The sequence below is a fragment of the Corvus moneduloides genome, chromosome 5 (assembly GCF_009650955.1).
Source record: "Corvus moneduloides isolate bCorMon1 chromosome 5, bCorMon1.pri, whole genome shotgun sequence".
In the NCBI taxonomy this organism is placed as follows: domain Eukaryota; kingdom Metazoa; phylum Chordata; class Aves; order Passeriformes; family Corvidae; genus Corvus; species Corvus moneduloides.
This window is the reverse complement of record NC_045480.1, coordinates 29555368-29843725: the sequence shown is the minus strand read 5'-3', so window position 1 is coordinate 29843725 and position 288358 is coordinate 29555368. Positions and strand designations below refer to the sequence as shown.

The window sequence follows — 288358 nt, the reverse complement described above, 5'->3', positions numbered from 1 at the left end:
ATTTAAGGAATGCGCAGGAATTTGCATGTCATTTTCAAATGATATCTGGAAGACTGATACGCTTCCATCTTCCAGAAAAAAATGGAGTTTAAAAGAAGTTAGCTGAATTCTGGGAAGAAAGTAAGCTATTGAAATTTTGGGAAGAACAATTTATTCTCTTCTGAGAAGAAACAACATTTCTGCTGTGTGAAGGCAGGAGGAGATAAACATGTTTTCAAAAATATAACGTAAAGGAGCAGGACATATAAAGGAAAAAAATGACTGCAAAAGACTGAATGGAATCAGGAAACAAGTTTTTCTCTTTTCTTCTTCTCCATCTTTAGGGTAATTGAAAGTGGAATAAATAAGCTACAATATACTATGATTTGGAGACTATGCCTAAGTACGACCAAAGACTTTGTGGGGAGGGGGAAATGTATATTATATAACTTCCTATCTGAGCCATTTTTGACCTGAGTGCCTGGTCTAGTTGACAAGGTGGTGTTAGGTCATAGGTTGGACTCGATGATCTCAAGGGTCTTTTCCAACCTAGCTGATTCAGTGATTCTCTGATTCTGTGATTCTGTGATTATTCTTCTGTTCTACCTGCCACCTGCTACCTCCTACCTCCTCTCCTCTGAATGAATATCTTCCAACTATTTACATGCTTTTGAAAGTTTCCTTATGCACTTGATGATAATCAAAGGATGGATTTTTTTATGGTACTTAGGCTCATGAAGATGCAGATAAGCACCAGTGAGAATTAGATACTTAGTTACCTTTGAAAATTTCATTTGATGACTGTTAAGAGCTGGAAGTCCCCTTAAAAATCTAGTCATGTATACTTAATGCCTATCCATATTACTGAAAGGGACTGTGAATCAGGATTTATGTAATGATTTTTTCCAGCTCGTTTGTAAGCCTTTGAGAATAGATCAAAATTCACTTTGATTGACTTTGCAAATGGACATTGAATCATTCTTTCATTATCCTCTTATTTTCAGCTGAATAGCTGGTTAACAGGAAAGGTATTGCATTCTTTTATTATCCTGTACAGAAGAGGAAGAGAAGTACAGTGCTAAGAAAGATGGCATGGAGAGGTAATAAAATTGTAACAAGGAGGTTTTTAATCCTGGTATTAATCCTCCATTGTAGGCAGAGAGCTAAAAACAGGCTAGGGGGTTATAATACTATGGGAGGTATATTATGCAAACATACACAACAAGAGAATTGCAATGTAACAAAACACCAGCGTATTCTTTTCTTCTGTTTATTTCTGTTTCCCAGTGCCCTAAGAGGCAGTGCCTAAGGAAGAAGGCTGAGCTGTGTGTGAATCTTTTCCGTGTACCACAACTTTAGTCAGTGACAGAGCATTCAGAGCTGTGTTTGGTCCATAGCAATCAAAGTGTTCGGATCCTGTGGCAAAGACCTGTGCTATCCATCATCTCAGTTACAGCTGTTCATACTGTGAGCATTTCCATGTGCTCCACAACTATCCCAGTCTCCAAAGGATGCATGATACCCAAATAGCAGAATGACAGCTGCCAGGCTACATGCTGTTGAGCTTTACAGTATTATGAAGAATTTTAGGCTCTTCATAAATGGAGCTTTTCCCTAAAAGCTTGGTTCTCTGGGAATCATGTTTTTTCCTCAAAGCTACATGTTTGGACATCATGTCCTCCTCAGACCCAGCTGCCCCAGGGCTCTGTGGGATTTCTGAAACAAGTTTAATTTTAAAGTGCCTTCTAGGGGTGGGTTAAATTATGATTTAGTTTATGATGGCTTCTATCATAGCAAGCAGTAGAAAACTGGAAAATCAGATCAAGGCTAGTCTTCCATTTCCTTTCCTAAAATGCACAGAACTTGTACCTACATCTGAGGCTGTGGTATCTATGCATTTTTGGACTACGTAAATTTAAAAGCCTTTCATTTTATCTTAGCAGCAACTGCAGAAAATACAGACAAAATATTTCCACACTAAAAAATCTTCTTTGTTTTAGATTTTAGAATATTTTCTGTTCTGGACCAGTGGGTTCTACCAGAAGTTTGTGAGTCTTTTTCTTTTCAATTTTCTTGTATTATTATTTTTAGCTCTTGTATCATTATTTTTAACTCTTGTATCATTATTTTTAACTCTTGTATCAGTGTTAAGCACTTTTTCAGTGCTTATTATATTTAAAAGCTTCTAGATTCTTTCTGTTTTCTGAAAAAAGTTAACAATAGGTGCATAAGGTGATGAACCAAAAAAAGGCTGTGCTTCACCTTTCTTAAAAACAGGGTTTTGTTTTCCCTTGTGTGGGATATTCAGGAATCAACAAGACTGCCTAGATCCCTAGAAACAGTAGAAAAAAGGAACCACCCTGTCATCAATTCACTCTCTTTTCAAGAATTTTTTCATTTCAAGCCATTTAAAATATTTCCTGATTTTTTTGCTCTCCATTTGACACGAGTCACATCTGTGACCACCCCATCTCTGCAGTGTCGTGCAGCATTCCCAATGCTTTCATTTAAATTTCTGTAACTCTTATTGTAGAGCTTGCAGAATACCATAAAATAGAAACATAAAAAATACTCAAACTAGATATGTTAATAATTGATTTTACTCCAGATCAAGCAGAAAACAGTGTCAATTACATGGAACTACAACTGCTGGTACTAGTTAATGAAGAGGAAGAACAAAGTGTTATTATGAGGCAATACAAAAACTGTGTTAGAAAGTACGTATATATTTACTCCTTGCTGATTTTCCGGCACATATTTTAGTTCAGTTCTAACTACATGGTTCAATCCTTTGCATTACTTGAGGGTCATAAAACGACACCTGTATCAATAATTTACACCATATAAAAATTGCAAAAAACAACAGCAGAATTGAGACAGAAAGAGTAAAACAGACTAAAATAATAAACAATAATTTTCGTCTCTGATCCTCTTTGCTCTTTGGCAATCTTTTGTGAATACTAATTTTTTTTTTTTTTTTCCCCTGGGGACATTATATGTAAAAGCCATTGTATTCAAAACACTTCTTAGTATTCCTGTTTCATTTTATTGGTTGTGTAATATTAGGGTTCTTTTGGTTGTGTAGCATTAGGGTTCTTTTATCTCAGAGGTGACTTCTTCTCTGGGCAACGAAGTTTTTAACATTAAACATATAAAATATCTAAATTTATACATTTTACACAAGCAAAGTCACTAATGAACTCGGACATATTCTTTAATTTATTCATTTTAGTGTACCCTGTTTTCAGTAGCTTTAAGAAGGTTTAAGAAGGCTATGAACCATAATAACTTTTTACATGATGTCACTTTTTGCTCCTACAAAATCTCCGAGACCTTTTGGCAATAATTCACACTGTAATACCACAGGAATGCAACATTTCCTCTCACTGTTTTTTTTTCTCACTGGAAGTAACACATACTTTTTCATGTTTTGTTTTTTTCTGAACTCTTTAATAAAATAATTATTTTATATGTATGTTAAATAAGAGAGTTTTCTTAGAGCACTTTTAACTCATGCTTGAAAATAACATCCCAGCATTATCATCCAGACAGATTATAGCAACGCAATTTTTAATTCATTATAAAAGGTTAAAAGCCAAAAGAAAGATTTCAGCTGCAAGTAAGTTGGTATATAATATTTTTTGATGATTAATCTAGAAAACATTGCATTTTAGAAGGATCTAGTAGGGCATGTAGTGACAGTACAAGGGGGAGCGCCTTTAATCTGAAGGAGGGTAGATTTAGATTAGCTATCATGAAGAAATTCTTTAAGAGGGTGTTATGAATGGATGATGTGGGTTTAAATAAGTCCCTGCCTTTTGCCCAGGCCTCTGGCAGCCGGCAGTAGCTGTGTTGAGGTGGCCAGCACCCCAAGACCCACTCTCATTCACAAGTTCTTTAATAATGGCTGATTCAGTCTATCATAGAATGAATTATTTGTTAGTGGACATGAAACTAACAGACATGAGACTTAAACCAGGCTATTACTACACAGGGATATGACAAAAGGGAATACTAGTATTATACACATGGGGTTAAAGGTACCATTAAATTTACAGCTAGCCAAGAAATAGTGTAACTTAGGACCCAATGTTTCTTATCACCAAATTGTTGAAGGGGCACACATCAAAATCCTTTCCCTCAATTTCTGGAAAAGTAACCACAAAGTTGTGCCCAATGCTCAGGGAGACATATTCTCACACATTCCCAAGGAGTGTGCAAGAGGCTTCTGCCTCTGTGATAATTCGTGTGGACTTTTATAGACATCAGAACCATGCCTTTTGGTCACCGATGTTTATTTTCTTTTATCTCTTTCCGCATCTGCTCTCCTACCAAGATGTGCACTTGGAGCTGGGGCTCAGACTCTCAGAAGCCTGGAGGTGACCCCTTGCTGGGCTCTCTGACCCCTTTCCGGGCTCTCTGACCCCTCGCTGGGGTATTAATGTGGCCTGAGTTATCTCTTCCAAATGCCCCTGCCATGAGAGAGAGGAGGACATCTTGCCACAGAGGGGTGAGACGGAGTGGAACAGACTGCCCAGACTCCAATTCCTGAGCTGTCAAGGCCAGGCTGGATGGGATTTAGTGCAGGTTGGTCTAGTGGAACTTGTCCCTGTTCATGGCAGGGAGGCTTGGAACTAGATGGTTTGTAAGGTTCCTTCCAGGCCAACCATTCTATGATTCTATGATCTTTTACAAATCTGTGGAGCTGGGAAACTGGGATAACTGGGAAACATGTTTTGTCAATAAACAGGAAGACATACCTTCAAATTGAGCAACTAGAGAATTAATTTACAGCTTGTGACTTTGTTTTCTTGTTTGTATTTGGTTGGCTAAGATTTCTTTTTAGCATTCAAGTGCAGTATATGTCATTCAACCAGGAATACCCTATAGAAAGAATCTCGTTAAAAAGAAAAACAACAAAAACCCCAGGAGATATCTGGGAATGTTGGTGACAAATTAAGCTGCCTTTTCTATTTGTTTTATATTTAGTTATTTGCCTTTTATCTGCTCTGACCATTATCTTCACTTTTTAATATAATTTCCTCTCTATTTGTATAATGAAAATTCATTTATCACAGTTATATTTCACTGTACCCGTGGTGGTTTAACCCTGGCTGGATGCCAAGTGCCTACCATAGTTGCTTTGTCACTTACCTCCTCAGCTGGACAAGGAGAGAAACTAGAATGAAGGGTTTGCGAATTGATATAAGGATCACTCACCAGTTACTATCATGGGCAAAACTAAATTGAATCGGGGAAATTAACTGAGTTTATTACCAATCAAATCAGAGTAGGGTAATTAGAAATAAGTTACAATAATGTTCAAACATCATCTTGGAATTCCGCTTTACATCTTCTAGATGACATGAAGAATTTTCAAAGCTTTGACTTTAAAGTGTTATAAAATAAAATATTAGAGTTACTATACCTTAGAAATAGAGTGTGTGGGAGAGTGGAGTGTTGGCATGAAAGTTTATGTGTCCGTATACAAGTTTCTTCAAAAAGATAATTGCTTTTATCCTTGTGTAACAGCAAGGGGTTTCCAGTGTACTATTTTTAACTGTGTGAGCTCAGTCTCTATTAAGATGTTTTACTGCATCAGACTGATTGATTTAATGAACCAAAAAATATGGAGATATATGTGATTTTCAAGTAGCAGGATATTATATGATGTAATGCCCTAGAAAAGATGATTTAATAGTTTGCTCTGCCTGGAGTGTGTTTTTGGAACATTACCTCTAATATAGGTGCTGTGGCTGATTTCAATACACACGTTCTGCCAGTTGGTAAATGTTTCTTGTGCATATTATTTGCCTTTTTTTTCCATGTTAGCTTCCTCCTTGTTTGCCCTTCCATCTGTGTCCCAGGAAGATGAGGATATAGGTACACCATAACGAAAATATTGCTCTGGAGGTTACTAACAGGCTCAAATCATGACACGGGTGAAATCTGAACCTAATTTTTCATAAAGTGTTATGGGCTATATTCATAAAAATGCAAATGTTTGTGCCTTTGATAGATATAACTTACTACAAAATGAAGAAAAATTCATCCATCCACTTTAATTTCTACAAACCCATTATTTGCCTCTGGTAATGGCACATTCTGATTTCACTCTACATTATTAGAGGGAGTGGGGATAGAAATATATTTCTCACACCATAGATGGGACCACAAGGATTGTAGTGTTCTATTTCTCTCTGATAGTACGTTCTATTGGTGTGTTAAAACCATGCAGCCATGAAAAGCATTGAATTTGTGTAACTATACAATTACAAACACTCACTGAATAGCAACTAACCTATTTTCAAAACCAGGAAAGGACTGGGAAATGGAGAGACAGAGGGAATTTAGATAATAAAGTATGGATTCATGTCGTTGTCACCCGTAGTATGTAGGAGTTTGGGACCTGCTAATGAAACACAAGATGAACAGACATAATTTCTCGGTTCACAGATTAATTCTGTTCTGAATTGCTTTAATTCCTTTTTTATTCAGAAGAAAACATTGTGCCCTGTGACTGTTTTAACTTACCTATATTTTCTGCAAACACTAGATTAGTATGCAAGAAATCATGCAAATTTCCCTGCTTTGCAGTCCTAGGATGAAGTCCCTCATTTTTATTCTCCCTGCTGGTAATGCTGCACTCTCATTTATTTGTTTGCTGCTATATATTTTGCAAAAGGGTCCCTATGGTATGACTTCTTTTTTATCCCACAATATGCTTTATATTTCCAATTAATCTTTGTAACACTTGCATTTATTTACAGTTTCTTCTTATGTCATAGTGCCAATCTCAGTACCGGATTCAATCCTACATCCTCACACCTTTTCCAGTGAATTCCCATGGGAAATCAGTAATTTTCGAAAATAATAAAAAAAAAGATGCAAAGCTGAAAACAAAAAAAGGGTCAAAGGGTCCCTCCTTTCTGGGATGCTGCCAGTCTCCTAAACTTGAAAGACCCCATCCAGGTCCTAGGTCAGGTGTCTACCCTCTTTTATTTTCCTGTGTTGCTTCTGCAGTGACCTGGCACCACCATGTCCTTCTCTGCAGCTGTTCCCTTTTGGATGTGGAAGTGGGGGGCTGGTTGCAGGCTTTTGATGTCCCTGCAAGCTGTCACAACAATTCACTCTTCAGGAGCTGGTGCTGAGTATCGGCATGCCATTCGTAGCATCACTGCTGATTATTTTCCATGAAATAGTAGCTACTTTTTCAAAATATAACTCCTGAATATAACTGGAGTGATTTACTGTGTTTATAAAGGAGATGTTTTAAATGACAGAGCTGTCATTTATGTAAAACCAAATCTTCTAATTATGTTGTCTTACTAGCTACTCCAGTTAGTGAGATGTGTATTCTGATGGTTAGTGTATGCTTAATATTGTATACAATAAGTCTCAAGTACCATTCTATTGATATTTAATTAAGGAGGTGTGGGGAATCACAAAAGGTGGAAAGGATTTTAGGTGTGAGATATAGAAGCAGGCCTCAGGAAATAAAGCAAGGGATTAAGAATTCAGCTTTGCCTGGGAGAATTAGAAGACGATACAGTTATTAGCAGCAAGGACATTAAAAGACAATGGTTAGTTCTTAGGCTTGGCCTAGATGGATGTTGAAGTTGCAAAAAGTATATTTATTTAGAGAGATAAGTTTAAACTTAATAATGGGATGTTCTATGTTATTATATAAGGCATAACAAATGACTATTGTGTACAATGGAGGTACATGCACTATTATACATTGGTTAAGACAGATGTCTGTAACTTTTAAAAGCATGCTATTGGCCAAAAAGCTTTTAAGAATGCTTTGCAACCAGGAAATCTGGGGATGTCTCTGTGACAGCGTGAGCCCTGCACCAACTTTGTCTCAACTCTGTATGTGAGACTGATAAACTAATAAAAGCTCCTAGAACGCTTGTCCGGGCCCCCCATCCTGTTTGTCGAAGATCGCCGGCAGGGAGGTTTTGAGACTCTCCTATATACTTCAAATATTTCCTTGAGCGCATTAAATAATGAGATTGACCTCTACTGACTGTGGTTCCACACTATGGAAATTAAACCCACAGTTTTAATTTAATTTTTGGAATTTCAAGTCTCCAACTAGCCTTAAGATGCATTTGTCTAACTTTTTTTTTATTCTTCTCTATTTCATCTGAGAAATTCTCTTATTTGTTCCAGTGTTCATAGCAATCTGCTAAATTTTCTATTCTTACATATATTTTTGTTTCTTGATTGATCCTAGTTTTCATTGATTTGCTGATTTGTGGTACCCTTTATACAGGTATTTTTATGCTCTTCTTTGTAACACGGGATCTTCCTCTTCTCTTAAAGTCAATATTTGTGAAAAACTCGTAAATTCCTTAATGAATACCTTCAAAATGTTCATATTCATAGATTTTTGAATATCACTGAAACTCTTTTGTAAATTAATTAAATATCCCATCTTCTTCCTTTTTTTGGACATATGGAACATGAGTCGATATTTTTTCTTAGGACTCAGACTTCAAACATGATGATCAAAACATAGATTTTGTTCATTTGCTCATTTTCAAATGGGAAATTCCCCAGGCGTTTCCCTTCCAGCAAAGAACAGCATACTAGCATTACAGGCTGCTATTATTATTTTTTAAATTTCTTTTTTTTAGCCTGGGTTTGAAGACTTTCCTCTGTAGTGAACATATTTTTTTTTAACTGCTGTGCTGCCCTTTCCAATTTTTTTATATATTCACTTCAAAGCTTTGCTAATAAGAGTGTGGAATTCATCTATCTTCTGGCAAAATTCAGGCTTTCAATTTTGACAGTTTATTCAGTGTGTTTATTATTTTCTGTATGAAATAATTAACTTCCTACTACCCCTATGCATTGCATTTACTTTCCTTTTTTTTCAGATTATTAGGTAATTACTTAGTCCACTCTTCTATTCTGTATTAAAATATGCCTCCAAACTCTCAGAATTGTTTTCTGTCATGCATATGCAGTTTATGTGCAATATCCAGTGTTTCTAGTAGAATACATTATTCTCCAACATATGTACAGATAGGGTCTGTAAAGGATCTTACATAGATTCAGATGTATTTCACTGAACACAGAATGGGTGAGGTTTGAAGGGACACAGTGGTCATCTGGTCTGAGCCCCTGCTCATGCAGGTTCATCCTAGAGCACAGCGCACAGGATTGTGTCCAGACAGTTCCTGAGTATCTCCAGTGAGGGAGACTCCACAACCTCTCTGGGCAATCAGTTCCTGTGCAGGGTCACCCACACAGTAAAGAAGCTCTTCCTCATGTTCAGGTGGTACTTCCTGTGCATCAGTTTCTGCCCATTGGCTCTTGCCACCACTGAGAAGAGCCTCACTCCATTCTCTTGATGGCGTCCCCTCCCACTTGTCTCCAGGCTGAACAGACCCAGCTCTGTCAGCCTTTCCTCATAAGTGAAATACTCCAGTCCCTTAATCATCTTTGTTGCCATCCAATGGACCCATTTCAGGAGCTCCATGTCTCTCTTGTCCTGAGGAGCCAAGAGCTGGACACAGCACTCCTGGTGTGGCCTCACCTAAACTGAGTAGAGGGGCAGGATCGCCTCCCTCGACCTGCTGGCAACGCTCTTCCTGACGCAGCCTAGGCCACCATTGGCCTTCTTGGCCACCAGGACACACTGCTGGCTCATGGACAGCTTGTTGTCCACCAGGACCTCCAGGTCCTTCTCCACAGCAGGTCAATCCCCAGCCTGTGCTGGTGCAGGGGGCTATTCCTCCCCAGGTGCAGGACCCTGCACTTGCCTTTTTTGAATTTCAGACAGTTCCCAACTCTCCAAGGTCCTTCATAATCATAGCTAGAAACTTATTTTCAGCAGCTACAATAAGCCATGTTCCTTGAAATTAGATTTTAGAAAACACTTCAGAGAGCAAAAATGCTGGGGCTTTACCCTTTGTCAGGTGTCATTTTGTTCAATTCCACTCTCTAGACTGCAGTGATTTGCAAGTAAACTTCAGAAAAAGCTTTCCATGATCTGTCCTAAATTTTCACCTTTCTGGTAAACTTATAGAAACACAAGAAAAAGCTTTATGTTAACTTTTAGTTAGATCTGCAGGAATGAATTAGCTGGTTTTGGGTCTGTTTAATTGTTGTATTTATTTTTTGGTTTTGTTGGGTTGGTTTGTTTGTTTTTTAAGAATTAGTTTTCTTTGAATACAGATGTGTAGGAAATGAGGATAGGTCAGCTAGGGAGGCATGAAACTATACCAGGATTTTCATTAAAAGGTATCAAATAGCTAAGACAACAACACAAAATTTTTTTTCGTGAGAAATAATTTTTTATATGAGTGACATCAGGCTGTGAACAATCCCATGGGAATTGATTTTGTGGTATAATGAAACTGAATATTAGACACAGTCTCAAGCTTAATGTTGTAAGACTGCTATATCATAGAAATGTATATGTTTGTAATTCTCCTTCACCTTACCGTGACATTTAGTTCTTAGATGTTTATTCTTCAGAGATTTGTGCTGAGAGTTAAAGACCAGTTGTCATTAAACTTCCATTAGATTATGGTACTTACTTTCTGAAAATCTTATGAGCTCTTTTTACTTTCATTTGCTCCTTTTGTCTTCTCTAATAGAGCAATACTAGCAATTTACTGTCTCATGTTGTCCTGTGCAGCGACTAAGGTTAACACTTGGACTACAAATCAAAAATGGCTATTCCTTTTCTTTTTCATTACTTTGTTCTCTTTCCTTTTTTCTTGGTGGGGTGCATTTTGGATGATGTATTTACCCTACTGAGAGCTGCAGGATTCTGTAAAATCTGTATTGAAACCCATGTCTTCATCATTTTCTCACTTCTAAGTATTCTTATAATCACAAATGTAGCAGGGTTTCTGTTGCTGCAAAGATGAATAAATTAATCTCAAGTGGTCCATTATCAAAGGTGGAAAAAAGCTCATTTTTTTACAAGTGTAAAATAATAATCCATATTCTGATTACCAGAAAACATTGACTAATTGCTAGCAAATGAACATGACCTGAAAAATTATGACTAATCAAAGTGCAATTACTTTTTAGGTGTGTTTAAGGAAAGGAATCACCATCAAGTCCACATGCATATCTCCTCCATAGAACTCTTCATAATACCAAGCAAAATTAAAATTAAATAAATCAGATAGTAATTTCAAGTTTAATACTATTTTTCAAATTCCTCTAATATTCAGCAGTTTCGTGGGCCCAGGGGAACATAACTGCTGCATTTACAGAGACAGCTGCTTAGTACCTTGAGATAATTCATTGGAAGGCTTTCACTACAGGACAGGGAGTTTGAATTACAGTTGTAATCGGTACCATGGAGTTAATAGATGTGATAGTTTGGGTCGATAGTGTCCTGATGCTATTGCTTCGAAAACCAGAGATTGCATTTCTTTGGGTAGCAGGGAGTGAGATGGACTTTGAGTCCCAGGCTGTGTAAGGCTGTGTATGAGGAGTCTGCATGTGTGGAGACAACAGTTCTTTCCCATCAGCAAAACTCTGAACATGTTCCAGGAATGATTCACACTTCTAATTACCATCACTCTTCCCTCTGCTTTACATATAGCAGTGTCTGCTGAGAAATGGGTGTCTGACAAAGCTGAGGTAAATTGCTTACTAAAGAATTTCTTCCTCTGATCTTCTGGCATTTTAAACCATAGTAGCTGATGCAAATATAGCTTGTGTTATACACTAATAGCAATGTGTAAAATCTGTCTACCTGTAATATATTCTCTTTTTTTCCATTTATAACCTCCTACTGTTGTAATCATAAAAATATTGGCTAGAATATTATTCAGTCCATTGTTAAAATACATTATTTATATTGTTTGCTAAAAATATATGCTTTAGGGCACATTTATGCACTGATGGTTGGCAACTAAGAATCTATAAAAATATGTATTAATCATATATTTCTTCAGCTATATTTCAATTTTCAACATCCACTTTTATCTTTATGAAAGTACTTATGCAGAAAATGAAGAGACTAGTTCCTTTCTTGTCCAGTACTGTACATCAATCAGTGTTCTGGCAGTAAGGGTTGACACAGACTGTAAGGTAAAGGATAGGCAACTTTTCTTAAAAGAGTGACAAATACACAGCATAATTGGGAAAATACTTTTTGCTACATTCTCTCTCATCTTTATTTTTATCAGAGTATGAGTTTCCTTAGATGTTAAAAGCCTTCAAGTCTCTCACCCTCTTCCTCCCTCCCAACTAGGGTCTGTACCATGTTTGCCACCAAGTCACATCATCTGAATATCATGATGGAAAGGAGGATATGCTCTGCTAGGTGCACCACTATCTTGAAATACAAGTGCCTCCAAGAGAACTTACTACTCTGACAAAGGAGAAGAATTAGTATTGAACTAGAAAACCAAACAGGTGTGAGTGCAAAATTCTTTTTTTATCCTAAATTCCAGAGGTGGTGTTTTTCCTTTTATGATGAGGAAACAGATGCATTAATTGTAGTAAGTGATAACTCTACCTCTAAGAGAGTTATAGCAAAACATAATATATTTTTGTATTATGTATACCTGCATAAGGGTCCAGTTAAATAGAAGATAATTATTAATTTTGGGGGTTTATGTCAGCAGCATTCATATAACCTTTGTAAATATTTTTCACTTAAGACACTTGCTTTTCACTTATAAAGAAGTATCAGTTACTGGATCCATGGATTTATTGATCACTCCTGGATATGAACACAGAGTTACCTTTATGTAAATAATAATTATTTTATGGTTTATTGTGTTTGTAATTTCAAAATAAATAATGCAGTTGCATTTTTTTCTCTGACAGGAATAATTAACTACCTCTGCACAGTGTTTCCATAACACATATCTGCCAGTGATTTAGATTGTTTGTCTACTCATGCTACAACTGACAAGGGGGAAGGAGAAGACATCTGTCATCTAATTTATTTTTCACTGCATTATGTATATAAAGTAAATGCTGGTTATGCATTAACGTTAGTGAAATAGAAAATTTCTTTGCATATTTTTTTCTGCTGCTAAACTGCCACTTTTATAGCCTTATGTTTAGGAAATAAATAAATGCCTTCTATGCCTTCTGTTTCCTGTAGTACAAATTTCAGAGCTCTGTTAGAGGAAAAGAGCTAATAGAACCATGTTCAATGAACCTACCCTCTGATGGACAGATTTGTCTTATTTGTAGTGAGTGTAGAATGAAAAAGACTTTTTTTATTCACTTCTCATAGGGAAGTAGCTAATATGTCGTCCTGTCTTCCAGTCTGTAAATATTAATCCCAGCATTTCTGTCTGACAGGCGCTGACCTCCTCAGGCATTGACTGGTTAAGCACTGGTCTTTGAAAAATGAGTTACTGTTTCCTTATGAGTTACTTCCCTCAATAAAATTAGCGCACTATATGAATAAAATTCCTCTTACCTTTATGTTCTGTGAAGTTTCACAATACTTCAAGACAATCCTTCAGACGGATTTTAAGGTGTTCCTCTCAATTTCTGTTCAAGTCTGCAATCTGTTTTTGTCCTTGGCTTCATGAAAGAGAATGTGCACATGGAAAGTCTTCACTCCTTTTTTCTTTGAGCCTTGAAAGTTACCTGCCTTTAATTGCTCTGTAACAAAATAAGCAGTGAACTTTTAATGCCACGAGGATAATAGGAACATTCAGTGGTATTTACAAGACCTTTTGTTTCTTTTTATCTTAGTACATTCCTAATTATGATTTTTATTTATATTACAGAAGAGCTGAAGAATTCCAATTAAGAGTGGGCCTCTTCGGTATTAATGTTCTATTGAAAAAGGATTTTGCTATGCCCTGAGGATTTTGCAGTTTGATTTAACTCACAAAAGTGAATTAATTTAATAATTTGAAAAAATAGCTCTTATAAAGGAAGTCTATTGTATCAACCTGTGTGATTTTAGCTGTGGTTTTTTATGCTTTACTTTGATATCCAGCTTTTAAAATCAGATGGCCAAGCTGTGTGCCTCACTTTGGTCATTTTTTACCCACCCTAACCTCCCCCCTCTGAAAGATATTGTTCTTCAAGTTAGAGACAAAAGCTTGAAAAAGTGAACTTTCGTGACTGCAGTGAAGAATGGAAAGAACATTTTGAAAACTATTTCATGAGATTAGGGCCTTTTAATTTTTGAATATTTATGGCTTTCAGTAAAGTAAAAAATTCATAGCTCAAGCTCGTTAAGCAGAGTTATACAATACCGAGTAGCATAAATAGGGGGGTTTTGTATTTATATTTCCAGGACAGTTTAAAAAGTGAGTCAGTTTAAATACTTAGAAGACTGGCATGTGCACAAAGAAAATATCCAGACTGTTGTTACTTTTAAACGTTATTCTTGTGTCATCACCAGGTTGTTCTCTGTCAAAAGGGTTTCACTGAAGTCCTAGCTCTTGCTTGTAGAGCCACAACTGCTATGTGGATCTGGAAAATCTCATGAGCAACAGAAAGCATACTTAAAAAAAGATGCAGTCTACAGAAATCTTAATTTTGTGGCAAAAAAATTTGATAATTTCCCTAAAATAACTGGAGTCTTGTGTCAGTTTTTCTCCTGATGCCCTGGAATATGCAGCGAGCAGTGGAGCCAGACCCATGTCTCAAAACGTATCCAGGTGCCAAAACATCTTGTCAAAACATCTGATGGTGAACTGTTTTGAATCTAAATATTCATAATTAATAGAGTGCTAAGGACAGAAACATAATATAAAATTCAAAGTCACTGATATATTTTCTTTTTTTGTTGTTTTTTTTCTTGATAGATGATGAATGGTACTATGGCCCTAATAGAAACTGCTATTTTCATTTAGCACACTGATTTTTTCAGATTCTGTACTAAAAAATCTATAGCACAATATAATTATAACAGGACAGGTGTTTTTTCCTAATTGAATTGAATGGCTAATTGAATGAAGCCAAATAATTTATTTGAATATTTTTACTGTTTGCATATTTATTCACAAAAATATGTTTATGGCTAAAAACAACATCGCTGACAAAAATCACACAAGATATTATTATTATTATTATTATTAGTAGTAGTAGTAGTAGTACTACTACTACTACTGCTACTACTAGTAGTAGTATTACCAAAACCTCAGTTATAGACCAGAACCCTGCGGGTTTAATTTTTCTGTGAGTTAAAAAGGAAGTATATAACCAAGACAATACAAGTATAAAGGTGGTAAGGAAAACACAAAGATTCAATTAAAAACTGTAAATCAGCTTAAAGTGCAGTGCACTTTAAGTGTTTTTAAAGACATTTTTGCCTTTCCATGTCCTTTACTATGTAACAACTTTTAAATAAACCTCATTAACTTTTTACAGCAAAAGTGACCCTTCTTTCATAATAAGAAAAGGTCAGTGAGACTTTCTGATAATGATAAATATTTCCTTTATCTGAATATTAAGATGAATATTGAACTGCCAAGAAGCCATGGTAAGCCATGGAGATACCTCCTACCAAAAAAGTGTCCCTAGACCAAACGGCAGAGTAGGTATTTTTCTGTAAATCTCAGCCTCTCTGTTTAAAGGGCTTGACCCTTCTACGAATCCAGAATAGACCATATGTGACTTTTTTTTTTTGACCAATAATGTGAATTACTATAATTTATAGATGGGTAATCAGGAGAGACAAAACAGCATAATATTTTAGAACATGCAACAGCAAATTTTCTGCATCTGTCGTATACCTTAATTTATGTTTTGGGCTACTCAGAAGCCTGGCTCTGTCTTTTTTGCTAAGAAACAAGATTCCAGTTCCCACATATATGTCTTAAATGGGCTATTGAACACTTTCTGATGGAATACAACTGTAGAATTGCTGTACTGTCAACATAATTATTCAGTTATCCCCTATAATGTTATTTACCCCTCTTCTTTTTTTCTCTTTGAGAGAGGGAAAAAAGTGGGGTACCAGTGAACATGAAGAAGAAACAGATCAAGAAATATTTACTAGAAAAAGACGTGCAAAATTGCAACCTAGACTACAGAATTATTTTCCTCAGTGCAACTCCTAAATCCATTTTAAACTCTTTTTATTTTTGTCTTAGCCCTTTAGAACTATTCATATAACCTGTTACTCTGTGTTGAGAAACCTCACAGAATTGTATTGCATGGTTTGTTTTTGTATTTAGGGATAGTTAACATTTATATTTCATTGAAAGTTTATAGTTTTTTCTTTATCACTAATTTTTGTCCTTTAGAACAAACTCCAGTTCTATATCTCTCCTTCCTCCTTTCTTCATCTCAGGTTTATATCTTCCATTTTATGGATCAAATGTTGTTTGCCAGCCTATCACTGTAAATCTTTCATGAGCTGGTCTGGATTTACGCTGAGGAAAAGGAGAGAAAATTGGCTTCATGCCTCTTATGTGGTGTAATCTCTTTTCACTCTAAAATACAGCATCTCCAAACATGGAGCAGATACAAAACTTCCTGGGGCTAATACAATAGCTCTTGTCCATAGCAACTGTTTTCAGCCAGAATGTCTTGCTGAATTCTTTCTTCCTTGATTGGTGCCTTTTGCCAGATCCACCTCTACTATTTTTGTTTCAATCCTTCCCAGAAGGATTTATCTTCTTAATTCTTTTGTTGCATGTCTTTTTGCTCTTGTCCACAGAGTGTATGTTTTCTGTCAGCTCACTGAATCAAAAAATGGGACAATTAAACAGGTACTCTGAGAGTCAAATGCACTTTTCTCCTAATCCTGAAGGTGAGACACTAAGTAAACACCAAATCCAAAATGATGGTATGTAATTTTTAATACAATTAATATGTTAATTGAATTTATTTATTTATTTCAAAATTCCTGAACTTATTATTCTCACAGAACTGTTAAAAATGTATCTCTATTACAGCCAACCTGCTTCTTTAACTAGTAGAAAAATGTTATACATGATATAAGACTCACAGGAAGTTTTATATCCAGTGAGATCAGCACAGAAAGGAACAGTTTTCTGCCCTCTATTAAATCCTGCAAGTCTCCATAAGTTATGTGCAAGCGTACTCACTCTGAACAGAATGTGTTACTTTGTCCTCGAGGCCGTATTTCCCAAAGACTGAGTTGTGCCATGCTGGGTGTCTTGCCAGGCCTTTCTGGGGTAATGAATCCGAGCCCTGGCCTGTGACTCCCGTGCCCAAGGACCGGCTGAGAGAGTGGCAGTGCTCGAGTGGCAGTGCTCGACTGGCAGAGCCACCACTGCCCCAAAAGTCCTGCTGTGCTTTCTGTGGCCTTGCAAATGCCCCTAGGAGTAATTTTCTTCTCTTACCCCATTCTCACAAAGTATGAAGAAATGAGAGAAGTGCTGTTTATTGCAAACCTCTCCTGCTGACTAATCTAAAAATTGCATATTAGCCTATGAATCTGTAATACTTCCACTGTCACTTGACACTGAAAGGAGCTGTCAGTGAATATTTACCTCAATGGAGTCTGCAGGTCTTTCAAAAAGATGTTTATTCCCAAACCCTTAAATTTTATATTTTTCAATATTATTTGGAGACTTTTTTTATTATTGTTAATCACATTTTGTATTGAATTTATATAGATAAATGGATTAAATTTTTTATGTACTTCAATTTTGCTGGGATGGGGCTTGTTTTGTTGAGGGTTTTTTTTGCAAACAGATTAGGCACATTCAGCAATCACTTACCTGTAATCAGAAATTCCCCATTAAGTCACTTGTCACAGTGGAACTGATAGAATCTCAATTGAAACCATTCGTATTTGATCTATATTGTAACTAGTTATACTATCTAATTACAATTTTAGGATTAAATTTTGAAATGGAGTATTTTAATGCAGTTAAATTGCTCCAGGATCTAGGAAAGTTAACCCATGTGACATTTTATTTTAAGACCATTGTACAGCTTTTCATCTGAACATTGACAAAATGTAGCATATTTTTAGGTAGAGTAGTGCATCTAGAAGTAACATCCAATTTGTATTAAATACTAGATGCCAGAATTCTTCACATCCTGTAAAGACCATGATTAAGGCTTATCCAGTATACAGTAGGAATGACCAAGGACTGTTCAATTATTGAACTTTTATTAAATAGCTTAATATAATTAGTTCTCTATTTGTAAAAGGAAACATTTTACATTTTAAATATTTCCTAAAAGTGTTAAATACACTGCTTTTCTCACCAAACGTTTTGCATTCTGGGCTACATGGAAAAGAAGTTTCAGGATGTCTAATAAATCTCCTTTTTTTTAACTACACTTCATATTTTTGAGAGAAGATAGTGTTTTGCCAGTATCAAAATATTTAATACATAATTCTGCTTTCATATGAACAGATGTATGACTTGATCTCTGATTTAAACTGCTCTGAGAATGGGTGGTGAGGTGAAGGAAAGAAGTTCAAACACTGCCCTGGGACTGAGAATATTGTGGGTCTCAGTTTTGGTTCAAGACCTTTGGCTAGCTGGGTGATTTTTCAGCGTAAGAGTTTTCTATTTGTAAAACAAGTAATTCACCAACCCATTAAATGTTTTTTTTAATTAAAAAAGCACTTGCAAAAGTGAAAACGATTCAGGAATGAAAAATAACCAAGGTGTCTTCTTAAGAGAAGTGACTTTATGGCAGTAAGGAACTTTCTTGTGCTTATTGAAAAATTGGAGAACAGTGTGAAAAATGGATTTTAACACAAAAAGCAAGCATTTACTCTGTAATTCTTTGTCAAAGCTAGTATCACTGTAGATGCTGATCTGTCAATAACTAAGACTTTGTCAAAATTCTATCTCCAGGCAAACAGGAGAGAAAACTGTACTAATGTAATGATTTTTAAATTTTCTTGTTTATGTTTAAGAGGGAAAAATACTTGTACATTTATAATAGCATTGTAGAAGGCTTACTTACTAGCATAAAAATTACCAGAGGAAAGAGGAGTAGGACCAGGCAGTTAATAACCTCTCTCTCTCTGACGTTATTGGAAGACAAGTTAAAGGAAATTACTGCAGTTGTGTAGAGGTGAATACTCTGCATACAGCAAATTGTTACACAGAAGTTTGGAAAGTACAAAATTTCAAAGATGTCTAGTGAATTTTTAGGCCATCTAGAAAGTATGAAGTATTTTCTTTTTGAAAATATAACTAATTTATGTTTCAAGTTGTCACAGGACTTTGACACAACTTGTTTTCGTTTATCAGCAACAGTATGGCTGTTCATCTATGTGCTTCTCTGTGTTATGTTTCTGCTACTCTGAAGTGGCTTCTCTCTCTAACATGGCAAGCAATTAGACCTAAGACACTCAGGCTCTTCATCATTAATTAATCCTAGATTGCATTAGTATTCATGAAGGTGTTGAGGCTGAAGGTCTTAATGCACATGTTCTTTCTTGTTTGGGAATTCAAAAGATGGCAAATTGTAGGAAGGAGTTCATACACAATCACATGTCTGGATAAAAAATCTGACTCTGTCAAGTTAGATTGGTTTTTTTTTTGCCTGGGAAAACATTGCTTCCATCATAAAATTTATTTCCAATAAACAGGATAATTTACTAATTTCACAAAACTGGAGGATAAAGCCAGGAGCCTGAAAAGTTCTGTGTAGAAGTTTTCAGCATTTTATCCTGAATTAATTTCTGCTTTAGAAAATATGTATTTCTTGTTTTGCATTGACTGTGTTTGTCATTGACAGTGAAATTCATCTGCACTACCTGACCCTGCATGACAGTGAAATTCATCTGCACTACCTGACCCTGCATGACCATCTGTCTGTTCTGGCTGGGCAGTGATGCCTGTAAGCACAGATCTGACCTCAGCCACTGACATGTTATGACCAAGTTCATCAAACCAGCTGGAAGCCTTGCAGGAGTCAGGCTGGCTGGTGGAAAAGTTTTGAGAGGTCCTTTATCAGGAGCCCTTCTGTCAGACCACAGGGGCAGCAGGACTGCACCACCAGCAAATTTGGGAAATCCTTTGAGTGATGAAAATGAAAATCTGGGTTTGGGGTTTTTTTGTTTTGTTTTTGTTTTTCACAGTAAACAGGTTTTGACTATTCATTGTTACATCTTAAAGCTACTTCTCACACTTTTCTTGATAGTCACACTATCCAGAATCTGGTATCTATACAAATAGCCCCTTTTAGTCATTAAAATACACACAGCTGATACGAATTAAATTTCCAAAGAAGTGATTGATGTTCTTAAATTTGTGCAATCTCTATTAAGTTTTTAAATTACTTATAGTTGCTCTGAAAGAACTTTTAAATGTAAAGATATGCTTATATGGATATAGAAAAATAATGCTGAACTAAAACCCAAGTCAAAATTTAACTGGTTTTTTTGTTCTAGTTGTTGTAAACTGAAAATATTATTGTACTAATATTATAAATAATCATGCTGCTTTATCTCACATATTCATCAAAAAGTTTTTTTTTCCTACCAAGTTCAGGTTATAAGTAAGGAATAAAAGGAGGCAATTATTTTAGCCTATATATTTGTTAATGTGGTTTTAGAGCAAACTTTCTCTGGACAATTACAATATCTCTGAATTTGTATATGATTTTTAATAATTTCTTTATCTTGAATCCTTAGTATCCTTGGAATGATAATATACTCCCAGTCCTCTGGACCAGGACCATTTAATTAAGATATTGCTCTAATTATCTCCTTGCTGACTACTTCAAAATTGTTTAATTAAGGATTCTGGTTGTAGCCCTTTAAAAAGATCATCTTTCCAAATGTGGCCCAAGTTACTCTGTGTAATAGCAGGATTTTTAGGATTAATGACATACTGAATGTTTCATTCTTGACCAGCCTGGGTCCTAAGTGATTTCCTGATGTCTTCTCAGCAGAAGCATGTTTGATTTAGCATGTTTATTATTTTGGGTCTCCTGAGCAATTTGTCCCCAAAGGAGCAAATTAATTCCTCAATAGAATAAAGTTTTCTATGTTTTGGTAGTCCAATGAGAGAGAAAGAACTGTGCTCAAACAATGTTCAAATGGGAAAGAGGTTAAATATAAGGGGAAGAAATTTCTAATGGAAACAGTGAAGCATACAGTCTTAAGAAAATTCCTAGCAGAAGGAAATTGAAAATCCATCTTTTCTAGTGAGATTAGTTACTGCTGGTCTTTCTGTGAGAACAGGTGGTTTTTTTTAATTGTTTAAATCCTTGATGAATTAATTATTTTGGCTGTTTACAGGAAGTCTTGTCCTTATTCATTTAGAGCTTTAGTATGTCCATATCAACAATTGTAATAAATAGTCATTTATATTCTGGACTTCTGCAGTAATGACTCAGGCAAAATACTCTTTATTTACAGAACCAGAAGAAACAATAGAATTTCCCTTCATCTCTACTTGTTTCCAGTTTAAAAAAGAGTCACTCAGGAAGAACTGCGGATATTTCTGACTACCTCCATTGCCTCTTTGCTTGTTTTGGCTGCCATTGTTGCAGTCATTAGGCAAGTAAATAAAACTTGCTGTTCATTTTTTAAAAATAAGGCTTCTGTGGTGGATAATCTTAAACAATAGTCTAACTAGACTGTGTGTATTCCACAGATCATTTTCACAGAACTGAAGAATAGTTAAAGGATGAGAGAGGAACACGAAACCTCCAGGACTACGCACTTTAGGATGATACTGGAGCTCACTGTCACTGTACTCTCTGAGCCTCAGCTGTGGCTGTTATCGGCCTCCCTGTGCCCCTGCTCCCAGGGAGCTCTGCAAACCCCTGTGCTCTTCTCTTCAGAGCAGAATAGCAATGCTCTCCTGCTGCACGAGCTGACAGCCAATGGGATGCTGACAGCACAAAGGTGCTGAGGGCAGTGGAGAGCTCTGTGCCTCAATGAAGCACTCCTATCATGCTTCTTCTCAACTTCAAGAACTGTTGCTAAGAGAAAGAAAAGCACCTTTTTCCCATGAGAGGTTAAACAAAGGTTTTTCAATGAGTCAAAGAAATTCAGTGTCTGGTTTGAATAAAACTTTGCAAAGGGTTGATAGTCAAAACTGTGGGTATGTGGAATGATATTTCGGGATAAAAGGGACTTTTTTGACTTCTATGTCATTGATACTGGAAACATTCTTTCATTTGAATCAATTAAAAATATTATATGAGACTGTAGATTTTAATATAATTTTAGTTCAAAGAAGTATTCGCATTTATTTTGTTATAGAAAAAAGCCTGCTGCATATTTGTTCTTTTAAGAAATTGAACTTTTGTTATGATTATGACTAACATTATTCCTTTTTGCCTCTTTAAGGTGGTGGAAGTGGCTGATAAAACCAATATTCTCAAATGTATTATGCATTGATGTTTTTTCTCCTAACATCATGTGACCTGAGACAAAAGCAAAGGTGATTTTTAGTCTTCTCCTTCTGGAGAGATTTCAGAGTAGTGTGAATGCAGGATTCATAGGAATGACTTCCATACACATGGGGCCAACATGTCAGAGAGTGTGCAAAGAATGAAGAATGAAGAAGTGAAGAATGCAGACGTCAAATCAGAATTCCTGAAAGTACTAAAGCCACATCATCACAGAGAGAAAAATATCCTGGACTCCAGGAAAACATATTATCTCGCCATTCTTTGTGGAATACAATCCCCAAGAAAACTACACCACCAGTCTGCCTCAGAGTGTAGAATATTTAGCTCTACATTTTTGAACCAAGTCTAATAGCAATGGTGCTATTTTATGCTTCATAAAGCACACTGCACTCTGGTAACCTCCTGCCTATACCACACTTAATTTTATGAAATATTTCCTTCTCTTTATCTCTGGTCCATCTTCTTCTCCCAGGATCTCTGGAAGGGCTGCAAAAGTATCTCATTAATTTCAACCCATTTATTCCCCAACCCTTTCGGCTGTAGGTTTCCAAGTAATGCAGGAACAGTCAATTAAGCTCTTAGGAAAATTCATGAACCCCTTTCAAATCCTGTGGGGCAAAAGGGAAAGAATGAAGAGGATTAGAAATCCATGGAGGCAGCTAAGAAAGATGAATTCTTTACTTTGCCAAGGATACACCTCTGGATGAAAAAATATTCTTCTTGAATATTGTACATCTTCTAAAGTGTTTTCTCTTAAGTCAGCAGACTCATCAAGCAATTGCCCCACGTGTTTCATACTACCTTTCAGCAGCAACTGCCATCTTGGCTCTCCAAAGCTTTTAGGAAATGAAACAGGATGAGTCTCTGGCTTCTCTCTGCCTGGGGCTGTCAGGTGTCTGCAGCACATGTCTGAAGGCAATATTTCCTCACAGCTGGAAGAGAAGAACTAGAAGAAACAATCTAGTTCTGCTGGACAGCAGTAGACTCATTGGTCCTAATTCTCTTATGGTGTGTGAATGCACAGTACAGTACAATAGATCTTGGAGAAGGCTTTATTGCAAGCTGGCAAATAGTTATTTTGCATTCAGGGGATTATTGAGAAGTCTCTTAGTAGTGTGTAGCAGTAGGATAACAAGGGAACAGTTATTATATTCCATGTAAGATGGACTCACAAGCATTTTTTTTATAGCTAAGATATTGTTTTCTAGTTCATGTGTGCTGTGCACATTCTTCAGGCAGGATTAGTTCTTGGTTCCTCAGTGAACCTACACCAGCAAAAGTTTGGCTAAGCTGTTTTTCCACACTTAGTCAGAAAGACTTCAAGCCCCTGAGAATTATGAACTTCTCATTTCTGTGTTCCTTATGAAAGCAAAATATTGCCTTCAGTAAAATAAAACCTTTTAAAAGAAACACAAGGAAATATTCCATGCAGTAGCAAATAAGAGGAAACAAAGTACTTTTAATGTTGACATTGATTGATCAGAAAATATTTTATTTCTTATGAAGAGAAACACATGCCTGTTGTCTGAAAAATTTCTGAAGTGTCTATTTTTGTTCCTGTTCATATTAGCACCCATTTCACCAGCAATACAAAACACACTGTATCTGCCTGGCATGTAGAATAAGCATCTGTCAGGATATCTGCATCTAAAATTAAATCCTGAATACACCTGTAAAGTATATAAAGAAATAGACAATCAAAATCTGCCTGTTTCTATCCTGATAATTATTTGTGAAATTTGATTGCCCACAGTCCACAGGGAATTTAACCTTGCCCCACTATGCATCTTAGCAGAGAGCACTTAAGCTGCATTACCATTAATTTAATCACCCAGATGTTTACCACTGGGAAAAGAAGGGTGGGAGGGGAAGGAGACCCAAGAGGTGCACAGTAGTGATCCTTTGGTTATCTCCTCCACAGAAAATATCATCACAACAGGCATTAATTGACCCCTGCCAAGCCAGGGTTTACAGGAGACTGAATTCACTCCAAGCCTAAGGTGGTCTATTAGAAGTGTTACCTCTCTCCACAGACCTTTCCTTCTGTACTTTCTCTGATGGGCATGGTTCCTCTCAAGTAGCCTTGATTTATAGGGAGGTTTAATGTGACTAAGAATGCAATAGAGGATGAAATGCTAAACTTCCACTCTAGTGCTTTCACCCCAAAATCTTTCAGGGCATTCAGACCACGTACCAAAATTTCATCATGATTTTTCTCCTTCAAAATGTGTTTCAATTGTAAGAAAAAGAAGCCAGTAGCGAAAAGAGATCTATTTATGTACCTAGACACAAATTATATACATAGATATATATTTTCACTAAAATTTATTTATTTTTTAGGATCCTTAATGTTCCACAATATTTTCTTCTGAATTGTGTACTGGATTTATACCTCATCATTAATTATTCTATCTAAAAAGCAAATTTTCAAGAGTGGGGATATAACACCTGTGATTTTTTGCTGACATATTTTCACTGATTTTTACACTCTAAAATGTAGAAATGTCCATCTGATTTGGTGATGGAACTATATGCCACACACAGTTTCCTCCAATTACATTTGTGGTAATGTATTTTTTTTTTTTTTTTTACTAAAATGTATTTTAAAGAAAGGAAACCAGTTTTGAAATGAAGTTGTCAAGAAATGGAGAACTATTCCTTACCTCAGTAATTTATTTTGAAAGTTAACCCACTAGCCACTCTCATAATGACAGATGTGTGCCTTTATTTTTAATACAAATCTGTATGGATTTAGTACCCAGACTTTTAAAACAGGCTTTTTTTTCTATTAAAGTAGTATTTGGTATTGTATTTTCTTGGACGTATTCCAATATTTTGATTAAATAATATCTCAGGATTCTCTTTTGATGAAGTAAATGGGTTTGCCTCCTTAGTTATCTCTTCTTGCGTTTGTACCTCAGTTGAGATTTGGGATTGTTCTGTTCTCTTCAATCTGTCAATCTCCCTTTTGCATTGCAGACATCTGAATGAGCTGCAGTACTCTAATTTTATTTTCACTGGTGATCATGGAGATTCATAATGCCCAATTTTTTCCAAATCGTTTGCTGTTCACATTAGCTTTCCTGGGTGTTTGGTTGTCACTCCTTATGGAAATACTGTCACTTTCATACAAATTACTTGCTTTAGGCATACAAATTTGAAAATACCAGTATTTCCTCCAAGAAACTCATCCCAAAAAGGAACTTGATGTAGTGAGAATTTAGTATGCCCAGGGGCATCTATTGACTTTAATGAGGCTTTATGCAACTCAAATACTTTCCCATGTGGGAATCCATGAATCAAATTTGAAAATATTTAGGGTCTGTAATGAGAAAAAATAAGGGTAAGGAAAGAGAAATATGCTGAAAAAAATCATCCTCAGGTGGGGCTATGATTCTTCTAGATTCAAGATTAAATTGCATTTTATTTTTTATTTTAATTGTATTTACTTTTATTTTTTATGATTTTATTTTACTTGTGTCCGAATAGTAAACAGAAGACTGATAAGCTGTAGTAAGGAACTGTAGAGTAGAACTGGAGGACAAATCCTATCCCAAAATTCTAAGGGGATACTTGAGATTTGTACCATTGATTTAATTTTTTTAGAAGCATATATGTCAGCTACAGCCAAGGATTTAAAAATATCACTGTATTTTCATTTGGAACTTGTTCACTGAAACCTTTTTTTTCTGAAAGTAGAAATCAATTTGAAGAGTACTTCATCTGTTACTTTCATTTTCAATGACTTTGGGAAAAGACCTTACAAAAAACAATCATAGATCCTGTTGAAACTTAAATCAATTTGTTAATCATTTCAGAACATTTATAAAATCTAAATATAAAAATTGAACAAAAGGTTTCTGATCCTGATTTTATGCTGAAGTTTCAGCAACACATGGCCAAAGGTAACTGAGAGATGGGAAGCAAAATTATGTTATTTTGTCTGTCTTTCATTATGATTCTTGAATGTACATGAGATTCATATGTACATGAGAGCATGAATTAACAAGGTGGGAAATTAAAAATTTGCTCCACCACAAGATTTCAGTAGTTGCTAAGATTCATTAATTGCAAAAGAAGCAAGATGATCTACAGCTTCTATAGAAACTTCTAAAAGCCCAAAGGAACAGCTTTTTGGAACAATTCATGTATGTGAACTAAGTAAATCCAAAAGGGACTACTTTTCATCTGTTCTGCACTGGTTATTTTCTTCCCTCTTTATGAATGTTTCTGAGGCAGGCTACTCAAATTTGGAGAAAATTAAAAGAAGAAAAGTGCCTAAAAATGTCCCTGAAAACCAAATTACTCTATATTTCTGTGTCAAATCTTAACTGGTGTAAAGAATTACTTGACTTAAAATTAATTATGAAAGCTTAAAATGAGCTAAATGGTTTTGTAAAACTTTGATAGGTGGAAAAAATTTTGCTTTTTTTGAACGACTGCTTCAATATGGAAGTGTTCTCTTCTTACTTCTGCTACTCACAACTGCTAGCCCAAACAATAAGAATCCACTAAGAGCCTATCTAATGAATAAGGTCTATTACAGTCATCATGCTCTGACAATAAAGGATACTATTATGGTTTTTGACACGACATCACAAAAGTGTGAGATCATTTCTACAACACATCAGAAGCTGTTGTGACCACAGAAGAATATCAAGTTATTCTAAGGGTGGAATTAACATGGGAAATTATGCTTTTCAATATCAGTTGCACTTTCACATTAAGAGTCTGAAACCTCTTTGTATCATTTCACAATAACACATTATTCTGCAATATGTTGCAACATATTGCAGCAGCATTGATTTCACTTCTTTTGGTTTATATAAACAAGCAAAACTATTTTAAATCCTCAGGTAGACAGGCCTTAAGAATAGCAGCTTGTACTGAAGCTTCAGTCTTTTCTGTTTAAAACTATGTTTATATGTTAGTAAAGAGTGGAAATTTGTCACCAAAACTGTCAGTATTCTTCTGTGCCACTTCTGCAAACATTTACTCATGAGTTTATTTTTAGGTATGCATGTATTTGCTGAAGGTCAAGTGCTCAAGAGCTTGAGCACATAAGAAATGTTCCAGAACAGAATAATGGTTCAGTGATTTCCATATCCTGTTCTAGTGATGACCAGTGATGGATGCTTCACATCTACTTAATGGTGCAGTAATGTATCATGCAGATATGATTGTCTCTATCCTAGACAACCCTGGCTGAAGAGCACTGAATCGCCAGCATTGCTAATACTTAAGCTGTTACAGGCATTGCTGCTTAATGGTAAATTCCTTTTGTGAATCATTCTGCCTCTAATGTGTTAGTCCAGTTTCAGAAAACTGCTGTTTTCATTACAGTTTCACCAAAGAGTTGGATGCATGTGAAGCTAAATTCACTTTGGGAACAGTGATGATTCTGGTCATTCATGATTTCCAGTGTCATTTCCAACCACAGATTTCCAGTGGTGTCAGTGGAAATATATGCTTGTACTTCTAAAACCAGGAATAAAAGTACAAAACTGGCTCGATGTTTTCCCATTCAATCATGTATATAGTGATTTATATATATTAAAAATCAATTCTAAACACAAAGTCCACTGCAGATACCGGATATAATACTCCTACTGTGTTAGAGTTTGGTGTTGATAATGTACCAAACGTGGAAACCTGAAAAGGGCAAACAGCAGGAGCTAGATAAGAACGTATCTAGACCTTGAGAAAAAAAGGTGAGTACTTTTCAGCTATTTGGTTACATTCCTAATAAACAATGAAAGCAGGTAAATATTTTCCACGTTTAGTAGAAATCCAATTTCATTTTCTAGTTATTGCAAACATGAAGAATCCAGTTTGATGCTGCGCAATGTTCCTAGATGATGTGCTCTCTCAACAGATGTACTTTGCACCTAGAGATAGAGCAGGGATAGAATCTCAGGTACTTTAGAACTTTTTAATTACAGACTAGGTGCAGGATGCTGACGTTCAGATTCAGTAAAATGAAGTCAAAGGGAAAAGAAGTGGAAGGGTTTGTTGGGATTCCTCCCCCCTGGATTGGGGTCCAGGGGGAGGGGACCCTGGAGTAGAGGCACGGCCTATGGGGGTTTCCCTACTCCCTGGTGAATCCCGTTCCCCATTGGTTGTTTGGTGTTCCCCGGGGCGGGGAGGACCCTGCTGGTCCCATGATTGCTCAGTTCTTCGGCAGTCCCCCGGCCATGTGGCTGGAGAATAAACATCTCTGAAACATCTATCATGAATCGGTCCCTATTTCTTTCCACAGGCCTCGCTGTCTATACATATTGCAGAAATCCCCGCTGCAACAAGGGTTGGTCCACTTTTCTAGATTTATTTGGATTTTTTCTGGCAGGTATTCATCTGGCCAGTTGCTGGAAACTTGTAAAGACTTCAAGGCAATTGATTCAATGCTTTGCTGTCTTTCTTTTTTTTTTTTAATGCAGTCTGCCCTGAAATCTAACCTTGATCTTGCTGCATTATACTTCTTTTGTTATCTTGGAAAGCAGAAAATGCTACTTTATCCTCTCTTTAATTTCTACTTCACCCTTTGAGACCATTTATATTAGATAATAAGAAGACATCCTTTACTGTGAGGGTGGTCAGACTGGAACAGGCTGCCCAGAGAAGCAGCCCCATTTGAAGGAAGGTTGAAATCCATTTGAAATCCAGGTTGGATGGGATTTTGAGCAATCTGGTTTTGTGGAAGGTGTCCCTGCCCATGGCAGGGGGGTTGGAAGTAGATGATCTTTATGGGCACTTCCAACACAAAATTTTTTATGATTCTGTACAAACAAGGTTTTATTTTATTCTATCACTTTTGTGTAATTGTGTCTCTATCTGTGTTGAAAGTTCTAGTTATCAACTTAACAGATTAACACTCTTCTAAGCAATACAAATGAAAAAGGAGAATAAGTTTATACTTCAATTATATAAATGAAAATATTATCATGTCTGTCTTTATGCAGGGCCTGTTGAATTCTCCTAAAATTCTAAGTGGATAGAGAAGAGGCAAATGTGTGGGAGACCAACAGATAATGACTGTTCAAGGACTCAGAGGTAAGTTGTTTGTCAGGTAATGAACTGTACATTTATTTGGTTGTTGAGTCAACTGTAGAATGTTTTTCAAGGTCAGGAAAAATTTCCTTGATGAAATAAGCACTTTTGTGTGTAAAAATTGATTTTCTTTGGTATCAGGATTTGATCTAGATTTTTCTCAGAACATTCTGCCCTGCTGTATTGAAACAAATGATACAACCAGTTTTCTGTTAGTGACTTCTGGTTTCTAGAGTGTATCCACCACTGTGCTGCATTCAAAAATTCCCCAAGCAAACAAACAAATAAGGAACAATCTAAATCTAATGTTTCATATATATTTTAATTTAACAGATCTGTGAAATTAATTTCAAAGGAAGGTTTCACTAGTGTTTATTTCTTTTTCTCTTGCAGTTTAACATATTGGAATACATCTGCTTCTATTCAATACGTGCTCCTATATATTTTTCTCAGTGTTTTAGAAAAGTATGAAATACAGCTGAAATAAAAAAGATTTGGGCTTTTTTTCTTTTAAAAATCATAACTAAATTCTTATGATATTTTAACTCAAAGACTGAGAACTCCAAGTCATAGTTTGCACAGCCATGATACACTATTAAATTATTGTGGTTCAGATTGATTTATTTACATGTGAAGCTCCCAGGAAAGCTGATGGGAAACCACCCACAGACCAAGGAAAGTCTGTGAGTCTAAGTACAATTACATTTTATACAGTATGAAAACTCGAGTACTGCAATAATTTGTGCTTTTATTTATTCCACTGGTGTCGCGGGTTCGGTTTGTAACCGGGCAGAAACACCAATTTAGTGTAGTGGTTTGGTCCAAAATACTCATTACTGTTTATCTGCTGTGAGATAAGAATTAGGAGAAATGCAAAGCAGGCACCAAACTTGAAAGAATATAAAGAAGTTTATTAACAGACCTAAAAGAAGAAAAAAAATATTATACCACCTTCAGAACTCTCCTCCTCCCCCCACCTTCCTCCCTTCTCCCACTGACAATGTGAAAAAACAACCCTTAAGATGTTCAGTCTGTTACCACTTCCATAATAACCTTGTTCAGTCCATTTAGAAAGAGAAGTCTCTTCTTGCTCATGCTATGAAAACAGTATCACAACGAGACAGCCGCCCACTTCCAAATATTGTTCATTTAGGAAGAGGAGTCTCTCTGCCTGCGTGTGAGTCCTTTCCCCCGACTTGCAGCTTTTCCCACAACTGCTTTCGAGGGTCCACTCTTGAAGTTTTTTGGGGTACAGCTTTAAGGTTGAGCCGTTCAGAAACAAAAACAGAAGCCCTTCTCCTTCCCTGGGAGCAAAGGGTCTTCATCATCTTCATTGTTAGGACTATCTCTGGGAGCATCTCTAGGGACTGAGGTTTTCTCCTTTCCCGTTTGGAGTAAAAGTCCTCTTCTGGTTCATCTCTCCCTGTCCAAACTTCTCATGAAATTACAGCTGCGTCAGCATCTGCCTATCTCAGCGCAGGTGCTTCTGCTCACGAGCTGAACACTCCACCCCCCATATCTTCATGAAATTACAACAGGATACTCTGATATATCATAGCTTCACAACAGAATTTCAGCTTTAAGCATCTCCTCTCTCTCTTCCCTCAGGTTTTCAGCTCTTCACAGCAATAAAAGGGTTACTCTCACCTCGGCCTTGCAGCTTTGCAGCTGGAATGTTGAATTTTTCTTATCGCAGTGGAGAGGGGGGAGAGCCGAGCCGCTCCGGCTGCCCACGGCAAGGCAGTGGGGGGGTTCCATGGCTGGAACAGGTCCATCGGCTCCAGGATGGCCGTGGCCCGGCCCGGCCTGGCCCAGGCAGGGCCTGGCCGGGCCCGCTGGCCCCCACACGGGGCCTGCAGCCACCTGTCCCAGTGCCGGAAACGAGAGAGAGCTTGGAGGGGGAGTTTGCCTATTCTTAAATGTGGATCACAGAGGTGATCACAACTTTAAGTGGCTTAGAGAATTGTCCATATTCAAACTGGCCAGCTGATAGGTTCTATCAGTTCCCAGAGGAAACTGTAAGCACCCCTTGGCAAGGACGTCCCTTCCAGGACTATGCTTGCTAACCTATGACAACTGGTTAGCTTAACATAGGTGCTGGTGGATCCCTCCCTAATGGTGAAAAGAAGTTCCATCATCTGTTTATGAGAAATGGAAAAAGAGATAATATATTTCGGAATATAGAAAGGGTTGCATTCATTAGAAATGTAAAACCAGCTCCAATCAGTCTATAATTAATTAGGATGTTCTGCACTCAAATAATTCCTTAGAAAAGTATTGGCCTAGGTCAGTATTGACTTAAAGCGCATTAACTTCATACACTGATTTTAAAGGAACTACGGTGGTGTAGAGCAGGCAGGAAATTGGTTTGCTGCTGTGACATTGGGAGTCACAGCCTAGAGCCAAATCAGCATTTAATCAGCTAAACCGTAGCTCCCGTGCAGCTTAGGCAGCTCAGCTCTTTCAGACTGATCCACAAAGCCTCTGTCTAGCTGCTTAGATGTGCCAATAGAGTTACTTTTGGTCAGTAACATTAGTTAGCTCCCTAAAAACTAAATGTATGTAAACAGCAATTTTAAAGCCAGGCATAGCATTTACTTATTAATCTTAAGCCTAAAGACATGAAATCAATTTGCAAATGTGAACTAGACACATTTTCATTTGAAGAAGAGATTGAGTCTTTTTGTGGGTCAACAATATTTTTCATGAAGTACAAAATTATGAAAGGTGCTTCATAATGCAGTCTTCAAATGAAACAGATGTCCATTTACACCAACAGGAAATTTGGCTCATATTGAAACTTCGAGTGACCCATTTTTTTTTGGTTCAAGTAAGTTCCATTTACACCTTAAGGGTTTGCTGGACATCATTGATCTCCATGAAATCCCAGCCAACAGATATTAAAAGAAGTTCAAGAAATAATGCCCAAAGCAAGTAATTAAAAGAAACACACAATGCTCAAACAATGTACTTGTCCTCTGTTTTTCTAAGGAAGGACAAGTTGTTAACAGTGAGAGAATTCCCTGATAAAGTCAATCCAGAATAATAACTTGAGAATCTCACCTCTACCACATCCACAATTTATACAACCATATTGCCCAGTAGAAGAGGGAATGTTTTCCCTTGCCTTAGCCAGTTATAAAATTATGCAAACAGATATACCAAGAAGGAACAATTTTTAATCCCCTGGTTTTGCATCATTATGGACCTCTAAATTGATATGAAAATCAGGTTAATTGCCTTCTGTCCTGGACAGCCTGCCGCAAGTCTCCTTCTGACGTGCATGTAGGTATTGCAAGAAGGATGTGTCTACAAACAGTAGCTGCAGGGTGTATTGGCAGCCTATCATTTTTGGGTGTAAGTTGAGAGTTAGAGGACTTCTGTGGATGCCAAGCTCTTATTTTATCCTATATGCAAGTTTGGCCCGCATAAAAGTGGGTATTCATCCACTTTTTATTCCATGGTAGCAGAGATAGCAAGTTTATGGCATCCATGTTTTGTCCTCTGTAGGGAACTCTTGATTTTCTTTACCTTTCACCTCTCTGTAAAGTGCTGTTGTGACAGCTGACTTGAAGTGTTTTGACATTGTTCCTACCTATTCTTCAGGTGTTTCCCCTAAAGCTTTGCAGTCTCATTTCCCCCCCTTTCTATGTTTAACACTGCCCCCTTTCAATTTAATTTTTGTCTCCTTGTGGTATTTTTGTATGTAGATTATAATTCCAAGTCAGATGTGCATTGAGGGAAGCAGGATTGAGGGAGTCCATACAACACCATTACAATACAGTACAGTACAGGCAATTCAGAGTACAAGGAAATCCACGCTACAGAACAATATTTACATCTCTGAATTTGACACTGTGTATTTAAAGTTGCTGAGACTGTCTACTTATTGGAACTCAACATCAGCTAAACAGCCGGGTTGTAAAATACTCAATTTTCATTCATATCTGCTCTAATGAAATGGAAAGAGAGGCTTTCAAAGAACTGAGAAATCATACCTTAAAAAAAAATTTATTTTGAAGCAAATGTACATACATGGGATAAAGAAAGTGGAGATATATTTTTGCTGCTAATGCTGAATGAATGAACAAATTCAACAGGACTGCCAATACAGCCTGTTAGGTGTGTTCTCTATAATAAAATTGCAGGGAGATATTTCACATTCTATTTCATGGCTTCAAATTACTTAATTTTACCATTAGGTCTATAACCTTGCACTAAGAGTAACTGATGATTCATAAAAATCTCTTAAAAGAAATAATCCTAGAAACTTGTCATATTAGATGGTTTTCAAGGCTTTCCTCCAGCTATTAATTGTTACGTAGTTCAACAATATATGTGATTTGTCACCACATTTAATTACATTAATTATATATAATTATTTTGATAAAAGACTTGCCTTTTTCATTACCCAGCAAAGAAATAACTTGATCTAATAACAACAATTGTAAGGCGAAAGGCAATGACTTCAAAGAAAAAGAGGAAAAAGACAAGAAAATTTAGGAAGAAAGTGATAAGGAAGAAGGGAGGGGAAAAGAAAGAAAAAATACAAGGATAAATAATTAGATCTTGTTTTTCTTTACTTTTATAGTTGTCTTCTTTGTTTAATCATATTTTATCTGTGGATAACAACAATTCATAGAATCATAGACTCATTTATGTTGGCAAACACCTTTAAGATCATAGAGTCTATCTGTAAACATACCATTGACAAATCCATCCCTAAAACATGTCACTTAAATGCCAGTAGTTGGCATATCACACATCATTGCTTGAAGACATTCTGCATCCTGTGGACAACATTGATAATGCCTCTTCATAGATGAACTCCAGGCTGAGTCAACTGGGAAGACTATCGATGTTCATCTTCTCTGAATTTAAGATACCCAGTTAGCATCAAAGTAAGGCAAATAGATAAATAATGTTATTATGATACATATAAAAATTTTTTCTATTCTCAGACATTTTTACTGCAGTTCCAGAGGAAATATGTCACTACAGATTTGTAAGCACTAGAGAGACAGATTTTTTCAGAGAACCATTTGAATGCACTTTTAGCACCAATATTTACCAAGAAGTACCTCATTACTTGACAGAGTGTGTATAATGGAAATGGCTTATATGTTTGTGACTCAGGAAGATGAGTCATGTGGTAAGATAATTATTGCTTTCCAGTAATGATACAACACCAAATTGTTCTGACATGTATATTTTGGGTCTTCAGGCTATCAAGTATGCAGCTGAATGTAATTCCTGCCTTTCCCTGCAGCTCTTTGGTTTTCCCTTAGACCACTATCAAAATTAGATGTTCGGGTTTTTTTTTAAGATGGAAGTATGTGTGTAAATATTTTCTTCATTTTTATTTGTACTTTTTTAATTTTTAACAAAATGATGCAGTTTAATGATAAAACTCTTGGTAACAACTTTCTAACAGCAATTTTTACATTTACAGTAATATAGAGTATGTTTAAAACACATTTTTATGGTGCAGATGAGATACATGACAAATTGGTGTAAGTTAGTTGGAAATGTGGTTTCCTGAGGAGAAAGAGGTGCTTTTACATTTGAAATTCAGGAAAAAGGTAAAGATTATATTCTTGTAATGTGGTTAACTACACTGAGGTCTCCAAGACCTACCTCTTCATGAAGCAGAGAGTTTAGACATTGTGGTCATGTATAAGGTATGAACCTGTTTCTTTGAAACCTGGCAGTCTGTCTCTCAGTCCTGTTGATCTAGGCCTAGGACAGTATGAAACCTTATTTTTCATAATCTCTTTCCTTCCTTTTTGGATTTGATAAAGGGAGCCTGAAAATTTGCCATGACACTCAGTGATAAGCTGAAACCTTGCAAGAAATAGCAATAGGCATAGCTGCCTATTGTACAGGCTTACTACACGCAGAGAGAGAAGTAAGCTGCTAACAAAAGCTCTTTGCATTGTTCTTCCAAGTGACTGCTTCTCATGATGGCTTTTACAGGTTTTGGCAGTCATGCAGTAACCTGCATCATTCATTGCTGCCTGAAGTCTAGGCTATAGACATATTGAAAAAGATCAGAAGGGAAAGAATAATGCAAGGAGAGAACCTCTAGTTCTGTGTCAAAAGCTTGTTTTCCTGCTAAACAACCTTGCCACAGTGGATGAATGAAAATTTTGTAATCACATTTAACAGCAGCATTTGCTGGTAACCAACAGGAAATGCTCAGAAGTCTAAGGAAGTGCATTCGACACGACACTGTTGTGAGATGTCTGGGAACTTGGAGCATTATCTGGTAATGGGTAGGTAACAGCTACTAAACCCATGCAGCTTGGGTGATTGGATCCCCTGAACTCCTGGGATGTTCAACCTGCCTCACCTGCAAACACTCAGAGGGAAGTAATCCTAGACACTTAAAAGCCACATTGTCGCAGGGGGTTTCCCTAAGATGGTGTGATGCTGAAATTAGTCTCACAGAATAAATCATCCTTAATATCACGGCTGCAGTGAAAGTTTTCATGGGGAACTGACATGACTTACCTGTTTTCCTTGACACTACTGGCATTCCACTGCTGCTACATACCATGGTTTATGTAATTTTTTTGTTGTTTTCTCAGTACTCATAGAGATAAGATTGAAGACAGAACATCATAGGCTTACAGCAGTTTACACATAAGAATAGAAACAATATTTGAAATTTCAAATTTTTTTTCCTGGCTCTTACCTGCATTTTAAGTTGGCAGAGGTTTTTCTGCAAAAAATTGCTTCTGACTTAATATGGACAATACATGTGGTCCTTCCATTACCACTGAGAGTGTTTTCAAGTCTTCACTTTCAGTGACTCTATTAATCCTATCTGAAACAAAAAAAATTTCAAGAACTACAAAAGAATTTGATGTGCTATTAGAGATATAGTTGTCAATCAGGACACCTCCTTGGAATACTGAAATTCAGTACTGAAGCCAATGGCAGTAGATCCAAAAGGTTTTGAACAGCACAATGCTTAACTCAGGGCTTTGTGAACAAGTGTGGAAGCCAACTTTGAGCCCTGACTGAAAGATCTAATAGATAATAATGAGAAAACATTAAAATTGATGAAGTTAGAAAAAGAAAATTACAGTGTTTCTCTTTTCATTGGGTGCTGCTGTAGTTGCTCCAGAAGAGTAGATAAGAAGGAAGTCTGAAAAGAGTGTTTCATATTGTAATAATAATTCTATTTCTGAGATTTTCATCATACCAAAGCTGAAAACATATAGTAATTTTCCACCTGTGTTTGAGAATTTGAAACATATCATTGAAAATTTGGTTTGGGAATTCATACCTTTTTTGTTTGTTTATTTGTTTGTTTTGTTTGTTTTCTGACAGTTTTGTTTCATTTTATGCTCTTTTTTTGCTTAACAGAGGTGGTAAAATATTTATAACAATTGGTGAAATTGGTCTCAGAATAATAATAATAGATTTGCAATTAAGCACTATTTTACTTAATGCTATTCTGTCCCTTTATGTTATTAGTATTAGTGAAACTTAGTTGTATTTAATGATGTCATATTAATAGTTTAAAAATTCAGAAGGAAAATTGCTCAAATAGAAGTGAATTTTTTTGGAGATGCCTTAAGCTCAAAAACTGATATCTGTCACCTTTTCCTATTTCAACAACTGAGTTAAGAGCTGGAATACCCCCAATATTTGTGCTCGTTCAATACTATGTTACCACTAAATATAAGCTTAAGGTATAAGACACCCATCATCCTTCCATCTATGTTTTTAAAAGAATTGCTTCTCAAGCAGAAAGACACTTTCAAACATTACTGTGTTTGTACTGACTGATACCTTTGGAAAGAAAATACCTAATACCTAAGACTAATAATAAAGCTCTGCAACAACCACTGACAACTGATAACTGTAGAGAGGGATAATTCCTTTACACCAGCTATAGGAAGTTTTAATCCACTATATCCTAAAAAAATCTCTCTTGCTCTCAAGAGCCAGTATTTCCTTGGTGCAGATTTGCTAGTTGTATTTTCTTTTCTTCTTTAGGCAATGTGCCAGGGAGCCTTCTGCACTGAACTCTTGTCTATGTCTCTGGCCATTCCTGCCAGATAACCAGCAGGGCCAGGGATAGGAAAAACGCAATTCTGCATTCTTCTGGTCATGCTTCTGTTGGCAGGTTTTTGTCTACTGCCACAAATTAGAACCATATCAAGGATACCTTCTTTTATAGCTGCCTGGAAAGTATGGTGTACTGTGGTGGCAGTCAGGAATAACAACTGTCCAGCACAATATTCTTTTCATATTGTCTTCTCTCAAATACTGCTTTTTTTGGCAGGATCCACGTCAGATAGTTTTAGAGGTGGCTATGTAGGCTTTGCTGTGATCAGCACCCACAACTGCCTCATGGATAGAAACCTGTTTGTGCTGCAAAGTGGTATGGTTATAGATTAGTTACACCTTCCTTTCAATTTCCTAAAACCACCTCTCATTTCCCTTAACTTGTAGATATCAAGCCTTTTGTGTTTCATCATCCTGTGGTAAACATTTGCACTACTTTTCCCCTCACTAGTGCAGATGGCAGTGGCATAATGTTCGTCCCATACTGACACCCAGTGTCACTGGCAGGATTTTATAACATATGCTTTAGTTATATCGCCAGATTTGCTGTTGTGGTTACTTTGAACTTGGTAAATCGCAGTTAGTTCAGCTTTGTCTATCATGCTGCAAAATGCTTCAGTAAATACAGAAACAGTCAGGCCTTGTGCTGCTGTATATTGCATATCACACACTCTTACCCAATATGCAAATTATATTTTTATGCAGCGTTTTTGGTGAATAATGAAAAATCTTTTACCAAAAACATCACATGCCAAGTCAGTTTGTAGATGCTTACCCTTTTTCTCTGAGCTCACAAAGGCTTATTACAGCTTTCAAGTTTCTACAAAAAGGTGGATTTTCCTTAGTCATTCTGCTAATTTCTTTCTTTTGTAAATTAAATGAATATATTTCTGCAACAGAGCCTCTTCCAGTAGTCACATGACATAGATTAGCAACAGTGTCTGCACAAGCACTCAAAAAAGAGAGTGTTTAAATGTGTAACAACTTGCATTTCTGAGTCTTCAAAACAGTACTGTGGAAGTTATCCACATTTCTGATTGGAGTCAAGAGGGGAAGCCTTAAGTTCAGCAGAAGAAAGACACTCCCCTTTTGTCTTATACCTCAGTTAAATTGCTCAGCAGACAAACACATTTATTTTCCTTCCCACATAGTAGGTACATAAATACACAAGCCTTCCACCTACCTAGACAGAACCTCAATCACTGAGCTTTTCTGAGTCCATCTGGTTGAGTGGCAGATGGCAAGCTGTGTGTTTAATCTTTCAGATTGATATCGAGTCCCCCCCAAGATTTGAGCTCCTCAAGATTTGAATCAAACTGCAATGTTTTTTATTTGTTTATCAGTAGCAGTAGCTGGAAAGTTATGATTAAGCAATTGCATTTGAGCATTGTATGCTTGGATAATCTTTTGTTTTAAGGAAAAGTGAAGACTATCCCAAGATGAATGGTTTGTCTGGATGAGAGTCACCAGGAGAGAAGTCAGCAGAACTGAGCAGTAACTAGGGGGAAGGTAATTCTGGCAGTGGGCAATTGCCACCACTGACTCATTAACCACCTACTCAAAACAGACCCCAGGCTCAAATGGGGAGAACTGTGCCTATGGACGAATTAGCATGAGGAGTGAGAGATACAACTAGCAAATAGGGGTTTGAGTACGAATTAATAGAAAAGTTATGCAATTTGTAACCAATGAATGCAGATGCTTTTGTTTGTTAAAATGTATAAATGGTGTAAAGTTTTGATGGCTGGTGAGCCAGCCCTTTGGGGGTTACCACCTACTTCCTACTTTGTGCAAACTAGAATAAAATACAGAAGTACTTTGCCTCACTCTGTGAATTGGTGCTGTGCACTGGGTAAAAAGCCTCAGGACAACAAGATGAACATTGGATCCACTTGGATCTATATTGGATCCACTGGATTTATATATCTGTCTTATATTATTATACCATAATTTTAGAAGTCATTTCCTGTAGCGTCTCATTATACTGTTGAAATAAGCCCAAACTTTCTACTGACTGTTCTGGAAGTTCAGGACTCAATCTGGTTAAACAGCTGGATATGCTTATTTCCCCTTGATTCATTTATATATTTAAGCAGAAAAATATTAATAAACAAACAAATTAATATGGTGAAAACAAGTTATATATATATAATTTAATTAAATTATATATATATAATTTAATTTACAAAATGAAATTCATAATGGAAAATGCAAATAACAACACTGTTTACAACCCTGTATTCACTTTTTTATTATTACCATAAAATATGGTAATTGGGTGTGTGTTTTTCTGAATGTATTTTTGGGAAAAATGTGTTAATTACTATGCTGGAGTTTAATTTTTGACTTTTGTCTCTTTCCCAGAACATACAATTAGAAAGTTTTGAAATGTCTTATTGTAGTTCCTGCCTCGATATGTCATTGGTTTGTCATTCATGCATAGATTTTTTAGCTTGTAATATGACAAAGTCCTCAGGAATCTTTCTCTTTCTGATATTTTATGAAAGTTTTTACTATATTTTCCTTTCTCCTCTACTGTGACATTAATCTATGGAGTTATGTCAATATAAAAGTACAGGTAATGTGCCTGAATGTTATACTTAATGAAGGAATGAATCAGTAGAGATTAAAGCATTAAAACATGTAGTTGTTGAATGTCATGTAGTGTGATTGAATAAGATGTAATCAACCCCAATTTTTTTTTACTTTTTCTATCACTTTTAGTATTGCATGAATTGAGTCTCCCACTGGAAAGGGAGAAGTGGAAAAGGAATTTCATTTTGTGAATACATACATTTTTTTAACACTGAGACATGATTTAAATCCACCTAGTTCTAAACACAGGCAATGCTGAAAAGATTACAGATTTAACAAGAAGGAAGTCAAAACAGAAGGGGAAAGTTGTGCTATTTTTCTCACTGCAGCAGTAAAAATAATCTGTGATAAGGTCACTGAATCCTTAGTAGACTGTATGGTTCCTACAACAATTAATGCTCACTTTGTGTTGGCAAGCTTATCAATATTCACCTTGGTATACTGGATTGCTCAATCTACTATTATTGGTGATTTAACTTTCACATAGGCAATGTTAAATTTAAACAGTAAATTTTCTCTGGAATATTTTTGCTCCATGTGCATAGTTGGACTTAATTATGATATCTGGCAGCATTCTGGAGGGCTCACTGTGATGAAAAACCAAAATTTTCTGGGATTTTTTCTTATATTTTTAAATACCTTAATGAGACAGGAGATTAGTAAACAAGATGAAGAAGGGTTATATTTAAATTAGCCATTTAGGGTCCTAGAGGCTTTTTTCTAGTTGTAGACTTACCTTGTACTTAGATGTGCAATATTTTGAATATTGTGCAATATTCACTTGAGCACACCACTGGTGATGTCAAAGTGATTTCCCTCCTGGTAGAGCCAGGATGGAAGCCACCTAACAGGGCTCCAGCTACAGGTGCCCACTTGAAATGAAGGTACAGGATCCTCCAGAACCTCTCTACACCTGCATGATGCCTATGAATGGCAAGTGACAATTTATAAGTATCACATCTGGTTAAGACGTGAGGCAGACTTGAGGTCTTGGAACCACAGTATCAGTAAATTAAACCATGGTCCCTCACTCAGCTCTGGTCAGTTGGTAATGCAAAGGCTTCCATCAGCTGCTGTATTACAGCTAGCACAGATTTTGATGTTCAAGATCAATAGGACCTATGGAACCTTTGGAAATTTTTTCACAAAAATGTTATGCAAAGAAAAGCAGTTACCCTCTCTTTTAAAATGCAGACTACCTGGATAATGCACCCTATCCATGACACTAGAAATGCAAACCAGTACAAAGAGTGAGATGTTTTTGCAGACAAGCTTCATCATAAAATGGAGATGTAAGGAATATCCACAATATAAATCAATTGGCATAGACATCAAAACTTTTTAGATACCATGTCATTTGATGTCAGATATGGCAACTGTGCAGAGGAAGCAGTTACAAAGATTTACTTTCTTTCTACCTAATGTACTATACAAAAATCTGATGTTAGTGATGTTTTATTGACAGAGAAAACAGAGAAAAGGAAAGAACAAAATTATTTGACTGCATTTCAGGACCTTAAAGGCTGCATATATTTAGACTTGCAGGGTACTGAGTTGCCACGAATGTGTTTCACTGAACAACTTTGACAACTGGTATGACAAAAAGCTTATTATGCAGTGATGCTTGTTGTATGCCTATCTATTATCAACTCTCGTTTTCATGAGCTAAACTGATTTATAGAGTTCAAGCTTCTATCACTTATGAATAAATGGATATGAGAAGAACCATGCTGACAGCGCTTCTCCTTAGTAGACTACAAAAAGGGTGAATAGAGTACAATGTTGCCTAGTAAAATGATAACTCTTTCAGATTGGGTTAATTAACTATTTTTGTGATAGAAGTAAATGGTCTTCAAGAAGACTTTCTTGGGTTCCGAGGATATATATGAAAATATTTATGATTTCTGTTACTTTTGTATACAGAAATCAATTGAAGGATTTATAGACTCGAAAATATGTCTTTGGTATTCCTAATCTTGTTTGGAAATACTCAGCCAAACTTTAATGAATAACAAATGCCTACCTTGCAAATAAACCCTACTCTGAGGTCATGTCATACCATAAAAGATGTAATTTAAAGACCAAGCAAGTCTCATTAGAAGACTATAGAAACACAAATCTTCCAAATTTTGGTAATTGTCTACAAATGTGAAAACCATTTATTGTTATCAAATCCATAATTTTTCACTTGCAAATAGGATTGAAGAGGAAATTTGGACAGAATTAAGTGTAATAATCACACCTTCAGGAAAAAAATATTGGTCAGCATTTTGAAAAGACACAGGGAAAGGTGGAAATAGAAAACAAAGATTCAGATCAGATGTCATCTGATCATTGCAACTTCTGCATCTAATAAGACCTCTGGATTACGTATACAGAGGAGCAGAAATAACCCTCACACATCATCTTTTTTCCTCTGACACACAGGTATCATTTTTGCTTTATCTGAACCGATAAAGATATTTTTTGTTTTATCTTTAACTATCTCTGCTACATATGTTAAGATCTTTGAATAAAAATGCTTGTCACAACAAAGGGAGTGAGCTGGCTTTCAACAGGACATGAGAAATACATGGCCTCTAGCTTTCTTATAAAATTTTTTTACTGGTTCTGGATTTACAAGCGGGATTGGGCAAGAAATATTTTGATGGGGCACAAAGAGGTCAGAAAAAGTTATTTCTTTACCTTAGCATCTGAGAAAATATTGAAAGGCAGGAACAAAGCCAGATAACATGAGAAATATACAATATTTATATGGCACGATCGTCTGAAGTCATACATGTGAATGAACATCTGAACATATTCAATCGAAGATATACAATCATAAACAGTGAAGGAAGTGTACCCTGGGTATTTTATAAAAAATACTCTAATAAAATCAACTAGCAAAATAAAATCTCTGGCAGAAAGATTATCTGCAAGTCGATGATTCCATATCAGATTATGTGTCATTTTTTGTAGGAAGCTTTTTATTCTAAAAATTTGTAAGCACTCCACACACATCATTGAATTTACCTTCTGACTAATGAGATAGGCAAGTACTAATTTAATTTACAGATTTGGAAATGGAGAAGCTAAGAGCCTCCCAACATCATACAGTAAGTCTTGTTAACAGTGTAAAGAATAGAGGCTGCAACTTCTGACTTGCTTTCCCTGTTCTTTGAATTTCAAATGGTAAACTTTGATTCATCTCTCACTTGTCTGCAAACAGCAAAAGGAAAGGACAATTACATGACTGGAGTTATTGTAGCAGCTCACACTATGAGGTGCTGGAATAGTCTGTGTGTATTCATGTTTAGTGAGCAGGCTGGATTTCAGCTGCCAGATGTAAAATCGTGTAACATGAAACCCTTTTTCATTGATCTGTATTGCCTTATGTAGTCTATGTCTGATCTTAGAGTAACTAAGTCTTGAGTGGACGAAGAGCAAGTGTGAAAACTGTAGGACCATGGAATCACAAAATAGTTTGAGCTGGAAGGGAACTTTCAAGGTGATTTCATCCAAACTGCTTGGAATGAGGAGTGTAATCTTCAACTGCATTAGACTCCATTCAACCTGACTTCGAATGTTTCTGGTAACAGGGCATCTGCTACCTCTCTGGAAAACTAATCTATTACTTCAAAACCCCCATTTTTTAAAAAAATGCCTCCTTATATCCAGTCTGAATCTACCCTCGACTAGTTTAACACCATTACCCCTTGTCCTATTTCAACAGGCCCTACTGAATGCTTGCCCCCATTATGTATCAGAAGGCTGCAATAAGGTCTTGGAGCCTTTTCTTCTCCAGGCTGAACAACTCCAGCTCTTTCTGCCTGTCTTCATAGGAGAGGCATTCCAGCCCTGTGATCATCTTTGTGGCCCTCATTGGGACCTGCTCCAACACAACCATGTCTTTCCTGTGCTGAGAACTCCAGAGCTGGGTTGCCTTTCCAACTTTAGTTGCTTTAGTAGCACTGAAAAGTCATGTGCTCTTGTTCTCTCTGATTTATTTAACTTTGGAGTAAATTGATTGCATGGTAGCATGTCTAGGTAATGTCTGTGTAAAAAAAGAAGTAATCTAGTTCCTAAAACTTCATACAAGAAATATATGTGGTAAAGCATCTGCTCTTAAAGTCAGAACTTGTTCCAAGAGGTTATTGTTATCATATTAACACTGGTTAAAACCTGACATCTCCGGCTCAAGGTTAGAAGAGGAGAGTGAATAGCCCAACAACATGCTGGGTCATTTTGGTTTGAAATTGTGGAAAGGAAAAATTTTTTCATTAGCAAGAAATTGTCCTTAATAATCTTGATGGGAAGTTTTCTGTCTGCTCAAGAAACAGAGATGGGAAAATAATGAAGATGAGTAAATGGAGTTCAAGTGCTAAGGTTACAATAAAACATAAAGTTAATTTATCTAGTTTCAGGGTTAATTGTAAGACTTCAGTACAGCTCTGAAGCTAATGGGCCAAACTATTTTTTAATGTGAGCAGAAAAAAGTTTGAAAGAATATGAAATGCAGTTGCCTTAAGACCTCCTTGAGACTGGAGGGTAAGTCCAAACATACTACATAAAAAACTACTGTGCCTAAGCGCTATACAAGGAGGGAAAAAAACCCACTTGCCCTGGGAAAACTAGATTTCTTCCACCCTTAGGATGTAAATTCAGCAATTTCCCAAACTGCCAATTGTCTTTTTACATCCTCTTGTCCCCAGAGTTCAAGCTTAGAGCTGTGGTGTTAAAATATATAGTATTTTATTATGGACTGTATTATTGACTGAGTGGTTAATGTATTCTTAGCATTGTACAAACAAGTAAGAGGACACAGAGCTTACCCCAAAGACTGTGTAGGTGAGACACAAGCAAACCATCTTAGGAACATTAAAAACTGACTGACAGCATATTCCCAAAGTGGTGAGAAATTGTCGAAATCTTTACAGAGGTTAAAATGTTTTTGTAGGGGGTGTGGTGGTCACGTCAAGAAGTGATTTGAGGGAGATTGATGAACTAGATAATATAAAAGAGATAGTTGGTACCACGTCTGCAGAGACCTGATCCACCCTATGGTAGCTGAACCTATGAAATGCCATGAGTTTCATGCATGGGGGATCAACAGACAGGAGAGTGATAATGCAAAAGATTCTGAAGGGACAATGTCACAGAGGCAGAAAGAAAATTTGTGCTGTAGATAAAGTAGCAAAAGAATGATGATGAAGCAATTTTGAAGAAGTAGGATAATTGGTAAGGGCATTTTAGAAATCTTAAAAAGTAATGAAATATGGCTGCAATACTAAGTATAACCTCGTGGCTCTTAGTTTTCTCTCTGTAAATGTGCAACATAATAAACAGAGATGAAAGGGACAAAATGCCTTTCATTTTGATGGAAAAAAATTCCTTTCAGCAATGTTTTATCTGTCTTGTCTTTTTAGGCGCAATGAAACTAAATGCAGTATTTAGCTTCATCCTGCCGTGCATTTTTTTAATCATTTTTCTAGGCTATATTAATGTAAATCTGTTCTAAACCCATTTACTAATCATCTATTAATAACCTTGTGACATCTGTTAACCAAACCTTTTCAGAAATGCTTCTTTTCCCTGCCAAAAAAGATATTTGCTGACTTCTACCTAAATAACATTCTTATTTTCAGGCTCTTTTAATTTATTCAGATAGTTTTCTCATTCTCATTTAATTTTGAAGCATTAGAAATTCACCATTAGCAAAAGATTTGATAGCAAAGGCTAGCACATAAGTACTGGTAGGTAGTATTGAGAATAAAAATTTCTTTAAAGAAATGAGATTAACCCCCTGCAGAAAATGAAAATATATCCACACTCAAACCAACTGCTCAAGCAAAATTCAGACCTAACTAAAATAAAAATTAAGTGGAGTAATGTACAGCTATTTTGCAGCCACATTTTAAGAGAGAGCATAATTTCCTAACATGGGAGAATGGGAGACAGATTTGCACCACTCTCTCAATAGAAATTTACATACTCATCTCCTGAAAATCCTAGAGGAATGATCCACCAAAATCAGCCGCCATGGCATGCATGTTTCCTGAGGGAATGTGGCTGTGAGTCACGCCTGCTGGAGACAGCGTTGACCCTGCTGGTGGTGATTAACCCCCAGCCCTGATGCACTATGCTGCATTGTTGTCCTTATGCTGAACTATTATCCTTTTCCTTGTTTCATAAAGTACTGATATTTTTAATATGGGTGAAAATAATAAATTAATAGATATGCCTGCTTTGTGTTTCAGAGTATAAGTATCAGTGAGGTTGATAACAGTCTATATTCTTCAGGTATGCAATAATATAGAGAGCGTTGGGTTGTTGGGTGCCTTGGATCACCTATATTTGATATGGAGTCATGACACTGATGGGAGGTACTGCATCAAACTCATAGTCTTTACTGTCTTCATTGCTGCCAAAAGAGAAAAGAAAATTCACCCTGCTGATGTTGATTGGTGGGTTACTCCCTTTTTCCTCTCAAAACACAAAACTGGTGAAGTAGCTGTCGCCCTGGCCTGTGTCAGCACTCTGCAATGCAGTGTGCAGAGATGTTTTGTAAGGCAGTTGCTTCTTTGCCAATGCTGCAGATTTCAGATTTACTTCACCCCAGCTGTTGCCTCTCTATCCTCAACCAAAATCAGTGGAAGCAAAGAATAGGCCTGAACACTACCTTAATAACTGATGGTGCCTGCCACTGCATTGTCATTACAGGTTGGAGAGAAAGAAAAGTTCTTGCTCTAAAAGAGACACAACAGGCAGATTTAGTAGAACCCCAGAGGCAGTGCTGAATCTTTCCCTCTTACTGTGATAGGGATTGTAAAGTTAAGAGAGACACTGGAATTAGACCTTCTGTAGGGCTTTATACTCCCCTTAACTCTTTGACATGTGTGAAGAGCTCTTAGAACATCCTGTCCTTGCCCTAATTATAGACTAATAGGGATGAAACTTGCTTTAAAGTTGTTTGTTTGCAATAAAGGTCTGAATGCTTTTCAGTCTTCCTGAACCAGTAAATGTGAGCTGTGACATCCAACTCCTTTCTACATGATCTCCTTCCCTCTACACTCATTATAATTTGTGCTCCAGGTATGGTTCATATTAAATCCCTATTAATAGTACTAAAATGTCTATCAGCCACTCAAAAGAGGCCACTGGAGATTTCCCATGCAACCAGAGCTGTTACAAAAACAGCCTCAATGTGAGCTTTGACTGGAGTACTTCTAATTCTCAAGGTACTGAGTGGACTCCAAATTGGCAGAAAATGCCTGGAATCTTCTTCAATATGAATAGAGATGGACCACAGGCAGCTCTGGCTAACTATATATACATACGAAATCCAAATACACAGGAAACTGACCCACACATCATAAAAATCCTGTCTTGAGCACCTAAGAACACAACACAAAAAGAAAACCAAGTGTCAAAGATCAATGCTCTGCTTTCACTTATGCAAATTAACCTTGGCTCTCTTTTCTCAAGCACTGTGAGAAACGATACAGTGGAAATACAGCATTTTTCAATTCCTTTGAATTTTCTGTTAACTCTTTTACTGATACATTTGATCTCCTAAAGAGAAAAAGCATATGAAATAACAATTTGATTAGGTAATATTTTAGGACCTTTCTTCACCTCCTTTTTCTCTCTGATTTCTTATTCTAATTACCTACTGATCTGTGTGTTGGGGTTTTTTTCTGTCATTATTGAAATAGAGAAGACAGTGATGATACTAACTCATCAGCCAAATAAAAAATTTTAACATCAATTTATGCCATTACAAGCTGTTCTCAAATGAAATCCTTTAGTAATACCAAAATAGAAACATAGAATCCGTAATAAACACTGGTGATGGTACCAAACAGAAATAAAGGGTGGAGACTGATGGGAAGAGGCAGACATGTCAGAAAAATGATTTCTGAAATGACAAAATTGTGGCTTGGCTGAGACAATGGGGTATGAAGTAGATGAAAGTAAAGGCTAACAAAGGTGTGTTATAGGGGCGAAGGAGAAAGTAGGATATTAAGAGGTTAAAAAGCTTGATAAGAATGGGAGAAGCATGAAATAAAATTGTAAGATATGGGAGAGCACTGCAGAGATATTTCGCTTGGGTTACCCAGCAGGAGGCAAAAATCAGTGCTAGGAATTGACTAGACCAATAAACAAAAAATAACCTTGTTCAAAAAAATCTTGTTCAGAAACAGGTTTAAGATTTTTACGCATAAAGCAATCATTTTGGGAAATAACTAACCATTTAAATGGCAGTCACATTGCAACATGTCAATTGCCAGAGATTCTAGAAAACTCTGATGTTTATACACATAAACACACAGCAGGAAACTCTAAGCTGAACTTCTTTGATATGATGTTTAATGTGAAACCTTAAGAAACTGTACCCCATTACAAACTTGTAGCTTGAAATTCTTAATTTATTCTTTCTCATATCTTTTATCAACTCTGCCTTCTACTTTTCCTTATCAATATATTCAAGTTTAAGTAGAAATTGAAACCTAATTCAAAACACCATCAAAAATATACCTCACATTGCTCTTCCCATGATCAAAGCACATAGGATTACTCCTGTAGGGCAATGCTAGCAGAGTCCTTAAGAAAGTTTAGGAGCCACACTAAACTGTGCAAAGACATTTCCACCCCTTTTCTACTGTGCTAGAGAATGACTTTACAGTTTGACAATTTATTTCAGAGAATATCAGACTGTGTATAAATTTCAGTGAAAATATAGTTTAAGCTGTGAATACTAACAGGCAGTAAAGAATTGGGTGTATGTGATTGTCCAAAACAGCTTTTAATTAATAAAGTCCTCTCAGTATGAAGCCTGCTTCTTCCTAGATGCAACTTGTATGGGCTAGTTTTACATTTTTTAAGTGTCTGGGCTAAACAGAATTGGTATATCCTGTTTCTTCCATTTAATACAGAGTCATGAGGCAGGGTGAATTAGGAGCCTAAATGTGCATGCTGTTTCTGCATATAGGCTGCTTAGAGCATACAGAGGCTGGGAAAACTGTATGGGGCTGTCTTCTTCTGGAAAGAGGAGCTGGCACCAAAAGAAGAGTTCCCAAAAAGAAGCAGTCTTTGAAGGACAGATTGGAGGAAAGATCTCAGAAGTGGGTGCAGATCCTGAAGATGAGGTGGGTGCCTGAAGCTGGATGTCAGAGGATGCCTGAGGACCCTGGCTGGTGATGCCCAGGATGGGTAACTGTGAGCAGTGTCAGAGGTCGAAAAAGTCAAGTGTTCATTCCTCACACATATTCCCTTCTAGACCCTTCACCATCCTTGTTGCCCTCCTTTGGATGTTCTCTAAAAGCTTTATATCTTATATTGTGTTGTGCCAAACTGCACACAGGACTTGAAGTAAGGACACACCAGCACAGAGAAGTTGTATTGCAGTAAAGTGTAAAAGAAAATAACTGTAAGGATGTAAGAAGTAAATACTGTGAGGAAAATGCATTACAGAAATTCTTTGGACTCAAAATACTGGGATAGTTCAATAGAAGTTAGCTGTTGACTGTATGAGCTATAATTACAGATGAGAGGAAAAAAACACCGAACATCAAGCTTTTAGAACACTTTGGTAGAATGTTTGTCTACGAAATATCTCAAAAACTAACAGCAGATATGTATGACAAAAGTCAGCTTGATGATAAAGTGTCCAGATTGAATGAGGAAGCTAGCTAGTCCTATGCAGGAGGAGTATGTCTTGATAATATTGAGGAAAAATTTCACCCCATGACCAAATCTGTTCAAAGCTGGTATGCAAGCAAGAAATGTAGTTAGGCATCAATGACTACATTTCTGATACTTTAGATTGCAACCTTTGGCATGGACTTTGTTATTTAAATGTTATATTTCACTCTTGCAGAACACCATAAATGTCCATAGTAACTGGGAGCAATGATGCTTTGTGAACCATGCTGCAAAGAAAATGGAAATGGATGTTAAGCAGGAAGGATGCAGAAAGAATAGCTCAAAAGAAAGAAACAGAAATTTTACACTAAAAAGTAAGGAAGAAAATGTAAAAATCACATTGGAACAAAACAGGAATGGCTATTGTTCCAACAACCTTCACTAATATGTAAAAATCAGCTGGCCATAGTACAATATCCCACAAAGTTATCCTGCCTAGTATTTAAGGTCTTTTTTTTATAAAAGTAAGGAGTAGAATGACCACTGACATGAGAATAAATTGACCAGGGATTCTGTGTGTATCCATCTCTGTAATGTAGAAGGAACAGCTTAGTAAAGTGTAAGGAAAAAAAAAATAGTTTTGAAAGGAATATTTATCAAACCTAATGGATTGATTCCATTTAAACTCCTCATTTTTTTTCAGTAAATTCCCTCTGATTCCAAATGTTGTGTACCACATGTTGCTTACTCTATGACAGACAAACAATCAATTTCTTTGCAGCAATATAAATGAGTATCACCAAGTTAAGCATGGCTAATGAAACTTTGTTTATTATTACTACTATTACTCTCTCAGGCCTGTAACCCCTTCTAACACATTTGCTTAATATATCAAGGTGATGTACACTTGAAGTTTTGCTTTCCAGATATGCTTGCATTTTTATTTAACCTCATGTCTGTGATTAATGGAATGTGCTATTTCTGTTTTACTGTAATGGATGGCTATGTTGGAGCAATACACAAGTTAGTAATAACATCTCATTCCATGGAAGACATTATAACAAAAATTCATAAATGAACCAGAGCTGACAAATGCATTTTTACCCTGTATTTATTTATCTCTTTCTCTTTGACATCTCTCTATAGCCTAAGTGGCTTTCCCCATAAAATCCCACTGGTAGCACTTCTTCTCAAAAGTTCACTTCTAACTGCCCCAGGGATTACATTACCCCAAGAACAGAGCTGCTATATTCCCAGACTGTATACGAAAGTGCAGATACAAATGTGCAATTTCTTCATTTAGAAGCCAATTGTGCACTTCAAAGGAATAAGAAAAGTATGTCATATCCCTTGCTTACTAAAATGTTAAAGCATTTTTTATCCTGAAATGAAAGAATTATTGAAATCCTTTTGCTGACATATATCAAGCATTACAAAAAGATAATGTGACTTGCCATTTTTGCATTCATGGGCTAATTCATGTAGTTACATGAATATAGAGAGGACCACATTGACAAGACAGAAGATGCATCCTGAATTCACATATGAATTTATCTGTAGCTGTGTTTATACTTAAAACAGCAAACATATTTACAAAAATATTTATGACTATAAAAGGTGTTTTTAATGTCCTGAAAGAAGATACTTCTAAGTCAAATACAAAATGCTTAACTGATCCAAATTATACAAAAGTGAAATTCTTGTCATCCAACCACAAATGAATACTGTATAATTGGAATAAGTTCAGGAAAGAATTATCAGAAAGACAAGGAGTTTCTTTTATAACCAAAATAAGATTTTTTTTTTTTAAATGATAGTACTTTATAAGATTTTACATAATTTCTCATCCAGGAAAGAGATACCTATTGAAATGTAATCTATGCTGCCTAGAAGTTATGACAAACATGACTAAAGAATGATGATTTCACTTTTCTAGTAGCATAATGGGCTTCAAAAATAATAATGAGCAGTAGGCTTAATATAACAAAAGGAAGTACTTTCCCATACAACCACAGCATATAGTTAAACTGGGAATCTGATTGTCAGAGGAATTGAAATAAAAACCCGCTACAAATGAGTACAGAAATAGATTTTTCAAATTCTTGAAAAATAGATTCTCGGCAACTATAAACAAAAGTTTTAGATGAAACCTTGGGAATGGGAAGTTCATAAGATAGAGATTGATTGGAAAGGAAAAGGAAATAGCAAGGAGAACATTATCCCCTATGGAACTGACAACCCTACATGATTCACAACTGTTATTGGTGTCATTAGAAAAATGATACTTTCCTAGGGAAACTCTGACCCTATATTGTCATTCTTCAGCCATTCGTTCCACTCTCTGTTGCACCTATGTTTTGTATCTTCTTCCACTTCAAAATTTATCAGTAAAGGATTTTTGCTTAGTTCCACAGTAGTACTTGGAATTCATTCTATGATGACTACACTATCTATAGCACCAAACATTTGTAGAGCATGATTTAGAATAGAGCATCCTACATCAGAAAATTGTAACTTTTATGAAGCGAATGGAAAATCAAGGTCCTAAACAGGTTTTGGACATCTAAGGATAGAGAAATACATATAATAATGCATTCTTCAGGTCTTTTTTATAGGAACAGGTCCAGGCTTTGCATCAAAACAACTGTGCGATTGTCAAAATCAGTTTTGACTGTGTTATGCAGATCTATTTTTTCCCTCAGAATTTCCTTGAAACTTAATGCTTTATGAGTGTTGTATTTGTCCTTTTGATTATACTCAAAATTATTCACAAATTTAAATGTTATTCTAAAACACTCTGAATGAAAAATCTTCAGTATTGTTTATTATTGAAATTAATGCTACAATTAACATAGAAATACTATAAAATTACCTCAAGGTTTTGGAAGAATTTTAAACAGTCTTAACTGTTATCTAAAGGTCAAAATGGCTTAGCTGGAAATTACAAACAAGTTGCTAATCATGGTCACAAGCTCTATGGGATATTCTCTAAGGGATTTTGAAAGCTGTCAAGGACTGCAAATATTTTTATGACATTTAAAGTTGTCTCGTGAAAGAGATATAGCATTAAGTTGTCTGCTTTTAAAATGAAATTAATTTGATTGGTGTACTCCCATGACTCTCATCTCTATTCTAACATGCACTATATTTTATAATACAATGGCCTCTGGAAATATACACAGTGTGTGCTTCTGTTGTTGAGACAGCATGTGATAATGCTCTCTGGAGTGTGCAATTTTCTAATAGAGCCTGCCAGAATATAAACTTGCTTGGATATTGTCACAAGTCTAAGTGTAAGTAGAGTTTTTTTGGATTTTGCTATTGACATCCAAAATTTTCCTAGGTTAATTGCAAAAAAAGTATTTCAGAAAAACTCTAATGTACTCTGAGCTTTTTTTTTTGACAGTTGTGACAACCTCAAAAATACATTGTTCTTCTAGGGTTAAAGCACAATAATATGCCAGCTTAATTAGGAATTAAAATGCATATAAAATTACAGTGTCAGCATTTGAGCCTTTAGACATCTTCAGGTTTATCCACATTTGTATTTTGAATAAAATATATTACATTCTTCATAATGAATGTTAATGTACACCATTCTCCAGTATTTTGTAAATTAGCCATTGATGCAAAACAAGCATATAGATAAAAGTTACTAGTAATGGCAAGCAGCCTTTTCATGGGCAAAATATGTGCAAACATTTTTTATCATGAGAGATAAATTGTCAGTGGAAAGGAAGAGGTAAGATTCTTTAAAAGATGCTTCAGATCAACTGAAAACTATCTTTGGTCAACTGTGATTTAGAGGCATGTGCACCAGATACCTGTGGGACATCTCATAGCATTTTTTTTTTTTATTGACTGAATGGATGTTAAAAAAGGATTCATCTCTGTTCTAGAGGCTGGACTTTCTAAGGTGGGTCTGTGGAAGACATACATGCTGTCAAGTCTTTTTCTACATCTCCCTGTTTTAACTCTGCTGGAGATTGGCAATTCTTATCTACAGGGCTTTAGGAAAAAATCAAATTTGTGTAGTCATTTTTTTTGCTAGTCTCATTGTTAGAGTGAATCCAACATCTCTTATGTTTTATGTGCTTAACAAACATCTTCCCAGTGCATTTAGGTGCAGCAAAATTCTTGACAACCTTTTAAGAATAAATACCTGAGATTAACCTGTTTATTCTTACTTCAGAAATATTCTGATTTCTTCTTTTCTTTTGAACAATAAACATACTATTCAGGCAAAGTTTAACTAATGCCTTACTTCCCTGACTTACTAACTAAAGAAAGCCTCAACACTACACAGAAGCCTTGTGGTTCTACTTCATGAATAAATGAACAAGCTCTTTCAGACAATCCCAAGCCTTGCACTTTGGGATAATGATTTCAGTGAATATACTGTTGCTACTGATGGCATAGATGATAACAAAGTTCTCTCTTCAAGATACATAAAAGGCAGTTTTGGTTCATGATCTGTCAGCAGCTGGGATTTAAGGTCCCTTCCTGTATGTTTGCTTCATGCATGGCTGACTTTGATGGGTTTTTTTCTGTATGATATTAAAAAGCAAATGTTGCTGTAATTTTATTTGGTTTTTTCAGAGTACATAAATTAGACACTATGTGAGTGAGAGAGGCTGTGTATTTGAGTTAAAAGCTTTCATCTGGCATAAACAAATGACAATGTCACTCCTCCTGGCTGGAAAGGCTAGTAAAGGACAATAGTTTTCAAAAAAAACCATTTCAGATTCTTTCAAGAAACACCTTGATACACTTATAAATCAGGGAAGAACATTCGTATAATTCAAGTAAAAAATATAACTTCAAATGGTATCTTTGCATCCCATATAGTACATTTAACCAGAGCATAAATCTTGGAACGATTTTTTTTTTTTTTTTTGTTAAAAGGATATAGATAAATATGGATATTTAAGAGTGAGAACATTTTACATAAGTGAGGGAAGTAGCAATGTTAAGCAGCGGTTAACAATATCTATTTGCTCTGCCAGGAATATACCTGTGACAAAAGGTAAACTGATTACTTCACCTACCTGTCAAATGCCCCATTCTGTCCAACACTGGAATCTGTGTAAGTGAAGATAAAAGCTCACAACATGAAGACTGGCCTAATTCTCAGCCTGAAGCTAAATACATCATGACATACACATCATCATGCCTTGCCCAAAAGAGAAGAAATTAGACCAAATGCAAGATAAAGTCCTAATTGAATACACCAAAAAGTAAAATAAGCATAAAATACTGAGTCCTGATTATATCAGTACAGCTGTGGCATAGTCTTATTAATATAGGAAGCATTATCTAAAAATATGAGTGACACAAAGGAGAATATTTGTTAGACAAAATGATATGACTGGAAAATCCAAAATGCTCCATGATACATAAGTTTTTCTTACTTGGTTACTGAGAAATTCAAGCAATACACAGGATCTGAGGAGATTTTAAGTTCTGAACTTCATTTCCAACTTGCTGCCTTTTTATTGAGATATATTATAATGCAGACACAGGGCTGAAAGCTATAATCTGACAACGTGCTGAGTACCCATCCCTTAGAGAAACATGAGGTCATTGCTCTCTCTGATTCAACCCATGTGAATCAAGTATTTATATATGTTAATGCTCTGTGACTAGTTAGTTCCTTTAAGTGAGCTGTCTATGAAGCAGATTGTCCACACTTTTCCTTATCAACATTTGAGCTCAGTTTTGGGGTGCTGTGTTTATGTAAATTGACAATTAGATCTGAAGTTTTCTTTTTATAGATGAACATTAAAAGCCTCTGTTTTGCTCCAGTTTCCCAAGAGGAGGGTGAGACAAGAGGCAGTGATCTCTAACACTTAAGAGTGGGGTTTGGTCTTCTTCTTTCTTCCAGACAGAAGAAAGCCCAAGATGTGTGACTCAGGTATTTTTTTCTTGGCTTCCTCATGCATGATCACAGAATCACAGAATATGTTGAGTTGTAAGGGACCCACTAGGACCATCAATGTGATGGTGGGAAATTTAAGTTTTGAGTTTCAAAGTCTGTGAGATGTCATGTGAAGAAGGGTAACTTTCCTGCTTAAAACAGCTGCTGTATGCAGCTGCTGAGGTAAAACAGAGCAACCTGATTCTCCTTGGATCTGCTCCCTGGGATTGTGTGGTACCTTCATAGAAATATATTTCATCTTCCCCTCTTGGCTATTGTGTTTGCCCTTACAACATCACACTGCACGGATGAGACAGCCATGGAGTTTGGATTACCTCGACAGAGGTTTTTGTTTTCTCCTCCAGCAGGTTGGCAGTCTTGCTTTCTCAGTAGCAACTGTTGCAATTGTGGTGGGTGACTTGTTCTTGTAGGGTCAGACAAAGCTTCATCTCATTTTGACCTTTGATGAAATGAATCATGTCATATATTTCACATGTGCCCTTTCCAGATATGTGATGGCAATCTATCTGACAGAGACATGGAGGAAAGGACAAGACAAAATAATAACTGATGTTATCAGCAACAGCAGGAACAGAAGATCACAGTTTTTTTAGGTTTTCCAGCAACATTTTCTGAGACAGCAAACATGTATTGTTTGTATAATACACAAAACCTTTTTTTTTCTGGAGTGAGTTAAGCCACTAAAAGCAAAAAAATATTATATGCCACTACACACCTTATCTCATTTTTTTATCTCCTTTCTCCCTCTGCTGTAACAAAGACTTTCAGTGATTCTGTTTCTGGAAAATTCATCTGACTTCAATAAGGTAGCATAAAGGTTTCTCAGCAATTATTTAAGAGCATGTTGCTGAGTTCAACCCTGATGAACACAGCAGGTCTGAAGTTTATGTTTTGTAGAAGCAGTAAGAAAAGCATAAGCATAACCTAAGTACAACGTTTTCACTTTATAACAAAAATGGACATAGATCTGCAAACAATCTGGATTCTTCTGAGGTGTTCTTGAGGAAAATTTGCCAATAATTTATCCAATAGTGAAACAAATGTCTTTGCCAATGACTTGAACAAAAGGGAACCAATTCAGTATAAAACTTATTGATGCAAGTAAGCTTGGTTGAGCCTTGGGAAAAAAAAATATTTTTTTTTTCAGAAATAAGCACAGTGGTGTGAATGTGTGAAATAGTCTTACAAAGAAGTTGCCAAGTGTCTATTCAAATAGGTGTTTGTATCAATGTGATTCCTAATATGGTCTGTCTGCATGTTGCACACAAAGTGCACATATTTTTCCATGGCATTGTTCTTGCATGTCTGTGCATTGAATATTCTTGTGTTAGCCTGGTACAAGTGGTTACAACATTTTGTGGTAGTTCTTGAGTCTGAGTATGTACATAGCCACACCCCTGCCCTGTAGCAGGGTGTAAGCTGCTGTGCATTGGGCTTTCTCTAGATGTGCAATAGATTTTTCCTTCTTGCTCCATTTTCTCATTTTCTTGGTAATAAACCTAGACACCTGACCTGGTGGGCATAGAAATATTCAACGTTTCTGTACATTCTGTCTGGGGTTACTTTTTGTATTTTAGATGAGGTTTCATTTTCAAAAAACTTTCCTTCATTTTAGAGAAGATAAAACTTTTTGCCCAGTAATCCAAGTGGGGAGACTGAATTTCTCTTTATGGAAGAAATTGAGGAAAATGAAAGGACACAGTTTAAATACTATGATCATTATTTGTGTCACTAGGTCTTTTATTGTCTTCATCAGTACCTGATAAAAGTCCTCCTCTCTGATTTTAAAACCATGATCTTTAATATGCAATAAAACTGATCTCCAGATGATGACTGTGTAGTTTGGAAATACAGCACAAAGTAAATTAAATAAATGTCCATTTGAAGACTTCAGGGTTAGGTAATTTTTTTCTTCAGTATCTTAAAAACAATGCCTGCATTTTAAGCAACTAAATAATAAAAATTTTTGAACAGAATTAAATCCAAAGCATAAATGAAACATATAGGCTAAAAAAAAAAAAAATCTATTTATTATAAGCACTGTATACTCACCAAAATATTTCTGAAATTGTTTTCTGTGAGCTTGTCATAACTATAATATCTGGTATGAGCATGTTTTGAATTTCATTAAGACTCTTAGTGTTCCCATTCCAAATCTCAGATTGATAACAGTGTTTCATCTGGAAAGGATATTATACAACATCTTGCCAAAACCAGGTGATTTATTTGTCCAATGTCATAAAGGAAGTCAAAGGAAAAGCCAAAGGAAAACTGTTTCTATTACCTGCCTCTATTACCTACCTTATAAAATTCTGACTCTCTTACCTACCTTTACAAATTAAGGCATATATCTGTGCAAACATTTAAAACTTTATTTAGATACTATCTCAGGGGTGAATAACTATTGATTCCAGATTTTGTCTCCTCACAAGCAATAGAGGTTGTATTTTGAACCAATGAAATTACTTTCTATTTGTAACTGCTTTAAATACTTTTATGAAGTTATTTTACATGTTCGGTTGGCAATATTTCCATACCCAAACACAGAAAGGGAAGTATTACATTTTCTGTTGTGTTCTTTTCTTTCTCTGCCTCTGTCTTTTGGTTCTTTTACTCAGAGTTCAGATTGAAACGCAGGTGATGTGGAATTTTTCTTCAGATGCAGATGTTTATTATTTCTTATCTATAGTGCAGCTGCACAGGATGTGCCTCTAAGTTAACAAGGTGAAAATGGCCCCAGAGTTCTACCTTCCAAGGTCTTTTAAAGCCTGAATTACCCAATTATGGAATGCCAACTAATTTGTTTTTACTTATAATCCAATAACTAATCATTCATGTTCCACACTGCGGGTTTTTTGAACCAATACCAGATCACCCAGGCTTGTGACGAAGAAGGAAGAAGAAAGAAGAACTAACCTACACCCAAAATCCTCCACCTTGTTACATGAATATTACTATATCCCAGAAAACTAAATTTTCTACATCTCTACATATTCCACCCACTGATATAACTTTAATTACACAGCAACAATCTCAGTGCTATCACAGAACTTGGGAAGCTTTTCCCAAGGCCTCGGGTCAAATACAGTGTGCTTCTGAGGATCATTGCCTGTCAGCACTGAAAGACTGAAATTCTCTGAACCCAGGGTTCTAACAGGGAAGTGCTTTAGAAAATGGCCAATGTTTCACAGAAGATATGTACCTTTATATATGCAGAAAAAAAAGTATGAATTATTCAGAAATGCAGTACTGTATTATTATAGTTCTCATAGAGTCATTGAAACTTTAAGGTTGGAAAAGACATCCAAGACCATTGAGTCCAACCTTTGACTGAACACCAACGCGTCAACTAAACCAAAGCACTAAGTGCTATGTCCAGTCGTTTCTTGAACACATCCAGGGATAGTGATTCCATCACTTCCCTGGGCAGCCCATTCCAGTGCTTCACTACCCTTTCAGTGGGAAAATTCTGCATGTTCATAACTAGACAGATGAAATACATAAAAAGTGCCAGCATAATCACTTCTATCAAGAAAAATGAAACATTTACAATGTTCAAATAGGTACCATGCTCAATTTTTTTCCTTTTACAAATTGCACAAATTAGTTGCCTGCAGAGAGGGATATTTAACCAATTTCAAGAAGGAGCTGACAGGGGAAAAAAAACCTGTTTAGTTGTGGAATGAACACTCTAAGAATCAGATCAAGAAACATGCCTCTCTTGTCCTGAGGTACAAAAGATTTTTGTCAGAACAGAGTATGCTAAAGGCATTGCTAAAACCAGAAGTATACACTATAAATCCTGTGTGAAAGAACTGACCTCAATTCTGTTTTTTTCAAAGTAGGAACCATCATGGGAAATATGGGAGAGGAATAAGCTCATCTACAAATGTGAAATGTGAAAGAATGAGCTGTGCAAGAGAGTAATAAGTTAGATGAAGTATTTCTGAGCTTTGAAATCTCAAAAGGATATGCTTATATGCTTAAAATAATTTTCTAAATAAATACAGAAATACCAATATTTTCAGCTTCATTCTTCTAAAAAGATGCAATTTTATTGAAAAAACCCAATCCCCATAATATTTATTTGAGACTGTAACCTTTTGTGAAACTATGTGTGAGGTCAATAAAATGTTTAAATTCGAATATGCTAAACTCTAATTCAAGAAAGAAAAATTGAATTTCAAGTGATTTTGTGACACAGATTTTAAATATCTTACTGCAAGTCTTTGATATTCTGTATGGAAAAGGCATAGCATCATATAATTACTATCTTTTACACTTTGAGAGACATTAACAAGTCATTCTTACTTAATGTCTTTGTGATGGATGAAACCTTTCTTTATGGGAAGCCATCATATTCCTTATGTAAATAGCAATGCTTTTTTCCTATTAATAACTGAAATCTACCTAATGGAACTAGATGGAATTTTGTGAGTTCTGCACATGGGAACAACCTAGTTCTGTACCTTCAAGATGTCCTTCTTGAAGAATGGCCAGCATCCCTTGATATTTGGCAGTCATGAAGGTATTTTGCCCTTCATGACTGCCCCCCAAGGGACTCTGTCAACAGGCTCCTAAGCAGGCCAAAGTTTGCCTTCTGGAAGTCCAAGGTTCTGCTGAGCACCTCCTTAGTTCCATGACTGCCAAGAGGTCTCCAAGCACCACATCCTTCACCAGTCCTTCTCTATACACGAATACCAAGTCCAGTGGGTACCTCCCCTAGTTGGCTCCTTCACAGCTGTGTCTGGCAGTTGTCTGCCACACACTCCAGGAACCTCCAAGGCTGTGTTCTCTGCTATATTTCCAGCAGACATCTGGTAAGCTGAAGTCCCCCCACCAAGGGCCAGAGACTGTGAGACTTCTCCCAACTGCTTATAAAGCATTTAATCTGCCTCTTTGACCTGCTTGGTTGTTCAGTAACAGAATTCCATCAGGATACCTGCCTTGTTGGCCTTTTGTAAGACCTGTCACAAGTGATGATTCTTTTCTTGTCCAGGGAAAGCAGCTCTAAAAATCAAGATTTAAAGTGGATTATGAATTTCAAGGGAAGTTTGAGCTGATACAGAGGCTTTGATATGCTCTCTGACATAAAAAATCCCAACTGAGCAAGCATATGCACTTTTCAGTGACTCTAAAGGAGAAAAAAGGCTTTTTTTCAGCTCTGGACAGCTTACAAAGCTGTCCTGAATCTTGTTTTGTTTTGTTTTGTTTATTTTTGTGGCACATCACCTAGAGTATATTAACTTTTTCTCACTTTCTCACTTCTTCTCACATAATGTCTGCATGTTACTATTTTTAAACCACAATTATAGCACAAGCAAAGACAGCTGCGACAAATTAACCATAGCCTGGTATCTAGAGTTTGTTTATTAAGACATTCCTTTGATTTGTGTACTTTTAGTGAAGTGGAGAGCTAGTATAACATCATTTCACAAGAGACCTCTGAACCCCTTTGCAGAAATTTCAGTACAGACACCTCCATAATGCCAAAAGGATTTTAAAACATCACAATACAAAGGATAATGTGGAATACACAGCTTCCAGACCCAAGGAAATTACACTGTTTCTCTGTCCTCCATGGTAACATGTTAATTTGCAAAATTTTCTATGCTTTCTCCACAAACATAACTATAGTGATTAGTAATAACAGCAATTAAGATTTTTAAAAGAAATAAGGAAGCATAGTTCATAAAAACAGAAGATTTTATTCTGCACACAGCAATTACTCCTGTTGTCAGCAAGACGAAAATTTACTACCCCAGGAAGTCATAAAGTGTCTGATGCATTCTTACACAACACAGTGTGAGCTGCATCTGAATGAGACTGTCCTTTCCAATAGCTTCACCCTCACCCTGCACTACACCATACAAGCCTACATCTGTGCCATACTACCTGAGGCTTTTGTACCATGCACAGACAAGCTAAGTAGCACACTAGCACTTATTTATGATTAACTTCAAGGTTGGAAGAGTTTCTACCTATTTTAATCAAGGGGGTCGTTCATTGTTTCAGACAATACATTAAGAAGTGTGTTTGGCATGACTGCTTTTTCTCTCATGCCCAAATAGCCAATGGCGCAGTTAAATGTTTTGTTATGTCTCTTAGGAAGGGTCTAGCAAAGCTATGAAAAGGATGCTTACTTGTCTCCCAGGCCCATGAATACACTATTTGTGAAGGTGAAGAATAGGTGCAATACACCATCAGTTAGAAGAAAAAGGACAGCCTTATCCAATACTAAGTTCAGGAACAATACAAATGATTGAAATTTCTGCAAAACCTTAATACAATGGCTGAAATGCTTGGCAACAAGGTAAAAGAAGAAAAATTTGCATTTGAAGCTACATTCTGCTAAGGGCTTGCAATTTTGCCATAGAATTCAATCCCGTCATGGTGGTGAGTCCTGGTTTTGACTAGGATAGAGTTAATTTTCTTCACAGTAGGTACAAAGCTTTGGACTTGTGCAGAAAACAGGGTCAATAACACAGGCATGTTTCCATCACTGTTGAACAGCTCTTTCATAAGTACTTGCCTGACCTTGCCAGAGAGGAGGCTGGGGGTGCACAAAGAGCTGTGAGGTGACAGAGCCAGGACATCCAATCCTCACTGACCAAAAGGATATTCCTCATTATATGGCATCATGCTCAGCATATAGAGCTGGGGTAGAAAGGAGGAAGAGGGGACATTTGGAGTGATGGTGTTGGTCTTCCCAAGTCACCATTAAAGGTGATGGAACCCTGCTCTGCTGAAGATGACTGAATACCTGCCTGCCCATGGGAAGAGGTGAATGAATTCCTTGCTTTGTTTTGCTTGTGTGTGCAGCTTTTACTTTACCTATTAAACTGCCTTTATCTCAACCCACAAGATTTCTCACTTTTATCCTTCCAATTCTCTCCCATATCCCACTTGAGGATATTGAGTGAGGAGCTGTGTGGGGCTAAGTTGCTGGCTGGAGTCAAACCATGACATGGGGTGAGAAAAAAAATTATCCAACACCCTGATATAACAAGGTAATGACATCTGCATGATGTTAATGTAACATCCTAATATTGAAGATTTGTTGCAATTTATGACTGCAACTCTTCAACGACACTAGTTGCCGAGCTACTAGTAGCCGATTTGGACCAGAATTCAGAAGTATCTTTATTAACTGTGGATATCATGTCAGCCAATATGGGTATTTACTGTCAGAGATTCTAGGTTTTAGTACTTCTGTCTCAGTCTGAAAAGCCTGTACATGTGTGGACCAGCACTTGAAGAGAAAAAAGAAATCTCCCATTCTTAGCCCAGTATCCATTCTGTATCACCTTTCTGAAAGTTAATACATATGGGAAAGTTCAATTGACAGAATTGTACGATATCCAGAGTTGGAAGGGACCCACAAGGATCATCCAAGTCCGAGTTCTGGCCCTGCACAGGGCAACTTCAAGAATCACACCATGTGCCTGAGAGTGTTCTACAAATGTTTCTTGAACTTCACTGGTGCTGTGACCACTTCCCTGGGGAGCTTGTTCCAGTGCCCAAATAAAAAATTACATTTAGAAGTATCCGCACAGATATACAGAAAGTGATTCTTTGAACTTGAAGTACAAATACCTATATCCTTTATTTTAGTGTCAGATGGATACTACATATTGAACATTCTTAGAATTCCTCTCTGTTCTGACAGACTTAACAATAGACATTAATGATTGATCTCTTTAAATCACTTACATAGAGAAATTTCCTTACAGGATCCAAGAGATCAAGTCAGAGTATTCAGGTACAGTGTTTCATCAAAGTGAATTATAGATTAAACAAATAGAACCTCAGGGTTTTTTTCTGACCTTTTACTAAGGAAATGTATGTTCATTCAGTGGAAGCTTGTCTCTTACCCATTGATTGCTCACCATTTCTTGTAAACTTTGTTTATTTTGTTAGGGCTTTTGATCAATACAGCACAAGGCAACCATAAATTCACTAAAATTATCAAGAAAAAAACCCCAACTTCTTTTACAGATAAAGCTTTCTAAATCAGTAGTGGCATACAAAATGGTGATAATAGAGTAGTATTTGGAATTAAGTTCTTGTTTAGTCAAGTTCCATGAATATATCGAAAGGCGGATCCTGAAGATACCCTACATTCCACCAATCACAGAGCTTCCTAAAGCTCTCAGGCTGCCTGCCTTTTGAATTAATTTCAGGACATGAGCCTTCTACTAGAACATGAATGATCAGATTGGCCAAGTTGTACAAAGATATGTGGGAGTTTGAGGTGCAAATTCTGCCTCATTAGAGATATTTCTAATTGATGCACATGAAGAAAAAACCAAAAAAACCCTTTCCTAGAGGCACAAGGACTTTTCCACTTTTACACAAATAGTCCTCATTCACACAGGAAGACCCTAGCTGTCTTTCTCTGTTCTCTAGGTGTGGGGAAACACAAAAGGTGGAAAGTATTTTAGGTGTGAGAAATAAAAGCAGGCTTCAGAAAATAAAGCAAAAGGATTTAGGATACAGCTTTGCCTGTGAAAACTAGAAGATACAGTTATGCAGCACCAAGGACATTTAAACAATGGTTAGGGTTTCTAGCTTTGGCCTAGATAGATTTTGGAGTTGCAAAAAAAATATGCTTAGCAAGATAGATAAGTTTAAGCCTTATAATGGGATATTGTGCATTGTTATGTCAAGGCATAACAAGCCAGTATTGTATTCAACAGTTGTTCGTGTGCTATCGTGAATTGGTTCAGACTGTTACTGTCTGTAACTTTTAGAAGCATGCTGATTGGCTAAGAAGCTTTTAAAAATGTTTTGCAGTTAGGAAGTTGTTGGATGTTTTTGGCAGCGTGAGCTTCGTACCAACTTTGTCTCAACTCAGTGTGTGAGACTGATAATGGAATAAAATAGTAAAAGGCTCCTGGAGCGCCTGACCAGGCTCCCCATCCCATTTGTCAACAAAGATGCCGACATCTAGGCACCAGTTTCTGGAATATTTTGAATCTTTTTCTGATTATACGTTCAATTATTAGAGGTTTGGTTTTCTTTAATCTATGGTGTGTGGTATATTCACAGTTTATCATACAAGCAACACCCTTTTTCTGAGTGCATATTATTTTTAGCTTATTCACCCTAATTGTTTTTAATAGCGACGTCTGTGAAGTTTCTTATTTTATCAGATTGATTCTGAAGTGTCTTTAATTTACTGCACTAAGATAATATAATGTCTGTCACTTATTATCACCTTATATTCAGGTTTTATCTCAGCTTCCCAATATTAAATCCAGGTTTTGAAATTTAGTACCCAATGAGGCCAGTACAACCTGAATCATGCATGCTTTAAAAACAGCTGATGAGTTCTTAGTTAAAAGTTATTACAGATGATGCATTAAACTTGTAGTCTCTAAACAATAGCACTCAATTTCTTTGCTGAACAAAGAAATTTATAAAATAGTGAGAAAAACTTTTTAAAAAAGTTAAATCTCCTATTTGAGCGCTAGACTAACTCAGTTTTTCTCAGGGTTGCATATCCAAAAATTATAGTAAAAACCAGTAGCACTGCCAGGGTATACACAAACTGGGTGTTATCACTGTATACAACTTAAACAAAGAGGCCTCATTAGCTACAGCAACTTACATACACTACATCTAGCCTATTCTGACCGTTTACCAAATATTTAATGTAGTAAAAGGTATGTTAATTTTTTATCATTTCATTGTATTTGTTCTCATTTTCATAAAGATACAAGGAATGACCATTACATAAATTCTTTTGCAAAGTCTAACAAATTATTTTCATCACAGGATGTCATATTTTCTTCCTATATTTTTTATCTTAAACAATCAAGTTTTCTAAACATCTAGTTGCAGACAATTATTAAAATAATACACAAATTGCCATATTATCAAAAAATTCCTCACTAGCTCCAGGAAATATCTCATCTGTAAAAGCCAGTATTCTAAACAAACACATAGACAGCAAACCTATAGAAAATTATATTAACATACTATTCTACTTGCACAGCTTTACAGCTCTGCAAATCATATCACTATGGAGTACTGAATAATTTTGCAACAGTACTGAATTCCATTACAAAGCCTTCATTACTGGATTATTGGCCCATTAAAGCTACCAACACATTATTCTTGAATAATCACCATAATGATGAGCCTCTACCCTAAAACATAATGACGTGTGTATGCCCTGCAGAAATAATAAAATAACAAATTAATGTCTACTAATATAACAAAGTACTAAAATGGAGTTGACAACAATCAATAAAAAGACTGGCATGCCTGTATAGTATTCCCTAAAGCAATGAGAACAGTAGGTGAAAAATTTGTTTTAAATATACTGTATCTTAGGGAAGATAGGAAGAAGCAAAAACCCCATCATCTGTAATATCCAGCCATGGAGGTACAACTGTGTAGTGCCTGTATGTTTGTATAACAAACTGGTTTATTCCATACTTTCTGGATTTTTTGCGTTGATTACTAGAAATAACTGGGACATCAACGAATTGTTTAACAGGCATTCTGAAAACAGAAGTTCTGTATTTTCAAAGAGAACAGATATTACAGAGCCACTAGTTCTACACATTTTTACAGGTATCTTCCAAAACACCTTCAATTTTAAGCTGAAAAGACTCCCTTGTGGGAAGGAGAGAGTGGCTCATATTCAGAGCTCAATCAGTTCTTGCAATTTCTTCCAAAATTGCCAACAGGGATGCCAATTAATTGGAGCTAAGAGAGATTTTGTGATGTGCCTTGAGATCATTATTGTATTTCATACAGGTCACTGACCCACTGTTGGCTAGTAATACATTACTGATCAAGAAACTTCAAACTGTTATGATTCATCTACCAAGGTCTCTTTTTCTTTTTTTTTTTTAAGGGAATTAATAATTTTTACTTCTTTTCAGATAAAAATTGAATTCTATTCTTGAAAGATACACTGTAGCTGAAATGCAAGTTACTGAATTTAGTTCAGAGGCAATTGGGTGAAATATAATGACCTGTGGAAGTGATCCAACTTTATAATCAGATAGACCCTTGAGGCCCTCAGGTCTGTCAGTCTATGAAGTTTAGCTGAAGCATTCAGGCTTTTTGAACCTGCACCACTCTACACTGTGATAACCTTAAAGAAGAGCTCTTCTCTCAGTTCTGGAACAGAGAAGATATCCGAAAACAACTATTTATTACTCCAGCTGTATTGATAGAAGTGTAATCACCCATTATTCTTGAACATGTCACATTTTCACTGTAATTTTATTTTCCTTTTAGTCCCTTTAAAATGAAGGAGAGTGGGCAGATGAGGAGGGGTATTACTTCTAGATGTTTTTTCTCAAAGAAATAGCTTGAACCTGGCAGGGCTGGTAAGTTCATCTGATGATATTTCAGACTTCTACACATGTTTATGCTTTCCACTTTCCTGGTTGTAATATATTTTAGGACACAGTAGAAGGAGAATTATTCTTCAGTTTGATGGGCACTGCTACACTATGTGGAGGCTGAAGTGTCTTCAGAACTTTGAAATCCATAGACTAGGCTCCCTGACTAAGCCTCTCCAGTTAGTGAAGAGCTTCTGATTTCTTCTTAATAAAAAGAATGAAGGCACTTAATAATTCATTTTTTCTTTGTGATAAATTTTCACCTTGCTACAGTCTACTTGTTGTCTACTGTTTTTGAGGAAGAGAGGTATTAAACAAAAAGGGTTTGCACAAAGCAGATTAAGGGTAAGATGCTGTAGCTGAGCCCACACTCACAAACTATCTGTGAGTAGAGTGAGTACAATGAATAAAACTCCAAAACTCTTAAATATAGACAGTTCTTATAGTTTCCATGGTTGGAGATGGAAACTTGTAGTCAAGAAAATCTAGTTTCTTCTTGCTGTAAAATGTTTGCCAATGAACTTTCTGACAGTATATTTTATTTCATCTGGTCAGATGATGTGGCTGCTGACTACAGCATATGAGCTAAAGATGTAACAGATGGAGAGGATACACTAAAACTTCAAATTTTTGCATATATAAGGCAGTAATACTCCATCTGGGACTTGCTCTGCCTTTGTGCCTCATCGAACACCTCATCAGACTACAGCAGGCATCCCAGCTTTTCTGCTTCACAGAGAGACTCTCCGAAACTTCTAAATACCAGGACAAAACTTTTCAAAAAGCCTTTTCCTTGAATGTGTTTAGTCACCATGGGAATAGTTTAATATTCTTACCTTCACATTTTCAAGCCATACTGAAGAAAATGTTGATGTGCCAACTCCAGCAGATTATAGGTGTGTGTATAATAAGGAACATAAATGTTTAATGAAAAAAAACCACAACTTAATGATGAGAAAAACGGATTTTTTTAGCCTATAGACATAGAATTCTGGGAAACTTAGTTATTAAAAGGGCTAATCCCTACAAGAATAACTGTCTGTAACTCCCTTTCGCTGAAAATTATAAGTGGTAGGTAATGAAAAATACAAATATTCCTCAAATGTTTTTAAACTTTGTTGTTTCTTCTGTTGATAGTTTGGTATTATTTATATTATTTCTTTTTTTTTTTTTGAATTAGTGTGAATAATTTGTCAGTTGTAATACTCAGGCCACTTAAGAGGCAAAATTGATAAATTTTTTTGCAAATTAAACTGCTTACAGTTACCACTTCAGTGTGTATGTCCAGTGTCAGTAGATGGCTGTTATCCAGTGAAAAATACTGCATTTATTAAATCAACTCTTAAATACAACAACCTTGTGGAACGAAAATACTACAGGAAGGATATGGATCAGTAAGTATTTTCCCACCATTATTTTTGTTCATTGCACTCTTTATTTGTTACCAAAATGTACTATAAAACATAAATGAAAACTAGCACTTGTCCGTGAAACACAAGATATGCTGGACATATTTGTGCAAAGGGCATGAAACTAAATCCAAGATATATTTAATTAAAAAGAGATTATTCAGACTCAACCACATAGAAAATCAAATTATATCTGGTTGAATTCTGGGACAACATTAGGTAACTTAAATCCTAAACTGAATTCCAAATACAAAGTATTCTGCCTCCTCAATCACAGTGAGGGAGGAGGGTTGCAGACCAGGCAGCAGCACTTGCTAATCTCAGCATACAACTGACTCTAACAAAGGCTATTGCTTTCAACATGTGCAGTTATAGGGGTGGGATGGGAAAACAACAAATGCTGGTACCCTCTTTATCAAAGGTATATGTGGAAGACCACTGTCCCAAATTCTCTCAAGCAAGCTTTGGTTTAAACTGTTTCATTGCACACCATCTGACTTCCATCCTGTGGAGTCTGCAATACCTAAGGGGAAAAAGAGGGAAACCTGCACACACTGACAGCACTGCAACTGGTCCAGAAAGAATTTTAGCTTTGTATGTGTTAGATTTTGGCTGGCCTACAACTAACTTTCTCCCTTTGCACAAATGGAGGCATCCAATGGAATAATTGCATCTAAGGGATATGTCAGGGAAAATGGAGGAAGAGAGCTCTCTTGCATTACATGGGTATGGTGCTTCCAGCTATTGACATTTTGGAAACTTTTTCTGGCGTCTTCCCAGGATGATTCTGCTCTAAGTGAGTAATACAGTTCAAAGTCAGGTACAGAAATTTGGTGTTGAACACATGAACGTACTTAGTGAAGAATGATACCTTCTCTTTTTAATGTTAATTAGCAAGTGAATAACCACTGAGGTTCTTGCACAACACCCCAAACCAGCTAGAGCTTTTAAGCCAACTCTGCCTAAGTCTTTTCTTTTATACAAGCTTTCCGACAAAACCAAACAGCTTTTATAGACCTATTTTTATTAGAACTTTAACTGTAAAGAGAAGGTCTTTTAAAAAAATGAGTAAAAATTAGAATGTGAAGAGTGAAAGGAGGAGACTTGGAAACAGATCTTACTCCCTTTGCCAGCTATGTCCTTAAGTAGCAAGTTACTTCAAGTAACCCTTTCATTTAGGTTGTTTTCATCCAGCAACCTTTACTTGGGCTGTAATAAACCCTGCAGGGATAACTTTGGATTTACTCTCAATCTATGATGGTCTGCATAGGTAGCTCTGCCTACTTCAACCTGCACTCTGAAATATTATCCTCTGAATATTTCCAACTCTTCCCACAAAGGAGTCAATTCCTTCCACCTTCTTTTAGAGAGTTATGTTTGACAAAGTGTGCAGCAATCAGGACATGACAAATGGAAGCCTCCTTGCTCTTCAGATTCATCCTGAAGAAGAATCACAATGTGTAAAATGAGAACAAACACATAAAAGAGCAGCTGCAGAATGAAAGATCATCACTTTTAAAGGAAAATTTGCAATTTTGCTGTTGAGTACTGTAATTAATTGCTACAGTAATAGATAAAAGACTTCTGCACTTTCAAAGAAATTTTATTCAGTATTTCCCAAAGCAGAAAGAAGGAGCTCCTTTGCAATCTGATCCTCAGGCTCTATTCAGCCCTTGAAGTAAAGGACTGTCATGTGCTTTGGCAGGAGCTGATATATTCACTGTTTTCTTGATCTTCACTATCAGTGCATAGAGACATATTTGAGGGGACACCCATGGTGGTTTGACTCTGTCTGAATGCCAGGTGCCCACCAAAGGCACTCTATCACTCCCCTTCTCAAACTGGATAAGGGAGAGAAAATGAAATGAAAGGCTCATGAGTTGAGGTAAGGATAGGAATCACTCACTGTCACAAAGCAGGCTGTCCCTGAAGAACTGTGCCCTGTAGAAAAGGGGACCATGCTGGTGGTAGAGAATAAAGTTAAGCCCAGGAAGAAGGTAGGGGTTAAGGGAAAGTACTTTCAAGGTTTGTTTTACTAATTTTGACTGATAAAAAATTCAGCTAATTTCCCCAAGTCAAGACTGTGGTGCCCGTGTTGGTAATTGGTGAATAATCTCTCCCCATCCTTACCTCAACTCACAAGCTCTTTGTTATGTTTCCTCTACCTCTGTCCAGTTTGAGGAGGAGAGTGACAGGCAGTGGTAGGCAGCTGCTCTACAGCCAGGGTCAAACCACCACAACATCCAGCACGTTCTTTCATATGCTTGCAAATGACACCCTTCTTATAAAGGAGCTTTTCATTTCCACTTAGCTGTTGCCACTGTTCAGTAATCTGCCACATGTGAGAGGGATGGATAAGCCCTCTGAATGTAGCTATGTGATGGGCCTTTGAAAAGGCAGAAAGCTCAGATGCATGGAACCTGGATTACAACTATCAACACGTGACTGCACATTAGTTTATCAAAAGAAATGGAGAAGAGGTGGCATGTTACAAAACAGAAAAAATTAAATAACTCCTAGATTCCAGTGTTTATGGTAAAATTAAAATTTCAAAACATCCTTCATAAGTTATTTTAGACCTGTTTCTTTTCCACAGAAAGCATCTGGAGAGTTAAATGCAATATTCTCTGGTTTAGATTTAAAATGGAAGAGTATTAGAAATACGTGTTTCAATTCTTTTACTAACATGGAGAAACTACAATAGTTCCCCAGGCAATTATTTTATGTTTTATTCTTATTTACAGAATATCAACTGTTGCCTTTGTATCTTATAAAAAGGTAATATGGCAATGCTGTAAATGCTTATACTGTAGGCATCAGACTTTGTCAACTGAAAGTCAGATAAGCTTTTTACTTTGTGCAAGAATGAAGATCCCTAGGCAATGATCTCTCACATTTTATATCTATTTTTATTGCATTTATGCAGCTGTACTAATATACTAAGTCTTACTAATATTTCACATCACCTCTTCCTCATGTATTAGAACATTTGTACCTTGTGCCTTAACTAAGAAGTTCTTTCCCTCTTTCCTCCTGGCATCCCCACCTCCCACCTAGCTTAGAGTGCTTTTGATGCATGTTACCTGGACCTCAAAACTACATCTATGTATTTCTTCTTTCCTGGTTTGTAGTTCATCTAATTCAAAGTCTTTCAAATCTTTCACTATTGTAGACAATCCAAGCCCTCTCTTCTGCACACCATGGTTAATAATAGGATGTATAATCTTTAGTAATGTTTTTCTACTTTCTACATCTTGTTTAGTGTTTAAAAGGTCTGAGAAATTTCACTGGTCTTCTCAAGGAAAGCTAATTTCCCTCTCACCTGCTTCTCCGAGGGCTATCATCTACTGGCTGGATTTTATATACTACCAGAGAAATTCAGAACCTGTGTCTGTTAGAGTTAGAGAAGGCAGCATTACAACCAGCCTTTTTTCTGCAGTGCAGATCATGTGGCTGTATTCTCTCAAAACAGACCCATTTGTTGCCCTGCTACTTAAAACTTCTTCAGCTTTTCAGTTTGTTACTCTTTTTATTACAGTTGCTGGTCACCTGTAGTCTTAGAGGTCCCTTCCAACTCAGGATATCCCATGATTCTATCACTTGCTTCCTGGTCAAAGTCAAAATATCTTCTCTTTATTAAGATCTGAACTTCTCTAGGGTCTTTCTCCTCCTTGTAATACACCTCAAAATTTCTGTGTGCTTTCAGTTGCTCTTCCATTTATCTGCCATTTGATTTTCAGAGGTTCACTGGTGTATATTGTGTGGAATTTGTCATATTTTCTTTTTAATTGGTCATGATTCTAAGTATCATTTATTAAGAAATATTTAAACAGACAAATACAATCAGGAACCCTACTATTAGGGTGATGACTCCCATTTGCACTTGGATCCTTTCAAATTTTGTTTGAGGAAAGGAACTTTAATCACTCCTCATCTCTTGCATTAATTTCCTCATTCTTTATTTATTACAGGTCCCGTATATTTTCCTTTGAACTTTTTGAATAATTAGGTTTCATAAAACTTCATGTCCAGTCTAGTTCCCTTCCATTGTCCATTTCATGCACAATTCTTCAGCCTGATTTTTTGATCAAAGCTGGAAATTTGCAGAATCCTAAATTTACATGTCTAAATTCAGACCTCATTGCTGCTTGCTTAATATTGTTTTGTTTTCTTTCTGGAACATTGTATCTTTCCCTCTTTGCTACTAACTCTTTGCTCTGCTTTGGGGTGACAGGTTTGACTAACTAAGGAAAGCTGAAAATGGCAAGGGAACGCATAGAGTGGTGATAAGTGAATTAAGAAAGACAAGCTGCTGTGAGTGGATATGTGATTATTAGGATTACAGTTAACAAGCAGAGAAAAATCCAGGGAACATAATGAAATGAGAAGAGTTATGGAGACCAGCTTGCTAGAAGATAATGAGGGAAATGGTTATAACCCTCACACATCCTACATGACTATTTACCCTAACATAATTGATAGATTGCATCAAGGTAGGACATTCTGCATGCTATAAATTTCAAAATAATATCTACTAATATTATTATATGCAATACTAGCCAATGCTTGCCAAACCATTACAAAAAAACCCAAAGTAAATTAGTAAAATTCTGTAGAAATCCATATCAATTGCTACTCACTTTTTTATTTTCTTGCTAATGGTTACATAATGTATGTGATATTATGTGGAGTTGTTATCTTTGTCATTATGTAAAGGTTGCTTTGTTTAATTTCAGTGGTAACAAGTTGGAAAGTAAAATAAGAATGTGTATGTGGGAGTAATAAAACAAATAAACAGCTAACACTGCCTTTTATGCTTAAATTTCATCCCTCTCTATAAATAATAAGTGCAGGATCACATTGGAATGTGTGGGTGTTTTTAACTTTCAGTAAATCTTCCCATCACATATACTACTGTATCCTTAAATTTACTACTTAAATTGCTTACAGATTCAAATATATGAGAAAAGGACTCCACAATATCATTTGTGTTGAAATCTTTAGCAAATTCAGATCATTGCAAATCTCCCCTTGAACACAATACAAATTCCTTCCTAATAGTCCTTAAGACTCATCCATACAAGTTCTCTAAGGCAGCTAGGGTTTCCTACATACGAAGGTAAGTATTTATACTTGCAGACTACAAGAGCAGACAATATTTGTAATCAGTTTATTTAGAAAATTTAGGAGAAACTATAAAGAGTCCATCAGCTTCAAACTGTTAAATCCTCAACATTTCCAATAGAATAGGTAAAATATCTTATGTATCTCATTGAAAAAAAAGCATTCAACATCTTTTTCATTTACACCCAAGTTACTGTATAAAGGTGTTTAGGTAGGTATTTGTCTAGCTAGAAATTGCCTACATTCTTTTGAACTCCGGACAAACTAAGTACTACAATAACTTTACACTGTATCTTATGAAAGTCATGGGAGATATCTGACATCTTACTCAAAGACCCAGCTCCTTTTTAAAAAGAAAAATGCTTGACCTCATGTCATGCCCCTATGCAACAGCCTGCCAAATAATTATGCTCAAAACTTTTCTTCGTATTTTCTTCTTAGTGTTCTGATTATAGTTACATTCTGATGACTTTCTTGCTTGTAAATAAAAGTGACTAGTTCAGAACTGTTCAGACTTTGATGTACAGCACCATAAAACAGCTAAAAGTAGTGATTAAAACAAAATAAGTTTGTTTTCTTGAAGAAGGATCTACTATGTGCTTCTAGTTCAGAGGGCTACAAGGAGTAACACAATAGCACCCGAAGGGAAAAAGAAAAACAAAAACCTGGTGACAGTGTCCTAGCTTCATCAAATACATCAAGCATTAATATTGTGCAACTGTTGAATCCAAGTGTTAGATTGCAACATCTGAAAAAAAAGTTCTTTTTAACCCTGTGAAGTAATTTGTTGTTCAATTACCAGGATTTCAGTTAGATCATACCCAATTAAGTTCTTAGAAATATACGGACACCTGCTGGATAGCTCTGCACTAAGCCTCTGGGTTACCTCATTTTTCACTCTTACAGTTTATTTAAACACATTTCTCCAATTGCTCAATTCATTGCTTGTAAAAAGGAGATGTTTGAATCTCCAGATTTTGATTCTAATTTCACTAGTTTTTCTCAGCCCTCAGTAAAGAATCAACTCCACCCTTTTCTGACTTCAGAAAATTTCTTTTTTAAAATTTTTTAAATTGGCATCTATTATTTATTTGGAGAATTTTCTGTAACTGGATCCTCTCAATCCTTCATGTATGAGATTCTTGTACAATTCCTTGTGCCTGGGTGTTCTTCTGTTTTTCTGACCATCATATCTTGTAGTCAGTTTTATGGTTTCTTTCAAATAAATGGTACCAGTACTGGGGAACCAGCTGTACCCAGAATTCCTATCTTCTTCCATTTATCAAGATCTTCTCAAGCTTTTTTCTCTCCCCTGGAGGTTGAAATGCTTTCTACTCGAACCATGCTTTCACACAGTCCCTCAGGGACTGGTCAATGCTCTTTGGCATCAGTTGAGGAGAAGAAATAGACCCCTTTATTTCCTTCATTTGCCGCTATGCTGAACGCTTTTGTTTGAAAATGACCAGTTTCTGTTATATATTTCATTGGAAGTGCCTCAGTGTTTTCACAAACATAATGCATGTATTTCACTGTATTCAAATGAGAATCAGAAACAAAAAACTGAATAAAACTAGACAAAATTTCATAACTGCTTTGGATGCTTAAATAAACCCCTCTGGCAATGCAAGAGAAATATACTGGGGAAATGATGCACTGTATTATTAATGTTGGAAAAAATGTGAGAGGTGTATTGAAATCCACCATTCCTTTCCTGAAAGATGTTGTAAACTTTAACTGACAGCTACATGCTAGAAAGGCAGAACATCTGTTTCATTTGAGAGAAAAATAATCTCAGGCTTAACAGAAGGCTGTTAAAATAGAAATGGTTATTATATCATCTCAGTTTCCAGAACTTTCACTAATTCCACAATGAAAATTCAGGGAAAAAATGGTATTTCGCCATAAAAATAAAAGCTGACTTTGAATTTCCTGTTACCTGAGCAGTGATTCAGAGTTTTTAGTTGCAAAAAAACCCCCTTAAGTTTTTAACAAAAGAATCCCAGCAACAAATGAGGAATTTGTCTGTGTGAGGAACAGTCAGATTGCAGACCTCTACCCTAGCACTCTGGCAAAATACTTCCAGCAGAAGCTTAATCCAAAATAGCCATTAAAAGCTGAACAAGAGGTTTTCCTTTTCAGCCAGGAAAAAAACTCCTGCAGTATTTCCTTCCTGTCACTATTCCACTGTTATTCAGAGCTCTCAATCATTTTTCATCCTTTGTATTCCCTTTCAGGCCTGCTATTGTGCAAAGAGAAATGGTATATTGAAGGAAAAGAATTTAAGTTGGTCAAAGTTAGTCAAAGCCAATTAATATACAGATTAGAGAGAAAGAAACTTTCAAAACAAAGGAGAATGTAAGTAATAATAATACAGGGGAAAACCAGTACTGAAAAAAGTGGCACAATTTACAAATCAGTGGAGCGCCACATCAAAAAGCCCCTTATATAGCTAAAGGTAAAAGTAAGAAAAATATCTGAATATTGACTCCAGTGACATTATAAAAATAAACATTAAAAAAGAAATAGTGAAAAAGACCTGGAAATGCCTACCTGATAGATGAACGTATATCTGAAGAGGTAGCCTAAGGATCATCAGAGCCTATCAAACTTGGTTTTCAATTTTTTTGTCCCTGATTTTTCATCTTAGCTAATTACACCAATTGAAGCCTGTGCTATACTAGACATCAAAGAAGCCAAACAAAAAAGCATATTTTCATTGAGAGGTAGATTTTCAAATATTCAGTAAGGTGTAAGCTGTCAGGAGTTTCTCCTGTGATTCAAATATTGACAATACATCTCCCTTGCCCTGTGGTTTCAACACACTGCATCTTCTCTTGCAGTGGACATAATAAGGCCTCTCAACATGGCCGAGAATGTTCATTTCCTGAGGAAAAAAATATTACACATACTTGAATCTTTTAGAATTCTTTGAATGTAGTTTTGCAAATTCCTGTGAGCATAGTTTAGGTAGACTTTAATTGTCTTGTCAAAGACTTGAGAAGTCTGAGAAATGAATGGAAAGGCCAAGTATTGTTATGGATAAAAATCTACCTAGAGGACAAGAGAGAATAAATGTTTTACTGTGTGAAATGATTAATAGTTGTCTTTCATACAAGAACTGTCCCTGGAAAGCAAGTGAGGAATGAGACAACAAATGTGAAAATTAGGCTAATCAGGATGAGAAAGAGCTGTGAAGAGCTGCAGAAAACTATAACCAGATGGGACAATGGGCAGCTCGACAAGCAGACAACCATGTGATATCACCAAAACCTAGGTAAAGTGCATAAGAAAGAGAAATGCAAATCCTTCTTCTCAAAAATGCCAGTCATAAATGAAGAGCTGTGAATATCAAACTGGAAGCAAGTCTACAAGTCAATAATGAAATCTCGTCTGGGCTTTTGGTGACTGTGCTTTGAAAAAGATGCTTCAAAATGAAAGAAGCTCAAGAAGGTGAAAATACTGAAGCTTCTCTTCAAAGGCAGAAACCTGAAAGATTACCTGTATCTTTTCACATACAGTGCTGTTAAACTGTGACACTTCTACTTTCAAGAGTTTATTTAGGCTAAATTTAGTGAGATTCAAATAAGAATTGAGAGTTTATATGATGATCAAATCAGAGTCCTCCAAATTAGTGACAAATAAAACTTTGGATGTTAAATTCTGCCTTTTATGGTTTTTATGCTTAAATCAGTCTCTAAAAATTAGGAAGGAGCAGGTGACCTATGTAGGGGGACAGATTATGCCAGAACTATGCCAACTGCAGAATGCTTGACTCAGTCCCTCAAGCTTCTTAGTTCTTCTCTTTTAAAACATAAATTACTGTATAAAATATCCACTAAGTTAACACAGTTGGCATTCAATTTTATTCCATGTTTCTGTATAGTTTAATTGAATATGCAAATTCTAATGTACAATTACCTTAGTTTTTTATAACATTGCATTATGATTCAAATCAGCATACAACTCAAAGTGAATACAAAAACAAGTAAGAAATGAAGGTAGTTACAAATGCAATCTGAAGTACATGAACAACCACTTTATTTAGCTAGCAAAAATATAATGGATGCCTGAGCAGGCTTCCCAAAGGAATAAACAAGCAATTAAAAAGTCAAAATCACAAAAATGTCAGTGGTTATTTTGGCTCTCTTCCCCAGCAGGAACACTCATTAAATAAACATGAATCTTCTTTTTATATTTCTGTGGTTTTGCCTTTTCCTTGAGTGCTCATTTCTCCTTTGATTTTGTGGATTTTTTGCTTTTGTTTCGTATTGCTTTTTCTACACTTTATATTATAACCTGTATATAAGGAATATAAATTACAAACTAATGTTTCCAGATGGTGGAATTACAGTTGTTTGAAAAAAGTCCCCAGACCAGAAAAGTGTATAAAAATGTGCTTATTGTGAATCAAAGGTTTTTTTTACTAAGATAATATAACAATAACAATAGGATAGGAATATCAGCTTGTATTCTGAAAAGAGTTTAGGAGCTGTTCCATTAATTTCAAAAAGCATCAAGTTCTCAGTGTCAGTTTTTGTCATTTTCCCCATTTATTCTAACTAGTCCACCAAATTTTTTCTTCTAGAGTGGATCCAATAAATAAAAGGAATCGCAACATGTATTTTTGATTACACATATTATGGTATTAAATAATGTATTAGTCTTCTTTGATTCTACATAAAAAGAATGTTAATGTGAAAATGAATCATCGAGGAACAAGGTTATTCTTAGTTACATTAAAGAAAATATTATTTACATGGTTTGGGTTACAGGAAGAAAGTTGAAAAGAATAACGGCTCACCTGCATCATTGTTTAAGCTGATTATGGATTTTGGAGAAATTCCTTCAATAGTTATTCATTATTATGTTCCTTTCATCTTTCTCTCAAATGCTTGGTGCCAACTACTGGCAAAAAGAGAATTTTGAAATATATGAATTGCTAGATTTTATTAGCTGTAGCAGGGATTATTATGTTCCCTGTCATGAAATATTTGAAAATACTAATTTTACTAGAAAATCACTGTATTTTTCAATGTATAACCACATAAATTTTTTCTGAAATCAGAAAATATTTTATTCATTAATTATAATGTCTAACATATTTTTAAATAACCCATAAAATCCTGTAATCTTAGAGCCCATTTAGGGTTCAGTTGAATATTTGGCAGGAAATTTATATCAGTGATCTTCTTTTAAAAGCCATCCTGTCACTCTCTCAGCAATGTTATATCAGTCAGAGCGTTGCCTCCTTTCTCTCCCTTTTAGTTTTGTTAACTCCTGGCAGTAGCCAAACTTATTCATAAATGAAAATGAGAAGAGAAGACCTTGATGAGGTTCATTATCTCTGAAAGTGGTAATTATGTTATGATCAGAGGACAAGATGTTGATGCAGCAAATTTTGATAGGTGGAGCCTCAAGCATAAAATTATATGCCCAGTAACAAATGTCCATGGTGATAGCTTGGAACAAAGCGGAGAGTGAATAGCAGCTTTCTATAAAGAAAAAATTGTGGTGAAAAAAGCCCAGTGGAAGCACAATGAGCAGAAAAAGAGCACATAAAACAGGTTGGAAAGATAGTTGTTTTCTGTTTGTAGTGTCACTGGAAATCAAAAGAAAGCTTAAGTGCGTCAGAACTAAATATCCATTCAAAAAATGGTAAAAGCTAAAAATGAGATTAGGTGCAATGAGCTCAGAGTACTTTATGATCCTTGAAAATGATATAGATTTCAGTCTCAGAAAGAAGAGAGCAGAGAAAAAAAGTTTTACTTTAGATAATTCTACTTTGTGTTGTGACACTATATGGACATTATACCAAGACAGGTTAAATAGTTAAAAACAGCAATACTCCTGAGTCAGAAAGCTGTGATTCACCTGCCCCATCTTCTGTGTAATCCTGTAGAAATGTTGTTATTGTGGTTAAACAAAGCAGCTAGAGTGATTATTTAAATCCCACCGAAGACATTTGGGACTACTTTCTTCTTGAAAAGCGTCTTATTCCTTGCCCTACCTTGTTGTCTAGGCTCCCCCAATAATTAATGCAGAAAAGTAAATATCTTTGGAGGACAATTAACATCACCTGTATTAGGGTCCATCTTTGAAGAGACTTAATTAGTCTGTGGAGGCATATTATAATCTTACTACTATAAAATGAGCCTAGATGTCTGGTTTAGACAGCACACAACTTTTGAATAGCTAAAATTAATTTGTGTCATTTTCACCAATCACATGGTTTGGATGAAGTTGTTTTGCCCATATGATCAAAGCCAAATTCTAGGGATTTTGCTGAACTTTGAGAAGTGAAACAAGCCATGTTCATTTGCAGGATAGCACCACAAGCTTCACTGAGAACATGGAGATTATACAGCTAAATATTATATGGCATAGGAAGCACTAAATAAAAATCTAAGTTGGATAATTCAGGGGTAAGTTATCAGTGTCTTATCTCTTCTTTCATTACTGGAACTATTTTGCAGTCTGTGGGTTTATTCCTTGCCAAACAAAATATTCCCAGTGGATTTTCAAAGGGCTTGATCACTTAGACTCATTTCAGATGTAAATCTGTTGATGTCAAAAAAGAGTTGAGTCTGGTTCTGGATTAGACACAGAATGACCTTCTAAGGGCAATTCTGACCTGCAGTTTTTAAAGGAATTTGGACAAAAAGGGCCAAGAGTAAATGTATTAAATAAATATATTAAGGAGTGACCCTGAAGCAGTTAATTCACAGGCTATGTAAACAAGATTAAAAGTATTCTGCGAGAAGTACAGTTTGATTTTGATATCATTCCTCTTCCTTTGGAGTTTACTTCTGTCCTTATTACATGAATTCAGATGTTGAATGGGAACATGCAAGCTGATTAAATTGGAAATTCCATTGAAGAATTTGATGCAGAAAATATAAATGCACTACTTGCCTTTTGCTTTCTTTAGTTTATTGTCTACCATAGAAAGCAGTGGTAGAAGAATAAAAATACATTGTATTTCACTTGTGGGTGCTTTCTCAAAATTTCAGTGTTTTATAGGAGAGATATTTTATGTGCTTACTTTGAAATCTAGTAATTGGGAGCCTAAAATATATGCTGTAATTATTCTCTCTGCAGAAATGTGAACAATTAAGGGTTTTTTTTTGCCTCCCATTGTATCCACCTTCTCTTGATGCTCCTTTTAAAATGTCTCTTTCTAGGATATATTTTTCAAATGTGTCTTTGTAGATTAGGTGTTGAATGTATATTTTTGAAAATTCTGTAGGGTTTAGAAAAGTTATATACACATTGTCTGTATATTTAGGAACATTTGGTGGCAAATGGAAATTGAGGCATTGGAAACCAGTGAACTTAATGGATTAACCTTTTAAAAAATTCAGTAAGCATAAGATTGAATGTTTCATGTCATAACTATCTTTTAAAAAAAATCTTACTTCAGTTTTCACCAAGAAATCGGTTTTTTTTCTTTTTCACTGGAATTTGCTGATAGATGCACAGTTACAGTAAAGGATACCTGCTTTGTTCACTATATTTTTAACTCCAAAGTCTGTTTTTTCTAGTGCAGTGTTAAGGTGTCATTCTTTAAACTGGTAGCCAGAACTATTTTATGAGAGAGTGCCTGTCTCTACTGTGCTAAATGTTCTCCTGTAGTAAAAACTTAAAACCAAATTATGGTCATTGTAATGAAAAGAGGGAGACTTCATGGATTTATTTTGCATCAGCTCAGAACTGACTGTTTTCATCTGTGAAATGTCTGTAAATAGTGAGTTAGTAAGAATAAAATAGTTGTATAACTGCTATTGTTAACTACCCTGTGTTTCTATATTTTTGCAAGATGCAAAACCCATGCATATGAAACTGATCTCTTGAATGAAGGCACAACACATGTTGTGTACTTGCTCATGACCTATCACATTGGAGCATGAATTCCGCCCAGGGATGCTATCTTTTAATGAAGAAAAAGCTTGAAAAAGAGAAAAGAGAGAACAGTAAATAGCTACAATAACAGCAGTAAGTAGTGAGCTCACTCGCTAATGTCATGGTCGCAAATACCAGTGTATGTTTGACATAATGGTCATGCATATCTAGCAGATGCTTCTTCACAACCCTAATCAAGCAATGAATAATGGTTTGAGTCTTAACAGTTTAACAACATGTCAAAAAACAGGTTTACCTGGGGCAGACCAAGAGAAAAGGCATATGATATTATATGAGTAGACTATACTAGAGAAAAAAAATCAGCTGAGTAGCTCAGTCTGTTCTTTCCATACATAATAGATTCTGTGTTATGGCTGAAAGGAGGAGAATACTCCATGTCTTGTATTACAGCGAACAGCAGGAATATTTGATGTGTAATTCCAAATTGTCACTGACTTTCCCTAAATGGTAAATATCTTTTTAATATCCATCTTTTTTAAGGGGCTAAATGAACATGGGATATGAATAGTCTTTATTTTTTTAAGCAAAAGGCAAGTCAGTTATTTGATTGGAATGGAAATTTCCACTGTACAAAGCTGTACAGCCTAAGTGTAAACCCTAAGAAAGTAATAGAAGAACTGATATGGTACTTGATTAACAGAAAATTAAAGTCAGGTAAGGTAGTTAATGATAATGAAATGGATTTTTTTGGAAAATATATACTGTCAATACTGATAATCTGATATTCTTTTATTTTACTTGTAAGATTATAAGACAACTGATAAAAAGTAATTATCAGTAAGGCATTTGTCTCCTTTCTGCATGACATTTTGATTAAGAAAGTAGAATGATACAAAGTCAATATGGCATGCATTGACTGAATCGAAGCTGACTAACCAGCAGTCAAAACATAACAGTAATTTTCACTGAGGAGGTCAATTCCAGTTGGGTCTCACAAAGATTCATTCTTGGTCTCATTCTGTTTAACATTATAGGTAATGGGAAAAAACCTCCATAAAATAAGTACTGACAAAGTTGGCAGATGACATAAAGAATGAAATTGATAAAAAATGGGCATGTTAGGTCACAGAATATGAGCAAACAATGTGTGCTTTAGTATAACCGAATGAAACGTCATATATATGGAAAACAAAGTATGTAGCTCAAAATTAAAGGAGATTGTCTATGAAAACTTACCATCTGTGGTGTCCAAAAAGTTAAATTAGGTTATTACAGAAGGCTTTTATAGTTGTTGAATGTGTAAAAACAGAGGGAAGTAGACTAAAAAATCCAAATAATTGAATAGATACAATAATTTGTTACTCTTTGTTCATTACATGGGAAGACTTATTGTAAGGAGTCAAATTCCACTAGGCTTTAGAGCTAAACATACTTCAGGTAGCAGAAGAGGCTGCAGAAACTTTGGAACCTTGAGGACTCCAATATAATTTATTTTCTTCTGATTTTTATTACAACTCTTTGTCTTCCTTTCTCTACTTTTTTTTTTCCTTTCTCTCAGTCTCATCTCCTTACGTATTTTTTTATTTATCTAACCTTAAAAACTGTGGAATTTGCATGATGTTTGCTACTACTACTGTTTCCATTCTTATTTTCATTCATTATTATATTTTGCTCCTTATTCCCAGCAAAATGTCTCTGTTGACCTGTTTTCTGCCTTTGGACAGTGGCCTCCAAACTATACCATGGCTGAACAACAACTACCTCAATTCTTAGTTACATTTTTTGGTACTGCTGGACTACAGTCCAGTTTCTAATCATGAAAGCACTGAAAGGAATTGTACTACTTCCCATTCCATTTATTGCTGAATGTGTTCAATTGCTTTTGGATTTTCACAGAATATCCACATTTTTATTTTCAACTATTTAACTCCTTCAAGAGCTACTACATATTGCAATGAAGCTTCAAGTCTCCAAAGTGGTAAAGCCTACAATATGGGAAATATTACTAACTTCTTGTATGAAGTGGCTTTCCTCTACCTTCAGATGATGTACATTCCTTGAGCTCCCACTGTATGTTTGTATAGTCAAGAGAACAGTTGATTTAGTCCAAGCTCAACCAGTTGTAACCAGGCTTTTGATGCTTCCAGCAACAGTTTTCGAATTCCGGCCACAACTGACCATCTTCAAGTCTTGTCAGTCACCAGCAAGGGTGACTGTTTACTGCTTCTTTACAGGCTGTTTCCTCAGTACAAAGTAGCCCATAGGAGATTACTGCTGCTAAAATAGTTTGTGTTCCCTAATCCAATAAGGTTTTTTGGGAGCCATCATATCCTGCGAACCCAAGTGTTTTTAATTAATATTCAAGTTCATATGTGGCATTGATTATGACATTAGCCAACAGTCAAAACCCCTCCACTTCTCAATGTATCATTCCCAATAAGTTATCTCTGGCCATTGGCCAGGAGACAGACCTGGACAGATGCAGGAATACTGTCAAGTACTGAACTTTTGTCCTGTAGGTTTATCCATACAGGGACCTCACTGCTCTCTACAACTCCCTGAAAGGAGGCTGTACTAGGAGCAGTTCAGTCTCTCCTGCTGTGCCTGCAGTGAGAGGATAAGAGGAAATGGCCTAAAGCTGAGACAGGGGAGATTCGGATTAGATGGTTTCAATGTTTGGGTGGCCAGGCAGGTGGTGGAGTCACCATCTCTGGAGGTGTTTAAGAAGCATCTGGTGTTGGGTGATGGCATTTATCAGTTTGGGGGTTATGGTGGTGGTGCTGGGTTGACAGTTGGACGCGATGGTCTTAAAGGTCTCTTCCAACCCTGACTGTAATTTTCTATGATTGTAATTTTCCTGCCAATTTCTGTAGCTAAGCGAGATTATTAAGGGAAGAAATTTGCCTCTTGTGTTTTCTATCCTCCAGACAAAACACACTAGATGCAAGGTTTAGCTATATTTCTTTTACTGGTAGTATTTCTAATATATTAAACAATTTTCAGATTGTTTACAACCTGAAAATACAGATTTTTGATGTAATTTATGACCTATTATGCAAAGGAAATGCGTATGTTCCACTTGCAAGCTAGCAGTAAATTCATAATATTTATGCAGTGTTTTTCTTGTGTGCTTATTTCATCTCCTTTACTCAAATGATGGTGCCCTCTGTCTTCCTCCCTACTGACATTTTCTCCACTAATCCGGACAAAGTCACTTTACCTTTGAGACTGAAGGGTTAATCTTCTTTTCTGCATAGCCTTTATGTTTGCTCTAGGAGTTACCAAAAGGATTTGGAATGAAGTGTGGAAATGAAGTTAAAGCACAAGGGCATATTGCCTGATAAGGTAACGCTAAGAAGAAATACAGAATTTATAGAATGGCTAGATTTCTGTTTGCCTGTATTTAGATTGAGGAGTCAGACAAGACAGTTAATTTGTGATAATGTTCTAACAGAAAATACTTTTTTAGGTGTCAGCGACTATAAAATACCAAATCTTCTGGCTTAAAACAAACAAACAAACAAACAAACCAGCATAGGAAAAAAATTACAATTTACAAAAGTATTATAATAAGGTAAAGAATAGAAAACAGACAGTAAACCAAATCTTTTTATGGAAAGATATTTTACAAACTATTTGATGTTCAACAATTTGGCATCATTAGCTACCTCTGTACAGGAGAAATGAACAAGACAAAATATAAGAAGAAATCATAAGTAATCAAGGACAAGAACCACTTTTTTTATGTCAAATATCAGAGGTCTGATCCTGTGTTACCCTGCATCTTGTCTAGTCTTTCTCTAATGAGTAAAATCATACACAAGGTAGATATAAAATGCTGTTTTACTGTGTGAAGAAATTTGTGTGCTGTGTAGGACCTTTGCACTCTTCTGAGACAGAACAAAGTATAGGGCAGGAAAGAATGGGTAGAGAGACATGGAAGGGGAGACAGGGGGACCTGATGTAAAAGCTCCCTCATTCAGTCTGCAGCCTATAAATATTCAGCATAATTGCTACTCTGTATAGCTTTGATTTTGTTGCTTATTTGGTCATGTAGATAAAATTTATAAAAGACATCCTTTGAAAATTCTGCCGGAAATAGGTAATGTGGTATTAAGGCCAAGAGTTACCTTCCCTCCTCAAATTTTGGACAGCTGCACAGCCCAGGAGGAATGAGAAATATTAGTAGTCCCAAGGAGGACCTTGGTTGATGGGTAGTATGAAATATGCAGATTTTAAATAAATTACAGCAATGATGAAAATGGTAAAATCACTTTGCTAGACAATAGTATCATCGTCTACTACTTTAAGTTATTATGCATTTCTGCACTAAAATTAATGGATATATTAATGAAACTGGGAAAGGAACCCAGTAACTTGAACTTAGGCAAAAAGGTGAAAATTCCACAATGAATTTGTTTTACAATACTTCTCACAAGTAGCATTTTGTGTCATATGATGTTTATAATCACAGATAAGGTGATCTTCTTAAATCAGTGGCGTTACTGTTCGTCAGTCATATCACTGCCTTTGTTGTTCCAAACTTTTCTACAAGTTTTATTATAATTTTTCAGTAACTTTTATTATCTAATAATTTCCTCTAAATTTCAGCATTAGTCACTCTACCTTATGATGTGGCTTCTATCAATCTCCACTGAACAAGTTTTATTAACTTTCCCTCTTTTACCTGTGTTTCCTTCTGGTCTGGAGTATATTAAACAACTTTCCAGTTATGGAAACTTTGAGTACAGATAGTTTTTAATAATTTTGATTTGTTGCAGGAAGCAAAAAGGCTGAAATCTCAGCAGGATTAAATAAATTCAGCTTTCCATAGTTCTATGAAATTAAATGGCAATGTGCCAGTCTATATACTGTGAGCTTCTACACATAAATTTGGAAAAAAACTACTTTTCTTCTTGCAAAAACTATTTGAAGCTTTTATACATATTACCACTTTTGTATTTTTATTTTTTTCCTGGGGAAAGTAAACTCTTTCACATACTACTCTAAGGGTTTGCAGTTGTGACAATGGGGAAAAAAGCAGTGCATTCTTCTTGGCAGACAACAGAATGAAAACAAAGGCCATCTATAATTAAGAACTACAGTGTATCAAATAAAAATAAAATCATAGTAAAATAATAACGATGTGATTCATGAACCAGAAACTGATTGTTCAAGAAATGTAGTAATAAAGTTAAGAATGTAATTCATTAGTGATATGAAATAGAAGAGCTACCCAGCAGGAGGTGAAAAAGTCTCAAAGTAATTTCTTCATTAGAGTTTAATAGAAATTGAACATGAATTTGTGCATAATTAAGGCTGAATTAGCAGCAAAAGTGAGGTGTAGCATCCATAGCACCCTCACAAATGATAAGAGTACTTTGCTGAAGAATAGCAAATTCTGGACAAGTGAATCCCGCTTTAGGGATACTAATTTACACTTTACTGCAGTGTATAATGAGGTTAGTGTGATATTCAAGGTGCTTAATAAAAGGTAAGTTACCAATGGTCAAAGTCTTAATTAAAAAAGTGTCCTGAATAAGCTACTATTCCACTTTTTAATATTATGACTGTAATCAGTGAAGACATATAAATTGTTTGACACCTTCTAGAGCTGAAGATTAATTTAAGTGTTAATCAGAACAATTTTTTTTTATATGTAGCAAAATGGCAATATTTGCTTTTTCAAGGACATGGGATTATAACTGAGTATATAAGTAAAAGATCAGGAGTTGAGGACTGAGGGACAGCATCTGCTTCTCTGCTTTGGGAAGCTTGAAGTCTGCTGCTTCCTGACTGCTCAGGAAAATGTGTTGAGTGCAGGTACTTTTTTGGGGCTTTGCTTTTCATGTAAGTTTCTGCCAGTTTATCTTTGGTTTCTGTTTTCACTTTTATAAGGAGATACTGTAATTCTGTACCATCCTTTCCCACATTGTGTAACTGTCAGGAGGACATTAATATGATGTAATGGCAGATATTTGTCTCAGAAGTGGCTATAGGGTACTTGCTCACTCTCTTGTCCTCAGTGAACTCCACGGACTTCCCAAAGTGATATCAACCAAGCTTTAATGCCATGCTGTAGCACTCAACTGTATCCCATCTCTTTTGTCTAGACTATATTCATTCCTTTCATTAAAAATGCATGATAGGTTCAAAAGAAATATCTGAGTCACAAAATATACATTCCAGGCATAAGCGTTTTAACAGATGATGGATTCATTAATTAAGTTGCTGATTGATTTCAATAAAGCAAAGAGTCTATCTTGAAAGGGATTGAACTTCCACGGCTGAAGGTTCACAAATGACTTGCTTGAATATTCACAGTGTTGAAATATGAAGAACTGACAAGTATGGAACACGAAATGTGAGGACTGAGCAGTTTGCGTACTTTGCAGATACAAAGCAAAAAGTAAGACAGGTATCCCCATTTTCTTACAGAAAACAGGGGATTTGTAAAAGGATATAAAAAACCCCTTTTTATAGTGTCAATTTATATTAGTCCATAGTGCAGACACTGCTGTGATTAAGTCTGGTATGACAGAAAATTAGCACACATGAGTCTAAATACAAAGCCTACAACTGAATACTGCTCTTTCTAAAGACAGTCCCTGGGATTGGAGAGTACAATCCAACTGAAATAGAAATACTTTTGTTTGGTATGAGATGCCACTTTCTCAAAATCAATAGCCATGAGTGGTACTTCATAGACTGATTTCAGAGGCGGGAAGGAAATGTGGCTTTTTCATTGTGAAGCATGTATGTGTAGTGCGCATCTCACCCAGAGCTACCTCAGAAATTACTCCCTTTTGTAATTTGAAACATCCTATTCAGTCTTTTGAACAGAAATAAATGAAAATTTTATAGGCTATGTATTCATTAATCTAAGTGAATGTAAGCATAGAAGTAGAAACTAGAAATACTTTATTATTCTATTAATTCTATTAATACTTATAATACTTATAATACTTATTATTTATCATTGCTTCCCATGGAAACCAAAAGGGAAATTGATTACTTTAAACTATGACTTATTACCACTGCTAGCTCTTTCTACTAAAACTATTAGAGGTTTCTGAAAAATATAAAAAATATATTTGTTCCAGAGACATTCTTAAAATATCTCTGATTCATCCACATATTTTTATATGCTACCTATATACCCTAAATGCAAAATATGGTCTAGTAATTATATAAATAAAAGTAAAACCCCCTTTTTTTTTAAACCCTGAGGCTCTAAAATTACTTCATTTTTGCCATAGTGCTGCATTCAAGTGTTCTGTGAATATTCATATGACCATCATCCTGGCAACCCTCCAACTTTCTCCACAGAGCTTTAGATGCTTCTTACGGGTGCTCTTTCATATTTGAGATTTTCATTTTTCATTAAAACAGTAATATATATCTAGGCTTGTAATTATGGTAATATACCAATTTTCTATTTTTAAAATAAAGGCAAAACAACTGCTTTCAGAAAAATTATTATAGCCAGTTGTAGTACTTCTCTTCATCAACACTTAAAATGTTTTTTTCTCAAGCTACAATATAGTAATTATGCTTCTGAGACTTTTTTCATTACTATTATGCCAAGGTACCATTAAAAAAGAAATTTAAGAATAATTTCATCTAATCATTGCCATCCATTTTTCCAGCAAAACAAAAAATGAAAGGAAAAAGAACATAATAATTAAAATTATCATTTAAGCTTAGTTAATATAAATGTTTAAGCAAAGACAAACATATTAGGATGGAGGTTTTTTAAAACCATTCCACAGCCCTATGGCAGTGTCCCTTTTAAAAAGGAGATTAATATAATGTATCAATATCTTTTCACTGAAAAATATCATGTTCACAAAGGTAAATCCTGTATCTTAGGCTGCTTGTTGTTCTGTACCTATGCTTGGAAATGCTAGAAAGAGCTCCCTTCCCATCCTTCCCCTCCCAATCCATTTTCTAAGAAAGATCTAAAAAATAATGTTTGAGGTAAATTTGCTCTTCCTACAGAGAGCAAGCAATATATGTAAACATATCACAAAGCAGTTTGCCCCTTGTAATACTGGCCATCTTTTTTCCTTTTTGTTTTTATTTATTCCTTGCCTTCACTGCTAGTGATGTGGCATTCAATGGGATAAAAAGATGAAAGAAGAAAGAGGGCCAGAATGAAAAGGATGATAGAATTTGTGTGCCTGCTTTGTGAACCATTTCTCCCAACACGGTCTCTGTCTCTTCTGATTGAATCCCTTTCCTACCTTTCTAAAGATATTCATTAATGTAAGTCATTAACATAAAACACTACATCTGAGAAACAGAATGGGTTTGGAAAACCGTGGAAGTGCATTGATCAGAACATGAAAAAAATCAGATTACATAAAGGCTTAATCAGTCCCTGATATCACGTCCAACCACAGCAGAAAATGAATACTAATAGGAAAACAATCACCAACAAGAGAGTGTTAAAGACTTCTTACACTAGTGTTAATTCAGATTACAGACATAAGAAATTTGGCCATTATCTGTTAGTCAGTCTCATGTGCAGTTTATGACTGCATTTTATGGCTTTAGGGGAACAGTTAGATGGGAGATTTTTGTAAAGACACGACAAAGATTATGGAAATTGTGTTCAAATATCAACTGCTTAATAGAAATGTTGGATATGCCACTTCTTGGAAGGAACAGAGACAAAGTTCAGTGAGATAAAGGTACATACTCCCCTTAAAGTTTTTATTTTAAGCACAATATACTTATAGTCTACACAGTACTTTTGAAAAGATGTGGAAGACGAAGGAGCTTTGACCTGTGCTTCAGCTAAGCACTGGGGATTAGGGTGTAAGATAATGTACTTGCAACACAAACAGCTGTGATGTCCTGGCTAGCATTGCCCACTATTCCTTTCTGGTATGATTTGGGTTACTCAGCCACAAGCAAAATAAGTTGGTAGGCCAGTCTGAAAAAAGCTGCACTCCTGCCCATTCTATACCTCACCTGGAATTAAAAAATAGCTCCAACATTCCTCTCTTCTAGGTTGGTATTTTTCACAAGCCCGAAACTAATTTACAAGAATGCTAGATATATAAGCAAACTTGTCTGAAAATATTTTTTTCTTGGAATTAATCTGTATTCTGTTGACACTGCAACCTGAGGTAATATTGTATACATCAGCATTTTTAATGTATGCTAGTCTGCTCATAAAACCATTGCCGCCTGAGCTTACTTACTGTCACATTTTAATTCCCTAGTGACTGTAACAAAAGAAAATTTGATATAAGCCTTTTTCAAAACTATATTTGGGAAACAACCAATACCATTTACAATCCAATAGAAATGCAACTATTTAATATATCACTACATTGTACTCTGCTCCAGTCTCTCTGCCTGAATATAATATTCCAAGCATTTATGGCTCTACTTATGCTAAGCACATACAGCTAAATCAGATTCCTGAATTTTTCTCCACTTCTATGGCTTGAAATGAGATCCAGATGTTATTAAACTCATGTTTTGTTGTCTAGCTTATAAAAATATAATGTTTTCATATGATGTCAAAGATTCAGGACCCATTCAAAATTCTGGGCTTTTCTATCAGTCCAAAAACAGGACATATTTGTTTTCAGAATTATCTGCCTTCTAGGTGCCACCCTTAACACTGATTTAAACACAGCTACAATTTCTGAAATACAGATGAATGAAAAAGAAGAATCTGACCTTGGTCTCTCCAGCTCCTGACTTACCTTGTTATTATGGGCTCAGTTCTTTGTGGACATTTTCCATGTATTCTCTGAGTTGCTTACACTGCTAAGGTGTTTAAAATGCTTCCTACTTAAGTCTTAAACTCTGTACATAAACAAACAGCACCTTTTGTCCTTGGCTGAAATACTTACACAATCTCCCTCTTTGAGAAATATTTGGTAAAATTTTTCTCCCCATTAGGAACCAGTTCACTAAATGGAAAAGAAACTGCAAAACATAGATTTTGATCTGACTAGAACCAAGAAAACACTAGGGACCAGACTGTACTAGCCAATGCAAATGCCTAAATTGTAAATGCTAAATTTCAACCAGGCACTAAGAACAGAATTCAGGATAATCACAGAATTGAGAGATGGATGCTCTACTTCTAGAAAATGATAAGGAGATAGAAATATAGCTCCTTGCTTGGAGCTCTAACCAAAGGCAGCAGTGAGGAATAGTTGTGAAACTGGGATTCAGTCAGAAATCTCTGATGCTCTGAGCGATGGGGTAGGACACTACAGACACAATGGCTACAATGTTTTGGGACGGTTAGGACTTCAATCCTTTTGTGTCTGAGTCATTCTTCACCGCTGAAGCCAGGAATATAAGTGTTTACAGAATGCCTGATGGGAAGGATAAGAGCTCACTGGGACAGTCCTGGATTCTTCTACCTGCTTTTAGGATTCTTAAGGTTTTTGTCCTATAGTACTTCAATGCAAACCATATCAATATGAAAGCAACTGTGGTCAGTCAAGTCTGTGCATGCCTTTTGCCTTTCAAAACCATGTTATTACAGAAAAAAATAAGCATTTAGTTGAGCATAAGGAATAAACAATGAAACAATTATTTCACTGTAAGATAGAAATAGTAGTGTGGGTAATGGTTAGATGAGGAATAAACTGAAGACCTTTTTTCACATGAACAATTAATTTTATCCCAAGAGGGGACTATGATTGATTCAATACAATTAGTTCCATCTTCACAACGTGCTTAAATACCTATTTAAATATTAAATACAAATTAAATGTTATATCTTTTAGGAATGTTTCAGTTTCAGACTGTAGTTAAAAATTATCTTTTTAAAATCCTTTTAAAATGGACATAGCACAAAAACTACAGAGGTCAGTAAAAATCTAGAGAAATGGGACTGTGGAGTGAGGGCATGGAAATCACTCAAACAACCTGCTGGACATTCAGAATAGCCCTCTTACTGCTCCCATATTACTCCTTCATGAAGTGACCCATTTTAAAAGCAATTAGGTTATCTTCCTGTTACTCTGAAAAGGAATTTTCCAATTTATAACTAAATTTGTTCATAACCACTTTATACCCACTTCTTCTTATGTCAATACTTGTCATTTACCTTGAGAGGCTTCCCCGTCCCCACTACTGATTTTGCTTTGATTTATTTATGCAGTTATCCTGCATTTTCTTGACTGAAACAAGTCAAGTTTTACCCTTCCCTATTAAAAGATGTGCTCCATCTATTAGCCAACACAGAAGAAAATATTTCTCAATATTGACTTTCTGTGAGCCCCACTAGAAAAATTCACAAACCATAGAGAAAGTTCATGGAAATATCCAAGCTGTCCCTCACATTCACAGTCTCTGAGAGCTAGCAGATCACTGCAATTTTCAGAATAGGTGGTATCTCAGAAACAAAGTGGTGCCATGACAAGAATGCATTCCACTGGCTTTATTTAAAAGTCAAGGACAGCTTCACAGATCTTTATTGTTGCAATCAGAAATTACATTCTTGTTTCCAAAACTAATTGTCATCCTCCTCCCATTCTGCTGGAATACATATTTCAAAGGAATTACTTCTGGTTTCTAGCCAACAGAATGGATTTTACAATTCATGACTGAAAAAAGAATGACATTGAATTTAACCTCCTAAATGTAATCCTTTTATGTCTTGCTGGCTTGTAATACAGCCATCTTGGTTTTAATGGCAGCTGTTTTCCCAGATTTACAGCTCAATTTCCACAAATACATGAAATACTTATCATAGGTCTCAAATGACACATGTTCAGGAATGTTACAATAATCAATAAAGGCATTTTTATAGTGTCACTAAATATTTAATCAAGCTTTCAAGAGCCTTGTGCTGTTATGGTTCTCTTCTCCTGGCATTAACCGTATTAGATGGTCTGTAGAATCTGATTATTTTTCCTTTGTGGAACATTCACTTTTACTAATTGTCAAATAAATGATATATCTTGAACAGAGTGTTTATAGAGACAGATGCAGCATTAACTGTACGTTGGGAATGGCTCTCTATCTGCTACAGATTTAGGGGAAGGGTAAGTTTCAGAAGACCTTAGCATGTTTAAGGCTGAAATTGAGAGAGAAAATTGAAATAGAGAAAATGAGAGTTTTCGTGCCTGACTTCCACAGTGTAAACTATTTTCTAGAGAATACTGGAAACTTAGATGAGCCAAATCTTGTGAGAGATTCTTAAGTACTCTTAAATAATACCCACCATTCCATGTGAGAATGGAAAACATCTTGAAACAAAGTGTAGCAAGTTTATGTGAGAAGGATAGGAAAAAGCAGCATACAGGACTAACTTCAGTCAGGATCCAAAATGTCTTCCCGCAGCTCTGCTTTTGTCAATTACTGCTTTTACTCTCTGCCCAGTTTTGACTATTTCTCTTGAGGTGTGATTTGCATATGGTTTTATGTGACATAGATTTGACCCCATATAATGACCAGCATATGAAGAATATTTCTTGTCTGCCAAAGAATTGAACTTCCAATTTTTCTTTTCTATTTTTAAAATCCAGATGCACTCCCTTCCATTAGTTTGAATTGCATGTGCTAAATATTGTATGCCTAGTATGGTGTAATTTGATTATTCTATTTAGCTATTACTGTTGTGTTTCTATAATTTTATAAGTTTTATCTGTGCTATTTCTCCAATCTTGACTCCTCGAGTTTATTAGTTGTGTTAAACTGTTTTTAAAGTCACATTTAAGGGTTTATAAAAGTTTAAAATTATATGGTAAATACAGCTAAGTGAAAAAAGTGTGTAACATAATTGTACATAGAGACAACTATGTACACATATTTTTGATATATCAAACAATAGTGTACAATATGTTTTGCTATAACAAGAAGCATAGTGATTTCCACAACAGCTAAGCAAATAGACTCATATTTGTGTACCAAAGTTAAGCATGCTTTTAAGTCTCTGGAAATTGCCAGTAAAGTTCAGTCATTCTTGAAATAAGTCTACTTTTGTGATTTTAACATTTCTCAAAAAATATACACAAAATAAGATCTAAACCCCCAACATTCTGTATGTAGACACTTTAGTAAATAATAATCAGTTAAGATTGAAAATGCTGTACTGAGCTACATGTTTAGAAGAAAATGTTCTAGTCCCATTGCTGCATTTCTTTTCCCCTGAGGCATACACACATTGTAAGAAGGAGAACTGTGATACACACTGTGTATCATTTGATATATGTTGTGTATGAAACACAACATCAATTTTTTTTTCTAAAAATAGATTATTTGTAGCAAGGACAGATAATGTCTTGAAGTCCTATGGTAATACATTTTACTTATGTCACTGCCAATTGCATGGCAAAGTCCAATGTGTTATATGAAAACCATGACTGCCTAATAACCTAGGGTAAGGACAAGAGACAGCAAAAATAAATTAGTAATGATTTTAATTCCGTTGAGAGTAAACAAAACCTAAGAATGTAAAGGAAATAGGAAACTATTTTGGTGTAATATATTTCCTCCCTCCTAACATTAAATCCTCTAATGCTAGAATTTCCTTATAGTGGCCAACATTGGACATGAGTTGTTACTGTGGAACTCTTACCTCTTGAAAAGTTTAAAGTTGTTATTCCTTCATGAATAAGAAACTGGAATGAAGGTGAGAAAAAGATCATACTAACAGACAAGTTTTTCTGTCCCAGCATTAATGTCCTCGCACAGCTGCTATACCAGCACCATGTTGCCACACCCTTGAGATAAGTCAAATTTTCTACATCTAGTAGGAAATTTTAAAAGAAATGTTTCAGCCTAGGTTCTTGTTCAGATTTTTGTACCAAACAGAAGCAAGAACTTTCACACTCCTAAATTAGATATAGAAATGTCACCAAGTGCCTTTCTGTGTTCCCTGTCTTGAAAGACTTACTAAGAGATGAAATGCCTCTGGGACTGCCAAAATTGACTGTGAATGCCATGAGCAACCCTTTATCTAGGGATGCCAGGGCAAAACTATAATGACTTTTTAGAAGAATAGTTCCATCAAATTAATAGCTGGCTGAGGCTCAAACTTCTATGGCTTGATCGCAAACTTTTTGTGGATCTTAAAAATAAATGTCTCTTCTTCAAAAAAGGTTGCTGAGATACATGTCTATATCCCATCCAAACAACTGTAAAAATCTGATCCAAGAAAAAATAAATTACTAGTCATCCTTCATTTGTAATAAGGTTAGAGTAGTATTCCTAATACCTACCATATTTAGTCATAGATAGCTGTATTTGAAATCCACATATGTACAGGATTAGACAAAAATAATTCTACTGAGTTGTTGAATTTTTTAATATTGCTTAGAGTATGAAGGCATTTTTACTTCCCATATGAAAGCAGAAAACCTCATATACCTGAAGAACATACAACAGGCTACGAGTGCAGGATTTGTATAAGGAACTTGTACAAGAGAGAGTGTAAAAATAGAACCAGATGTTTGTGTTACTGAACTTTCTCAGAAGTCCTTTAGGGAGCATTCTGCAAAAATCTGAGGTATTAGTGTTTTCATTTTTCAGAACCATGATGCAGTTTTAAAGTCTCATATATACCTGCTATCCAATAACACTGTTCTTTCCTGTTTTTGCAGTTTGCAACCTCAGTAATGCTACTGTTGTTCAGTAATGAACAACAGTGTGAGCCATGATTGCCCAAGTCTAGAAGTGAAATAGAACTTAGTCTCTGTGGAAACATGAAAAACTACAGTATCTTCTCCATATCAATTAACCTAAATAAAAATAATTTGTATAACATTTCTGATCTTTTTATTGCACAAAAAGAATAAAGCTAATTATGTGTCACCTCTTCCTAATTTTCAGACTGAGAGGACTAACAAAACTAAGTAGGAATTCTAAAAGTTCTATACTTATGTGTCAGAAATATTACCCCAGAACTATAGCCTCAGTGACTGGTGAAATGAAGTGTAATAAGTCCTACATAGCCTTTTAGTATTTTTTTTAATCAGAAGAATTTGAAAGTTTTTTATTAAGGATACAAGTTGGAATTTAATGAAATTATACACTAGTAATAGTTTTGAAAGAAAGGCTAAGTGTAATGGGAGAAGAGATATAATCCATGGTCAGTTTTTAATGTAATAAAAGCAATTGGTTTCTCAGACTTGAAAGAAATAGCATGTTCTTTGCTCAGTAATGCTTATTCTGGCAGTTGCTCCTGGCTACGTATCTCATATAACTTTGAAAGGTACAAAGACATGAAAAACTTCTTACATGAAATAGAACTCACGGATATTAAGGTGAAAGAGGGTGAAGTGAAGAGTGTAGGCTTTGAAGAAAGCAAGGCAATTTTCAAAGCAACTAACTTTATATTCTTTTTCTTGAGTTACTCTGTCAAAGATACTTAGCTCAGCTGTCAATTCTTCCTTACTAAAGCCATATGTTTCACAACTTAAATCGGCAGATCCATCTGTGTTATTGGTGGTGAATAGCAGTGGTTAACTGCATACTCTGCATACAGATCATTCTGTTGTAACCAGACTCAATTTTCATTTAAAAAAACCAGCAACCAAATCTGCCAGCTACAAGGCATCGACATTTTCAGGTTTCTGACTAGGAACAGAGAAGAACAAGATCTCTTTTTTCTTGCCTATATAATTTGTTCAAAGACATCATGGGCAAAAACCAAAAAAGTGATTTTTTAATGTAATTTCTTAAATATTTTCAAATTGAAAATAAGTATTTTTCAATATTTACAGTGGCTTTAGAAGACCACACAGCTAGCATACAAGATATTACTCTATTCCATCATGCAAAATAAGCTTTTATCTATTGTAAAAATTAATTTTTACTACCAGTACGTAGTAAAGTTTCAGTAACATCCACTTCCCCATATCACCACCTGAGACATATTCAGTAAGGTATTTCAGCTACTAAAGTATTTTATTTTATAAGATATGTTATGTGGGTTACATTTTGCAGAAGTTGAGTCTTCTGACTTAGGAAGTAGAGGGAAAGAAAGTGAAATTATGACAGTGACAGCATGGTTTCAAGTGAGGTATCATTTTCCAGGAAAAAATGCTTTCTCTCACTTTGAACCAGCTCTAACAGCACCATTAAAGAGTCTCAGAGTTGCATGCTTCTTTTAGAAACACCACCCCTGCATGACTAGAAGCATCATCAATATTAGAATGTTTCTGTTTCTGGCATTATCCATTATATTGCAAGAGGTAGGGAGTCTCATTCCAGCATACCAGTTAGACCATTGTGGATTTCTTTTGAACAAAATAAACCCCACCCATATCTCATAACATCTTTCTGAAATGAAAGAATTTGAAGAGCTGGAAGAGATGATATTTGAAAGCTGTCTTCTTTCCTTTAAAGAATGACTGATTGCACCTTCAGAGAGCATGTATGACCCATCGGACCTTTCCTAGCTAACATGCAGGAGGGGGAGAGTTCAGAGAGACAAAATCTTTCTCCAGCTGAGTGGTAAGGGTGACTCACATCCCCATGGTTGCCCTTTAGACTTCTGATTAAAACACGGTCTGTCAGTGACCTGTGGGATGAGCGGCAGGAGCAAAAATCTTTAAATCAATGCCTTTCTTGGTTACGCAGATACTTTTCTTTCCCACGTCGTCCTAAATCCAACTTAGGGCCAGTACAGGACAAACAGTTTGTCTGTTTTCACACAAACACAGAACTCTGTTGAGAGAGAAGAATTTTTAGAGTTCTGACTCAGTCCAAGAGCATGAGCCATACTCTAGGCCACTACTTCTCAACTTCAACCTGAACTAAGTAAAATACCTATCTTCTTCATACCAAGAAAATGATATGGAAGAATTGCTTTCAGTGTCATGAAATTGGTCCCAGAAAAAAACCCCAAAAAACATTGATTAGAACAACAGATTAAGGATAAAGGTAGACTGAGACACTTATGCCTCAAAAAGTTGGTGAACAAATGCAAAAATTTCAGCTTTCGAGCCGCTTGTCAGTAATACGTAAAGCTATTTTGAATGGAGACATTTCCACAGCAGCTGACAGAAGGATGAATCTTAGAATTGGAAGAATTGAATGCTTTGTGGTAAAGTTGAACAATAATGCTGATGAACAATAAAATAAAAAATAGAGGGCACTTTCTCATCCATATATGTATCAGAGACCTGACATTTTCACAGTAATAGCGCAGATATGTAGTTATCGCCTTTCTTTAGAAGAATTTAGGTACAGCTCTTCCCAATGGAATAGGATTTCTGTTTGAAAAGGAAGATGCTTTTAAAAGGGTAATTTTAAAGTTTTTTTGTTTCTTCTTCTTTTTTTTTTTTTACTTTTTAGCTTTTTTTTCTGAATAAGATAAGCATGGACACTTTCATACAGGATATAAATTCCCTGTGTCCACCAGCACCAGATTTACGATAATCAGCTTATCCATTTGCAAGAGATAATGGTGCAAGAAACCTTATCTGAAGACTATCTCTCTGGGCTTGAAAGCTGCATATAGGCTCATGCCCTGCCCTGGTGCCTGGTCCCAGCCCTGCAGGACTCATCCCAAGTCTCCCAGATCCATGTCCAGGCCTAGCACCCAATGACAACTGTGGCTGGCCCCATTCCCTGTCAGCAGCCCTGCTCTGCTCTCTCTGGCTGGACATGGAGCCAGGTCCTTCTGGGGAACAGTGCCTGTGTCCCAGCCTCATCTACTGTTCCCACTTCCCTTGTGGGGGAACCTGCTCTTCTTCGTCCTTGGCAACCCTCTCCTCTTTTTAACACTTTATCAAAGGTTGGTGGAAGATCTCAAAAACCACTAGTGCTCCCAATGTGTATAATGCTCATAGAATTCCTGAAAGAAAGCTCTGTCTGCCGTATTTTTGGCCAGCATAGGTTTCAAGCCCACAGCCATCAAAGTCAACGGTGAGCTGTCAGGTACTTGGTTGAACACTTGTATGGAAGGACCGTAGCAGACTTCAAAAATGGGATAGGAAGGAATAAAATGATGCCTATGAAATATAATGTGGAAATCCTGAAAAAATGAGAGCACATCAATGCGAACAAAAGTAGTAGTTGCATAATGGACTTCAGTAAGACAGTCTGGAATAAAATATCATTGATAGCTATGAAATGTCCCATTTGAAATGATTATATAAACTCATTCTCACCCTCCGAGTATGGAGAACGTCTGCCTCTGTGCCAAAACAAAACAGTAGATCTCACCTCAAACAACATAATGTACAGAAAAAGAAAATATTGGTTCATTTTGGTCTTTTATAGATCAGTTGTGTTCCACAATTGTATATATACATAATATATGCAAACTGTTCAAATATTCACTTCCCCTGCTCCTCAAGTGCACTGCAAACCATCCACAACACTGCTAGAAGATTAGAATACCTTGTCTCCTGAAATCGTAATCAGAGAGATCCTGAAGTTATCATCTCTGCCTCTTTGCACACATGTAGATCTACTTATCTGTCCTTTTCTTTTTTCCCCTGAAGAACTAGAGATGGATTTCTAGACTAAGAGTAGAGGTCATTAATAGTACAGGATGGGGATTTAAAAGGTACTGCAGATCTTTTTTATTTTTTGATAACACTGTAAGAATTGTGTCAAATAAAGTTTATTTATTCTTCTAGCTGCATATGCATTAACTTTGTCCTAGTGGTAATTTTAATTATGATTGAGGTGCTATAAAGAAGCTGATAACTTTCTAAATATATTGCTGAAGGATTGCATCAAAGCTAATTATTCTCCTCCAACGCAGGATTTGATAAACAGCTTGATCTTTTTGTTTTCTTTCTAGACGTGCTTAATTTTTTTCTTCTTCGTCAAGTATTTTGAGCTATCTCTTTCCCATGATAAATTGGAATCCTTTCAAAAAGCATCTAGGGTCAGACTGCAGACTGTCTGCATGGGTAGGAAGGTTTGAAAAGGATTCCTCCTTTCAGGTGTCCATTCCCATCACTCTGTTGCTTGCATTGACAAGGTTGTTAACGATAGGGACTGTTCCCACATAAGAGCTGAGAAAATCCTGACTTTCAAAGAATCCTCTTCTGAGAGATCAAAACCAGTTGTGTTTGCGATAGTTTTTTCTTCTGAAGTATCTGATTCACTTTGTTCATACAGTATTCCCAGTTGTATCAAATTATAGTGAAAAAACCCCACCTTAGATGAGTTTTCTTGACATTATTATAGGTTGTTTTAATACAGTATTCTGGTTTTTTTATTAGGTTTTCTGTTTATTAGAAAGGTTCCTAAAACATAACTAGGTAAATCTAGTGAATTCTAAGTATGGCCAACAATCATTAGTGGCAAATCCAGAAACTCTCCATCGCCCTCCATTTGTAGAGACAAAATGAAAAGTTACTTTTTATCTCTCAATCTTATTACACTCCTACTTCCTCTACTTTGATGTCGAGGCTCGATTTTTCTTTTCCAGCAAAGACGACAAGTTAATCATATCAAGAAAAATTAATGGACACATTTTCAGAAGTGCTAATTAATTTGGTCTGCTCAACTCCTGGCAATTAATACTTTCAGTCTTGATTTTCCAAGGTGCTGGGAACACATTTCAACTCTAGGTGATAACTGAGGGAGCAAAGCCACAGAATATCAGTAGACCAGTCAGTCTGGGTAGTCACACAAATGAAGACTTTTAGTAGAGACAAGTAGTCTCGTACAGGGAAGTTTTAATCCTACTCAAAGGCTGAATCTAGAATTCTAAATTGCCTTTCTCTACTCCGTGACCCTGCTTTGAGGCCATACTGAACTCCATGGAATGCCTTGAGTATTCAGGAGTCAAAATTAGCTAAGATCTCAGACTTTCAGTTAGAGAATATGTCTATTATCAGAAATATTGAGAAATATTGAGAGTATATTTCTATTCATTAAGCCAGGCAGCAGGATGACTTTGTAACAACTAGGAAAGACAGTATGCTTACTGTAGTAATACCCCCTGCTCCAGATCTGTCAGGAATGATCTATCTCTACCACATGAAATGTCCCTCCAGAGGATCTTATGTCTTTAAAATCATGTTGCTAAACCAAACCTTTGAGCATTTCAATGACTCCTTTTCTCATTTTATTTCCTTTGCTTTCTTCCTCATTTCCTTCCTGCCTGAATTAAGAAACACATTTGTAGCTCATCAAGGAACAAAAATAGGTATGCTGGAAATAACACATTTTACAGCAACGTTTGAATTTGCTAGAAATTAGTCCTGGGCAGGACAGCTCATTTCTGCTTACCACAGAAATGAGGAAAAGTTTTAAAACTTTGCTGACTGTGGACAACATTAAATATTTGTCCAAAGTAGAAAAGGAAAAACTGATGTGAAAAAGTTAAAATGAAGCACTAGATAATCTGTCCAAAACTAATTAAAACCATTTTGTTGACTGATATCTATGGTACAATAGGCAAAGCCCAGATGTCACAGTAGAGGTTTTTCACTGACCTATCTCTAAAGTATTTCCAGGTGTTCTGAACGCATTGTTCATCTGAAGGCACTTCTGCCTATGCATTGCACAGTGTGCAGCCAACCCCAAGCAACAGTATTTCTTTCCAGTGTGTGATGAGCATGCTCAGTGGGATGGATAAGCTGTCTGAATGCTAATGTAGGGTAACAGATTTGGATTCTGATGACTTCACGAACCAGCTTCAGAAGGAGGGTTTTCTGAAAAGAATAGAGTTGTGCACTTAACACACAGTGCCTTATATTTGAAACTTAGGTGTTTTAAATGTATAGTTTGGGTTTTGTCAGTTGGGTTTTTTTTTTTTTTAAAGAGCACAGAATGGAACTTATGAGTAATGGTATTGAAAATATGCATTTTACTGTTTGCTGTGTCAAGTCAAATTTGAATGGAATAAAACTGGAAACTCTCATGAGAGAATCTCTTAGTGGTGCCTACTCTTGAGAGTGTGATAGGTTGACCTTGTTTGTTTGCCAGGTGCCCACCAAATCTATTCTGTCACTCCCTGTTGCAGCGGATAAGCCTGTGAGACAAGGAACAAAGAGAGTCCAGTGGGAGGACAGTCCCTAAGACCAGGGATTCCTCCCTAGGTTAGGGTGATAAAAAGGTCTTCCCCCAGGATGCTTTGCTTTGCTATGTTAATGTACCCCAGTTCTGTGTTCCTGCTTGGCCTCTCAGCCCCCTTGTACCTTACATGTTCCTGCCCTAGAAGGTTCTCCACTCCAGGTTCCCCCCATTGGCCCTTGCCCCTCACCACTCCCTCAGAGTTTCCCCATTGGCTCCCATTCCCTAGCCCTGCCCGTGTACCACCCCCGTGCCCTCAGATCATTGGTCCCTGATGGTTGCCCCGCTCCTGTGCTTAAACCTGACAGAGACAGGACCACCTTCATTGTTCTGCGTCTTCGTCTTTGGACTCCTTCATGGTGCGGCTGCAATAAACCTTCGTCCGTGGAACTCTACACGGGGACCCTTCCTACCTCTTTGCCATTGACTCATATTACTGGAGCTATCTGTTTGTGTGTGCATGTAGGCGTGTGTGAGTGTGTGTTGGTCTTGCCGGGCGGCTTCGCTAAGGAGACGCTGTTGGAAGGTCGCGGCATCGCGCTCCGGCACTACAAAGCTGCGTGCGGAAAGTGACCACTCCCCTTGTCAGCTGGACAGAGAGGAAATATGATGAAAGGCTTGTGGGTTGAGATAAGGACACAGAGAGATCACTCAGCAATTACTGTCATGGGTAAAGCAGACTCAGCTGAAGGAAATTAATTGAATTTATTACAAATCAAATCAGAATAGGATAATGAGAAATAAAACTAAATCTTAAAAGCACCTTGCCCCCATCTCTCTTTTCCTCCTGGGCTTTACTCCTGAATTCCCTAACTCTTCTCCCTACAGCAGCTCAGGGGAACAGGGAATGGGAGCTGCAGTCAGCTCATCAAACATTGTCTCTGCTGCTCTTCCCCCTCAGTGCACGGACTGCTCATGCTCTTCCCCTGCTTCGGTGTGGGGTCCCTCCCATGGAAGACAGTTCTCCATGATCTTCTCCAGTGTGAGTTCAGTTTGAAAACTTGTCATTTCTGTCTGTCTTACTTTAGTTTAGTTTTTGTCAAGCCAGCATTTCAATATTTAAGTTATGTATCTTTACAAATTACCATGCTAAGTTTATAATCTTCACCGCATTTTATAATTTAAAAAGCTCTTCTCCTGCCAATAAACATCAGAAATAATTATACAGGTAGGATATTTTACAATGAACATTCTTTGGGATGGACATCTTTATTTTCTTTACACCAAATAAACACAAAGTATATCGTTATATTTGCTGGGAAAACGGATGTGAAATTGTACCTAACTGGAAAAAATAATGGATTTTTTGGGCAATAGAGCAAAAGATATCTCATTAGAGGCTGATAACTCCCAGTATAGGTATTAGATAATTGAATAACATTTTGATGTGGTAGTACATGTTTAGTGACAGTTTTCATGCGTTTAATATTATTTAATATTGTGTGTTATAATTTCTGATGTTATCAACATCCATGTAGAACTAATGGAATTTGCAATTTGCAGTACTATAATTTTAGCATCCTTTAATACTAAAGTGATAAATCTCCTCCCTGCTTTGCATGTCATTGTCGTTATGTAAGCTAAATATAGGGATGTTGGGGAGAGGGAAGGTTGTCTTTCAAGGAGGGATAGCTCTTTGCATTGTTGCCTCATGACAACACTGCCTCTGTAGGAAGAATTTACCTCTGGATAGCAATTACAGATAACATGGGTGGAAAACTCACTCTATCTTTACATTGACTATCTTGCTTAGTTTCAATCTTCAAGCCTTCCTTGGTGGGATTAGCGTCTGGAATTTTTCTTGGTCTCTTCAGCATGCTCCATGGCGTGGTTATGAACAACTTGCTTTAAAATTGGACTTTAAAGGCTTGCTGTTCCACCCTCAAAGCCAGTTCTTATTTGCCGTTTTAAATGTCACAATCTGAGGCTTCGTTTGAGAGTATTAGAAAATTTTTCATACTCTTGAGGGATTTCTAGTGTTCTAAAATTTTGAATGTAAATCCCAGTGTTTTACAAAGGAACTTAAGGAAGATAATTTGTTGTAGAACCCTCCAGCCATCTCAGCCTCACAAGATACTTTTGTTTGAAAGGATGGTGACCCTCTGTTGCTATGGACACATTGATGGCATTTATGGACAGATTCCATGTCATCCCAGCTTTACGTGTTTAATGTGAAAGTTATAATGTTCTGGTGACCCAGAAGTCCAGATAGCCATTCTTAGTCAGCCACCAGACTCCAGGCACACTTTGTTCAAGGGCACAACAAAATAGGAAGTATGAGTCTTCCAGTGAGAATTCATATGCAGAAGGGTACTGGAGAGAATTGTGAACATAAGATACCTAAATGACTAGTAATAATCTAGATTAAACTGATTTTGGATTAAAGACAGGGTTAAGTAAAGAATAAACATATATGTAGTCTTAAGTTGCTACAGTTACATGGCTCAAATATTTGTCTAATATTGCATAGGTGAACATGCTTATTTCATATCATCTCTGCTTGGTGTAACAGAAATAAAATTTTTAAAACAATATACTTAGAAATTGTGTCTCTGAACATCCTAAAAAGGTGTTTATCCAGTATTCATGAATATGATATTCTGTCAGCACTGAGTTTTGTTTAATAAAATTGGTTTAATTTTATTTGAAGAAACTGCATGGTGTTTTATTTTTTCCTTAGACTTAGAGCTTTCAATAGCTCAGCCTCTCCCAGAAAAGGACACTGTGATGGCATTTCAGCTCTGACCTTTCCATTTCAAATTTGAAATCCAAACTGGGAAATAGGGAGAGGTTCCTTACATGGCAATTCAGATGTTAGTCAAAGTTTCTTGTCACTGACTATGAATATTGCTAATCATTCACGTGCCAGGATTTGCATTACTGGGCTTCAGGAAATGGAAGTAACTTGAACTGAAGGGCACTTAGTACATTTTAGTATAAATTAATTGTGTCAGTTTCTGTATTGTAAATTTACGATAATCACATTACCTCAAAATAATTAATTAAATAAATAATAATAGCAATACACTACTTGAGAATGTATTTCTAATAATATTGCCATCTTTATGCACCCCACTGATTTAGGTGGCCTTTTTTTATGGACCTATAACCCACCTATACTACTTTAGCAAAGTTTTACAGTAGACAAGGGTCCAGTTTTAGCTCTCTAGAACAACAGCTGAAAACTGATATCCAAGGTTTTTTTGGTTTTTTGTGTTATTAAACATTGAATTCAGATAATTTTTTTAATGTAAGCAGATGCAGAAGATGTTTTTCTTCATGTAGCTATCACTTATTTTAGAGCTCCTGATCAACCACTATCTCAGGATTATTACTGTTTGCTTTCCTTGTTTAAGAGGGGGTTTTGGAGCGTATGAATTACTATGGTTACAGTCTGAATGGTGAAGAATAATAGATCGTCCTTGACAGCAAAAACATTTAAGAATTTCTGATGTTCTGCCACTTTTACAGATCAGATAAATACAAAAAAATTCTGAAAAGTATCAGCAAGATTATAAGATATTGGAAGTGTTAAAATATTCTTGAATGTATGAAACCTCTTAGCAGATGTGAAAATAAAGCCTAGACCTTTTTATCCTAACTCTATTTTAAGAAGGACTTTTTGTTTAAAAAATAATTGCTTCCAGTATAGATTTACTTTAGCAAGAGATCTAGAAAACAAAGGTAAACTTGTGTGACCTTTCCCCAGAGCTTTGAAAATAGCAGTTTATCAATGAAATTATTCAATATTACTGAATATGATTTCTGCCAACCAAGACAATGTATTAACAAAGCCCGGCTCATATGGCATATCACAAAAATAAATGAAACACTTATTGATCCATTTTAATGAATTCAACAGAAGTTATATTAAAACAGGCTCATTTTATTGATGAATCAGTCTCACTAACAACTTTTCCATGTTTTAAAAAATCTCATGCTACACAGTCCTACAAGAGACCTTACTATTTGAAACATCATTAAAGCACCAGTCTTGGACTATGAATGAAGGAGGAAGAGCACTGAAAGTATATATTTATAATAGTCACAGTGTATAGTTAGATGGTGTCATTTTACATTTGATTTCTCTATTCTATATTTGGCTACTCTAAGTAGACTTCTATTAATGATGAACTTTCTTTGATTTACATTGATATTAGATAGTTTATCCAAAATGTACAAATTCTGTGTGATTCATTCTGTTCTGTGATCTTCCAGATCTTCCTTGGAATTGTTCTTTCAAGGACTGGTTTGGGTTCTGAATAGTTTCTCGCACCCTCAGAGACTACATGATTTAACATGTAAGCAAATGGTTTTGTCAAGTGTTCTTATCACTGACTTTGGCAATAAAACCAGAAAATCCAAACTGATTGATTACATATATATTATATATATTTTAATTTTGTTTTGCCTGTCTGTATATAACACTAGTCCCATCATAACATAAAATTAACTTGCAAATAGAAGAATTGTGGGGAGTTGCCTCATATCTAACAACAATAATGTAACTACCCTACGTGAACAGAATAGGACAGAATCATAGCAGCCACTGTAGGCAGGGGGTAGCTGATAAGTAGGAGCTGCCTTTTCTGGCTGGCTGCATTATTATCTCTGAGTTCACAACTGGGAAAATGGCCTCTGCTACCCAGCCTGACACTGCAAACTAGAGAAGGCTAGGTCTCAGTAAGGACCTGTTCTGCTCATAACAGGCTCAGAAAAGATGGGGTCAGTCTGCACAGTGTGAACACAAAGCTTTCAGGCGACCTTTTCTTTCTCTTTTACTCTTAACTATTACTTAATATTATGCCAGTCTGTCACATCCCAGTATACTGGCTTCAGATGAATTGTTGTGTGGGAGCACATCCAGGATGAGTCTAGGCTACCCTGAGAGGAAAGGTTATGAAGTCCTTCATCAGTTCAACAGCTCAGGATTAGCCACAGGAACCGTCTTTGCAAAGAATGGACAGAGTCTGAGATGGGAGAGGAATGATTATACAATAGCAAATTGCTTTAAAACCTTAATAAATTTGGATGTGTGTTCCAGCTCAGCAGTTCATTTTTATTTGCTATTATAATAGAAGTTTAACAATGATGATAAAATCTCAATTGTTTATATAATAGTGTCTGGGGGTTTGCAAGAAGTGTTTAGCATGCTAGGTAGTTAACATGAAACTAAATATATCAGTCCAAGCTGCAATCCAAATCAGTGTTCTGGGAATTAAATTGGGGCTAAATGTATAAACTCTTTTCATTGTTGTTGCACAAACACAAATGTTGGTGGATATTTTTCTGAGATGACCTGAAGTTATTTCCTTTATAATTGCTGTTAAATTAAATAACGCACTGAAAAACCACCCAAATAATTTCTGCTTGAGAAAATATGTTATTTGACCAAATATGAAATTTTCATTCTGTTTTCTGTCCCTGTGTTTTAGGTAAATAAAAGTAAATTGTGTAATGGAATTCATCTTTAAAGAAGAAATTGAAACATTTTTATTTTAAATGGTAGAATCAAGCATTTTGAAGTTTTCATTATCCCCTGGTCATTTTTTTCAGCCAAAGGATGATCTCAAATTTTCTAGATTGTTCGTTATATTTTTCTAAAAGGATTTTTTTTTTTTTTGCAAGTTTTAGTCACTTATGTCAGTAAGCTGTATATTGCACACATATTAAATAAAGAAGAATATCTCCTGCTGAATGAGAGAAAATGCAGCTTACATAACAGTCACTTTCAGATGTGAAACTCCCGTGGCCATGTGTCCTTCAATCTCACTGCACATCATAGGTAAGTATTGTAAGTAAAAGGTTGAAATGTGATTCAAATGAAACACAAAATTTCAGAATCCAACAGCGATTTCACCTTCCCAGGGTATCACCTAGAAACATTGTGCTTTTGAGGGATAACATCCCAGAATGTTCAGTGTGGGAGTTCAACAATATTGCATAAAGCAGTGAAGGCAAGGATGGTTGAATGTTGCAGGAAATAAAGATCAAGAGGTGAAAGCAAAAATGTGGAACCTTGCAGTGCCTTATGGAAATAGGGCTGAAGGAGACCCAACAGCCATAAGAATGATGTACTCTGGGGCATTTGGATATCATGACGAGTTCCAGAGAGAGATTTGCAGAAAACCAGAAGAGTTTCCTACCATTGTGTTAACAGACCTTGTAGACATAAACTCCATGAGAAGTAATGCACACCAGAAGTTGGATTTTAGGTACAAATGTTGAATCATAATTGTTTGGGGAGGTACATATGAGAGACACATTACGTACGAGAGGTAAATCAATGTATATCAAACCAAGTAGCCCTGTCTGTTTTGGCAAAAGTTTTCATTATTTGTAGGTTTTAATCTTTTTAACTGAGACATAATAACAACTAAATGCAAACTGTTCTGCATCTGATGGAAATGAATGAAATATGAATGGGATGATGCAGACATTGGTTTTGAGCATCAGTTTTTCCTTACTTTTGTGATTCATCCCAAAATTATGTAAGCAGAATATGCAGGTGTTCTGTTGTGTTCTGATGGAGCTGAGGCCACCAGATACCATTCACCAAATACTAATACATGATACAACATATTGAGAAATAAACTTGTCTTTTGTAATGAATAATATTGATCTAAAGTTTTTTAAGGACTTCTAAAATATGAAATCTAGCTTATGACATAATATTTCAAATTTGAGGTCTGTATTTTATTATTCTTCTACCCTATCTATACAAAATTTCCCATAAGTTCAGTCAGAAAACTTGTCCTAGTGGAGAATTCTATGTGAATTACACCTGGTTTTCATTATTTTTAGCTTGTGTATCATATACCAAAAACACATTTGAGATTTTTCATTAAAATTATTAGATTAAATCAATATAAATCGAATTATTTCAAAGAAACTATATGTTACTTTAAAATGTGTGTATGGTGTTCTACTTAAATAAAAATGAAGTCTGGCAATTTAAAGCATTACCATTTTAATTAAAGTGCCTGCTAACACACTGAAAAGTTGAACCTTGAAAGGTTTAATGCTGTTTGCAGGCTACCAATCTCCAAGGTAAAGAATGATCAGAATAAGAAATGGGGATAAATTAGGAATAGAAACCTACTCATACTATTATACAGCAATATCACAACATTTTTCAAATAGAAAGTTATTCCTAGCTCCTAAATCATAATAAGTTCAGGGAATTTCAAAATAATTTAGGTAGTAGGGTTTTGTTTGGTTTGGGTTTTGTTGGGGTTTTTTTTGTGTTTTTTTTTTTCTTATTCCCTTTCTAATACAATGCTAGTGTGCAATGACAACTTCTGTATAAAACCATCTTTTATGTTTCCTGGAAACCTGAGAGCGTGTAGAAGTCTTACACATTCCTCATCCTTATTATTCTTGCTTCAGAATATCCTGAGCTGAAGCTGCCAAGGTCATGGTCACGCATTTGATCACACAGAGCACTGTGTGCTTCCTTCATCAGATGATGATGGTTTTGGGCTTTGCTTTGTTTCATGGGGTAGCTTCTGTGAGGAAGCACCTGAAGCTGACAGTTCCCTTTACCAGTAATCCATAAGCTTTGTGACTTCTGTTTACTAAAACTTTGCCCTACATGTTATGAAATCATGATTTCTGGATGGTTATTAGTTTTGGCTGGGCCCTAGCAGATGGTTTACATATAAAATCATTATTTTCTCTTTCACCCTTCATCAGAATTAGGCAAAACATTTAACAGTAGAATTCAAACACCTGGGAGCTTTTCCATAGCCCGTGTGTTTCCTTCTGTACAGTGTTTTGATTCTACTACAGTGGTGTCAAAATGTATGGTTTTACAATTCAGGATTGTTGCATGTGCAGTACAACATAAGGATCTAGTCTTTCATAGGCTTAATGGTTTGATAGCAAACAATTTTTGAAACCTTCACAATTATTTAGGAAAATTATTTCTATTGATTTTTGGTACAAAATCCGTGGAAACTAAAATTAGTCAAACATGGACAAAAATTAATTTATAATATTACTCCATAACAATAAAATAACTATCAGTGATAGGAAGAACAAAATCCAATTAGAGCCATGTAGCTTTTCTTACAGCTTCAATTTAGGACAACTTTACATATCATTAAGATACAGAAAAGAATTCCAGGCAGGAACTGTGTGCCTACGTCAGCTTGTCCTGTCTTGTGGGGGGCTCTTGTGAAAGAACTCATAGCTCTTATAACTGACTTATTGCAATTCATTATAGTTGCAGTTTTATCTCACCATAGTCAGGTGTCAGTTTTCTTGTGTGGGTTGGCATGTTTATAAACATAAAATTTTTTGTTTTAAAAAACCAAATATGTCCTTTGCCTTTAGGATATAAGGACCGCAGTGGTGAAAGGACAATGCTGTCGGAGAGAGTTATTTTTGATCTAATGAATACAAAGGAGACATTTCCACCTCAGGAGGTGAATGTGTGGTCATTATCAGTCACATAAAATGTTTTAGTTGCCCTCTGCTGTTGTGACTTCTGGGCTCTCATAAATCAGATGAGATGCTGATGGTCCAACAGACTTATTATATTTCCTGAGTGAACGGTATTGTTGTTCCGCAAACACTTTGACCCTGCACTTATCATCTAGTCCTGTTTTGAAATAACTGTTAAGGGTTATTTTTCACTGCTGGCTGATATCCAGCAAAGGAAAACTAGTACTTGACTTTTATGCAGTGAAAAGTGAGAGCATCCTAGTTTAAAACTAACCTGGTGTCCTGTGAAATTCTACCATTTACCAGTCAGCAGGACCTAGAAACCTAAATGCCTTTGTGTGGGGATGAGCATACAGCTCTTGTATGTGTACAAAAGTGGTAACACCGAGAGCCTTGAGGAGAGCCAGACATTTAAGTCTGCCCTGCTAGGAATAACCTCTCCTTACACTCTTTAAAGAGCTCTTACATCTGAAAGGTACCTGAGCCCTACTAGGGTATTCTCTGTAATAACTTCTTGCTGAGCCTTAGTTTTTTCTTGTTGCTTTCTTCACATTCCAATGAGATGTTGGGTTTGTGGGGAACTTGGAGATCACATGAGTGTTATGCACAAAGTCCTAGGGCAAACAAAGACCTAAACTACAAATGGCACAGAAATGAAAGTAAAATAAAATTGGTCCCAGTGCCACAAAAAACTCCGGTCCAGACAAATTAAAAAAAAAAAAATTACATATATGTGTACAAGGAAATTCTTTACCATGTCAGGGAAACTGAATGTGGGAAAGCATCTGATTGTGACTTGAACAGGACTGTTTTCAGCTCTAATCTCTCTTAAGCTTCTAAAACTAAAGGTTGAAATAGTTCCGTCCCGGCTAATAAGGAAGATCTAAAATATTTTATTATTTTGTTTGTTTGGGTTTTTTAAACTTTAAGGAGTAGCAGTATTGGCCAGAATTAAGTCTTTCTCTCTTGGGGATGATTCGTGGTAGTGTTATCGTGAAAAGTGCAAAATACGTAACCAAAGCTGAACTAGTTTGGGAAAGAAGGATTGTGTTTTATTTAAATTCTGTTAAAAGCTATATAGTTAGCTTCATTTTCATTATAGATGTTCATCAAATTATACAGTTGGTTAGGAAACCCAGCAAACACAGTATAACAAATAAAATTCTAGCATTTAGTTCAATGGAACTTTTCATCATTTACTGTGAAAGAAGACAACTATTTAAAATGCACTGTGAATAAAGCCAGGTTCTATGAGATGTAACAGAAGTTCTGTCTGCAAAATAGAATAAAGCACATGAAAAAAGCAACTTGTCTTTGTTACCAAGACACCCACACAGAATCTGCCTTTTCCTCCAGGGCCACGGCCAGTATTGCTGCTCAACTTGACCTCTTCTCTGTAAGTGCAATTTGGTTTCTCCTGATTCACCACACACAGGCAACCTAATAAATCACAAAGAGGATTGTAAGGACATCATAAGGACCGATGACATGTACTCCCCTGCATGAAACTGATGACGTAGGTGTGCAGGTTTTCTGAAGGACAGGTGTTGGTGTGTTACCTTGTTGTGCCATAGACACACTGTGGCCTCAAAAAAGGACATCAGACATCTACTGCCTCAGACCCTGGGGATGCTGTGGGCTGCTTGACTGCTTGGTCACTCAATTGCCATTTAATCTGGAACTTCTGTAAGAGCATTGGACATATCTTCATCTCAGTTAATAATACGATAAGTAAAATAAATCTATTTACCTGTGTGCATATGTCCTGAACTAGACAAAAGTAAAATTCTAGAAGGGAAGAACTACAGATGTTCCTTGAATGGCAACTGGGACAGGAGCTTTTAATCTGTCCAGAAACTGTAGCCAACGGCTGAATTTCTCTTAAGGTATAAAAATTTTAATTTTTAAGCATCCCAAGAAAAATACTTCACAAAATCTGAAGAGAATATTTTTAAAACCTAGACAGACAAACTGCATTTTGAAATACAGCTAATTTTGCAAGACCAAATCACTTCTAACAACCAAGTTGATGCATCAGGTAGTGACAAATTTATATTTTGGTAGGGAATGGAATTCAGTGTTTAACCAATAGATGTGGATCAATATGATGTTCAGCTGAATCCTTCTCATACTAAAATAAGACAGAAATTTTACAATTTGTTCCAGTGGTTATAGAAACCAACCCTTTCCCAGCATAAATAAAAAGAAGAGCTAATAGTAAGAAACTGGATTATCTGAGCAGTAGGAGAAATAATTCATAATTACTGGGATATGTAATATTTTACTCTCAAGTTTAATGTGTTTTTTTAATGAAATTATGACTTTTAATTGTGTCTACTTGCACAGTAATATTCATCCCTTTTAACAAACCCATTTAATTTCTCAGCTTTATAATTGAATGAGATAGTATTATGCAGTATATAATTATTTGCATCTCTATATATGCACACATTTTTATGTATAAATTATCTACATATATGCTACAGATATTTTGAACATTTCTTGTGTATTTAAAATCTTCATGCCTCAGCTAACAAATGAAAAACCTATTATTATACACAATCTTATGGAAAATATTCTTTGTAAACTTAAATGAAAACTCTCTGAGGAGTCAGACTCTGTTTTATGAAGAATTAATTACAGGGCAAATGTTTTTAATTTTTACAAGTCATCCCTCTTCCCAGATGCTCCCCAAGACATTAATTTGTAATCCAAATGATCTTTCCTACTGTATGGTTTTACCTAAACTGTGCCAACCTCATCAGTATTAGAGCTTGTCTAGAATTTTGATTGACTCTTCCAAAGTTCACTGCAGCTCAAAAAGCTTACTGCAGTTCCAAACCTCAACAGACTCTTTCTAGCTTCTCTGGGAGTTAGGGCTATACATTCAACTCACCTCCCTTTTCAAAAATTTTAGATCTGTAATGCTCTTTGGGTTCATATACAGCCTTAGAATAATATTACTCTGGAATTACTCCAGAATATTTGCTTATTGTAAATGCTACTTTTCCTAAATAATCTCATAAATAACCAGCGTATCACAGGATAAAACAAATAGGATATCTTGAAGTGCATGAAGGGAGTAGTCAGTTCCAAGCCATAACCAGAGATCATTATGTTTCTGCTAAAATTAAGACAGAAGAACATAAGTGATTTCTCTCTGCTGTGCAACTTTTTGGAACTTCAACTGTTCGGCACTTCAACTGTTCCAAACATTGCATTCATTAAAAAAAAAAAAAAAAAAATTCAAAAATTCTCTGTCTTAACAAAGCTTTCATTAAAGGTTAGGTTCTCTGCAAAACAGATTTGAGTAGCGCTAAAAGACAGCCACATCAGAAATCAGCTGTGTTTTTTACTAAAGTATTAATAGAAATGCAGTTTTCTGAGGAATGTTAGGATTGCTGACAGGTTGTGGAGGTGGTAAGAATATCAGATGTAACCACTGGAAATAAAAGCAACATTCATAATTTCATTAAATAATAATCCCTTTGTGGCCTCTAGCAAGTTATTTAGGATACACATTGCAAAAGCTTGTAAGGAATTCATATGTCAAAATACCCCTCATTTTCAGTAGGAATTAGTGCATTAAATGTACCTGAGTACAGATGTGGGACTTGTTCTCTGAAATCGCTTAGGGAAGTGAATCCCCAGAGAATTAGAATGACAAAATTTTTAAAGAACTTATTTGTAGAATAGTGCTGAATGATACTAACCTGCTTCACCAAGGTACAGGAAGACCCTGAATTTTACAGTAGTTAACAGCTTAGAAAAATATATGGATATACAAGCACAAACACATGTTTTCTATGTGACCTAGATGCATACTCTGCCTGGATTCTCTTGATCAGAAAGCTCAGCCTGCACAGCTGGAAATGCAGGAAGGTAATAGATCCCACCAATTCTGAAAATTGTGGCCAGGCCATTTAAATTACTGGGGAGAGAGATGACTTCTTGGAAAATTAGGACTATAAATGCAATTCAGGTGGCCCAGAGGAATCACTGAGAACAGTGAACAGCCTTGGCGTTGTTTTGTTTACTTCCGAGAGCTCATTGTCTGGAAAAAAGCTGATTCTATAATTCAGTTGATTATTCCACTGATAATGAGGACAGAAAATTGCTGAAGATTTCTTATGTGGGACCATTCCTTGTGATTATTTTTTAATACTCCTAACCCAAAAGCAGCTTTCTCAAGTCTAAGAGAAATCAGTATTTAATCACCTGGGACTACTAAGGAGGATGCAGCCCTCTCTGGGTGACAGGAAAGGGTAACACCGAAACATTCTGAGGCTGGTGATAAAGTAGAAGTTATTTCATCTTGTTTTTTGCCCTCTGAACAAGCACAGATAAGTTCACTGCCACGAGAAATAGGAAATGCCCTCAGGCACTGAAGAGCTCAAGAGTGCATGAGTGTCTCTCTGCCTCTCTCTCACACCACCAAAGAGAGTAGCTCTTCAAAAATCCTGTTTCAGACAAATAGCTGAACTCATCCTATAGAGCTAGGAGAGAAATGAAACTGCACTAAATTCCAAGATTAGCTGTTGAGAAAGACTTTCACACACACTGCTCCAGCAGTGAGGTATCTGAGGACTGCACTGTGTGCTCCTAAACATTACACATAGTTTTTTTGATCCACAATTAGGACAAAAAACCCAGACAGGATAGGCCATTTTCCTTTCCCTCTTCTTCCTCTCCTCTCCAACCATCCCCTGCCCCCCCTTGTACATTCTCAGATGTTTCTAAAACAGGCAAGTATTTTTTGGTCTAAGCCAATAGTCCAGAGGAGTAGGTGGAACGTTGTTATCAGATAAATCTTTAGTCTTTTCATGGTGATTCAGCAAATAGCAGTAAACAGAGGCTGACTAGAAAATTGGAGGTAGGCTGAGGCCATGCTCTCAGTGTTTACATTTTTATTTTGATGATCTGTTCCCTTGAACATTTGGCCTCCTGTTGGGCTTCCTTCCTCTTCCCTAGCCTGGATGGTGCTCTTGGCCATGGACTATGAACTAAGGGCACTCCCTCCACGTGAACCTGAGCAAGCTTACCAAGGCATGACCTCTGAGGAAAGAGAAATACCTTTACTGAGGGCTTCTGGCAGAGTTTGGGTGTGAGCAGCACATCCAGCTGTTCAGCACTGTCTGTCAGGGCTTTAGGGCTTATTGTAAACCTGATTTTGGGAAACTTAGTGAAAATTAGTATTGGCATCTGATGTGTCTGGAATTTTCAAGCACCTCCATTAAACAGAGGCTGGTATTTAGGAGTTTGACTATGTACTGCTATAAATCCTTTGGATCTAATTTTGTGTATGTAATTTATGTTTTGAAGGGAACACAGGTGCTATTTGTGGCTTTGAGTTCACAAATTAAAGTGCACCACAAGAGACATATATCCATGTAAATTGAAACTAATGAAGAGGTTCCTACAAAGCTCAGTGAAGCCAAGATATGTACCCTTATAGAGCTCTGCAATAAAAGCATTCTATAAAATTGAATTAAAGTATTAATGCAGTAGTGTGCTACTCTATTAACGTACTGTAGCATGAAATGAACTTTATCCTTTTAGAAAAACAATTATTATTTAATGCAATTTCCTGTGTTAATACTGTAGAAACAAGGAACCATGGTCAATTTACAATTATCTTCTCAGCGAGATAGATTTTCAGATACTTGTTACTTACTTTGTCCTAATTTTTTTCAGCCTTGGACTGAAACTCTCAAAGCCAGATTTTCCTGTTTCTGCACAAGTACTTGTTTTCCTTCCACTTCCCCTCAAGTCAGTTGCAACCTGAAGTCACTGAGTATCATGCTTAGCATCAAGCCACGTGAAAGCATAGCAGCTATGTGGTCTAATGCTGGGCCCAAACCTACCAATGTGAAGGAATGGCCTGAGGTTGTGTCAGGGGAGGTTTAGGTTGGATATTAGGAAAAGGCTCTTCACCCAGGGGGTGGTTGGGCACTGGAACACGCTCCCCAGGGAAGTGGTCACAGCACCAAGCCTGACTGAGCTCAAGAAGTGCTTGGACAACACTCTCAGGCACATGGTGACTCTTGGGGTGTCCTGTGCATGGCCCAGAGTTGGACTCAATGATCCTTGTGGGTCCCTTCCAACCCAGCATATTTTGTGATTCAGTGATTCTGTGATATCTGGGGTGGAGATGTCGCAAGGAGAAGAGGAAAGGCCCATATTGCTGACAGAGTTGTCAGTGCTCTACTGAGATGTGAAGAGAGAAGGCTTCTGGCAACTCTCTGTGTTGAGGTGCGCTGAGAAGAGCAGATGCAGATGTGGAAACATACTGGCAATGCTGACAGACTGAGCCAGTGGCTTTCTCTCCTGAAAGAGGGAGCACAGAAAGAGGTCAAACAGCACACTGTATCCATCAGAGCCTTGCAGTAGGTGGATTAAATCTACTTCACAAAAAGGGAGAGGTTTCTCTGTGGTTGTTGCAGTGTCTTTTGAACACAGAAGGCTCAGGGGAACAATGAAATATTCTTCTCTGCAAAACCCTGTGCAAAATCTTAATGTGGAAGAGTCTGAGCGACTTCAGTACCTGTAAATTCTCCCAGATAAATACTTGCAGTATGTCTGCCGTACTGTAAGAATCCGTTTTGTTTTCAACTGATTTTTTTTTTTTTAATCAACCAAATATTTCTGTTAAAAGGTGAAAAAATCTTTAAAAGAAGATTTAGGGAATGAAAATCAATAGGCATATATAAGGAAGTGAAGTGTTTTGGAGTATCTGAATGACTTTGATTAATGCAGATCTTGACCCATTTAGCTCATTTAACCAATAGTAACTCAATGTCATTTCAATTTTATAGCAAACAAGAAAAAGGGGAATTAAAAATACTAAAACGAAGCCGTTGTAAATTAAATCAAAACAGTTAATGGTTAAACAGCATCCCTAGAAAACCAAAATTTTATTGCCATATATGCCAGTTGACTCTAAAACTGTCTGGTTATTACTCTAAGCATCACTTTGTAGTCCTAAACAGAAATTTGAAGGAAATAGGTTTAAATTAAATTCCAAATTATTTATTTATTTTTAAAAAGTCTTCAGATTATATAAATTAATGGATTTTATCTTATACTGGCAATGAACAAATTGTATACATTTACTGCATCTCAGCAGTAAATCTGAATAAAATGCTTGGAAGGGGTATTTCAGTAAGTGATGGTATCTCAGTCATTTGCAGTCCTGTAAATATCCTCTTAGGCATCTCAATAGTATCTGGCTTTCATATGTTCTACAGATGCCTGGTATGCATTCATTTCAGAAAGGAGTTTAAATGGAAATAATTTCCACCATAATGCTTGAAGGAAAGAAAACAGCTTTCTTTAGTTGTCATTGTGCTCAGATACAATTCATGATGACTGAAAACAGAGTGAAATGGAGTGATGAAGATCAACAGCAGTTTCTAAAGTTTATCATTTTGCACTAATATATATTTTGGGCCAAGAGAAATTAAGTTTATGACTACATAGCATTTCTTCCTTTCTTTCAAGTATGATCAAATCCATGGTGTTAAAAAGCAAATTTTGTGATGACTTTTTAAACTAAGTAAAAACACTTGCTTCCCCTTCTGAGAGCTGATATTCTGTTTTATTAACCTTTCTACACATCTTTTTTGTAGTTTTAATATACAGGGAAAAAGAAATCGGATAGGCACAGCAGTGGATAAGAGATTATCAGTGGTCAGGAGAATGGATAGTAAGCAGAAGGTACTCATACAGATGAGAGCTGTAGCCAGTTAGCTGAAACTGATAGTGAAAGATTAATCCAGCTAAGGAAATTAGTTTCTGGTCAGTAAAAAGCAATTGAAATGCTACATATTATTGTCAGCAGTCTCAGTGGAAAAACGGAAAAACAAGAACTCTTAGTGCAGGACCTGAGAAATAACATTCTCCAGGTAGTAGAAGCATGTTAGAACAGCAGCCATGGCAGGAACACAGGTATGAAAAAATTTGCTTTCCACAGAACTGACAGAAATAAAGACATAAGGTGATTCTGTTTTAAGGATATGAAAGACTTTAGGAAATAAGAAAGATATGAGAGGCATAAAGCCCAATCTTTTGGAGTCAAAATTGTGTGGGGACACATGATAAAAGATGAATTACAAGCATGACACTGGGAAGTTCTGGGTCAGATAGATAAGGACAGAGAGCTTCATGGTGTTTCTAGAGGGAAAAAATAACTCCAGTAGTGATGTATCTATGAGAATCTCCAGTTACTAGATATAGACTGAGAAATAAATGGAGCAAATTTTCACAGAATCATTTAATCCTGGACATGGTAGTTGAGAGATTAACTCAAAAAATTAATGTGCAGAAGGAGAAATATTTTAAACTTCATTTCAGTAAGTACGACGCATGGTGGTAAAAATAACCAGAGGTGGAAGATTGTAAATTAAATGATAAATATGTAGAAATAATAAGGTACTTGATTTTGAAATGGCAGACTTGGGGGGAAAAAACACAATAAAGAAAAAGAAAAAAAAAAGAAACCAGAAACAAGTTAGGGAAAATGAAGCAAACTGCTGAGGGACAGAATGTGACAGAAGACAAGAATTAATTTCAGTTAAAGGTACTATAAATACTCAGGATCTAAATCTCAGAAAAAGACAGAGAAATCCTTGGAGACAAAAACCCCTACACTTGCAGCATGAACACCTTGAGATAGATATATATATATAGCATCTGAAAGGAGTGGGGAAAGGAGGGATGATCAGCAAAGTATGTCAGACTAGAAGTGAAGAAGCACAGAAGTATTAAAACAAAGCAAGCTTGGTTTTTGGGATAGAACATGCAGTTGACTAAATAATGATATGTGAGAGAAGAGCCAGTGCATGCTTCCTAAACTGAGTTGATCTTTAGCTTCAATGTTTGTTACAGACACTGTTGGCCATTCAGACATACACATGAACATGGAGATGGAGTTTACTGCTGCAAAGTGTATGCCAGTTGAGAAGGCTGGATAACCCAAGCCCAGAAAAGTTAGTACAAGATTATATGGATGCCTTAATATATTTTCTTTATTTCTTTTACTTTAATAATCTGATTTATGATTAGACTAGTCTATTCATTTGAGGACAGTCACCGCCATAGAGAAAAGCAAAGGCAGAGAGAAGCTATATTAAGAGGGAAAAATGTCCTGGAGGATTTCCCATCATGTATCCCCTCATAAGGATTATGAAAAACTTTAAAAAAACTTGAAGAAGAATATAATGCGACCTGGATAAAAATTAAAAACTGAATATAACACAGAATAGTTCTAACAAATTAATATAATGCCACACTAATTTAATAACTACCTTTTCACTTTTTCATAAGTAAATTCATTTGACTTAATGGAAATGATTGGTGATGGTGAAGAGAGAACAGAGAAATTTTAAGATGGATGAAGAACTCAGAAAACACAATGAGATTTTATTGTCTAAGAGATTTTAGTGGAGTTTCTGTAAGATAAATTTGGGACTCAATGTTTGAAAATTTTTATTAAAGTTCATGGAAAAATGACAATGTGAGGATGAAATCAAGCGGTATTACAAAACAACTAAATGCATTTAGCATGAAGAAGAAAAGATCAATCAAAAAAAGAAAAAAAGGGAGGCAGTTGTCTGTGAAGTACATACAATGCTGGTGAACACTTGTCTAACAAAGAATGCCAAAAATTCACAGAAATTCTCAGACTGTCTCTTGACACTGAATCGTAGCACCTATCTCAATTCCATGAGATGCTTGAGTCCCTTCCGTATAATTAATGGCTACTTTGCCAACTTTTTGCTGGCTTCATTTCAAACCAGTTCACTCCATACTTAGTCCAAAGGAAATGGTCCAGCTATGCACTTGGCATTGGCATCTGGAGATTAAAAGCTTGTTACATACTTTTGAGAAAATACCTAGCTTTATAGGTGAAGACTTATTCACAAGTTCTGTATCCAACCTTATTAACAACTTTTTGTCATTTTCTACAATCACAACATTAAATAAAAACTTATGCATATAACAAGTGTAAAATATGAAACAGTAATGTTCGTTCTTTTCAAGACATTTCCTCTCACTGATACCCAGGAGATGAGGAAATGTATTCGTATTTGAAGCTACTCATGTCAGTCCTCACATAACCCCAAGGAACCTTTCCTTCAGGGAGCACAAAGTGTATGTGGCTGTTGCCTTCTCTCTGCCAAACTCCCTGCTGCTTCCACTTAAGTAGAAAAGTTTTAGCAGTTACTCTGTACTATGAAATTTACATTGCTTTTGCTACATAACCTTTTCCTGGCTGACAACTGTCTGATTGCTGTACTTGAGGAGCTAGTGGGACAGTCTGACCCAATCAAATCCTATGCAGAGCCAGAGTTCAAGGAGGTTTGGGGTTTGTTCATCAGAAGAAAGGTTCATCCGAACTTAGTTCTGCTCCTGTCAGTCAGATCTGCTCCTTTTCCAAATTAAAATGAGGTTTCTGGAAAAGAATGCCAACATGAGAAAATTGTACTGGTAGAAAAGACACTCTTCATGGGAAGATTTTGTTCATTAACTATAATAACCAGGATTTTGCTGGTTTAATTTTCCCTCCATAACGTTTTATATTTGTTTTTGTGTTTGTGTAAAAACAATCAATTAATATGGATAGTTTATGCATTAAGAGGTTAGTATAATGGAGAGAATTAGAAAAACAGCCATAAATTATATGTTGAGTAAGATGCTAATTTTTCCCAATGTAATAGGAACTGCACAAGAAAGTGAAGTGGTGAAAGTGCCATTCTGATTCTTTGATGTCCTGATATCCTGAACCTGGGAGTACAGCTCTCATCTAATTAAACAAACTTTATTCAGTGGATCAAAAGAATATGGAATTAGATCTTCATGCAAACTACCATGTCCTTTAAGTCTCCTGAAATGTCAGACATTATTCCCAAAGGTGAGGCAGGCTAATGAAGGTGGAAACCTCCTGCTCTTCAGGACAGCTCTGAAATTGCATGCTCTAAAATGTGTGTTTATGTAATGTTATCTAATTGTAAACTAATAGTAAGAAGCATAGAATGGTTCGGAAATTCAAGTGAATCAAGAATGTTGCATCCTGCTTTATGTTTCCACTGGAACTTGTAAAATAGTGGTTTTTTAGCCTGATTTCTCAACTTCATTTCCAATCTGGGCCCTACTTCTATCAGAGTTCAGGGAAAACGTATTCATGAAAGAGTTAATAATAGTATTTTGCTTTTCATCACCACTTTCCAATGGTAATCTAAGAGTTGCAGAGAACAGATTTAAAAATAAAAATGCAAGACTGTTCCCAAGATGTTGAGCTGGTACAGTGAAACTACCCAGCAGCTGAATATTCTCACTATTTGCACAAGGTAACTATAAACAGCAATTCAGTGTTTTTAAATGAGCAACAAATAAAGCAAGATTAAAAGCATGACTATATCTTCCATTTCTCATGATATGCTTGTTTTTTATTTTCCATATGAAATTAGTAATAATTGCACCTTTGTGAAAAGTATTCCACAGAAAGAATTTTCTGATCCCATATATGCAGAGAGGGTAACAGAAACTGTTGCAGAATTATTAAGGCAAGGTGGTAATACCCAGAATTTCCACCTTATCAACCCTGCCTGAAGGGCAGAAGTAGTTGGGATGAAGCTGGAAATTTTCTGGCTCTTTCTGGCTGGTTTTCTGTTTGAAGTATTTTGTTTTATAAATCAATAATAATAAGCCCTGAGGACAGGGACCGAAACTCTGGCACTGGTGAGAACATTATTCATCTTCCTCGGCTGGTTGTTCAGCCCACTGGCATACAATCTTACACTGAAAGTGATAGCCATGCCTAACAGGAATGGATGATAACTTATCTAAAGGCTGTATCTATTGGGTCTGTATTATTATATTGCAGGTAAAAGGAGTTTTTCAATTGACTGAAATAAAAAGGAGATTTAGCACTGAGTGAGATTAGTTATGAGTAGGATAAAGTGACTTTAGGTTTTAAAGCTACGTCTGAGATACAGTAAATACATCTTTTATTATTAGATGCTGAAACTCATCCATGTGTATCAAGTCAGCACAAAGCTTTTCTACTACTCTCTATAGTTTAGAGATTCCACTGCTGGAAAATGTTATAATAATTTTAAAAGGTAGATAGGTTGTTATAACCTTAATATCTTTCCTTCAAAGGAGTAATCAGCTCTTCCCCCAAAAGAAGTCTTATCAACTCTAAAAAAAGAAGCTAGGGAGGAGCTCTTACACCTATCTGTCAGTATGTGAAAGAAAATGTGAATTGTTCCTCTGGAAATGGGCTTCTACGTATATCTAGTTCTAGTCAATATTCATTTAGTTGTCTTTCTCTTCATTGCTCTTACTTAATCTATTGCAGACAAAAAGGGTTAGGAGAGAGAAAAGACTCTCAGAAGGACAGATACTCCCCAAAACATTGAAGCCTATAGGTGCTGGTTATTCACTCTTGCCACCACTCCTGAAAATGTCCACCTTTCAAGCTCTTCAAAACAGAAAATTTTCTTTCCTAGTGTGTTCAGAAAACACTTGACATCATTATATATACCATTATAAAAACATCCATCACATACCATTATTCCATGAATGTTGATTATTTCTTCTGACCAACCTGAAAAATTCTTCTAACTCCTTACGCTTGTATCTGTCATCTTACATCTATTCATTTGTATCTGACAAAGCTAAATGTGCTCTGCTCTTTTCATCATTCCTTTAGCATTTTCTTGTAGTCTTTTATGTTCCTCCCTGTGCTCTCAAAGATGTGTCAGCATTAGTGATCACAGAAAAAGGGAAGACTTCAGGATGATCTAATAGATAGCTTTAAATCAGGAATTGGTTTGACAAATTAACTCAAGCTAACCTGCACAGCCTGGTGCACTGTGCCCAGTGAGGCAAATGGCAGAAATCATCTTAGGAGACAGCCAGGCAATTTTATGTTGAGAGAAAATTGAAGAAGACTGTGACATATCAGAGAGTAAAGGGAAAGATAAGCTTAAGAGGGACAGACTCTTTGGGATAAGTTGGCTTTCCTTGTGTAAATAATTCTTAAGCTTCTGTGAGACATCTAACTTCAGCAGCTGATGTTGTATGTTACACTGAGGTAAAAAGTTGGCTAATAAAATCAAATTTGATTTCATTTAAAAGGAGCACAGAGTTGTTTCAGGAGTTCAGGGCAGGTTAAATGCGACACATCTGAGATTTAATATTTGAAAAACTAGCTTTTCTAGCTAGACATTCTGCAGATTTAATGAGCTTGATAAATCACTGTCATTGCTACAATGGACTGACATAGCAGGTATAGTAATAGAAGCCCAAAGGAAACACAACATGGTGAAGATGAATGATATCAAACAATACCTTTAATGGAAAACAACTTGGACAGAAATGCCTTGAGCTGCTATGTGTTTCTATCATGCCTTTTAAAATGTTGCATTGATTCAACAGTGACTTTGAAACTGATATGTAGGTGTATGAATATACTGTAAGAATTCAGAAGTATAAATGTATGTGATATAACATAATATAGCATACATTATATAAGGTGACTTTGTTTTGTTTGCCTGAAACAATGCAAAATATGTGAAAATAAAGTGCTAAAGGCTGGTTGAGTTTTAAGCCCTGTATAGATTTGGATATTTCCACATCACCCATCAAATTTTAAGCACAATAATGTACAGTAAAAGCAAAAACTAGCAAGAGTATTGTTATGGACTATGGAATGAGTTTTTTGAAGCACTTTTGCGTTTGAGCAACATGACTGCATTTGTACTTGCGCAAAGTTTAGTTACCAGAAAACCATCAGAGGCAGAATGTAAGGGAGGTATTTGCACCACTTTGAAAATTAAATTCTAAAAATAAAATCTTATAACCTTTGCCCAGACCTTATCATTGATGTTTCTAGCATAAAATGAGAAGCCACCTTGAATTTTTAAGTTATGAGTAATAATTTTCTCAGCACAGTTGTCACTGTACAGCACTGTAGCATGCCATACACAGAAAAACAGTGATGCAGGCACTGACAAAGAAGCAAAGGTATGTGATCAAAAGTCCATCTTAGGAAGCATGGGGTGGGGGGGTGGGTGGGGGGAAGAGCTGGCAGAGCAAAAGTGAGAAAAACTCACTTGATTAGTGGATTGAGATAAAAACAGTTTAGTAAAAAAAGGAAGGCCAAAAAGAACCCTAGTGATAAAAAGGCAATCACTTAACTCCTCTCAGAAGCAGACCAATGCCCAGTCAGTATCTGAACACCATCCACCTTGGAAAGTCTTCCCCACCACTTTTAATTATGCATATGATGTTATATGGCATGAAACAACCCTTTGGTCAGCTCAAGACAGCTGTTCTGATTGTTTCCACTCCCAGCCTCCTGCTCCCAGCCTCCCTGTGGGGGGCAGAGTAAAAAACAGAGAAAGCCTTGACGCTGTGCAAGTCCTGTTCAGCAACAGTTCCAACGTCAGTGTGTGAACACCAGCATTTTAGTCACAAATCAAAACCACAAGAGCACAGGGACTGCTATAAAGAAAGTTAACTCCATCCCCACCAGACCAAGCCCAGTGAGTAAAAGCATTATGGACTGACACTTAATTTTAGTCTTTGTCCCTGCCTGTGGATGCTAAAAGGCAGGAGAACCTGCCTTTTAGCATCCACACCTGCCTGCCAGGGAATTATTTGTCATGGGGTATGATCCTACTGCCATTAGAATAAGTGCAAGTAGACCTTAGATCACAGTAAAAATAGAACTAGATATTTATTGTATCTTGGAAAATATAGCTACAGTATTCAAGCTATACCTGATTAAATGCCTTTGAAGATGAATAAAGCATGAAAGTTAATTAAACTGAAAGGGTGGGATTTATGGAACATGGCTGGTGTGGTCTTTATGCTTCTCTGAAATCCAGATTCAAGTCCAGAGATCTGGGACTTCTTTGTCAAGATAATGCTTCATTTTGGCAATTCTATTCAAAGCTGGAATGATTTATCTTTCATCACACCTAAACCTCTGCAATATTGATCAATATTGAAACAATAATATATGAGACTGTCACATAGCCATTAACTAGAGTATTTGAATAAATGAAGATATAAACTATACCACTCCCAAAGAGTGGTAGCTCACACCAGCACTTACTGTTCTTCCTTGGACTGAAAAAAATTCAGGTGAAAACAAATGAACAAATCAAACCCCTACCACTATTTCATTTTACATTTGTTTTCCTTTCACCAAAGTCTATTTTATCATAGATAACAAGACTCTCTAGAGTGGATGTTGTTTGCCTATACTTGAAATATGCTGATTTTTTTCCTGTGCATGACTTCATGTAGGCTTCATTCATGGTCAACATTTATTGCCAGTTTCAGTTGTGCAAGCAGTAGTACCTGTGTCACTCCCATCCAGTTCCTTACCTCCTTTCCTTCCAGTAATTCCTTTTTCTGAAGACCCTGAAGATCCTAGTCAGGAGTGAGTAATCAAATGTTGTTTTAATTTTATTAAATACAAAACCTGTGGATTCTGCCTTCTAAGTCACAACCTGTGTGAGCTGCACCACTCGAATTAAATTTATCCCCCAAAATGGATAAAAGATTAAAAAAAACCCACTGCAGTTTGAAAAATTTTGTAAAGTTTGTGTCAGAGCAAGAAAATGAAAGTTTTAGTGTTTTCCTTTCTTTAAATGATTCAGAGTAGAGTGAAAATTGCAGGTCAATATTCTTACTGGTGTAATGTCACTGGAGGTAATTTCTTTTGAAAGATTATGTCTTTCTGTGGCATTCTACCCAACTACCTCCCCCACCATTTTTCCAAGAGGTATTAAAAAGCAGTACATCCTTTCACAGCCCATACACCCTTTCTAAACTCAAGTCAACACAAACCGAAAGTAAGTTAATAGTTAATATATATTCCATTCAAAACATCAAACATCATAAATGCTACAGGCAGAAGGAGTGCAAGTTTGGACCTAATACTCAGCAAGAAGTAGCAGCTTAAAGAATGATTATATAATTTCAGTTTGTGGAGAAAAATCTCTCTGAGTATGTTGGGCTAGTCATTGCTGAAAACATGCAGCATAAGTCCTGCTCTGTAAGCGTGGTAAGCAATGCCAAACTGGGAAACAACTTTACCTAATGGAAATATAAAAAAAAATAGTTAATTGACCCAAGGGGATTCCTATGTCTTTAAATATGCAGTCAAGTTTGTATGCAACAAGCATCTTCCCCAAACTGAAAATAAGACTGGATCCACAGCAGAATTGCCTGCCTCAGTGCTAGGTACATATGTAGTCTATTTGGTTTCTTTGTCACAACAGATGCCCTGGATTACTCATTTTCAATATTCATCATCAAAATAAATCAGAATTAACTGAAGAACATAGTTGGTTGCATTGACACTTAGATATTGACATAATCAATGTCTCTCAAAATTCACAAGGCTGATGTACACAAATAGAAGTAACTATTTTTGCATAGTCATCTACCATATTTTTCTATGATTCAAATTCATAACAGAATTTGAACATCACACTCTTTGCAAGATGCTTTTATATTTTATGTATGCAGCTAGAATCATTGTCACTGTCAATTGACACTTGTCAGAAGAGCCATGCTCTTAGTAATAGCATTTCTGTCTTTTGGGAAACTTTCTGAATTTTTTCTTAGTTCAAGGGATATTTGTAGAATAGAAGATTAAAAGGAGCATAAAAATCCTGAACCATCAGTATAGTACAGCTTATATACAATTCATACGTACTGTCATATTTTCCTTTTCCAGGAAAATTGCCAATTAGCAGGAACAGTCATCTCCTGTGAAACTTACTGATCATCTTCATTATGTTCTTCTTCAAACACGTAATGATCTTTTTTATAAGATTAGGACCTGTATTTACTCATATAGGCTGTTACCCTAGGTAGAAACAGCCATGCAAAAGAAATGCTGATGGCATTCCTTATAGCAGGATAATGAAGGAAGTCAGACATTACTTGAAAAATGTCAGGGCACACTAGCTCTTTTAGTTTAAATGAGAATTGCATGTTGGCTGTCACTATAAATACTGCTGTGATCTGGATAATCATTAAATAAATCATGCAGTGCTATGCATGGCCCCAGATTTGCTCCAGCCTTTATCATAAAAAGCAGTCTCCTTTGTGCCTGCATGCTCTACTCATGACCAAGATCAGCTTTGCAAAATAAAATGTAAATAAAGTTAGGGCTAGAAATATGGGACTGACTAGAAAATTAAGTGAGAAAGACTGGTGATATATATGGGAGAATGTTATTTTTGATGATGTGCTCTTCCTTCTCCTGTCCCTAGGTTCATGCTGGAGACAGGGATTCTTTCTGGTGTGCTTCCAAGAGTAGTACCAATCCTGCTCCAGGTGGAGCAGACTGGCTCCAGAGCAGCACCTCTCCCACTTGCAAAGTCCTGATGATCTGAAGTGTCTCAGACCCATCTAGGCTCACCCCAAATCTGCATCCCTGTACTCACAAAGGTCTGAATCTGACGGGAAGCAGAAGGACAGGAGCACTTATCTCTAGATGTAGGATATTACTTCTGTGGGAGGCAGTATTCCTCATGATTACTTCACGGCAGAGTGGAAGTCACACAACACAGTGGAAGTCAGACTTTTGCAAAGGCAGGATACAGCCTTTATGAAAGGTGGTTTCTCCTTGGCTCTGTCAGTCCTCCAGCTCAGGAAGAACAAGCATGTCTTAGCTGTCAAGGTGCAGGTTCTTTCTGCTATAAAAGAAGATGCTTTATGCCTGGGTCCTTCTGAAATGGGACTTAGAACATTTTGAAAGCTTGAATTACATCTCAGAAGATATTTCTTCATTCAAGCAGACCACAAAAGGAAATGGGAAAAAAGTACTAGGAAGACATTTTTTTAGATGTCTGAACAGATGAAAGAGCTACATCCCAAGCAGACAACGGGATACATTAGATGCTTTTCCCTTCTTGGGTCACATGCTGGCACAATAGTCAGTGCGCATCATCTTGAGAAGTGATGAAATTTCTAATAGAACAGCTTTCTCTGTACTTCTTGTTCTCTCCACATTTTCAGAAGGTAAATTACCCTTTGATTTTTTCCAGTCTGGCTAATTGTTTGATTTCTTACTCCTCTCAGAGCTAGCTAGAGATTATCCAGAAACATTTCCAGCTTGCCCTCAACCTCTGTTGACTCTCAATTGCATTGTTTCTTCCTAATGACCTATTTACCTATACAGAAACTGGTATAGTATTGACTTAAAGGGCATTTTCCCCACTCTCTCTTCCTATGATGGGAAACTCAGCTTTTAGGGAGGCTTGGTGACTAGACTGTCCTTGAAGGTGAAAAGTCTACTGCACTTATCTACTTTTTTTACTTCTCACTAGCTGTCTCCTCCTCGACCCCCGTGTTAAATCAAAATGACTAAACGTATAATGCAAATCATCAGATCACTGGCATGTTCTATATCTGCCATACAAGCCTGACATTTAGTCATGACAGTGGCCTTGTTCTGGGATAATTTTAGAAAAGATGTTTGGAAACTTTGACCTATAGACTAGAAAACTGCAAAACATTGGCACTGATTTGGTTTGCTTTCCATTGTAAAACTCTTTTGGTATCTTAGATGCTGTAAAAATGATAGCACATCATCTCCTGACTCTCTTCTGTCTTAGGCCAGAACATTTATATAAATATAAATATAAATATAAATATAAATATAAATATAAATATTTAATCATTGGTTTAACTTTGGAATTGCATATATAGCACAGTTTATAGCAAAGCATAAAATACTTCCATTATATTTGAAAACTTCAGTGTCTGCCCATACCCAGACACCAGCTATTCTTATTTACTCTAAGCAGAAGAAGCTATCTCTGATGCTGAGACCCAGAACTCTATACTGGTGAAATTCAAACTGAAGCCTTTATCACAACTGTTGCCAACGTTTTGTACTAGACAAAATTTCAAACTGAAAAGCATTGGGCAGACTTTAGGTGGCTGGATTACAGTTATTTTTAAATTCAGTTTTTATTAGAGAAAGATAGGCAAGCTGTTACATGCTTTGCTGTCCTTAATTCCATATTTTGTGTCACCACTTACATCAGTGCATCTTATATTAGTGAAAATGGTATATTTTTTAAGTGATCCAAACAAGTCAGCCTTCAGTAAGTATGAATATATTCAATGCTGAAGAACAGTATTTCTTAAACCAACTGTTCCCTCTTTTATTTTATATAGGTTTTTTTATGTCATGTACTAACTAACATGAATATATTCAATGCTGAAGAACAGTATTTCTTAAACCAACTGTTCCCTCTTTTATTTTATATAGGTTTTTTTATGTCATGTACTAACATGAAATTTTATAGAAACATATTTCTAAAGAATTTAAAAAATATAAAAATTCTTACCTCTCCTTCCCTTAATAAATGAGTGTGAGCTGTATTTCAATGTGTGTGAGAGAACAAAGATTGACTGTCCCCTCAAGGTATTTGGTAAGATAAGAAACAACCTTGAGGCAATATTGTGGCTTTTGCAACTATTGCTGTTTTGGAGATGTAGGGTAACGAAGTCCATTCCTTCAGTTTTAGCTGCCAGAGGCAATCTGCCCACAGAGGACAGAGCTTATGTTTCACATTTCTTGTCTTTCATGGATAATGCTAGAAGTAAGAATTATTTGACATATTAAAGGAAATCTCATACAAATCCCTATAGTCTCATAATTTTAAACTTTTTTTAAATATGCAAGAAATATTGTTAACCACTTAAATATTGACACATAAGGCTGTTTTCAAACTTGTTACAGAGAGGAGGATGCAATGTCCAAATTCCACCACACCAACTGGGTTATGGGGAAAATGAGGTGGACTCAGCAGAACCATAAGCTCTGCAGATGTAAACTGCCATTAAAAAGAGAGAAAGCCTGACCAAGTACCTAACCTTTGGGAAAAGTATAAAAAATTACTGTCTTACTCAGGAAGTGTTTCAAGGTTAGATCCCACAGCACTCTCAAAGAAGGTCCTGCTGTAAGGCAATTATGAGCCTGGAACATGACCAAATCCAACACTGCATACAGCGTACATGGAAACTAAAATAGCTGGGATAAAAAATTGGGTTAATCTTACTACATTTATCTCAAAGATAAAGAGTCAAATAGTTTGAAATATAGAAGTACACTGGGACTGAAATAAAAATCTAAAATTATAAAGTATAAAAGTTCTTTCTTATTCTGCTAGCAAATGCATTTCAATACTTCAGCATTTTCACCTGAACCCAAAATCATGGGGGAATTCATTGACAAGAATTATTCTTAGGGTTGAAAACATGGAGTAAAATTGTGCCTAGAACACACTTGCCATTACAGACTCCCTGGGAAAATTGTCTATGGATTTTTGAGACTATGAGACATATTGAAAGTGAGATGGCATTGAATTCCTTCTCTGCATCACTGTGAGCCCCCTGTAGTGGGAAGCTGGCCCGGTGTTTTCAGAGAACGGGTAATAAAAGAGCATAATTCTCTCTACAGGGCTTATTAGTCAATTGCCACTAGTTTCCTGCTTGAGAAAAAACCACTATGTAGTTTGGGTGTAGCCTGATAATTACTTTTCTCTTTTACTCATTCTTCCAAGTCTTAAACCCAAATGAGATGAAGTGGGTCAATAAATTCCCAAATATTCACTGAAGCAGGAAATGTAATCTCATGGAATCCTGATTGCTCAGGAGACTTCTAAAAAAGAGTGGATGCTGTGCATACCTGTAGAGGCTCTAAGACAAAAAGACAAATGAAATTTGCTTGCATCTTCCTCACCAGGATTTGTTCCTTGTTTTTTATTGCTGGTGTATAGATGTGACAATAGCATGAATTATTTCTGCAGACACAGGTAACCACTAGAAGTAATATTCCAATAGATTAATATAATATTGCAGACACGGCACAAAGGTCTTGTATTACTTAAGTCACAACTTAATGAATTTGACATACAGCAAACATCCTTTCAGGAACACCAAAAAAATTAATCATCTTAAATATACTGGCTACCTGTTTTGTCATGATGAGAAGACCAAATATGCTGCACTTTAAATTACTAGAAGCTCTTGATTAGGGAATGATGATTTCAAATACTAGGTTTAAGTATTTTCTGGAGAAGAACAGTGGTCCAAATTTGACTTAAACTGTTGTCTGCTGGCTAAGTTGGGCTGTAAAAAGACTAGGAAACTTAATAAGCTTAGTTTACACTGAAATAGATTTTCAGCATAAAGAGTGAGAAGGGATATTGTTCAGTTAGTGTCTCATGAGAGGCATAATCAAGAAATATGGGTCTCTGTACTCTTTCCAAAGGCACCTAAATTTGCATCATGATTGTGTGCATATTTCTCCATATCTATACATGATGCAGGCATTTGTGTGACAGGTTATCAGTCTGGAATAAATTGACTCACATAATCCCAATACAGTATTTTGCAACCCAGAACCACTAGGGATTAAAGAACAGAAGTCTGTGTATGTGGAACTTCTGAATACCGGCAGTGATGAGAGATTGGCTACAGCAGTCTCTATTTCTGCAAGGAGTCTGTCTGTCTCCCTGTCTAATGCATTCCTGGGATTTAAACTTCAGTTCCTGCTTCAGCAGCCTTCAACAAGAGCAAGTACACCCACTTCTGATTATAATCTAGTGTTGTTATATCATCTGTCTTTTAGTCATTGTTTTCAACTGGAATTATTTTTAGTTATCTCAAGAGCCCCTTCCCTTCCCTTCCCTTCCCTTCCCTTCCCTTCCCTTCCCTTCCCTTCCCTTCCCTTCCCTTCCCTTCCCTTCCCTTCCCTTCCCTTCCCTTCCCTTCCCTTCCCTTCCCTTCCCTTCCCTTCCCTTCCCTTCCCTTCCCTTCCCTTCCCTTCCCTTCCCTTCCCTTCCCTTCCCTTCCCTTCCCTTCCCTTCCCTTCCCTGTTGCTCTTTCCCCTCCCCTCTGCTCCCTTCCCCATTGATTTTCTGAATTTTGCATAGCATTAAAACCCATTTAAGTTTCCAAAAGACACACCAAAAAAAAAAAAAAAAGCAATGCATTTTGTTGAACCTAGGATACCTCATAATAATTTCTTAGTTCCTGCTATCAAAAAAGAAAGTGCAAACCATAATTGGATAAAAATTCGCACAGTGTCAAAATTTTGACATTTGGGGCACTATTTTTGTCTGTTTGGTAATGCAAAGTGCTGCTTTCTCTTCACAGTGGTAAATTTAAAATTATCTCATTTGCTACTGTCTGTTTGAACTTTTCATTTCTCACCTTTCCTGTCAATCAGGGAATGTAGAAAGGGAAATAACTTATTGGTGATTGGACACACATAGCTTTAATCATCTGTCAGCTCCTGTAAATCAGCAGAAAGAACAGTCAAAGACTTAGTTCAAAAACTGTAACCAAAGTGTCTAAAGCTATCCAGGTTTCTCTGAATGCTGGATTTAATAAAAAAAGAAAAAAAAAAGATTAAAAGTCAAAGTAAAGTACACTGGGTATCCAAAAATGTTAAATACGTAAGGAAGAGTTATAATGATCCTGCATGTAAAAGAATATCTATAACCTAATGGTTAATTAGACTTTGGAGAATATAATGTGTGCAGAAATTTGGTTAAATGGAGAACATAACAAATTATTTCCTCTACCTAGGGTATTTGAATGTAGATACCATCAGTCCCACAAGCTGGATTCTCACACTGGATACCCTCTCTGAGGCCACCTGAGGCTACCCATTTCCATCGTCCTACCACCAGTCTAGTAAAAGAATTAAGAAAAACAGCTTGACAGAGATTAGACAGAAATAGTGTTTGAGATAGGTGAGGCTTTCTGTGTACTCACTACTGTTAACTCCATAAATACATCTCTCTTTAAAACCAGAGGTGAGGAAACCAGAAGAAGGAGTAGTCATCTGCCATGCCTTGCTGCTGACATTCCTGGCTCTTGGATTTTGTCATCTTGCTTGTTCCATCCTGGCTGCAGAGCTCTGCCAGTGCTGGTGACAGCAGGGTGAGTCATGGAGCAGTTTTTCTCTCTTGCCAAGCTATTGACAGCAGTAGCTTATTTTATTTTGGCAGTTCCCTTCCGGCTTCTCAAGGCCTTTTTTCTTCTCTTGCTCATGCAACATTTACTTCCCTTTCATATTCTGTAAGTATTTGCTCATATTATTGTTTACATCAATTTTTGTGCCAAGTGTTTACAAAGTTGGATGCGTTGCCTCTTTTCAGTCTGTAAAATATCAGAGTCATTGTTAAAGGAATTAAAATAATTTTCCTAAGGGACCTATAATTTTTTAAAAGTTTTTCATTCATGTCAGGAAATGAATTTCAAGTCAAAAGACAATTAAATGAATCCTGAAAATGCAATTAAACCTTTTTCTTTGATGGGTAAACCCCAAGGAATTTGATGAGAAACAAGTAAAAGTAGTTATGAATTGTAGCTCCATTGTCTTTACAGAATAAAAAGAACGCAAATTAAGAGGCAGAGGCAGACAGGAGCAAAACATCTCACTGCATCATCAGCAGAGAAATTTATCTTCATTCTTCAAGTACATTCATATCTTTTCTCCCATTGCTTTACTGTTCCTCCATGGATCAGTGGAAACATTAGAACTGATTTTTCCTCTTGAGGCATTGACAGAAGTAGTAATAAGATGCAATTCTGGTAATATCAGTGATTGACCAAACACAAAAATCATGGAAGTATAGTTAAGATAGGGCCAAGGGCTCTCTTGTGTGGAAGTCGCCAAGGTCCCTTAGAAGTGATGCATGTAGACATCACTCTGTCTGTCAAACAGGCACAGAGACCTTCAGGATCTAGCAGTGACAATTAACAAGACAATGTAACAATTTCATGGGTTGCAGACAAAGTGAAGCAGACGCAGTTTGTTCCGTCAGAATATCTACATGCTTCGAAAATAAACATCTGCAAAGTTTTTATTTACTTTAAAAGGTTCGAAGGATGAAATGAGCGGCAGAATGTAGTTGAGGCTCATTGTATTTTTATTATTTCAGAACAATCAGGATGGCAAATTCCAGATCCCTGGAACTTTATTGTTAACACCTAGTCATAAATATTTTCTAATACATCAAAATGTTCTCACACACCTCATACACTGATTTTGTGGCACTCTGAGGAGAAAGGAAGAACACTTCAGCTATTTCCCCAGAAGCTGCATGCACTTACACACAACATGTCACCAATCCTGACTGGGTGTGACCACAACCATAACAGGTAAAAATAAATGTGAAACAAAACATTTTGTGGGGGGAAAAAAAAATCTGTAGTCAATGATGTTTCATTATAGTGTTGGGAAAACAACGCTTATCAAGGCGAAGTAGAGAAGTTGTTGCTGTACAACCAGTGATCAGAGGGGAGAAAGGTCAGAAGGCAAAGACTCCTGGCTGCAGAGTTCTACCACATCAATCTCTACCAAACAATTATGCAGGTTATTACTTTAGAAACATATTGATAAGACAACAAAAGCAGACACTATTCCACATGCTATCAGCATGGAAGAGATTTTTAGAATCAGATATTAAGAACCTTTGAATTGTTCAAGTTCCTTTATGAAATGATCAGCAGTTTTGCTCAAAAGTAACACATAGAAAGGAAGAAGTTTATTCCCAACAGTTATATGCATTTTATAAATGTGTAGCTTAACTAAGCAGTAAAAGTTATCAAAAAGCATTTAAGAAAACATTAAAAACACATAAATAATCAAAATCTGTTTACAATTTACAGCTAATTTCCTTGAAATATGTACACAATTTGTAATTCTGTCTAGCAGTCAAATTGTGCAATTGTCATTTTTTCTATTAAATATTTATGTGTAATTGAAAATGTGGGATAATTTTGTCAATCATTACAGCTTATTAGACACAGCTTAGTAACACTGCCACTGAATTCAGTAGATTTGATACAATTCTAAGATATTGATTAGACTCCAGCAGTTAATTACATTTAATGTGGAGAGGGTTCCATTTATTTGGTTTATTTTGTTTATTTTATTTCAGTTCATTTCACTTTATTATGTTTTCTACTCTATTATTCTATTCTATTCTATTCTATTCTATCTATTCTATCTATTCTATTCTATTCTATTCTATTCATTTTCTGCTTTATTTTATTGCTTTAACTGATCAATAGTTGCAAGTCGGCTCAGATTTTGGCATCTAAAACCTTCCATTTTCCTTGGCCATATTACATCTTACCAGTTACATGAGAAAACCACAACTGTGACCTGTACTTTTCTCTAGGACAGGTGCTGCTACTTTTCATTCATTTTCTTGATGTTCATAGAAAGAGCTAAAATCTTTTATTCTTTTAGACAACTTCAGGGCCTACCTTTATTCAAGTCACAGAATCAATGGAATTCGTAGGATTCAATATGACAAATGTTGCAAAGTTTTCAGTATTATTTCATTAAGATGAAATATTTGGAGCTTCGTAAGCACTTAAGTAACTGCTCCATATAGAATTTACTATGCCTTCTGAGAGCAAACTCCCCCATTCTGGGCAGAGACACTTAGAGCTGTCTCCAGAGGCAGGAAACACTGCAGGTAAGGAAGGGGAGAGGTGGGGGAAGACATAGTCCCTCCTCCAGAAGCCCTCCATCCAGAGGAGCTGTAGGAGTGGTGTGCAAAAAAGAGCACGCTCCCTATTCCCTGAGTGTTGATGTGCTCCCTCTTTCCCTCATCCTTCCATATGCCAGCTGTGCCTGGACTGGTGGCTGCTCTTTGATCACTGAGATGGGTCCAGATAATGGTATCTACACCTGGCTCAGGACAGGAAGCATAGCTGGGGAAAGGGAGTGGATACCAAGTGGAGTGGCTATCCAGATTTGTGCTATATCCCTGCAGGGACTCAGAGAGGGCTTTGACAGGAGTTAGGTGATATCCACCTGGGTGGTTCTGCAGAGAGCAATACAACTGCAGGATGTCACCTACAGCTTCAGACCTCTCAATAAATGAACCTGCCTTATTTTTATTTATTTATAATTTTATTTTTATTCTCACAAGATTTTAATTTCATTGCAATTAGAAAAAGGATGCAGGGTTTTAACATTTGGAGTTGCAAAGACAGTAGCATTCTTTAAAGTTGTTAGCATTTTCTCTTAATCATTTTCTTTGTTAGTGTAAAGGGAAAAGGACAGGGATTCAGCCACAGTACTGCTCAATAGTGTAACTACATCTCTCATGCTGGCAGCTTGCACCAGTACAACATACTTCATGAACAGTTACTTTGATGGACTGTGACATTGGACAAGAGCAGTAATGGCAGGCAGTAAGTCCATCAAAAGGATTCACATTGAAAAAGCAGCAGACCTTGTCAGAGGGTGACCTATGTGTGACAACACAACCATTAATTTTCTCTTCTGTAGTTTTTTTTCCTTTTTGGTAGCAGATTAGTCTTAATTAAACACTAGCTGTTAGATCAAAGGGAACTAGATCAAACAAGGAAAAAAGCCCAATACATTTATGCTAAAGCATTTGGCATGATACTTCCCCAAAAAGCATGTGAAAAGTGTTATCTGACCATACACTTGTAGCCCGAACCTGAAAAGTAAGAGCCTTGTCTTTATAGCTAGACTCTTGCAGATTACCTGTTTGGTTTTTTTCAAGTCATACAAACATCCCTTCCAAGACTGTCTCAGATAAAGGTATCCACTTACTGAGAATCAACCTGTAAGTGGTGCCCAGCTTCAATAATAAATACAAAATAGCCTTGCCCATGCTACAAATAAGCATCACTAGTTTAGGAGGCAAGTGAATTTGAAAATGATCAAGTGGAAATCTGATCAAAGTTTTAAGAAGGATTTGACAAGAGAAGCAATTTTCCTTTGTGCTTGTATTCAGCTTTGAATCTCACTAGAACAGAGTTTTCATTTCACAGGCAGTCACTCACTGCACACCTGAGCTTTAAAATTTAATGAATGCATCCTTTTCAGGAGATTCTGGCAATAGTTCAGGTATATTAGTAAGTGCAATGATGTCAATCAGAAAAGGAAAAAAGAAGTGCAAGCAGTGTCTTTCATTGTTATGATCGTATTAATAGTTTCAAAGCTTCTGTGTTTTGAATTCTGGAACTCTTCTCTACTTTGAACAAAATACAACCATAAAATAAAGAGGAAGCATATTAATTAATATAATATAATTAGTATAATTAGGAAGATAATAGATCTAATTATACAATAGTATATTAATGAATATACGTATTTTAGGGAAAGTAATTTCAAATTAAAATAGCCAGTGCTAATTTTAATTTAGCTACTCTAAAACATGTAACTCAAGTTCAGCCTCTGTCAACTTCTGATTAACACCTATACATTGCACCACTAGGATTTACAAACATGCTGGGGGTAAGGCCAGGTTGTAATCTCATGAATAAAATACAGCTGAAGGAAATGGGCTCAGCTGATGGGAATAAAAGAGGAGAAGGAGGCACCTGAAGCTTTGCAGAGAGTAAGGAAGCCTTAGAGAGATGGATGGTGTGGATTCTATGAGCAGTGGTGTGACTGGTGTCAGGGAGACCTGTCTTCAGAAGTTAACCTCAGGGTTGGAGAGGGTTTTCTGGAAGGCAGAGGCTGTCCCAGGCACAGCTGAGGGACTTCAGCCCAGTGGTGGGATGGTACTGGTATGTTGCTTTCTGAAAATTGTTTGTATATGAGCATTCATGTAAACCTTTCTTATAACTTTATCAAAACAAGCACTCCTTGCATGTCCTGTTGACCCAGACCTTTTTGTGTTATGCTGGGAACTGAAAGGAAAAAAAAAAAACTCTCCTTGTGAGAATTGCTGTATAGCCATGTGAAGCTATTTCAAGTGCTGTGTCTATCTGAAATTCCCGATTTTCTTGATCAGAGATAGCCGAAATTAAGTTTTTTCTATTCTCTCCTTGAAGTTAGGATGACAAAGGCCATGCAGTTTTTAAAGGCTAAGTTTTATTAGGGTACTCTGACTAAGAATGTGGAGCTGCTATAAAAATGGACCAACACATGTCATCTAACCCAGAGTTATCCTTTCCACTGTATCCATGCACAGTGGATGCTTTTCTTACATCTCACTAAACTATATGGTCTCTTGTGTTCTCCTTGGAAAGGTTGGGCTCTAACATATCTGGGTTTTAGGTATGTATCTTCTCTCTTCTGCTTCTTAAGAGTGCCTTAAATGTCAGTCTGTGCTGTAGATACCCTGCTCCCTTTGCCTCTCCTCAGCCTGCTGCCTGACACTGTGCCAGCAGAGGAGGTGCAGCACCTTTGGAGAGTGAGCCCTGTCCTTCGCTCCTGGGGTTGTGTCTGGCTGGGAGCAAAGCAGTCTGTACCTTCCATCACAACACTCGTGGCATGCAACTACATGTAGATGGAGGGGAAAAGCAGTATAAAGAGGCACTGATTTTTTTAAAAGTTTTTTTGATCACCTGTATTTTATTTATTTACATTCCAGTTACTTTTACCATCTTCTGGAGCTCACATCTGCTTGCAAATACTGGAAACTCATAACTTGCATTTCTAATTGAAAATTTTCCATGTTTTTATGTTTCATGTTGCCTGTTTTCTTCTACCATTATAGTCCTGTGTTGAAACTAATAACTGAAATGGAAAGTAGTACAGGAGACATGTAATGATAAAGTTGCTTTATCTCGTGAGACTTGTAAGCTTTATTTAATTTCTTTATGAGAAGCACTAAGCACTCTTGTTCTTGCCATGACACTTTTTATTAGGACTTTGAAGATGATACTGATAATTAGTACAAATGTGTGCCTGCTGGAAGCATGAATGAAGAAGTCAGACTGGAAGTCTCCTAAAGAAAATTAGAAGCCAATCAATTATTCCTAAGTAGGAAGACAACTACTTTGCATAAGAAAAGATTAATGTAAAATGTAATTGTTGCTTTTTATAAGCCAGGACTATTCATTATTTTGTACCTCATAAAGCTGTAATCCTAATTACAAAGAAGGCTACATGTCAGATCCACAAGCCAAATTACTCCTACAGTTGTTCTGTTAAATCACATGTAGCATCCTTGCTGTACAGAGTATGTGCTGAATGAGCTCTTCCCAGACATTTCCTATCACCAGTACTATGTACAAACTTAATTTTGTGTTCTGTCTGGTAAAAATAGTGCAGTTGGGTTCTTTGTGTGTGTTTTGGCACTGAACACTAAATGCCAGCAGTTCCTTACATCATACATAGATTTCTAGTTTTACTCATGTTATTTAGGAGTAGTCTTATCTGTTACATACCTGAATAGCAGATATTGTTGATTGCAACTAACCTGTGGAAGTTTAAATAAAGGATTATCAACACATAGTGTATCTGAATGCAAATAATATTTATGGGGAGAATGAAACCTAATTCCATTATTTCTTCATAATGCAAATATTGGTTTGGGAAGTATAGCAAGTAGACTCCAGGAAAGCTTACATGGATATTATACTTGTTATTTAATTGCAGCTAGCATGTGATAATTGAGAGCTGGTGTGTATTAAGAGCACATTTTGTACCTGTAATTTATCTCTAAATCCACTGACATAACAATGTTATAAATCTAAATATTGAGCAGTACTCTAACTTTTAGACTTCTGACATTCCTGGGAGTACTGCTGCTTGCCTTGCCCCATCTGAAAATTGTGCTGAAAGCTAGTCTGTTTCAAGCCATTTTGTTATACATCTTCATTTATCTCTATTATCTTGCCTAGTTTTTTATCTTTATTAATACATGACACAGTAGAGCACCTTTCAGTGCTGATTTATATTAGTGTCACAAAAATTGCAGCCTGCAAAAAGGAAATTCCTCCCCTCAGGAGGATGATAAATATCTACTTAAGCCTGTAATGACATTAAATGTTAATGTTTTCCTGAAATGAATCAGACAGAAGAAATGTTTAAAGGAAGTGTGACCCAGAAAGCACAACCAGTTGAAACAAAAGTCTCTTAATGCACTTCTTCAGGCACCCCTCAGTGTGAATGACACTTGAATGTACCAAGCCACTTTAGAAAGAAAAGTGATGATACTTGTGCACTAAGAGCAGTAGGGAGCCTCTTGAAGGAACAGTGAATTTGGAGGGGTTTGTAATATACCTAAATTTTGGCAAGAAAGCAAGCTGAAAGAAAGATCATTAACTTAGGGGATTTTAAGAAAAGGAAGGTTTAATATGGGATAGTGGACTCCTTGGTTTATTGTGCTATGCCTTGTAATACTATGCACCTCTTTTGATGAGCTCTTAGTGATCAAAATGGGGTTTTCATGAAACTAAATTTTATTATAAACAGAGTCTCCAGAGGCATTCAAATGTCCCTGAATACATAGGGGAAAAAGGTGTAGGTTATTTGGTGTGGCTCTGAGGAAAAAAATTCTAATGAGTGAGTTAAAAAGAAATGTGAAAATTAATATCTTGATAGTTCAGGGGTTTTACCAGCTGGTTGGTTTGTTGATGGTGACTAATGTATCCTTGAACAGAGTTGTAGCATCTCTCTTGTTTTGGGCTTTTTTAATGGGTATGAACAGTAGGATGTGAGTAACTATGACTTGTCTGTTAGAGAACATTGATGTCTTGAGCATCCCTGAGAAAACATGTAGATTTCAGATATTTCCTAGCAGGAGTCTCTGTAGGGACAGATGTCTTAGGACCTTATGATATTTTGATATTTACCTGTGTAGCCATTTAAGACTAACTTTCTTGACCCTCTTGAGAATTGCCTTACCTGGCAACAGTTTAAAACACGAAAAAAACCTTTTTCTAGATCTGTGGCTAGATTTTTCAGTGTCTTTCTCCCTTAACTATACATTATAGTGGCTTTGTTCACTGTCATAATGCACCAGCATGAATGCTTTCACTGTTTTGATTCTGTGAACTAAAATGCAGCCTTCAGATTTGCTGTAATATGTGTGCCTGTGGTTTAGACACTTTTTTTTTTTTTTTGTGAAAAAAAAAGTCTGGGGAAGGAGCTACAGGCCCAGCAGGAAATCTTCCTTCGAGGAAATTCCAGTAACATAGCTCCTGCATGAGAGCTGAGCACTGCTGGGCTAAAGGTTTTGACAGATGTGATTATAAGAAGGGATATAGGATGAAGTTGTACCATAACTGTCAGTAAAGTCTTGAGGCATTTAAAATGCTCATTAAAATTCTCAGAACTTATAAAAATTTCCAAATACCTGAGCTGTGAGGGTATGTTTGAAATGAACCTACAATAGCTTCAGGACGGAGGCAGCATTATAAAGCAATGAACTGTGACTATACCCTGCTCTCCCTGAATGAGAAATGCTTACTCTGCTCTTTCTGCATATTCTCTGTATTCGTGTTTTTGTTGCATTATATGCTAATCAAACATCTTAGGTGCAAGTAATTTCAGTGTTTTCATAAAAAATACTGTTTGCAAACTTAATTTTTGCAGAGCTGTATCTGTTATTCTGTTGTGCTTTAAGCCTGTCCTCCAGAAACCAATGGGCTGCTTTGGAAGATCTCTGGACTGATGTGACTGTACAGCAGAGACTGATTTTTAGCTTTGTTTCCTCTTGGTATTTTATAATACGTAAACTGTGGAAAGGAAAGGTCATTCTGCTTCAAAGAGCAGGGGGATTGGGCCAGCCCAGCCCTCTTCTGAGAGTATCACCTTAGGAGGAGACCAGCAGGGAAGCTGGTAAGGAAGAGAGGCTGCTTGGGTCAGGCAGTCACGGGTTACGTGCATAAGAGGGCACAGAGCTTTGGCCTGGGGCTGGACACATCTGAGTTAATGGAATTCTCTGAGAAGTCACAGAACAAACTAGTCGAGCTCTGTGGCTCTTGCTTAAAAGTGGTGAGTCGGAGATTCAAGAGCCTGGAGAAAACAGGGCATCTGAGCAGCAATTATCAGATGAGGATTTTAAGTGCCATAGGAGTTGGGCCACCAAACTTTCCAAGAGAGCTCTATCCAAGAGGGAGGTGGGGGAAAGAATTTGTTAAACACAGCTGAGGAGAGTGAGAAATTATAGAAAAGGAAGGACTAAAGGCTGTTCAGCACCAGGTATGATTATTCCTAGCTTGCAATGCCTTGACTAGGGAGGACTTTTTATTGGCACAGATAGATGGCCAAATCCAAACTCAGAATTGAGGTGATTTATGACTTGCCATTAGATGTGCTGGTGGTAGATAGCCCTCTTGAGGGCAAAAACTGGCTACAACCTTCTTCTAATACAAACAATAACTTCCACTAGCTTTGACCAATGAAAATAGCTTCAGATAAATAAGCAGCTCTGTTTACCTTCACTCTGCTAAATTACGCCATTGCTAATGAAAATATATACTTTTACAAAACAAACTAAAACCGAAGAGGACTCTATCAGCTCTTTAAACACGATGTAAAGCTTCCTGTTCTCTAGTCTTAAAACCAAAGAATGAAACTCCTGCACCAAGTGTTACTGGAGGGGAAACAAATACTTATGGAAGTGTGTGCTCTACAGCCTAGATAAACTCTTATTTTGCACAGTTTTTGCCTGAAGCGCTCCTTGGTAATGACTCACCTTGAGGCTTTTTTTTTCTCTCTAGAGTAAGACACCTGGAGCAAAAATGTAACTATTAGAAGATAAAACAAAGCTTTCCAACTTTAGAACTTCTAAGGCTTCTTCATTATTCTGTATACTTGTGATGCATTTTTAAAATGCAAGGCAGAAAGGCTAAATACAAACCAGAAAAATACTCCCTATTTAATTCAAGTACTTCTAGAGGCACCAGCACAGCCTAATGTTATGAAAGTTACTAATCTCAAAATATAGAAACCCATGTTAATGCCCAGTAAAAACATCCCTTGAAAATAGAGGATGATGCTTCTTTGAGAATCATCCACTTATTGTGTTGCAAAAAGAAATTTTGGGTTGCTTATTCATGTCCCCTATCTGTTGCATAGTAGTATAGCTAATTGGGGTAAATGGAGGACATGGAATTTAAATTTTTAGCATAGGTAACATAAAATTAAAAACAACTCCATGAAGCTCTGTTCCCCTGTCTCTGTATGACAATGTCAAGGAAACTTAAAGACTTGAGTTGCTTGACCTACCCTATCTTTATGGATGATGAGGGTTCAGTCTGCCACGTGACAGACAAAAAGCTCTGAACTTGCACAGCTCTTAGTGTATGTGGCATGTATCCACACTTCAGAGAAAACCAGAATGTTCCTGTTCATACATGGACTGGGCATAGGGGAATGTCTGCTCTTGGATTTGAGATGTTCTAACAAGAAGTCTTTTCATTAAGAACTCCTAATGAGGCATTCTTTTGTACTGTATGTGTTCATGTGGAAATGAAAGATATGGGGGTCAAAATCCTCTAGGACAGAAACATAGGGGGTTAATAAAATCTCCAAAGCCTCAACAAGTATGTAAAATCTTAAACTCACACTAGAGCATACATCTGTATTACATTTTTCTCTTGAATGTAGTCCTTCAGTACTACCAAACAGAGAGAGCAAAATCATACTCAGCTGTTTATGTATTATGAAGAATTGGAAGAATAACTCCCAGAATTTCTAAATTACTCTAAGGTTATCTTAAATCATTTAACAATGAAGTCCTGAATTTGTGTGTGACTCTTCCTGATGAGACACCTGGAATCACATGGAGGTCATTTCTTGGTCCTTAACAGGACACTGAACCTTGTTAATGTCACATAACATCACTGTGGAGAGAGATTTATTTGGCTTTTCTGAAGAGTATCTGGAGTTAAATTAAAATTCAAAAAAGAATCGTGATTCTTTTTAGGTTTTTTATGTTTTCTTTGCAACTTCAATTCCAGGGTTTTGCTTCTATGAACCCCCTATACTTTGATCCTCAAGTATGGATTTCTTTTATTACAAGTTTGTAGGTGTCCACTACTGCAAGCGTGAACTAGTGAAAATGCCATTAAGATTTTTAGTACCATACCTGCTCATTTAGAATCTCAGTACTCTTAAGAGACACTTCTTGCTTAACTCCACCTTCAGGTTTATTTAATTTTCATCTAAATGGTCCCTTTAATGACAACACATGTTATTCCAATTACATAAACATCTAGTTAAAAAACTAACAATGTGCAAGAAAACATACAAGTTCTTCAAATACAGTTAGCTTTGCATAAAAACTTTGAGGCTTGTGATACAGAAACAGGACACAAATAAGAAGCTCCTGATACATAAGGATGAAAGAAAATGGAGCTAATGTTTTTGCATATGCTTGCTAAGGTCTGTAGAAAGGTAACTAAACCTGAGGGTGAGAGGAAGCATGCATGTCTGGTAGCATACAGCACAGCATGTATAAAAAATGGAGGACTCTGTGTTGCCTGCTGTCTGTAGACTTGCAGTTCTTACTGCCTCTGCTCCAGCTGTGTTTCTCACTGCTTTGGTTTATTCTTTAAACCAAACTCCAGCCTAGCTTAACAAAACACAGTCCGTATACTACTGTGAAAGCTATAGTTACTAGGGTGACAAGCTCATAGCACTGGAATTTATCACTTATAAAATACAACAGGAACTGAGTTATCAGTTCCTTATGAATGCTACAGGAAGGAAAGACTTCTAACTTCTGACAAACAGTATTCACTCCCGGTCTTCATAACATGTTGTGCATTTGCATAAGAGGACCCACAGATTTTTGATTCATCACATATGGGGATGAATGGTCTTGAAGCTGTTAATGACGCATTTATGTATATATTTTAAAACATGACAGCATGTATTCTTGTCACTCAGCACTTGAGATCCAAATACACTATTGTATGTATTCATGTTCTTCTAATTTTTGTACTTTTTTATCGACAGGGTTTGCCTGACCACATGCTTTGGGATTGGGGTCTTTTGAAATGCTTTTTATCCTCCTGAGCTCTGCCAATACCTGTGTCTGCCTCCTCTTTTATTGCTGGTGCTTTCCAGGCCTGCTTATTTGTGCTGTCAAGAGAAAAAAAGTTGCAGTAGATCATACAGATCTCATTTCAGGTCTCCCTTCTCCTTCACAGCTCTTAATGAGCTCACAGAATGCCTGAGGGGGTCAGACCAAAAGCCCACCTAACTCTGTGTTTGGGTTGACTGGAGGTACTATTTAGAGAGAATGTGGTCTATTTCCCTCATATTCCCTCCAGCATCCAGAATTACTGCATTAAGGATGGTAAACAGTGCACCCTTAAAGTTTCTTGTGGAAAGAAACTCCTCAACTTCCTGTGGCAGAGAAGTTGCAAAAGTGGTAAGAATATCAATTCCTTTAAAATTTGTTCTAGTATTGTAGGATTTGGTGAATGTTTATTATGCAGCTTATCTAATGCATTTATAAACTTGTAAGCCACAATCATATTCACTCCCCAGTTGTTTTTTTTTTCTTTTCCAGTTGAAGAATTGTCTTTTCAATGTCCCTTCATAAGGAGGAACTCTATCTCCCTGAGCAATTCCCTGTACCTTGAACTTCTCAGTCTTTGGGATATGTAGATCAGAACTACATACAAAACTCAATAGGAATAAACAGATTTTGTGTAGTTGTGGTGTTGTCCCATCTTGTTACCCAAACCCTTCTACAGATGACACCCAGCATCTTCTCTTTGGCTGTCAGCACACACTGACAACTCTGCTAAAATATGTTCAGTTATGACAAGGTCTTTTTCCTGAGTGTTAGCTGAACAAGGTATGATTTTTTTTTCCTAGATGCATTCCCAAGTTTTTACCCATCAAAACCTCCCAGTCTTACCCATCAAAGTTTTAGTGGACTTTTTTCCCTATCAGCACAGTACCGTGAGCTTATCTGTAATGCAGGTTGCACTGCACATGCATTTTCTACACATTACTGATGAAGATGTATTCAAGTGGTCCCAGCACCAGCTTTCAGGAAGGTTGTATTTCTGCCTTTACTGCCAAAAAAGGTGACCAGTAAGCTCTATCCTTCTCTTGGTATCTTTTAATTGGTTTTCAAGTCAAGAAAAGGACATCTCTTCCAATTCCATATTAGGGTTCTTTAATAAATCCTTTCCAAGGGATTTTTATCCTTGTGCTTTTCTGACACTATTTTAGCCATCTACAAGCTTTGTGAACTTAAATTCTCCTTTATACAAGTTCTACACCTTTTTCAGACAGCTATGTTTATTCTTGCTCTCAGTAAGCTTACTCTTTATTGCCAACTTGACCATCCCATCAGGATTGGAAATTGTTCACTGGTCTATAGCTTAGCTTTCCCTCTAGACTCTCATTTTTATAGGTGACAGCTGTGTTCACAATCTGTCAGTCCTCGACACACAGGCAATCTGTAATGATAGGTGAAGGCACCTTGCTCAGCAATTCTGCAATTTCACTTCTGATTTCCTTCAGAGCTTTTTGATAGATGCCATTTGGTCCCAAGATCTTACCAGCACCTAGCTTATTTATTTAAAACAATTACATAGCATGTACTAGACCACATTGACCTAAACCTTCTGGCCTAGCTGCTGCAGAGAATTTGGCTTCTCTGTCATAGTCTTTATCACTGGGTGCCCCTTCTTACACCCTTGTCATCAACTCTCTGACTAGTTCCCTGCCTGGTTCCCTGCTTTTGGTGTATGTTATGATGTTTGTGCTACCATGCTACCACCATGAGCACCATTTTCAGATGATTTTTTTAGACTTGTTATATTACACTTGACCTGTGTGTGGTGCTGGTTTTTTTTTTTTTTTTTTTTTTTTGAATTGTGGCACATATTTTATCTGTGCTTCTAATGAAGTATTTAACAGCCACCAGGCTGTTTGTAGGTGTCTGCTTTTTGCCTATTGTTCGTTATTGTTTGGGGAGGCAGGTTTGTTTGCATTATTAGCTGTCTTTATTTATAAAACACCCCAACTTATTTCAGATTTCACTTTAATTGTCCTGTCCTGGAACAACATTTACCCTACTGCACTGTGGTTGCTGTAACAGAGTAGCTATCCCATGAATATCTCTTACATATTATGTTAGCACCCATGCACTACTCAAGCTGCTGCTTTTGATTTGGATACTATTTGAGACCTATTAGTTGTTCCAGCAGGCAGTCATGTTTCACTGGAATGCTTTCCCTCATCATAAGCTGCAATACTTAGTTTCATTAACATGAGATCTTGAGATCTCTCACTATTACTTCCTGTCTGAAACTTGCAGTTTCCCTTCTCTCACCTTCCAGTCACTGCTGTTGTCTTGATCAAGTAGCACAGTTCTAATTCTTTTTTAGAACACAACTTCCAACCACGGAGACCTACTGCTCTGCTACTTGTTTTTCCTGTAAGATGTCTGTGCTGTTGCACTCTATGTAACCATTCCCATACAGCCCCACTCTGTCAACAGCACATCTGGCTGTGCCAACCTTAACTCATTAGCCTGATAACTGTCCTACTGATTTATTGATTTTCCCACCAGGGTTTTGAATGCTTGTTATACCAGTACTATTGTTCAATACCATACAATTTAATTCTTCCATCCATCTCTCAAGCTTCTAGCACTGACATAAAGCTCTTGCAATTTCTGTCCTGGCTTCCTTGCACTGGCATGTGCCAGTCGACTGGCATCATGGGCAAGCTGATCTGCCTTCCTGAATAACAGCTGAAGCACCTCTGAAAAGGCTGCAACCCCCTTCAAAGTCCACATCAGTCTGTGAACCAGGTGTTTTGAGTTTCAGTTTTTAACCTGCTTCTAATTTAAATATTGCTCTACAGCCTTTTAGTGTTTCCAGTAGGGTAACTAGTAGGTCTTGCTCTGATTTTGTTTAAGATATAAGCTGTCTTTCCTCTTTTTTTTTTTTTTTTCCTAAAATGTTTTCCTGTTCTTAACGTACCAGTATTTCTGGAGAAGAAACAGGTAAAAGCATTAGATGAAGTGAGTTTTGTAAAGTCTAGTCAATCTTATCCTCATATTTAGAGGCATTTTTATATTATGAATGAAGAAATTCCAAATTCTACTAAGAGTGCTTAGTACCTTGGAAAAGTACCATCTGGAAAACTACCAGTAGGGAGGAAAAGAAGTAGGACTGAGGTAGAGTATCATGTGATAATGCTTGTTTCCTGAGCCACTGAGAATATACTATGTAGGTGTATAAAAAGATTTATGAGTAATTCACATAATATGAGATGTGAACAGCTAAAAAAATGGCATTTTTAAATGGCGTTACTAATTCCTGTATAAGCTTTTCACAAAGCTGGGTGGACACATAAAACTGGCAACTGCTGTAACTCCAGTTCCAACAGACTCATCTGTACTGTACTGTTACAAGCATCATTCAGGATAGTACCTTCCTTCTTCTGCTACGTCAGAAAATAAGCATGTTCTGGGTTATGAAATATTGTTGTCCCCCACCCTCCCATTTTGTCACCACAGACTCAGCTTAAAAGGATCTGACTTCTGACTGATGTAAGACCTCCTGCCTTCAAGATTCCACAATGAATTCCAGTATGAATTGCATCCTTTGGCCTAAGAGAGAGATGAATTTGTAATGTATGTATGCTATATACTGCTAAGTCAGGAAAAGAACTCCAGGATGAAAATGTGTAGAATATCATTTTATGTTAGTGGCTCAGCTTGTCAGAGGTGATCAGAGACTCTATACAAAGTACTCCGTTACAAAGCAAAGTGGGGCATGGTGTAGTCATTAAAAATGACAGTTTCCACCAGTTTATATCTCTTAATAGTAGCTAAAGAACTAATGTTATTTTGTTCAGCTCTAAAACACATCTCAAAACAAAATTCAGGTGAAAAATCTTGGAAATATCCTTTGGATCCATGTAGTACATTTAATAAGGAAGACTTACACAGAAGACCATTATACTGAAATTTATTTAAATTCTTGAGCACATCATATTCATTACATTTTAGTGCTTCCCAATGAGATGTTTACTATATGTTTCTATAAATTACGCATTCATTGCATAAAACTGCATTCATTTCTCTATCACCATACTATATAAATTATCACAAAAACAGATGAACCAACAAAAGATTCTTGAATACATGTGACATTGGTGGGCTGAAAATAGCAGTTATAGCTTATCTTCATGGTAAGCAGCTCTAAATGAATCCCGCTTGAATTCATTTAATTAAGAAGCTGAAAAGAAAGGAAAACATGATTAAATGCTGAAAAATGCATATAAAACATAGCACCAAAATTATTTGAAAAGAATAAACAAGGACTTCAAAACATAATTTGAAAAGTCATTTGACATTTGTGTAATAATCTCTTAAGTTCTTATATTCCATTTAGTAATTACTAAGCAACCATGAAAGTTATCAAATAAAACATGAGTGATTGAAACTTAAATTTGTCTATTTAAAAAAAATTAGAAAGCAAAACACTCTTCAAACATCTGTTCTCTTTAATCAAGTTCTGCATCTGCTCTTAGTACTTTAAGTGAGAAGTCTCTCCCAGGGGATGTTTCAGGTTTATTTAAAACCATCTTCTTTTACTGCTGAAGTGGCCCCAGAGCTGGGAGAGTATATAGCAATTAGCAAGGCTCTGTAGGGTTGCAGACTCTTAAATCCTCAGTATTTTAATAAATTAAGAAGTTTCCAATGATATTGCTGTTTCTGTACATCTGGAAGGAAACTTTGTATTTCGAAAATGTAGATACGTATTGTGTGTCACACCTTTCTAAGTGCTTTACCAAGTCCCATAGATTGGGAAACAGGAACACAGAGAGAGAGAGACTTGTGCATGACTATAGACTAACTGTACAAACGCAAAAGCAAGGAACTACTGAATGGCAGTACTGCCTCTAGCTTTGCCTGGTAGGTCTTTCAACTCCTAGACCTGCAGTGTGCACTAGCATACATGTTGTAGCAATTTCACCAGTTTTTCCATTAATGGAATTAATTAATTAATCATTACAAAACATAAATACAAGCGCCACAAGCTTAAAAGACTGTATCAGTATAAAGATCACTGCTGCAAAAAGCTGACAAGCTTGTTAGGCAAGATATACAAACCAAGGCAAAACAGATGGCAACTGGCTGGGTGCTGGAGGGTGAAGGGATTAATGAAAGGGAAAAGCCAGCGAGAACAACTTCATGAAGAGATGAATTGTAGAGAGCTGAGGGGAGAAGTAAGAGAGTGCTGAGCACATGCAACTAAAAAGATAACCCAGGTCTAGAAAGATGTGTAAGGTCGTGTATAGGAAAGGATCCGAGAGGAGAAGAGAGAGGACTACTAGTAGTGAAAAAGTTTGGAGAGAAGAGTGGGAAGGGCTGAAGATTACAATAATCAGGGAGGTAGCATTGATAGACTTAAGAGGTGTAAAAGATTCAATGATATAACAGCAAAGAAATACAAATACAGCAGTGTCACCTTGGATTAAAATGCTACTACCATAGCTGTTGACCCTTACTTTCTGTCTATAAGGGAACTGCATCTTTAGCAGCTACGAGACATGACATAGGATAAGAGAAACACTGAAAGTAGCCAATTTTGCTGGGCACTATAGATCAGAATGTGAGAATGTGAATCCTGGTATTTATCAGAAGTATATGTACCAATTCATAAACTTAAGGTGACTCAATTTAATTGTGCATGAAATCAACATGGAATATCTAAAAAGCTGTTACTAGTGTGCTCAGGTTTATTAATAAATTTAATTTTCTGTGTCTGCAAATACTCTTTATTCCATGTACTAATATTTTTCCAGTATATTTCCAAGAAAAAATTATTTTATTCACTTGCATTTAATTTCAATTTCAATATTTTACAGGATTTCTTTACTGAAACTAATTTAATTACAACAAGGGTAGACGTGTATACAGTGAATGTGAGGATTTTTCAAGCTCTGGGGCATCTTGCAATTTGTGTGTCCTGTTGCATTGACTGTTATTCCCCAAGCAATGAATAAATGCTTTATGTCTGACTTAACATTTATGGGCTTTTGATGAAAATAAGGCATCTTTTATTTATCATGCTTTGCACAGCTTAGTTCATTTTCTCTGCTACCCAATAAAGAATATGTATTTTCCATTCCATCAATACATAGTTCAGAAGGCTGATTATTTTTTATGGTTTAACCAAAAAAATTTCACATTACTCTTGTAAATAATACTAAAATACAGTGGCTATGAACAATAATTGGATAATGAAACATTCAACCGCAGGCAGGTTCTAAAAGAATTCCTTCAAAAGCTACTTAATGAAAAATTATGGAAAAACAGAATTTTTAGGTGCTCATTTCATTTAAATTGAGATTAAAACAACAAATGATAAAATGTAGGCTTGAAAGAACAATTTAAAGTGTTAAGAGTAATGAAACTCTGCTAGAAGTTTCATTCAGAAAACAAAGCAGAAAAAACAATATAGGGCAGTTAATTACTTGTAGCCAAAGCTAAAAAAAACCCCAAAAAACAAAAAACCAAGAACTTTTTTTTAATATCAGTGAAGCGTGGATAAGACTGTGTCCTTTTGAAGCAATGTTACAAATATTTACATGCCTAAAATTCCCAGTAATACAATACTGTGCTAGTCTACTGATGTCGTCTGTTCTGTTCTTAGCACCCTCTCTTTCATATTCTGTAGGCTTTTTGGACTGAAACTGCCTAAGGTGTGGTTTCCAGAGAGCCCTCCAAGCTCCTTCCTGACTAGCAAAGTTAACTTAGAGTTCATGCTTTTGGTTTATAGGGAAGAATAGTCTCTCTGTCACTCCCATGTGTATGAGTTGACTGATGAAATCCTGTGTTGATATAATGAAATTTTATTACTCAGTCACTGAGTATCTGATATTTAATGTATCATTTATTCACTTTAATACTAGGGTGAGAAGGCTTCAAAAAAACATTCTCTAACATATATCAACACACTTTTCTTATCCAGAAAGAATTATAAAGGGAAAATGTTCAACAGTATAAAATAAAATTATTACATAATCTTTCAATAGTTAATTATATCAATTAAAGTGAAAGTTATAGCAAAATGAAAAATTTCATCTGGTTCTCATAAAAAAGGTGGATTAGTACAGCCATGAAAAAGTCCTGCCATGGCAAAAATGGCTCTTGCAGAGAGATTTGCTGTATGTGAGCTCATCCATCATGATTGTGTTCGCTCAGTGAGTAACCTTCATGATGACACCCACTTTGCATCACCTTTCCCATTTGAACGCTTTACTGTATAAGGGTATTTTACCGGAATATTAATTAAACAATTTTTCCCAACCCTAGCCAAGAAGAAAATCATGTGAAAGAATCAAATCAGAATTGGAAAATGTCTGAGGTGCATCAAAAAACGTCCGTCAAAATTACTGTCCCTTCCTACACACATGCCCTCTAAAGAGCACCTTATAGACCTGCACTCATATCTAGCACACCTAGGGACACTTTTCTGTTATAGAAATTAACAATGGCATTACTAGGGTCAAAGAAAGTACAGAATTCTCATATTTGTATTTATGCACATTAGAAAAAAAAAGTCTTTCTCAATTTTTTGACTCCGGCTATGTTTATCCACCTCTGTTTTGATTTATCTTTGCTACATGGAGGTCACTGCAGAAAAGAGGATGCACAGCAGGTTCTGTTACTGTTTCATTTTTTACCACTGCATGATGTTTCACACAGGCATGACTGAGTTGTTCAGTTCCAGAGAACAGAAACAATTTAGGACGTTTGAATTTTTTTCTTTTTTAAGTAGGATAGTGAAGTTGATGCTTGAGGTCATGCATATAGCATTAAAGCAATTTCAGTTTTCTTTAACTGTTGCTTTAGGCAGGCCAACATAATGTTACATTTTTCCTGACAGATCATCAGTATGCATTGTTGTTAGTATTGTTAAAGGCAAAGTTTTACTAGCCTGAGGACAATTCATCACATAAAGACCGATAGTTTCAAGGTGAAATCTACAACCAGTGAAAGGAAAAGGATAGACGGATTTCACGTCTTAAGATATAACTGCACTGGGATCAATTGATGAGGCATCAAACAAAATGATTAATGTATTTTAGCATATATGACTGAAGTTAAAAAGCAGGATACTAAATTAAAAGGGGAATGAGAAAATAACAGAGTTTATATACTTGGTCCTCTTTAGTGTTTTGCATGTTTAGGAAAATTCGTAAGAACTATCCACAAAAAATGAAGAGGCTTCTCTAAAAAACGCTATGGGATTGTGATGAAGATGACATGGTTGAGACCACTGAAGGGTCAAAGAATCAACAGTATGTTTATTTAAAGTAACAGAAAATGAGGTCAGAGCTACTCAAGAGACCAACAGAAGCATAAAAGATTTAACACTAGAAACCAGATAAGCAAATTACACATTTGTGAAACTAATAAATGAAATTTGATAACAGCAGAGCAAAAGGATCAGCTCTAGTGATGGTTTCCAATAATTCTGCATTGAGTGAGGATTTAAGTTTGAATGATTAAGTTATTACCATGAAAACTCAGAAGAATCTAGGACAGACCAACTAAGCTCAAAAGATCTTGCTTAAATGTGCAGAAGCCGTAACATTATAAAAAATACCCCAAGAAAACTGTGTAACACTTAGCCAGCTATTAAATGTTTCTCATGAATTTATGCATACACACTGTTCATTTCTTTATGAATTTACTTGATCGGTGTTACTGATTTGTAAGTTGTGGTATTGAGTCTACTTAGCTCCTTAAGACAGAATTTGGTTTATGGATCTAATAATTTCATCACAGTAACAACATGATGTGGCACTACTTGATTTTATCAGGATTGTGATGAATCATTCTTTTCAGCATTGCCCTGGATTTATTTCTTTTTTAAGCAGCTTTAGCATACTAACAGGTATACTTATTTTTGATATGCATCACCTATCAAACTAAATATTTTTAAATTAAGCTTTTAATAGAATTGTTCCTGTTGCAGTGGTTGAGGCCGCAATGGGACCTGTCGGGGAGTTGCAAGGCCCTGGATCAGTCTGGGATTGTTGGTGGGCCGGTACTGAAGTTTAGAATCTCACCTTTGGTTACGGTGAGATCTTTGCTGTGCTATATACATGTCAGCTGGTTGGCCCGTTGGCCACCCTCCCCTTTTTCTTTATGTTCCTTATTGAATATCCATGTTTTCTAGAACCTCCCACATTGTTTGAAGCCCTATTGGTTTGTGGTTCCCCGGTCCCACCCCTTTCCTTCCCTATTGGCTCCAACCCTGTCAGTTTGTGTCTGCTCCTCCCCCTGGCCCTCACCTTATTGGTTAAGGGTGCTTTGCCTGCCCATGGTACCTCCCCCTATATAACCTTGGAACCCCCAATTGTTCGGATCTTTCGTCCCTGGATCCCTCCAATAAACCTATCCTTTGGAACTCTGTACGGAAGACCCCTCCTGCCTCTTTGTTCCTGGACTGCTCTTTTGGATTTCTATCTCTGTGTGTGTTTGGTTGTGTGCTGCCACGGTACCCGGTGTGTGTGTGTGTGCTTGTCTGCGGGTGTGCACAGCATCACCCTGGTGTCCCTGACGGGGAGTGGCTGCTGAGGACCAGCTCTTATGAAGGACACTCAGGGAAGTCGCAGCGGCAAAGACACTATCTGGGCTAAACACTGCCGTGAGCGTCAGCTCCCCCTAGCTCCAGTTCTTGCTGTCCTTTATTCTTAGCTTGGATACTAAAAGAGAAGTATGAAATCTACATACACCTCCAACTTCTGCTAGAAACTCCCATTAAAAGATGTCTGGTATTTCAATAAATTCAAGATTGATTGTGGGGAGAATAAAATAAATCCACTCCACCTAGTATTTACAGCAAACAGATTAGCAAGAAAAGAGGTAAAAGTCCTACATTATTTAAATTAAGATTCCCAAAGGTTATAGTATCTGATACTACAGGATATGTAATAGACCTCAGTGATTAAGTTTGCAGGAACACCAGTGGTATTGTGTTGGCATGCAAACTCACAGAGCATACTAATGCTCACAGTGCTGTTCAGCACCAGACATCCTAGGTATTAGACAGCAGCCAAAAAACCCTATTGCAAACATTCACAAATGCAACGCAAGGTCTGGCACAGATACATAAGCATGTTGTTAATAGGTGATATGAACATTCCTAAGATGAAAGAACTAAAAATGAAACTAGTACAACTGTCAGGTTCTCTTCAGTAGTTACTAAATTGCATGGCAAGGAACTCACCACCACCACCAACTGCCTTTTCCATTTAATTAACTTGTTATTAGAAGATGGAAGGGAGCTCAGACCACGGATTGCCATTCTTTGGCAGTGCTCAAGTGAGCTCTGAGCTGCAGATTAAGCTCATAATTCATGCTTCTTTAAAGTTTAAGACTTAAGTAGCTAATGGGAGGTAAGAATACCTCACACTTAGGAAAACTGGATCCTGCCTTTCACCCAGGCAGGTGAAAGTCAAGCTAGATGTAATCTCCAGAGAGTATACTGAGAGGCGGGACAGACTATCCCAAATGGCAAACTACTAGCTCTATACTGATGAAATTTTGCAGTATGATGCTACTGGGCCCTTTACAGACCTCTTTCCTTACCAGAAATTACTAAAAAGCAGGAGCATACCTTGTGCACATATTGCAACGGGAAGAATTTCCTTGTTTTCAGTATGGTGTTACTAAATGCTAAAACTAATCTGAAGCAACCTAAATGTCAATTAAACAGCCTAAAGAGACCAAGCGCTGTAAAAATGAAAATAGTTGTAAAGTCTCAGAGCAAATTCTAACAGAAAAATTGTAATAGCTGAAATTACATCTAAGTTGGCTTTGCAAGGCTGAATCCTTTTTAGTAGAACATACCACAGAATATAAAACTGTCTGTTGTACTAATCATGTGGCCTAATCAGAGAAATCTACTTTTTCATTTGTCAGAAAAATTGCAACTGTTTAACTAACAGGTGTATGTATAATTCAGAAAAACTACAATCCTTTCTCTCCTCCATGGTGTGGCTGACAAAAGAAAAGGGTACTTTTAGTGAAGTCAAAGCTTAGCACTGTACACCACTTTGTTGTTTTGTGCCCTGTCTCATGTACAGCTTAGTTATACAAAAATAAACATTTAATAAAGCCTTATAAACTAAAGCATGTTTTCTTTTTGCATTTTTCCGGGGGCACTGAGTATGTCACACATCTGAGCTCAAACCCTTTTAACTGGTCTGCCTTAACAGTCATGCCAACAGTAGCATTCCAGCCCTTTTTGGTTTCCTTAAATTAATCACCATTCTTCCTGCTTCTACCACCTTCCATTGGTTTCAGTGGTAAAGATTAAAGATTGTTTACCTGAAAGCAATTCTTAAACTTCTATAAAGCTATTACGATCTTTAAGATGAGAATTTAATGACAGATTACCTGTATGGGTAGCCATGGTATTTGGAGCGAAATATTGACAGCAGGAAGCTGAAGAAAAAGACCACGAGACCGAGGCCTACCAGACAAATTACTGGAAAGAAAACAACCCTGTTTATTAGCACAGAAAAGATTTAAAACTGCAATCTCTACAAAGAATATTATTTATGTCAATCATTTATAGAGAATTTGACACAGTTAAATACAAAATGTTACTGCCTTGACTACTGAAGCCCACTATCTTCTGACAGGATTTCAAACCGATATGGAAATAATATTTATGGTTATTAGTAAAAAATTACCTGTCAGGGTAAATGTATTTTCAAGAAAAAAAGAGTAGAAATTTGAAAGTCAAATGTATGTGGGTGCAAACACCTTACTGCTGATAATGGATTTAATAACCCATTAAATTATACATATCAAATAATGTCATTTCAGGTATTTGCTTTTTCTTTTTCGAAAAAAAATTACATTTAAAAAAATGTCCCTTGACTAATGGAATCATGTTCTCTCTAGTCAACCATCTATGGCTGAAGTAGCAGTAAAGGCAGCTTAGAACTACTTTATCTATTTATTAATGGCTAAAAATTTCACTGTTCTAAGTTCCAAGGCTGGCAGCCAAATCACTTTTAGCTCACTAGCAATATAAATCTTCAGGTTCTGAAGGTAAATAACAATGATGCAGACCTTCTGATAGCATCCAGGTGAAAGTGCTTTGAGTCTTTTCAGGCAAAGAATGAACTAACAAAGTAAATGCTTAAACAAAAAAAAATTTGGAACATCTGTTTGCACCCTGCGGAATAATAGCATAAAACCTGCTTGATTGTGATAGCCTGCTCTACTGCGTGTAAATAAATTTTTTAAAAAGGGGGACATATTACAAACTGATGCATATAACTGAGATGCAGCTCATCTACATTAATGTTTTGATTCTAGTGAGCTACTTTGATTTTTGAAACTCTTCTTATACTATTCCTACTTTAGCCAACTTTTTGCTATTTAATTGCAATATTCATGCTTCAAAAGTATGCTGACTTTGAGCGAAGGATGAGCAAACATAAAGCCAAGGAAACTGACAATGATGCATTTTTTCATTAAAGCAGACCATGTGGAAAGTGACACATGTCAACTGGAATATAAAATTTTTAGAGTTATTTTGAGAAAACTAGCCATGTACAAACCTAATAAACATTATATTCATTATAAAGAAATCACCACTGACAAATATGATTTCCAAGCATGGATGAATAAATTGGAAGCGTGAACAGTGCAAGGCAGATACACAGAAAGCATTCACACAATGCCCACAAAGAGCAGAGTCTGAATTTTTACTGCAGTCCACTGATATTTCACTGTGCCTGTGTTCACAGGCCCAGATGTAAGATCACATTCCAATTAAACTTATGTCACTGTATCCTTTGACATCCCTGTTAAAGCTAGTTACTGTAGAAGATACTCAGAATTAAATGATACATCTACAGCTTGCTGAAGGAGACCCTCAAATCACTATAGATTAGAGAGATCTCAAGCCATTCAACCAGCTATTATGAAGAATTCTAGAATGCTTTTAAAGAAAATAGTTGGCCAGCTCTATCTGCAATACTGTGTATTATAGAGAAACTAAAGAACTGATCTCAAAAGAAAGAGGAGGCAGAGTAGGAAATTTGGTATATTCCAAAGACCTTTAATAGCTTATATGAGAAAAGTCAGGGGATATAAAAGGTGCAAAGGCAGATGGGCATATTTGTTTCAACCTATGTCATACTCAGAAAAACCTTGTTTGACGTAACAGTGAGGAAGTTTGATTCTGGATAAAACAGTTTCATATTGTGTGTTTACGTGATTCATTGACAAAAAATCTCACAAATATTCTGAGTAACAACAAAATTCAGAAAAACATAAAAATTGAACTTCAAGCTAAGTATCTTTAGACATTACAGATTAGGATATGTTTTGTACTACACCTACTGCTTGGTTTCCACCTTACTCTGGAGACATGACACTGACAAGAGTACTGAAAAAAAGAATTTTCACACTCTTTTGGATGTTGTCATCTTAAGTACACAAATTCATTTTGAAAACAATGTTTTGAAACTCTTATTCTTTATATCACTGACTTCTGATATAACTGAAGAGCCAAAAAGCATTTCTGCAATGTAGCAGAGATACTGTGTCAACCTGTCCCTTGACTGAGAATGCTTAAAATATTTTTTAACTGTTACTACTTCATGTGAATGCAGTTTTATCAACAGAATTTTTATGCTCTCCTCTTTTCCAACCCACTAAAGGTAAATACGGTTTAAGGCAGAGACTTCTGAAAACTTAATCAGATATTCACTTGTAATTTCACAGTGCCTTCTAACTGTCTAAGCATTGCCTTAGCTATTCAGTCAACTTACTTCTCCTTTTTCCAACATCCCCTTTGGAGGTAGCAGCTTCATTCAGGAGTACCATTCCCATGGTAATAGCAGCATCTGTATCGTCATTGTCAAGGAAAGCAGCAGATGTGTTGATACCTCAGAAAGCCACCAAGGTACATCTATGAACTACAGCTTTCAAGTTCATAAAACAAAAGAAGGTATTTACATATAACAACTGCATATCACAATCTGTACTGTGCTGATACACTCACCTGTGGCAAAAATGTGTAGGATTTTTCTTTGTGCATTCTGGATTAAAAAAAAAAATTAAAGAAGGTTCAAGAAACTTTAAAGGACAAGTCATCAAGTAGGACACACAAATTTTGGAAACAGCCATTCCCCAATATTTTACAATATTCTGTGTATTGGTACTAAAGGATTTTTTAAAAATGAAAACTGTAAGATCCAGGAATCATTCACTGCAATTGCACACAATTCATTGGTTATTTGACACAAACTGAAGCAGTTGGACTGCTTTATCTTCCTCTGCATTTGGATAAGACATTAACTCCCTCTTTAGTGTCATATTGCCTAATAGTTTAGCAGAGAAACATCTCAGAGGCAAAGTCCTCAGTCACTTTCAGTGTTTCGTTGTCTCACTATAACTGTTAGAAATGTGAACACGTACATAACAATAAAACAATTTCACTGATCTAGCAAGCTCTTAAGCCATTCACTTAATTGTTTACTTGAAACTCTATAACCGAAAAGGAATGGTTACTACTGTGTATAACACCTGTTCTGAAGCAGAGGCAAGCCTGAATGCTCCGAAGCAGATGTGAATCATGAGAGCTAGAGGTCACAATATCAGGAAACACAAACTTCAACACGCTTTACAGATTGTCAAATAAGATTGGAGTTTTCAACATTACTTACCCCAGAGCATGATGACTACAAACTTCAAGAGCAAGATGTTATTATTTATGCACACAAATAATTCACAGAAGATACTTCAAACATGCTAGAGCCATAAATAGTATCTGCATCTTGTAACATTACACTTGCAGTGATCTTGTAATATATTAATATTTTTCATTTTAGGAATGTTCAAAATTAGACCAAAATGCTCAAAGACAGCTGAAATTTTCATTATAAAATTTTAATTAAGCAGAGCTTGAGCAAAAGGATTTAGAACTGTCAATGCTAACACAATCACACTTCATCAGAGATGAGCAGCCTGATTCATGTTTGACTTCCAAATTTCATACACACAGACTGAGAAACAACAAATTAAGAACAGCAAGATTTTAAAAAGTAAACATCAAGAGTGAAAGATGGCAGAAGCAAATAGGCAACATGAAGGAAAAATAATTTTTAACATCACCTCTTTGATACAGACATCTACATACAGTCCTAAATTAAACTCTAATTAAAAACACACTAGTAGCTCAAATTAAATTCCTCACACATGTACAAGCTGCAAGGCATAGAGTCAGTCTATGAATAATGGGTTGTGTTCAAGTCTTCCAAAAGCTTATGACTGCACTTGACAAAATAGAAAAAAAAAGGTGCAAAATATTGTGAAAAAAATAATCTTGGAATCCATGACACAAAAATTGCTTTCTAAAAATTTTATGTGTTACGATTCAGATTCATGAGCATATGGGACTGGGAATCTCCTGTTCTACTGCTATGCTTCCAGCAGGGAAAAAGAACTGGGGAGAATGTCATGAGAATCATTCAATTCTTTGTTTTCTGATGTTACAAAAGCATAAAAATGAATTAATTGAGAGAGTTGTCACAAAAAGGGATGAGAAAAAAAATTCCACATGTATTTCTACCCTGTTAAAGAAAAGCCCCTAAGGTAGCACTATCAAATAACTTTACCGATTCCTCACTTAGATTTATAGGAGTATTTATGTCCTGAGTTTAACAGTCATGGGAAAAAAAAAACTCCCAGTCCCAAGATGTAAAGATAACTCACCAGGCCCTCTTGGGGAAGTGCTACTTTTTGCAAAGATTTTGAAATGCCTTGTAAATGTTTTTTTTGCTTGATTATCTCATGCAATATCAGTACAAAATGTGGTCCTTTGCTATTCCCTTACCTGGCTGCTTCTGAGAAACAAACCAACCAACCACAAACTAAAAAAGCCATTTGGGAGACATCCCTTCTGTAACTTAGTTCTTATTTTCTTACCAGACCATGAGTTTAATTCACTTTTCTTACCATCAAGAATAACAGTCTCGCAGAAGTAACTTGTTTGCTCTGCGACTGAGAATTATAGATTTGTAACCACCTGAATTGTGCTGGGCTTTTTCCCCCCCTCTCTTTTGGAGCTTCACATCATTACCCCTAAAGCTCCCCTCATGCTGTCACTATTTTTGCTTCAGTTGTTGCTTTCTAACTTTAGTCATCATTGCTGAGCTTTCAGCCTCATTGGCTGCCTTTTACCTTCAATGATATCAGCTTCATAGCCACAGTGTAACATGGTACTTGCCTCAGCTCTCTGATGCTGAAGTAAAAATTCAACCTGAGTCGTCATTTCAATACTTAGCTTCAATAATTAGCTTTTTACCACAGAATATATAGCTGTCACTCATTTCTCAATATATTTTTCACTCATTTCTAACATTCTCTGTTACGCCTTTACACTATTTTGATATTCTACAATATAAAGCAACAGTCCCAGCTCTGAAAACAATCTTTTATGGTATCTCAATTCTCTAACAGTGCAGAATGTAAAATTTTAGCAAGTGGTTACTTGGACAGTTTTTCATCTGCAAAAAATGATGCATCAAAAGATGTACTTATTTTCCAATTTCTCCTTATCTCCCTCACTATGCATTATGAAACTGTTTTGAAAAGATGAGGGGAATGTAGCACTCAGATAAGCCATGGCAAGCAAATGTTTTAAATTCAGATGTTCATGTTTTCTGATAAATTTATTTGTCTATTGATTTTTTTCTGTGTAAATCCTGTTATTTACCTTCTCAGATTATTACACTTTTACATATGAAACTTCTGCTCTTCCTTTTCCCAGCTGATACATGATTTTTGTAAAAATTGAAAACAACTTATTTACATAGGGCTTTTGAAAAGGTTTCGAATTTTGATTCAGGAAGAACAGTTTTAAGTAGGATGAAAAAGACAGTGATCATCACAATTTATAAGTTTATACAAAAAATGATCAGTAGTAACAAATTAAATATTCAGCCCTGAAAAAATCAAGATGCTTTATCAGAAGTAGGAAAAAAAACAGGCCACCAAATCGAAAACGAAACAAAACAAAACATATTGGATCAATAAAGTCCAAAATTATAGATATCCTACAAAATGAAACTAATTACTAGTAAATTTGGGATACTTTTTAATTAGCATATTTTAATAGAAAATTAAATCACAGAATGCCCAAAAGGAAGAAAACCTGATCGTTCCAAAGTTTATTAATGTAATACATAATTTATATCTTTACATCACAAATTGATTCCTAATTAGTAGTAAGTGAGGAATGAAAGAAGGAGAGATAATAGCTTGACTAGCACTTGGTTACTTCTGTGAAAAAAGTTTGGTGTTCTCATTCATATTCAGTTGTGTTTCTGCCAAGAGTACAAAATCTGGTATTAGCATTACAAACACATAAAGAAACAACTACCTTTTAAATTGCAGATCATGCAGTTGCTTAATAACATAGGAGCAAGAAAAACTAGAGAACAAAATATTCATCCACTCGAGCCTGTGCTCAGTTTATTGTTACCTAAATGGGTATAGATTATCAGGCAATCTTTAAAAATTGCTGGTTCAATTTATCAGACATGGAACAAAGAAAAGCCCATACTTTTTTGTCAAGGAGTATATGATCAACAGAAACATCTGTGGAGGTTTCTGAGGTTTCTTCTCTTTTTTTTTTTTTGTGCGTGCTTTTTTTCTTTTTTCTTTTCTTTTTTGTTTGTTTGGTTTGGTTTTTTGCTGGGGGGGGGGGTGACAATTAGAACATGAGAAATTCTTTGCTGGTCCCCTACAAAAGGGCGTATTATGCTGATAGAGATATTTAACTTAAACTTTTCCTACTAAAGCTTCTATGTTTAAGATGCCAACTACTGTATGTTTCATCTCACTGAAGAAGGATGATTCCTAACTCTACTGAAGAAGTAGAGAATAGTCTGAAAATGATTTGATTATGAATTTATGGATGAATTGTACACAATCAAGATGTATTTAAGTATTTTTTAATGGCCTGAAATCCATTTGTAAGATACTAACAACAACCCTGAACATACTTTCTGTTTAAAACCTTCTGGCTTCAGCTACACTGAATGGTTTTTCAACAATTTTAGGAAGTATTACATGAGTCTTGGCACTGGAGTTCTCCTCAACTCCTTGAAAATTCATCTCAAAACAGTGAAGTAGCTCGAAGTTTGCATTTCAACCATTGAAATGCCAACTATACTACACCACTTTCCTTTTTGATGCTTTTTAATAATTTTAATAGAGCAGAGAACAGATTACACACTAATATAGAATTTCCTATAGTGAAAAAGTTTATTATTGATTTGATTCGTTTCAGCTTCAATTTATGAGCCTTGCTAATCCACAGATAATCTGATGGAACCATTGCTCTTGTGGTGCTCTTAGATACCTGAGAATGGAAAGGCCATATAAAAGATTCAGAAGAAGAAAAAGACTCTGGAATCTGTTTTAATTCAGCTGCAAAATGGAGCATAGAGATACCTGATTAAGTTTATGTTAAATCAATAATCAAACATTCAGGGTTTTTCGGCCTGATTTACATCCTAATTATTCACATTTAGGATCAGCTAAAACTAACTCTGGGGAGATGATTTTTACATTTATTATTTTTGACCTTTTTGGTTGTATAGATTACATCTGATGAAATTTCAGGTTTAGTCCTGTCCATCTTGCAAATTTTTATAGTGTGGTTTGCCCCTAAATATCTTTTTCTAGCTTTATTTATATTTTGTAATCCATTACTCTAAATTTTCTTGTCTAGTGATATTCAAATCACAAAAGTATAAACATCTCCAGAACAGGTAGACAAATAACATTACTTTCCTTAATGTTAAGCATACCAGAGAAACAAATAAATGATGGAATTTCTTAACAGTTTAATTTAACTTTTAAACAGAGATACATTTCCTAAAACAAACTTCATTTGAGCTATTTGTATTTATGAGGCTATATAATTTTCTCTTACTATTCTAACACTGTATTACAAACATCTACCTTATTTTCAAGCACTCTATTTCAAACACTAGACCTAGTATGTCTCATCTGTTTGTTAGCACACACTTGATACTTGCATGCAGACATATAATCTCCCTTACTTTCCCTAAAAGCCTCTAAATTTTTTTAAGAATATCACACATTCTTTTTCTACACCGTAAGTCATCATCCACATGAGTCTAGGCTGTCTTTTTTACTGTCCATCATTGCTAGGATCTACGCAATATAATTTTATTCTTAGCTGAATGAACTTGAGGACTATTCCACTTAGTAAAAGGTATCTGTGGATTCAAACTATAAAACATTTAACTTTGGACTAGATTTCTACATCTTTTAGCCATTCAAGCAAATATATTTCTCAACCATTAAAATAATTAACTGAAGCCTAAAGAAACCCTTAAAAATGTCTTCAGCCTGTGGTCAGTGAATGCCTCTTGTTGTTTGGACTAGTAGTCAGCTATTTGCGAAAGACAAATAAAAACGGGCCAATTGCCAGAGCAGCTGACAGCTAAATTAGCTTTACAAGGGTCTGCACTTCCAGTGGAAAATTTTAGTCAGAAACTGAGACTGGTTGAAAATCACTGAAATTCAGAGTTGGTAAATTCATGCAGAGGACACACACCATATGTGAAGGCAATTCATCAATACCAGTGTACTGAAATTAGCTGATGAAAGAGTATGAATTATGTTTCATGTTGTGTTAACAAATGCCCAGCTGTAAATTTAAAGTCTCTGCATATCTCTCTCACATTTAAGACCCTTTAATGTCTTTTCTAAAGGGCCATATTATGAATTGTCTTAAGGTCAAGCAGTAGGAGACTTAGGTAATGTAAAACTGTCTTGATTTTTCTAGTTATTACCTCCTTACACTTCATTATATTTAGGAGGAATCAGACAGCTTCCAGAAGAATCAGAATGAGTTACAAGGTTAACAGGCAGTACTGGTAGATAACACAAGTAAAATAATAGAAAATGTGCAGTATGTTCTGCTGCTTTGGATGCTGATTTCCATATTTAATTAGGAAGCATGCTTAAATATGCTTTAATGTTATGCTTTTAGTCCTACCTTTATCCACCGTAGTCTTCTTTCTTTTTTTTTTATCCTTAAGATCCAGAATACAATAACCCTGTCTCACTGCTTTAGTTACCATCCCCACTCACTCTACCATGATCTCTGGGGAAGATCACAACTAGTTATGCACATTGATGCACAACTGACAGAATCTTACTATCAAGAGCTAAGTATTGTTCTACTGACTTTTGACTCAAAGTTTCAGATTCTTATGGTCAGTGACTCTGACATACAGAAAGTCATCTCTTTACAGTCATCCTCTGGAAAAGTTTCCTCACACCACAGAGGCACTTAATACACTTAATTTAAATTCCCTCTGTAGGATAGGAAATCTCTTTCATAATAGGTGTAATTTTAATGCTACCAAAAGGATTTGTCTTTTTCCTTTTCAATCAATATCTCGTATCCACCTACGCAGCTGTCCCATTAAACTTTGCCTTGGGAATTCAAATTAGGAAACTGAAATGACATTCCATTTTTACTTAGCTGCATGTATTTATTCAGCATCAATGTTTAACAGTTTAATAAGTTTAATAGTAATAATGAAAAAACCAGGTTAATCATAACTGCTAATTCCTATAATAAAGGTTTAGATTTATCTCCTGTACAATAAATAACTTGCTTAATAACTGAAACTCCTTTGGTAATGAAAATATTTACTTTTAAATTTACTCCTTAAAGCAAGGATCCACTGTTACTACAAAAGGGAAAAACTTTTGACAGATTACATTCCAAGCAGTTTTATTTCTCCAGGGAATGACATAAAAACTTGATGAAAATTCATTAGAAATACTGAGTAGTGTCTACAAAAAGGAGGAATAGAAGAATTGAAGAAACCTTTCAAATTCAACACAGTCTATCCAACATTACTATTCCTTTTATTTCTTGCTGTATCTCGACACCCAGAGCAATATTTACAGCTGAACACTGCACACTTCAATGTCTATTTGGTTGTAACAGTCATATACACTATCTGTATTCAACTGTAGTTAATTACAACAGTAATACTGATTGTGCAGTTTATTGCACGTCGTTTCTCTTAGGCAATGACAGCTCTTCATTCCAAAGTCATCTCTCTTTTGCCTTTATGTCTTCTTAATAACTCTAGCAAAAGTACTTCAATATCCTTGTCTTTAGTTCCTCTTTCTTGTCTCTCCAAGAATGTCAAACTACTCAGCATTTAAAAAAATTTTATTAGTACCCGATCACTTCTGCTGACTCCTCTTATCTTTGACCCCATTTCTGTCAGAAGAGGGTTGCAACAATAGACAACACAAGCCTGGAACATCTTCTGCATGGGGAAAGAATAGAATTTTTCACCTTGGAAAGGAGAAAAGAAAGAGAAGTATGTTTGGCGAACTCTATAAAGCTCCAAATAGAAGGGAAAAAAAAAAGAGAATGGATTATTTCCCATGACTTATATACCAAAGTCACACAGTACATTTATTGTGCAAATTATAGGCTACAAAAAATCCCAAAGGAATAATTTCTGCATGCTACATGAAGTTTACACTGAAAATTTATTGCTATAGAATATTATTCCATAATTAATTCAAAAAAGGATTTAAAAGAAATAAGAATTTATTAATTGATGACTAGAAGCTATAATATTCTTTATGGTCAATCTGGCTCAAAAATCCCTGAATCATTTATTCTGGTTGGTTATTTTGTTTTGCACAATTTTTCTCTATGTTTTTAAAAGTCATTGCTGCACTAATACACATGGATGCAAAGTGATGATAACTTGAGAAGATGCTAAACTTTATTGCTAAATCACAATGTGTTTAGATATGTGCTCTTTTTGCGTGGTAAAATTGGATATCTAGCACACAATTAGACTGCTTTACCAGGATTGTGACTGTGAACAAAGTTACTTCTCTGTGTAAACTATGTAGGCCCTAGGGACCTTAGAGATACTCGGACGCTTCAAAAGCAAAACCTTGAATTATAGACTGCACGATGCCTAGCATGTTCATAGCTCCACAGAAGTTACTGCTTTTATATAATTTAACAAAAAAACCCAAACCAAAGCAAAAAATCACTTTAAAAAAAAATCTATTCCATGCTCTTATTTAAATAAGTTTTCTTTGTGTCATCTGCCATATTTATTCTACAGCAGTTATACATCTATTTCCGTAATGACTTTTTGACAAATTTTCTACCTCATCAGAAAGTCTCTATACTGAAATAATTCTACAACCCACCCCAAAGTAGTATGTGTGTAAATTGAACCCAGTTGCTTGAAGCACTGATAATCAAGCTGATGTGGGCATATATATTACATAAAACTTCCTTCTCAACTGCATATAATAACAAGGTTTTATTGTTTGTGGAGAAGATATAAAATTTGGCCAATTTCAAAGAACAGTGAAAGCAGATATTGAAAAGACTGGCATATTTTTATGGCTATAACCTCAAATTAAATTTATACCTAACTCTTATTCAGTATTACTTTTTCTCTGGAAATAATTATAAAAATTCTTTCTTTTTAAAAAAAATTTTTAACCTGTCAATTTATGGTGAACAATGAGCTATAATGTGGCATGAATAAAAGCAAACCTTGACTTTTGTTTTATTCCTAGGCAATAAAAAGCTAAAACATAATGGATCTAGTAATTCTACTCCATAGAGTGTTCTGTTCATTTTTAAATGAAAGCTTCACTAAAGCTATTTCATGAATTCTATAAAGCTGGCAAAAGAAATACAAAGGGAAGCCAAAAAGTTATGTCAAACAAGATTGTAATTTTCACCAGAATGTGCCATGAACTGTAGTTTGGAAGGTTCAGACTGGATGAAAAACAATTTCACATCTGAAATTCCCCAGAGAGATTATGTGATCTCATTCCTTGAAGTTTTGAAAAAATTGCACCAGACAAAACCAAGAAAGACCAGATAGAGTGTTAGTGATAATCCTTCATTAAGAGGAAGATTACAGTATGCGATCTTCTGAGATCCCTTTCAACCAACATTTATATGATTTCCATGACTATTTCCTGAAGTTAACTCTCCATTACAAGAGAAAGGGGAGCCAAATAACAAAACTAAATAAGAGTCATCTTGTCAGCATAACACAAACTGCTCAAAGTAATAGCCTGGAAGTCACAAAAACGTATAATATACAAGCACCACGATGTCTTGGAGATCTTTTCCAACCTTAATGATTCTATGATATCCAACCATGTCTTTTCACTGTTCTCTGCTACATGCTCAAGAAGAACTGCAGCCCACAGGAAAGGCTCATATTGGAGAAGTTCGTGGAGAACTTCCTCCGATAGGAGAAAGTAAGGGAAGAGTGTGATGAGTCATCCTGAGGAAAAAAGAGAAGCAGAGACAATTGCAATGAACTGGACACAACTTCCGTTCTCCATCCCCTTGCACCACTGTGGGAGAGCAGGTAGATAAATCAGGAGTAAAGTTAAGCCCAGGAGGAAGGGAGGGGTGGGGGGAAAGTTGTTTCAAGATTTGCTTTTTATTTCTTATTACCCTTCTCTGATTTGACTGGTAATAACTTCAGTTAATTTCCCTGAGTCTCTCCCAGTCCTTATCTTGACTCATGAACCTTTACCTACATTTTCCCTCCCCTGTCCAGTTGAAGAGTGACAGAATGGCTTCGGCGGGACCCTGTCCAGCCAGGGTCAGCCCACCCCAAGTGCCAGTGAAGTTCACCCCTATTACCAGTCCTAGGTGAGTACACTGTATGTGTACATATACCTGGTATGTAATCAGTAACTCTGTATAGATTTTACTGGATTTAATTTTGCTTTATAAAATTATTTAAACTGAGTAGCTGACATCTTCACAAGTCCTTTTTACCCAAGTCCTAATTATGTAGCTACAGCATGGAAAAACGGATCTTCATATAGAAATCATCTAGCAGATGAGGTAAAAACACTATCTAAAACAAAAAAGGGCAAAGGAAATTAATATTTTTTCATCTGAGGTATTAAAAATTCACTTTATAGAGAAAGACAACATTGCATTTCAACATCTAGAAAGAAGTGACAAGCTTACTACTACAAAGTAAAAAGAAACAACCAAATGAAACATGTACATTACCAGAATAGTAATGTCCTGTTTTAAAATTCAATGCATCTTTTAAACTTTAAAGGATAAAGTGAATGTACTACTTTTTATCCATCTGGCATATTTTTTTCTATTTCCCACATTTTCTAACAACATTTTCTGAATAAACAAATAATGAAGAAGCAATTGAGCAACTCATAATTACTACCAACATTGAAAGAATAAAGGAATATTAATTTTCACAAGTAACTGTTAAACTCTGTCAAGATTTTTTGTAAAAGATTTCATTGTGAAATTTGTGCGTGACTAAAAACTCATCCCAACAGTATTGAGCCATGAAATGAAACCTTAGAGAATTCTTTTTGCATGTGGCAATGCACAACATCACTCAAAGGATTCTTTCAGACAGCTGCATTAATGTAGCTAGCCAACTTCCTGGTTTAAAGACAGTATCTGCCAACAAAAAGTTATCACTTCCATGCCTGAGTCAGAGAAACCAAGTATGTCATCAATGAAAATTTTATTTTTTATCTACTCTGGTTTGGGGATTTACTTTTCTCATTCTCAAGCAGTCAACAGGACTGGTTTAGATAACAGATTTGTTTAAATTGTGGCAGTTCACAAAAAGCAAAAAAACATGAAAACAAATTTCAGCTCTACAAAGGAAAGCAGAAAGATGATACTAGTAAGATGCATACTTTATCTATTAAACAAGAAACGTTCCTGTACTGGGGGACCCAGAACTGGAAACAGTATTCCAGTTCAATTGCAAATATTACATTTACTCTGCAAAATAAGATCATAACTTTGAAACTAACTATAATGGCTATTTATGAAGCATATAAAGTTTCACAGGTAGCAAAACAGATGCCAGGCAAGTGAATGTAATAAAAGTGTAGTGATGGTGGTGTCTTTGGATAGCAAATGGCAAAGACAAAGGCAGACAGGGAAGTTTGAGGAAGGGCAGGTTCTAAGGCAGGATAACTTCAGAGAGAGAACAAGAGAGTAGCCACAATCATAAAACTGGGATCTGTCTATTACTGCAGATTGGGAAATATTACTTTCTTTTGCTTGTTCCCCTTAGAGAAAGGTATTTGTGATGGAACAACTAAACTTTAAAAATGGTTAATGGTGACTAGAGTTCTCACTAAATGAATAAACCTGATGAAAATCAGGGTTTAAAAAACCCAGAGCATGTGAGTTTTTCTTACAGTTTATTAAAACTTTCACCAAAAACTACCCAAAAAAGCCCCAGAAAATCCCAGCTTAACTTTCTCTGACTCAGTTAGACTGAAAGAATAAAAGTAGGTCTCAAAGTCTTTCTGTGAGGACGTGATGTCAGAACAAATGTGATTGAGTTATTTGCTCGAAGAAGTAATAGTAAACTGTTTAGATTAGGTGGGGGAAAAAAAATCCAAGGACTATTGGAGGAAAAATAATGTTCATGCACAGTTGATAAATTTCTGGATGCTTCTCTGGTAAGTAAAAAGAAATAAAATTATTTTTTCATTGAATTTTTAATTATTATAAGGAAGAGTAAAAAAAGAAGAAAATTAGTTTCTGCTACTGGAAAGGTAACACTTAAAAAAATTAAGAATAGTAACCTGGCACAAGACTAACAAAGGAGATAACAAGGTGCACATCAGTGAAAAGCAATGCCAATGACTTGGCAGTAAATAGCAACAACAATGAATATTTATTTCAACACATAATAAGTAAGCCAAAATACAATACCTGCTTAAATGTTCAATGACATTCACTGCCAGAGCAATTTTATTTAAGAGCACACTGTGCCTCAGCTTGGTTTTTTAATATTCATTCATTCACCAGTTTGAAGGATACTCAGCAGAAGAATAATATGCGACTCTGCCACAAACTGAGCCTGACTGCTTCCATGTATGTAACTCTGTAAAATAAAAATGAAAAACATTCCTCTTTAAGAAATCCATTGAAAACAGCACAACCTTATATTTTGAGAATAAAACCTGTTTTGCAGAAAAATGCAGGCAGCAACAGCTAGAAATTAATAGCACAGTTTATGTAGGTTTAGTAAAAAAGGTTAAAAATAGTATATTTAGGCAAAGCACATATATACAGTAAATGTAGTTTCAAACACGAAAGCATTACGCTGAGCTCTTTTTCACACTGCTGCTACTGTGGAATAAAGAACATGCATTTATTTGCTCAGGTGATACAATTTTTCAGAAGGGAGGTGATAAAAACAAGGGCATGCCTCAGCATGGTTTTTACAAAAATGAAAACTGAAGCCTGCCTTAAACAAATCATTCTACTTTAGTCTTTCTCAGATTAAGCAAAGTTTCTTCATACAAAGTCTATTTCATCTTTCTCCAATAAGGTACAATTGTGTCCATCAAAAGTTCCTAATGCATAAACCATCTTATTTATATGGAAATATTGTAAAATAAATGTTAATATTAAAACTAACACAGTCTACTACCCTCTATCCCAAACAACCTTGGTAATGGGCTCCCTTTGTATATTTATTTTAAGAACCTGTAGTGTATTAGTGAAAAGCTGTCAGTGTTTATTGTCAACTTTCTATGACAGCAATAAAGGAAGCAAAAATCTGAAGGACTGTCAACATGCACAAAATGAGGGAGATTCTTTGTCTTCCTCTCCTGTATCAATTACAAACACTGAGTACAGTTTTTCATAGCATGCTATGTGAAATTAAATATATCCATGTTCTGAAAGTATTATTTATATATATTCTTCTTAAGGATAAATAAAATTTTCACCCACCCCAACTAAATACAAAGAAAAATGCTCACTAGTAAGGCAAAGAAACAGAAGACTTTTGCCCTCATTCTGAATGTAGGGTTTTGTTAGTTTGTTTATTTTATTAACTCATACATGTTGCTTTAGTTCAGTTTATTCTGAGTGTTTCTGGCAGAATACCATCCTTTTCATGATTCAGAACAACTCAGATTTGAAATAATTGGATGCTTCAGCACACAAAAGAATGCCTTCACCCATGCTAGTAAAAATCTGTTTGATGCAGTGTCAGATCATGTAATTTGTGTTTACTCAGTATATTTCTATCTATTGTTGTCAAAATTCAATCATATTACGCTCATTCAAATAACCAATTCAAACCTCAACCAGGTAAGACCTTCATGTAGCTGAAGTTTCCATTTCTCAGAGATACTGTTTTTCCTTTAACAAGATAAAAAACACTGATCTCATAAGAATATCTCATTGAAGTATGATATGACAGTGAGCCAAACTGTATTTCTTGATTTTTTTGCATGATTTCTTATAAATTTCACTAAGACTACATATACATATATACACATATACATATATATATATACACACGATACACATGCACACATATACATAACAGAAAGGAAGGAAATACGAATATTTCACACTAATAAAAATTAATGAAAAAGTTAAAATGCTTGATAGATTGGGTATTCTGATTCAGTTGTGACCACTCTCCTGTGAATAGTGACCTTCTGTCCTTATCTCTCATGCAGCTAAAGCAATATATATACATGTAGAGATACATGTACACTCGCAGAATCTGGATTCAAGTGTGCCTAACAGACAAACATCTATTTCTTCTAATGATCACAGCACAAAGTTATAGTCTAAAGCTTACAATGATTACATTTTATATAGTGTATTTGTTATTACAGTGTGAACTGAAATAAAAAATGAGCCTTTCATCAGAAATGCATGACAGGGTCTAGTAGCACAATTTAGTTATTATAATCACTACTACTTGTTCTCTACACGCATGCTAAATTGCATGAAAATGCACACTGGGAACTAAAGAAATACACTCTGTGTTGAATATACACTGTTATTATCACTAGCTAATAAAACTGCTACCTGACTCCTCAGATTATAAATGCTGTCTGTATCTGTAAAACATTTACATGAGAGATGTCATTTTTATTCATATGCCCTATACTTTAACAAAGTAAATTACTTTTCCTCTTATGCTAGCAATTTAATTCACCCTAACACCATTGGAGGAACAGAATGCAATGTTTGTACATAAATGCATGTACATGCAGACACTATAGACAGAAATTATTCCCTTCCTCAAAACAGTTTGCTGATACTACATTGTTTAGTTTTCCTCCTACTAGGAACGAAGAGAGTCACTTCCAGAAATTTTATGCTACTGTTTCTGATGACAAAAACCTATTCCATGCTGGGGAGGAACCACATTTTAAGCGCTAGTCCTCATTGACCAGCATAGTAACTTTATTTAAAAATATCACTCAAGCTTGTGTGACTTCTGGTTTCACTTCGCAATAAAAAATAACTACAAAGAATTTTGTTAATGAAATAGGACAGTTTCATAACCATGTAGCTGTCAGACCTGTACAGTAATGATGGTTTTAAAAATGCCAACAAATATGCTCTCAACTCTGAAAATTTCAAGCATGATTTTTCAGTAGCTATTCATACTTGAAAAATTGACTAAAAAATCTAAGGATGATCACAGTCTGCAGGAAACTCAGTTTGCAATATTGTCCATGTAGACTACTTACAATGCAAAGCTGAAACACCACAAAGAAAATACTAAAAGCTTAAAAAAACTAATTACATGGTTACTGCTTTTAAAATAATATTCTGATTTTAAAAAGAAGAAAAAAAAATCAGAAGAAATTCTGATTTAAAAAACTTTATGGCAAGTTTTTGAATATTACTGAAGTGGTATACTGATTTAATGTAATGCATTAGCAGGGCTCATATCTCAAGAATATAAGGATACAGCTGTTGGAAAGACATTCTCAAAAATCTCTCAGTAGAATAATAGAATCATAGAATGGTTTGTATTGGAAGGGGCCTTTAGAGATCATCTAGTCCAATCCCCCTGCAGTAAGACCATAAAGTACATTAGGTTGCTCAGAGACCCGCCCAAACTGACTTTGAATGTTTTCAGGGAGGGGGATCTATCACCTGTGCGTGGGCAACCCATGCCAGTGTCTCACCACCCTCATGATAAAAAATTTCTTCCTTGTACCTTGTCTAAATCTACTCTCTTTTAGTTTAAAACTATTACCCTTTGTCCTATTGCAAGAGGTCTAAAACATCGGTCCCCATCTTTCTTATAAGGTACCTTTAAGTATTGAAAGTCTGCAATAAGATCTCCCCAGAGCCTTCTCTTCTAATTCATTGCTAATCATTATGATAAAATCCTAATAACAACAAAGAATTTAGAGCAGAATCTCTTTCCCTGCCTTTTGGTTAAATTAAAAGACCAATTAGTTTTATTACATGATGCAAAATATGCATATTTATATCAGAATTTGAACAGTCTCTCAAAAGATAAAAGTCCTTAAGAAAGTAATGGAAACAAAGATATACTCATTATCACTATTAATTAGGTTACAGATAAGAGTCATAACTGCCATCTGATACTCAGTACAAAGAAAACAACATGAACTAGATACAGTGTATTTGCAAATGTGATACTTGAACCAACCAAACAAAAATCTGACACAAAAAAAAACCCAGATAAAAAAACTAGAATATTAATTTCTGGCCAAATGTTTCATAGGGATACATGTTATAACTATATTTCTTTAAATGTGAGTTGCTAAAGGCATAGCCTTGCTTACAAGGAAGTGGATGTTCTTTGATTTAGTTCTGGAAATCTTATGTGTATATTAAAAAGCTAGTAGGAGACAATTATTACATTCCCAGAGAGGGGACAGAAATGGATAAAAGCAACGGTAGTAGCCACCTTAAACACAGAAGCCAAGTTTCATTTTTGAGAGGGCAAGACACCTCAGGTGAACAGAGAGAGTTGAACTAATTGAAAGCACTAGTTGAAAGCCACTCTGTTAAAGAATTAAATAAGGCAGATGTTTACTCTACGGTATTGCCTTCAAAAAATAAAAAAGGAAAAATTATCGTTTTAACTACTAACTTCTTTGTTCTATTACAAATGTTCTTAGGTAGATTACTCTTAAAAGTTACCTAGCAGTCGAACTGTGTGTGATTAATAGGGTCCTCAAATTGTTTCCCCAAGACATCGTTCTCCAAGTACTCAAAACAGTAACATGGCACATCTCCTCTATAGCTGTGGGTCAATTAGAGCAATGCTAGGTAAGTACAGAAAGTGACAGACTATTCCAGGGATGAAGATTAACCAAAATAATTTGCATTTGACAATGTATTGTGAATCACCTGAATTTATGGCAGTAACTCATCCCAGTTCTTATAAGGGATGGATCTTAACCACTTCACTAAAGAATTACAGGGTGTGTATTTTCCTCAATGAACCTATTTTCTAAACAGACCAAAAATAAAGTAGAAGTTTTCAGAAGACAGAAGAACAGTATTTAATGTAAAAAATTATGGCAAACAACTTTTCTTGAAGAGAGAATGGTGAGAACTGTATGGCATTTGTCTTCGTGTCTTTCCCTACAGGCATATGACAATACTGTGAGGCCGCTTGAAGCATGGATTATATGTGTATTGAGACATATTTATGCAAATTTAGCCCCCAAACACCAGTTTTGTACACTGCAATGGCCATTGACTCATCAAGTTTTGAAATTCATGGCCATCTGTGGCTCATACTTACCTAAAATAAAATGTATTTAAAGAAACTTCTTTAAAGAATGATTGAAGAATTAGCTACTTATCAATTCTCAAGCTAAAGAAAAGACCTGGTCACATGTGAGGTTTCTTAATTTTCATACCACTTCTTTCCTTCTATAAGAAGATTGCTGAATGACCCCCATGCAAGGCACAGATTCTCATGAAATTTTATTCAAAGCTACAAACCCTTAAGACACTGAGAAGTATAATTTCTGGTTTTGCTATCTTTTCTGCTTTTTCACACTGAATCCACTTAATATTTGGAAACTCTGTGAAGTCTATCTGGCTGCAAGTGCTTTAGGCAAATGCTTTAAATAAATTCATGAATAAACTCAGTTTCTCTCTTTGATTTTGAAGGCAGCAAGAGGGAGGACCATGTAAGATGCAAAGATAGTCTATCAGAAGAGAGGAAACCATAGCTTGAGCAGAAAACTGTTCACCCACACAATTAACACTGTCACACAACAGACAACAGCAAATGTCATGCTGGTAGGACTAACAGGAGAACCAAAGCCTGAGTAACTCACACTTTGAACAACCAGTCCTTTTCCAACTCCAACATTTTCCCATCTCAGGTCTTATTTCACAGAAGCTATTTGAATTCTGAACTGGAATGCTCATATCCCTAAATCAGGCCATTTTCTTTAGCAGCGACAAACAATTGTTCAATGCATGCATATTTTTACAAAACTGTTTTAAATGTTTATCTACTATTCATAAATTCATTAAATATTTAGTGTTATTGAACTGCAGATGGTACACACATATATATAAAATCCCACACCAGGATACTCAAGGATAACAGCAATGTAATAGCCTTTTAAATTCCTCTAAATGCAGCATATGTTTGTGATTTCCCTTCAAGAGTGATGGTTGTCATGGTTCAGTAATATACTTAAGTATAATCTGTCCTCTTTTATTCCTTTCTGTTAATGCAATGTAAATAAACCAGAAACAAGGTAAGGGGAAATAAGGCCCCTGCAAGACGTGCTAATTCTTAAGGCAAGAAGAATTTGTGGAGTACTCAAAATTAAAACACAATTTCAGGTGCTTCAGTAATCTTTCCTAAAACAAACATAATGATGTTTATTTTCCATTAGAATGTACAGGAAGGATGCTAGGGTGGAGGGAGCTGATAAAACTGAGTTGGGTTTAGTAATAGCCTAAAATACAAAGCTACTACACGAAGTATAATTTGGGATAACTGAGAAATAACTTGTCCTGAGTTTACGAGATGTGACACACATCTAATTAAAAAGTGTATTGAAAACCGATCAAAAGCAGACAATTTTGCTAATAACTATTCTTGAAAATGATGAGCTGAATTTGGATTGTATGTTGAAGAAATCCCTAGATGGAGACTGTGCCCTGAAGGAGACAACAGGCCAAGTTCAAGCTAATGTATGTAGAAAGCAATGAAGCAACACAGTAGTTAACTGCCCCAAAGAGAGAGTTATGAATTCCACACCATTAGGATAAGTGCTATTAATCTATCTTCTTTTACTACCTCAACATTCAGGGTGAAATTCATCACAGAAGGGAACATTAAAGAAGGCTGTGGATTACTTAATTATGATTGAGCCTTCGGAATGGCTTATTTTAATTAAAGACCACCAATTTTGCCAAGAACATGCATTAGATATAAGCAGTTATTTTCTCTTAATTTAGAGGGGAAAAAGAACCATGCAATATTCTCTATCAATTCCAATTTTACATGTTTTCCAAGTCCAGGAATAGCAGGACTTTCAGCAGTATTTAAATGTTTAAAAAGCAGAAGTTCTAAAACATTCTCTCACGATACCACTTAAAGACTTTATCATTTTAAGTATGAATGCAGAAAAAGGTTAAACATTTTATGGAGGACAAATGATTCATTCAGTAAAGCAAACACTTTGAAACCAAACATCAAGGTATATTAATAAATGTTTTATAGTGTGATTTCATGATCATACCTGCATTTCTCCAGACAGGTTTTCTTCTATGCGAACTATGTAACACTTAAAAGCAGCTTAAACTACCCAGCAAGATTAAGAATAAAATCTTATACAGCTCAAAAGCCCAAGCTTTCTGACTCTGTTATTGCAGCTACCTATTCAAATATTATGGTTTTTTAAACCAGCACAGTTTCACATAGCTTCACTTGAAGCATACACTCCAAATATGCTTCTTTAATTCCTACATAGTAGTATCTGTTCAGTTTATACAGGCGAATCAGAGTTTTAACTTACTTACAAACCCAATAAGGGACTTCCTACAAACTTATTAGCCTAGTCAGGTCCACGAAAATCTCAAAACAGAAGCCTGATCTAATTCCCTGCTTTCTTTCCATCACAGAAGATACTATTATCTGCTGGGGATAGCACATGTTCAGTGACTGATTTTCCCAGTAGCAGGCAACCCTCAAAAGCTCTTCTTGTGACCAGTGATGTGAAAAACCATAAGATGATACTGGTTTGGGCCTAATACAAATTCTCATACATTTGCACATATGAGAATGGCTACCAGCTTAGAACATCTGTTCATAGAACATATGGACGCGATTTGCCAAAATAATAATAAACAGACAGAGGGACAGAGGGATGTAATATGGGTATGAGTTTATTTCAGAGCACTTAAACAACACTGAATCTTAGTAAATAAATGTATGAAGTCCTATCTCAAAAACTAAAGAAAGAAGTCTTGATGCTAGTTGATTTACTAAAAGAAACCTCTGACTAGTCTAATCCTATATTAATATTCAGTAGTTAGGATAATGTCCAAGTATTTAATAGGGCAATTGCTTTTATTGTAGATAACCAGATACAAAGGGGCATCTGCAAATGATGCTTAATGGCTTCAAAAATTAACAGAGTACTCAACACAAAATAAATATAAACTCACTTACTACTAACAGAAATCCTAAATAAATGAATTTGCATTACTGGCAAAATGAAGACCACATATGACAGTAAGAAGTGCGCAGTTAGCTATTTGAGACAATATTTTTTCCAGGAATCTTCATTTTATTTAACAATAAACAGAAACAATAAACTTTAATTTAACACTAACCCATCTGAAATAGCAATTTCTTTTCAACAGTGACTAGCTTTATGAACATTTCCAACTCAAATATCAGTCAACAGTTCACCAGCCTGGTGAAAATTTCATGCATTATCTTCCCAGCAAGCAATTTCTCTAAGCGATGTCTCTACATGAAATCCAACCTAGCTCAGTTACAGACCAGCAAGACCAGCCCTAACAAAACAGGTGAAGTGCACACACCAGCACATACAAAATGGTGAGGAACAGACAGAATTACTAGATGTTGTACTTATGTACTTTCAGTGATTTTAATCAGTTTACTCAAGCACCTGACTCTAAAAATTAGTAGGATATCTAGAAAATCAACAATGGACAGCAACTAAAACTCTGTATGTTTATTATTTTTTCAGCATCCTTGGTGTAACAGCGCAAGTGTTCAGACTCACTTACTAAACACGACCATAAATCCTCTCAGCCACTTTTGATAGGTGGGTTTAATAGCTACAGATGAATTTAACCCTTTTTAAGAAGTATTTAATGTTGGGGTTCTTTTTAAGAATTTATGTAATACAGATACACACAACAATCTCATACAGACTCTTTGATTCCCTCATATTTAAATTCAATGAATATGCATTTCATTTTCCATGCCTTAGCTCATTCCTGTGTTCACCACTGCCCAAACCAACAACTGAGTCAAGAGACAGCAACCAGTTTTCATAGGACTGGCTGGCTGAAACAGGCTGTGCTGGCTGCCTTCATGAAGTCCAACTAGCACCAAGCACAGAATATGATCTAGGTTTCCAGCCCTAGAACAAAAGTGGAGAAATGCTGTCTTACTTTTGAAGACTAGCAGACTGGAAAGGGTGGTTGGTATAATTTTAAATAGCATACAAATCCTGGTTTATGCTGCTGCTTTGGTTGTTCCTAGGCAGCTTTTATAGCTATACTGCATTATTTAGGGTTTCTAGAAGTACTATCAAAGGAGTCCACTAGTAGAGATTATCTCACAAATCGCGAAACTGTAAACACTCTGATCAGATATACAGAGGGTTTGATATAACCTGCTGAATAAGAATTAATTCTGAGGGACTTATTCCCCATTTATTAATCACAAAATAATAAGAGAACAAAAAATGCAGCAAGCCTTCGAAGAATCATATTTTGTGGGTTTCAGAAAAAACCCAGAACTTAAACCTCTCATTAGGAATAAAACAATTGCTACCCTTATAGCCTTAATTCCCAAGTTACATAATGGACGGGCATGCAACAAATGTCTTCCCTCTAAATGTGCTTTATGACACACAGTACCCAGGTGAGAGACTTTAACAGAGATGAAGATTTCCAGGATCTCTGTAACAGCATGCTGGTAGGTCAGGGAGGTTTGAATGACACAGCTTAGCCCACTTGCCAAAGGAAATAAAATTTTTTGCAATTGTGATGCCTTGCTTAACAACTTCACTACTTTTTAATCAACTTAAAAATGGCAAAAAAATCTCAGGGAAAAGTGATGTTTCTGCACATTTCATTACAGCTGGACAACCAAAGCAGTAATTCTACTGAAAGAAAAGCTGTGATTAAAGTTCGACTGTTAATAGTTGTTCTGGAATATGGACTGCTTGCATAACACATGGAAGGCAAACCATAATACTTCTAATTAGGAAACAAAAGAAATTGAGATTTTTTTATGAACAGCATTTCTCTAAAAACACAAACATTGGTAATAACAACTACTTTCTGAATTCACAGATATCTCTTTACTTTTTGCCCTCTGATGCTGACCACAATATGAGATAAATATCATTGGTCTTAAGCGAAAAAATAGTTAAAGGCAAAGTATGCACCTAGATTCTGCCATATAACTATTCCACGGTGGAAGTGTGATGATCTTCCCAACACTGGTGCTCTGACAAAGAGTGGTCATGGCTAAACAAGAAAGACAGCTACAGTATTGTAGATCAGAAGGTTTCCTTACAAACTGCAGACATGGAAGAGCTGAAAGAGCCATTCAGCTAAGCTCATGTTGTTGGTGTTATTTAAATTATGGTTTAGAATCTAAAACCAGTGAAAAAAAAATTTGTATCTTTAAATTTCTATTTTCCTGTGTCTGTAGTGAAAAGTGTTGATCAATGGTTAACTCATATAAGCACGAGTTAAATATTAAGAGAGTCAGCAAATATTAATCACAAGCCTAAGAAGCAGGATGTGCATTAGCCTTGTCAAGAGAAGAACAGAATCTGTTTGAAACCAGCGCAGAAACTGCTGAATCAGCCAACGAAGGACTGCACATGCTTCAGAAAGCAAGCTGAAAAGTGCATTGTGAAGAAGACTGCTGGCCTTCATCAGAACGACCCCCGAGGAAGATGCGGAGCCTTCCTCAGTCCAACCACCAGAGCACACGGCGCTTACGCATCATTCATGTGTGCTAATGATATTAATGACTTCTGAGAAGTAATTTGTATAACCACTCCTATCCCAAGGAATGTAATGGATATGCGTGAATGGAACCATATACTGTGCTGTGTAAAGTGCTGCGGGTGCATGTTAGGAGGAGCAATCCCCCACACACCCAGCGCTGAGTAAAGCAAATGCTCACTTCTCTGAGTCTGTGTCTGAAGTGTCTCTAGGCTCGGTTTGGAGCGATTCAGTAGTAGTATTTTCTTTTGACAAAGAAATTACAGCCATTTTGGATAGAGCCTTCAGCATAACCCCATATACCTTTTCATAATATTTATGACTCAATATTTTCTCTTTTGAAATTTCAAAGTGTTATTTCAATTGGATTTCAAGCTGTGAGGCATAGAAGGTAGTTTCACTTAAATACTGAAGTGCTGCAAGCAGAAATGAAGACAGACAGACTTTACTATGACACTACCTCCAAAATAAGACTATGCTGAAATCAAAGGGCTGTGAAAAACACAAACAAAACCAGCTTACTTTGTAGCAGAAGCAAAAGCAGGTGTAAATGCCAAATTACTTCAAAGCATTACTTCCATTAACAACAATGGAGAAGCTGGGAGACAGTGAATGTTGTTCTGATAAAGAGCAAAACATTTGCATTGACATCTGATGATAAGGAAGTAACATTACAACCCTTAACTAAAACTGAAACCACAGATGATTGTCAGGGTCAGCAAAATGTTACTAAAATAGTACTGTATATAGCTACAGAGCTATCAAGGTTTGGCCATAAATCAGGCAAGACTGAAATCCAGCAAGTGGAATCTTATCAATGCAAGCCATACATTCAGATTCCAGCTGTTTCTTGTCACCAATTAATAAAATTTCTAATAGACTTGGGAGCACAACATTCAGTAGTAATGCAGTGGGATGCTGAGAAGCTGGGTGTACGATACAGAGGGTAAAGAGTTAAAATCACTGGAGTAAATGGAACAAGTGTTATCTGCCAAACTGGTGAGGTTAATTTGTGGTTCCTGGGCAAGAAGTAGAAGTCTTCTCATCTTAACCTTAAGAGAAATCCAGTGACTGAAGTGCACTCGTTCCGTGTAGTGCCTGCACTCCTTAAATCAAGAATTGATGGTGTATCACAGTGCTGTATTTCTGCTGCAGCACAAAATGAATTTCTGAAGTTATAGCTGCTTTGGCTCCTCTAACAGCTTCAATACCAAATAGAGGAACCCTAGCAGCCACAACACAGGCACCTGGGTGGTTTCACACTCTCCTAATTCTAATGCCAATGCTTTGGAAACATGACAAGGCTCAACTGGCGCTTATCTGGAAGGGAGGACAATACACCTTTAACAGGCTCCTGCATAGGTATGAACATTCACCTGTGATTGCACAAACTGTGCTTGCTGAACTTTTACAAGCTATCTCACTCCTTCCAGACATGAAATTAAACACGGAAGAACCTCCTGAAAAGATGGGAGATGCACTACAAGCAGTGCAGCAAGCATTTCATGAAATAAAAGTTATAACTCCACCTGAGAGATATCAAGTTCAGGCAGTTAAACAGCTTGAATCACTTCGGGATAATGTATGGGGATAAACCCCTCTGAGACTTGGGTTGTTTTCCTATTCCACGAATAAAGTCAGAACAGCCCCAATGAAGACCACAGGAACCAGTTTCAAGTGAGGGAACTGTCATTCTCTCAATTTACATGAGAAAGCTCACAGAAAACAGCCAAGATGATGTGATAATCACTTTTCCTTTAGGCCCTTTTAACTTTTTAGTTACTTTTGTGGTAGATACAGGAACTTTATCAAAATCGATGGATTGTTCCTTTTTTTTAAATCATCGGTCTATAGTAGGCCAAATGGTCATTTTTGGTTTTATAGGAACCTACTAACAGATGAAATCGGGCTGTGATAAATGGATGAAACCTTCAATTGCCACTATAATTGTCTGTATTTTCAGTTTATTGATGTGATTGTGATTTGTTTGTGTTTTCATCACAAGTGCCTTGCTGGGAGACAAAAATATTAGTAGGATTGCACATTTTATGTATTATTAGTTTGATTTTGGCTAACTTTGTCTTTCCACTGAAAAAAATGGTTGGAGGAAAAGCTTTTACGTTTATCTTACGGATGTATAATTTTGTCTCAACCAAATTTAGTGTAGGAGTTGGTACAAGAATTCATATTTGGAATCAAGAAAAATGTATTAAGCTTCCCAGTTCTTTCTTGGAAGGCTTTAGATTTATTATGATTTGACTAAATTTTTCAGAGATGTTAACAAGTGAACTAAATAATCTTACCAAAACAAAAGAAAATGTTACATACAAAATGGTTGAATACTCATTCCTAGACCAGAAGGGAGGGCAGCCATGGACCACAGACGGGACATACAGGAAAGCCTTTTACCAGCTCTCAAGCAACTCTACCTGTAACCATTTTTGGAACCAAATGCATTATCAATCATTAGACATTCCAAAGTATATCAGAGAGTTGTATTTCCACTTGAACATATCTGATGTACTACTGGGTTTCCTACCACATGTCCCAAAAGGGTATTTTAACTTGACCTCACTTCTTTTATTTACGCTAATCAATATGGCAACTATAGTACTTTCTGCACCATGCATACTTCTCAGTTGGGAAGGTGCAACTTACTGTGGCAGCAATTGTAAAAGAATGTGATGAGGGCGATTTGCCCACTGAAATACAAAAAAAGGAAAAGCAACCTGGGATAATAATTTCATTTATGACCCCGCCTACAGGAAAGCCACAGTTTCTATTTTGTGTCAGGATTAAATGACATGGAGCTGTACTGTATGTCCTGGAGAATGGAGTATAGGCCCCATGTAAAGATGTGTTTGCATGAAAACCTTTTTGTATTTTGTATGAAAACTTTGTAAGTGTAAGCAGTCTGTTGAAGGTACACTACTACCAGTAATGCATCAAATTACAAAATCCCTGACTAGCAGGGCTCCTTGACAATCTTCCCCTTTTCATCACTCCAAACCAAAGATTGCCTTAAAGGAGTTAACCCCAATTCCTGGCCTCTTTCTTGCTCGTTTCTCTTTTCTATTTCTTTCTAATCTCTCTACCTCACATTTTACTGGTAAATAAAATCCCTGCTATTGACTTTGGCGTACACATTTGACTTTGACTTTCATTTGCACCTGAATTCTGGTAGAGGCATCTCTCAATAATTGGATGTTAACAGCTTGTTATCTTCTTCCCAGTACAATCTCCCTCATTTGTTCTGTTTTTGCTAACTAACACTTAGGATCACAAAGGAGCAGTAATTTGGAGAAAAGAACTAAGGAAAAATACAGGCTTAGCATGATTGTAAAAAATTCAAAATAGAAGTGAATGCCTAAAAAAAACAGGTCAAAACCAAATTCCTAATAAGTTTTGCTGCACTGATTTTAAAATTCCTACCAGTATCCTAGAAAAGCCTATACTAATCAGGATTGTACAGCTGAGTTATTAAAAAAAATGTTCATTCTTGCCCAGAGCAACTTTTTGCATGGTATATTAGGTCTAGTGAGCAAATTGGAAGAAGTACTGCTGACATGACATAGGAACTGAGTAAAATGAAGCCTTTAGTAGGACAAATTGAGAATAAAGGAATCACTCCATGTTTAGAATATAAAATTTGATAGCAGGCACACCTGACAAATAGGAATTTATTTCATAATAACAAACTCTTTGAATCCATGATTTATGAAGGCAGTTATAAGAGTCACTTATTTAAATTCATTGCTTAATGCACTGGCAGATGCTTCCTAATTATTAGAATAAAGAGTGAGAACATTTTTTTCAAAGGATGTACATGCCATTAAGCATCTTCTACTTCAGCAACTATCAAATTTGTGATGATGTCTTTTATAAAGTTTTCTTTATGATGTCAGGCAATCACTTAATATACCATAAACGCTAGTATAACTAAAAATTTTATGTTATGACACAAAACCTCAGACCTATTTGCTGTGTTATCCCTAGTAAGTACTCCAGCTTGCAATGAATACAAATCAAATACTGCTGTCAGCAAGACAAGTTGCATTTCAAGTTTCTTCCATTAGCTGTCTCCAAGAAAAACACCCAAATAGTCAAGCACCGAAAAGTTCCAGGATTGCAAGAAGCAACACAAGTTTTATAGACTTTTGGAATTATCATTACATTCAAGCTTATACTGAAACTTTTTAAATGCTAGCTTTACTAAAGAAGCAACATTAATACATTAATACCTAGAAGAGAGGGGGAAAAAATATAAAATATTATATTACAAGTACTTCATTATTGCAGTATGCTTTCAGCTCTGAGAGAATAAGCTTAGTCATATTCTACAAATATCAGAAGTCAGAGTTATTTAACGTTCAATTACTGTGCCTCAATTGATAAAATAACAAAGTTGTACTTTTCAACATAATAACTGTTTTGAAATAAATAAACAGTTACTGTGTTCAAGTAAGTTTTTAAGCAAAGTCAAGGATTATATAATGAATTTCATTAACAAAGGAGATTGAAATGCAAAGCGGAATTTTGGGAGCAGAAACAATACTTCATGAAAAATTATTCTCTTTCTCTGCAGTAAGAGAAGATGTAACTTGGCTTTAGTAGATTGTGGCTTGCAAGTAAGTACTACTAATCTGGGCAAAGTTGTTGAAAAACAAAAAAATTAAGATGGTTCAGTTTTAAGAACAGAATATTAATTAGCCAGAAAAAGGCAAAATACTGATGTCAACAACAAATTTTATGCAAGAGCATTCATATGTTCAAAGTGGAAACACCATGATGCCTGGAGAAGGTAGATGAAAACATACTAAGAAGAAAAGGGAAAGAGAAAGAACAACGTTCTGTCTGAAAAGGATGCTGTGAAGAAGCACAAAAGAGAGGAAAAGGGTAAACAAATAAGCAAAAGAAAAAAACAAACACAGAAGTCAAATTGCTCAGAAGAATTTCTGAAAAGGTGATCTACCACAAAGGAGATAGCAATAGAGTGAGTAAATCCAGTGAGATCTATAAAGTTTTGAGGGCTTTTATGGGTGTCAGAGACTGAAAACAGTTCACACCTCAAACACTGATATAAAGTTTTGCTCATTATAAAGAAGCTACAACCAAAGAAGCCTCCCTGAAGAGCGGGACTTTGGACTGAAAGTCAAATTGCTGATTAAAAAAAGGGAAATGCATTGTTCAGTCATCTCAGGCTGAGGGAAAGGTATGTATCCACAAAAGGCCAAAGTCACCAGCTGCACTGAGAATCATCCCCAGCTGAGTTTGGAGTGGGGGGAGAGCCCAGCTCACAGAAGCCAGGTTTACACAGACTCCCCCCAACCGAGGGGGGAGGAGGAGGTTTCAGGTGCGTGGCGTAACCTCTGGTGAGAGGCAATAAACACCCATCCTCTGTTACACAAACAGGCCCAGCTGTGGAACCCCCCACCCCACAGGGCACATCCACGGGACTTTCACGTGAGAGGCAGCTGAGGAGGAGCCATAATCCATCAAAGACCCCCCAAAGTGCTCCCCAGAGGCTTTGCACCACAGGACTGCACGTGATGCAACAGACTCAGAGCCTGCTGTGAGAGACTGCCCCCTCCCCAGGGGGACAGGCCTGGACATTGCCACCTGGCTCGAGAGTATATAAACTGATCAGATTCTATGACTTTTGGGGGGGATCTTCACCACCAAGAAGACCAGCTGGAGAGGATCAACAGAACATCGCTGGGATCCATGGAGTGGTGTATTTTCCTCATTCTGTCCCAGTCACTCTCTTTCTGTCCCCCCCACCTATTTTCTATTTCCTTCTTTCTCTCTCTCTCATATTTACCATCAAATAAAAGCCATACTATTGACTGGCATATGGTCTCATTTGCACCTTAATTCGGGTAGAGGTATTTCTAAGAACCTCAATAATTGGATCTTAACAATGGGTTAAACTGCAAATGAGAGAAGAACAGAAATATCACTGTACAAAAACATGCAAAGAAGAACCACAACACAATACTGATTAAGGCTGCAACAGAATATCACAGCGAATTATAAATATAAATGAAAACTAAAATACATGGAAACCTTTTCATCCAATTAAAGCAAGAACAGAAAAGATCCAGGTCTGAAAAAATATTTCTATGGATGTCCTTTGAGTTATTATAGACTAATTATGCAATTATTTTAACACAAACAGTGATTTCTTGAAGTACCTTTTAATTAAAAAATTAAAAAAAAATTAAAAATAAAAAAAAGGTTTCAACACACACCTCTTTAATTTATACAAGGTATGAAGCTCTAGTTAAAAAAGCTCAAGGTGACTTTGACCTAAGCAGATTCCCAGTCCCTAATATTTGTAGAAGAGCAAAGAAGTTTCTTTGTACCTGAAATAATTTAGGTGAAATAAAGATTCAAAAGAAGTCAATAAGCATTTTGCTATTGATTTCAATGAGTCAATATTTCATTCTGATGGTTTATTGCTGATAGAATTTCAGAACATTAATATTTAGAAAGATATATAATATTGAGTAAGCCACTTAATTGCATAGAACAAACTATAAAGTAAAACCATTTACTCTATATTAAAGAATTTCAATATAACATTTATTTCTATATAACATTTAGCTGCAGAAGGCTAAACTGGCTGTCACAAGAAAAATCAAGTTTTCAATATAGAAGAATAGGTTCTGCAAATAACCTTGGGCAAGAGCTTCAGCAGGTAAACTGTCAGCCACATTTTTGACCAAAATATCGCTTACATTGGGCAACTGAACCAGAAAAAACATGTAGGAAAAGTTTAGTAACATCCTTCTAATGCTCCACATCCAATCTGGTATCACACATTTAGCAGTTGAAGTTTCTCTGAGTAAGGTTTTTTTCTCTGCTTATTATGAGGATACTTTTTTTAAAATTTTTCATGAGTGAACTGTAACTTGCTTACTCCAAAAGGCAACTAACAGATGGAGCTGTGACTTACAACAACAAACAGTGATGGCTAGAAGCTTCTGTACATAATGTACGTGCTCACCCTTCTCAAAGATTATGAAGGGAAGGTCTGATCACACACCAGGAAGAAAACAGTCACAGTCCTCTAAGTATTACTTTTACTATCTCTCAACTCCTGCTAGTAGGAGGCAGTTTCTGCCAATTCCATCTAATCATCTTTTACATGTCCTAACACTCCTTCAAGTGATAGGGAATGTGGCATCTGCCTTGATAAAGTACTCCAAAATATAAGCTATTTTCAGCACTAGAAAGTACATCTTTATGTCTTTCCCCAAGCAGTTGAAGAGGCCCCTATTAGTGAACTTCTGTTTTTACGTATCTGTCTCCAGTGATCTATATTCCCTCAAAAGCTAATCTGAACAGCTGGCATGCATTGCAACTGCATGTATTAGCACGACTGTGTATTGCTCCCTACCAGTCCACATCTCTTCTTCCCTTCCTCTTTACACCTTGCTAACTCCAAAGAAAGTGAATTAGTATATACAACATGTAAATAATTTAGGATGTCCTTTGAAACATGTAAACTGGCTAACAAAAAGCTACGAACAGCTTCAAATATGTATGTCAATTGTTTAGCTATCTTAAAGACATAGTAACTTTAATTTTAAAAGCTAGTCTGCGAGATCATAAGTAAAACATTACCAGTAAACCTGTGCTGTTGTCAGAGTACTTTGAATAGTTTCTTTAGTTCCCTGTGTACCTGTAACTTCGAAGACAGTCTTAAGTGTCTTTTTCCATACACAGTGGAAAAAAAAGAAATTATCTTCTATAGCAGAAAAGCTTAACTGAACCACTACTATCTGAATTACTCTGGTAGATGACAGTCTTCAAAAGCTTCCTCAAAGAATACTGTTCATTATCATTATATGAACTAAATAATTGAAAGAAAAGTTGGATAATAAGTGAAGTATTTGTCATCCCATTTTGTTTCTGCATTTTCATTTCTTTCAATTGTCTTCACTTTCTTTTTACATTTTGGATCCTTCTAGAACTACAAAAACTACTAAGATTCAACCTGTTAAGTATGAAGAGAAGTATGAAAATATATAGTTGAAAATAATACAGTTTAGGTGTAGGATTTTAACATTATATTTTTTTATCTTTTTTAGTGCAATTAATTACTCCATCAGGAACAGGATGCATTTAACCTCTTCATTAACCATTTTTTGCTTTTGGGAAGGCAGCTAGATTGGCAAGAGAAGAGATAAGGTAACTACGAACAGCAAAGCGAAAATAACCTCAAATTTAACCTCATTCGGTAAGATGAATACTATAGCCTAATCTCTCATGTAGTATAAAATATGTACTATCAATCATGTACCTTGCTAAAATCAGTAATATTCTGACAGAAGTTTCCAACTTGCAGAGTTCTTAGCACAACATCCAAAATTGATCTAAAGGCCATTGTACGAATTAATTTGGAATCTTCTTGTCAAAACCAGTATGTTTGTTATCAGCCTTTTGAGTGATGCTAACAGGGAAAACAGGCAACTTTATAAGATTTGGGATACTGTTAACACACCAAAGGAAGAACTACCTTCAGTAGCAAAAGTTCCAACTAAGAAAAAAAAAATACGGTCTATTTTGTGATACTAACAAGGTTTAGCTTTCAGCAGAGCCACAATTCTGCCTACATAGAATTCTCCAGGCACTTAACATATTTGATGATTTTTTGATTTTCTCATAAAGACTCACTAGATCTTAAGAGTTATTTTTATACATTTGAAATATTTGAGATTGCTGGTGAAACCCTAAGTCCTGTCAATCTTTATTTGCTAACCTATACATTGGAAGATCAGAATTTCATTTAAGCAAAATACAAATATTACTTCAGAATATCTACATGCAATAATTATTCATAAGACTACCTGTGTATCTTTTAGTTGAGACAACACATCTTTCTTGTAGAAATTATCTCAAATAATAAGTGAAATATTGCTAACAATGACCTATAAGTCAATGGAAATGAAAAGATAGTCTTCAAAGCTCTCTGCAGTCCATCAGTCCTTGATTAATTTCAGTATAAATACTAACAATATGGGCCACATGTGAAAGTTTAGCACAATTATATTACCATGCAAATTTGCACAATACTTTCGAATGCACTGGTATTTTGTGCATTAGCTAGCCCCCAGAAAAAGTACAATGTTTAAAAAATAAAAGTAACAAGCCCATGAAGAGCAGCTCAAACCAATTCTCAAAAACAGGGCTTGAATGTCTAATTAAAAAAAGAAAAAAACAGAAAAATTTAAAATTCCTACGATGGTGATCACAAATAGCATGTAATGGTATTTGTATATTACACAGTGTGCTGGTTTTTATTCTGTATTTCACATTCCAGTGCTAAACTTTGAAGTTCCAACTGTCTGATTATTCAACACGCCCCAGAAAGAAACACATATTTAATGTCAATTTACTAAAGAGGAGGTTAGAAATGTGTTTGAAAATTACTTTATTTTCCCCCAGAAATACTCGTAAAAATCTCTGAAAGAGACCAGAGTGGAATTTCATACTGTATCAGGACTGACGGAAACATTCAGAATTTATTTTAACAGTCTGACATATTTATCATTACATTAATATCAAAACTGTATTAAAAAGTGAATTTCAGTACATGCAATGAGAAAGTGGCTACACTATAAAAAGCACTGATAATAGTGTTATCTCTTCTGTTCCAGCAAATACAACCTCAAAGAGGAAGCTTCCTTCTATTGACAATTCAAAGCCTTCTTGAGTATTCACATTATGACTCTGACACTTGCATGACTGATAAGAGACAAAGTCAGAAAAAGTTTGAAGGTCATTCTTTTGTCTCCCTTGAAACTGGTATTTTTAATACCATCTAGCAAGCCTTTTCTGGGGAACTCTTTGTTTGGAAATGCACTCTTTTTGGGTAGATATTAAAATGCAACTACTGCATGACTGAAAGTATTCTACTCACTTTTTTTAACTTGCCATATTAAAATAAAAACTTCAGGAATAATAATACTGACCTTTAAAATAAAAAGAAGCAGCACTGAGATTAGGAAATATACCTACACATACCAAAATGTTTCCTAGTTATGTTAAAAGATTAAGCTTTTAGAACTGATTATGTCTAGGATCTAAGCAGCAACTCGAATATGTATTTTTACTAAAATTTCCAAAGAACTGTAGAGAATTATAAAAATATTAAAGGACTGAAAACTGTGTTTGAAAGTCAGAGGAAAAAGGATAAAAAAATATTTCTATGGTATGACCTGTTAAATACAGAAAAATTATATTCATAGCATATTAAGAAATCAAATTATCCTCATAGTATATTAAAAATGAATATATGGCAAAGGGCCCAGGGTTCAACCACTGTATTACTTAAAAAAAAGACAGATAATCCACACTGAAATGTTTTTTACATACAAAAAACACAACATATTTTAAAATTATTATCACACATAAATAGCATTTAAGTTAGTTTTACAGTTTCTCAGTTGAAAAATAAATCTAATAATCAAACAAAAATTATATCAGACTTGTCTCTAAAAGACCTAAAGTAAGTCAAGATGTTAAATTGAAATATTCATTAAAATTATTGTGAATTTGACTTAGCTATTAATTACACACAGACACCCTCCCAATTCCCCACCACATCATTTAGAATCTCTTCTCAACCCCAAAATCACTTTACAAATTTGAAATAAGGAAGTTTACCCCTTGGTATAGCCATTTTCTAAACATTCATTTAAAGAGGTACTTTTATTGTCTGTCAATAAAAAATTACAAGATTGAAGAGAAAGGATCTTTGACCTAAGTAGACAAACTATATTTTCACATCCAATGTACAGTCTAGCAAAGCCCTTAACTTAGGAAAGCAAAGCATTTAACTCAAGAGTCTGAGGAGCCTACAGACGTTTCGTCTTTTCAAGAAATAGACAGAAGAGCAGTACAGGTAAAAGCAGACATGACTCGAAGCTGTATCTTAGCTTTTGTTCATTTATACATATCTCAGCAAGAAATGGATACACATTTATCATATACAATATCATATTCATTTAATGAGCTTCTACCAGAATATGCCTGGTAAAATATAAGACACACCTTCTCTTATGAACAGATGTATCTGATAGAAATCTGTGATTGAAACAATCTTCATGGAACTAGAGCCTCTTGCACAAAATCACTCTTCGTATCAGAACGAATTTCAGAATTTGACTGGAAGAATACCACCATCACTGATATAAAGATGCTTATGTTGAGCTGCTGTGGACTCAAAGACTACTTAAATTAGCAAGTAGTGCATATTAATTCTGCAAACCCAATATACATGCCATACACATCTCAAGTAGTTCTATATCACATTAGTTCCTCTTTGGTCCAACAGACTGAACAAACCAGTACCATTTGGGAGTGTACAGGCTCAATTCCTAAAGTACACCTTCTAGCATTATTTCATGCAAAAGGATCATAGGCCATGTGCCCTGTTTATTGTTAACCAAAGTACAGAAGGTGGCAATAAAGGTGGCAGGCGCATCAAAAGAGCAACCCTCATCTGAACTTGGCACTGATGCAAGTGAACATTCCACGCTTTGGAGGAAGACAGTGAAGTTGAGAGAACTGAGACCCCACTCATGGAGAAGGATATTACAGAGTAGAAGAATTGAAAAGCATTCAGAAAGAGAACTCCTTGTGGTAGACAAAAGACTTTTTCTAGGTAGAGTGGAAACAGTTACTACTAAGAGCAGACATCAATAATCAGTCAGTATGGCAGATTGCATTCTCAGTTACCTACTGGTTCCACAAGAATCAATAATATTTTAAGTGCGCTTTTGATATAAAAAAGGGCACTGTAAGGACACAGGAAGCACAGAATAATTTCAGGTAAAATGGCCTGAGCTAGTTTAGTAAAATAAACTGAAATAATAATTGCAACACATTTTAAACTTTCCATTTTAGATTTTTGTATTTCAAAAGATCTCAAAAGAAATGAAAAATTACCAAGGGAAATTACCCACACTAGAAATATTTGGAGAACTGAATGAGTCAGAAACTAACCACTGAAGTTTCTTAAGTTATCTTGAATCTATATCCCACACATCTTAAAAATAAATAAGCAAATAAATAAATTATTGACCTTTCAGAGAAGGATTCCAGAACTAACTGATGAATAATCCCGTATGGAATATAATGAACTACCAGAGCTCAGAAAGAACCGAAAAAGAATAACTAGCAAATACATTTTCCTCTTAAAAGGTCAAGAACCTTAGGGACAAAATGAAAGTTGCCAGGAGGCAAACTGAGGTAGCCCCATAAATGAAACGCAAACAGGTAGCTCACATTTCAGTTGTTAAAGCAGATAAAAATGAAAAAGGTTAATATTCAGTAAATAGTGGTAATAGTCCAGTTTCGTAATTCTGTGAATGTTTATGACAAATAAAAGGGATACAAGTGTCCACAGCTGACAGAATGCATCTATACCACATAAAAAATTGCATGAAAACTCAAAAAGCAGAATTCCAAAACTAGTACATGAGTCTTAAAGCACAATAACAATTTTATGTATCAATTTGAGACAAATATAACTGTCCACGTTAGTGTAAATCTACAGAAGAGCATACACAGAAACCAAACACACCCTGGAAAGAAGGAAGTAGAATTTCAGTAACATGAAATGTTTCTGAATAAATTTTGAAATAAAGAAAAACATAAAAAGGAACATGAAAAATGAGATGAAATACAGCACACTTGATCCTAAGAGATAGGTTCCAGATCCATTAGAAATAATCTCTTTCTTAAAGTAATTAATGGTCCTGACAAAAAAAGGTGCTACTATTTATCTGGACTTTGGCATTTCATTCAGTTATATTTAAAGGTGGGAAAAAATGGGATTGGAACAAACTCTACAAGCAGTTTGAATAACTGGCTCAACAGGAGACAGGCTGTTTAAAAATACATAAAGGAAGTCTATATCTTGGGACTAATTTATGAAATTTAAAGTTGATGACTTGGGTGCAAAATTAGTACTAATGAATTCAGCTGAGGCCAAAAAGGAACTGAGATAAAAACGACCACTACTTTACACAGGAAGAACTGAAAGTCATATGTGTCAAAAGTCAGAATGATTTTCACAAATTATGTTCTCATTGTATGAAAAGAACTCAGACAGGAAAAAAGTATCCATTATGAAAGTATGGGCCGAATATGATTTACCATGATCAAATAAGTCAAAATCAAGGTACAAAGTGTTGCATGCATGATCCACCCAATAATTAAAAACTTAATTTGAATACAAAAAGTGGTACAACAGCACTGCCAAACGAGTCTGGGAGCAAAACCTTAAGTCAAATACTTGGATAAGATATATTTGCCCATGACTGGACAATGCATAAGGGCCCTCCTGCTACTGCATACTCATGCACAATTAATTAGGCATTAAAGGTATATTCAAGATCACAGCTATATAATATGGTGTAGATGACTGAATGAAAAAAAAAATGGCAAAAGAGAAGGAAAACAAACTAATATTATGCATATGGACTGAATTTGTTAGCTTGGTATTCATGTTAATAACCCAACTGAACAGACGCTTATTAAATAAATCAAGAGACGTGTACTTGTCACCTATACCAATAAAATCCAGGATTCTGCTGGAAGTTATTTCTGCTTTTTGGTTTTTGTTGTTTTTTTTCCCCAGTTATCCTTTTCTTTTTCAAACTGCTGTTCTGTATTTACTATTTCAGCTTCACTGTCTATTTTCAGGATGCGTTTTGCCCTGTGTTATATACACTGTCTTTTTTGGAAGACAGCATATTCAGAACATAGATGTTCAATTTATACAGAAAATAATCCTCTGAGTAAGAGTGGTTTGAATGTGTCTTTAACCTGCTCCTCCTAAAATTTTTTTCTCTGCTTTAAAGAAACTTGTTGGCGGGATTTCAATTGTTTGTTCTTCACTAAATGAAGCTTTCCAATGTTTTAGCAGAGTTAGGAAATTTTCAAATTAAACAAACAGGAAAAGAAGCAAGAAAAAATACAAATTAAAGTCTTTGTACTGTTTTTATTTTTGCAGTTACTCAAGTCTTGCAAAATATTTGTAGACCTGAATTTGATCTAGTGGGTTTTAAAGGACAGGAACAAGACAGTAGAACACAGGTCTATGTGACCAATACATGAAGCGGCACATACGTTCACATCACAGACTTGTGGATCTGTGTTTTCCAGAGCTAATTAGTGATAACGTGAGTGAATAATTACTGGGATTTTAAATGACTAATGGCATAATTTTAATTCAATTTTGATCTTAAATCAATTCTAAAAATCTATTATTAAATTGTGCAGCTGATCCAATGCTTGCATTATCTCCATTTACTGTAGCACGCTTCTAGCTAAATGCACATCCAGTTCTTTACAGGGCCATGCGAAACAGCTATAGGTATTACTATGTTGTACTGCTTTTAACAGCAGCAGGGAAATTACATTCCAAATAAGCCACTTCCCCCCCCTCCTTTTGGTAATTTCCTCATTTCCAGCATTAAGAATATCTTAAATGACAGTACTGGACAAGAGCAGATAGTATTTATTAAGCCATTATACCACTGATTTAAGTGTTCTCTGTCTACAAACAAATAAAACATCAATAATAGAACTACTCTTAAAGTTGTTTTTTTCAATGACTCTAGTATTTAGCCACACAGAAAATTGTGGAAAAATTCCTACTTTTATATATCTAACAGGGCTTACTCTGGTTAATATGAACTATGGAATACATTTTTTTTCTTTGAAATGTTTTTTAGAACACTGACTATAAAAAAAAAAATCATAAATTCTTCTTTCATTCCATTGACCCATATTAGAAGAGTGAGAAACTGGTAAATGCAGACAGCTTCCTTCTTTTAAATGGTAGTGCTATTTTTATTTCATCTAGAGCATTTTGCTATGCTAAGTGGCCCCAAAGATTATTTCATGCTTTTGTTTACTGCTCAAAAGCTAGGCTTGCAGACTGTCAGTAAAGAACTCTTTTTAATTTGCACTCTACCTGAAGTTAAAGTGCCACAACCTTTAATAGCTTTGGTTTAAATATTAATGATAGACTTTTATGGGGAACAGTGAAAAACGCCTCCTTTTTCAGTACAAACACATACAGAAGAACTACAGTCTATTTCAAATAAATATGAAAGTTTGATTCTGTGATTACTGAATACCAGGAGTAGGTGATGCACATAAAATCTGCTCCTCAATACACTTATGTGCATAATATTAGCTTGACACAAGATGCCTTTAAAACCTCTAAAGAGCAGATCAATCACAGCTATGTTATGCATGAGCAAACTCTCCTAAGACGGGCTATAATTTTGCAATGGCTTTTTAAGTGACAGACAGAAGTATGTGTGTCTAAAGGCTACTGTGAAACAAAAATAATTCCTTGTTCTAAAGCTTGTGTAAAGCCTACTCCTTTTGTGAACTTGCTTCTCAACAATGTGTACATAAAAAAAGTTTGAATGCTGACCAGAAAACAGGGTAGAAGTTGAATTATGTCCTCTTCATACTCCAAGAATAAGGACAAACCAGTCTGAAAACAATAATTGCCTTACAAACATTTTTGGTGACTTTTTGGAGAAACACTGCTTGCCACTTACATAGCATAACCATTAACTTAACAATGTCTGCTTCTAAATATAAGTATTTATAATGTAACAGCCATGTAAGCTATTCTTGAGCAAGATCTAATTTGAACTAATATAAATCAAATTTCTCACCCAATAGTTTAGAACAGAATCCCAATGGTGTGGATTGCACTTGTCCTTTGGACATAACAGATGAGCAGAAAGCTTTAATAGTACTAACACATGTTGTATGGCATTTCTGATAACACAAATTTTTTAGAATCTGCAAAATAGCTTTAGATTTCCAGGATATTTTACAATGACTATTCAGAAGATGAAAGTATATATATACACACATTCAAATTCTTTTATAATTACAATCATTACAATAAACAGAAGCACAACACCAACCACTGAACATTAGATAAAGAAAGTATTATTCTGAAAAATGCAAAACAGGAAAGGAGGTCCTTAATTTATTGAAAGATTCTCACTGTCTGTTCTAAAGCTAGAAAAATTTTTATTTCTGCTATTGAAGCATTATTGTGCCAAAAGAACAATGAATGCACACATGTTCCTCTTTCAAGCTGATTTTCATGGTTGCTTTGAATAGCTCTAGTGTTATAAAAGTCACAAACAATACCAACCCCTCCTCTGCTCCAATCTAACCAACCAACTACAAAAACAATTGAACCAGTCAACTCTTGCCTTTACCAGAGCACCTACTTTCACATTCTGTTCATATGTATAACCTTGCCAAGTACCAGCTTAATCTATTTTAATTTTAGTATAGGAACAGGTTTTGTCTATCTGAGCACACCAGCTGAAGTCAAAACTGATTCCTTAGCCACCACGTTTCAGACTCTGTTTAATCTTAATGCAATTTTGCTGCTAGGCAGTGGGGGAAAAAAAGAGAAACTACCAAGAACAGGACTCTTTTAAGTCTCAAACTGAATAGAACAAATAGGACTAGTTGCAGCATCATTAATCTTGAGAATATTTATAATGCTTAAAAAAATATGTTAGGAAAATAATGAAAGGTATGTGTGTTTATCCCTGACTACAACATATATCTTCAAGATTTGTGTGGCAACATCTATAAATAAAACAATTTTGAAAGTCTTACGAATTATTCAAAGAACAGAAAACCAAACAACACATAAACTGCCACTTAACATCCAGGAACACAGAAATATTTGATATCTAATAGGTGAGGTATATAGTATCACCCTACTTGCCTTTGAAGGCTCAGAAGAACAGACTGCAGGTACCATCAAACCTTTTAGTTTACCTTTTAATTTAGTCCTTATGTCTTCTTCTACTGAATCTTCCTTCAGAACAGTCAGTTAACATGAAAGGTTAGCCAAAGAAAGGAATTAATGCTGGCACCAGAGCTAGACAAAAAAAAAATGTCAGAATAATTTTTGTTTCCATGAAAACATACAAAAAGCATTTTATATTTAATAAATTATCAAGTAGCAAATAATTACTGCCTTGTAGAAAAAAAAAAAACAAAGACAAAAACCCAACCAGAAGTTCCTTATGTTCAATAAAAAAAAAACCACCATAAAAAATGAGTAATGACAATAAAAAGGTATCTTTCTGAACCAGAGATTACAGATGAATTAGTCCATGAAGGACTATCTGAAGTATGCTGCTTCATTTACATTAACACACTCAAATGCATGTTCCTTCTTTTGACAGTTCACAGGCATAAGAAGTTAACCTGCTACACTGAAATGACAGCATCAGAGCTCACTAGCAAAACTATAAGGAAAGGCAAGAGCTCACCAACATAAAACCACACCAGCTCTAGAAGACTCTGCAGGACAGAAAATATTTTGAGACTTTCCTAGTAGTTCACAAGACAATTCCCAACCGCTGAAACTTTACTTCAGGAAAAGGAACATCTGCACCCTTGTACTACAGACTATGTTTCCACAGGGAATAGGTAAGATTCACAAAATAATCCATCCAAAATAGTCAAAGATGTTGTTGCACAATATGGAACACATGGTCCTTTCCTCTCCTCTGCCTTCCCCAGTCTGAAAGTTGTAGGATTTTAGAAAAAACCAATTGTTTAATAGTTACAAGAAGAACATCTGCATGGCTCTACTGAAAGAGCAGAATCTATACAGAGAAAAATCTCTGAACGCTCCATGTGTACTATTTTCTTGTTGTCAGTGTGGATTTTGAAGTGATATCATAGTGTCACTTAAGCAAAAGTGTGCTGTCAGAAGCTCTGAAAAGCTGTACCTCTGGTCTAAGTCCAAATTTTATTCAAGTCAATGTTAAATTCTAATTAAGAACTCAGCTAAATCAGCTTTACTGAAGAGAAGGATAAAATTTACCTTGACTGCTCCTGAGGGAAATTAAAAGCAAAAGATAAAAATAAATTAAAAGGTAAAATTAAAAGAATTCAGTGGGTGGTCAAACACTGGAACAGGTTAGAAAATCTCTAACCATGGAGACATTCAAAATTCTTTTAGACAAAGCCCTGAGCAACCTGACCACCTTTGAGCAAGCAGCTGGACTAGACAATTTTCAAACTTACCTTCCAGTCAAAATTATTTTAATAGATAAGGCCCCTACCATATACATCTCCACAACCAGTAAAGTCCAAGAAGACAGAAAAAATTAAATTCCTGCCTGGCATTTAAGCTGGCTTTATGAAACTGGCTCTTGCTCTATTAGTAACAGAAGAACATGAACCAGTTTTTCCCATGTGTCATTCCGGTTTTCTGCCTTAAAGTATATTTTACTGTACTGCATTATCATTCTGTCTTCAGATACCTCAAGAATTCATGTATTTGAGGCCTCCCTGACTTCTGAAAAAAGAGCTGTTCTGCAGAAAACAGTTCTTCCAAATGAAAGTAAATGGCTTCTAGGAGCCCATTTACACTTAGCAAAAGGAAGACAAGGAGTGGGGGACAAGGGGTGTTTATCAGTTGGAAGTGGTATCAATTAAAATTGGATTTCTGTTATGACAAGAAGCAATTAAAATCTGACAGCCTCTTTAATTTTTATTTTATTGAATTTTATAATGATAAACTACTTGCTGCATGACTACTTGTCTGAAATCTGGTTTTACTTCCTGAGAATATGTTCCATCCTTACTCAGACAAAATAACAGCATTGGCAATGGAATGGTACCACGCGAACGTCTACAGCATGCGTGCGTCCAGAATTGACCATTTAAGAACACAGAGGTTCTGATTCCTTCATCTCAGCAATCCTTCTGTCCTGACCATCTTCTAACCTCTTCTTCCCACAATAAAAAAAGAGTACCAAATATTGTGCAAGGTTTCCGTTTTCTAATATCAAGTTAGGAACACAGATTACAAAGAATGCCAGACTCAATCACCCTTGCAATCTCAAAAATTAGCACAGATGGCTTACACAGACTAATAATTTTCCCAACGGTAGTTTAGATATGATGTCCAGTTGTTAATGTGCTGATCTGTTAACAGAATTAAGATTGTTTTATACTAGTTCTACACCTTACACTGCCAATCAACAGCTTTTTTGACTAAATCATGACAGAAATGTAATTTAAAGGTTTGAGAAACCCTTTACCACTTGTAGTTGCACTTGTAGTTTCTGAATAGACTCACAGCTTTGATAACCACAGGAAAGCTATTTCATTAAAAATACTCGTAAGTAATGCACTACTCATTTCTATCCAGCATGACATTAAAAATAATTGGCTATTACAGTAAAATATTAAGATGTATTTTCAACAGTACTATGGCTGTGATTAGTGGCAACAGATGCAGTAAAATATTACTGTGGTAAAAGGCCAATCTGGATACCTTATGTTAGTTACTGATAACAACCTGTATGAATTTTTTATCCAACTGCAAGACTAACATAATAATATATCACACAGTAAAGTGACTTTTGTATGTATTGAAACTGGTACCATCAGTATGGCTACTTTTAGAAAAGTCATGCATTACAAAGACAATCTTGACAAACTATACTTCAACCATGCTTCCAGATACACAGAAGGCTAAAGGACAATGAATTTACTGTGACTTACTGAGCTTGAAAGGGTGAGTTGTTCTTTAAAACTGTTTCAAGAAACAATTCCATGTATTTTAATTAGATTCATATCAGAAACCACAGAAGAATTAACCTTGGTAAGTGACATTTTATCCTGCTTAGCAGTAGAGGACCAGCACAAATTAAGAATCTCAGGATTCTTAGCATAAATTTTTCAGAGTACCTTTATTTTGCATTGACAAATGAAAAAATGATACCAGCAGTCAAATATAGCTTTCATTTAGCTTCATAAACATACAGATTACTACATAGCTGTATCACCAAGAAAAGTGAGTAACAATCAGTGGTTATAAAACTACGAAAGGTAAGTAGGGGAAAAAACCAGGATGAATAAACTCTAAAGTTGAACAAATATTTGTATTTAATATGATATTACAATGTGTTCTATCTAAAAGATCTGTTAAAATACAAATTGCTTCCTAAGGACATAACTTGTGTTATACTTTAGGAATTTTAACAACCCTTTAAATATAAGACAATAAAAAAATCCAGTTAATATAGTGGTAAATAATACCATTGTCCATTTCACAAAGCATCAACTTATGCAGGAAAACCATCTAATATCTGGTAATAAAATACCGTATCTTCCTCTTCACACAAAAACTTTTCCAACTTCTAATACTTTTTTTCAAGAGGAGGAAAGAAAATTATGAGCTTTGGAAACCATGTTAATTCGGCATTTTAGATCAAGCTTGTCCTTTTCCTTGTTCTCATTTACAGCAAACTTCCAACAATTGTATAGTTGCAATCTTAAATATATTGTACAATAAAAATTCTAGAATTTCTATGCAAAATAATAAAAAAGGCAGCTAACTCATAGACAGATATACATAAATGCTCTCTTAGCCATTGCTGCTTTTTGTTTAAAAGCTGATGAAAATCTAGTCAGAATTCTTTGCTATTAGGTCAGTTAAACAGCAGCAGAACCACCTCTACAAGAAGCTCAAACCCATGTAATTGCTTTCTCCAGTTCTACTTCTCTCACCACCAGCTCTATACAGATCAAGCTCTGAGTAAAAATCAGAACTCTCACAAGACTTTCTACACAGACACCAATAGGATGTTTAATTGCCACCTCAGTCCCAGTAAACCAGGCACAGATTTTAGTGTAACAGGTCAGTAAGGGCCCAATCCTAACAAAATTATTTGGCAAAAGATGGAGACCTCCGGAAATAAAACAGAAATAAAGTACGTGTCAAGATGGAAGACTAGCACCAGTTTCATAAACCTAAACCAGAACTGAAATAGCAAACAATGTTACTGTGGGATTCAGCTTTCTACAAGGTCTTTGAGCCTGGAAGAGCTTTCTGATGCTCTTCCATGCGGACGCAAAACCTGAAATCAGTTGATAGCAGTAGGGAATAAAGGAACTAACTGCAAGAACCACAGTAAGAGGGAACACCAGCTTTATAGAACAGACCACACAGAAATATAAAAATATGGTTTAGAAGTTTCATAGAGTACCATTATGCAGTTAAAGTAGCTTAGGTAATCGTAAACACAATGCAAAAGCCAAAAGTTTTAAGAACTGGTGATGCTACTTGAACAAGATACTGGCAAGAGTAAGTAGTGCTGTCTAAGCAAAGGAAACAGATGTCTTTTGGTCTTTTGAAAAACCTCAGGAATTTAAGAACAAATTAAGTGTCATCTAAAATGACTGCAAAACAAAGCATACAATAGGAGGTATTTGAGGCAAAGAATAGTTTATGAATACAGAGTAATCTCACTTTCAAAGTCTGGTGGCATATCAGACTAGTATAGAACTGAACCACTAACTTCTATGAAATAAGAAAAACTAAGAATCTATAATTTTGAACTTAATAATAAAACTATTAAGCGTGGTGGGCTATTCTATGCCTCCTTTTAAAACCAGAAATTTCCGTGGTAAGACTGTCAACAAAGTTTCAGAGTATCACATGCAAGTAATCCTTGTAAAAAATTAGCATTCAGGTTTGGAATTGTTACTAAATGCTAGACATTGGAAAGAAAGTGATGAGTTAAATTTTATTCAGATGTAAAGACAGGAATTGCTGACAATTCACAAAGTGTTACAGTGAATTATCATGGTTGAATAAATCTCACAGAAGGTTAGATAAGCACATTTACTGCTTCAAATTCACAGAAACACATATAAGTGTTAGAAAAATGAAACAGGAAAATTTTCAAGTGTTATTTGAAGACAAAAATCCTAAACCACAGTGTAAAATAGGTAAAGATCTATAGCATACTTATTAAGCTTCTAACACTTCTAAAGTTAGAGCTTTAAATTACAACTATAGTGGTCAGTGATAGCTTAATTAAAGCAGGATCTTGGTAATCCTGCATTTATTCTTCTTTTAATGCATAGAATCTAACTGGTTTTACTTACTGTCACAGACAAAGCTCCTAAGAGGTCAGAGTACTGACACATATGATCAAGGAGAGACAGCTGAATTAGAGGCACAAATAACTTACCTGAAGTCATATAATGCATCAAAGCCAAAAAGAATGTATGTCGACCAATACAATAGACTAGTACCTAGAATTTAAAACTATCTTTACCATTATTTCCATTACTTAGCTGTGTGTGCTAACATTCCCAAAGTAGTAGCGCTTCAGACACACAGGATATGAGTTCACACTTTGAAAACACAGACAAGCCAGCACAAATTCAAGAATATTTCAAAATTATTAAATGTAGGGTATACTTCCAAAACAGGTTTAAGACAGGCAATGTGTATAAAATTGGATAAGGTAAAAACTAATTTGTCACAAACAGTGCTTTTCCTATGCAATATTTCTTCTTTCTGTCACTCCATAGAAAAGTGTAATAAATTTAATGCTGCAAGGCGGAAATGAAAAATTCCAAATTTTCATAAACAGTGTTTTATCGAGATTATTTATTGTATCATTAATTCTGTTTCTGAATAACAAAGTTCACAGATGAAATCCTGTCATATTATGACATCAATATTCTGCTTCATTCCTGATAAAACACAGATCAGTAATCGAATTCGAACCATAATTTTTTGCTACTCCAATTAAGATATGAGAGAAAGAGAGCTTAAAACAAGTCTTTCTTTAAGACATAAGACAGTTTCCTATAACTAGTGATGGCCAAAGCTGAAAATAGCTCAATGGGCCATGAGTCATAAAAAAAAAAAAAGCTTCCTGATCACTACGTGCACTGCAAGTTTTTAGATTCCATCTCAAGAAATTGCTTTAAAAGTGGTAAATAACAAGGAGTGGTTGGAACTAGTCAAGGTCATTTTTACTTTCCTAGTAGGCAAAAAGAGTTTATTCTTCTGAGATCTGATGAACATTTGCTGATTTGTGAGCAGGAAGAAGCAAATAAGGTAATCCTTTAAAGGCAGCAGTAGCAGGATATAAATGTAGTTTTGGCAAGAGTCAATGGTAACTACTTAGTAAAGCTGATAAATAGTTTAAATTGAAGGAGCACAGAGATACAGGAAAAAGCATTTGTAGTGGAAGATTTACAGACATGATGGAAAATCGTACAAAACACATGAAAGTACTTGGCATCTTGGCATCTCCTTTTCTAACTAAAATGATTGGGAGAGGAAGGTAAGAGGTTACAAACTGCAAAGGCTTGTGTGAAAAATGGTTTGTGCAGCCTAAAAGAAGGAAGCAAAACAAATTTGTTTTTCACTGTGGGAGGAAACACATCCCTACTAAAAGAAACAATATCTACATTTATCTTTGGGCAGTGGGTACTGTGGGGTATGGAACACTTCCTAACAAATTCACTACAGCTAGGAACCTCATAGAGAGAAGTTTGAACAACACAACTGTCCATTTCAATGCTCAAATCAGAGATGGTGGCACCTTCTAAAGATCTGAAATTCCCAAACAGACTCTGCTTGCAACTAGATTTAAGACTCTGACAGACTGTCTTACTGACCTATGGAACTGCAATTATTTGCAGTGGGTAGGCTCACTGTAGCAAGTGACTGTCTACACATCGTTTCTCCTCAAAATAAAATTAAAATAATTAACTCACCACTTGTCCATTCTGAGGATTTTTATGTGCATACGGTGGTCCACGGATGTGATTCCACATCTGACCAGATGTCATAGCAAATACAACACACTAGAAAAAATAGAAAAACAATATATTCGCTAATTTACTGTGAGGGACTGAACAGAAAACCATTTTGATGGTTATTCTTGCTTTAGATATATAATTTTTTTCACTAAACAGACACAGTATCTACGCCTATTTGAATTTTAGGATAGTATCTTCAGATGCATTGCTTTCATAAAATTCTTAATTACTTCTGCCATTCTGAAAATGAGTCAGCTCAAGACAGATTTTCCAAATCTCACTTGAAATAATCCTAAATTTATGCACCACATTTATATATCTACATGACAACAGGCACTTGCAGCAGTAGAAGGCATTCATTGCAAATGCTCTGGAAACGAGTATTCAAGATTTATACAACCTTCCACAAAAATATTTCTGCCTCTAAATCCTATATATTTATCTTACCTTTTTGCTTTCAGGTGTCTGAAATTATATATAAAGTAATAGAAAAAAACCCAGTTATTAAAGAAAAATCTGTCCTATTTTATGAAATTCTCATCCTATATGACTGTGATTCATTTTAGCTATGACAAATAGCAATGGTTGAATTGTTGAAAAAGTTGGAAATTCCCTACAGAAAAAGCGTGAAGTTAGGTTAGGGATGCATGACAACTGTAAAAACAGACCTTAATTATTGTAGAAGATCATACGGTAGAGAATACATGACAAACACCAGTCATACCAGGACTCATTAAGACTATTTTAAAGAGGAAAATGTAGTATCTTTTGATTACCAAGTGAGAGAAATAGGAAACCTGTATCATCTAAATATGTCTTCTGTTTTATCTACAGATAATCCTTACAAAAACTACAATTTAAGTACAATTACATACATGCTCATTTTTACTGTACATCAATATTCCCAATAGCATAGTAAAGCCATACAGGCATAGGCAGATGGATCATGAATGTAAAAATTCATACCACAGAGACTGACTAAACCAGGGTTTACTAAAACCCTTTGGAGCATTTTCTTTAAAGAATGTTTAGTAACATGTTTGTGAAGTAAATATAAACTAGTGTAGATGTGTATCCCTGTAAATGCAGCATTGCCACCTCTAGAAATACGAACATATTTTGCAAGGACTTACAACTGAATCTTGTCAAGCTTTATTAAAACCTGTCTTGGCTTTCCTGGTTTTGGGTTTTGTTTTCACTTGGGGTTTGGGTGGGTTTTTTGTTTGGTTGGGTTTTTTTGTTGTTGTTGTTTAGTAGTCGTTGAGGGGGTTTTACTTATTTAGCTGAAACAGCAATTTTTCCAAAGACCAGGTGACTATATCTAGTTTACATTATATTTGCTTATCTTTGCATGGCATATTATTTTTTTTCCCCCTATTCTGTTTAGGATGAAATAGATATAACCAACATATTGATATAGTACAGTCGTGAGATGACAGCAGAGACAACCAAAGTGTAAACATAGGCTGCAATGTATCAGTATGGAATGACAAGAAAGGATGCACAGGATTACACTGGAGATCCCAAGCCTATCAATATTACAATAATGAATAAAGAAACACACACATGGGAGCTTGCTGAAAACAGAAGTACATGCAGAACAATTTAATTGTGGTGATGTTATTGAGACTTCTCTTGCAGAGAAGAGAAAAGAAAAGAAATTTTGTAAGAAAAGATACCTTTTCATACATGGTTTAATTGTAACTCTTTCTTGTAGTTTTAGTATTTTAATTACACTAAAACCAGGTTCTTAGTTTTAATATAAAATGTGTTTCATTTTGCTTTTAACAGGATTTGGAATGTAACAGCATAATAATTAATATGGCAGATGAAGACACACAGTGATTGCTAGCAAATGAATTGTGTTTTAATTAATGATGTGCAACAAAATGAAGAGTATACAGTGACATTACTGGGAAAAGAATAACATAGTTATTTCTATACCTTGCAGATTGTTTTAGCAGAGAAATTTTTACTGCACTTTTGGTGATGAATCACATAATAGATAGCTTATGTGAAAGCACAAAAGTGTAGAAAATTGAAAATATGGGTAACAAAAGTAAGGTGCAGGATATTTAGAAAGGCAAAAAATTACCTGAGAAGTAAAACATTGAAAGATAACAGATGCATAGAGTACACAAACTGCGCCTCTCTGAAAGTGTGTTTTCTATGAGAAGCAATTTTTCTCATTTTTAAATTACTGTTTGTAATGTATATTCCCTAGGGCCAAACTGCTTCCATACTGAAAGATCAAAAAGGCTATACTCCATTTTATATATAGTCATATATTTTATAAAGGATAAATCTCCCAAATTACAGAAGATCTTTAATGCTTGCTTTAAATACCACACTGTGAGACAGTATAATATCTAACAAAAAAATATCTAGAAGATACAATTGTGGGGAGAAGGAAATGTCATGTATAAACATAACTGAAAAGCATGGACTCAACAATATGGTTATTTAACCTGGAGGCATCTTTCATAGTCTTTCAGTTCAGACTGTTAATGACCAAAAAAACTAATTTGGTCTACCACACACTGGATCTGCCATGATTTCCTTCCATCATGTTCCTTTCTGGTGTTTTTCAAAATTACTTTTTCAGCAGCCAAAACACATTTTCCAGCTTCTCCCTTGTACTCTTACAATCTTCACCTATTCTAAGTATCCTAAGAACAGAACATTTTCATCATATTCCTCAAGCAAGAATTTAATATGCTACAGATAGTGCTTGACATTCGAACTTATTTTGCTGTGCCTATATTCTCCAATTACAATCACCTGTGTGAAAAAACAACCATTGGAAAATACAGCCTTCTACTGTTTGTAAAATACACACCATTATTTGTAGAACAGATGCATGCTTTTATAATTCATCACACTGATACACAATGCTTACCATTCCATAAGGCAAAGCTTCCATAGGATCCCATGCTTTGGGATCCAAAGGTGTCCAACACACAGAGTTCACTAACCATTACTGTGAGTTGATTTTTCCCAGTTAGGAACTTTGCCAAGTTAATTCCTACAAATAATCAATTTGTTAATGAGTTTGTATTAACTCTCATATGCAGAGAAATGGCCCCTTTCTGTAGTTTTCTTGGATCTTGCCAAAGTTCAAAGGATGAAAACTGCAGTAAAGGAGAAGGTTCAAGCTGAGGCACTTATCTCTGAGCACAATGCCATTTTTCCATAGTAGAGTCTGTATTTCAACAGTTCTACAGAGAGGAATACTACAGAAACACCTTTCATCCATCTGCTCCTTTCTTTCTCCTTGTCAAACTCCAAGAACAGCACTAACTGCTGCATGCCACCTGATTTATCAACAGAGTTCAGGGTTTTTTTCAGGGATTAAGCTATTTTAAGAGCTTCCAGATTTAGGTAGCTCATTCTGCAGCTAAATGATAAAAGCAAGCTGATTATTTGGCTCTGTAGCCAAATACTGGTGTACTGGCTGGTGTAGCATAGAGACGAAATGAACAATGATTTGCTACAACATAGTATGGTTCCAAAACCAAATGCCCACAAGATTTTTTCAGTGGCAATTAAGTCCACCCCTATTACCAGTCCTAGGAAAATACACTCTATGTGTAGATGGATCTGCTGCAGGACCTTGTTAACAAATTACAAGTGATGCTTTCTTGATGGCTTCCATCCTTCATTTCACTAAGGGGAAGACTGCTTTAAGCTCATCTGTGGTGCATCTGTGTGCAAATCACAAGGTTCCTAAGAACAGATGTAAGATAACTGAAATGCTAGCAAGACACAATTAACAGAATTTCTCAACCGTTCTTGGTCTTGAAAACTTTGTCAAATTATTTATTTGGGTTTAATACATCCCTTTCTCAAAGGCCTAAGTTTTGTTTAACACTGTCTGCTAGTTCATTAAACAAAATTGCCAGAGACTTAAAAAAGCCATTTGGAATGATTTTGAAGAAAAGCTTCCTATACAAAACCAATAATTAGGTTTCTTTGCAAGTTAGACCCAAGAACATGGAAAACACTTTGTAGTGTAAGAAAAAAAATGAAATTTTAGTTTAATTTATGACTATTGTTAAATTCAAGCATAGGTTCAATAAAAAGTGGACACATGACAGCTAGTTCTACACTTAATTTCTATATTGTTCTGTATATGTAAATTCTAACCATTTCAGAATTATTGTTTTAAAGAAATGTAATCCTTTCTTATCCAGTTTAGCCTTGCTTTTGTACTCAAGGAAGGTTCTCATGCTATGAGATCTGTACTCCATTTCTAAATCCGTCACTTATTAGACTCTCCAATAAGAGATATACAGTTAAAGGACAGAGTACAACACAGAAGCAAAGAGAATGTATTTCTGTATCTTTAAATGTGCATCTCTAAAACCTCTGCCTATAGGAAGAAAAGGAAATTAAAAATCAGAATTTATTGATGTTCTTTTGAGATGCCTACCTAGTCACACAGAGGAACCTGAGTTTTTCTATGTGTATCTTTGAAAAAAGCACATTAATTTTTTTATCCTCATTTCCAGAAAGGGCTGAAAAAGTCACTAGTAGGCATAATACTCTCCAAGCTCCTTTGGACCAATAACTGATGATGAATGTGTTATGTGGTGTAAATACTGGGGACTGTATCAATACAGCACACACTTCTCATACCCATTAACTGTTATGAGAACAGTAAACACAGGCTTTGTCTCCTCATTCAAGTGACCTGTCATATTTTGCCCAATAGAGTTAACTCCTAGGCAGCTGCCGTCTAATCTCAGCACAGATTTTGTCTTCCCTGATTCCACAGGTATGTAGGCAAATCTGAAATATACCCATAAAGTAAAACTGAAAATTACATGCAGAAAACAACAGTGGCAAAGAAAATGCTATCAAAAGACATTCTAGCCAACAGAACAGAAACTCTCAGCACACGTACTGTTGTCCAAAATGAAGCAATTCCTTATCTAAACTGTTAGAAGCTTGCTTAGTTTATACCATCTGACCTTTTCTTCTCTCTGCTTAAGAAATGAAAAGTCCTGAAGAGAGTCTGAATTGCTTCCTGTTATCAGCATAAAAGGACAGGACTCTGCAACTATCTAACGACTGAAGTCCTTCCTCATTTTTGTGTTGGCATGTCAGAGGGAAAAATATCCATAGATGAATAGCAGAATTTGAATTAAAGTCCAAGATAATCTAGGGGATAAATTTTGCATGTGATTTCAAAAGACATCTTTTGGGATATTATGTACTGTGACTCAGCCATCCTGGTTTGCCATTCTAAAAATCTTCTGGGTAATGTTGCAAGTGAAAATGCCTAAGGCATACAAGATATTACCAGAGCCTGCAGTGCTTCAATGAGGGGATGAAACCACAAATGTTGCTGTTGCGCAATCTAATGCTGAGGACAAAACCAATTCAATGGTCTTGTGTGAGCTGGCATTGGAATAAACATGTGACATGAAACCTGTGGTCTTGCTTCTGCAAGTCTATCAAAAGTATTAGATGAATCATTAAAAATTGCATTCCTAAATATTCTTCTAAAACACTACTGGAAATATTGTCTATGAGACAACATTTTTATATCAATGGAGTTATCAAATTAACATTTCTGGGATCCTCTGTTAAAACAGCACAGGCTCTTTATGCTGAGAATTTTCTTCTCATTTTTAGCAATAGGTCATTCAATCAGGCAGAGTGGCACCATCTGTTTTTCATTTAAATAAAAAGTATCCACTTTTTTTTTTTTAACATTTGGGAACATAAAAACTGTTCAAAGCAAACTGAGCAGCTCTAAAAAAAAAAGAAAAAGATAATGAGAGCTCTCTGTTTGCAACGACACAGTTTTCAGTCACTGAATCCTACAATCACTATGTAAAAGTTTCAGTTGAAATTAAAAGATGTTATTTTCAGTATGCTTAATGAATATTAGATACCTAGCATACACCATCTCCCAAAAAGCATTTAAACCCCAAACCTATGGCTTTTAGAAAAGTGCTTTTGTGCTTTCTCAGTTCTATAGCCTCTGAAAAAACAACTGCCAATAAGGAACAAAGTAATTGTCAATACTTCTGTTGAAAACATGGGCTTTCTGTAGTTTTTATACATCTTGCCAGACCTTCTCTGTTTAATATGGTCTTGAAAGTTCAAAAAGGAAAAAATACTCATGAAAAATATAATGATTTAGAATTAAATAGTTATTACTTATTTATACCCTTCATAAAAAGCATTTTCCTATGCATTACTTTCTCTCCTTAACTAGACACCAACCTACCAATTTTTCCTTTTAATGAGCTTTTCTCAAAAAAGAAGGTCTAAGTTTTACTGGTAGAAAAAAAGCACTATGTAAGAGAATCATAACTACACAATATTGAATAGAATGATTATAAGTGACTGTCCATTTTCTTCTATGAATCATAACAAATTCTGGTCATTAACTGAGGTCATCTGGATATCCAGATATAGGCTGCCAAAGGCCCACCAGCTCACAGTATCACAAAAAGAAGGTATCTTCTCATATTGTTCAATCAGAGCAGAATAGCAAACCAGTAATATGATATGGCTTTGAAAAGGAAAAACCAGTTTTAGTTCTAAGTCTAGCAGAACTAAAATACACAGAACAATAGAATAGCACAGGTTGAAAGAGATCTCAAAAGACCACCTGGTGCAATCTTTCTTGGGGAAGCGAGACTAGATGAGAAATAAAATGTGATCCTGATGTACAAAGAAAACTCACATTCCATCTACAATCCTAGCCATGTTCTTTCAAGAAAGGTTACATCATATTGATACAAGTTGAAAAAAAGCCTTTAAAATGATCAAGGCAATAAATAATTATTTAAATGGCAAGAGAATAAGAACTTTGTTTATATTGTAAAAAACACGTGGATTAATTTCTAAGTAGTTCTGTTCTCAATTAATATAACTACTAGTGCAGTAAAATATTGGCTAGGACTCAATAGTTACAGACACTATTCTAGTGTTGATAACCATATTTCTGATGCCATGTCCCTATGAAAATTAAGCCTTAGATGCTTCTCCTCAGAATTTTTTCTCTTCTGTCAGTCACAACGATGCCAGAGTAATGAGTGCTTGTTGATACACTATAACCAGCATCTACCATCCTTGAAGACTATCCCGTTTAAAACTGAGACAGCTAAGTTGCACATCCCACATTTTTCATCAGTCTACTCAGTTATTTGAAAACTACCATGTAAATAAACACACTGCAATTGACTATTAAGCAAATTAAAGCTTAATACATTATTTATGGTTTCGGGGATTTAGCTGACTAATATTTCAAACAGACTTGGCTAGACTTAGTCTTTCCTCAGAGCTAACACTAAGATCATCCTATTCTCATTTAGGTTAACAGTAGATTGTTAAGGTCAGTACTACTGAAACCAGTTTTGGAAAGAATTCCCCCTTTGCCTTTGTTTCTCAGATCTTTTATCATTGTCTTACAAACATATAAAGCCTTTGTTTTTTTCTCAACCTGTCATTACCCTAAAGTGATACAGTCTGACATCAATATCTACACTAAACCACCCAATCAACATTTTGGATTTTATCAAACGAGGGCAAGTTGAACCACAGCTGTAAAAATCAGTAACAATTATTGGAAAGATTTTCATATTAAAGCTCAAATAAAAAACTGCAGCTATCAGAGAATTTGCTAATTTTCAGTGAGTCACTCATCATAACTGATACTCACTGCTTATGAGAATTAGACCCAAAATCTGGATTATGCATCTTTTTCTGACAGTATCATCCTGAACAATTTACTAATGCAATGGTTTTTAATTTACTGTGCAAGTTTTGAAAACATATATGCTAAGATAAGAAATTAATAAAAAGCATATTAGTAAGGAAAATCTGCATACCAGAGCTGCCATGGCCCAACCAGTTTTGTTATAGATGAACTCTAGATTATTTCTTCGCAGATATAACAAGCCACCAACAAGAGATACCAGAAGAGCCAGTGCAATAGTACCAGAATAGTTAGGAGGCCTGAACACTCTAATCTGGAAGGAAAGATGCAAATGTAGATTTTAATAAATGCTTACATACAGATCATCTTCCATATAAACATAATGGAGCATAAACATCTTCCATATAAACATAATGGTTTCAGAGTCAGTCAGTTTCAGTCAGAAAAAATACTACTTTAATAGGCACATACTTTGAAAAACGTTCATTTTTAATTTTGAACTTTGCAACCTGAAACATTATTTCTGCAACAGATTTTCAGGTTGTGTCTGAATTAAAAGCAGCTACCTTTGGATCTAAGTGTTTTGTATCCAGTTTTGCAAAGCACATTTAATTTATTAACAACTATTTATTATTGCTTGTTTTTATCCAGAATAAGACTACATAAAATTTAACAAAGCGAGAATGGACTATAATCTGCAGATTGCAGAAGTTTTTACAAGTACCAAGAATGTTATTTTTTAATGTGTTGTAGAACCTTCACTTGACAAAAAAAAGTCATTTAGGAAAGATGGAATTTACCATCAGCCTGTCTCAAACCACAAAGATACATTTGCCATCAGCTTTTAAAACTATCGAAAGACTTACATGAACATCTGTTCTGTCAGCTATCCATTTAGCTAGCTGTTCAGCTGCAAATCCGATTCTCTGCAGGTCGAACGTGTCAGCTCTCTTGGGTTTACCTTTTGGAGGAAAATGCATGAAAGTCGGAGCAGAGTTCATATTCAGCTACAAAACCAGGAAAAACAGAGGGAAAAAATCAATAACTCTATTCTCAAAATACACCACCACAATACCATCAATAACACAAATCTAATTAGCATAAAAATATTACTTGCCTCCATACATTACATTTTTTAAAACATCCTCATATATAGTCCTCCAAAAAGAGTGCTCAAAATATTCCTTCCAGTAGATTCTTCAGGATGTTTAAGTATTCAGAGTGTTCCACCCACAAGCTTTTCTATATAAGGATATCTTATGCTTTAAAGTTCTCACACACTGCATGACCTTTCCTGTAACTGGTAAAACAGAGACCCTGCATCCAATCAACCTATTAAAGTATATTAGGTTATAATTCTAAGGGAGCAAAGTAGCTTGACATAGTTTGCACTGGCTACAGGAGACTAACCACTAGTGACTAGCCTTTTTTTGAATCTTTTTTATCTTTAGCTGGATAACTAGCTTAAAATACATAACTTGCCCTAGAAATTACTGTTAATTCATGTATTGATGTCACTGGAACTATTCACAGTATATAAAAAAATCCTCAAAAGTGACAAACAAATAGATCTATATATACATTGAAATTCTGACTTCGACTTTGCAATGTGGTATAGGAAAATTTAATTTCACTATATGAGATTCCTCCAAATTCAGGCCATCTCAGAAATTATGCAATAAAACACTTTAAAAAATGAAAATTAATGTAATACTTAAAGGTGATGCAGTATGGAGCTCTTTAAATAAAAAAGTAAGCTTGTTTGTTAAATTCCTTAAAAATGAATTTCATATAACATCAGCAAAACTTTATATTGAATTTATCAATAGAAATTACCAACTATTAAAATGTTTTCCATCTAAGCAAAAAAATAGCCCTCTTCTTTACTGAAATGATTTGGAAATAATTTTTTTTCCAAAAGAGGCTGACACATGTTGTGAAATAGTTAAATAAAATATTTTATAAGATACAGAAACATTTGGACATTGTATAGAGTTTGGAGAAAGCTGATCTGGAACGGTTTTATCATTTCTCCATAAACATGGCAAAAGCTGAAAAAATCAAAACCACTACTTTTGGGATAAGTGTACTTTTGGGGTGTTTTTGCTATGGCATCAGTATTACATGACTTTGCACACATAAATGTGAAGTCAGAATTGCATTTCCCTCAAATCCACCTTAAAACAATATAACTTATACTAAAACTAGTATAACTTATTCTTAACACTCTGTCTCTTCAAAAAACCTCTTACATGTTTATGCTTAATTTTGTCTAAAGGTAAACATGACTTTAAATGCATGCCATTTGAAATAAACTGAATTTTTGCCCCGTTACACAAGGAGTAAGTTGAACTGGACTCTTCTAATGTGTTGATTGGCTTAAGGCAAGATCAAACAAAATATTTTGGATTATTATAACTATGCAGGTTACAATAACACAAATTTTTATAAAGTCTTTAATTTTTATAGCAAAAAAATCTTTAATTTTTAAAGCAAAATCTTAAGTCACTAATAACCATTCTTTACACAATGCATTCTAGTATTTCAATTGGAAGTAAAAATATTTATTAAACACATTAATTTAACTTTTTAAAATAAGTATTTTAAAAATACATATTAATCTTTTCCCTTGAACATTTTAAGTCACACACTTCACCAAAAGGTATTTAAAATACGCAGATAACTTTAAAGTTTTTCACTTTTCTTAATCTGCATTTTTAGCTTCAATCAATGGATAAATATCAAAGATAAGCATGTCAGTATTTAGTATTCATTTTCAAGGGATGCCTTTTTCCTAGACTTCTCAATTTCAGAGGAGACCTTAAACTATTCTGCAAATTTCACTCTTCCTAGCCCATATATAAAATGCAAAACTGTCTCTTCTCTTTCCCCTGAAGAACTTTCAGACTAAATATTATTGAAGCTAAAGAATATTTATTGTATTACATAAAAGCAATTAAAAGGCTCTTTTACTAAAGAGCTTTTTTTCCTTAAAGAGAAAATAAAGGAAATCTTTAAATGAAAATGTTATTTACAATGTGTTTAATTCTAAAAAATGGCCTAAACAATTGCTGAGAAAAAAAGGCTGCATATACATATATAATGCAATCTATAAACAAACATTATAAACTACACTTGGAAAATACTGCAAGTGGTTACTAGTAGAGTTTGTCTTCACTGATGTCACAGAAACTGGTGTGGTTTTAACCAGGAGGAAATTGTATACAAAACAGAGGTACACAGAGGTACACACCTCCATACAGAAAATAATTTATCTTGTGTCATTTGAAAAACTGACATGCAGTTCTGAAAATTAACAATGCTTTACAGTATTCAACATTTACCTGCTGAAAAACATCTGCTCCTTCATCATAATCCACTATTGTGAAAAACAGTTTGTTTGAAAAAGCAGATGAATAGCGCCATGAATTAGCCAGCACTTGATATTCCTCATTAGCTTGCCTGTTAAGGAGAAGAAACAAATGTACATCCATATGCCATTCACTTGCAAAAATATTCTACAATCAGCTGCAATGGTTAGATAAATCGCATTTGCAGTACCATTCTCAACATCCATACTATCAATTTAAAAGTTTCATTTGCAACTTTTGTTTCTAACCTGTCATCTCCAAAAGTAGAAATGTGTAAAGTTAAACTATACAAGAGAAATCCCAAAATGATATTAAGAAAAAGTAATGTTTTCCATACTTAAAAGTCTCAATAAATGGGACTGGTCTTAGTGGCAAGTGTCAAATAAATCTGCTAACAGATCAATGCAAGGATATGTTTATGTGGCCCTTGAGTGTGCTATCAGGATATACTTGCTAGAAACAGCTACACATAAGGAATTCTGAAACCAGGGGACAAATAACACAGAACTGTGAAAGCAGTATGCTCCTAAAATAGCAGAGCTAAAAGACAGCTGAAGAAACTGCTAAGCACTCGGGAAATGATCCTAACTGAATAAACAGTAGGCTTGTAAGCAGCATAATAAACTCCAGATTACTCCTCTAAAAGTTGTTTTAAATGTGGTAATTTTGTAAAACACATAAGTAAGCTTTCCTATCATCACTAGAAGGTGATATGCTGCTAAATAGCCTCCTAAACAAAAAAACAAAACAACAAACAAAAACCAACCAACCAAAAAACCCAACAAAAAACCCAACAAAGAGAACACAAACCAAAACAAACAACTTTGCCCTGACTGCACCAAGAAGAAGGCAAAGACAAAAGGAATTCCAGGTGAGTAATACCAGCAGAGACACCCTCTAAAGCCATAAAAACACAGGTTCTTCCACAGGATAAATCTATACCAACAAAAATTCAGGGGGAAAAAAAACCAAAATGAAAGAATGCTCGTAGTACTTTCTGATTTAGACAGACTCCTTTGCTAATTTCCATATTACTGTTTAATTATATCCACTGTAGAGTCCAAACGACGGTTTTACCACTTGACAACTCATCTTTGCATATGGTAAGATACAGAAGTAGTATAAATAAATGTGTTCTGCAGCTTTTCTCAAAACAGTGTTTCTAGAAAAACAGTTCTATGTGTTTCATGGTGCAGAACACTATTTAGAAGTTGTAAATGCAAAAATTTGTTTGTTGCAAGAGAAACTCTGCACTAAACATATATAAGAGAAAGAAGGGAAAAAGCATTACAAGATCACAGATACCGTAAGACTTTCCCCTTTTCTTCATAACTGAGATCAACCTTAGACATGAAACATATTACATACAAACTCCAGCACAGCTGTGTAGTATAAAGAAATCCACTGTACATGAAAAAATATATCATACAACCCCAAGACTTAAAATGAAAATTTATCATCTCTTTCTCCCGCAAAGAATTAAATAATAACATGAAGCACAACAAAATTCAACTCTCGCCCTCATTACCTGACTCGGTAAGATTTGCTACCTAACACCCTTACTCAATGTGCAGTTTGCAATCAAAAAAAAAAAAAAAAAAAAAAAAGCCAATTTAGGCATTAGATTGGTTATTTCTAGAAACAGATAGTATCACTAAGCAGACTAACATATTCGTTGCCATCCTGAAGAGGGCAGTCAGACAACATCAAAGGAATGCTGTAAATTCTTAAGCAGTATCTGTAGTGCACTGTTCTGTTAAACCTGCTATATTAAAGCTGAACCATTTTTATTACAAGACAAAACAAGACGAAACTCAGTTCATCTTGATGCCATCATTATTCTTTATCTACCTTTCACTTGTGATGAAACAGTAGTTCTGGGAAATTCAGATACTCCACTTTTTGAGAGGACTCTTGTTCCCATTTATCTCCATGCATTTTGCATCTTCGAACTATTTTGAATTAATGGGTACTATTTCAAGTATTATTTTGCAAAAGGCTGCATTTTTTGTAACAGACTTAAAGCACAATTTCATCCACACACTGAAAATAGCAAACCATTCTATGATGCACCCTCATAGAAGCCCTTGAAGGGTGTGGAGAAGAGTAAAACAAGGAGCAGCAGGAATACAAAGTTAAAGGATTACCACACACAGAACTGAAGATCATCCTACACTCCACTATATCATTTCCAATTGATAAATTTCTGATAGAATAACATTAGTAACTTTTTGTAGCACTGATTCATTCCTTTTTAGACAAATTAACAGTAAAAAGCATAAGCACTTGACTGAAAAAATTCAGTCTTCAATTAACAACAGACAGTATCAACTGTCAACTTTTTATCTACGTATCTCTATAGTTAGTTCATACCCATTCTATCACTTTGTTTCTAGGAAGTAATGTTAATTATACCAAATTACTAGAATAACCATGTGAAAATCCGTAAAGGCATAAAAGCAAAGAACTACACTTGGTCTCAACAGAATAATATAATGTTAGCACTGCTCATTTGCTTGACAAGGTTTTTTGATAGATGGAGAAGATTTGAATGTTATTGCTGCTATAGCCACCTCTTTAGAATTTCATCATAATAGCAACACAGGAGCTAGCAACAACAATGGTAATATTGACCAGCTGCCAGAAAATAGTGGCCAGATCAAAAGGGAATGCTACGATTAGATTTACTCAGAAAATTCAATATACTGGAAAGTAAGCTGCTAAGCAAATGCTCTACAGCAATTCTTCCATGATGCAAGAGGAGCTCATGAAATATTAAAAGTTTTATTTAAAAAGATTAATTATGTGGGTGTCTATGGCAGCTAATCAGATTTGTATAACTTGAGCTATACTTAATAAGATTAATTTTATTATATTGGTCTGACATTATAGTCAGGAAAACACAAACTGGGTATTAGGAAAAGAATAAAAGAGTGTGGAATTATTTGAGAAAGAAAGCAGTAAAGCATTATTTTCTGGCACACTATGTACAATACTCACAAATGTACAGTTGGCACAAAATGTACTACCAGGTTATTACACATTCTTATCCATCTGTTTAAAGTAAACTGTGATCAGTGCTGCAATTTACTTCCAAAACAACTTTCGGATTTTATTTGGAATGGTGTTCCCCAAAACTAAAGGAACAAGGGGCTAAATGGATATCTTGACACCTTCTCAGTGTCAAGAAGACAATAAATTCAGAATGTTTATTTGATTTTGTTTAGGGTGACTCATAATGTCTTGATGAAAAGCACTGAAATCTACAAATGTGCCCAGAAAATTAACTAAACACAACAGAGAGTATAAACACTCATTGAAAACCACACAGGTTTTGCAATCTAGGTATCTATAAAAGGGGAAAGCAAGCTAAAATCCATGCTACTCTATTTAGAGCATCCCAACAAATTTTCAATATTCTGCAGATGAAAAGAAGCTATGAGGTCCTCTTTTGTAGAAGTTGCAAAGTAAAAAAATAAAAAATCATGATCATAGAAAGAATAAAGAGTGTCTTATGATCCAAGCATAAAATTACTGCCTTGTTAAGCAGGACTCATCAATACTTCTATCAAGGTCCTGAAGTGCACAGGAAAATAATTGCAGAACTTTCAACAGCTCCTTCCAAATTGTCTATTCCTTCATTGAACAGAAGTTCAAATGACAATTCCCTTTCACTACATTTAAGAGACCTGTTAATGATTGTCTCACTACCTGCTCTTGATCAGCTAGCAAAAAACTGAAAGTCAGAGGATCCTGTTTCTTCTTTCTGATGATGCTCCTTGACTGTCACAATTCTTTTTGCTGTTGACCTACTCTTGGATTGGCTACTTGAAAATATATCTCTTTTCTGAGATTTTTTTTTTAAGCAAGGAAACGAACAAAATTCCTCTTTTTTCAGGATTGAAAAAACCTCCTCTTGGAGGCCTCATTGATAGGGTAGATCTTAATAAAAGTATTTGGAATTTCTTCTCACTTATTTTGCCATTTCCTTCCATGCACAGTCAACAGAAGAAGTTACAGTCACAGCCCTTTACAAAACAACATACTACAACATTAAGCTCAAAACTTAAAAATACACAAACTGTATGTTGAATTAAAAATTACCATTTAGATAATCATGCAAGAAGGAACAGATTCAAAAAGAGTTAACATTGAGCTCATTCTGCAGCATGTTTTCTGCAGTAACTATGGGCTTGTTCCAAAAGATGCTATTAATAATTTTTAACAGAGTTCAGTCTTGTCACTAAAATTAAACCAAAGTACTCTTTAGAAAACATGTGTCATACCTGAAGAATTGACCTATCTCCCTGATGTCTTACATATATTTTTTTTCTATATATGTACATGTATATTTATATACACACATGTATTTATACACACAACTTCAGCTAATCAGTGTTCATTTCAATATAACAAAACTTCTGGTGCTTTTAAAAATGCAATAGTCTCGTCAACATAGAGATGAAGAAAATTACTGGCTACCCAAACTACTCTGTATTACCAGCCACTTCTATCTCTCTTCTTCATAAATCCTCTTTGCACAGTCTTTGCAAAAGTGTGTTTTCCAAGAATCTGAAAGCAGATTTGTTACTTCCACTGTAAAATACTAATAAACATCATCCAGGACTGAAACAACACAGTTTTTAGCTTATGCAGTTTACAAGTTTGTCTTCACAAGCGGTTATCTGCAATTGTTATAGTCTTCCTCTGTTGCATTTCCCCTTTTTTTCCTGATCATTTATGATGGTAATTTTAGGCTTCAGTCTTGATTTGCAATGATTCAAACAGGCTCAGTTACCTCTTTAAAGAAAACACTTGAGAATTTACAGGCATAAACAAGCATAGTACAAAGTATGCAAAACAAAATCTGTTTGTTTCAAGTAGCTGTAAATTCACAGAGAGATGCATACATCTAATTTTCATGTTTTAACCATTATCTTAAAACAAACTAGTGGCAGAGGTCAAAGTATAGAGCCTATCCACTGAAACTCAGCATCTTTAGCCTCTGACAGTGCTCTCATCTTTTCAAGGAACACTAAGAAAAAATCAACACAAAATAAATAAAATTTTGTTGATGGACTTCAGCTGTTGGGGAAAAGCTCAAGTGACCATTCCTCTGACCCAGATATCCCTTTCTAAATAAAAATACCCCAGCAATGAATTTGAAAAATGAACCTGACAAAAATGTGAACTGTTTGGTAACAAACAAAACACCTCTCGTATGCACCTGTATTCAAAGCAGAGATGGCTGCATCTGCCAGTCAGGTAAGAGAAGCAGAGCTTAAAAAGTAAACTAAAAGACCCCATATAATGTGTTTATGGAATGGTCAGATGGTACAGCAACAAAAGAAAAAAAAACAAGGAGTTAATTATAACAATGGAAGATGCAGAGGAGCAGTCAGCATCATCAGGCTTGAGCTAAAGCCCTTTTGCAGCTGAAAATCAAAATATTAATAAACAAGTAAAGCAGGGGGGTCACTGAATTCTGGCTGGTAAAAAGGTGCTGATCACTTTAGAAAAATGTGGTTATAATAAAATGAGGGAGCAGATTGTGAGACGCAGGAAGATAAAAGGCACAGAAGCTGGCAGCAAATTTTCACCCAAAAATGCTTTTATGTTCATCCAGTAGTTACCATTTGGCTGTACGCAATACAAAGTACAGGCTGAGAAACAGTCCCTTCATGTCTGTGATGATATTCCTGTCGGAGTGAACATTTTTTTTGACCTTACATATATAAGTAATTTTTTTCAGTAGTGTTACTCTGGGTAACAGAGAAAACTATCTAGTTGAGTGAAGACCTAGGTACAAAGAGAAAAAGGAAGCTGGTCTTACATCCTGAGGAGTCACTATTTAGAGCAAGATTATTTCTGACTGCTCATCCAAACTGACTAATCATCACAGTGTATCAAGGGCCTTTTAGTATCTGCATCCAATGTGCTGTTGAAGACTATATGCACCAAGAATAGCAGTAACAGATAAATCAATTAAAACTAAACAAATCTAATTTCCTGGAACAAGAACAGTTTAGTAAAACACATTTCAAAACATGAATGGAAAAAAATCATCCTCAGCCATTAGAAACACATTCCACCCCCATTCAAGAGCACATTGAGTATCTAATCTGTTATTGTTACTTCATCTCCCAACACCAGCTATGTCATATTGAACTTAAATAATTGGGAAAACAGGAAAACTGACATTTATGCTACCACTAACACATTTGTGAAGGCGTCAGATGGCTTTCAATACTCTTTTAGATCATAAAATTAGAACTTGTTTGTACACAAAGCTAGACGAAAGAGTTTTACTCCAAATTCTGCTCTAGAATAAAGACAAAATTTCTTTGAAAGAAACTCTAGAAGCACGACTAGAGGCTCTACTAATACATACACACAGCTGCTGGTTTTCAGAAGCCTTCATGTGTTAGGACTAGATTGATTCAGACAGGATTGACTAAAAGGATATTTTTTACATACAAAAGCTTTATCTAAATATCTAGAGTCCAAAAGACTTCTTTGTATGCAGCATTTTACAACTAAGTTGATATGATTTCCATACACTTTCATAAATCATGTGATTTGTGTGACTGATGTTATAAGATCCTCCTTGCTGCACAATGAAAATCCTTAGATTGTCCAAGACAAATTTGCTCAGCTTTCCACATATATCACAGAAAAGATAAAATAAAAAAGTGTCAAATCTAGACATTAAAAAGAAAAGACAAATTTGTTTTGTTTTGTTTGTTTTTTGGGGTTTTTTTTTGGTAGTCCTGTGGTGCATAAAACAACCACGCCTAATTTTTAGTGGGAAAAGAAGTTCTCATTCTTGTGACTAAGTTACCCAAAGATTTCAGCCTAGGTGCTTTTTCATATTTGAAATATGACATTGATTTTTTTTTCTATGCAATTATTCTGAAACTATTTTGACAAGTAGCAGTTAACTTAAATCTTGGACAAGAGCATCTTCACAGAACATTACAGATTAAGTTAAAAAATCTATTTTTCCTTTAGGCAAAATGGCTAGTGAATAGCTAACAATCAAGTAATGCATGCGTTTCAGTTCTATATATCCTTTCAGTGCTCCTGTCCTTTAATTAGCCATTGATTTGCAAATGTCGATTTTCCTGATAATGGTTTTATGTGCAGTATGATCAGCCTCATTAAATTCCTTTTATTTCACATGAACACGTGGATCGCAACTTCACATTTATTTAAACAAATCCAACTGAATGTAGTACGCTGGTTTTTCCTTCATTTTATGCCTAAATATTTTCAGTTGCCTCTGTACAAAATGTCTAGTCTGGTCTTTTCTAAGATGAAGTTTATAAGCTCTTTTTCAGTACAGTAAACAATACCCAGTTGCAAGCAAAATTAACTTCCTTAATAACAGCAATATTTATGTTGTTTAACATGCCCTACAAAAGACCTGCCCATAGAACAGGGAAAGAATTTGCTACAGCCATTATAATGACAAATACAACGACCCTTATAAAGCTGAACTTGGTGCTTCTCCTGGAGCTCTATCCACTGGGTAGGAAAATAAGGATGATATAAAACAATATGGTAAACTTTCAACTCCTGTATCATCTCCTGAAGCTGAACTCTGGACACACAAAGAAGAAACAATAGCAAAGAAAGTGCTGAACTAAAAAATCGTATCACTTAAGAATGATGGACAACTTCTGTACCTAATCCTTCGGTTCATATACGGAAGGTGAAGTCATGGAAAGACAATTTATATACTCTCTCTCAAAACTGACCAACTGACTTCCATGACAGAAAATTAATATACAAAACCCAAAAATCTAATAAAAGCCATATACAACTACAGGTACCTGAGTTAAAGTCTCAGTTGTAAATGTCACATTCCAACACAATAGAAATCTAACATGCTGCTAAATTTACCAACTTTGTATATAGTTTAAATGCATGTATTTAAAAACAAGAAATAGTATTTCCTCATATATGGCTTCTATTTTTCATAGTCCTACAAAATATTTTGCTGCTTACTTAAATTGTGTTTAGAGCTCCCTGCTCAATAATCCCATTTATTGCTAAACACAGTAACTTCTAATGCATATTTTGGCTGAAGAAGGTTTTATTAGTACAGTTTCTGATTTAGTGAGGTAATTAAGTGCATGACTACCTTTCAGTGCCTTGGCCCTATTTCCCTGTCTATCATTAGTTATTTTTGGATTAACTTACTGCACTAGGAACTTGCACAGAGAGATCTTGAACTTAGAGGACTACCAGAGGCACTCTAATACATACTCAGAATGGAGCAACCAGAACACATCAAATTGCAGTGACAGACAGTATTCCACAATAAGTATGACCTCATGGAAAAATGTGCATGCATGTAAGAACTGTCCAAAGCTGTGAAATCAGAGGGTAAGTCACATCTGCATCAGCACCTTGGACATCTCTTAACTGAAGAAATCAGTGAGGTGTCATATTATTAAATGGCAATGAATCACTTCTGTCACAAAATGTCTTTGGAAGATCATGGTTAACTGATAATAAAGCTGACTTCTTAAAGAGAAAGTCTTCCTCAGTTGTGGACATTTTATTCAACTGTAATTTAACAAAAAAACAAAACCAGGAAGAATTCTAAAATGTGACATATAGATTAAATGACAGTTGAAAAGATTCTGTAACAAGCACATGAGCCTATTGACTAGTGAGCATCTATCCCATGCAAAGAACAACCCTACCCAGCATACTGCACATTGATTCCAACATTCACTTGAAAACTGTGGCAAGGAAGGGTCACTAAGGTATAAATTACCTGCAAACAGAGCACTGCCGCTGTGGCTGGAGGGCAGTGAACATCACTATCACAGAGTAGTTACGAGGTGGAGCCTTCACAAATCGTCGGAATTTATCTCCATTCATGCGGATGACCGAACGCCTTGAGCTCCACTCCATCAGCTGTTCCACTTTCTCAGCCAAAAGATTCTGTAATTGAGGACAAGGATGAGGAATGTTTAAACTTAAAATTTAAGTGCTTTGTACCTATATTCTGCCTTTGCACCCTCCAAATTCCGCTGGGCTCAAGACAGAAGTTATATATAGCTATATGTAGCAGAGTTTAGCTTATAGCATAATTTAGTCTTTCATATAGTAAACAAGATTTTAAGTATTTAAAAAAATAACTCAATGTGGTTGTAAACAGAAAGAATACATAAAATGAAATCAAACAGGTTGCTATCAAAGGCAAAGGAGTAGAGTAAGGATCACTGCCTAAAAAGAAGTTACCACTACAGCAATAATTTAACTTCCATTTAAAAAATTGGAGTTTTAGAAAATGCAGCCTTATGTTGTATTTATTCTATTTAGTAAAAATCACAGCAGGATACTGTCAGTCACCTGAGTATAAAGATGAAAGAAAATTGTACCTACAAAGAGAGAGAAATAGTTATATGTTTAGAATTTCCTGCAAATGTATCACACTGAATTTAAGTTCATGAGAGTTTTATATTTTGCTACAGACAGGAATGCACTGTCATATAAACCCATCTAGGTACATTCCATTATGAGACCAATGTTTTAAGCTGACCTCAAGACTGAGAAGCCCAAAATATTTTGATTGCTACCATTGTATAAGAAAAATCTGCTTGTGCATTGTCTTTTGCTTGAAAGCATTCCATCACATGAATGATTTAAAATCAAGCTATGGGACATGTTAAACAACAGCCCTCTTTATCTAACTATTCCTATGAAAATCTATTTAGGTTTTTTTCTTTTCAAGTAAGCCTGATTCTACACCTGCTCAGCAGAAAGTGTTCAGTTTCCTAAGTTACCTAGGTTCAGCAAGGTTGCACTGACCATGCTCTAGATGGATTGCTGCATATAGGTTATCAGGATCAATGCATCTATATTAGTTTAAGTCTTCAGTTCCCTGATCACTGGCCCTGTGGAAGATGCCCATACCAAATAAAAACTAAAAAAAGAGTAGAGAAAACTGTAATATTACAACTCAGAAGCTGAGTGCTGAGAGAAAGTGACATGGACAGAGAAGGGGGCAGACAGACAGGAACAGAAAGTGAGGAAGGCACATCAAACAAAGAGGAAACTAACTTCAGAAAACTTGAAGATGCCAGACCTCTGTTAAAATACACATAAACTAGTGAAAGAGTTTACAAATTGATCAGGCTACACTGTGGAGTGGTAGAACAAACTAGCTTAAAAAACATATTGAAATAGGAACACTCTCAGAAAAGAGAGCATGATGACAAGTGAGGCAAGGATAAAAGTCAAACACTGTGCAAGAACAACTGAGCAAGGAGACTATCAGTAATCAGTAATGCTATGAATGAGAGTAGAGATAAAGGTATGAGGGGAAGGAAGGAATGAACTGCAAGGACAAATAAAAATTATACTGTGCCTGTCAGATCTTCCATCTTCAAAACTATCAGAGCCCCTTAGGCACAGGTCATCAGAAGGCTTGAGTCCAAAAGAAATTTCGTGAGTTCTGAAATACCTGCATTTACACGACCCTATAAAAAAATTCCTTTAGGCTTTTGTTCCTGTTCTCAGAATTTAGCTGGTATTTGTAATCATGAATGTGAAGGAGAGATTACAGCTCAGTTTATCATGAGAGTATCAATGACTCAATTAATACTGTAATTTTTCTTCCTCAAAAAGACATATGTTTCTGGTGGTTTTGCTTCAAGTAGATATTATATAAGTTATTTTCTTTAAAAAGATTCATAAAGCAAATTACATAAAAAATGAAGCCTACACATTTGTAAGACTTCCTTCAATTAGCAGTGCCAGGATTAAATCTTTGTTCATTTCAATAGATTCACTCGTTTTGCATCAGGCACTCCCAGCCAGTAATGCCCAACAAAATACTAGGAGCTAAAAACAATGGGAACTAGTGTATCCAAAAGCTTTAATAACTCAAGCAAAAAGATAAACCAAAGAGAACTAATAAAAAGACATAACTTTTACATTAACACAGGAATGATGCATAATATCCTAGTTGGTACAGAAAAACAAATACTTTTCAGAATAGGCCTTATTCAAAGAAAAGAAACCCGTGAAATAGCATTAAGGGTATGAAAGCAAAAGCATGATCTTGACAGAAAGAAAAAAAAAAAAGGAGAGGAGAAAAAAATCCAGCTCTATTAGTGCTAAATAATTTGTTTCTATAAAATAAAGTTATATGAAAGAATCTTACTCAGAGAACTCCCAATTCTAGTTTTACTTGGAAGCTAGTTGCCAATAAAAAATAGTCTTGTTTCCTTTAGATTCAGCCACGTATAATGTCACCTTTTTACATAGCTCTTGTGCAATATTCACTATAATGTTCTCAACCACTTGTATCATTTGTTGTTGTTGTTTGGTTTTTTCTTATATGCACAAGGTAAAAAGCTTGTAACTAAACTAACTTTATGTATGTACTACACTAGGTAAAATCAAGCTAATATTTCAGGAGTGTAGTCATTAGGTACAATGTATATACTTGCTTCACTGCATTCTGAAGAAATCTATTCTTATCAAATAGAAAGTTATTAAATAGACTGCAGATAGTGGCTTGCATCATGAAACATTTTGCTACACTTCTCTTAGGTAACTAACTGCACTTCAATACCCTACCAATTTTTTTGTACACTTTATTTCAGAAGACTTCTTTCGCAGAGTAATTGATAGAAGGGATGACAGCTCTAGAATTCACAGGGCAGTCATTCTGACTTAAGTCTTTTGAGAGAGATGAAGGTTTGATATTGTTTTTGTAATTTATAAAATATTTTCACAATATATGCTCCTGAGTAAGTTAGCAACCTTTTCCTCATTTCATTTAATAATGAAATCTAAGAAATAAATCTACGAAACAAAAGTTTCCATTTTAGCCATGCATTTGACTTTAATGCTAAGTCTTAAGGAAATATGGCACATTTAAAATTCCAACGGTCTAATTCAGCTTTGCATCAAAAAGGCACCCGCTTAACAGACTCAGAAAATTGGTCAGTGTGTTAACAGGTGGGCAGCAGGGGAAAGTGTGTTTTAAGTATACTGAAGCCAGCAGACCAGTCTTAAGGATTTCATAATTCAGGATCCAATTTAAATATTTTTTTTAAGAAAATTATATTTTTAAGATAAAAGTGTAGCAAACAGAAAAACATACTGTTCAACATACTGTTGAATATGCATGAGCATATTCATGGATGATCTCTACCTCAGTCAAAAATTTTTTCTTCTGCGAAAAAAGTGTTGAAAAGTGAAGAAAATTTGACAGAAAAACATGTAGAACCAAAAGGCAAAATTTTTCATATTACCCTAATAAATCTACTAATATCCTGGAAAGCAGTTAGACCATTGAAAAGACAATGGTCTATCCCAAATTGTTCTTGCTGTGAAGATACTGAAACTGAACATATTTTCTTCCACGATTTACCATCCAACTACACAAACCATGCATAAAACTGTCACCAAAGTAAATTCCCATTAGGATTCTAGACACACAAGTTTTATTAACTTGCCTTGTTCCACCCCCTGGGAAAAGTCTTCTGCCAGAGAAAATCTGAAAGTAGGAGAGAATGGCTAAATCTAACAAAACACATCTTGTGATGACAGAGACACAACTGTTACTTAAATCCAGAAAACAAGGGACACTAACTCATTTTCACTCCAGATTTCTAATCTTCTGCTCCTTTCCACAGTCTATACAAGTAAGGACCCTACATATGTTTAAACCTATTCATTTATAGAATTCCTCTGAGCACTTACTAGCTTTATGCTGATAACTTGAAAAGGACTGTTTTAGCTAAAACACTAGGGCAAAAAACCCCCAAACAAACAAACCCCCCCAAAGCCTAAGCACGAGAATGGAAATTCTTCCTGTATGAAGAAAACTCAGGGTTTGATGTTGCAAATAACTACAAAAAGGATCAACAGGTAACAGTCTGTAAAAACACTGAGAACATTAAATCAATGGATGAAGAAGCAGCCATGTATCACCTATTTATTTTCATTAGCTGATTCTCCAAGCAGAATAGAAGAACATGTATGATCTATGTGTGGAAACAAAGTAAATGCTAATTTCTGCAAACAAACAGAACTATAACATTACTTGCTACTCCTACACTATTTTGTAACAAGTGAAAATGTATGGCACATCAACATTTTTATAAAACTAAATAATCCTTAAGAATGTAACTGAGAAAATCCAAAATCCAGGAATTTTCTTACACAACAAGTAAAGCTGTTAATTTTTTTTTAAAAATGGGATTACTTCATAAAGGAATCACCTATGAAAATTGTCCTTGCTCCTGAAATAGTGACAGTCATTGGCATTTTTTCCTCAATCCTGTTAAGTAGATGAGCACTCCCCACTAAAATAAAAGCTGCTTGGGAAAACAATTCTAAATAATTCTTCCTTTATCCCTAAGGCTAGTAAAATGTTTTTCCATTTGCAGTTGTCCCTATTATTGAGTCAAGAAGAAAACAAAAGAAAAAAGTTGAATTTCATCTATTATGGATCTTGGTTTTCCAGTGATGTCATGAAACAACTATGTTACCTGTCAAAAAGCAATGTGTGACATGTTACGAAACTAAAGATGCTGGTAGGCCGAGCTTCTGGTATCTGCCCCCGAAGCAATTCCCTATTAGGGATTGCTTCCCAATGATCCCCCATATCTCCTCTCTGCTTCTTAACTCAATAGAGGTTGACATCTACAAGCCTTCCCTTTCATACTCTGTGACTAGCAGATTAGCTACTCAAAACACAGCTTTATTTATTCACTCTCCCAAGACATGGTGCCTACAAGACAAAGCATAAAAAACAAGAATCACCCTGTATACACACATGTTGCCTCACTTGACTGTTAATCTTTCTTGTCCAGATTTTCTAAATTTCTTTTGGCCCAAATAAAACTCTCTTGGGGGCAGGGGGTACCAAATAACAAGAAACAAAGTACCACACATATTTTCTAAGTGCTGCTTGTTCTGTCCAGTGGATGATTTTCAAGATTTCTTCTTTAGACTTCCTTTCATTTACTTTGCCTTCAGTTAGAATAACCTAACACACATAAATTAAGGTATAAGCGGCTATTGGGAAAAAGCAAAGAACTAAGTCCCAACAATATTAGTCAATGAGTCAGTGTTCAAACTAGACTCCTTCCATTTGAAACACACCAGCTTTACCACTTTTCATCTTTCAGGTTTCAGAAGAGGTTTTGGGTCTTTCTGATGTAAGAGGGTCCAGAATACTGCTCAGTATGGGAACCGGGAAGACTAAGACCTCAGCTCTAGAAGGACTGGGTCAAAAGCTGTAACATGAGACACCTATACTAGGAAAAGTATAAATTAGCCAGGGACTCAATCTACTAATAAGGCTGAAGCATTGGTTACTACCAAGCCATTCCCCTTTCCTGATAAAAATTCAAATTCACTCCAGTACTTCAAATTTCAGTTTCTGTAATGAATGTAATGAAAGAAATAAAGTATGGAGTTTCTAATTAATGTTTTGATACTACATTTGCTACTGGAGATGAGTTAACTACAGATTTTGTTAAGTATTTCTGAAATGATGACACTGCAAATAATAAAAAAAAAGAAAGAAAGCTTGACTTCCATGTTTCCTTTATGTGTATTTTACCAAAACTAGCTAAGGCAGATTGAAAAACCACCCTTGATGAAAATTCTGCTTTGTTCACTCAGATGCATCAAATCCCCAGGAAATGCTAGCTCTGTACACAATAATTTCAGGACAACATTCACTGTAAAAAAACCAACCAACCAACCAAAAAACAAACCACAAAACAAAGTTGCACTGATAGGGCACGAAAAGTATCTCATAAATCTATCTACAGCATGTAGCTTAAATTCCAATTTATTTTAACAATCTCCATTTTAGTCTTTAATTACACTAAGAATAATAGTACAGAGACACTAACTGCACTAATAAACACATTTCAGCAGTATATTGTAATAATAGTTAACTTCCCTAAAAATGTGTCTGATAAACATTCACAGATAGGCAATTACTGACCCTATTACATTGGTGGCAGAAAGATGATGGCATCAACATTCAAAGTGTTCTTACAGGCATTCATTCCTCTGTTATCCCTTGGTCACCTGATGCCTGCATAAAAATGTCATTTATGCTACCAACATATCAGTATCCTTTAACATATAAAAAATACTTTTATCATTAGTAAAACTCAACACACAATAACGACATATATTTAGATAATTTCATAAAATATTTCCTACACACTAAAAAGGGAGAAGATAGAAGGCTACTTTCCTGCATAAGTCTTCAAAACAAGATTTCAAATAGCTCATGGACTTGAAAGTGCAAAGAAAGGTAATTCCTTTGATCTTTCCACATCTTCACTCTTCTCTCTAACATTTTCTAGGCTATTCTAACACCTGGGGAAAAAATTAAAATATATTTCACTTTTGTCAAAATTTACTCCTCTTCAAATTAAGGCAATCAGCACCAATAGCTTTATCAAAAATACTTAGTTGCTATTTTGAACTTGTCTTTACCACAAGAATAGAAACCATCGGTCACGTCAAAGTTACAAACTGTAATTTCTTGATTCACAACCCTAGGCCTAATGGAGAACTCCAGGATTAAGTATCTGAATATTCCACTGAGCAACACATTACTCTGCAGCTGTACACTAATAAACTAATTCTGCAATCAAGAATGACTATCAGTACTGCAAATGTCTTCTTCTCTGATTTCTCCCCTGCAACAAAAGAGGAGCATGAGTTAATGTAAATATTACTAACCACTAAGATATACAGAAATCTGTTTGGATACTTTTTTTCATTCTCAGATTATTTATTTATTTAAAAGCCATTGCCTGAACATAATTGAGAAGCCATGTAAGCTGGCACAGTATGACTGACTTAATATTATGCTCCATTGACTCAAAGTCATTTAGCTGTGACTGAGGATTCGCTTTTTGGAATGAGACACTGATTTTCATCTTTATGTAAAATAGCCTACATTTTGTGGCATTAAACCTAAAAATGTCCTTTTAAGGCTGAGTAGATAAATGAATGGAGAGGCAAAAGTACTGTAGGTTTTTTATTTTAATTTTAGCACATAAGTTGTTCTATTAGCAGTTTCAGAAAAATCTGGTTCATTTCCTATTACACGAAGCTGTCATTTTCTGTACATTATACAAGAAAGTATTAAGATCAGTATTTTCTTACACTGTGGAAAATGCAAGATTGAAAATAACCTGCATAATGGTTTACATGGATGTATTTTTTCCCGTTGATTTTACAGAGATCTTCAATTTCAATTGAATACAATCAAAAATTGACGATTCATTTCAAAATACAAGAAATTCACCATTTTGTATTTAATACTTTTCAAAATTTTCAAAATTTGTCACAAACTTTATGATGATTACCATTCATTAAAAAATAAAGTTCATCTGATTTAAATAAAGCCTCTAAGATCAATAATATGAATTACAGAGTAAGACTCCAGTATTGTAAACAAGAGCACAGCTTATTTCAGGAAAGATAATACCTACTGTACTGCATTAAATAAAAACAAGCTAAACCATTTAAGTTTTATTAAAATAAGCCTAGGTAAGATGCCTTATACAACTATAAGCTTTTCCCCTATTATTTTATTTTACTTTTTTTTCTTTAGAAGCATGGTAGTCGTTTATAACATAATGAGAAATATCAAAAGGATGAATTACGAATTAGAGAAAAGATTCTACAACAAAAGCAGCAGCTAAACTTCAAAGTACATTTTGCTTAGGTCACCTTTATACTGGAAGGATATTAGTCTCAGGAGAGCATAATATAGGACATCCAGGATGATTCCGAGAGTACTTGTTATACACAAAGGCTAAAAAAGCTCCATTTACTCTCAGTGGAAAACAGTTCAGGGTGACCTAGCAAAAATATTGCAAAAATTCTTGATTAAGATGGGAAGAAATCTTTAGCTAAATATTAAAATTATGCACAAAAAGTTAAAAACTAATTCTGCACATATATTTTAATTCATTAAGACCAAACTCCTAATCCTAAATTACAATAATGTTTTTCAATATTCGGAACCTTCAGATTCCTGGGAATTGGATTCATCCATACCTTTCAGAGTGCTCAGTTTATGATTTTTTAAGCAGATACTTCAAGTTAACTCTATGCACAATTATTATTTCACAAATAAAAACTCTTTCTAAATCCAGGAACACATCTCAAAGCTACAGATCATCAAGATGTTTAATATCAACTTATTTGGCCTGTAATTTTCAAATATTTCTGATTTTTAGGCAAAATTAAACTTAGCTAAGCCAGCCTTTTAAACTAGGTGCTATTTATATTGCCATTCTGAGTTTCTGGACCCCAAGGCCTTTTTTTGTTAAGTTCAGGTTTCTGCAAGAATCATCTCACATCATTCAGCAGCCTGGTTCGATTTCCAGTGTAGAATTATGAATTAACTACTGAAAGCCATTCCGGAACTAATATATACTTTGTGTACCTCTCCCTTGCTACAAAGAATACTGACTTCTCAACACATTATTAACATTGTGTTTATGTTTAAAAATGACCTCCGATCCCATGCTTTTCCTTCCACTTCTTCAGGGTTTGCTGAAATGAGCAGGCAGGCTAATTTAATCTAGATCATTTGAAGAAGCAGTATTTCTCTACTAAAAGCAAAGTTTGACACTACAGGAAGACACAAGACATTTCTCCTCCTTTTTTCTTCATTCTAAAACTAGAGTCCACAGTGTCTTTGAAAATGTGAAAAAGAGGTCTTTCTTTTACTCTCAAGCACTATTTGTGAACTTGAACGTTCTACATACAGTGCTATATAACCAACTGTTCCTTCTCAACTTTCTTGCAAAATTTTTTTGTCAGCCAAATCTCTTTAGCTATTAAAAAGGAAAGTGTTACAGAGTAAGCAAGAAGAACCTGGTAATCCAGGATCAGGTTGCTCATATACAAGTTTTGTACACACCAGAGCATGTAGCTCCAGTACCCCATATACACCAAATGAGGACATGCTACCCTGGGAGAAAGTCAAATAACTTATGTAGTATGTTCCTTAGGGAAAACAAACAAACAAACAAAACAAATCAGAAACAGATTTAAAAAAACCCAAAACCAAATGAAACCCCAAGACAAGTAACAACAAAATCCAGACAAAATAACCAGCCACCCCTAACCTCTGGGCAACTCCTGACAATGCTCAGTCATCTTCACAGTACAGAAGTGTTTACTAATGTTCGGATAGAATCTCTGGTGTTTCATTCTGGGCCCACTGCCTCCAGTCCTGTCACTGGGCACCAGTGGTTCTGGCTATCATCTTTACTCTTCAGGTATTTATTTACATCAATATAACTGCTCCTGAACCTTCACTTTTCTAGGATAAACATTCCCAACTCTCTCAGTCCTTCCTCAGAATCTTTTCAATTTCAGAACATCAGGTGGAAAGCATAGTATTTAAAGGATGTGCATGAAAAGACATCACTTTACTGAACACTGGTTCCATCCTATTTTTTGCCTTTCTTTTCATGAGTGTAAAGTGAGTTCTACTTTACAGAGCAAGTAGCATTTAGAGAAAAGGCGACTTAAACAGACACCAACAAAATTGTTCCTTTGTTCAAAGTGTATTTGTTCCCTGTTTCACAACGAAGTAATTCATAAACTGAACTGCTGTTGAAATACTGCCAATCATCTTTCCCTTTCTATCCCTTACTGCACATTTCTCTGCATACTGGTGGAATGACATGATTTTATGTTGGAAGTTGATAAAGTAACGATGATAGTAACTTCACAAAGAGGTAATTCACCTCAGAAATGTGAGGTTGCTTTGACTTTGGCGGAATGCTACCAATAAATGCTACCACAGTTTGAAAGGGGTCAAAAAGCCAAATGAGCAACAAAATTTCAGGGTACTACTGGATTTTCTCCCTGAAAAATTAAAAATTAAATAGAACCTGGATCTTCTTTGCGTTCTGTAAACAGCCATGCTAGAGAGACATTTTACAAAGCCATTGATAACTCAACTCTCTTCTCTGTGGAATCACCACATAGAGACTAATCCCTCAAAGCCCTTAAGCACTGTGCTACATTGAAGAATTACCCAGACAACCAAAATACGGCTAATGCTAAAAAAGAACTTTCTTCCTCTTCTTCAATTTTCTCAGTTATTTCTAACACCAGGTTAAAATACAGATGCCGTATTCCCAATCCCTGGAAGTACAGAATAGATGACTAACCTGCTACCATGAAAATAAGTTTTATTAAAAAAACTTATGAAATGCTAGCTAGGGAAAGCATCAAGAATTTACACTGAATTAGATTAAAAAGGAAGACTGGGACGGGGCAGTAGCATATACTGTTAAAAGAAAGAAGACTAAGGACAAATAAATTCAACAACCATTTAAAATGTAAAATGCAGAGTAAATACAAAAGAAATCAGAGAAGATTTAGTTCCGTAAGTGAAAACATACCAGAATGAAGGGGCAGAAATTAAATTGTTCTAAGGCACATAAGCACTGTTTGGTTATCAGAAATATAACTGCCTGAACAGGAAAACAATGAGGCCTCAATCAAGCATACTGAAATAATTTTGACAGAATCCCCTTGAGAATAATGAATTTATTTTTTTTTTTAAACTGCTCCAACAAGGAATATAAGAGTATTTCAACTTTATTTGTTATTATATAATAGACATTTAAAATGAGGGTATATAACAAAAGAATTTTAGAGGAAGCTAAGTGACCTTTAACAAGATCAACAAATCAGCAGAGCTCTCCATACAAGCAAAGAACAACTAGTTAACTTCATGCAGGGAATACGTAAAGCATCTAGTTGAAAAATATTCTGGATATGTGTACTCTGGCTTCTTCATCTTCCAAAACGTTAAAAAACAAAACACAATAAAACAAAACCAAAAACACCAATCAAAAAACCAAACCAAACACAAAAAACAACAACAAAAAAACCCGCCCAAATCCCATAGGGCATATGTCATGAATTTGTCTTTTTGGTATTACTGAGAGAATTCTCAAGTACCTATTTCTTATTGGCACCTTAATGTTAATACAAAAGGTTATCTTGCTGATTAGCACACTGGGAAGCTAAAAAACAGAATTAAATTTCTCACTTGCTTCTTCACAGGAAGTGAATTAAGAGAGTAATGTCAGAGGGAAGATGTGGTGATGATAATAAACACTTTCTATCTTGTGACAATGCAGTTAAGTACTTTCTGAAATAAGATATCTAACTATGCACAAACTAGCCTGTGCAAAATTTAAGAATTTTTAAAAATTATAATCAAAAATTGCAGACAAAATAATCTTTAGAGTGGAAAAAGTTGTTATTGCCAAAGGCACTGAAACATCTTATACTACCTACCACAGATACAAGTTTTACTTCTTCCTTAAAATTCTATGCGTTCTTGATATTTTACCCATTAACCCACAGGATTAAACTTCCTGTGGTAGAAAAGAAATAAATATTATGCAAAACATCATTACTATTCTCACTAAACAAAAAAGGTAGCTCCAGACTTGGCTGATGTAAGACATATCAGTGTTAAAAACAACTGCAGATTTAAAACAAAAAAAAAAAAACCCAAGCAAGAACAAAAGACACCAACCAACCAACCAACCAAAAAACCCCATTAGATTATTCTTTTGCTAAAGAGGAACATAATTTCAAGACCTAAACAAGTCAAGAAATAATAAGTGTCAATTCTGTAACAGATGGTGTACAGAGTGATGATTATTCTGCATCTAAAGGTAAACAAAAAGAATACTTGCACTTTTGAAGTGTAGAGTACTTAAAGATAGAGAAAAAAGGGAGAAAAATTATTTGGCAGTTTGTTTTCTGTTGTTGATTTTAAGGAGTCTGTCAATATAGAATAATGAAAAATGTAAAAGGAGAAAGGAAGCATGACTATAAAATTCGACATTCCACAGACCAATCCTAGAGATTTGCTTTGAAAACAATTACAAGGATAAATCTGAGAAGCACTTTTCCTTTTTTTTTCCCCAGCTGAAAAAGAGACACTTTTCCTAATTTTCCTGAGAATCACTTTTCCTGATTACCGAAACGCACAGATATATTCTGAAGCCCTCTTAAGATCCCAAGTCTGTCATCTTAAGCACATAACATAGGCAGTACCAGCTCAGACCACAATTCCGCCTAGTCCACATGCAATACTGGATTCCCACAGAACATTGCAGGTACTAAGCAAACATATTAGATATATTAGTATGTATCTTCCCAGTCCTCACTATTTGCATCTCAGGGACATCCTCAGGTAGAAAACACTATCTTTGTATTTAAAATAACTCCACGAAGAATTAACACTGGAAAATTACTGAAGTCAAAGGGTACATAGTCTTTAAAGGGCAAATCCATTCATATGGGAATAAAATTTATGCACATTCTTGTCCTGTCATGGTTTGACGCTAGCTAAAAGATATACCATAGCTAATTCAACTTATTATCCTACATTTAAATATTCTAGTTTTGAAATCTGCATTCTTTAAGGTCAAAATTAGACACTAGTTAAGCACGCCACCTTCCACACCCCCTCTTTCAAAACCCATTCAACCTAGATTTTTAAGTCAGTTTGGCAAATAAAAAATGCACCTCAGAAACCTTATAGCCTGGGGAATCCACAGAAATAGTTTCCCTACAAAAAGTTTTCCTTTTTGAATGTGAAGTTCTCTAATACTGCACTTTCTCCCACATAATCCTAAGACAGCCACTTCCCTAGTTCCCCTACAAATGCTACGACATTAGCCATAATAAAGAGCTAGCAAAGCTTGCCAGTTTAAAGACAGGGTACATTGCCACTATTTAGCACAATGGTTTAAGCTAAAACAGTTGCTATTGGAAGGAAAACGCAGGAAAACTGAAACAGTAACTGACCCAAAACCACAGACTGGTTCTGATCCGTTCACTTCCCAATTTAACGCCACAAAATCATTTATAAAGATAACCTAAGAAGCGAGTTAACTAGTGAAAGATCAAGTGAGAAAAAATATTTTATAAGCTTACTCCCCTCCTGCTCCCTGAAGTAGAGTAAGAGGGTGGATCTTCTGATAGATAAAGAATAATTGCTATAGAGAAGAAGATTAGCTAGACCTGAAACCAATTATAAGTGATAAGTAAGTGCAAAGCACATCAATATGCTTAGCAATAAAATTGGTAAATATTCATGGAACATACAAGAACAAGCAGTAAATCAACTCATTACAAGGAAAAATGTCGATCAGGAACACTGACATTGGTTGCGCTACTTTAAATATAGTCAGTATGGGAAATTTTCATCGCAGAAACTTCTTCAGTTTGCAGTCTTCAAAACATGCCAGAGAAAAAGCAGATACTACTTATCAGCTCATTCCAGTTTTCATCTGGCACAATTTACACTCCATGTTGTTCACGGGAGTCAGGGTTTCACAGTTCAAGAGCTGGACATTAAAAAAAAAAACATTTTCTACAGAACTGTACTATTCATTGTGTCAAAATTTCCTTTTCCCTGCATTACGTATGTGCATATTCCTAAATAAAATTCTCAGCTTACAGAACTAGTTTGCCCCCTCTATATTTAGAAGAAAACAGTTACGAAAAACTCTCATTCTGACAAGCCTAGAGATGAGTAAAGTAATAGGAATTACATTCAGGTTCAAGAAATCCATGGCAGACATTTCAACTCCTCCCTGAACATTTTCAGTGAAATAATACATCAGTGACCACAGGGAGGAGAAAGCATCACCAGAAATTAGATGCAATTACTGCCCTAATCCCTACAGACACAAAGACTGAGAATACACTTTATCTCCATTAGACAGAAACCTATCCTTTTACAAGAACACAACATGATTTGCCATAAAGTTTTAGGTCTGAATCACATTTAAAAATAAGTATGAGGCATTACTTTCCAATTTACTTTGCTGGTACACAAGTCCTTATCTCCCACTCCAAGAATGTAGCTGAACTGAATTGAATTTACTCTGCAAAACAATGTATATAGGACACAATAAATACAAAAAAATTAAAAATAATATTGTTAAATATTCTGCGCTATGTATACACATGGAGTTACATATGCAGGACTGAAACTGGATTATTATTAACCAAGAACACAAACAGGTTATACACACACTCCAACTTGACTGAAATCATGTAGCTGCGTAAGTGACTTACTATTAGTTTAGCTCACTCGCTTTGGCCAAATATCCAATAATTTATTTTTGAGGTACAAGGTCAGAAGAGACCACATTTTTCTGAAAAGGTACTGCTCTGTCGAAAACTATGTAAATGAATGGTTCAAAAGACAAGAGTACGGAAAGGCAAGTATTTAAAGATTTCATAATATAGAACAGACATGGCTTGTGAGCCAGATGGGTTTTTACCAGCCTCTTGTAGAAGGGGCTGGGAGAAATAATCTGTAGCATGACTAAATCGATTTGCAGATACACAGTTCTGTCTTCAGGGTAAGTTACCAGAATCTGTAGCACTAAAATAAATAAAGCTTCATATTTATACAAAATCAAATACTCTATCTGAGGCACATTAACAGTTCCCACTTAGAACAGAGTTAACCAATGAGAAAAATTTACTCTCCTGGTACTTCTAAAAGGCATTTAAACAGACCATCAGGGAGAAGTAGCAAGATGCAAATAAAGCAGTTTTCAGACAATTAAAACTCGAAATTTCAAAGAATACAAGAAGTTTCAGGAAAGGGTATATTTTAAAAACATTAATGCAAAAAGCTATGTACCACAGGCAAGCCAATGCTTTCAGAGATGCTGCAAGTCTTAAAGCAAAATTATCCTGGAGAGAATTCAGTTCCTCAGCCACCTGTAGAAACCCCTTTGAGCAAGCTCCACTATCTGCTGATCTTTCCTCACAGTCCATATTACAGCTCCTTTTTCACTTTATCCCTTTTTCATTACTCGTTGTCATGAAAATACCCACTTTCCCCCTAGAAATTAATGAGAAGAAGAGAGGTAAGTACTATTGACTTACTGGTGGCAGGTTGGGCCACCAGGATTCTTAGAGGAGAATAGAGAATGGAAAAGAATATGAATTTCCTCTTCTAGGAAGATTTCCAGAAGGTATTCTAAAAGGAACACAGGATCAACAATGATAGAGGGAGGAAAGCAGACCTGGAAAATGGTTGTGGGAGTATAAGGACAAAGGATGCAAGCTTCTGCCATACGTACAGCATATGGCTGAATAGTATACTCTAATACGTGCTACAAAGCTGAAAGCAGCAAAAAGTTACATCAAGGTGGCAAACAAAAGCCTAAAACAGAATCTGTGACAACTGTACTGAACTCATAGTTGAATACACTTTTTGAACTGCAGAACAACATATATCTTTGATATTACACTGACATAGAATTTATAGGCCAAGTTTTGCTGTTCAGCATTCAAGTACAATATTACAGCTCCATTTACACTCAACTAGTTTTGCAAAAGGAACTGTTCTTTTGGTATTGTTGTCATTTATGTAGCACTAAGAAATCCTAACCAAAGAGCAGAATTTAATTGTGTGTTACAGGAGAAGCACATTAGAGACAGTTCTTGTCCCCAAGAGTTTGGAAGCTACAAGTCAAAGAAACACACGTCATTTGCTTATTTATGTACTTCTGCACACAGAATACAAGAGACCAACAAAGACCATGGATTAACATGGTGCACAGTTGCTTTGCCACATTTTTTGTCTAACCACTGTCAAGATTTTAGAACCTTGACAGCAAAATGGACTCAAAGACAGATTTAAAAAAAAAAAGTTTTTGCAGTGCTTTGTGATGTGCTGTTTCAATAGGAAAATATTCATAAAATTAATCCTGAGATACTTGTTTTTAAGACTTAAATGAATGGACAACAAAGAAGATGCAGGACAATGAAGAGCAGGAAATGGGTAAAAAAAACCTGCTTACGCACAAAAAGGGTAAAGTAAAGTATCTTCTGTAACTTTTGCTTACTATTCAGAGTTGCAGAAGTAAATGGTATGTAATCTGTCACATATATTGATGGACTAGGGCTAGAAAACAAACAGAAGACAGATGTGGTAAGTAAAACACTGTCATTTTTGCAAGTTTTCAAAGCAGCCATTGCCTTAATATTCATTAACTGTAGAGAATCTTTATTTTATCCCTGAAGCCCTAATTATTGTGAACCCACACTGTCATCTACATTTTTTTGCAAGACTGCATCTTCTCCCTTTTCTGAAAACTTAATTAAATCTTTAATAAGCCAGTATAAATGTAAAGGATGTGGAAAACAAAATATCACCTTATGCATATTTATTGAATTTCTGCAAACCCTAAAGCATTTCTCCCCAAATTAATGGTATGGAAAAATTGATTTCAGTTTACCTACCAATTTCTTTTCTTGCAATAATTCCATCTGTTAGTTCTTACGGCAGGGACCTTGGTACTAAAGAGTATCTGAATATAGTCTCCAGAACTTGGTATCAACCCCACTGCTGATCACTTCCGCAGGTAATTGATTAAAATAATGCTGTTGTAATCATTGTGTGAAATTAATCATGAAATCTACCCACCCTCAGCAAGTGGACAGCCTTATTTTCATATTCTTGCTCAAACTGTAGCATATAATGCAGGTTAAGATCATTGAGGAAGTTACCAATGACATTCTAGCGGTGCTACCACCACATGAATAAGAGCTCTGGTGTTGAAACTGATGATAGTGTAAATGCAATTTCTAAAAATACTTAATCCAATACAGTTACTTCAGGTGACTCATTAGACCTCTTTTGACAAGTAAAGATCCTAAGATAGATATGACAGATAACTGAACTGAATACTAATACTGGCTGCATGCATGCAAATAATCTTATGCTAAGAACAAACAGTATTTTCAAATAATACTAGCCTATTTAAGTCATCCAGGGGACAGAGGAGGAGAGAAGAGCAGAGAGGACAAAACAATGTTCAAATGTTCCAAAGAACTGAAAAACTGCACTAGTTTCAGAGAAATTACATGAGCTCTAAAAAAAACCCAAAAATTATCTTAATTTCAACTTTGAGGCTTGTGATGGAAACCCCATAAATTAATTGATTGATTAGACATCTGCACACTGTTGATCTCCTCAGCTTGTGGAAAGTTTAACAGCTATGAAAGTATGACTTGCATTATTCATCTGGTCTAACTTTGAGATGTACAAATGGCATTTATAACATCAGCAACAAATTCCAGTTCTGAGTACTGTGATAAAATATTTAGCTAATATTCTCAAAAACTACCCAACCATCTTTCAAATACCCAAAGCCCAATGATTAACATGATAGTGTATCTAATCTATCACTCTGAAATGCAGTAATGTTTGGTTCTTTAGCAATGATATCAGAAATGGTTATCATTACCTATCAATGGTCTATCCCATGCCAGTATGATAAGAATATGCAATAATGTAATCAGCTAATTACTTCCTCATTTGTTTGTTCAAAAATCACCCTCTCTTCAACAGCTTAGAATTGGTATTCATTTTCAAATGGCTGTCATTATTCCCTCATCCTCCTTCATCACAGTATTCCAGGACAGTCTTGTAGAAGTGACCTTCACACTTTGTTCCCACGCACACAGAGCAATCAGGTGGGTGAGTACAACATAGAGAAATACTGCACCATTAGTTTTTAATCACAGGAAATAACCCATGTCCTGCATAAACCTACTTGTCTCTCTTCAAATGACTGCTGGAAGATGACCAATATATTAGACTGAAAAAAGACTTCTAGAATCATCTCATTCAAAACAGTCGGGTGAAATGAGCATTTCTTATTAGTTACTTCAAGATCTAATGACTATTCACTACAGCACCATCCCTTCTATCAAGATGTAATGTAGTTTTAATTAAAATGGTTTTAAAAATCATACATTCTTGATACTTATTGTTTTTACAATTTTAAATGTTGAGGAGGTCATCCCATTCAACTTTCACCTCAAATCATAGTTAAATTCAGGAGTTACCATGGGCTGCTGAGGGCATTGTCCAGTAGAGTTTTTAAAGTCTACAAGGATGGAGATTCTGCAACTTCTGTGGGCATCCTCTACATTATTAATTATTTTTTTCCTTTTATTTCCAGGAAAAATTTCCTTCTCCATGCACCTTCTGGCTCTCTCTGTCATTTCACTATGCAAATAACGCATCCATTCCTTGTGTTTCTTAGAAAAAACTTTAAAAATTAAGAGCTCTGATCTTTCACCACTTAAGAAACTGCATATTTGAGGAGTGACAGTTATCTGCAGAAGGGAAGAATCCCTGATCAAAGCATGTACAATATAAAACTTTTACCATCTGAAAAACTGATTAAGTCTGATATGCCACATTCGTGTGCATAGAAAGAACCAAACATGCCGTTATCATAAAGCAACATAAAAGTCCAGTTCTGCAAATTTAAATTTCTTCAAAGTCAGATGGGTAATATCCAATTCAAAAGCCAAATGATCACAGATTTACTCCCAGCTCAATGTTACTTAATTACTCTCAGTCCCAGAAAGCTAAAACTGCATTCACAGTCTAAGAACATCATCAATAAAAGGTCCAGATATCAACCCAATTGCCATTAAAGAAATACGTGCTTCAGTAAGAGAATGGGCTCTTAAGCATCTGCAGTAGAGAGTCCAATATTTTGGTAGAGTCTTAGTGCAGTATACAGTGGGAAAAGGAGAACATTATTATTAAGAATGGTGACCCACTGTGAAGAACATTTCCACACTACACTGATTAAGATATAAACAAACCTCCTCAACAGAGAGAGTAAAGTCATCATTGCAATCCAATTTGCACATGGCAAAATATAAGTCTGATTATATAATATGTTTGACTATAACTAATTTGGCAGTTTCACTTCATTCACTATTCATGGCTAAGAGAGAGAGAAAAAATATCTACTTCAGGCCAGAAGCGGTTCTTGTAAAAGAACAAATTAACTATGAAGCAAGGTAGCTGTGAAGTCTTTTGAACAGTAACTCTATTCAGTAAATTCAGAAGTATGTCAAATGGACAATACTACTCTAGATAGTAGGAGAGATGAAAAGCACTCACTTTCTTTGACAGCAAAATACTTGGGAAAGACAAAGATTAACAAAATGATATGGCATGAGCCGTAAGACTTGTCAATCCTTTCCTGATGCAGTTGTAACTACAGATGTAGATTCTTTAACAGCATCATTCTATAAAGCATGGAAAGAGAGCTGCAAGACCTAAGATTGATGAACTAATCATGACTGAGCATTCCTCATGGAGAGATCCATTAGTGGAAAACATTATGCTCAAGAAAACCAGAGCTGAAAACAGCAGAAGGGTGGAAGATCATGAGTTTGTGAGGGGATAATGCTTCTCCTCCCTAGGTACCTGTTTGCGGATGGTGTTAGAAAAAAAAATATTAGATTAGGTGAACTCAGCCTGAATGAGTTAAGCCATTCTTACCCATCTTATATTGAGATCCTTGATGATTTGATGTTATAAAATATTTAAAGCAAAAAGTAGTTTTAAACCACTGCTCAGAAAGAACTAAAAAAAACCCCTATGTCTTCTGATTATCACAATATGTCTTTCCTGTTCTGGGAAGAGATATCATCTGAACCATTTTCACGCAACAGAACACAGCAACAGGACAAACATCACTTCCATGAGGGCTCCTGTCAATAGACGAGTAACAAGAGAGGCAACGATTAGAGCTTAATGAATGAGAATCATCCCTTTTATAGATTAGAGCAGAGAGGGATCATGATGAGATCAAAATCCATTACTAGCCTTGTGTATTTCCGGGAATTGCAGTAAATAAAAGCATTTAAAAGAGATCGTATTTGTTTTGATAACATTTCACACCACATCATCCCATTCTTCTTCTCCAAGTGCAGCAAAGTACGAAGAGTTTATAGAGCAAATTCATGCAGCCTACTTTGAATTTTCAGGGAAGAAATGCAAACTCAAAACCTACAAGTTACAATGAAGACCTCCAAGCCAAAACCAAGGAATTTATTAAATCTCAAAGACAAAAGGAGGACACGGAGAAACAGAATCGTGCTTAGACTCTGAGAACTACTACACTTTATGTCATGATTAAAAAAGTAAGGTCCAACAGAATCCCAGTCTTGTGTTGAATATCTGTAAAACTGAATGTCCGTTAGTATCTTATGGTTAGAAATAGTAATAGGGGTATTTGAAGGATTTATTTTTGTTGTTACTTTGCAGTGTTTGGAAACATGAGGAGAGCACACGACACTTAAGTATGTGCTACCAATCAGAACTGTATTAGTAGGAATTTTCACAGAAACCTGAATCACATCAAACAGCAACTGAATATTTCTTTCTGCAGTTTGAGCTGCAAGATGGTTTTCTAAAACAATGACTTATCAACATGGAAACTAATGAATGATTGATTCAAGAGCAAGTTAAAAAAGTTAAAAGCTGAAAAATAAATAAAAAAGGAATTCTTAGATTTCTATCTTTACTTGCAAGGGGTATAGACCTGGAAGGAAAGCTGACATGAGAAAAATAACTGAATTAAGAACTAATACAGCATTCAGTCAACTTGGCACTGGGGAGGAATTCAAACAGTGGCTGGCTGATGGCAACTAGGAGGAAGAAGAAAACAGTATGACCTGGTCTTTCTTGAATGCTGTCAACTGAGCCCATTTGGGTCCTGACAGGCTGTATTTGTATAAATACCAGCACTAAATGTGCACAAGGTCTGATTTTAGAATAAATCATACAAATCAATCAGAAGGTAAGAGAAAAGATGAGTACCAAATAATGAAATCAAACCCTTGATTCGTTTCCACATTTGTCTCCAGTTACCATAATGATTACAGGTGTGCCTTCCTCTCCCACTCCAAACAAATCCAGAGGGTTTTACAGGAAAGAACAAAAGAAAAATCTCCAAACAATACAGATCTCTTCAGAGATATCAAAATTTTACTCAACCTACTTTTGTATTTCATTCATCTCTCTCCTTAGAGGAGAGCAAAACGTGACAATCTGTCTTAGAACAACAGAAATAAAACAGAATGTGGGAATACTTTCGAAATCTATCTGTACATATCAAGAAGAGTACAATATCAAATAAAAGGGAAAATTTAAAAATACCAAAATTCTTGAGAAGAATGTTGTAAATATTGCAGAAAAACATGGGAAAGATGAAACTAAAGGTTATAAGGAAAAATATCTAACAGAAATGTGACACTAAGCAAGAAGTATGATGACAAAAAACATATGAAGGAAAACTATCATATGAAGAAAAAAGTAGAACCACTGGGAGTTACAGCATGAATAAACAGACTGGAAGAAAATTAATGCAGCATTACACTGAAGGGAAAAGACATACAACCTAATACAGGAAGTGCATGTAGGCAGTCTGAAATTTGACTTTGAACAGACTAGAGAACAACTGTCGGCAGAAAATACATGCATAACTTTCCCCAGGGCAGCCACAAATGTTCCCAGATGAAGTCTGCTCTCTGAGTTGAGCACGCTTTAAGTTTGTGCCAATATATGTGAATATTCTATTTCTAGAGAAAACAGAAAAAGCTAAGATAATAACAAAAACTAAAAAAAATAGGAACTAAATTACAAGAATCAATCCAGACACAAACAATGAAACCCCACCATATAGGAAGGAAATAAAGGAGACTTAGGTTAAACAGAGTATTAACGTAGTCACAGTAAGAAAAAAAAGGAACTTTTCTTGTACCAACTTGAGCATGCAGCTGGTGAATCTGCATTTTATAAAAACCCAGAGGGTTTGGGAAACAAGTTATACCTTGAAAAACCAAAGAAAAAACATGTGGAAAAGGCAGTGACAAACTGTATTAGAAGATGACTAGAAATGTCAAAAATCTGCAGAATCCCTATCAGAGGAAGGATACAAGGTTATAAGAGACAGACCTACTATTATGCTTTTTCTTTATGAGCATTATGGCGAGAGTTGTGTAAAATTAGAAAAATATGCACCCTTGCATCAATACTTTTTCCAATGTGAAAATATATGATGCTGGCATTGTCAAAGTTTCAAAAGACACCAGGGAAACTGGGTTTTCTTGACCATGTGCAACCATAAATATCTGATGGACTTCTATTATACATTTAGTTTTCTTCTGCTTTCAGAAAATACCGTAACACACAGAACTAAATTTCATAAATTCTTTTAGGTCTAACAGTGCTTTTGCAGATCGACAAAACCTATCATGAGTACTTACAGCATTTTTTTTCCAAAATTAAATTTACTAACTTTGACACATTATTTGCTTCTAAGAAAGGCACAGAGCACATACCAAAGACCGCTACTTATTCCAAAAAGAATGAAAAAGAATTTGTGTTGCCATACTTCAAAAATAACAAAAAAAAAAAAAAGGAAAAAACCCCAAAAAGCAATGTATACCCCTTTCTTTGCTATTAAATGGAAAAAGCGAGGAAAAAAAAAGAAGTACCAACCTTTACAGTTTGTAAAATGGACAAGCAACCAAAGACGTTACACGGGAAACCAGTTACATATCTAACAAGTGAATTCAAATACCTGAAGTCTGCAGATGACTTTAGCAGGGGGCAGTCCTTGCCATGTCTCCCTCTCAAGCTGAGAAAGTAAGACAGCAAATTCCTTTTTCTACAAGGATTTCAGAAAGTACTACCTTGTTTCATAGCTTCACATAAAATTAGTGAAAGCCCACTTCAGTTTCAAGGTCAGCTCTTCCAGGATGAAGAAATTATTTGAAATTTTTTTTCTCCAAATATCAGACAATCTGCCTCTCTAAAGAGAGGTACAATTTCAGGACATTAACAGTACTTATCAAAGACAATCAAAAATATCTACAGCACTTTACATGGTTAACAGTAGCAACATGATCCAGTCAATTTAATGGACAACCTACTATCAGACCAGAAAGTGAAGGGTCCAAAGCAGAGCATGGAAATTAACAGAAATCCTACTTCATATTAAGGAAAATTCACATTTTTTCTTCTTGTCAGAAATGATAAATTGTAACAAAGAAATGTTCATATGACACAACTATTTAATCACTAAAGTTTGGATGCAAGTTCAGACTTGATTTTTCCTTCTTTCTTTTCAAGATATGCAAAACCATCTTTTTCCTTCTTTCTCTTATGATAAAACATTTCAGTAAAGAGATTTTACAAGCAATTTAAAAAGTTAGGAAACTATGCAGTAGGAAAAGTTTTAAAGGCATCACGATTAATTGAATGTAAGCTTCACTTATAAAAATTAGGCAACTTGTATATTACAGTCGTTACCCCTATTTTAATGTATGTTTCAGAGTACTACATCTTCTAATACTTTCTTCAAACTTTTCATCACGACTCATGGTCATTGTGAGAGACTTCATCTACCCTCACACTATTTCACTGTCATTTGATTACTAATGATTATTCATAAATTCTTTACCACCTCTGACATTTACTCTCCATAGTTTTATTTTATTGTGCCATCCATTCATTGGTCACTTTAATGTCAGAGTTTCCTAGCAAATTCTGTTTCTCAGGAGGCAAAAACACACACATAAATATGATAGAACCACTAAGCTTAGCATTCTTCCTTGTGGCTAGTATCTCAGCATTTTCAAACAACAAAACCTTTTACTTCTCTCAGCCATCCACATGAGGTTCTGGCACACTTGCCATTTACCCATACATTAAGAAACAGAAGTATTACAGTTTCCTGAGCAGGAGTTCCTTTAATCAGAATACTACCTTCCCAGTAAGTAATTCATCAGAAGAGAAAGTACATAGCATGGTGCTAAGTTAATGAATGGATTCTGTGGTTCAACAGGAGGTAGACAATCTCCAGTGACAGATAAAGCACTTAATCCTTTTAATATAAAATAATTACTTTGCACTTTTAGATCTATTTCTGAGTAGTTTAAGGAAAAACTATTCATAGATACCAGCACATAATTTTTATCTAAATTAGAAACAATGAGATTAATACAACTAAAGCAAAAATTCATTGTGGAATATTAAATCATGACTGTACAAGCAGTCAGGAAGCTTTAATGCAAAACCCAATAGTTTAAATATGTTAAGAAACTGCAGTTTAAACACCAATACTCAGCATTATTTTCTATGTTGAATATTAAAAATTCAGGCACCTAATAGTGAATAACTGAAACTCACACTGAGGAAACTGGAGGTGGAATGAAATGTCTACATTAAAAAAATAAAAATATGATATGTTTACCAAAATTATATTTCATCCTCATAAAAACATTCTCATAATATCATGAAGTCTAAATTTCTACCTTCTGAAATTAGCTTCTAAAATTAACATGAAATCAAATTTCTAATTCTATGCCTTTTTCCTTCTCAGAAAAAGTGACTATAGTTCCAATGATGGAAACCAACTAAAAGTATCTCTCTAAGCCCATTTTTAAAGCACACTTTTTTAATTCTTTGTAGACTCAAGATTCACCATAAAGACTTGAGTGAAAACGTGTTTCCTCCAGAACATTTTTACTATCAAAACCGTTCATTAGATTCAGGAAAAGTTCAATTTTCACTTGGGAGAAGTAAAGACATCAAATTAGTTTTGAAAACAAAGCTGCTGTATCAGCTAATGAACTCATAATTTTCTCCCTCACAGCCAAGCAAGCATGAGTTCTGCATGACAGCACAATGCATTCATTGCTCAAAAAAACTGATGTTGCTATAACCGAACAGCTTCAGCTAGATTTTTGAATCACTTAAGATACATGCTGATAGATTAATACACTAACACAACCATAATTATATCACTTTAATATGGTGGGACAAAAAAATGCAATTAAAGTTCTATTTTCTATGATTCAACATGTCACCTGAATGTGCAATATATACTTGAACTTACAACCTATCTAACATTACTCATTTGAGGCTCTTGTAAAATGAACACACCTAAGGTGCCATCATACCCATCCCAACCTTATGAAGGGGATAAGGAGGGAAATACTCAGTTCTTACACAGCTGGGACCATCTTCATCAGTACTGCTATTGATGGCCCTACAGCTGGCTAAAGCTCCAATAGTTACATAACAGAATTCTAGAGGGGGGTGACTTTAGGCTTCACTGCTTTCTGGTGTAGCCCACTTGCTAATATGTTTTCTACAGTATAAAATATTTTGCACCAAAATTAATCAACTTTAGTGCCTCTCCTCTCATTTATCATTTCATTAAAACGAAGTCAAATAATGTGGTATTTGACCACCTATAGATGAAATCATTATAATCTTATGCTATACTCTCTTTTGCTTGATATCTTTAGAAGTAACAAGGCACTTAGATCAATCCACACAGAGTAGTTAACAAGGAATTTGGATCTAGAGCAAACAGAAATTGAAACCAGACTGGGCAATTCTAAAGGTGAACAAGCTTCTCCTGTCTGCCACCAGGTACTTACAAAACATTAGATTTTGTGTAATCTCCCCTTGCTCTACATTCTTGTAATATCCAAACAGCCTGGAATACCAAAAGCAAAATGCAGATTTGAGCACCTTTATGTTCCCACCAAGGCCTCTACTATCTTTAAATATTCCAGGGCTGGCTCTTTGAGCACAGTGCACTCTATACTTAGTTCCTTCAGCCATCTCTGCTGTCACAGAAAGTTACAACTGAGGTGATAGCTGCTTAAATGGAGAAAGCAAGTGTACTGAGGTTATCCTAAGAAGCCCTCACTACTTTAAAGTAACCTTGATTTCTTTTACTGCCCTCCCAACTGGTTTGGCAGGCAGTACTCATGTCCAGATGGCAGACAAGTAAACCTACTTGAACAGATTGTATTACAATGTTTTACACTGAACAGTTATTGGATTAAATGTATAAATAGCTGTGGGAACCCAGGACTTTCCTCTTTCAAATGATCATCATTCAGCTAGAAAATTATCTTCCCTCCTGTCACTCCTCTGTGGCCCAGTGAATTCTGCAACATTCTCCAAATCTCTTTGTCGGTATAAGAGGACAGTTCAGAGTGCAAACAATGCTCTAGAGGGGGAAAACAACTGATATACTTCATAGTAGGAGCTTTTTGAATTAAAACAATAATGAAGATCATCTGAAGAGGATCCAAACATCCAGAGGAGCAGACATACAAGTGTTCAGGGTACTTTATGTGAAGCAGCATAAAATCTCCCAGAAATCAAATTAATATCAACTGCTCCCACTGTATCGGATTCCCAGACATGTTTTAACCATAATTCTACTGTAGAAAAGGCTGAGATGTCACATTTAATTGAAAATTTAACTCCTATTGTGAATATTACTAGTTCATAGCACACAATGACTTAAGAAAGCTTAGTTTCTGTGCACTGAATGGACTAAAATACAAGATGTCAAATCAGATGAGGACTGCCTTCTTCATGTACTAAAGCAGAATTTCAGGTCACTATTACTTTTAAAGAAATTGCATTATGTTAGCAGCCTCACAAACCAATATGCAGTTACATGAGGGCATTTTAGTTTAAAGTTTTACTCTGAAAGCTACATTCTCCATGAAGTCTGGTTAAAGCACTTTGATCATTTACAGCATCTAGAGTTACAGGACAAAAGCCCACAGATGTCAACACCAAGGCAAATGTTATTTCATCTAGGCCAAGGCAAACCAATGTGTGTACATATATGTGTGTGCATATACAGGCACACACACCCACAGCTCCACACTGATTTATTCAGCTTAGAGAAAACAAAAAAATGAAAACGCTTACAATGCATTTGAAGTGGAAAATCATTAGCAATGCCCCAACAGACAACAGGGAGAAGAGAAATTTTCAGATCCCTCAGAGTTGCAAAATAGAGCTTAAAGACTAACTAGCAAAGTAGATAAAAGAACGTAGAAGTAGACAGAGGACTGTAAATGTAGCTGGAACCAGTGGATAGTCAGGTAATGAGGAACCTAAGTGGTTTTCTGGCAGTTATGTAACAAGCAAATATAGTGCATGCCCTAAGGGAAGTTCAAGGCAAGGTCACTTACAATTTTAGGGGCTCTCAGTGAACAACCATCTTCTGATGACCCTCTAAGACCATAAAAAGACTTCCAGTAAGGGGCAGAGGCATGTAAATTAGTTCTAGGAAAAGTGATGTTTATAAATTAACTTGGAAGGATGTAATAATGGCTATGTATGGTCATGATGGAATAAATACCCCGTTGTAAAATTTCATGAGACACATTCAATTAGAGGACAAATCCTCCAGACGTGTGCAGCGCTGTAATAAAGAATGCGCGCTTTCTAATTCTTCAAATTGTGCTAGAAAGGTTATTTATTCTCCGGCCAATTTTGGTATTACCCCAAACCAAAAAAAGCATGAAGAAAATAAAAACCCATTCTAATATCTAGAGTCTGTCCAGCAGATATTAGTAACTTTATCTTTGCTTCTAAACAAAGTGCTCACTAATGAAGTTAGTGCACTGCTATCAATAAACAGAGATCTGAAAAAAAACTTAGACAAGAGCTTCCATCCACACCTAGCTCAGAAGAAAAAGTACCTCACAACAGAAGGAAAATATTTACACAGTAACTTCAGTATTAATGCACCATTCCTGTCCTTTTCATAACAATTCCTGGCTCACCTACTCTATGTGCTGTCACATTGTCCCTAACTGAATCCACCAGCTGTGGTCAAGTAAGAGGCGGAACAGTCCAACATCTTCAATTTTAGATTGAACTTCCTAGGACTGACATTCTTCTTGAAATTCCTATGAAATTCCTGCCATTCACTTTCCATTTCCATTGGAAGCTTTAGTAGAAATCAGGCATATAACAGAAAAATGGAAAAAATTTCCACTGAAATGTTTTAGAGCTGAGCCATCAGCTATCAAGAGTACAAACCATGACTAAGATATTTAGAAGTGTGATGCAAAACTAATATGGAATTCAGATAACTTCACAGTACTAGTTTCTGCCCTCTAACAGATTTCAGAAAGATTTAAGGACACTTACTTCTGAGTACATTTGATCATTGAACTTGGCTTCATAGTTTTTATTTTCCCATAAATATTTTTTTCTATTCTCCAGCCCAATGATAAAAAACCATCCTGCTTTATCAAGGAAGCAGATTTCAGCAAGTTCCCTTTATTCTCCAAAACAGAAGAAAAATGGGGAAACAATGTTCGGGAAACACATGATGGGATTTCCATTTAAGCCACAAGAATGTGTAATGTTACAACAGACAGGAGGTTTGCGCTTGAGGCTAACTTGTTTTTCACTGGCTAGATCTGAGGATAGAAGCTAATCAAGTTCATCAACCACACGCATCTGCAAAATAGTAATTCTGCCTCACATCCAACTTTTAAGTTGCACAGACATGGCAGTAATGGAGGAGAAAGAATTCTCAATGATCTCTAGACGTCTGAAAGTGCCCTATACTTAAACATGCCATATTTGGCTGTGAGATCAAGTTACAGCTCCACTTAAGAGTCAGATAAAAAAGGTAGCAAGTGCATTAGTTCCCCTAGGCATCATCTGAAAATACCTGATATCTGAAAACATCCTGGTAAAAGGCATCGCAGAGGATTCACTTGAAAACGAAAACCACTTATTGCTGCCTGCGTTTGTGCACTCTTCTAAATTTTAGTGTTTGACTCAAGTAGGGGGAAGTGTATTCAGTATCATCTTCACCCACATGGAAGTATTCAGGTCCCACATCTCAGAAATCCCTGAAACCTATCCTGTAAACCATAATCAATAGGCATGCTTGTACCACCTTACATGATCTGAACAGAAACCACAGTATATACCACCTTAACCACATCACCTTAAATACATCACCATGTGATGAAAAAAAAAAAGAAAATACTACTCTAATCAAGCTATTATATTCTTATTTTGCTTTTTAAATTGTTATTATTTTTAAGGACAATGTACGTCATCCTTATTGAAGAATCAGTATACAATCACCACTACCTTCTCCTCCTGTAGCTGAAGTCACATAATACTTTACAGCACATATTCTGAATAGCACAGCCTTTACTGCTTTGACTGAAGCATCCAAATTCTGGAGAATGGTAAGATTTCAGAACCATGCTTCTGCATTTTGTATTCCCTAGTTCAAGATCACTGACAACGCAGAGCGCCGGTACTGTGACCTATGATGAGGTGCTCTACTCCTGTTAATTAAACTGCTCTACAACTCCCTCACATAACTGTAGCTTGAATTCCTCTCTTTGGAAAGACACCTAAACATATGTAGATACAGCTAATTTATTCCTTCAGTGTATGTAGCCCTAGCCCTGCAACTACTAGAGTATCTAGAAGAGCATTACCTGTGTCAGTCAAAACAGATTTCTACTCATACTCAAATACCTTCTTTATACTGTTAGATAAACTTGAAAAACAAGAGTAGAGAAAGGAACTCTCTCTCTCTAAACATTCTGTCTGCTCAGCATTCTCATCCTCTACATTCATCTCCCTTTCAGAATCTGAATCTCTAGTTATGTCTTTTATAGAAAGACAAAGATTTACAATAAAATACTTTATTAGGATTAAAAATAAAAGTAATTTTAAGTTTAATATTTTTAGTGTATCAGTATTCCACTGAATCTAGTAATTATGGATTAAATTAATTTATATTTCACTACAGTTTACTACTGAAAATAGAAGAGTGTCATAGGGACTTGATAAGTAAGAGACGTAAAAAGAACAAAATATTTTAAGTAATAATTTGAACCACTGAAGCAAACAAAGCAGCTACAATTACAAAGGAAAGTTTAAGCAGCACCAACCAAAAATACTCATACTTTATTGTTAAAATAATCATATTCCTCAGCATAGTGCAGAAAAACCACTGCAATATAACAATTCATTATTCTAAACAGACTTTTGCATGACAGCAAAGTTTTGAGTTAAAGGCCTAACTTTAGATTCAGAATGCAGCCCTGCCACTGACATGATCTAAGAAAGAAAATGTGTGAAAAAGCCTGAATGTGTATATGTATGACCTGAAAATAGGAAAGTATAAAGGGAATTAGCTAATTAATTACCTGAACAACTATCAATTATTTTTCATGAAAAACAGGCTAAGTATCAAAAGACTTCATAAAACCATCAAATTGGCAAAAATGCTTAGTATAAATTATAAAATAAATGCCAGAAATGAACCTTAAACTATAAATGGGAATTTTACAATATTACTGACACTTTTGCCTGACAAGCTTAAAAATCTCCATTGAAGAGATATTCACACGGCTCAGGACAGGAACACATACACAGCAAAACCTCTAAAAGCTAAACAGAAATGTCAATATCCAAAATTCAGTAGACTCTTTCATAATTGGCCCTTTTAAGACAATTTGATAAGGAAAGCAACTGAACATGCTAATTTTGTAATAGTGGAGAAGACAGCAATAGTGATTTGAAACTATGAAAAAGCCAAACTAAAAGCAGAGTAGAAAATGGTTTCTATCCTTCAAGCAGCAGATGCTACAGCCTATAACCTTGAGCAGGTCTGTGAGCTCAAAATGTCATTCCACAGAGGGACTGCATAACTGTAATTATCACTTATGTTATGAACATGATATACAAAATGTTCTATGCAACACAGCCAAACTCTGCTAAGCTTAATGACCAGTTCATCTGAAATTCAAAAATTAGTTGCTTTACATTCAACAGCAAAGAATGAGAAAAATTAATGGAACGGCATAATTAGGCTAAGGACTGCAACTGCTTAAGAAGAGATTATGAACTTGGGGAATTCCAGAATAGTATTATCAGATACAATCATCAGAGGAAAGTAAAATCCTAATAGCAAATCCTATTAGATGGAAACACAGTCTGTCCAGAGAAATGCTCCAAGTCCTGCCACTACTTTAGCACTCAGGAAGAAGAGTGTTCTCACGAAGAAGCCTGCAATGGCAAGGGTACACTTCTTTTCCATATAATGGGACTATTTTCTGTAACTAAATTATTGCCAGGCCTTTTTTTGAATTCTGTCAGAAGCAATCCACCCAATGCATGTATCAATTTGTTTAACTATCTTAGAATATGAAGGACTTGTGATAATCACACAGAAAAATACGAGTTTCCCTGTCCAAAATGTAGCTTTCAGGTTCACTATAAAGTATCTTTCCATTTGTTTCATGGCAATCCCTCATTATTGAAAGTTGTAGCAACAAAAAAACAAAGAATAGCTATTACATTTGATATACACAAACAATGAAGAAGATATTATTACATATTTTTATGAAACCTCATAGCATTAGATAAAAAACCAATTTTTTTTAAATTATAACAGCTTTCAGATTTATTACAGCAAGAGAATGAGGCCTAAACCAAATACCAGGTAAAGTTCCTTTTTAGTTCTGACCATTATCTTAGCCAAAAAAATGTGACCTTGAAAACACTTTTAAAAATGAAGATAATAAATCTGAAGACCCAAACTAATATCCAAAAAACCCAGTGCTTTCCCACTCTAATTTTACTGACTGATTTTTCCAGAGCATGTAGAACTCAAGCAGATACAATCTGTATTTTCCATGTGGTTGCACAGGATGTGCTGTATAAACGATTATAGAACAGAACAGGGGAAAAGATCAATTATGTCACTGATCTGTCTTATGACAGCAAGGATGACAAACAGAGACATCTGGGACAGAAAAGTTTCAGTAATCCAATCACAAAATGCTATCAGGCCACTATAAGCATCCTTTATTTCACTTATTGTATGCTGTCACTGAAGTTTTCTATACAGATTGGTTAAAATCAAAACTACTAGTCAGTTTTGCCAAGTTTCTGCAAAACTTTGGTTAATTAGAAATAAAAGAGAGAGGGATATAGATGCTTTATGGGGTTGTAAAAAAACTGCAGAAAATAAAGAATTCTCGCAAACATTTTTTTTATCCTGTACTCTGTCCCCATTCTTTGTAGGGCAGAGTAGAGCAAAACATTTAGAACTGCATTTAATGAATTTTACAGTTTCAGGCATGACCTAGCACTGTTTTTTCACTTCAAACTGAGAACATTTATTTTAAAGCTTTAAGCATCGTTTGAAAAAAACCTCTTCTCTCTCTACTGAAACAATAGTTAAAATGTCCAATTACACAAATGAATATAACATCTCCACTTCAAATACATCTTTAAAATGGCTTGAAGGCAAATCTACTCTCAGGCCCGAATTTCCCTCCACAGATTCAACCTTTGCCACATCTCAATTTTTAATAAAGTTTTTAAAGAGGAGTCTGTATTTGGTATAACTGCCAAACACTTTCATGCATCCTGTCTCGAAAGCAAAAACATGTTGTGCTCCACAGTCTAGAGACCAAAATCAAAATTTTCACAATTACAAGATCAAAAAGGTTTTATGCTCAAGTTTAATGTTAAACAGAAATTCAGTAGACCAAGAGAAGAAACTTGAGTTTTAATTATCACTACGTTTTTTAAACAGTATCAGAGATCCTGAAAAAGGAAGAATTTATTTATTAAACTATATGTGAAATTGAATATATGCTGAATACTCCCCATTTATCACACATCTTTTTTCCTCTTTTCTTTTTCTCTACTCACTCTAGAGTGTTTCCTAATATTTCCTTCAATTAAATATGCATGCAGAACATTCATCAGAAGAATGCTACTGATCACTGAAAACAGCACCAAGAGATAGAGTAAGAAACTAAGTAGTCCTCTTTCAATTTTGGAGCAAAGACCAAGAGATAGAGTAAGAAACTAAGTAGTACTCTTTCAATTTTGGAGCGAAGACCAAGGACAGCAGGTTTTGTTGGCTCTAGCTCTGAATGGGTGAGAATTGCTACCTTTACGGTGAACCACTACCAGAAATTAGATAGGAAAGACATTTTAAAGTGGAAGATGCCATTCTAGCTGCAACATGGTAACAATCAATAGCTGTGAATAAACAAGATAGGCTCACTATGAAAACCTAAAGGAAAACAAAAACACGTGGTGCAGAAACAAGGAGATAGTGCCAATCTATCCCAGTTAATTTCACATAAAGCAGAAAAGTATGTTCAGGACTGAAGATTCTCTCAAAAAAATTACCATATTTAAAACTTTAAGCCTTAAAAAAAATACACAGTTGCTTCTATTTATTAAAAAAAAAAATCCCAACCAGCCAATCGAACAATAATCTGTTCTTCATGGTCACGATGAGGACAAGAAATAACAGGCTCAAAAACGTAGGCCTTGAACACACAGTAATTTAGGTTAGATCTTTGGGGGGGAAAAAAAAAGCCAGAAGTTGTAGAGTCCCCAGCACTAAAGACTTCTACGGGCACATCAGCTACACATCTGCCAGGAATAATAAAAGCAGGGCTGAGCTTTGGGATAAACTATCAATCAGATTGTCCTTCCAACTCTATCTCCCACAATTTCTCACAACTGCCATAACTTCTACACTTAGCTGGGGAAATGAGACAGGGAGAAAAAGGTAAAGAACTACTACAGATATATGAGTCTTGAAATCCTTTAATAATATCAGGGCTAGGGCATCACAGAGTTTTGCATTACGGAAGAGTAAAATTACTACAATATTTTTGTATGTCTTCAGCATCTTTTTTAGTAGACTCAAGCTCAACAAAATACTTGCACCTGAAGAAAGCTTGTATGTTGATCTAAGCAGATACCTTCTCTGTGTCAGATTTAGCAGTAATAACAAACTTACCCCCAGAAAAAGTTACTCCAATTGCATATCAGTTATTTAACCAAGCTTCTGAATCACCCACCTGAAAGCTCAAAAACAAACATCATCCTCGATGAGAAATGCTTTTAATATTGCAAACCCAATGTTCCCTTTCCATGTGTTTCAGTCACAAAAAATTGTATAATAAAAAGCCAAGCAGTATATTTCAAAGTGAATTACTCTGATTCCTTTAATTTTTTTAATAGTTTAACCTACCTCAAATTTGTATAAGATATATAAAAAGCATTGAAAGGATTGGGAACAGAAAATGCATGTATGTTAATACAAATTTATTATCTCAAATGCTGTGGAAACAGTCAATTATTATTTTCTCTTACTATGTATATAATTTCTAAGAGAACAGTCCTTCTCCAGTGTCTTGTTGCTACTTCACAATCAAGAACTTTTTACTTCACTTTACATAAAGGTACTGTTCAGCACCAAAATTAAAATCATAAAAGCAGGCTTTTCAAATCTAGTTAGCTTCTAAGTGTGAGCTTCTTCATCTCATTTTCAAATTAGGCAGTCCAGTGTTTTCTCTTTATCTCCTCAGTTGTGAAGGCTGTCATGAATGTCCACAATACAGAAAAGGATCCAGCAAGATTAAAGCAAAGCAATAGGAATGTTTTATAAATTCATGAAGTCATTCTAAAAATAGCTTCCATTAAACCAGATGACTAATAATCTACTAATTCAAATCTATTTTTCAAACAGCTCTTTAAATTCTTGCAGGTTTTATCAAATTTAAAACCAACCTTAGCACTTCTCAGTAATTTGCCAGGGAAGACAGTTTCTTTAGTTATCATTAAGAATATTTTATTGTACAGGACAATGTATTTTAGCAATTTAAGAACTTGCATATTTTCTACATACAGCTTTAATGTCGTATTTCAGAATCAACACAGAAATTTATAACAGACTGTTCCAGTTTCCCCATTCATCTTCTCTGTTGGCAGCAAGTCCTTCAGAAACATCTAATATCTTAACTCGGTCCTCTCCTTTCTGCAAAGTCATTTCCACCTCTCCCAGGCTCATACAACTAATCCAGACACCTCCAATTGTTCAGACTTTATGCATACTTTTCTATGTAGTCAACACTTAAAAAGATAAATTAATTTTAAAAAATCATTGTCTTCACCAAGAATACATTCCTTCCTTAAGCTTTAATTCCAACAGCTCAAGTTCTAATTCTGAAGCATTTTTCAAGTAATCAAGGTTTTTTTAAAAAAATTGATTGGGAAAGCAGTTTCTTATCTCTAGTCCTTTACCTCTCTTTCTGGACAACCACATCAACAAAGACACACATAAAGCACAGAGAAAAGAGGAAACTGAGATGTGAGTTGGTTTTATCTCATGAGATACACATTTTTACCCTACTGCATTAGCTTTTCTCTAGCAGCGTTCACTTTGAAACAATTCACTGTGTGTCCAACCATTTTTCCAACTTCCAAAAAACGCTATGTCAGTCTTACCACTCTTTGTATAGAAAATCTCTGGTTCACTTAACACATTTAACCTCCATCACCTTTACCTGTTACCACTGTGTTCCTGGACAGTGCTGTGAACACGAACCTCTCACAGCACAAGATCCTGCGCTCTTTCAATTCACATAATTTCCCTCAGAAAAGTTTTAAAATGTTATTTCCAAACTACTTACTGTAAGTACAAGTTTAATTCTTAACATACAGATGTTTTCCTCATCATATATATTGGGTAAACCACTACAGCTTTTAGCATGAGGGTTACAGGGCAAGAAGAGGAGCCAGACTTTACATATACAACACAGAAACATAAAATGTATAAAATCCAAAAAAAACCTAAGTTACACTTTACTTATAACCTGCATTTCAAGTGAAGCAAGCACTTGCAATATTGCATTAGTTTCTGTAAAGATGAAGTCATAGATAACAGTGTCTACATAAAGCCAAGGGTTTGTCTGTATGAGCAGTCCATTATGTTAAAACAAAAATATTAAACAGGAATGAAAAATAGCAGAAGAAAGATCCAGAAGACTGGGATGGGTTAGTTTAAAACAGTTAAAAATGAAAACACTGCATAACAAGCTTTACAGAGGATAAATACCAGCTTGAACTGTAACACCAAGCAGGTGGACAAACAAACAAGCATTTCCATCCTTTTATGTTTATATTTACCACCTCCACAGTAGGATTGGGAAACTTTCTAAAAAGTAGCTGTACATGTCCATTTTAATTCGTCATTATTTACTTGTTAGGAAAGGATTTCACTTAAAAGAAAGATTATTTCAGCTATCTTGGTAGCACAGCTGGCACTCCACATGAAAGTGTCAACAAAAGTTGCAATGCCAGCACATCACAGCAAGAGAGAATCGAAAGTGTCAAACATTAAACACATTTTATTAAGAAAACCTAATAAGCTAAAGTTTTGAAAAGAAGTTAGTTATAGCAGCAGAAGGGCAACACATTTATTGCTTACTCATTCCAGAAAGAGTGGAAAAGACAATGCCTAGAGTGAATTTTTCACAATGATGCCCAAGTGATTTATCTCAATGATCAGATTACTTAGCTTGGTAAAACACAGTCAGACCACGATTTAGACACCATAGTAAGAATTTTACATACTACCTTTGGCCTTGTAAAATTATAGAATACTGAGTTGGAAGGGACATTGTGATTTGGAAAGGACATTCCATCCAACTCCACACAGGGCAACCTAAAAGTTAAACCATATGCACAAAAACATTGTCCATATGTCTCCTGAACACCCACAGGCTTGGGGCACTTCCCTGGGTACCTTGTTGTGTGCCCAACCACTCTGTCAGTTAAGAACTCTTTCCTAATATCACAGCTGAACTTCCCCTGAAATAGGTTTAAGCCATTCCTTCCATTCTTGTCACTGGACACCAGTGCAAAGACATTCCTATCATTATACATCTTTGGCCTATAAGCCTTAGTAACCTACATAGTCTTTAACGAAAAACAAAACAAGCAAAACTCAAAAATTTTGACCATCCTTCTCTTTGTCTGAGCTGCTAGTTCAAAGAAACCATCAGCTATAAAAATTGTTCTTTCCTTCTCTTCCACCACCACAAAGCACAAGTCCTCCCCACAAAACTAACAGATGTAAAAAAAAAAAAAAAAAACAAAAAAAACAAAAAAAAACACAACCAAAAATGGCAAAACTCTACAGTTCAATTAAAAGCTAACTCCTCTCATAAGGGAAGTTACAGTAAAACTGTAAAGAGACCCTACTGGGTGGCCTAGCACTCAGTATGCAAAAACCTGGCAGCCTAGGGCAGCCTAGGAAGAGAAGTGTAGCCATCTCCAGTAGCACTGAAACCTGAAAAAGCCAAGTATCTACACTACACATTTTTGCACATTTCCCTATTTAAATACAAAAGCTGGTGAAGATAAGCTGCTGATATGAATCTGAATTAAAACTGCTCCTTCCTCCACATCTCTCTTACCCAGAGGACACCTTAAGTACCATCACGTACACCTGCACGCGTACACACACCAGCTGTCATCGCTTTGATGCTAGTTACTAACTCTGGCCATTTCGTTTAGTTGGCACCACAAACACGGGGTTTAACTTCGATCTCCCGCAGGCTCCTCGCCCCGGCTGTCTGCCAGCCCCCTTGGCCCACCGCGGACGGCAGCCCAGCCCTGCCCGGCGCAGGACGGCGGCCCTTGCCCCTCCTGGCTCAGAACCCGTGATTTCAAGGCCACGACACCGCACGGCCCCGGCCTGGGCAGCGACAGCCCGCTGGGGACCGCGATCCCGGCGCTGCGCCCCTGCGCTCCCGCTGCCCTGGAGACGCCGCCGCCGGCCATCATCTCCCGAGCAGCGCATGGGCAGCGGCTGCCCGGCGCCTCCGCCCCGCCGGCGCCCCGCTCGGGGCCGGGGACGGAGAGGGGCCGGCGGAGCGCGGGGGAGGCCGGGCGGGGGGCGCCGGGCGGACGGGGACACGGGGACTCCGGAGACGGAGGCAGCGCGACAGGGCACCGCCGGCCGGGCGCGATGGCGAAAGAAGCGAACGTCTCTACCTCCTTCTTTTTCTGTCCTCCCCCGAGCTGTCCGCAGAGGAGGAGCAGCAGCAGCAGCAGCAGGGGGAGGCAGCCCCCGGCCGGCAGGTGCGGCAGCCGCCACGCCGCCCCGGCACCCAGCGCCATGTTCCGCCCCCGCCGGCGGCACCTGCCGCACCGCCACGCCGGGCCGGCCCGCGCCCGGCCAATCGCAGCGCCCCGCGGCGCGGCGCCGCCTGGGAAATGTAGTTCTGCGCGGGGTGTGATGCGGGGTCGCGCTCAGCTCTGCGCGGAGCCCGCGGGCAGCGCTGGCGCCCAGCCCGGCCTGGGGGGCTCTGCCCGCCTGGGCTGGCAGCTTCACTGCTGCTCCGAGCTGCCGGCTGCCTGGAGCACAGAGTGCAATCCTGAATCAAGACTGTAAAACAAAGCAAGACAAGACAAAACACCAACGAAAAAACCCATCAAAAACCAGCCCAAAGTATCAGATTCTTTCTTACGCGTTTATGCACATACACTTTTCAGATTTCATTATGCACACACAAAGCCATCCCTACAGAAAATAATATAATGTAATATGCTGGTACAATTAATTCTAATTAAATTCCCCGAGCATTAACTATGCAGCTTTAAATTGATATTCCGATTCATGATACAGTCCTCCAATCAGTGACTGTGTATTTCTTGAAAGTGCACACTGCAGTGCACAGGATAGGTAATGTTAAATTAATGAGCACATAATTTTCTTTTTTTCCCCTAGAATTCCAAGTACTCTTTATGCTGCATTAGTTACTTACACACATCTGTGCTGAAGACTCAGAAGGCAGAACTATTCAATTTTTGGAGATCTTGCTAAATCACTAGAAATTTTTATGCATTTTTTAATAAAACACCACAATGAAACAGAAAGCTGAGGCACCAAGAAAGTATTGAGAAGTATCTGCTTATTTTGGACAGAGAATTTTTGGGTGGTATTATGATAATATCAGATGCTACTCTGATGACACAGCTGACATCTTAGCACTGAGCAGTTAAAACATTAAATAGGCCATTGTGTTTACTTCAGTTCTATTTGCAACATGCCTTTCAGAAGTTACATCTATCCCTAGGAATAGTAGAATGTATTCAAATTATCTACAAACTTAATAAATTCAAGAGAATTCAGACTATTTGTTGCCCACATCCATCAGATTCTGACTATTGTTGGGCGATAATAACCGTAAAATGGTATGCAAGCATGACATTGGATTACAGAGGTTTCTAACACAGACGTCTACTCTAAAGGGACAGGATATATGTATTGATCAGAACTGTGTGCTTTTAAAAACACTTTTTTCCCTTGTCTTTATTTAGGAGATAAAAATTCAGTGGAAATTTTGCACTCGAACAAGAGAGGCATATGTTAATTAGTGTGCTAAAAAAGAACATTTCGTTAGAAAATTTCAGACCACTCTTGCTAAATCCAGAAGGTGATTTCACTGGAACCTTGTTTGAAAAACTCTTGGTATCCTCCTGAGCCTAATAAACCATGGACCTTTCACATTGTCACTGCATGAAAACAGCATTAAAACTACTGAGAATGTGAAGACCACTGAGAGCTCTTCATTCCTTGAAAAGACTACAAAACTCATTTGACACAACTCTAACTGTCAAATTTCTTACATTTATTTTTAATCAATAATCTCAATTTTCAATCACCCGAAGTCCATACCTTAAGCAGGAAACAGCAACATGGACAGTTTTGGTTTCTTTCTTTTCTGTTCAGAGTTTCATATAGACCAGAACTTTCATAGCCTGGCTGCTTTTATCTAGCTCACTGGATAAAGAAGACTTCACACAATTGGTGCAGTAACTAGGATGTACTTGTATACCACAAGTGACCCAGTGAACCTGTAACTGCAACGTGTTTTCCCATGTGTATGGTACTCTGAGGCTGTCTGGAGTCTATGCTGGACTATGGAACGAACCTCACAGATTCCATGTGCAGGCATAGCTGCAGTATCACGGTGTGTATGAACATGAACCTGGTAAGGAAGGCCTAAAGTGAAAGGAAGACACCTCTTTATTCTTTCCTCAAGAAATTACAGAGGAAGTAGTCTAAGCCTGGAAAGAAGTGCAGTGCTAGAGAAGTTGAGATTAATGCGAAGGATTACATGAAATCTGCTTGGTTTACCTTTGCTGTGTCATTGTTCTTGAGGGTTAGCTCTGTTAACAGAGTAATGAGGGGAATGGGCATCCTTATCTTAGAAAATAGAACATTTTTGGGTGCTGAAATGCAAAAGCAATGCATATGACCTTGGGACAACAAGGGAAGTACATTTTGGGTTAAAGTCTTCTAAAGGCTTAATAAAGAAAAACTATGACCTGTGCATTTTTTGTGAAGTTAAATTTTCCTGAGCGATGTGTTTAAAAGCCTCCTGTGAGGTGGAAGACTGCCTTTCTTAATATCACACAAGCCCTCCTAAGATGTGATAGATTAACCAGAGAAGAGCTGTGGGAATTGCCTGGAGTGGTTATCAGAGCAAAGAAAAAAGCAGCATTGGCTCAGATAGCAGGGATGGGATGAGCGGGCAATGAAGTGAAGGTACCTAAAACAATAGCAAATGAAAAGAAGGTGCAGGAGTAAGCAGGTGCCCAGTATGTGGCTCTGGAGACAAGGAGTGTTGTGAAGCTTGGCTGGAGAGAATGAAATGAGAAGTAGCTAACAGGAACAATACACGTCAACAGATCACTAACTCAGATCAGACCTTATGATTCTCAATCCAGAAACACTTAAAAATTTTTAAAGACTGAAGATAGCTGCATGAAGGGGAAACAGTAGCCTAGCACTTTCCTAGGAGAAAAAAATTAAAAACCATGAACTGTTTAAAAGCATTTTAGTAATGCTTTGAAAATTAGTTATTCCTGTCTTGCATGCATGATTTTTATCTTTTTTTTCTTGTAGTAAGAATATTTAGTTATTGATTCATGAGTGAAGAGAATCAGCTCTTACAGAACAGGAAAGTTTAATTATAAACATCTAAAGGTTTATAGGTGAACCTCAAGCCAGCATTTTTTTTCTTTTAAAGTAGTCGCCTTAAATTTAAATCTGACCTTTGTTACAGCCAATCAAGTCCTGACAGAAGACTTAAAGGAATTAGGGTTAGCCATATCCAGACATATATAAAAAAAGTTACTGCTCTGATTTTCAGGTATTATAATTTTCCAAATTTAATTGGAAAAATTTCCACAACCCTGCAAATATTTTTTGCAGCAGTACAGCATTACAAGCTCCAAAACTTCACACTTATTCAGCAGTGGCATTTTGGTTTTTATGAAGCCCATCTATGGAATATTCACTTACAGTAGCAGCCTGGCCCAATGAGAGAAATATCACATGAAGCTTATATGCTGCAGCTTCATGGAAAGAGGAATTGCATTTGTTAAGTACGAGTTAACATTTAACTGACATGAAATGATACAGTTTGGTCATTTTACTAAGCTATGATGAACCATCTTAGCTCTGGGAATGCTTATGTGTTTCCTTAAAACAAATGATGCTAAAATATTATTATGATTTTCATTAAAGTTCTAAGGATATGGAAAAAAAAAGATTAATTTCATTGTGATTGGGATCAAGATAATAATATGTCAGAACTTTCTGCAAGATATTCAGACTTCTAATTCCTGTATAGACTTCTAATTCTTGTATCTGAAATTTGTAGACACAATAGGCTTGCAAAGTGATTTGAGTTAGTATAATCCTGCTCTTTAGGAGATGAGTGTTTTGTGTAGGTGATGATACAGATGAAGTGTCAGAGGTGGTAGCAAGGGCTTCTTCAAGAGAATGTATTACAAACTTCTGGGCAAACACAGTTTCTTAAGGAAAATCTTTAACCACTTTTATATGGTCATTTAACAGTCACAAGTCAGAAGTTGCAAACTTTAATGTTGAAAAATGGATTTACTCTTACAACAAAATGTAAAGATATCCTCTTTTGCCTTTCAGCCCTCAGCCTTCAGAGAGCCCTTTTTCATTCAAGCTCCATTGATCTCTCCCAAGCCAATGAGCCACATCACATCCAAGTCAGGTCTGAAGGGTGGTGTACTGAGTTATATTTTTTCTTTCTGCTGTTGAAGATGAAGCGTGCAAAACAAAACTTAAGAGCTGTTGAGAGAAGCTGCCTCCCAGAGAGGCAAGTTGCCATTAATCAATTGCTGTTGTTAATAGGACTATTACTTCTCACAGATGTGCTTTTCAAGATACTGAGGCCCTAGGGTTTTGGCGTTGCACAGATCTTGATGCATGCCATTGGAAAAAAATCTGCTCATGCATATGGTTGGCAGTAGTGTAGCAGTTGCTGATTTCTGTTCTGAACTCTGTTTACTCTCAGTAAAGAATATAAAACTGCTTAGCTGCCTGTCAGCCATCCAAGCTTATCAGTTTATGGAGTGACCTATTTCATCCCTCCATTTTTTTTGGGGGGCTGGTGGAGGAAGAAGAGGTAAGGGTAAAGGTAAGGGTAAAGGTAAGGGTAAGGGTAAGGGTAAGGGTAAGGGTAAGGGTAAGGGTAAGGGAAGGAAAGGAAAGGAAAGGAAAGGAAAGGAAAGGAAAGGAAAGGAAAGGAAAGGAAAGGAAAGGAAAGGAAAGGAAAGGAAAGGAAAGGAAAGGAAAGGAAAGGAAAGGAAAGGAAAGGAAAGGAAAGGAAAGGAAAGGAAAGGAAAGGAAAGGAAAGGAAAGGAAAGGAAAGGAAAGGAAAGGAAAGGAAAGGAAAGGAAAGGAAAGGAAAGGAAAGGAAAGGAAAGGAAAGGAAAGGAAAGGAAAGGAAAGGAAAGGAAAGGAAAGGAAAGGAAAGGAAAGGAAAGGAAAGGAAAGGAAAGGAAAGGAAAGGAAAGGAAAGGAAAGGAAAGGAAAGGAAAGGAAAGGAAAGGAAAGGAAAGGAAAGGAAAGGAAAGGAAAGGAAAGGAAAGGAAAGGAAAGGAAAGGAGGTAAAACTTAAACACTTTACTAATGATCACATCTAAGTCTTAAATGACTGTCACTGTAACCCATTCTCCTCTCAACAGCTGTGCTATTATCTATGAAAACTCAATGTCTGGCATTTGATTATTGAAAAAGGATGTGAAATTGCTTGTGCATTTCTATACTTCACTCCAGAATCAAGACCAAAATAAGTGTTAGATATGAATTATAGAATATCCTGAGTTTGAAGGGAACAGTGAGGATCATTGATTCCAACTCCTGACTCTACACAAGAACAACCTAAAAGTTTCTAAGGGCATTGTCCAAATGTTTCTTGAAGACCAACAGGCATGACATGAATGCAGAAGTGATCCTTGCTGGGCATATAGGATGGATTCATGTCACCTAACTCTGTTTGAGTTAAATTTTACTACGCTACTCAAGGATACCAGCTTGTTTAGACAACTTTGTGGGGGATCAGAGGAATCACTCTTTGAGAGCACTTATTTTAGCTGACAGTATAGACAGCTTTTTTCAGAGCAGACATCAAACCGTTGGTTGGTCGAAGATGACACAAATTCATGGAAATATAATCAATAAATATAACACTTCAAGTGAATGAATGAATGAATGAATGAATGAAAAGCAGTCTGCATTTTGAAGTGCAGTTACTACAATAACTTCCCCGAAAACCCTGAACTTTGCATTTCCTAATGGTTGCCAAGAGTAGGAGCTTTGTCTTGACACATAGAGTCTGGATGTTTATTTCTGGAAATGCAAAGATAAATGTATAGTTGTTATAGGACCTCCATGGAAGACAGGAATATACTGAGGGCCAAAGTGCACAAAACTTCTAAAAAATTTATAGTACTAGAAATTATCATCCGAGTTTCAATCATTGTCTTGGTTACTGTCATGTGCATGCTAATTTAGGGTTGTGGTGCTGGCCATTTTTTACTGCTTTGCGGATCGTCAAAATTCAGGACGTGAAATACTCAGTAGTCTTGGATATGACAAACAAAGGGAGGAGTATGAAAAAAAATCTCAAGTCAAGCAGCTCAGGTTGTTATTTCAGTAGCAATCTCTTACATGTCTACCTGTGGAAAGGTTTAAATAAAAACAGCCCCTTTGAGATTGCTAGTTATTTCTTCTCTAGGAAAGTTAAGACAAACATAAATCATTTCTGCATCAATAATGATTCTTTTAATTGTACAGAAAAAGTTTTGATCTGTTCCAATAATAATTATTACAGAGTCTTGAAATGCTGTTTAAATGAAGATACTAAATATTTCTGTAAAACACCAGTTCACATTGTGTACTTTTCATGGAAGAACAAATTATTGTTTTATTAGTCAAAATAACATAATTTAAGGACGACTAAATATTGCTTAGTTTACTGTGGGTGGTCAAAACTATTTTTAATCACTAAAGGTGACAAGAATATAAAGGAAAATAATAATAAAAAACCAGACTCTTTAAATAAGCCATTAAAGAGTTAGTCAACTGCAATAATATCACTTAAATTCTAAGTAATCTCTTAAGGAACGATATTAAGAGAAAATGAACATGCATTCACCCAAGCATACTCTTAGGTGAATGCGGATAGCACACAAATTTTAATTGCCTCTTTTAAGTATTCATCACTTTCAGAATTTTTTTATGTGAGTACAAAAGGTGAAATTTAGTCTAGAGAATGTGCAATGAATTAAAATATGACAAAGGGCCCTAGACTCAGTTTGTGAGAGATGGCTAGATCATGGATGGATGAGCAGTGTATGAACTTCTTTAAGATTCTAGGGAAAAACCAAAGTTCTTCAAAGAGAAAGCAGAAGATTCTGCTGTGTAAAAAAATCCTCTGTGCTGTTTATTGTTTTAACCAAAATGATAAGTTCAGTTTAAACAGTAAGTCCCAAATTTAAACAGCTCTCCCTATGATCTAGAAAAATCAAATGGCTCTAGTAAGACGAATAAAAAACATGGTAACCTAAGGTGTGCTTCTTCAGCATAACAAAAATATTCACGCATATTGAAGCTTCTTGCATATGACATTTTCAGAGGAAAAGGATTTTGTAAGTTTAACTATCTTAACTATTTTACTTATTACAGTAAGCAACAACATAAATATGTAAATTATGCTATTCATCAAGCATATGAGGATAATTTTAAACTCTTGATATTAAGCGAAGGTAATGGAAATATTTTAATGACTTATAATAATCAGAGTAAAATATATAATTTTCTTAATGACTTCTTTTGCATCCCTGTGGATATTTATTCCTCAGAGAAAGCAATTTTCACTTACTGTGGACAGAAAACGACACTGAATTGCATAGCCTTCTAATTATTATTACTTTTAATACTAATGTTCCTGAAAGATCACATATTTCAAAGTACTGGTACATCTGCTAATTTATATTTGAGAGAAATTTTTGCTAATAATTATTTATTTCCTAAAAAAAAAAAAAAAAATCCCTCATTAATTCCACTGGAGACGAGGTTCAGTCAGACTCTTGAAAGTCATCAGGAGAGATTCTTCAAATGGGAAGAATAGTAAGTTATACTGTTGGGATGGCCGCTCAATTCACAGGCTATGAATGCCTCCCACTAGCATTTTTATCATTCTGAAACCATTTTAGTGTTCTTTGAGTGCTGCAAACTATTTAATACTCATACTGGGAAAAAGGTTTTCTCCGCTTAGCAAATCTTTCAAGCTATTGTACAGGTCTCCTACATATAGATAATTTTTTAACATGTAATTTTCGTGTATCTTAAAGCCTGCCTGTATGGCTATATTAGAGACAAGAGAGGGAACAATGTATCAGAAGTCTAGAGGCAGTGAGAAGGCAATCTCCCTTCCCTTCACTTCCCCTGCTATTCTGTGAAGACTGGGGACCAGTGGAATACATTTTCACAGTCTGTGTTTCCCTAATTCCCAATGACTTGGGATGAGATCTTCAGAAATTTTTATATAAAAATTATAGTACGCATAGGAACTTCCAGCCTTCAGGTTCATCTTCTGAACTTCCTGAGATTAACCAGTACTGCCCTGCCTAATGCAAGGACCAACATGCCTCCATAAACTGTATATTGAGAACTTCGAAGACCACTGTTGCCAGTCATAAATCACTTCTCTCACAATTAGCAGGCAAAGACCACCTGCCACGCCACCCTTTCCCTGTTCAGCTTTAATATACTCTCTTAATCTCTTGCAGGAAACCCTAAACCATCCATCTCAAACATCTTATTATAAACATCACACACGTATCCTACAGCATGATTCAGCTGTCACCTATGGTGCTGTGACACAATACCTCATGCTATTATGGTACAACCATTTCCAAAGCAGAGTTCAAATGTCTGCATGATTTAGCAGTTTGCCAGATGTGATATTTAGTGGGTTCTTAGTTTTGTGAGCATTGTTACAACTGCTGCCACTAATAGAATCATCTTCACAATATGGGAGGAAATCCTTGTCCTGTTGCAGATCCATTCTGTATCACTTTGCTAAAAGAACATCATTTACAATAATTTATTAAACTTAGTCACATTCTAATAACAGTAAGTGAAAATCAAATTGAAATAATTTTAAAAAAGATAATTTTAGAGAACAGTTACAGGATGGAAAAACAGCAATTATGTGTGACCTAGGAGTTATGATCGTGTAATATGACCTCTCATTGCCATGCAGTAGCCATGTGGTGGTTCCCTAACACAAGTCTTCTGTGCATAAGCAAAGAGATATAAAATTGAATTAGAAGAGTACTACTGCTTCTCTATAGCAACTAGTGAGACCAAGCTTGGAAAATTTTATGTACATCCAGTACCTTCACTTCATGAAATACAGCTAAAACCAGAATAATATAGAAAAACTACTTAAGGGATTAATGTAAGTTCTAACATATCTTACAGTAAAGATTGAGGAAGTTCAAACTATGTAGTTGCAAAAATGAGTACAGCATAACATGATTGGAGTCAACAGGTATATGTGTAGAGAAATGAACTTAATCATAGCTCTCTTTAACCTGTATGAAAAAGACATTAGCGAGGATCAGTGATTAGAAACTGAAGTTAGATTCGTTCCAAGTAAAGTGCAAAATACCCACAATATTAGCAGTGTGCTGTTGAAAGGCCACTTCAGATATTCCCAATCACTTGAAATCAAGACTGAATATCATCCTTATATATACACTGTTGTTCAAAGTTACAGCTTATCTCCAGAGTGAACAAATGAAATTCAGTTGTCTCTCCCAGATATTTGAAAGCATGCTTTCAGGAGTATTCTTTGCATTTATAATCTATGTAATAGTGTAATACACTGACTTGCCTTGAGTTTTGTGTTGTTTCATTAATGGGTATTTTAAATTTTCTTTTCAAAGTTCTTAATATTCAAATACTTAAAAAATCTGCACCTTAAGAAAAAGTCAACAGTTAATATGAAATGATGTCTTTCAGCTCAAGGGCATTTATCAAATGCAAAATTACTTGCTTGATATTATTTATAAAATCTGTCTGAAATATGTCAAAACAGATTGTTCTTGACACAAGTGTAATCAGAAACAAGTAAAAAATGTTGATCAAGCAAGAGATGTCGGACTTGGTTTTCTTTCACTCAGTTTTTAGTCATAATTTCCTAAAATTTGCCTTAATCTGCAAAACTTCTTAGGTATGGTTGTTCACTAAGTACTGCTTGGGAGCAATTTAAATTTATATGTACTATTGTACAGATGGAATCTGGAGGACAGAATCAGTTATAAAACAAATTTTATTCAGATGATCTAGAACAAACGGAACTGCAGGAAGGAACAATTTCTATTCCTTAATTTCTCAAAACTCATTCAATCAAATAATTACAGAATTATAGAACTATTTAGGTTGGAAAAATCTTTATGATCAAAGAGTCAAATCATAAACCTAGTACTGCTAAACACACCACTAACACCACAAAACCATGTCCTTAAATGCCACATCTACAAATATTTTAAATAACGCCAGGGATGGTGACTCAACCACTTCCCTGGGCAGCCTGTTCCAGTGCTTGACAACCCTTTCAGTGAAGAACTTTTGCCTAACATTGAATCTAAACCTCTATTGGCACAACTTGAAACCATGTCCTTTTGTCCCATTTCTTGTTACTTTGGAGAAGAGAGTGACATCCACCTCTCCACAACCACCTTTCAGGTACTTTACAGAGCAGTAAGATAAAAAGACTTGAGGTGATGTCTGTGTGATCATCAGTCCTAGACAGTCAATATGCTTAAATTCTAGAGATTTCTCTTCATGATAAAATTAGCAGAGACAAAACTAATGTGTTCCATATTTACCATTTACATTGTGATTGTTTAATTGGTATCAATAGATAAAAGTACTTGAATGAATCAAATATGGCTAAGAACATGTGCCTGGTATCAAAATAACTATATTCTTTATTTCTACCCATATAGAAATTAGATTATGATTAGCATAATATTTAGCATCTAAAAAGAGTATAACAAGAAAATCGCTGTAGAAAACGTGTGTTGGGATTAAAACCCCCAAAAGACATTATTCTTTAATAGAAGGGCAGGAAGACATCATTCACCAGTTTCTGTCCTAGGCAAAACAGACTAGACTTAGGGAAATTCAATTTATTACCAATCCAATCAGAGTACAATAATGAGAAATAAAACCAACTCCAAACCAACCAAAAATACCTCCCTGCCACCCCTCCTTCCTGGGCTCAACTTCATTCCTGAATTCTCTGCCTCTTCCCTCCAGGGTCACAAGGGGACAGGCAACGGGGGCTGCAGACAGCTCATCCCATGTTATCTCTGCCGCTCCTTCCTCCCCAGGGGGAGGACCTCTTACGCTATTCCACTGCTTCAGCATGGGGACCCTCCCATAGGAGAGCTTCTTTCACCAACTTCTCCAACCTGAATCCTTCCCACAGGCTGCAGTTATTCACAAACTGCTCCAGTGTGTGTCCCTCCCACGTGGTCATGAATTCCTGCCAGCAAATCTACTCAACTTCAGGCTTCTCTCCCCTTGGATCCACAGTCCTGATAGGATCTTGCTCCTTTGGGCATCCACCTGCTCTGGCAAGGGGTCCTCCAGGGGCTGCAGGTATATCTCTGCTCCACTGTGGAGCTCCATGGGCTGCAGGGTCACAGCTGCCTCACCATGGTTTGTCTGCTCCCAGATGAAAATATAAATCAGAAAAAAATTCATACATGGCTTGAAAGCCATTTAAACATCAGCTTATACAAAATGTCTTCAATGTGTGTTAGGTCCTATGGGGACAATCTTTGAGCTAATTATTTAATACATATCCATATAAATGTAAGTGCCCTGAGCAAAGAGATTCAGCTCTGGATTAGGAAATGCAAATCAGCTTCAGGAATACAAGCAGCAAAGCTAACAAGAGATTAGCATAGAAGCTGCAAAGCTAACAGGGGATTACCTTTCAGAAGAGCTTACTAGTTTATCATAATGAACAAAAATATAACAAAAAAGATGAGAACAACAATAACTATGAAGGAGAACATTCAGGGTAAAATGACTAAACTGTTCCTGCAGTGAATACATGGCGCTATGTTTCTAAGCACAGGCCTGAACACACACTTCATACCAGACTTTCTAACTCCAATCAGGTGCAAGTCAAGGGTGCTTTTTAAAGCTAGGTACTTTAAATTAATTTCAAAGCCTGACCCACATTATTCAGCAGCTGAGTTTCAAGCATGCTTCTGTCCAGAGATAGCTGGACTCTGATTGTAAGCAGGTAAAATGGGTTTGCCTTAGAAAACATAAGGGCAGTTGGGAAGAGACCTTGGCTGCTTGGTGGATGCTACTTCTGTTTCCACCACACACACGCACACTCACACACTCACACACATATATATATGAGTACAAACCTAAATGATACATCAGTCAAAAGAAGGGTGTACTGTTGAGAGGCATTAAGTACAAGAAGTTAGAAGGCTTGTAGAAATAACAGACCATACAAATACAATGTCAAAGCAATGATGTCCTAGGCAATACTGGAAATTTTATTAGTGCAACTAAAAGTTGTCCTGAAATGTGAAAAATGGCACCCAAAGTTTATTTTGTCTGCAGAATAGCAGAACTGCATTGCTTATTTCACAATATTCAGTTTTATTTTAATAAGTTTATACTTATTAAATTATGTCTCACTTAAAAACCCCCAAGCTCAGTATGCTGAACTGCACTATCTACCAGCATGCCAAGTTTGAAAAGACTTAGCTGAATTCAGTTCAGATAAGGTCTCACCTGAAACCATTATCAAGATTTTTCCTGTAAGCTGAATGCTTCAACTCTACATTCTGCTTCAATGGGAGCAAGCATTTGCTTTTCATTACCCCTGTTTCACAGACTGAGAAAAAGACACCTTCCTGAGAAGAAGCTTGGAATTCATTGGTTTTGAGATTATCAGACATACCCAACCTAATGCTCATACTCTTACCTGCTCTGGTTTTCTATTAAGATATTGGTTTGACCTGCTTTTTAAAATTTTAACCGTCAATAATTACATGGTTTCTGTTCTGGAAGTAAGGGATCTGAAAGACAATTGCAGCGAACTTCATGTCCTTTCCTAACCAACAACAAAACTGCAGTCCCTTAGAAAGTTAAAGATTGCAAGAAATACCTTCATACACCAGCCAATGAATTAGGAAGAATTCTCTTTGTGAAGCTGGGAGTATAGATAAAGCAAAACAAAAAAGTTATTAATAATTTGTTACAGCCTGTCCCTACCACAGTGGATACATATGAAACTGTGGTCATATTCATTTCTGTCTAAACCAACTATTTTGTCCTTAACTCTGTGAGGAGTTAACTTACTTCATATGTGTAATGAAAGGCACATAAATTTTTAAATACTTTAAGTATTTAAGTTTCAAGGTCTTGATCCCTGTCTTATCTTTAGATTGCAGACAATTCAAGAAGAGCACCATGCTGTATCACATTCATTAAAGTTCATGTATATTTGTCTGATGGTTTGGACTAAATTCACTCTGAAGCATTTGCTCTTCACAAATATTTCAGTGAATCATACCCAGATTCACTAACAGATACCCAGTTACAGATGAATTAGCAGCAGCATGAAAAGATATTGAAGTAAATCTGTGCACCTAGTTCTCCAATGACAGCACCTTGTAAAAACCTTTAAACCAATGAGAAAGGCAAATCATTTACCACCCCTATTTAGCAGGCTGTTGTTAATTGGACAGGTGTAAATTAAAATTATTCACACAAATTTGCTTGAGATGCTAGATTAATTACATTTGCCAATTTAATTATGCTGACATAATATCTGTGACATGCATATTGCACATTATTTCACTTTTGGGTAAGTCAGTCTCAAACCATTTATTCTTGAAACCCTATCATTATTATGTCTGCCTTAAACTGAAGAGTGTATTTGTGATGGTGTCACACCTGAATGGTTCAGGTTAAGGAGGAGATGGATCTGTTTGCCAACCTATCTTCCCTCTGCTGCCATAGATAACTAGCCTTCAAGACAAGTGTGACTGCATATTTTACTCAGAATTCTGTGCTTATTACTACTAAAACACAAAATAATGCCTGCAACTTTTGAACTGCAGAAATACCTTTAACATATAAAAATATAATCTTTATGTCAAAAAAAAAATGACATGGAATTAATTTCCTGTGGAACATGTAAAGTTACTGAAACTGTCCTTACGGCAGTTCTGTGGGTTGTAAGCATCTTAATCTTGTAGGTTTTACTGAGAGTGTCCTAAGATTCTGGGACGACAATTTCAGGCTGATCTCAATTAAGCTTCCAATACCAAAATCACCTGTTTCTATTTAACTGTGATGTATCTGCTACAGCTATATCCCTCTACCACAATAGTCACAGAATATGGTATCAGCAATACCAGAAAACAGCAGTTATTTAAGAGAAAGCTGAAGACTTGGCTTTTTCATTCCTTTAACATATGGTTAGTGAAGACTTCAGAGTCTATTTTCAGAGTCTGAAGTCTCCTATATGCTACTAAATAGTCTTGACTTAAATAAAGCTGTGGGTACTTTGCATGTTATGCACTGAGTGTTCATCTTCCTCCCACCTTTTTGCCCTCCCCCATGACACTCCTGAAAGATACAGGCAATAATGCCACTGATTGTGTTTTCTAGAAAATTCATCCACCTACACAATATTTGTAACAGACTCACAATTTTTCTTTCATTATTAAAAATAAAATAAGCACTTACTTGTGTTGGAAACAAAGTAAGTAATCTCTATGATTTCTGCCTGAACCTTCAGGTTCAACCAGGTACTTTAGACTCCTTCTTGGGAAAGAAAAAAGGCACTTATGATCTTACTACTTTTGACAAGTAACTTTGACATACTACTTACTAAGTCCCGGTAGCTTATTGCAATACATGCAGTTGGATGACCAGATTCAGAAATAGCCCTTAAAAGTGTCATTCTCATGTTTGCTAGTTTGTGGAGAAAGATGAAATACTGATGCTAAAGGCTTTACCAGATTTTAGTGCTGTGTTTTAATTTTTCTTTAGACGGAGTAATATTCTCTTAGTCTTAAATTACTCTCAAATTAGTTTGAAGTAAAAATTCTGACCTTTAACAAGTTGAAATGTATATGCAAGGAAAAAAGAGCATGTACGAGTGCTTCTCTCTAGTAGCAACTTGGGCAATACTTACTAGTGTCTTCAAGAAAGGCAGCACTTTTCAATATTAACGATGTTGGATGCAAATGCCCCACATATACATGATCTCAGCTGACTAATTACACATAATGGATTTAGGAAGTGTTTTTACTATGCTTATTACTTTTTTTTTCTTACAAGTGATTAAAGTTGAGTGGTTTTTTGTTTGTTTATTGTTTGTTTTGTTTGTTGGGCTTGGTTTTCAGTTTGTTTGTTTGTTTTACTATACATGACAATGTATTTTAAATCATTTGTGCTAGACTGTAATCTGTACATGATACTGACTAAATTACTTGTTGGTGTGACCCAGCCCACTGCGGGGCTGGGGCAGCGAGATGCCAATCAATCCCGGCCCATGCCCTGGATCGAGTTTCCCGAAGAGGCAGGCTCAGAGGGTGGGTTGATGGGCGGCTCAGAAGCCTCCGCTGCACCCCCTGGGCGGTGCCCGGGTCCAAGCCACCTCCCCCGGTTCGGGAAAATTCCCGGTTCCTCCGTTGTTCACTGGTTCTCTGTTATAACTCCCGCCTTTTGGTTTACCCTCGAGTGGTTCTTGTTAAATTGTATCCTTCCCCTGGCTCCTAACTCATTGGTTGTTTTCCCCTTTCACCGAGGTTTTCAAATTCCCTGTAAAACTGAGGGAAAAGCCTCAGTATAAGATCCCATCACATCCCATCATTCCCATCACATCGGATTCCAGCCTTCCCAGCTTGTTTGGGTTGCGAAACTTCTAACAATAAACCTGTTAGAAGCCAGACCCGAACAGCCTCTCTCTTCCTTTGTCTCCAAGCTAACGTGAGCTGATCCCGTCGGCTCCTGCCGTGTTTCTCTGCAGAGAAGCCAGCCAGCCCAGCCAGCAGCTCCTTTCCCGATGCCGAAGTCGCTTCAGTGACGCACAGAAGTAGCACAGCTGGGCTCTCTCTGACCTGGGGCACGCCAGAGCTCGTGCCTCGGGCACCAAATACTGCGTTAATTACAACAAGTATTTCCTTTTTCGTCTATTGACCCCTGAGATCAGACTCTCAGACAGTGTGAAACTTCTGCTCTGGAAGGTTTTCTCCCCACTTGCTTTTGTTTAGTTTTTAACTTCTAATTGCTATGTTTTTTCAGAGAGCAAAACCCACTTAGTTGGCTTAGGAAGTTATAAGGGGTCAGAAAAATGGCAGACCTCTGGGCCCTCTCCAAATATGTTCATCGCCTGTTAGTTATGTTGCTAATGATGGAGCTATTTTTATTTTCCCAGGGTTTTTTTGTTTTGTTTTGTTTTGGTTTGGTTTTTTTTGCCTGTGATTCATTTTGCACATCAGCTGATGACTGCTGTCACTTTCCCCCTAAGGTCAGTGTCCTGGTTAAACCACCACAGCCAGGTAGCTGTGTGGATACTTTGCGCACTTGGTTAGTAAAACTTAAAGTGAGGAAGAATTGCTATTCCAGCTTTCTGTGATACCTTGAACTGCAATGCCTCTATGCCAACCAAGTGTAACATTACTATCAGTAACCATGCAATAACACTTGGGTTTACACCATGTGCATCACCTACATGCAAAGTGGTGGTTGAGAGTTTGACCTAGTGTCTAGGGTAGTCTGCATTCTAGTTGTGTTGTGCTTTGGGGTCCTGGTCCATCTCCTTGGTAATGTTAGGCCAAGACCATTTCCAGTGCTTCATCGCCACCACCCTATCATGTCAGTCACCCACAGATGCTATGCAGAAATAATTTCTTTTCCCAAATCAAGGTCTTTAGCAGAACTGCCATTGGCAGTTCATCCACTCTTAACTTGTTGTAGGACTCATGGTAGAAGTCTCTAAATCTATTTTATGTTAGCACTTCTTCCAACAGAGTAACATGTTATGAAATCGTCTCTTTATCAATTCCTCTGTGGCCATTTCGTTTATCCAGGTGATTCTGGGGGATTTCCAATACTGCGGGATTTCCAGTGACTCCCACTGATTCTTCATGTGGCACAAATACTTCCAGGATTGTCCACCATCAGTGCTACAGCCTGAGTTCACCAGAGCAAGTACATGGTACAGTTCCAGGTACACAGAGAAGTGCAGGTGCTTTAGCTCATTGGTGCCACTGACAGCTTGCCCCAAGACCACTGTCACCTTAGCTTTGAGAAAGTCATTACTCAAACATAGCACATTGGCAATGCAACATATGACCTGTCTACCTGTTACCATCTGCATAGACATATATCTTAATCTAGCCCTGCATGGTCGTGTTTGGTGCTTCATTACCTGTGTGGTAATTGAGCAGAATTTGGGCGGGACTGAGATGCTGATGGTGCAAGATGTCTTTCCTACAGACTTTTCATACAGTTTCTTGCTATACAATCTAAATCTCAATGTGTCAGGATTCTGCAAACAATGGTATGCATGAGGCTTTTCTGTTCGTATTTCCCAATTTGTGTGCTTGTTTCAATTTGCAAACTCAGTGATCTCTTGATATGTTTTTATTTGAATGTTTCACATTAAAAATGCAAAAAATATGGAAGTACAACCAGCTGCTTTCTAAATCTATTTAGTTACTTCTTGAACATGTTTGACTAAAACTTGTGGTAATACAGGCACACACATGCTACATTTGCACATTGGTTTTGTTGTTTTTCTGTGTTCAGAAACTGTTGATAAGAAGGCATAAAGAAAGAAAAATAGGCAATTTTCATCCCAAAGATGCATATTAAAAAAACTGGAATGAAAACCATAAAATCATAAATGTCCTGGTGAAATCAAGGCAAATGACAATGACAGCAGTTCTAAAATTCATCAAAATCTTTGTGGGTTTTAATTATTGGGGATATTATGTATCTACATGGATTATGTTCAGCTTTTGATTAAATTGTTTTAGATGAATAAATGTAACTGTAATTTTAATAAATTTGGTCTTTTGACACTTTTTATTCATACAACTACATGTTTAACCATTTAAGTAACCTCAACAAAGTAGATCTAGAACAGCTATGTGTCTTGTATCAGAATAATAAAGTCATCAAATCACGATGTTTCTGGCGGTGCTCTGCTGAGACCAACTTAATGCTACTATTGAACATTTTTGTTAGCTGTTCTAGCATGAAAAACTCCTTAGACATACTGCTGACAAAACTTGGAGACTGTTTTATTATTGTCTGTTATCATCACCAGTCTTATTGAATCACTTAGATAGCAGGCGTAAGATATTCAAGAAAATAATGTTTTATACAGCTCTAAAAAATAATTTCAGTCCTTAGTCATGAACAGGGGAATCCTGAAAAGGATTTACAAGAAAAAAACAGTTCACAGTAACCTCAGTGTAACCTGATCCTTGGCTGGAAACAAAGAAATGGGGACTTAATCTCTCAGGGTGATGTGGCTGACTGCATTGTTGGAATACTGCATATTCTACTGCTGTTAGTGTTTAACAAATTGGAGAAGGCAGAGAAAAGAATCAAAAATCACTGAGTGCTGAGAAAATGCCTTGGAGGAAGAGACTTAAAAACTTAATCTGTTTAGCATGTCAAAAAGAAGATTGAAGGGTGGCTTTACACAATGCGTAAGTATTTCCTTGAGGAACAGAAACATGGCATTAAAGATCTTTCTGTTTTAGCAAAGAAAATCTTTAATAAACCATAATAACTAGAAACCAAACACAGTCAAGGTAGAAAGAGGACATACATTTTTAAAAATAAGGATGTTTGTGCACTGACTCAAACTGATGGAAAGAGATAGAATCTAACTGTTGGGTTTTGGTACAAGAACAAAAGTCCTTTTAAAAAATAAACAGTTGGCATCAGCTGGCTGAAATTCAGCAGCAGATATGATACATAAGGCCACAGTAGATGACATAATGCTCCCTTCTGGCTTAAACACAAGTGAAAAATACCTGTATGAATATTAAGTATCAGAACTACAAAGCAGAACCACATTTGCATTCACTAGTGTGTTTCAGGGTAGATGCTAATAATTAGTTTCATTAGTAGATGCTAATAATATGCATCTACTTCTTTGAGTGTTGAACTCTACAATCAGATGTCTGAGTAGAGCATTATGGCAAACAAAGCTATTTAATTCATGTAGTATAATCAATTCAAACAATTGTATACATATTAAGTTATAGTCTTGATGTGGTGAGAACAAAATCACAGCAGCAATTGCCCAATGCAGTAAAATATAGCTCTGCTTCTGTCCCAACTAGAGCAAGTCATCTGTATCCTTCATCAAGTGAACAAGCAGATAACCAGTAGATGAGGTTTTAGCACACCTATTCTGGCAATATAGTTGCTCCTACTCCTTATGCACATTCCACCTGCTAGAGCACAAAATACTTTCTTCAGCAGAAGAATCTAGGGTATGTGAAGGGTCAAGTCCTTTGAAAAGGAACTTCATGCAGTTATTTGAGAGCCCAGAAATACTAAACAGATCATGGGTGACTGTACTGCAGTGTAGACAGGTCTTCTGCATCAGGAGGCTGGCATCAGCAATGCCTGGCTCCCAACCTAACCCGCCATGTTATGTACTCTTTACCACAAGAGCATGCCAAACTAATAGATGGTAATCAGTCAAAACTGTCCAAAACCTTAGTTTAAGGGCTGCATATTAATTTCAGTACTTCTTCTTCCTTAGATAAACCAACTCCGTGCTGTTATTTTGCCTCTAGTTTTCATTTATGCGTTAAAATGTAAGAATTGATCCAACTACTTGTGTGAAGTAGCCATATAAACCCTAAAAAATCAAAATATCAAAATCCTTAGCAAAACCTTTTTTTAAAATTTTTTTTGGTTTGGTTTCGTTTGGTTTTGTAGAAGACAATAAAACCTTGACCTTATGCTATCCTATAATACTAGTACATGTAGACTAGGAAAGAATATCTGGAGAGATTTGCCAACTGTAAGAAAAGTGAGGTGGGTTTGATTCCGATTGTAATTAATGGAAAACAATCTTAAGCTTATTAACATATTTTCTTAAGGAATATAGGTTAATTCTATGAATAGAATGCACTATACTTTGCAGAGAAAAGAATTAGTGTAAAAAACTAGTGATGTCAAAATTCATTGGGTGATATTTTTCTCTGTGGCCAAACCTAAAACCTCAGGTGGCCTTAAGTCCTAATACCTAAAAAAAGATTTTTCATTAATAGATTTGTCTGATTTAAAGTTGGAGCTTCCAGGCACATAAAAATATCTTGCCAGTGGTTATAATAGATTTTAAACCCTGTGAAATTAACAGGAATATGTTTTGGCAACTATTTATTGCTACATCACAGTAATCCTGAATGAAGAATTGAGCTAGTAGTCATCTAGTTAAGAAGTCCTGTACAGAAAAAGGAAATGTAAAAATCTGCAGTATCGGTATCTCCAAAACAAAACTTGAAAGCAAGAACTTAGTATTCCTTACTAGGACTATATTTTACATAATTACTTAATAGAAATTGAGTTTCTTTTAATGACATTTGAAACATTTCATTGGAGTATTTGTTGTGTGCAAGTTTAAAGCACAAGCTGACAATTTTTAGAGGAATTATTTTGAAGTACAATAATAAATGGGTATTCCTACATCTGTATGGTAAGGTCCAGAACATTTCGATATCAGAAGCAAGTGCAAGACTTCATAAGTAGATTTTGATGGGACACTTCATGACCAGAATTAAAGGGCTCATAATCAATATCTAAATTACAGTTAATGACTAGGCTTAAAGACTTCACAGTTCAGAAATTGATGGAAGGAATTTGCCCTTGGAAATAAGTTGAGACATTGCTTAGTTTGTTTCTAGAGGTAATTACTATTAACTTAGGGTTTTTCTCCGCAATACCTCAAGGGCAAATGAGTAAATCAAGTCTGTTTTGATAATTTGCATACAAGGTACCTTCTTAATTGTATTTAACCATAAAGCCAAAGCACTTGAATGCTGCTCAGGTAATTGATCTCCAAAGTGCATCACCTATGTTCTCTCCTCATCATATTTCAAGTTGACATAGATGGCTTACAAGAAGCATTCTTCTTCTCCCCTTTCACTTTTGAGGCAGTCTCACAATTTTAGAAATGTAGCAAAGGAGAAATCCCTGTGACCCTCCAAGTCCAAAGGCTACAATTAGACAATGTCCTTATTCAAGCTTCACAGGCTCTGGATGAAGAGAAAAAGTTGATTCCCCTTTCTCTCTGCATACATCTGCATAATTTCTGGGCACAGTATGACCCCTTGTGAGATAATATACATCTTTTTTGAAAGAAAGTCATCCTTCCTGGCTTAACAGCATCTTTGAGGGTACTTGCCAGTGGCAAAAGGAGCCCTTCAAGAATGATCACAACGATCACTGCAATTACCAGCGAGCATTCTGGGCCCTATCAAGACTCATTCTGGATTGTCAAGCCTTCACTGTAAAGTCGTATAATCCCTATTTTTACATTAATAAAGATACTTCTGACTCAGGGCTTTACAACATTGCTTGTGAAACAAAGCACACACGCTGTGATGGTTCAATCATTGGCGTATTACAGACGTTAACATGGAAATTACTTGTTTTTTCCTCTAAACCGAATGGATTGATCTCTTTGAATGCACATTACAAAAGGCACATGTCAAATGCAACTGAATAAGACAAAAATAATCTTGAAAGACATCTAAAAGATGCAGCTTTTGCTTTAGATTTAATACTGTCCTCTAACTGCACAAGCTTTAGTACTATATTGAATTTTCCCTGTATGTAGGCACAATAGAAATAATAGTTATCATTTTGACATTATTCTATCTTAATAAAAATGTAATAGTGTGTATGTAATTAAATAAGACTTCATATAGCTCCTTTCTTTTATGGTTACTATGGAATATACTATAATTAGTTCATGATAAAATGAAAAGCTTTTCTCTTTCTTACAAGGATCAGTGATAGGGAAAGCAGTGCTTTTAATGGTTTACTGATCGTACAAATATTTCACCACTTTTCTAAAAAAACCCCTACTAAAGAGAAAAGAAAAAAAATTGTTTAGCTTACATCTCCAAATATGACAAGGTAATCCTTTTAAGATTTATATGAAGTTAATTTCAGCTAGTTAGGTTGTGAGTTTATAGTTCATCTAGCAAAATCATTATTAGTTCCTATCCTGCATAGCCTGAATGTATACTGAAGGCAGACAAATATCGTAACATGAATTAGAGAGCTGATCTGAGCAAGGGACACCTAGAGTACTAAGACCACAGGGTATTAGCTCATGTCTAGATGAAGCGTAGTTTACTAATCTGTTGCATTAAGTAGAAAGACTAAACCAAACCTGACCACTGCATCCAGAGATGAGCCTCTCAGTTGAAGTGTCTCTATTACCTAGCTCTTCTGCTTTGGAGACAGCACAGGCAGACCTGTCTACTTTCACCTGCTGGCTTACACACACAGGGCAAGGAAACTTTAAATCTGTATCAGCTTGTAAGTAACTCATGGTCATTATGAGTGCCAAAATGTGGAAGTAGTATCAAGTAGCTAGTGCTGTAAATCACAGCCCTGAATGCTGTATACTAACACCTACATGCAGACAAACTTTGGTAAGTCTTTTCATATGACTGCTAGGGTGAAAATGTGTTCAGCTGCCACCTTGTTTAAAACGTCTTTAGACAGGACTTTGCACAGACTAGAGTTGTCAGTGGCAGAACACAAAAGAATGCAAATATCTGCACCTTTGAGATCAGGACATAGATGCTCATTGAGTAACATCTTTGATAACTCAAATGAAACTGAGCGGGGAAAACCCTTTCTTTACAAGGATAGTCTGCTAAGCACCTTCTTCTGTTACATACTGTTGCCCAATAAATCCTTTATATTCTTGAAACAACATACAAGCTTCCCTGGAGGTGACAAAGTAGGCTTTTATCTGCTTCACCTGACTATTATGGCAAGCTTCAAAACTTTTCCAATGACAAGTGATTCCTCTTAGAGTTAAGCCCTATCATTTTTTGCTTTATTTCCATTTTTGTCCTTAGTTTTTGCATTTCTAGATAAGACAATCAGAGGCTTCTTTGCACTCCAGGTTTTGATTTTCTCACTCAGCCCTATGACAGCATGGTGCTATGAAGGAAAAGTTTCTTGCTTCAACATTTGCAGAAATACAAACTGTGACTGTTTCATCTAAACAACCCTACTAAACACAGGTAAATATATAATTTTGAACTGGATATATAATACAACTTGTTTTCTACTTAAAATGGATTACTATATTCTTAAAAATAAAGTAATTATTTTTTAAGATGTCCACGGTGTTGTTCCTATTCAATGTTGCTGTTTTCATGGTTTCTCTAACTGTGGTGTTTTGGGTTAGCCTCCATAGGCAACTCAGTACCACACAGCTGCTTGCTCAGCTTCCCCATCCCAGTGAGATGGGAGAGAGAATCAGAAGGGTAAAAGTGAGAAAAGCTTTGGGTTGAGATAGAGAGAGTTTTAAAAGTAAAGCAAAAGCTGTGTGCTGAGGAAAGTAAAATAAGGAATTAATTCACTTCAGCCAGCAGATATTTATTCATTTCAAGGAAAGCAGCACTTTATCACATGTAACAGTCACTTGACAGTACAAATGCCATAACTCCATGTTACGTCTCTCCTTCCTCCATCTTCCTCCAGCTTTTTTTTGCTGAACATGGTGTCCTATGGTACAGGATATCCCTTTTGCCATCTGGATTCAGCTTCTTGAGCACTGCCAGCCTGCTGCCTGGCAGAGCAACATAAGAAACAGAAAAGGCCTTGACACCGTCCATCCCCATTCAGCAAGCAATTAAATGTCCCTGTGTTACCAAAACTGTTTTGATCACAAATCCAAAACACAACATTATACCAGCAGCTATGGAGAAAATTAACTCTATCTCAGCCAAAACCAGCATAATCTCTACTCCTTATTCCACACCATTTAGGTCATTCACAGGCCCCACTCTAAACAAAAAGTTTTCATTAACCATCAATCCCCTTGCCATCCTTTGATTTCTGTAGATATCAATCACTTAGTCTATGAGCCACTCCTGAAACATGCCCACTGAGCTCTTTTAGCCCATGCCTTGGGGCTCCATCTGTTCTGGTGGTCACTTGGGACAGGAGAGGTGATGTGCTGCATCATGTTCCTGGACATCGAAGCCAGCTCTGTCCAGGTCACTGCAGCACTTTGACTGCTTCTTGTAAGGCTTTTCCTCCTACTATAGTACATAGCATCTGTTAGCCTGCTGGAAGCTAGAGCATAGACATGCCTTGAACTGTTTACAAAACCTGTGTCAGTGATCTGTCTGACATTTCTAAGCAAGCTTTAAAGACTGTGCAAATTCCTCATGGGTAATGAGAAAATGCCAAACTTAGATTCTTCCATTTCTACAAAACTGGAAACAGCCCTGTAGAGAGCATTCTAAGCAGATGATTGTTCACATGAGGAATTTTTGACTAGTCTTAAATGCTCCCAACAACCCAGGTAAAAAGTAAGCATCTGCTGTGATTGCAAGTGAAATGAGTATTATGAAAAAAATATACTTTCATTTTATGAAGAAAAATGGAAAACTATATAATGTCCTCATCACTAGTAGTGAGCATTTCTAATAAAGCTTGGCAAGTCCATGTGGATCCCCAATACCAGGCACTACAGAAATTAAGAAAGAAGTGCATGGGGAAAAAAAAGGTACCAAATATTGCGTTACTATGTTTTCTTGAAAACAAGAGGTCTTATTTATCTTTATTTGGTAATACTATATGGAGTGCCAGTGAGGTTGCTAAATTGTATGCCAACACTCAAGGTTTGGTGGAAGAGAATGGGTTTGAAACTGCTAGCTATCTTTGTTAATTATTTAATTACAGAAAATGTCTGATCAGGTGTTTCTCTCCCTCTTCCCTAGTCCTTTATCCTTCTTACAAAAAGAAAAAAAATTTGGCTTGTAGAAAGTGAATGTTCCTCACTGTGAGCGCATCTACATTTTTTAAGTTTAATGCTTATAAATCATTTGCAACATCTTTTTTAAAGGACAATTAATTTCTATTTTTTATGATCTGCATCAATATTATTTTCAGCCCTTAAAGGTGCACCTTGCTATAACCAGCAGTAAAATTTCTGATTCACCAAATAACTATGATATTAAACCAGAAATTTTGTTAACAGTTTAACAATTTCTTCAAATGTATTTTACAATGGATTAATCAATCAATTAAACAGTGACTGAATTCTTCCTAAAAATATCTTTGCCTTTACCAATTCTGAACAAGATGAACTTATAGTGCTAAAATTTAAGCCCCAAACCATGTTTCAAATATGTTTCTTTTCTGTTAATTAATTTAATTATTTTTCCCCCCACAAAAATATTTGACAGAATAACAGTCATTTCATGTTCAGCTAACCCTGGCATTATAGTTTACAGGGGAAAATGACACTATTTACATGTCGGTTCTATAGTCTACATGTCTTTTTTGATATACATGCCAGCTGATTGCCAAGGAAAAACTTCCTTATTTCTTTCTTATTTTTGTCTGGGACCCTTCTGAGCAGGGGTTATGTACACAGGTGTTGTTTAGCATGCATGCAGTCAGCCTCATACCTTCTGTAAGAGTCAGAGCAGGTAGGCATTAACTGGAAATGTACAGAGAATTTATATCCCACGCTCCCACCCTGAGAAAGTCAAATCGTTTGTGCAATAATCACGCAGCTGGTGCGACATTTGCCTTCCTGTAGATGCACTGTATGGCTAAACTGGTTCTATTCCATGGACATGATCAGGTGTCTGCAAATCCAATAGCAGAAAATCCCGTGTATCAGTGATTCACATTCCCTCCTTGTCTCATACTAAA

The 288358-nt window shown here is 35.9% G+C and overlaps 1 protein-coding gene and 1 long non-coding RNA gene across 3 annotated transcripts; both read right to left on the bottom strand.

The window, feature by feature from the left end:
- Window positions 1-149458: 149458 nt before the first annotated feature.
- Window positions 149459-263153, bottom strand: TUSC3 (tumor suppressor candidate 3). 2 transcript variants are annotated; one of them, XM_032109636.1, is made up of 10 exons: window positions 262996-263153; window positions 225163-225332; window positions 216348-216465; window positions 213870-214010; window positions 213176-213316; window positions 205281-205370; window positions 171465-171528; window positions 159325-159399; window positions 156929-157019; window positions 149459-149744 (listed from the first exon to the last, which is right to left on the bottom strand). In XM_032109636.1, the coding sequence occupies exons 1-10, from the start codon at window positions 263119-263121 to the stop codon at window positions 149729-149731; spliced, it is 1032 nt and encodes a 343-aa protein (XP_031965527.1). In that variant the 5' UTR covers window positions 263122-263153; the 3' UTR covers window positions 149459-149728. The 2 variants fall into 2 exon arrangements, with proteins under 2 accessions (XP_031965527.1, XP_031965528.1); XM_032109637.1 differs by lacking the exon at window positions 262996-263153 and adding an exon at window positions 231373-231420.
- LOC116444330 lies at window positions 160434-171458 on the bottom strand. Its single transcript, XR_004240277.1, has 2 exons — window positions 171357-171458; window positions 160434-168906 (listed from the first exon to the last, which is right to left on the bottom strand). It is a non-coding gene; the product is annotated as an uncharacterized LOC116444330 (long non-coding RNA).
- Window positions 263154-288358: the final 25205 nt, after the last annotated feature.

Bases quoted from the DNA above. Each gene is read 5' to 3' on its own strand.
- TUSC3 (XM_032109636.1), bottom strand. From the start codon at position 263,121: ATGGCGCTGGGTGCCGGGGCGGCGTGGCGGCTGCCGCACCTGCCGGCC. The intron at 213,317-213,869 runs GTAAGTCTTTCG...CTTTCCTTCCAG, and splicing joins CTGACAGAACAGATGTTCAT to ATTAGAGTGTTCAGGCCTCC. The intron at 171,529-205,280 runs GTGAGTTAATTA...TTTATTTTACAG, and splicing joins ATCCTCAGAATGGACAAGTG to AGTTACATACATGGAAGCAG.